Here is a 288,358-nt window from a genome sequence, read left to right as displayed (position 1 = left end):
CTCAACTGGGAGCCATACACATATGTGGCTACTATCTAATAGGGTTCTCAAGAGCACTTTAGGAACTATTAGAACCAGGCAAATGCACTGTCTGAAGATTAGCAACGTCCAAATGCAATTGCTGCCATTTATATACCCCCTCTTGAGGCCCAGAAAGTATCAGGCATGCTCCTGAATTATGATGTTAGAAACTGAAGAATCCTAGAAATGTTAAGACTCTTCTTTATTCTCTAACATGTCTTTCAGGAGCCCCAAATCAGCCTAAGATAGGGTCGAATCTTTCATATATATATATATATATATATATATATATATATATATATATATATGTATGTACGTACGTGTGTGTGTGTGTGTGTGTGTGTGTGTGTGTGTGTGTGTGTGTGTGTGTGTAGTCTTAGCTCCTGGTCATGGCAACAACCAAAATAATGTATACTAACTAGAAATACATTGTTAGTGACAAACTGCTAGAGAAAATCAGTTGTCAGTGGATCAATAAACATGTATGCAATGCCTTCTAAACAGGTACTTATTATATGCTGAAGGCTGCTGGTAGGCAAGTCAGATGCATTTTCTGTGCTTATGAAACTTATAGTGATCTCAGTGCACAGAGCACTAGGAAAAAAAATTCTAAGGTACTTAGGTAATATATCATATATGCATAATTCTGTCTCATATAACAATGGGACAATAGTGGTCCCCTGAAATTATAATGGAGTTGAAAAACTACCAAAGTCTGTTGACTTCATGGCCCAGGTACTATGCAGCACACCAGACACATGTTGATGGTGATGTTGGTTTAAACAAGTTGGTAGTGAGCTGGGAGGTGGTGGCCCACACCTTTAATCCCAGCACTCAGGAGGCAGAGCCAGGTGGATCTCTGTGAGTTCAAGGCCAGCCTGGGCTACAGAGTGAGTTCTAGGAAAGGCACAATGCTATACAGAGAAACCCTGCCTTGAAAAACAAAACAAAGTTGGTAGTGACAGTTGCACAAAGATGCATTAAAACATGCATATATATTCAGCACATAATTCCTAATGTTATATCTATATATCAATGCATAGACATATATGTATAGATAGATAGATGTAGGTAGAGAGAATATATGCATACAAAGATTTCTAATATATATGCATTCTATATTTATATATAGACATATATGTATAGATAGATGTAGATAGATAGAATATATGTATAGGTAGATAGATATCTAATACATATATGCATTTTCTACGTACAATGGCTATTTCCTGATGGAAAGATCTAGAATCTGATAGTTGTTCAGTTCAGGAGACTGGATGTCTCAGCTGTTCTTCAGTTTACATTGGAATCCTGAAGTAGTATGTTCTAACACCAGTGAAGGAATGACTCAACAACAGGACAGATGAACTTGCAAGCAAGAGAGAAAAAAAATCGGTAAAAGCAAAAAGCTTCCTTCCTTCTTGCACCTTCACTTGACCTGCCACCAGGTGTGGCCCGCATTTAGGGTGGGTCTTCCCACTTGAAATGACCCAGTCAAGAAAATCTCACATCACTGTGCCAGCTGCTTGGGATTAAGTTGATTCCAGATGTAGTCAAGTTTATCAGCCTCCACAGGTAGTAAATAGTTTGTGTATTCAATATGCTGTATATTTTTAAACATTTAACTGTGTTCCTTGATTGAATCCACAGATCACCTCGAGTGATTGACCGACACATCTAGGTGTATCCAGAGCCATCTTCCACACCTGAGGATCCCTGCTCCCTGGTCACCAGTGAAGATGATGCTGACTTTGTACTGAATGGAAGTTTTACATAAAACAAGCAGATTCCACATTCTGGATTGGGAAACTGGACCACTGTGGAGGGAACAATGATTTCTTTAGGATCTTCACTATTTCTCAAGTGCTGTGGAGGTGTAAAATCTTTTAATAAATATGAGGTCCTTCAGCAAATTAAATTCTAAGTAGGTTGGGAAAGTAATTATTCTCTACCCATCACATCCTTTGTCCTACATTGCACAGTAAACAATCTGAGTCGGTTTCCCTGCCTCAGAACACAAGCAATAGAATCTCCCCCTATTCAAATACCAATTCTCCCCACCCCCAGGTCATACTCACCTGCGACCTGCATGTGCAGTCCTAGTTCAGAACTTCTTGATTTGTTACATACCTGCTTCCCATCTGCCTTAGCCTGGTCACCCCCCCTAGACATCACTCAAGACCCTTCCCTAGTCCACCCCAGATTAAACGGCAGCAGCTGTGACTTCTCCATTGCTCAGTCCAGAACTTCCTTTGGCTCCTATTACCTTAAATTAAATCAAATCACACATTCCCCCTTTTCTAGGCGTTCTGTGCTTCATGTAGACCATTTGACACCTCATACTGTTCTTTGCTTTCCTGTTTCTAACTGATCTCTCTAGCCTTTCTTCCTGCCTTTGTACTGTCTTCTTATCTTTATCTGGTGAAATTGCCTGCTCCATAAGATCTAGCCTAACTTTCACCCTGGCCCTCATCAGACGTTATTGCATGGGCAATGGTGGTCCCTGCTCCTCTGATGACTTGGGACTTTCTTGTATCTTTCATCGCATTTATATTGCACATACGAGTCTTAAATACTGTTTCACAGTTAGTAGACTTACATACATCCTTTACGTTTACTTCCAAAGGAAAACATTGTTTATAACAGATGCTTGTGGTTACTATAGGAGTTAGTTCACTGTCTTTTGCACATTACCATGGGCTTATTAAGAACCAACACTATGGGAACCTTGACATAAGGGGCACTAGTGTCCTAATCACAAATTTCCTTCCATTGTGCACCCTGGCTTAGGTCCTCTGACAATCCTCCTATAACAGGGACAAGATCTAGTATCTGTTTATCTGTGAGTAATGGGTTTCGATTCCCTGCCAGTCTGGGGGATTATTTAAACAAGCCCATCAATCCCCCTGTGGAAATTTTTACTTACCCTACTCTACCTTTCAAAGTCTGCCTCCCTAAACCCATGCTTATTTCTCTATTCTAAGAGCAACCTCCGTGTGGTCTGGCATGGGGTGAAGTGTCAAACTGCCTGGAAACGTGGGCATTTACATATAGGACGATATTGATCTCCTCTTTCCAGTGTTGGAAGTTATATGCTCAGCAATCCTTGTAATAATAGGGCAGGTGTACTTCTCCATTAGTATGGTTAAGAGGAAACAATTAATATTAGTGAGAGGACCAAGCAGACACCATGACAGGCTGCTCAGTCTTCTGTCAGAGACCAGGCCGCAGTTTCAGTTTCCTGAGACTGAGCAAGCAGTTCCTGAAAGAACCACAAACAATGGGGCAATCAATCCTCAATGCACCGGAGAGCAGGGATGAGGGGGATAGCATATACCAAGCCTGGGCCACTGAGCCATCCCCCCACAGTATCTCAAGGCAATAACCAAATAAGGACAGAGCCTGGGACTTGACAAGACTTGCCCAAAACTGGGGAAACTGCAGCCCTAGCTAACTCCTGTTGCCAATTAAAACATACTAATATGCCAGAATGCTGATACCTTTACTCTTGTAAATGCTCTTGCTAATTGCGTACATGAATGGTGATTTTTTTTTTTGTGGGACTTCTCCAGGACCCTAACACTAATAGTTTCTAAATAGGATTTCTTATTTGTTTAATTACTAAAAATGATGAAAGTCTTGGTTTTAAAACATTTCCAATTATAACACATTACATTCCTCATCAGTATGATGTGACAGAAGTCCAGGTACTCAGCAAAGTTCTAATAAGAAGTTAAAAGATAAACACCAAGATGTATTTGTTTTAGTCAGTGTTCTATTGCTGTGATGAGACCATGACCACAGCAACTCTTATAAAGGAAAGCATTTAATTGGGGTTGGCTTACAGTTCAGAGATTTAGTCCATTATAAGCATGGCAGAAAGCATGTTCGCATGCAGACAGGCAAGGTGCTGGAGAGGAGTTAAGAGTTCTGCATCTGGATTGGCAGGCAGCAGGAAGAAAAAGTGACAGTAGGCCCGGCTTGAGCTTTGAAAAAGTCAAAGCCCAAACCCCAGCAACACACTTCCTCCAACAAGGCCACACCTACTCCAACAAGGCCACACCTCCTAATAGTGCCACTCCCTAAGGACCTATGGGGACCATTTACATTCAAACCACCATAAATTGGTTTGTCTTCTAAGATCTCAGCTGCCTTGCTAAGCTCAGTATCCAAATGAACTTGCTGTCATGTAACAGTTTCATCTGAGATTGAAATATTTCATACTACAGGGAAGCTCATTAAGCAAGAAGGTAAACAACTCCAAATAGCTCCAGGAAGTCCCTGAAGCTGACCAGGTTCACTAGGCCCCTCCCTGCCAGCCAGAATAAGCAATAAAAGCTGAAATTCCTCTTCAGAAAAAGTGAAGCAGATGTGGAAAGAAGATTGAGACCAGACCAGCTTCCTGGAAGAAGCAGAAACCAGCTGAGCTGCCTGGAAGAGGTTTAGACCAGAGTCACTTGGAAAAGACACTACTCTCCAACCTTTTGAGCTCTGTGCAGGCTGTGCGGTGTGCTCCTGGTTTCTACACCAGGACTTTGGTGGCATTCATACTTTGGTCTGGTGTGGGTTCCCTATTTGGGGTGAGTAAATGTGTGGCATCTTCCCAGAAAAAGTTTTGTTTTTACAACAGTTACAAATAACAACAAAAAAATCCACAGAGTCATATGTTTAAAGAAAATGTTCCTGGGCACACATGATATGACTAGATAATAATTTGAATTCTTTTATATTAAAAATATCTAATTTAGCACAATGAAAGAGCTCTCCTTGGGAGAGGATGACATTCACTCAATGTTAAGAAGCTACCAAGGTTCAGAATATTTTAGAGACTTATTTGGAATATTTCATACCTGACTTGACACATAGAAAGTTCCTGTCTGATGTTATATTATTATATAGATAAAATCAAAATTATTCAAGGCATAGCATGAAAGTAAGGCAAATAATATGTCAGGCAGGTAAATACAGTTTGGACTCAGTGCGGTTTGGTGATAAGTATTAGAGCCAGTGTTCTCTTGGGACTAGTGAAATTATAAAATATCATTTTAATTCCTATTCTGTGAGGGACCTCCCAAAATAGCTGAATTATTGCCAGAAGGATAGTCTTTCAAGGTGACTGCACTGAAGAAGTAACAAAATTTTAAATATTTAACTTGGGGCATATCTTCTCAGAAATAATAATATATTTTACCATGACTTATGAATATTTGTATGTATGTCATCATAAATTAATACTTGAATATATCAATTATTGATGCTTAAATTTGAAATGAATTAGAATGCTTCAAGTTTGAAATAAGTGTGAATTAATCCTATAATACATTTATTCACAGGAATACAGGAGGTCACTGTAAACTTGAAGACCAATATAATAATGAATAGTTGATGTTAAATATATGTTTTGTTTCAGTTTTAAGGAAAGTGTGTGTGTGTGTGTGTGTGCATGTGTGTGCGAGTGTGTCTATGTGCGCGCACATGTGTGTGTGTGTGTGCGAGTGTGTCTATGTGCGCGCGCGTGTGTGTGTGTGTGTGTGTGTGTGTGTGTGTGTGTGTGTGTGTGCTATGTACACCCATGTATGTGGGTGCATGAACCCATGTGCACACTCTTGGAGGTCAGAGGAGGATGCCAGGTGTCAAGCTTTATCACTCTCTGCTGTATACTTTTGAGATAGTCTCTCCCTAAACCTGGAGCTAGACTGGTAGGCCTCAGTGAGTCACCTGTGTCCACTCCACCAGGCTGGAGGTAAAAGTATGCATGGCCATGCCTAGCTTTTTATGTGGGTACTGAGATCCAAACTTAGGTCCTCATGTGCTGTGGAATATTATTTTAAGATGTGTTACATTCATTTATTCTGTGGAATATTTGTTTAATGGTGCAAAGATGTGTTGCATTCTTTTATGCTGAATTTGTTTAACTCTGTGAAGCTATGTTACTTTGCCTGTCTAAAACACCTGATAGGTCTAATAAAGAGCTGAATGGCCAATAGCTAGGCAGGAGAGAGGATAGGTGGAGCTGGCAGCTGAGAGAATAAATAGAAGGAGGAATCTGGGAAGAGGAGATCAAAGATCGAGAAAAGGAAAGAGGACACAAGCGGCCAGCCACCCAGCTACACAGCAAGTCACAGAATAAGAAGTAAAGAAAGGTATATAGAATAGAGAAAGGTAAAAGTTCAGAGGCAAAAGGCAGTTGGGATAATTTTTTAAAAAGCTAGCTAAAAATAAGCGAAGCTAAGGCTGGACATTCATCAGAAAGAGAAAGTCTCCATATGATTATGGGAGCTGGGTGGCAGGCCCCTCAAAAGAGCAAAGAGTGAAAACAACCAACTACACTCATGGTTATGAAAGCTCTGTTGCCCACTGACCTATCTCTCCAGTCACCAACAGACTGGAAAATATGAAAATATGAAAAAAATATGAATCTTCTCTGTATAAAACAATCATTTTCTTTATATGCACAGAGATAAATGCTGTGACATTTTGTGCATGTTTATGTATTTGGGGTCTATATTGATGTCTGCCTGTGCTTTACTATATTTTTAAGGACTAGTCTTGGTCATTAATATTTTTAACAAAATTTCTTCTGATAGCCTGAATCAACACAAGAGTCTTTTCCAAATACAGAACTTTTTCAACAGAGATCTGGGTGTTCCTCTTTTGCCTGAAATGAATTTCTTCGAAACTGCTCATATTAAACCAAAGACTTATCTTTGCCTTTATCATCTGGCTGGTGTTTATGGTTTTTTTTTTTCTTATTTTATCTTATCAGCAGAAAAATACAACAGGAAATTACATCCATGTTGCTGGAGCAACCAAGACAAGCACAGAGGAGGCAGTAGGCTTGAAATCAACTAGAAATCAGAAACAGTGGCAGACAGAGCAGCGTCTAAACAATAGCTATGGCCCACTTTCCAGCCCAAAGTTCGTATCTTGTCATCTTTGAAGTGGCAGGTTCTTTTTTTTTTTAAGGGACAATATCAGAACCTCAATCTGTCCTTCTAAAGACCTTTAGCGCCATTGTTTTCCTTTGAATCAGAAAGCTGCAGCTTTCATATCACCAACATTTATTAGATCACAAGTTGGTTCATCGTGTTACTGTTTTCAATTTATTACCTTTTTTTTTTTTTTAAATCACCCTATCCTTTCCCCTAGGAAGCTCATCGGCTATTAAAATGAATGCCGGTAATAGGGTGCTCACACCTGTTAGGAATAATGGCTTTTCCCAAGAAGGTCTTGGTTCAATCTAAAGCCTAATAAGTAAACACAAGAGGGCACTGGGTGGTAATAAAATCTGTGTCTTGCCAAGGACCACGGAAGGTCATCACCCTACCTCCTCCCTCGCAGAGTTGCTGAGACTCAATGGGAGTCAGTTAAAGGCTTTAGGCTGTCCAGACATGCCACTGAAGTTCACTCTACTCCACATCTAGAGTAGGACAGAGGAGACATACAGATTCTGCCATGCTTCCATGTTTGTGCCTGTGGACAAGGTACAGAACAGAACACACAGTCTCCTCCAACAAATTCTATTCACCCTTGCCTGAGCACAGGGAAGGATTTCACAGTATGGAGACATCACTGAATTCAGAATCCATACAGTGAAGCTAATGTACTAATAAGCCATGAAACGCTGTCATAAATTACTTAAACTAACTGGTACTTGTCCAATTAAATGAACAAACTACATCCTGCAAGGTAGTGGCCTTCAGGATTTATAGCAGTTGTTTATTTGCATGCTAATTTGCCAAATGTCATTAAGTGGCTCTAGGTCTATTCATTCACCTTACCTTAATGACCCAGGCTCTATAAGCACTCATGTTTTCAGCTCTCTATTCTTCTAGTCAAGTGCATGGCATTTTAATCTCCATAAGTCTCCTTTCACTTCGACAGCAGAGACCATGAGCGAGCTGCGAATGTGTGGACAGACTGTGTTACACATGATGGAGTAGGGCAGCTGACAGGAGAGTTAAGCTAGGATGCCAGGGATCCTACACACAAAGACCATCAGGAGAAAATGGACGGAGCCTTCCAGACTCATTCCCCATCTGCTGGCAGAGGCGACTTCCTGACATAGATCAGTGTGGCAAGCAGAGATAATTCTTAAGTGAAAAGAGACAAGAAGTGGGGAGAGGCAGACCATTACTTTCTCAATGAGATTTATGCAAGCTTGTATATGCAACCCAATCAGCAGCTACCTTGCCAATGCCCCTCTCCCATGTTCCTTTTGCTCGAGAATAAACATGCACTCTTAAATAACTGCTGCAATTTTATTGGTAAAATCAGTGCAAAGTAGAGCTCATAGTATACTTCGAATATGTGAATAGTTGGGAAATTAAAAATAAAATAGAGGTTCACTAAGAAAACACACTACAGATAAAAACAACCACCATCAGACCATGGTAGACAGACCCAAGCTTTGTGACTCTTCTGGGGGCATTGCTTCTAAATGGCTGCCCACCTAGCATAGGGCAGTGGCAGATCCAAAAATCAACTGCACTCAAGTCCAGATTTGAGAATTTATGAGGTTCTTGAAAGCACATGGATGAGGTGTTACTTATAGTAGCTTGAGTGACTTGGCCAAGTGCATCATCAAACAGCCAACATAGGCGAGGAATCACAAAAGTTACATCATTAGAGTTCCCTACACAACTGGCAGGCAGCTACTCCACTGAAGAATTGCTTCTCCTCCAGAAATAGTTTGCTCTATCCTTTCAGGTAAGGGTTGGTGGGAGTCTTTACGTTTCATAGACTACTGCATCCTGTTTGTCAATTTCTTATGAATTGTACAATCCTGGGGATTCACCCTCATCTTAGTTAGGGTTTCTATTGCTGTGAAGAGACACCATGACCACAGCAATTCCTATAAAGGAAGATATTTAATTGGGGTGACTTACAGTTTCAGAAGTTAAGTTATCACCATGGTGGGTGTGGAGGGACTTGGTGGCATACACACTGACATTATGCTGGAGAAGGAGCTGAGAGTTCTACATCTTGATCTGCAGGCAACAGGAAGTGAACTGTCTACCACACTGAACATAGCTTGAGCAAAGGAGACCTCAAAGCCCACTCCCACAGTGACACACTTCCTCCTACAAGGCCACACATATTCCAACACCACACCTCCTAATACTACCACTCCCTTTGGGGGACATTTTCTTTCCAACCACTACAACTCCTTTTTCCTCCAAGAGGAATGTTTTAATCTGAAAGAAATAGCCAATTAGTAACAACTGCTCCTTTAAATTCCTGTCTCTTTTAGCTATATTTAGAAATCCAAGATTATTTCCATAAAAAATAACACCTTATGAAATTATAATTAAAAACATGAAGGATTCTACTATATCTACTCAATTTCATTAAGACTGAAACAAGAAAGATTATATTCTTTCTATCATTACAATGATTATTATTAATACTAAGAATAGATCTTTTCCAATGAAAGTATGATTTAAAGCTTACAGGGAATGATTTACATTGTGTTTGGGCCATATTTCTTCATGTTTAAGTCACGTTTTCTAATCATCTTGTAAACATGAATTGACAAATACTTACATCAAGGACTTTGAAAGCAGTGGTGTCAATCAAAAACACATCACAAGAAGTGCCTTGACAGCCCAGCATCCAGGACCTGGTGGATATAGGCCATCAGCCATTTAAACATCCTTTCATGTATCCACAGCACAAGTTGCTCAGAAATTACATTGCAAATTCATTTTAATTTTCTGTACCCTCTATCAGCAAACACTTTCTAGTCCGATCAAATGTATTTATTAACCCATGGTTCTAGAATGCTGCTAAAAAAAAACAAAAAACAAAAAACGAAGAAAGAAGGGAATGAGGAAAAGAGAAGGGAGAAGGGTAGGATAAAGTAGCAGCTGGCCTGTTGCCTCCTTACCAAACAGAGGTGGGAAAAACCATATCATCAATAACAAACAAAATATCCTGGAATATAGTACACAATAACACCCAAGGTCTCACTCTGCAGACTGTGGTTCTGAGCCCAGGAGCACAGACAGCATCTGGCAGTTTGTGAAAGATGCTGACCCAGGCTGAGTTCAAGATGCAATGAATCAGACTCAGCATTTTTCTGTTTTCTACAATGAACTTCAACTGGGCTCCTCTGACGTCATCAGCCCTGTCTTAAGCCTTTCTACCACAAGATGCTTGTTAAGTCACATTAGGGAGACCTTCCCTATCCTTGCTATCTGATTGTGTTACTCATTCACACTTCATGGGTATGATTTTAGCCCACCTTTAGTAAGAAATCTACTGGATAGTTCCACTTTTTTAACAGATATATAATATTTTTACTTAGTCTTTGAGAACTTCACACACTAGGGATGTTTGAAAAAATGCTTATGGAAAATACCATTCTATCATCTTCAGATACATATGCATTTAAATGAAGTAACATTACATGGAGGATAGTGACCACACTAGAAGCCATAGATTCCCTAACTTTAATATATATAATATGTAATTATATATATGAAATTTCAATTACTTATGTGAGGAATTGAATCCAAAGCCTTATGCATTCTAGGTATACACTACCACTGAGAGATCCCCAGGCCTCAAACCTCCTTGTACTTAATATGTTCTCTTAGAAATTTTCACCATGGACCCCTCTTCCTGTTTTGTCTATAAATACTCACTTGTTACGGTTGTGTTTGGAACTGGGCCTGATATCTGTCCTCTCCTTGAGTACTCCTGCACAGTGTCTCCCTCATCATTTTAATTAGTGTCAAAATAATTTTTCCTTAACATTATGAAGAATCATGTCTGAAAATTAGTAGTATAGTAGATTAGAAATCTGCTACTGCTGCTGTTGCTAGATCATAGGACCACTGACAAGTGGCCTACTCTGTCTGGGGTGTGGCTGATTAATTCAAATAACGTTCTTGAAGGCGCTCCCTAGTCTTAGCTTACAACCCTTATTATTTTAGCTCTTAGTGTGGGTCCCATCTCCTTGAATAGAAAATAACCATGTAGGGCATTATTTCAACTCACAGTCTTCTCTCAGTGCAGCTCTCTTTGGGGGCTGTGGCAAAGGCTCTGGGGTAACTCTGTTCTCCTGGGCGATGGTGTGGTAGTGCTTTCCCACAATGGAAAAGTGCTGCTGCTATTGGAGCCGGCTTTCTATAGACTCAAAGTGGAAGTGAAATTCAACGGAACACTCTCCAATTCTGGAAATAGAATGAGTCCCCAAATGTAACATGTCAAGGAGGCTTATCACGTTTATCCTTCTGTCCAACAGAAACCATGCAGCAATTGTAGTGATTCAGTTGTGAGTCACCCACTCTCTGACTTGTTTCCTGAGTCATTTCCACAGTTATCTATAAGCTGGACAGCACCAGGGACTTTTAGTATTATCTGTGTCAAAGGCATGTGGAATAACTAAAGCCCCAGAAAGATGTCACACTCAGCAATGCCAAGGAAGTCACGCCGCCTCCAGCCATCGGTGGAAGATGCTCAGGAGCAGATGACACTTTGTTGTCATTCCCTAAGTTCTCAAGCAGTGGGGACGGGGGAGGGAGAGATGATCCAGCAGTTTGGAGTACTTGCAGAGAACCCCGTTTCAGTTCCCAGCGCCCACATAGCAATTTACAACCACCTTTAACTCCAGTTCCAGAGGATACAGTACCACCCTCTAGTTCCAGAAGGCACTGCATGCATGTGGTATACAAACATACATGCAACAAAGCATACACATGTATAATGTCAGAATAAATCTTTTAAAAGAAAAACCGGGAATGAAGTTTTTGGTCAGACGTGTGGAATGGTGGAGAAACAACAGAACATAGTCTGACAGGGAGATACAAGTGTATCATTCAGGGTTCTTAGTTCTTTGAAGACACCATGACCATGACAACGCTTCTAAAGGAAACATTTAATTGGGTGGCTCGCTTATAGTTTCAGATGTTCAGTCCATTACCGTCAAGGTAGCGTGCAGACAGACATGGTGTTGGAGAAGCAGCTGAGAATCCTGTATCTTTCAGGCAACAGGAAATGGCCTCTGAGACACTGGTGGTATCCTGAGCATAGGAAACCTCCAATCTTACCCACTCAGTGACACACTTCCTCTAACAAGGCCATATCCATTTCAATAAAGCCACACCTCCTAATAGTGCCACTCCCTGTGACATATTGGTGGTCAATTACATTCAAACTACCACAACAGAGTAGACAGTGGCTGCTCAGTAAATAAAGGAAACCAAAGATGAACACACTGCTCGTAAAGTAATGGTTATAATTCTTTCACCACTGTCTGTCCAAACAAGGAGGAAACTACACAAACGACAACACTCTAAGAGTTAAATGCACCCTTTCTTATCTATTTCAAGAGCAGCCTTACCAGAGGACTGAGCTTTTCCCAGGGCCATAGTACATGGATAGAAAACAGAGAATAATGAACAGATAGAATAAAATAAAATCCGTTAAAACTTTTGATACCCGACTTTCTCATCTATAAAAAAAAAAAAAACAAAAAAAAAAACCAATAATGAGACACAACTATGTCAAAAGAGCTGTGAGGGCTGCAGGGAGCCTGCAGAGGGTTTCTACAGTGCAGTGTTTGGCTCTAGTGTCCAGTAAATGTTACTTCTCCTTGCACACCATCTCTTATCTTTACTCTAATATTCAGAGCGGTGTCACCTTGGAAATAGTAAGAAGATCTACCTTGCAGGCTCAATGTAAGACTGGATAAGGTAATTCAAACAACCCACCCATAGCAAGTCCATAGTGGAAGATACTAATATTGTTTTGTCATTCTTGTTAAATATCTTTAAAATTTTCATATAGAATTTAATTTTTAAAAAAATTTTGTGAGTTTTGTATATGCATGGTGGATGCTTATGTGTATATGCAGATATTTGTGCTTGTGTGAGTGCACACACACACACACACACACACACACGCCAGAGGAAGCCATCACAGATCTTCTTCATCTGCTTATTGCATTCCTTAATTACAAAAAGTAATTTTTTATTGGAGTGTGTGTGTGTGTGTGTGTGTGTGTGTGTGTGTTACATATGATACATATGTGTGAGTAAAGGGAGTAAAGGTGTGGTATGTCAGAGTGCCAGGTTTGTCAGAGGACAAGTACAGCTTTGGGGAGTGAATTGTCTCCTTTCACTGTGGGTTTTGGGCACAGAACTCAGATCATCAGGCTTGTGTACCATGTGGCTTTACCTACTGGGACATCTCGCCTTGCCCTCAGCCTTATTTTAACTGTACATGATGCTGTCTATTTTGGCCTAGCTGGCTGGCAGCAAGCTCATGGGATCTAACTCTGTTCCACAGCACTGGGGTATAGGTGTGTTCAACTTTTATGTGGGTTAGGGGATTCAAACGTAGACCCCTTTAGTTCTACAGCAAATACTCTTATTCACTGAACTGTCTCTTCATTCCCTAAATATCTTCTTTCTAAAAGACATAGTTACAAAAAGAATGATAAAACACTTTATGATGATGGATAATATCACCCAACTTGAGAGGAATGCACTAGGAAATGTGGGGAGCATTTTTTTAAATACAGGATAATAGCTGAGAGCACTACTGACATTTAGAAGCTGGCAGCCAAGAATGTCAAACACCCGAAGAATAGAAGACACTGTCATTGTGTGGAATTGTTCTGTCTTAGCTGCCACTCACCTCTCCATTGAGGAACACAAAGTTGTTTAAGCTCTTCTTCTCTACAGGGCTCAGAAAGATGAAGACAACTGATGGGTGGAGCAGAGGAAGCGCGTATTGAAGCCAAAACCAAACTTTAAATTGATTATACTGCAGAGATTTTTCCCATTCTTTGCAATGGCCAGCAACAGAGAAAACGTATTCGTATTCTGTAACGGCAGCGGCACTTGCTACTCAAAGACACAAACTTCCTAAGAAAACCTGACAGTGTACTTTCTTGCTCTCTGTCTTGAAAAGATCAAGAAAAAGAATGATTTTTTTTTTGTAAATAATGACAGACTAGCTTTCTTTACTGGCTCTGTTACAGTAAAGGCTGGGGTGGTTACTTGGTCCCCTAGAATACACTAATAAAGAAGTGAAGGTCTCATTCTCCTCCAATGTGCTCAGTCACTTTATAAAGAGAAAGACCTTGTTCTGCTTGCTCTATAATCATAGCAGGCTATGCATGCATGTCAGGGTGAGTGTCTAAGAAATCACGCTTCCAGTCACCTCTAATCATAATGGCAAGAAACAGCTCAATTACTTCTGATGAACTCCATTCAAGCTCAACTCCTGTTAGTCTATTTTTACATCCATGGAACATCTAATGGTTGCAGGTCCCTCTGCTAGATGCTGGCATACTAAGATGACTCAGACACAGTACTTGGCCTCAAGGTACCTAAGTCATGAGGGAATAAGAAAATGTAAGTAAATCATTTCAATGTGCTGTAGCTAGTATTATGACAGAAGGGGAATTATAGGTTTATGGAGTAAGCCTAAGTACGAAATTGACTTTGATTAGGTGTGTAAGTACTTTGAATGATACAGATACACCAGCTTCCTGAAGCTAACCAGAGGAACAACACTAATTATAATCAAAAAGAATATATGCAAGCACAGATGTGTGTATTTGCCTCTTTCAAATGCATACATCTGATTTAGGGTGAACATAAAGTACGATGATCTTGACTGTTGCTACATACTACCTGTGTGTCTTTTAGAATGGTACTAAGGCTCCTTCACCATCAGTTTACTCAGCTGGGAAGCATGTAGCAGTACCTGTGCTCTCTATCCCTGGGCATTGTCAGCATGGAGGAAGAAAACACCTGTGAAATCTTTGTAAGCAGTATGAGTGACAGAGAGATTGTTCCTTCACCATACCACTCCCCTCCCAGGAACACTGCATTTCTCCACTTGCTCTAGCTGAAAGGATAATTTGATTCATTTTGCAATTGGAATATTAGTGAAAGTGACATCTACCCCAAGCAGTCAGAGTGGATAGCCTTCCCTCACAAATTGCCTGTGCAGCAGCCTTGGGGGCTGTGTGTCCCAGATGGCATCAGCTAGGCGTGGGAAGAAAGCTTGTACAGGCTATACAGGACTTGGTTTGAATGGGAAAACAAAGATTTTGTCTTTGCAAAAGGTGTTGATGCTCATGCATTTCTGCCTCGTGGCCTATGTCCCACTGACTAGTTCACAGAACAGGTAAAAAATTATTACTTTGAAGCATACTGCCACAGGTAAATGGATTCATTATCTGATAGCCTTGAGGTATTTAGTGCATTTTTGTGTGCAAAGCCACAAGCTCAGTGGTCTTTAGACTGTTTAGGAATCTCTCACTGAAACACTCTTCTGAGATAGATGTGGTGTCACCTGCCTGAGCTCCCAGCACTTTGGAACCTGCAGCAGGAGAATCATGAGTTCAAGGTCAACCTAGGCACATAATAAGTTTGAGGCCAGTTTGAGGATATAACAAGCTTGAAGCTAGCCTGAGTTACATAATGGCCTTGCTCTAAAGTAAGAGAAACAACAGCAGAACCTATAAAAATCTTCTGTCTTCTCCTTCCATTTTCTGTCTTCCTCCATTAAATATTAATGTTAGCTTGCATTCTGAAATTTTTCGTCAACTATCATGTCACCATGTGTCGCTTCCACTAAAATCGATACTCTACACAGATGAAGGATGCCTATGTGACAATTTTATTCCTATCAGGAGCCAGCAGCTTTAAAAGCGTCTTAGCTGTTCAACCAAGATGTTGCTCACAAGTGAAGGATTTTCCAACTTCCACAGGGGGATTTATTACTTATGGGGAATTATCAAAATGTGTACTTAAGGTAGATGTACTCTTAGCGCTGACTTGTTCATTATAAGTAAAGGCATTTGAAACCCCTATCAAAGTAGATATTTTTCTTTTTATAAATATAAGCTTTTATCATAGTTGTGCTCAGTAGTTAATATATATATATACATATGTTATTACAAATATATTATTACAAGATCTTAAAATGTTCTTAAAATGTCAGCTTACTTGTTCTGTAATTTGATTTCATTCATAATCAACTTTAATTCTAGGATGGTTTACCCCCTTGACTAACTCAGAGGTATTAATGTTCATGAGAAAAACAGCTTTATTAAAACCTAGTTATAAAGGAACAGGCCACATCAGCCACAACTATTGCCAAGACCAACTGTCATCAGAGAGGCGTCACGCAGCAACTGATGGAAACAGATGCAGAGACCCACAGCCAAACGTTAGGCGGAGCTCTGGGGATCCTGCAGAAGATGGGGAGGAAAGATTGTAGGATCCAGTAGTGTCAAGGACATCACAGAAAGACCCACAGAACCAACTCACGTGGGCCCGCAGGAACTCACAGAGCCTGAACTGACTACCAGGGAGCCTACATAAGACCAACCTAGGCTCTCTACATATATGCTACATTTGTGTAACTTGGTCTTCGTGTGAGACTCCTAACAGTGGGAGCAGAGGCTGTCTCTGACTCTGTTGTCTGCTTTGGGGACCTATTTCTCCTGCTGGATTGCCTTAATAGAAGAGGAGGTGCCTATCTCACTGCAACTTGATATACCATGACTGGCTGATATCTTTGGGATGCCCACCTGTATCTGAAGAGAAACAGTGGAGGAGGCGGGGGGGGGGCTGAAAAAAAGGGGGAGGGAGGGGAAACTTTGGTTGGGATGCAAAAACAAAAAGAAAACAAAACAAAAAAAGAAGTGAGAGAAATGTTTAGTTATTCAGGGCACTCAATTCTCAATGGCATTGAAAATAGACGTCATTCAGCATTTTCAGTCTACATGGATGAGTTCTCAGGTGATGTGGGATCACTGCCTTGGATTTCATAGTCCAGGAGTGAGTTAGAACTTGGATATGGGTCACCTATAAATCAAAATGGAGTCTTTGATATGATCTTTTTCTTTTAATGAGACCATCTGTTTTCTCTATTCTTTGATGAAGACTATGTAACTAATTTAGAATTTTAGTTATCACAGTTAAAAGTCTTTTACAATACCATATATTACTTATCTAAGAGACCAAATTTTATACACAGATTTAAACATTTGTCTGATAAAATGAATTTTATAATTGCTATGTAATTGAAGTAGGGATGTTCTAAATAGGACTAACTCTCCTAACAGAATTCTTCTGTGGTTAAAGTCACAACAGACTATTCAAAAAGTAGTTTTCATCTACTTAGGAAAACAGAACCAAAATCTAAACACTGATTTTAAAGTCCATTTCATAAAAAATAATAATGTTTTTTAAAACCCAGTCATAAGAAAAGAAAGAAAAGAAAAAAGGGAAGGAAGGAAGAGAGTGGGGGAAGAAAACACTATTGAAATACACTTTATTGTAGTCGAATACTCTATGCATAAGATGTTTATAAGATAGATAAACTTAAACTTCATGAGAATGTCCTTCATACCTACTAAAGTGACTATAGCAAAAATGAATATGTTGGGGCCATAGCTGGTGGAGTACTTGCTTAGAATGCACAATGTCTACTACCATATAAGCCATATAAACCATATAAACATGTGCATGGTGGTGCACACCTGTAATCCCAGAACTTGGAAGGTAGAGGTGGAAGTGGAGGATCAGAAATTGAAGATTATCCCTGGTTATATAGTGAGTTTGGTGCCAGTTTGTGGTGCATGATACCTATCTCACAAAGCAGGAAAAGAAAGAGAGACAGAGAGGGAGGAAAAAAGAAAGAGAAGAGAGGAGAGGAGAGGAGAGGAAAAGAGAAGAGAAGAGAAGAGAAGAGAAGAGAAGAGAAGAGAAGAGAAGAGAAGAGAAGAGAAGAGAAGAGAAAAGAAGAGAAGAGAAGAGAAGAGAATCATGGACAATGGTAAGAGCTCATGAACATTTACAGAAATTGGAATCTTAATACAATGTTGCTAGGGATAGGAAATGATGTAATTGTTGTAGAAAACAGTTTGTGATTGCTTACAAATTAAGGCTAGAGTTACTATAGATACAAGACTTTTCACTTAGGTATAGACAAAGAGAAATGAAAACATATTTATATGAAAATGCACATTATTGATAATAGTAAAAAATGAGATGTCCATTACCTGATGAACATATAAACAAGATGTGGCATCTTCAGAGCATGAAATATTTTTCAGCTACAAATGGAAGGAAACATTGATGGATGCTGTACCTCTGAAACTTGAATACACTATGTTAGATGAAAGAAGACACCAAAGGCCACCTGCAGCATTTCATTTTCAGGAACTATGCAAAATGGCACATTCCACACATGAAAAAGGTTTTGTAGCACCGAGGGGATACAGAGAAAGGACATGGGAAGCAATTACCAATGGATACAAAACTTCTTTGGGGGTAAGAACTAAAACAAAATTAAATGTAGAGATAAAAGAAGTAGAGAAAAGTTGACCAAGTGGCACTGAGTTACAGCAGATAATTAAGGTGATTAGAGATAGCTATTAGGGACTGGACATTTAAAAAATCTAGGCTGTTTTTTTTTTTTTTACCATAAAAGTGACAGGTATTAGGAAAATGCATGTAACATGATTGAAAGATTATTTTGATAGTTAGTCAAGATTTTCAACCCGACTGGATTGAGTAATGCCTAAAGCACACCTCTAGGCAAGTCAGTCAGAGCATTTTGAGACATGATGAACTAAGACAGGGAGGATCCATCTTGGATGTGAGAGGCAGTAGCTTTACAGTCTGGTGGTCTAGAGAGAATAAAGAAGGAAGGGGAAAGCCAGTTAGCACAAGCACACACGTGCATCTTCTCTGCTTCCTGACCACTACTGTGACACCTGTTGGTGGGAAGTTCACGTTTGTAAAAGAAAGCAAGCCAGTAAGCATCATTGCTCAGTGACCTATCTGTGCTTCAGTTCATGCCTCCAGAGTTCCTACCCTGGCTTCCCTCAGTGATGTGCTGTAATCTGCTAGTTAAAACAAACTCCTTCCTGGTGTTTATCACAGGAATAGCAAACGAGCGGTGTTTAAGGTCTTTAGGTCAGGCAATTTGCTGGAGTGACAAAGATGTGTGAATGGTTAAAATAGTACCAGAGAAGTGAGGTCTTCATTGGAACTCTCGTGAACAATGTAGCTGAGAAGCATTTTAATTGGTTTGCAGGAAGAAAATGAAAAGTTTTGATGAAGGGATGCAGATTATCAAAGTCCTGTGTAGACTGATGTAAGGGCCATTTAGTGAGCAATTCTGATGGACACCACAAATACCAGAGTGCTGAGAAGGATGTGATCGGGAACAATTGCACTCAAAAGGTTCCTAACAGGAAACAGAACTTGGTCCTCGATTGTGCTAGGAGCTGTTCAGATTATGTTGTGGCAGAGCTTGTGAAGATTGTGCATACTCCGGGACTTCCTGGGAGATGAGTTTAAAGGAGATAGTCTAATTTATGGAGAAAACTTGAAGGCAGGCTAGCATCTAGATTGTGACATGCATTTTGCTGGCTCTTCTTATGATGGTGTTCAATGAAAATTCTGAGCAAAAAGCTGAGGGCTGGACAAATGTCTTTTGAAAAGAAGATTATGCACAGTGATAGGCGAAGTGTGGCTGCTAAAAACAGGCAGAGCACTTCAGTGACCGCAGAAGAGGTACTTTGAGCACGTCTTAAGAATATGGCTGTCTTCTACCCACCACGTGTATAAGAGTGTGAAGATTTTATAGTTCTTGTGAACTATGTTAAAAATGAAGTTCCCAGAAAAGGAAAATCCACACCTATGAGAAAGATTCTATAAGGACAAATGACTGAACTTCATGATTATGGAAAGTTAAATGTTACAGGTGAGAGCCAAATTATCTTGAGTTATTTTTAATCCTTTTGAAAGCCAGTCATGTAACTACAGATGCTGGAAATCCATGTGTGCAACGGCCATGTCATTGCAGAAGACAGATTTCATAACACTCCTCCCCATCCCTGAGCAAGATCAAGTCAGTTAAAAGCCTACCATGAATAAAGGAGCCCCAGGCCCCACTCACAGCTGGGAGCTATAGGCAGCTAATGGTTGCTAGAGGACAGTCACTTTTCTTTGGGGATATGATCGCTAGGCTGCCTATGCCCTAGTGGTTAGAGACAAACCCACATGCATTTGGGCAGCACTAATTGGATTCAGTGGCTCAGCCGGATGTCTATATCTACACACACACACACACACACACACACACACACACACACACAGAGAGAGAGAGAGGGGGGGGTGGAGAGATGATATGAAGGTGAGAGGGATATGTGTGGGGGCCTAAAGAGTTGCATGGGAAACATAAAGGGTGTGTATATTGAAGATATATTGTATCAATGTAAGAAGGCAGGATGACCCAGAGACCTAGGATAGAACCAACCACAACTTGAAAAAAAAAAAGCCCATGTAATGATGCCTAATGATATTCTGTTGTATTCATAGATTCATGACTACCCCAATTGTCATCTGAGAGACTTCATCTAGCAACTAATGGAAACAGATGCAGAGACCCACAGCCAGACATTAGACTAAGCTTGGGGAATCCGGGTGAAGAGAGGGAGGAAGGATTCTAACAGCCAGAAGGGTCAAGGGACACCACAAGAAAACCCATATAATCAACTAACCTGGACTCATAGGAGCTCACAGCAACTGAACTGACAACCAGGGAGCCTACATGGGACTGATCTAGGCCTTCTGCAAATATGTTACAGTTGTCTAGCTTGTTCTTCTTGTGGGACTCCTAACAGTAGGAACAGACTCCTAAAAGAGTCTCTGACTCTTTTATTGGCTTTTGAGACCTTACTCCTCATACTGGGTTGCTTTGTCCAGCCTTAAAACAAGGGGAGGTGCTTAGTCTTACTGCAACTTGATATGCTGTTTTGTTGATATCCATGGGAAGCCCGCCCTTTCCTGCATAGAAACAGAGGGGGAGTGGATTTGGGGTTGGGGGGCACAGGGGATGAGAGGGGAGTAGGGATGGGAAACTGGGGTTGGAATGTACAATAAATATTAAAATAAATAAATAAATAAACACAAAGAGCTCACAGGTACCACTGATGTCAGAGATTGAAATACAGGGCTGCTCAAGGTTATTGGCGTCCAGATGATTCTATCCTGTGCATCAGATTCTAGATACTGAGCTTTAGAGTTTGGTGTGTGCTATGTTATGTATGGGTCTTGCTTTGGTCTGAACTTTAACCATTCCTCTCTTTTGGGCAGGGAATGTTTTTTCTGCACAATTATATATTGAAAGGATGTAACTTATTTTTTCTATGGTAGAAGAATTCACAGTTATGATATGGCCTTGAGTCTCAGAAGAGAGTTTGGACTTTGGGCTTTTGAATAGTATCTGGACTATTAGAGACCACGAGGAAATTTAGAGACAAACTAAGTGCATTTTTTTTATGAGAGGAAAATGAGATTTGGGAAGGGGAGAACAGTGGAATTTTGTGATGTAAAGTGATGTGTGACATGCTTGGATATCAAGCCGGTAAAGAACGCACTTATGACAATTAATTTTGTCAACTTGACTGGATTAAAAGGACGGTGGACACACACCTCGTGGTGAGTCTGTAAGGGTGTTTCCAACATGGTTTATCTAAAGAGGGAAGAATCACACTAAATGTGAGCAGCACTGTGTAAGAGCTCGGTCATAGGCTGACTAAACCAGAGGCTAGTCTCTGTCGCCTTCTATGTCTACTGCCATACCTTCTTCAGCTCTGAGCCTACACATCCACTTCCTCTCTGAGCTGCTTCTGCCAAGTATTGCATCCTAGTAAGCAATGAACCCAGTAACTAATACAGACCCCTGTATAGAAAGAACAGCATGGACAGAATCCTAGAGTTATCAAATAACAAGGTAAGCTGTTATCATTGGCTCATACTTTTAAAAAGTTAGCATAGTTGTTATCCCACTTAAAACATTTTGTTTCTTAGATATATAAATCAATATGTGTTGGTTTCAAATATTAAAATTACACAGAAATGTGTAACCAATGATTTAGTTCTTTATGATTCCCATTTTCAGAGATATGCCGTTGTATGTCTGATATATATTGTGTGTGTGTCTAGATCTTTTTTTCCTCATATAAATACCCAACAAGAATTGTTGTGGGATGTTCTGTATGTCCTGTGGGAGCCTGTTCTTGGGTTCCTTGTGGCTTTACCCAGCAGGTCTGCATAGAGGATGATTAGGACCACGGGCCTGAGTGCAGGTATCTGAGATGGTCTGCACTTGGCTGTGCTGGGGGATGGTCTGTATGACAAATGTGTTGCTCTGATTGGTCAATAAATAAAACCTGATTGACCATGGCTAGGCAAGAAGTATAGGCGGGACTAACAGAGAGGAGAAATAAAAGAACAGGAAGGCAGAAGGAGTCACTGCCAGCCACCTCCAGGACAAACAGAATGTAAAGATGCCGGTAAGCCACGAACCACGTGGCAAGGTATAGATTTATAGAAATGGATTAATTTAAGCTATAAGAACAGTTAACAAGAAGCCTGCCACGGCCATACAGTTTGTAAGCAATATAAGTCTCTGTGTTTAATTGGTTGGGTCTGAGCGGCTGTGGGACTGGTGGGTGACAAAGATTTGTCCTGACTGTGGACAAGGCAGGAAAACTCTAGCTACAAAGAATCATATTTTTGGGGGGGGGGGACATGTTTCTAAGTCAGGACATACATTTAAATACTTTAAATACTATATCTTTATCATTCAGATGGTTAGCATCCTGTTGTCTAGACTGAGAGGTGCTGTGCAAAAATAATTCAACACAAATGCACAAGAGTCGTCTGAATCCCAATGATACAACTTATTGTGTAGCCTTAGTTAAGTCACTTAACTTTCCCGTGTCTCAGTTTTTATGTGTGTAGTGTAAGGACTAGTATAATACATAGATTATCTCAAGTGATTGCTGCAATGATTGAACAGTTAATACCATTAAACTGTTGCAGTAGCCCTTAATATGTTAAATCCTCTATGTCTGAGCTGTAGTATTATAGAGTAGATATTTACTTAAATCCCTGTAGATGATATTTGTGCTATTTCCATTTTTCTTTACATGCTTTGACTACTAAAAAACAAACAAAAAAAACAAACAACAACAACAACATCAAAAACTTCTAGACAAGTTTCAAATTGCACTTAGTCTTTTTAAAATTTGGACTCTTATTACTGCTAACTTGCCCAACATTTGTTTACAGATACTTAATAAATGTATATTAATATTGATGATCCCATAAGGGCATTTAAGAAGGAGAGAGTGGTAGTAGCTTCCTGGTCAAATACAAGGGCAATCTGTTGCATCTTTTCTTTCTCCAGAGGAGTCAAGTCATGAAGGCAAATCTCAACAGAGACTGGCAAAGAAAGCAGGAAGATTATAATCTGAGAAGTGAAACAATAACTTAAAATGAAGCTGTGGCTTCGAAGAAGTCAGAATATGAACGTAGGGCAGAAATATAGCATAACAAACTGGAGGATGAAGAATTCAAGAGGATATTTGGATACCATATTTGTCATGCATCTTTCTGAGAAGTTTCTTCACTATATGTATGTGATTGCCAACAGGTAACTATAAAGGATTAATATTAATGCTAGTGACCAAATCACAGGGCTTCTTGTACACACACACAATTTTAGCCTTCCCTTCTTAGCATCTCCCTGGGCCACTTCTAAGAGTTGGGGTGCTGAAAAAAAATCACTATATGTGCTGAGACAGACAATCACATAAAATCCCTGAGCAATAACCCTGATGAGAGGGTATAGTTAAACAATAGATAGTTATATAATATTTTTATTGGCAATATAATTTTCCTTTTGTGAGCTTTTGAAAATTTCATGCATGCTTAAAATGTTCCAAGTGTTTGATTTGCTAATTAACTAAAATCAATATATGACCACACATCTCTACAAACCACACACCTAGTTTAATATTTGCTCACTTACAATGATAATGACCTGGGCACTTACTTACTATGAAATATTTCCTGATGCAAAAAAAAAGGCCTATTTGGAGACTGGAGACATGGCTCAGCTATAAGGATCATTTGTTGCTCCTGAAGAGGATATGGATTTGGTTCTCAGAACCCACACTGTGGTTCATAGCTATTGGGAACTCCATTTCCAGAGAATTGGACACCCTCTTCTGAACTTCACAGACACTGAGGAAGTTCATGGTCATTATCTACACCTGGAGGCAAAACAAAAATGCACATAAAATAAAATTTTAAAAAAACCGAGAAAGCAAGCATAAAATCAAAACCAGAACGAGCATGTCCAGAAATGTACCTGTTCTGAGTGAAGGCTCTGAGATGAAAGCCTGGTGGCTTCAAATTCAGAATCCAGTGAATCAGAATCATAGTCTTTTTCCCATTGGAGAGGATTTATAAATCACCTAACCCAATGTGACTGTATTTAAAGAGAAAGGAAAGGCAATGTGATCAGTCCGAGTGGAGCTGAATAGTGAGTGGCTGTGTAAAAAGTCACAATCGCACTATGCCTCCCCAGGCAAGAAGGAGCCAGAGTGAGCTCCTCTAAGCTTTGGGAACGTTCAGAAGGGTAATGTAGGTAATAATAGTGTTCAGGAATAGTTTCTCACCCTGAAAGACTTAATATGTCCTTTCTCTGTGTGGAGGACATGAATTTGAGTCTATTTTTATCTATGAACAAAAGAGACCCAGATTCTCTGTACAGTATCTCACCTTTATCTTCAACAAAAATAGCATCCAATATTAGAGGATTTTTTTCTTATTCATTCTAGAAATAGATAATAACTATAGACAGGACTAGTATGCTTGGATGTATCCCTGAGGTGTACATTACATACCGTAGCATAAGTTGGTTTATTGGGCAGAAAACAATAGTGGCTGCCATGTGTCAAACAAATTTCTTCACTTCCATCACATAGTTTCACAACCAAAAGGAAGTATGAATTTATGAATAAATGATCATTACTCATTCAGCATAGTTATCTTTTATTACTTCCTATTAACTGTAGAGAATAGTGTGTTCCATTATACCTTTTGTTGTGTAATTGTTTCCCTTGGATTTAACTAGTCCAGGCTCATAACACTTAGAAACCTATGACACTTAGCAGACTTAGGAACTCATAAAGCTTACAAGACTCACAGGACTCCCTTCTCAAAGTGATGTAAGCAGTGGGCCATTAATGGGAGAAAGGAGTATTCTATGGAGCAGCTGCCTGTAACTCTTGGACTTTTGTGAGTCCTCATGCCTGCTGGGTGGACTTTTAGATACTATAGCTGCCTGAGTGACTTATGTTCTGTCTTAGTTAGGGTGACTATTGCTATGATGGAACACCATGACTGAAAACAACTTGGGGAGGTTTATTTTACTCACAGTTCTGTATAACAACTCATCATCAAAAGCAGTGAGGACAGGAACCTGGAGGCAGGAGCTGATGCAGAGGACACGGAGGGGTGATGCTTACTGGCTTGTTTCTCGTGGCTTGCTCAGCCTGTTTGATTATAGAACTCAGGACCACCAGCCCAGGGATTGGCCCAACCCACAATGGGCCGAGCCTTCCCCCATCAATCACTAATTAACAAAATGCCTTTCACGCTTGCCTGAAAACCCTATCTTATGGAGGCGTTTTCTCAACTGGGACTCTCCTCTCAGATGACTTTTAGTTTATGTCAAGATGACAAAGAACTATCCAGCACATGCTCCCACAAGTAACCCCCACCCATGCTCCTCAAAGCAATACCTGTAAACTCACTGACACACCAAGCTAGACTTGGGTGAAATAATTTCCTTGGTCTGTTATCAGCAGCCTAGGTTGAGTAGATAGATGTTTATACATGTCCCCAGGGGAAAATCATGCAACACCGTATCTCAGACAAGGATATAAGGTACTTTGGTCATCCCCACCCCCTCCTCACTACTTCGTATTTATATGCCTGCTCCTGACAGCCCTCTTCCAATCCCCTGATGTCCTCTTTGCTGTCATTTCCTTTTCCTTCAGTTCCGTGTATGAAATAGTTTTATGGCATTGGAGACTGAAACTAGAGCTTTGCCCACAATAAACAACTTCTCTATTACAGACTGTATATCCAGCCCCACACCGTTTCAGACAAAAACACATCTAAAAATGTCTTTTCAGCATGTTCCCAAATGGTTTATGAAATTCCTGCTAACAAACATCAGGATTCTGTTAATGACCCCGTAGGCAAGGTGAAGCAATCCATGGATTTTCATTGGAATTTGATGGTAGTAAGCAGCGTGCTGTTAACTGGGAGAGGTAACAGTTAGTGCAGCTGTTCTCAAACATCAGTGTATGTCCAAATGGCCTCAAGAGCTAATAACAGTCCTAAGGGGCAGTACGAGTTGTGGTCTAGGGCTCCTGGGGAGTTCTAGGATACTCAGATAATTCCGACACATGGAGTAGTTTGAGAAGAGAGTCTTTGTTCTATTAATCTTTAGCCTTGCCTGCCTATTGGGATCAGCCTTACCTGCCTATTGGTCTGCAGCCTTACTTGCCTATTGGGATCAGCCGACAAGTTGTAAAAACGAATACTGATGTCTGTCTCACACCAGCAGGAAAGTGTTTTGTTCAGTCCTGTGAGGTTTGTGCTTCCGGAATTTAAATGTCCACCCAGAGAATCTGGTATGCAGTCAAGTTTATAGACTGCCATTAGGCAATGATAGCTAGGTTTGGTAAGAACATTTATACATTTTCAAGAAGACTGAAAGAACATTGTATAGAATCACCTGAAAGTGGATAACCACAAAGAGAAAAATCATGATTTTTCAACTTTATTTTTTTTATCCAAATTCAGTCTCATCTATAAATAGCCAGATATGAGAAGGATGAGAGGTGGGCTGGAAAGATGGCCCAGTGGTTAAGAGTAGTCACTGCTCTTCTAGAGGACCTGAGTTTGGTTCCTAGCACCTACATAGTGTGCCTCACAGCTGCTTGTAACTTGAATGTCAAGGATCTGATACCTTCCTCTCTGAACTCTGTGAGCATTGCACTCACATGTGCACATCTGCACACACAGTTGCACATATACACATAATGAAAGATAAAAAATAAATCTGAAATGAAGACCAGTATTGTAAACCTACAGTTTAGCTTCTGCAAAGAGGGGCCATGATAATCACATTAAATTAAGTCTGTAACAGAGGGGTATGGTGTTGTCTTGAGCTATTCAGATTTCACTGATTCATTGGGCCAAATTTACTGGGTGCTTGAAATGTGAAAAACCTGATACTAGATGCCACAGTAAGAAAATAGATAAGCAATATCAAATCCCCTGACAGTCAGGGGTTCATCATCTTCGAGAGTAAATGATACACAGCTATAATTCCATGTCAGTAAGACAACAGAGGAAGAGACACAGAAATAGAATAGAATGGAATTTTGTAATAGAGAAAGAACCACTGTGGAAGGAATGACCAGATGAGCTTTCTGAAAGAGGCCACATTTACGGTGAGACTGAAGAATGAGAAGAGTTTGAGAGGCAAACATGGAAGAGCCCGAAATTCTGAGAGAGAGAGCACGTCGTGATGTAAAGCTGCAGGGGTGGCATCATTCAAGGCATGGTCACAGAAGAGGTTACAAACCCGAAAGATTGGAGTGTGAAGTCAGAGAGAAGCCAGTTAATAGACAAGTCAGTCGCTTCTGATTGGCTAAGACCTCTGATGCCACTTTGGGGAATTCATTAAATAACAGGGAACATGCTCAAAGATCGGGGCAGAGTCGTAGGATGATGGAAGTTCCGCTTCAGGACAATTCATTTTCTGGAAGGATAGAAAACAGACGAGTGTGAGAAGAATGCGCAAGTCCAGACGCAGTGACCCTGGGATGGGACACTGACAGGAAAGGAGCTGAAGCTGTAAACCAGTAATGGGAAGGAGGGAAAATGCCAAGAGACAGGACTAACACTTTTCCAGTTGAAAGAGCAAAGCGGAGGGCAGTGCGCTGAGCACAAACAGAATGTCAACAGGAAGATGAAACCCGGGGGAGACAATGCCCTGAATTGTAGCCATACGGAGAACACACAGTAAACATAGGTTTGGAGAGCAAAGAGGAAGCAAGGGCCAGAGTGCCACGTCAGGCTTGGGTCCTCTTCCGCTGTCTGCCCTCTTCATCATTCACCTAATGCCCCCGACTCCTTCCTAAATGATTAATTGTGAAAATATATAAAAACATGCTATATTAAAAGTCCTCAAAGGAAGGTCCAAAATGATTGAAGAGAAATGGCCATGTTCAGACTTTCCGGACAAGAGACAGGGCAACAGACTGTATCTCAAGAAAGATGACTCAGGGATGATGGGTCATAGCAAGGAGATGACAGGAGCCCTAAATGGTGTGTAGGCTTGGGATGAGGACACAGGCAGGGCACCAAAGGGCAGTGCAACTGTGACTTTCTAGTTTCCCATCAAGAGCACTCTACACTGCCAGAAACCAGCAAACAGAGAAGTCCCAGGAGACTCCATCTTCTCGGTAGTGAGTGGCCCTAAGCAGAAGAGGATTCCGCAGTCCTCACAGATGCAGAAACCAGTTTACGTAGCTATTTGTGGCCCAAATGATTCTTTTACCTTGGCAAACAACAACAAAAACTAAAACCTCACATCGCTTACCCCTGGCCTCCAAAGCTCAAGTTGCTCCAGAACAGAACCATCTATATAGTGCCTTTCACTAGGGGGAAAGTGTAGATAACATGACCAGGGCTACTGACCTTGGTCATGGAAACTGATATGCTTACCCCTTGGGACTTATGGACCAATTGTCTCACCTCCTCACCCTAGAACTGTTCCTAAGCTGCAACTTCTAGAGATCCCGAGGCACAGCCCTCTATTGCCATCATCATTAGCATTGTGGGTAATTAGCACTGTAAGTCAGCAGCAACGCTTATTTTCATGGGATCTATGTTGATGTTCTCTGCAAAGTCACACTGTTATCTCCATGCACAAGTACAGTCTAGACCATTGAGGTAAACACAGTCATCATTTACATTGGCTGTAGCTGAAGAAATCGATGAGAGGCTACACTTCTTTGACTCTCCAGGTCTAACGCATCTGAAAAACCAATGCCCAGTGATTTCTTTAAATGAAGTTTTTTCCCCCCTCCTGACAATTGTGTCATGAAATCAGAGGATTTGACTGCCACACCAGAAAAATAGGTAGCAACATTGGAATAAAAGAGACTGAAAAATACAAGGAAGCATGACACCTCCAAAGGAACATTGTGAAACTCCCAGAAACAGAGCAAAACAGGCAGGAATCCTGCTAAATGCCTGAGGTAGAATTTAATAGAGTAATATTATAGATAGTCAGCAAAACACCAGAGTTTATAAATAAAACTTTAATGAAATGAGGGTAGCAATTCATGGTGTAATTGAGACATAATGGAAGGTTAACTGCTGGTCAGAGAAAGCCCAAAGTGAAGGCTTGGAGTCGAGCAGGAAAGGCAGAGGCTCTAAACCAGATCAGAGCAAGAACAAAAGTCCAAGTTTCAGGGAGGAACTCTTTAAACAGCCCAGTTGAAAGAAATGAGAGGAAGAGGAAGAGGGGGAGGTAAGGAGAGAGATGTCCTAATATCCTTGCCTGAGGAGGGAGGTTCTAGATGCCTTGGCCACCACCTCCTGAGTGTGCCTGCCCTGGAGAGATGGCTCCCCAAATGTGAGTTTTTGAAGATAAGCAATAGTGATAATATTTTAGCTACACTAAAAAAGAAAAAGAGAGAGAACACCAGTTTAGAAATGAAAAAGAAAATGACATTATTAGATACAACACTGTAAATAATTATATATTAATAAATTTTAAAAACTAGGGGACATGGATACATTTCTGAGAATCCAAGTAACATTAGCAAGATTATACACTTTCATCTCAGGGATGGGTGTGTGTGTGTGTGTGTGTGTGTGTGTGTGTGTGTGTGTGTGATAAAATTGGGATTAAAATCATCTCAACATCAGAACATACATTGAAGGAATGACAATTTCCTCAATAAATGGTACTGAACAAAACTGGCTTATACAGAATTCAATTAGCCTTCCACATTTTACCATATATTTAAACTGACTCAAAAATGTATCAGTGATGCTGAGACACTATATGGGTAATTGTTTAACTAATATGCTGAAAGCACAGATAACAAAAGCAGACATAGACAAATGAGAATATTATAAATAAAAAAAGTGACCGCAAAGTCACTTTTTGAACAACCAACCTAGAATGTGGGAAGATAAACACTCACTATTTACCTAATAAGGATTGTCTTCTAAATATATAAGCAACTAAAGCCAGTTACCAGCAAAATATATAAACACTGTAAAACAGGCAATGATTTGAATAGATAATTCTCAAAAGAAGGCATATTTATGGTTTAAAAGTAGATGAAAAAGTACTCCATATCTCCAATCACCAGAGAGATGCAAATGAAAGCCACAGTGAGCTGTCATATTACCTCATTTACAATGTCTAGAATCAAGAAGATAAAACTTATCAAGGAAGTCAGGGGAATGGTGTAGAGAAAGAAGACTACTCATGTGCTGTTGGAAGGAATGTAAATTAGTACAGACACTATGGTATATGCTATAGAGACTCTTTAACAACCTAGAGAGAGAATGAGAATGTAACTCAGAGACTTTGCTACTGATTGTAAATTCAAAGGAAATGAAGTCATATCCAAGAGATAGCCATTCCTCTATATCTGCTGCTGCAGTATTTACAATAGAAGAGATGTGGAATCAATTAAGGTGCCCATTAATAAATGAACATATGAGGAGATACGTTACATATACACAGTACAGAACTATTCGGAAAGAATGAACTTTTGTCATTTTCAATAACATGGTAGAAGCTGTAAGATACCATATAAGTGAAATAAGCCAGGCACAAAAAGACACATTTTCTGTGCTCTCACTCACTCACTTATAGAAAAAGAGAATAGAACAGAGGTAAAGAGAAAATAGAAAGGGTATGAATGCCAGGAAAGAAAAAGGTTAGATAGAGGGTACGAATTATCCAGTTACAGGAAGAGTTAATTCCAGTGTTCATTATCACAGTAAGATGATTATAGTCAGCTGAGTATAGTGGTGCACACCTTTAATCACAGCACTCCTGAGGCATAGGCAGTCAGATCTCTGTGAGTTCAAGGCCAGCCTGGTCTACATAGTGAGTTCCAGGACAGCCAGAGCTACAGAGCTACATTGTGAAACCCTGTCTCAAAAAAGCAAAATACAAACAAACAAAAATGATTATAGTCTAAAATTGTGTAACATACATAAAAATAACTATAAATGAAGCCAAATTTCTCCTAAAACATAAAAATGGTTACTATTTGAGGAGATGAAAATGCTAGTTACCTGCATTTGATTATTATACACTGTATAAATATACCAAATCATCATACTGCACTCCATAAATATGTAAGCACATAAATACTTTGATTTAAAATAAGAGAAAATAAGCTGGGTGGTGGTGGCGCACGCCTTTAATCCCAGAACTCGGGAGGCAGAGGCAGATGGATCTCTGTGAGTTCGAGGCCAGCCTGGGCTACCAAGTGAGTTCCAGGAAAGGCGCAAAGCTACACAGAGAAACCCTGTCTCGAAAAACCAAAAAAAAAAAAAAAAAAAAAAAGAACAGCCAAGGCTGTTATACAGAGAAACCCTGTCTTGAACAACAAATAAACAAACAAAAACCAGTTGAGATGGCTGGGAAGGTAGCTGGTATTTTCTTTGCAAGTGTAAAGATTGCATTTGACCTTGAAGTCTTTATGAAAAATGTCAGGTATGGGAGGCATATGCTCATAATCCTAGCAGCTGGGGAGACAGCGTCTGGATCCTTGCAGCTTGGTAGCCAGCACTGGACAGCCAGACTTATCTATTTGATGTGTTACTAGCCAATGTGATGCCTTGTCTCTAGAGATTTGAAAATGTCAAGATTGTCCTCTGGCCATGCACTTATGATTACCTACACACACCTATGTGAGCACACAAACACACCAATTGAAGCATACATTAACATACATTATAAAAACCTTAACTGGTTTCTGATTTAACCTGATGTTTAAAAGTTTGAGGCAATTAAAAATGAGAATAGTGGCTTGATAGTTGATATTAAGTAATCTTCATTTAAATATGAGCTGATGTTACTATGATCATTTTGAAAACATGAGGCTTTCCCCCCAGAAAGTTGTACTAAAATATTTATGAGTGAAATTGTAAGAAACCTGACTTGCTTCTTATGAATATTTCACAAAGGAGTAAGAAATAAGCAAGCATGTCTGACTTTTGTAGTAAAAGCAGTTCTTCACAAGTGGAAAAGCAATACAACAAAAAATAAAAAAGGCAACAAAATAGTTGTTGTACAGGTATATGGTAAGATGTTGCCATGAGAAATGGTTGCATGGTGTGATGGCTATTCTTGTTGTCAACTTAACTACAGCTGGAATGAACAATCCAGAGGCATACCTGTGAGATATCTTTTGCTTGGTTTGAAGTAGGTGGATCCATTTCTAGTCTGAACCTTTGAGGCAGGAAGACACACCTTTAATCTGGACCACATGTTCTGCTGGAAGCCTATATAGAGACACAAAAGAAGAGACCTTGTGTTTTTTGCCTGTGTGCCCTTGCTTTGATAGCATATCCATTTCTTCACTGGCATTAGAGCCTATTTCTTTAGGATTCCAGGATATGCTGAAGACCAGCTATGACATCCAACCATGTAGACTGAGCAACTACTGGATTCTTGGACTCTCCATTCACAGCCAGACATTGTTGCATTAGCTGGACTGCAGCCTATAAGTCATTCCAATAAATAGCCTTCAGATAGATAGATAGATAGATAGATAGATAGATAGATAGATAGATAGATAGATAGATAGATAGATTCATTCAATAAGTTCTGTTATTCTAGATAACTATGACTAATACACATGGTCTTCCCGTCATGACCCTCATTTTATTTTGTATTCACATGCCCTTTTCTCTGACATGACATTCCAATTGCACAATCTAGAATATGTCTCCTATCCTATGACTCTGTTTATTCAGACTGCTTTGTTTTCTGTTCAATATGCTTTCAAACACATCAACTTGTCTATTGTCTTTGTTCCATACTAAACACATCAGGGATAGTATCTTATTTTCAGATATGTCCTCTGCATAAGAATGTTCTCTATCACCAACTGGCAATCACAAAAATTACATGTTCTCCCTTGCTATCCTTCTTCTTATTGCTATGACAAAACACCAAGACCAAGGTGATACACACACATACACACACACACACACACACACACACACACACACACACACACACACACACTTGTGCTTAAGAATTGGAGTTCATGATGGTAGAGCAAAATCATGGTGGCAAAAGAAGAGATGAGAGCTCACATCCTGTTCCACAGTCACAAGGCAGAGTGTACACTGGGAATTGCAGGCTCATCCTAGTGACCCCACCTCCTCTAACAAGGCCACACCTCTTAATCCTTTCCAAAGAGTTCCAGCAACTGGGGACCAAGTATTCAAATGCACAAGTCTATTCAGGGGCGGCGGGGTGGGGGTGGGGGGGGCTATTCTTATTCAAACCACCACAGAGTTTCTTGTTTTTGTTTTTTAGCTAATGATTATTCTATACTTGTGTGCCTCTCACTGATGGTGCTAACAATTATAAAACCAAAGCCAAAATAAAACAGAAGAGTTGCAATAGAGATAAAGAACCAGAAGGTGAGTGGTGCTGAAGACAATGGATATCAACGAATAGGAAAAGCAAACAGGGGGTCCTCAGTGTAATAAGAATAGCCACTCAATCCAGCAAGAATTGAAATAAGAGACACACATAGGTACAATACACCAAAAGTCACAGCCTCCATCTATGTCCATCAACCCATGAATGAGTAAACAAAATGTTGTATTTAATATCCAATATCAGGGAACTCTGGTATCAGTAATTATAGAAATAATGACAGACTAGGTGCATGAACTCTCAGGCAAAAGATTTAATTGGAAGAAAAAAGAGGTCAACAAAAGGGGGGCAGCACTGGCTGTGGGAAATTAAGGCTACTCACCCGCAGAGCAATAAATAGGCCTTCTACCCTCTTATTACTCCAGGTATGTATGAGTGCTGATGACTTTCTGTTAATCATTTGAATGGTAATTTTAAGCAATCTCCTTCTTGTGTTTTAAAGAGATTTATCCATGTCAGCGGCCCTTTGCTCTTTGGCAACTTCATGATGGTACGCAGCAAAGGTGGGGCTTTTCTTCTGAGATAGAGTCTCAGTTACCTTCCTTACATTGTTGACAAGGAAGAGGCAGTGAGAATAGGTGATAGATTCAGGGAATGGAAAATTGATAATTTTGTCCCCGCTAAGGAGCCATAGTTCCATTGTGTGTCCATATAGTAGAACATTATTCATCTTGAAAATGAGTGAAATTCTGATACATGAACAACATGGATGAACACTGGAGATACTATGCTAAGTGAAATATGACAGACACAGAAGGATAAACATATGGCTCATGAGGCACCTAGAGCAGACATGATCACAGGGTCACAGAATGGGACAGTATTATTACCAGTGGCTGCAGAGAGAGGAGAGTTAGAAACTTTTTGTTCAATGGGTTCAGAGTTTCAATTTAGGAAAAGAAGAATGTTCTGGAGGTGGACAATGGTGATTATTTTATAATAATGTGGTCACACTAAGTCCCATTTTACAATGGGCAAAATTCTAAATTTTATGTTACATATATGTGTGTGTATATATACACACCACATAACACACACACACACACATATATATATATATACATATATATATATATATATATATATATATATATATTCATCAAATAACTTGATGAGAGACTCACCCCTGTGGATTTACACTTCAGTGGTCCCTGTAGACAGAGCATTTTTGGTAAAATGCCTCCAATCTTTTTGGCATGAAAAGAAGAGTACAGATTTTACAAATGAAAGTGAAAATGCCTGTGATTTCATCCTGTGGAGTTTCTTACTTTGCCTATGAAACTCCAAGGGTCTTGTGTTTGCTCCTCCACTGGGTTACTTATCACACGGAATGGTAATTTGGTCCTGTCTGTTACTGTATCCAATAATCGTTTTAAAGGCAAACTATGATTTAGTCAATCCCATTTTACCCAAGTTTAGCAAATTCACTGGCTGCATCAATTATCATTTAAGGACTGTGTCTTGTTCTGGGATGGGAAGACATTACACCAGAACGACGATTGATTGGGAGAACACTTTCTAGGAACAACACTAGAGGAGGTAAGGTATTATCTTCAACATGGAACAAAACCCAAGAAGTCATGCAAACAGCAAAGAGGAAGAGACAGACCAGGAAGCAGAGGTTTGAACAGAATTAAGAGCTGTGTCTTTGTAAAGGAAGCCTCATTTTCTGTACCTTCAGCCTCCAGTTGCTCTTCTCTGGAATTCTGTCTAAATTTCAGGTTCCCAATGTGCATGATGGCTCCAGTGATCTTATAGCACCCAAACTTCTCATCAGGAAGAAATCCCAAGATGTCTATGGCTTTCCTTAAGAAGAGAAACAGATGGCTAGCTGTGTTTTCTTTTTTCCTGATGGTTCCAGTAGGCACCTCACCCTGCCACGTGTCCACCACCCTGCACTAGACTATAGGCCGCAGGAATGAGAGACAGAACACCACAGGCCCAGACACAGCTGGGTTCAAAGCAATGCAAATCACTCCCATTGGCGTTTGGCCACCAGCAGTCTGCTTAGTCCTTTAAAGGGGAATTAGAGAGGCTTAGGACTTGGCTTATTTAGTGTCCAGTGGTTTCAGAAGTTTCCATCAACATCCAGCTCCTCTCTTCTCCCTTCCAGCAACAGATCACTAACTGGCTAGAGGAGGCTGATCATTTTATCGTTCATAGTCATGTCAGTCAGCATGGAATCTGCAGAGCTGATGATCTGTGATTCCACATGTCCTCCTGGTGTTCCGGCAGAGACCAGTGAAGGAATTAGGTTTTCATTCATTAATTGACTAATAATTAATTTTCTAAGGCAGGGTCCTATGTAGCCAAGACTGCCTTCTGATTTATTGTGCAATGGAGGCTGGCTTTGAACTCCTTATCTTCCTCCCAGGTGATGGGATTATAGTGCTGTGGCATTACACGTGGCTAAAGAAAGGAAGTGTTCAAGAAAATCCTTGTCACCACAGCACTGCTTCCTTAAGAAACCAACGTATGTGGTAAAATGTGATCCTCCACGTGCCAGGAGAAAAAAAAATCATTCTGTCGGTTAATGAAGTGGATTAGCTTACTACTATTATTTTGCTAAATGAACATAGTATCAGCCTGCCTTCCAAATTTCTATCTCTGTACACATAGATGAATGCAGCCCTTAGACTATCACAAGAGTTCCTTTGTGCAGTTGACAGCAGTTAACCCAGAAATTCACAACTGATCAGAATGCAGAGAAGTGTCTGGAGCATGCTCAGTCATAGACAGGATGCCTACATCCTTCCCCAAGGCTCAGGAACCTCATGGAAGAGGAGATAAGAAGCCTGTAAGAGCCACATTTGGGGAGGGGTAACAGGGAAACAGTGTTTTATTGGATATGACAGTATAGCTGCACTCATTAATCTGTAGCAGCTGTGGTTGCCAGCACAAGACCTGCACAAGATGAAGACAGTCACAATTCCAACACAGAGGGGGAGGGGCTCATCGCACCCCACACACACACACACACACACATGCACAACTTTAACTCGGAGGTACTGGCTTATTTGCGAGGGAGACTCAGTTTTCTTTAAGGATGTAAGTCAACCACACCACATTGAATGATGCTCCCATCCCATGACTTTAGAGGTAGAACAAATTGAACTCAGAGATTAAAGACAAAAATATAAACAACAAAAGAAAACAGAGGATGTTGAAGTTGGAAAGGTGGAGGATAGCTGGGAGGGTTAGGGAGAGGAGTGAGGAGTAAATATGATTTTTTCTTTTTTTATTTAAGAAAATGTTCCACTCATTCTACATGTCAACCACAGATCCCCCTTTTATCCCACTTCCTGCTCGTCCTCAGCTTCTTCCCCCTAACTCAGCCTCCATCCCCTTCTCTAAAAGAATAAGTCCTCCCATGGGGGAGTCAGCAAAGCCTGGAACATTCAGTTGAGGCAGGACAAGACCCTCTCCCTTGCATCAAGGCTGAGCACAGTGTCCTAGTAAATATGATTTTTAAAAACCCTATATCCATGTATGAAATTCTCAAAAAATTAATAAAATATTATATTAAAAATTTAAACAATATATATCAAAAAACTGCAAAAAAAAATCTCATATTGTTTGCCTAGCAATTTCATTTCTGGGTTTCTCACATAAATTGAACCTTATAACAGAAAAAGTTCTTATAAAGATATTCATCAGAAGGAGTGAAGGAGACATTTCTTGATACTAAGAGGAGAATGTCCCAATAAGTGATAAATCAAACACCCAAGACAATATCGAGTGCCCACTTAAATGTTTATGAAGAGTTTGTGATGAAATTTGAAGTGCTTATAAGATGAAATTGAAAATACAAAGTCTGTAAGACAGTATATGCATTATGATGATAAACGAAAGACCACTACCATTGATGATTCTGCAAAATAACATTACATTAACTGAGGTAGAAAGACTCACCCACTGTGGGTGGCACCACTCCCTGGTTGGGGAATCCTGCTTGTATAAAGATGGAAAGAATAAGCTGAGCACTAGCATTCAGGCATGCATTTCTCTCTTCCTCTGGCCATGGCCATGATACGACCACCTGCTTCAATCTCCTGCCACTGCACCTTTCCTGCCATAATCAACAGGAACCTGGAACTGTGAGCTAAATAAATACCTTCTCCAATAAAAACATAAATAAATAACTCAAATGGATAAAACCAGAGAAGTCTTTAAAGGCACATACCAAATAAGTGTTTGCCAGTGAGTTGAAATTTCTACTTTTCCACAGCTCCAACGCCACTCTTCTTGATTTTGTATTTTATATATATAAAATTAAGAATGTGTATAAAATATAAAAGTATATATATATATATTATGTATACACACACACACCACACATACACACACACACACACACACACACACACACACACACACACTTATGCAGTAAGTACTTTGATAGAAGTAGCTGCCCTCAGGGGAGCAAGCCCATGTCTCCAGTTCTCAAGATGAAGCCTGCACTGCACACTTCCGTTTCCGTCATCCTCACCAGGCCTTGCTTTGACAGCTAAGCAAGCCTTCTGTTGACAGCAATTCTCCATCCAAGCTTCCCAGAGCAACTGCTCTGCAGAAGCAAACAGGGAAAGTCAAGGGGATTTGCAGACACCAGGAACTTGTCCGTAGTGTAAAACCATCTCTGAAATAGTTTAGAGAAAAGCTTAAGGCTTGGGGGGAATTGACTGACTCTTAAAAGTTTTCCAGAATGCTTGTAAGAAGCTGATGTAAAATTTATTATCTAGACCCAAAACTCCACAATGTTTTGACATCTACTAACTTGTCAGTCACATGTCAATGTGTCTGTGCTGGCTAGCTTGATGTCAACTTGACACAAGCTAGGGTCACTGGGAGAGGAGGGAGCCTTGACTGAGAAAATGTCTCCATGAGACCTGCTTCAGGCAAGTCAGTAAGGCACTTTCTTAATTTGTTATCTATGTGGGTGGGCCCAGGCCACTGTGGGTGGGTCCACCACTGGGCCAGTGGTGCTGGGTCTATAAGACAGCAGGTTGAATAATCCAGGGAGAATAAACCAGTAAGCAGTACCCCTCTGCACTTTTCTGTGGGCTCTGCATCAGTTCCTGCCTCTAGGTTCCTACCCTGTTTTGAGTTCCTGTCCTGACTTTCTTCGATGATGAGCAGTGATGTGGAAGCCTAAGCCAATAACACCGTTTACCCCAGGATGTTTGGTCACACTGTTTCATCGGAGGAAGAGAAGTTATTACTGTGACCACATCCCAAGAAACCATTAGTCTGGCCAAATCCAAAAGAAGATTTAACTATGACAGTGTAAATTATTGTGCATTGGGCATAGGGAGTATAAAAAACAGATAATATACATTGGCTGAACTTTGCCATCAGGTAATTCTTGGCCTACATTCATGAGTAGTCTCCTTAACCTCTCATTACCCAGCACATGCTTGCTCCCCAAGAAGTTTTCTTGAGCTGGTTTTGCCTTTGTGTTGATCGCTAACTGAACTGGAGATCTGCTCTGTGGAAGACTGAAAGGGAGAAACAAAGATATCAGGCTATGGGAATATGCGTAGCAGCTGCCTGGAAACAAGCCAAATATCTACAAGGAGTTGAATGGGTTAATAAACTCTGACCACCCCCAACTCCCACCCGTGTATGTCCAAGTGTATGCATGTGTGTGTGTGTGTGTGTGTGTGTGTGTGTGCGTGTGTGTGTGTGTGTGTGTGTGTGTGTGTGTGTGTGTGTGTATACTTTCAACAAATATAGGAAGCAGCACAATAAGCATGATTCTCCAAATAACCAGGCTGACTAAAATCAGCCACACAAAAAGGAATGCAATGTACCTGCATTACAAAGTTCTAGAAAATTCAATCCAGTACATAGTAACAGCAAGTATATTAGTGGTTAACTAAGGATTTGGGGTGAGACAGAAGGTTTCTGACAGGTAGGAACGGGCAGTGGATATGTCTGTAACCAGAGCTGTAAAATGTTTTTACTGATATATAAATTTGCCAACACTTATGAATTTTATACCTCAAATACCTGCAGGTCATTTTAGGTCAACATCACTCAACAAAGTTCTTATATAAAACATAATAAGAAAACTAAGGTAACCCAGAGGAAATTACACAGAAAATAAATGTATTAGTTGTTATAGAACTATAATGCAAAAATTATGAAGTACATAACAGTTGTTTAAATCTCGTTTTTCAAGTTGACAAAATATGTATATATATGCTCTACAAAATGATGCTTTCACTTAAGTACATATAGTAGAATAGCTCACCCCAGGTAATTAATATATCTACACATTACATTCCATTTTCTGCAGTAAGAAAAAAATCCATCCATTCTTTTAAGCAGTTTCCAAATATTTCAAAATTGTTATTTGCAATAATCATGCTGTGTCACAAATCTCCTGGTTCACAGAAGTGTTTTAGGTACCAAATTAGTGAGAATGATGTGGGGTTTGCCTGTACCCTGCTTATTTCTCTGAGCATCAATTCCGCCAGGCTGTCCAATATTGTTGGAAATTCTTTTTAAGGGTGAATAGTAATTGTCCATATGCACATGAGCAGGTAGCACACTCTTCTACCACTTCATCCTTCACAAGCACTTGGATAGACTTAGTATCTCGAGCATGATGACTAACACTGCAAAGAACAGGGGGATTCAGTAATATCTTCAAGTTACTCATCTCACTTCCTTTGGATATATCCCCACAAGTCAGATTGCTTGATCAAATGAAGTTATTTAGCAATTTCCCTTTGGATTTTGAAGAAACCTCCACAGCATCTTAGTGTCTATGCATCTCTACCAAGAGTGTTTAAATGCTACCTTAGCTCCACATCCTCACCAACAGGAGCTACCATGTTTTTGTTGATTGCCATCCTAACAGGTATGAAGTGATGCCCAAGGCAATTTTGATTTTTCACTTCCAAGAACCAGCAATACTGCTAGCATTTTTTATAAACCTATTCTGCATTTCTATGTCTTCTTTTGAGAAATATCTGATTTCTTTGTCCGCATTTTAATCAGTTCATTTTCTTACAATTATTTGAATTCCTTATACATTTTGGATATTAGTGCTTATCAAATGGATGGTTTGTGGTATCTCCTCCCAGCCTGTTGGTTGGTTCTTCATGATGTAATTTTGTACACCATAGCAAATTAATACTCAGAGCACTAGGCAAGATGCTGAGCATTCCAAAAGGCATAGATTTCTTGGCCTCTCTCCTCTCCTCCTTGAGTTTTCATACTAATAGCAAAGGTGTGTGCATTGAATAGAGAGAAGGGAACAGAGAGGGGAGAGTGAGCTAGAGATGGGGAGATGTAGAAATGTTTGGCAGCAGGAACCAACAGGTTTGAAATTATGTTTTGCGATTATAGTTACATAATTTCTCCCTTCCCTTTCTTTCCTCCACCCTTCCCATGTACACTGCTTGCTTACTGTCTTTCAAATTCATGGGCTATTTTTTAATGTGTTGTTACACACACACACACACACACACACACACACACACACACTCAAACACACACATACACTCACACACATTCTCTCTATGTGTGTGTCTCAGTGTCTCTCTGTCTCCCTCCCTCCTTCCCTATCTCTCTTTCCCTTCCCTCCCTCTCTCCCTTCCTCCCCCACTTCTAAGAACTAAAGGATTCTGAAGAAGCTACACCCAAAAGGACTGAGGAAGCATTTCTTAGCTAGACCTGAAATAAACACTGGACTTCACTGAGAGCAAAGGCAGGAAGGGGCCTCCATGGCTTTATAGAAGCTAAGTGGGGATGGAACCTGGGTGTCATATCACTTCACCTCATTTAGTGGTAACTAGCCTGTCTGTTGGGATTCTCTATACATTCGTAGTAAGTATGTTCATACATAGTATGGATACATCCTCACAGTTTAGAATATTTGAACATAATTTTCATATTGATAACATATGCTTTCTTATATGATTTTTCAGAATACTCTAACGCTTTTCCCTAGCAAACAGATGATCTTATTTTGAGGACCCCCCGACACCCCCAATGATAATCATGCTGAAAACAAGGAGACTGGTGTATCTATTTTGAACCACCAGATGTCAGACTTTGCAAAGCAATCTATCTGTGTAGCCCAAAGACTGAGATGAAGGGACTCAGGACAGGCACAACTATTCCAGAGTAGTTACATGGGTGTCAATGCTTCTACATGTTAATTATCATAGGTGCTCCATGAATGTTTCAGGTCATGACTGGTTTCTACATTAGATCCTGTGTGTCTGATGCCCTGCACAGTGTAGAGATTCTTATCCAGAGTGCTAGGTTTGACAAGGCCTATCCAGGGGAGACCAAAACTAATCTTCCTCAGGTTTAGATGTGGAGAGTGAAGAGACTCATAGTTGCTATTTATATATCACCATTACACAGATGGTGAAAATAACTGTACAATAGTAACATTAACCATCTGATGAATGCACCTTAGAGTTGAGACCAAGCTGCCCAAGTTGTATCATATTAAACTAGCAGTTCCCAATCTGTGGGTTGAGACCGAGACCCCTTTGGGGTCAAATGACCTTCCACAGGGGTTGCCTAGGACCACTGGAAAACATAGATATTTACATTATGATTCATAACAGTAGCAAAATTACTTTTATGAAGTAACAATGAAAATAATTTTATGGTTGGGGGTCACCACAACATGAGGAACTATATTAAAGGGTCACAACATTGGGAAGGTTGAGAAACACTGTATTAAATGTCATATGATCTAAACATAATGAGTGGGAGAGCTCTTCACATCAATTGGATACATGGATCTGCAGCCTCAGCTCACATCCAGGCATGTGCGTGCCTTGCTAGCCTCAGTGGCTTACCTCAAATGCAACCAAGCCCCCCGTCACCTCTTTGCAATAACTTTCCATAGATCTAACATAAAATTCTGACTCAGTGTGTCATGGCATGTAATTGCCAAAACTTGGCCCCTGTGCACATCTGCCTTTTGTACTATATGACCCAAGGCCATAATTTATCTCAAACAGCTAACATATGGAGCCTTGTGTGCCCAGAATTTCCTCCTCCTGGATTTTCATTCTTGGAAAATTTGCCTATTCACGCATTCAGTCATGCATCTGAAAGAAAATATTGCCTTCTCTGAGAGAAATTTCCTGGCCATTCTAGCCAAAATATAACCATATAACCTCCCACAATCCTACCAAATCCCATTCTCCCTATCCCTTATCCACTCATTTTTCTTTATAGGTTCACCTTTCCCTATTTGCTTGTCTTCTTTTTAACCTGAGGATTTGATACATGAGTATACTGTATTTATATCATTCCTACCCCTTATCAGGCCCCCTCCAATTCCTCCTCCATTTTCACCTGTCTTCCGTGTTATAGTATAACCTCATGAGTGCCGGGACTGTCTGCCTATTCAGACTCTACCTTTCTGTGCTTCAGTAACAGTACCTGTTGTATACATAACAGTCCTATATTAAATATTTGTTGAATGAATGCATGAAAATCAGATTGTCTTACATTATAATTTTTTTCCCTATTCTGCTCATGATACTGTAACTTTCCCCATCAAATCTTACAACTCAGGCCTGTTTGGGGGTCATTACCTCTCCCATATGCCTGTTACATTTACTCATTGTCAGTGTTGCATCAGCTGGCTGGAGTGTTCTACTTACTAGAAATCACAGCAGGCTAGGAGATGCTCTTCTAGTGCTGGTGCTTTGCAGCATTTGTGTTCTCAGTGCCTGACCACAGTGAACAGAAGCATTGGGGAGCAGTAACAAGTGGTACTCTCTAGTACTATAGGCTGTCTGTACGCTGATTCATTAGGTGAGTGGGCTGCTTAGATAGCCCAAGAGGTACAGACCAATCAGAACTTTGCCCCTTTAGCACCAATCACAGCAGTGCCCCTAGTATGCCGCCAAGGGCAGTACTCTGGTTCTGAAACAGTTGCAAGGTCCTTTCGACTATAGCAAGGATTATGATAGCAGAACACCTTGTCCAAATTGTTTCAAAAATCCTGGATAAACCTGTACCATCAGGAGCAGGGCAATTAGCTTTGATAGTTGCATAGTTTTCCTGAGGCAATTGTGAAGTGTTCCAGATGGCTGGTGGTTTACTTCAAGGGCAATCTGACTATTTGACTGACAGTCCTTTTTCTTCAAAGAACTGGGGTGGCAGGGGAAGTTGACCAATTGCTAATCAGGAAGAAAAATTGTTCCATTCTCTGAGGTCTTTATTTGTTTACAGGGAAATGAGCATGAGAATATGCTTACAATAGAAATGTAAAGATAATAACAGATTTTTGACAGTGCTCCATCTGTGCCGAATACCTCTCCAGTCCTTCTGGGAGAAGTAACTCCTCTTGTCTCTGTCACCAAGGTGGTCTACCCTTACATAAATTATCCATTTCCCCTCATTGCCACAGACATTGACTGTACAGTCCTTTCATTCTAGGACTTCTTCAGTAATTTCCCTTGAATGTTTCTGCCTCATATCACCTGCCCATTATACCAGATTAATTATCTCAACAGTGCTCTTAAGCACACAGCACCACACACACACATGCACACACACACACACACACACACACACACACAATTTATATCTCTTATCTACCTACTTTTTTGTTCCATATCTTCTGGTTTCTTGTTCTTTCTTCTCCTTCTTCCTTTTGTTTAACTTCTTTTTATTTCCATTTTAAATTTTTTCTGAAGTTAAGTGTAGTAGTGTATTACTGTAATCCCTGTACTTAGGAGGCTAAATCAGGAAGAATTTAAATTTAAGGCTAGTCTGACCTTCATAGCAAAACTGTCTCAAATAAGACCGATAAAACCCCCAAATAAATAAGTATTGATTTATCTCTCTCTTTTCCTTGTCCTATCTCCCTTGTTCACATTTAATGAGAAAATGCTTTAGTATTTTAACAAATACCAAGACTAGCAATTCTTTTATGGGTCAGTATTGGTGCCTCATAGACTAGCCAAATGTCAAAAGCACAGAGCAGGGTTACAGCTTAAGAAGGGAATCAGGCAAGTCAGTGTGTGGGCATTGTATGACTATGCCCGGAGACTCGGGAACCTTCTGGAGATTTCCTTGTAAGTTCTGCAGTGGCTCCCTGCCACTTATCCTTGGCACAAAATGTATTTGTGAAATTGGGTTTTAAAATCCAAATTCTTCCTCTGCCATGGGATTTCTAGTTATGCAAAGCTACTTAAAAAGCACTTTTTCCCAATAAGAAAAATAATCCCCGGTGAGAGAAATACGTGGTGGTAGGGAGGCCGTATGTAGCAGAAGAAGCAATAACCACAGTGAGTAAATTAGGTAGTGCCTGTTGACTTGGTTTGTTATAAACAGAAATACGGGATATTGTGCAGGAGGAAGCATTTTAAATCTGCAAAATGCAATAAAAATATAAAGCATTCCAATGATTCTGGAAGGCAGTCTTCCTATTGGGAAGGGAAAGAAATGAAAGATTATTAAATATTTTTTCTGAAACTGACCAAGTTAGAAACTTTTCAGATGATACACACGGGTAGTTTTAATTAGTGGTAAAGTTGGTTACATTTTTTTTTTGATGATCCAACAATGTTAAGACAGGAAGGATGGCTCAGTGGATAAAGAGATTACTCTACAAACCTGAAGAACTGAATTTGAAATCCCAGAACCCACCTGAAGCTGGACACTGGCATGTACATCTGTATTCCCAGAAATCCTCAAGATACACAGTAACAAACAACAAAAAGATACTGTTTCTCACACAAGGTAGAAGGAAGGACTGATACATGAGGTTGTCCTCTGATAGCCACACAATTCATGTGGCACACCACACACACACACACACACACACACACACCATATATCCATACAATTTTTTTTAAAATAAATAGTATTGTCTTCTTCAGTATAAAAGACTTTCTTTGGTATTCTGGAATTTGCTTCATACCTATGTCCTAAGAAATGAGTTTTACCCTTGATTAAAAGTTAAATATACTATACCAATAGATGTCTAAATAGACATACCACAGAGTTATTTGCATATCCATGTTTACTGAAGCACTATTCACAAGAGCCAAGATATAAACTAGTCCACATACTCACATAAGGTTGAGTAAATCAATAAGATATTATGCATACAATAGAGTTTTATTTAGTCATAAAGAAGAATGGACTTAAATCATTTGAAGGACAATTGGTGGGACTGGAGATAATGTTAAGTGAAATAAGCCATACTCACAAAGACAAATATCATGTTTATTCCTCCCACAAGTAAAAAGTAAATTTACAAATTATGATAGATGACATGAGATAATGATGTGATACAGAAACAGAAAAAAGACTATGTAGAGGGAGGAAGAATTCCAAACAGGTTGGAAAAGGGAGCAAGAGGGGATAATGGAAAAAATTTTAAAAGCCAGGCATATTGGAGCATGCCTATAATCCCAGCACTTGGGAAGCAGAGGCAGGAGGCACTCTGCCAGTTTGAGGCCAGCCTGGTCTATGTAAAGTTGTAGGTCAGCCAAGGCTACGTGGTACCAAAAATAAAATAAGGAAAGAAGAAAGGAAGGGAGAGATGAAGAGAAGAAGGGAAGGAAGGAGGAAAGGGGGAAGGAGGGAAGGAAGAAAACAAAATGAAGAAAGGAAGAAAGAGAAAAAGAGCTCTTGGACTTTCCCATATGCAGAACCTAGATTTAAAGTGTATAAAAGCAGAAAAGGGTCTGTGTGGAGGAAAACCAGTGGGAAGGTGGAGTAAGAGAGAGTGATGGGACAAATACAAGCAAATTGGAATGATAAACATGTATAAATACCATAAAGAAACCACAGTTTTTATGCTTACTAAAATTAATAAAAATAAAAATATGTAGATACTATGCAAAATTATTTTAATACAGAATGAGAAGAATTGTCGCTTTTCAGAGATTTGGCTTCTCTCAATGCCTTCATGATTTACCCGAATGACTGCATTTCCCAATACTCTTGAGATGCATGAAAGAGAAGCTTAGTTGATTAGGTTTTTTATCAGGATTCTAATTTGCAAGTTCTCCATCTCCAGATCAGAATTTCCCCCATTCTGGCTTTGATAACCGGTATCCAAGCTTGCTTCCAAATTTGGATATAAAATATTATTTTGGAATGGAATTGCAAAGAAAACAGATGGATCAAAAGAGCTTGGCTTATATATATGATCCTATGAGTAAAACAGGAAAGGCTAGTTATTTGCAATTCTTCTGTTTTGATTGGCATCAGACTGGGTGAAAATAAGATGGCTATTTACCAACATAAATAAAAAGAATAGCACAGTTTAACCAGACTCACTTGATTCCATATCCTTCTCCATTATTAATTTTCTCTCTTCCTATATAATCCAGACCTAAGGATACTTGAAAATTTACTGCCTGATAAATAGCATGTAGACACTTGACAAATAAATTTGATTTATATTTTGTTCGTGTTATTTCTAAGGGATCTAGAAGTTCACACCAAACAATGCATCTTTTCTGTGTTTCTCTTAACCTAAATTAAATACAAGCACAACCCAGTAGGCTGAAACAGGTCACCCACACAGAGTGAGCCTGAATGGCCCACTGTGACAACCACACTGCACCACAGTTTTCTTTTCTTTGTCCTCAAAGACCCATGTGGTGGGAATGAGTACATAGTCTATGGAATTCAAGTATATGTGTGTGCGTGTGTCTGTGTATGCACACAAATGCACGCAGATCTCCTTATGTAATACAGTTCTTTCAGGTAAGCAAAAGGATTATGTAAACAGCAATTTCCTCCAAGTGTTATGCATCATGGACTATGTTATCAGAAGACTCAAGGACTAGACCAAAGCTAGGAATATGCAGTAATAAACTCTAATGCATACAAAAGTAATTATGTGTAATGAATAACAGAATTCAATGATGCCAAAAGAAATCAATCAAATTCAAGAATGTGGTGATTACAAAAGAAATTTTCTATAGCTTAAAACTAAACAATTGACTGTTTTCATATGGTTTTTGATTTGCAAAATAACAGAGAGCATGTAGCATCAAATTGAAAAGACAGAATTACAATGATGAGAGATCTAATAGCTCAATGTATAAAAATTGGTTTTTAATTCCATTGAATGTTACTTTGTTTTGCACACCAGCTTCCATGGTGCAGTAATCCATAAGAAGCCCACTAATCTGTTAGTAGACATAAACAAAGCCAGTTAATTAAAACATTAATGCAAGGGTCTGGAGAGATTGTTCAATGCTTAAGAGAGCTGGCTGCTCTTCCAGAGGATCTGGGTTCAATTCCCAGCACCCACATGACAGTTCACACCTGTCTGTAACTCCAGTTCCAGGGCTTCTTACACACCCACAGAGACATATATGCAGACAAAAACAACAATGTTCAACAACAACAAAACATTGTCACTAGGTTAGAGTTGTTGCTCAATGGAGGCATTTGCCTACCATAGGGAGCTTCTAAGTTTGATTACACACACACACACACACACACACACACACACACACACACACACACATAAAAAAATAAATAAATGAAACGAGAGAGAGAGAAAAATGTTTAGCACGTTAAATGTGATTAGAGTTGAGGATGTGTACATCCAGTGTTTAGGATTAGATGTAGGAGTTAAGGCTAATAGAAACAGCCTTCTGTTTCTTCATACTTGGGGGACTCTGACATTGCCCAACCACTAAATAAATTCAGAAATGTCCAAAGTGACTGTGACAGTTAATCCTCATTGTCCATGTTATGGGATTAAGAACCACCATGGTAACAAATCTCTGTCTGTGTTTGTTTAGGATTATCTAGATTACGTAAATTGAGGTGGGAAGGTTCACTGTAAATACAAACAGCACCATTCCATAAGTTGTGATGATCACCAGAATTCAGTGCTTCCAGACTGTGGCCACCACATCACATGACCAACTTCCTCCTACTCCTGCCTGGCATACCTTTCTTGTGGCGATGGATTATGTCCTTGAAGCTGTGACCCAAACTATTCTGTCCTTCCTTACACTGCTTTTGTTACATATTTTGTTGCAGCAATGACACTAATAACTAATACAATAGCCATTTCCGATACTGACGACTTGAGGAGGGCTTGCTTCTGGAGGACAATACAGAGAGCCCAACCAACAGAGACCAGGACAATACAAACATCTCTGAGAGCATGGCAAACATTTCCTAAATTTGTGTTTATCTGTTACAGGACTAGAGCACTTTGGTGGTCTTTCAAAGGAGTAGAGGAAAGATGGAAAACAAGACTTCTCAATATTTTGTTAGTTGTTCTGTGCTTCTCCCCGCCTTCTTACTCCCTGTAAGTGGTTAGGCCAGAGTCTCCATGTCACAGTCAATGAAGTGCCCTGACTTCTAGAAACATACTTATTGGCTTTTTCTGAGCTTGCTCACAGCTGCTATGGTGACAAGATGTTGGATGCTGCTTTTGGTGTGGACAGTCATTGCAACACCAAATTCTCTGTGATTTGAAATTCAGGAACATAGCTGGTTCTGATTGTCCATGTAAAGAAAGTTAAATCATTCTGATCAGACCCAACACTCTTCTCAGAAGAGGCCCTGTGGATCACTTCCACCAGGAAGCCACGCTTTCACTTCTTCCTCTCCCTTTGATAACCAACTACATTTGCTCATCCAGAACATGAAGGCCTGCTTTTATCTACGTACACGAAACTTCAGAAACCAGTCCACACTTATGTAACAGACTGCATTCAAACTAGATACATTGCTCTAAGGTTCTAAAACTGTATGATCTCCTTTGAGCTAGTAGAAGCCAAAGACAAGTCAAATACATGAGGTGGCATCATCAATGCAAAGGCAGGCTGTGGGCTTGAGCACCTCACAACCCCTTAGGTCTCTGCCTACTGACATTTGCCAGCCCGACTGATGCTCTTTTCATTCAAGTTAGCAACCAATAAAGTATCACTGAGGTCCTTTCTCCCTTCCTCTCCACCCTCTTTTGTTATTCCCCAAAGCCTCATCCTCCATCACTGTACCTATGCTGTATCCCCTCCATCTGACTGCCTAGAGCATCATTTTATGTATTCCTTATTATCTGTATTCCCAGGAACTACTACGATTAATTAGCTAGTGCTGTGAACTTTGAAGGTGATAATTGAGGAATATGAGGCCTCCAAGAAAGTGGTTGAGCCTAACATACATACTGTGATTCTAATGGTCTCACTAATGAAGGAGGCAGATTTCCTCCCATCACACCCATAGTTATCTCCCCACATAAAACATCCCATGAATTTTCCAAACAGCTTATTCACACTTAACATTTATCCTGCATCTAGATAGAAAAAAATTCTAAAAATGTCAAATTTCTTTAATTCTTGGTGAAATACAGGTGTGTTTTTTGGTTGAAACTTTGTGCAGAAAAAAAAAGAGAAGCATAACACATGATTCCATGAAAGATATAGAACGAATCAATCTATATAAGGACAGATATTAGAATATATACTACTCTGATATTAGAGTCTCATGCATTGCCATGGGTTTATTCACAATTTCATTGTCTGCAATTGAAATTAGATATACAAAAAATGATTTGGTTCATTTAGAGTTACTAAAATACCATTGAAACACAAAAGATAAAATAGATTTGCCTGCTTGCTGTAATCATAAGATAGTAGTTTCTAGGCCTATTTCCTTGTTTTAAATAGAAAGAGTAACTGTAGCTAGAGTTTTCCTGCCCTGCCCACAGTCAGGACAAATCTTTGTCACCTGCCAGTCCCACAGCCGCTCAGACCCAACCAAGTAAACACAAAGACTTATATTGCTTACAAACTATATGGCAGTGGCAGGCTTCTTGCTAACTGTTCTTATAGCTTAAATTAATCCATTTCCATAAATCTACACCTTGCCACATGGCTTGTGGCTTACCGGTGTCTTCACATGCAGCTTGTCATGGTGGTGGCTGGCAGTTTCTCTCACTCAGCCTTCTGCTTCCCAGAACTCTCCTCTTTCCTTGTCCCACCTACTTCCTGCCTGGCCACTGGCCAATCAGTGTTTTATTTATTGACCAATCAGAGCAATTTGACATACAGACCATCCCACAGCAAGTAACTAACTAATGGTTGACATTTTTAACCTTTTGAGAATCATTGCATAATTATAGTTACAGACTAGCTTCTTTGTGTCATGCAGTATAGCATACGCTTGAGTAATAAGAGCAGACACATACAGGGGGCATTATCTGGGCCAGCCTCCAGCCCCAGCACTACAAATGGATTCTTTCACTCTGAAGCACAAACTAATTGTCCCCATAACCATAGGAGACCTGTACAATGTTGCCTGCATTTTATCTGGAAGGAAACAGAAGCATCAAGAGATGAGATAGCTGTGAAGCCATGCTCTCCTCACAATGCCTATGTGTCCTTTGGTGACATAGAGAAAACGTGGATCGGAAATTTTCCTTTTTTATTTTGTAGGGCAGCTACTTACTGCGAAGCATCTCCTGAAGGGCACTATTGGCGACAGCAAAGATGTGAGGGGGAGCCTCGGATCGCCTCTTCCTGTGATAGGCAGCCATGACCTCTTTCTGATACACTGGAAGCCACTTGTAAGGGTTTATAGCCACGCAGAAGAGTCCTGAATACGTCTGAGGAGAGATCAGAGTGGATTTCAGAAAATAGAGTAGCTGCACTCCCAGGTTTGTCAGGGCTTCCCCTGTCAGGTAAGGCTAGTGGAATATTTACTTATAAGGGAACATGGAAGAGGAGAGAATTGAATCCCTGTGAAGAAGGAACTTCTAACTGAAACAGACAGAACAAGGTTAGGCTACCATCAGGATCTGGGGTTACCTCTACAGCCCTAGGGTGTCTGCTAACTGCCAACACATCTGACACACAGCTTTTGAAGACAGTGAGAACACAAAAACCAGCCTGCAGGGATTTAAGTAACCAGCCATTAGGCATTTGAGGCTAGATGGAAACCTTGCCTCAGCAAATTAGGAGCCTCATATTTAGGTCATAGAGAAGGAAATATTATTTCACTTGATCAATGGAATCATTTATATCTTTCAAAAGGATATGTGATATTGTAGTTGGTCAACAAATATTAATACTTTGATTAATGTGGGGACATTGCTACTATCAAAAAGTTCCCATCAGGCCAGCTTTTCTCAAAAGTTTCTTAAGGACTTTGTGTGTGTGTGTGTGTGTGTGTGTATGTGTGTGTGTGTCTGTGTCTGTGTATATGTCTCTGTGTGTGAGATGGTGGTGGTTCTTTGGATAGACTCCAATGCCTTTCACATGATAGAAAATTGTTCTGCTACTTAGCTACAAGCCCAGTCTCCTCTGGTGTTCTTTCTGGGACCCCTTCTTAGTTTATAAAGACCAAGAACAAACTATTGCCCCATTTCACCATGGATAGGGATGACTTCTTTCAAGGGATGACTTTATGTTCTTCATAATCTTAATTCATTTCTTGCAGGTAGGACATTTTCATGTTGTCTTCAGTCCCTTCAATTTTCATATTTCAGGTGTCTTCTTCTCCCTTCAAACTTGAGTAGAGTACGTTTAACATTCTTTCCTTAGTGCTGATTCTACTTCACCATCATACTTCATGACTGTCTTAGAACTTGCCCGCACACTGGCATTATTGTCTCTGCTAACGTTCACAAGTGTAGCCCCTGTGCTATGGGGGCAGGGAAACCTGCAGACAGGGAGGCACACAGTGAACTGAGAAAGTAAGACCTTTGATGCACAGAGGTAAGACAAACTAGACACACACACAAAAAAAAAAAACCACAAAAAACCACCTCCAAATCAACCTTCTGCACCCACAATGCTCTGTGTGCTATTCTTGCTGGATTTATTTTTAAATCCATAATTGTAACCACACTGCAATCATAAATCATCGAAATTACTGTGGAAGATCCAGTCGTTTTGGAGAATGAGACAGTAGTTTTGGAAAATTTGTTCAGAATAACATAACATATCTAGAGGCCTAATCAAATTGTTTTAGACACAATCAAGAAAAGGAAAACACATAGACTGGGAGAAAATATACAATATATCAGATAAAGAAATTGTACCCAGAAGGTAAAAGGAGCCCTTACAAGTCAACAATGAAAAGGCAATAAATAACTCAACTAAAAATGAGCAAAGAGTTTGAGAAATGTCTAACTTCAGAGAATATATATAGATAGCCAATAAACACACGAAAAGATTTTTGACAGCATTAGTTATCAAGGAAATGCAAATATTATACCAATATTCTACTTTATGCACAGGGGAAGTTACTCAGTGGGTTAACCCAGAGGACCTAGGTTTGGGTTCACAGGACCCATACAAAAAGCTGGGCATGGTGGAGGAGTCCTGTGACCCCACCACAAGAAGGGCTCTCTGGACAGCCAGGACAGCAAATCAGCAATCTCCAGGTTCAGTGAGAAACCCTCTCTCAAAGAAATAACGTGGAGAGCAATAAAAGCAAACTCTTAATATTGACCTCAGATATCCAAGTATGTATATACATACACTTACATACTTACATTTTCATACATATACATACTGTATATGTATATATATATATATATATATACTTTACTTCAACATGCATTAAAATTACTGTGACAAAAAGCTAATAACATTTGTTAGTGTGGATATAAGAAAATTGTAATATTGTACATGGCTTAATGGACAGTGATGCACCCACTTTGAATTTCTGCAATCTCAAAATAGTAAACATAGAGTTCGCATATGACCCAATGATGCTACTCATAGAAACATACACAGACAAAATGAAAACACATGATCACATAAAACTTCCTTGTGCTTGCTATTATTCATAATGGCCGAAAACGTGTAACTGATGTAAGTGAGCACTGATTCATGGGACCATAAGCAAGAAAAGTTATATCATATAGTGGAATAAAAGGTATTTACATGCACCATGGCATCAATAAACTTCAAAATCAATATGCTGAATAAAAGTAGCCAGACACAAAGGACCATTCATTATATTCATATGCAGTGGCCATAAGAGACAAATTGACAGAGGCAGAAAGTAAGTCAATGCCTGAGACAGCAGAAAGGGAGAAGAGAAGTGATATCCAATGGACATGCTCAGGACATGGTAAATTGTCTAAAACTAGGTTCTTGTTGCCAGATTATTTAAATACATCAAAAATCATTAAAACAAATGTTATTTTCTGTTTACAATTTTGAAGACAAAGTCTTCACTTTGTAGCCCAGGCTGTCTTGTACCTTCTGGCTCTCCTGCCTTGGCATCCCAAGTCTTTGGATTACAGGTATGTGCCACCGTGCTTGGATGAAGTAAATACTGACAATAGTGAAGTATATGGCACTTGGATGTTAGCTCGATAAAGCTGTTTTTGTTGTTGTTGTTTTAAAGCTGGCATCAAACAGTGATGGGGAAGAGTGGGCATTCAGATCTGATCTTTTCTTTTCTAATAGGTGCTGTTGCCAAGCTAAATGGCTTTAGTTTTCAGCTTTTGTTTTGAAAGTATTCAAACACAGAAACTGTAATTTGTAAACATTCACACAGTTATGCTGTGGATATCGCTCTGTATAAATAAACACTGATTGGCCAGTAGCCAGACAGGAAGTATAGGCGGGACTAACAGAGAGGAGAACTGAGGGAACAGGAAGGCAGAGGGAGAGATTGCCTGGAGCCGCTGCCAGGACAAGGAAGATGTAAGGTACCAGTAAGCCATGAGCCCCGTGGCAAAGTATAGATTAATAGAAATGGGCTAAATATAAGAGTAAGAGCTAGACAATGATAGGCCTGAGCTAATGGCCAAGCAGTTTAAATAATGTAAGAGTCTGTGTGTTTATTTTATAAGTGGGCTCTGGGACTGGCAGGACTTGGCGGAAGTTGGAAAGAAATTCTCCAGCTACGTAGTTATGTACTAGATATATTAACTAATGTTTTCAAGATAATTTTCCCTAAGTACCTATCATGTGTCTATCTACATATAAAACCGTCATCTATCCATCATTCTATTTATTTAAATTTTTTGCTGAACTGTTTGTTGTAAGTTATAATTATTATGGCTCATTTTTGTGGTACTGAATGTGAGACCCAGGTGAAACTCAGGCATGCTAGACACACATTCTGCCACTAAGCCATATCCCGAATCAACTATCATGATTCCTGATCCTTAAATACCACAAATTCTTCCTAGAATAACAACATCCCTCATATATAGAGGCCATTTATTTTCATAGACTATTTTACCACATGTAAAAATTTACAAAAGTTTCTGAATTTTAATACTTTTTAGTATTGACTTCACATCCACATTTCCTTGGGTGTCATAAAAATGTCTTTTCAGTGTTTCTTTTTGAAGGTGGAGTATTTTTATTTTACTTTTACTACTGAACATAGAGCAAAGTCATGTAGAAGTGTACAAATTGCCACCTAACAACTGTCACTAATGAAGACCACTTTAAATTTGAATTTGGCCTTTCCTGGTTACTTATGGTCCTGTCAATCTGGACCAATTTCCTTCCTTAATTTTTTTTCATTGGCTAAATCTACCTACAAGAATAATTTTTATATACAGCCATTGACTGTTGGGATAGCATATTAAATTATGGTTTTTAAAAGCAGTATCAAGAATTTTACAACCACAGTAGCAACGACTTGCCTCATAAATTGTTTATATACAAATACAGCACAAGAGAGGCAACTAAATCTATTTTTTATAAGATGGGACTTGAGGCGGAGCTTTCTGATACAGTGACAGAATGCTGTCACACTGAAAATTGGTGGCAAACAGTGGAGTCTGGAAAATGTTGGCATTCTACTTACTGTTGACAATTTTATGAACAGAGACCAGTGACTTTTTCTGGCAGTCTTCAGGGGGCCAGAATGCAAATAGAAATGTGAGCACCAAAGGCTATGGGACCTTTTTGAGAATTGTACTAGAGGCTACCTACTTCACATTTTAGCAAATGACTTGGCTACTTGTTATCCATGACCTGAGACTTGGTGAATTGAATTTGTAAAGGTGATAAACAGAAAAGGTTATCTAACTGATAAAATGTCCAGACAGCATTAAGATTATACTATTGTTCTTACTAGCTGCTTTAGGTCAAGATCACTATGAGAAAAAAAAAAAAGAATGGAGTAAAAGACTGATAATTTGAACTATGGCTGGAAAAGAAATATGTTTGAAGGTACTACCAAGAAGGATGCAGTTTGCTAAAGAGAATAGTGTCATTAGGAAGAATCCAAGTGTCTTCCATAAGAATAATAGAAAAGATACATTCACTGAATCAAGAATATTTGTTAAGACCCTACCCACTGCAGGCACAAAGCAGTAAACCTACAAACCCATTTCAAAGGCCATCCTTTGGTTTTTTTTGTTTGTTTTTTTTTTTTTTTTTTTTTTGGGGGGGGTGGGGGGGTTTCCAGACAGGGTTTCTCTGTGTAGCTTTGTGCCTTTCCTGGAACTCACTTGGTAGTCCAGGCTGGCCACGAACTCACAGAGATCTGCCTGGCTCTGCCTCCCGCGTGCTGGGATGAAAGGCGTGCGCCACCACCGCCCGGCTAAGACCATCCCTTGTAAAGAGAGGTCTAGAATACCTTGCTTGTATGACCTGGCTAGTGACTTTTTATTTTTTATTTATTTTTATTTCTTTAGTTATTTTTGGTTTTTTGAGACAGGGTTTCTCTGTGTAGTTTAGGTGCCTGTCCTGGATCTCGCTCTGTAGACCAGGCTGGCCTCGAACTCACAGAGATCCACCTGGCTCTGCTTCCCAAGTGCTGGGATTAAAGGCCTGCACCACTACCGCCCGGCTCTAGTGACTTATTTTAAGGTAATGAAGTTCTACATATACAGTTACCAGAACACTCAGAGATGGCTGCGAGCATTGTCCCACTGGGCCCATAGATTTAGCTCCCATTAGTTATAGATTTTTATCAGCATCATGCAGGGCTACTTATGCAGCCATACGGAACACAAAATATAGCACTACTGAGGCTCCTGCCAAGATTCCATGGGGTAACCTGGGAAACCATGCAGTATGTGGCATGCTCAGAGTTCCTGGGAGTATTCCATGACGAGGTGGTTAATAATGAAGTTGTGTGAATGAAGTGGTAGCCTTCAGAAAGTTGGGGGTATGAAAGACATAAGGGAATTTATAGAAAATGGGCACAGTCTGCCTGAGAGGGCCAGTGTGAATTAGCCAACCAATCTGTATGGGTGGGGCTGCCCAAGTGCTTGGGAATACACATTCTGCAACAAGGTAGCCTGTATGTCAGCTGTGAAGACTTAGGAGTCAATGTTTGCTCAATTAGGTTTCAGTCTTGCTTTGTTCTGATCATTACTTCACATGTCCCTCTTCCTCTGTTTTGGAACAGGAATGAGTACTGAAGTATTCTCATGTGAGAATAGCAATTTGTTGTTTAATCTCCAAAAGACTCCAGCTTCTTCTCTGGAACTCTGAACTTCTGTTTTTCATTCTGGATCCCATGGTAAGGTATTGAGTTTCCTTTTTCATATTTATCTTCTCACTTAGTTATCATGTCATTTGAAGATGATGGACAGCATGAGTGATATTAGCTCCATTTCATAGGTGAGGACACTGATACCTCAGTAAGGTGAAATAGTCTCTGCTCTAATTAGAGAGGGGGCTGTGAATGCAAGGGAACATACTGAAACTATGTATGACCTCAAAGCTCCGGGGCAAACACTGGTTATCACACGGTTTTCATCTGGCCTGAGTTCAAAGCCATGAACTCTATTGTCTGCTAGCCCTAATGGATAAACAACTTTATGTGATTTTCATCTTTTTTGATGCCAGTTCATTTCTATGAGAAAGGATTGTAGACAAAAAAAAATAAATAAAAATTATGTGAATTGCAGTACTTTAAGCAATTATTTGCAGAGCCAATTCCACTGAGTGAATCATTCATTTATCTCTAATACCTGGCCCTATTTTGCTATTCTCCCTGGCATGGCTATCACCAGTTTGTCTTCGTTACCTAACTACCTGTGACACGCCTCTGCATGTCCACATCTTACCTCAGGGATTGTTCAGTTGTTGTATTTGATTCGATGGATTATAATTAACTACACTGAAATCCAATCACACCAATGAAACCCAGTGACTGGAAACTGGGAACCGATCCAAGGCTGGTTGGTCTGCAATGGAAACACAGTGTCCTACATAACTGGCTTGAATTATAATTGGTCACATTAAAGTCTAATGTTGTCTAATTCTCAATACCAGAACAACATTCAGATTTTATGGTGCACTGCTGACTAATTTTGGAATTAAGACCCACAGTAACCTGATGCTAGCTCTCACTGTAAATCTCACTTCCAAATTCCCAATTAGCTGAAGTTGGGCATGCAGCCTGGGTGTGTAAAAGGAGTGAGGAGTAGCATTTATTTAGAGATTTTAAATGGAGAAGTTGTTCTTCTTCTCTAGGCTAAATCACTGTAAGCCTCTAGCCTTCCCTGTAAATACCAGGAAACTAGGAATTTCAAGAACCTTTTCTGAGCATCTTTTCCTTACTATTGGCTGAGAGACCCTGCTGACCTGGAGAGCACCAGGTCTTGTTCCAATGTCAAGTGCCATTGAGAAAATCGGAGAGGCCCAGAGACAAGTTTTCATGCCCTGGTCTTTTCAACATCGTTTCCTTTCTTCTTCCTGATGGCATTAGAGCCTCGCACACTGGATAGACTGTGGTCCCCTCTCTCTTCTGTATGTGCACTGGAAACTGAGAGGTTACAGAGGAAGGGGTTATGAGGCTGTTCCTGGGGTCCTATTGAAACAGCAGCTCCTGAAAGAGAACATGGGTGACTTAAGACCCAGCCCTTTGCTGCTGCCTAGCCATCCTAATTTTCCTTAAAGTACTGTTCCCACCCTGAACCCTTCGAGCTCCTCGTCCGCTCACGGAGATTCACGGAGGCTGCTTGCACCCTCAGCAGTGAAATTTGACACAGAACTGATGGCTCCCTCTGACTTGTTAAATACCTTTATTGCCGCTTTGTGGTAGTGAAAGGGAACGATGGCAGTCACCGATCTCACCACCAAAGGCCGTGTCTCGGAGAAGCAGCAGTTCTGAGGAAGACTACGGCTTCTCCAAGCTCTCACAGACCCACCCTGCTCAAATGGAGCCACTAAAAGGGCAGAAATCATGTTGAACTGAAAGAAATCCCTGCAAAAATAGGCAAATTTGAACTTCCTACAGACGAGTATCCAGATGCAGGCACAGGATTTGTCAGCATTTTAAAATTAACAATATTAGGAGATACTGGATTAGATAAAATGGCACATGGTAAAGAGAGCTCCGAAAGTTAGGCAGAGGAATTTAAAAATAGATAATCGAAAATGTCATGCCTCTCTGGGCAAGGGCATGTAGAGTGTTGTGTTGTAGAAAGTGGTTCCGTTGAGATATCTGAGTCCATTAGCACAGTGAGACGCTGCAGTCGGGGAGACAATTATGTGAACGCATTTGTGAGATGAATACGTTGTCCTCTCCTCTCTATGTATAACTTCCTTGTGGCTTGCACTGAAGATGAGGAAATGTCTTTTTTTTTAATTCATTCATTTTTAAAGACTTACAAAATATTTTTATGTGTATGAGTGTTCTCCTGCATGTGCCCTGTGTGTGACTGGTGCCAGGAAAGGCTAGAAGAGGGTGTCAGATCCCCTGAAATTGGAGTTACAGCCAGTTGCGAGTTGCTATGTATGTGCTTGGGACTGAATTCAGGTCTTCCCCAAAAGCAGCAGCTGTTCCCTAATTGCTGGGCTATTTCTCCAGTCCCAGGACTATCTTTGCACATGTGTGTGCACAACTGAGCTATCTCCTTAGCCCAAGACTATCTTTGAACATGTGCATGCACATCTGAGCTATCTCTCCAGCCCAGGACTAGCTTTGCACATGTGTGTGCACACCTGAGCTATCTCCCCAGCCTCGGATCTTTGCACATGTGTGTAGTGGGTAGCTGTTCCAGCTTTGACCTCGAAGCACTGCCCCTAGTGTGGCAACAAGTAACTGCCACACCTGCCTATGACTTGCCCCTGGGGCGTGACCAAGATGAGACACCTTAAGACCCAAGATGCATATGTGCTTGCTCTCTTGGCTCCTTGTGATCCTGGATGCTGGATTGCAGACCAAGTCAGAGTTCTCCAGAGAACCACACTGGACTGCACCTCATCTTTCCCAGATCTTGTAACTGACCCCTTATTGGCTATAAGTTATCCCTGAAATAAACCTCTTTTAATTACCAGATAAACTACATGGAATTGCCTTGTTAATTGCCTCTCTCTCTCTCTCTCTCTCTCTCTCTCTCTCTCTCTCTCTCTCTCTCTCTCTCTGTGTGTGTGTGTGTGTGTGTGTGTGTGTGTGTGTGTGTGTGTTGGTGCTCACATGTGTGTGCAGGTGCATTCACACATGTGTGTACACACATTTGAAAGTCTAAGGGCAACCTCCAGTGTCATTACTTAGGGGCCAATGACCTTGAGTGTGTGTGTGTGTGTGTGTGTGTGTGTGTGTGTGTGTGTGTGTGTGTGACAGGATCTCTCTTTGTCCTGGGGATCATCAAGTAGGCTAGGTTGGCTGGCCAGTAAACTTCAAGTATCCAGTTTTCTCTGACTCCATAGCATTGCGTTTACAAATATATGCACCTTCTCTTCTTTCTTTCTTTCTTTCTTTCTTTCTTTCTTTCTTTCTTTCTTTCTTTCTTTCTTTCTTTCTTTCTTTCTTTCTTCCTTCCTTCCTTCCTTCCTTCCTTCCTTCCTTCCTTCCTCTCTCCCTCCCTCCCTTCCTTCCTTCCTTTCCTCCTTCCTTCCTTCTTTCCTCCATTTCTCTTATTCTTTTTTTTAACATGGACTGTGGGAATTAACCTCAGGTCCTTATGTTTGCACAGTCCTTAGTTACTGTTCTGTGATAACACGTCCAAGGCAGCTTATAAAAGAAAGAATTTAATTTGAGCTTATAGTTTCTGAGGGTTAGAGTCCAGGATGACAGAGCAAAAGCAAGAAGCAGCAGCTGGCAGCAGGCAACTGCAGGACAGCTGAGAGTCTATGTCTTGATTTGCTAGTAGGAGGCAGAGAGAAAGACAGATAGACAGACAGGCAGATAGGCAGACAGACAATGGGAATGGAGTAAGTCTTTTGACACCTCAAAACCCACCCCCAGTGACACACCTCCTCCAACTAGCACCACACCTCCTAATCATTCTCAAACAGTTTCACCAACTTGGGACCAAGTATTCAAACATATGACCCCATGGGACCATTCTCATTCAAACCACCACGTACAGAAAGGACTTAATGACTAAGCTATCTCCTTAGCCCTAGATTGACCATTTCTATATTGACAATAAGCTCCCACTTTCTAATAACTACAAAGCCCAGATTCCTCTTGCCCATGAGTCACAAGACATTTAGACAAGATCATGACTATGAGAAAGTTATATGGAGGGAGAGACATTAGATATTCTTGTTTTTATATATCATTTAGCACAGGAATCAGCCAACCAAACCATCCTGTTCTAGAGTTTGAGCTTTCAGGGTCAAAGCTCCACATAAACCACCACTCTGTTTTTCAATAGCATGATTCAATTTCAAGTGTGTTTTAGTTACCTACTCAAGAAGAAAAAGACATGTGGTGGCCAGTCCTCCCATGGGAAAGGTAGTTGAAACATGATATTTTCATGTCCTCGTAGAGGAGAGGATCATGTTGATCAAAACTCAGCTAGTCTTGTTAATAACTTCCATCTGAGATATGGCATCATCCTGACTGACTACACGCCTATTATCCAAAGATAGAGGTGCTTTCCAATTCTTGGGATGTTTACTGCAAATAAATAAATAAATAATAAAGTTAAGTCTTGGGACAGATTGCACTTTATCACCTACTTTTAGGACTAGACTATGCAGTCATTTTAAGAATACAATATCTAGAGCCAGCAAGATGGTTCAGCCACTAAAGTTATCCACAGACAATTCTGATGACTGAGTCTGATTACCAGACCCACACAATAGAAAGAGAAAGATAACTCTTGAAAGTTGTCCTCTGACCTCTACATGTGTAACACTGTATACACACACAAAAAAATGAATGTAATAATAAAAGCAATATAATACCTACATTGAAAACTATTTTTATGCTAGTTGTATATTCTGTGGTATCCCCCTCTGCCCTCCTGCCAGATCTTATGGAGGCATTTTCTCAATTGAGGTTCCTTTCCTCACAGATGTGTCCAGGAGTTTGTGTAGATCTTGTCTAGTTGACAGTCATATCAACCATCCCAAGTACTATGGACATAGGAGACTGAAAAGGAAAGAGAAAAGGTGAGCATGTGCAATGACAACTTCCAACTCACAATTCTGTGCAGAAACTTTAGACAGAATTATGATTTTTCCAAATGGGAGGGACTTTTATATATGATGTTCTTTCACAGGTTCACTCTTGCCTTCATCAGTTCCTGCCAGTTCAATGGAAATATTCTCTCCCTGAGCTTGCTCACTTTCCTAGATTTAGGTATATTATCAATCTGGGGTCTTTATGTAAATTCAATACTACAAACCTGAAGGTTCACACTTGTAGTAGGACAGGCTCATAGGGTTGAGGAAATTGGCTCAAACCAGTTGCCAAGACATGCACATGACATATTTCCTTATGAGCCAACCTGAAGTCTGCCTGAGGGCCTAGCAACAGGTGCCGTCAGAGTTCCTGATTGTGCCCAGGCAATGAGGGATGACTATGCAATGCCATCAGATTGGGACACAGCTTGAGTGCTGGGAGGAGGGTATATAAGGCCTTCCCCATTATTGAATAAATTAGTTTGCTGTTTGCCTTCAACTGACTCCTAGTATCTGTGTCATTGATGCAGTAGCTTCTTACCCCATCTCCTGAGGGAGCCGTTAGGATCCAGCAACATCTGGCACCTGAACATGGAGCTTCTGTGACTTTCTCTTTCCCAGTGATGATTCTGATCGTCTCCCCCCCCCCCCCCCCCTTCAATTGTGGTGCCTGACAGCACTCCCAAGATGGTATGTTTCAGTGTTGTGTTCTTTTGGTCCCTTCAACAGGTAAATGTTGGGACCCTTATTTCTTTCCTTCTTTTATGTTGTCTGTCATGTTTGTCTGCCCATCCCATTAGGAAGGCACATTTTTTTTTTCTGTTTTGGTTCACTTGACACCTCCACAAAATGACTGACCCCCTATAAGGTGGAACCAAGGCTCAGCACCCAAAGGCTGTCCCTTGTCCAAAGACATCATGTGGGCATATGGTCATGGCCTGAAAAACCACAGAAGTCCCCTACTAAGCATAAGACATAAGGGTCCAATACAAATTCCACTCTTGTTGACTGTCATCTTCTCTCTGATTGTTGTTTGCTTGCTGTTTTCCTCTAAAAGGTGGGTAATCTCTTCATCACCTCTACCACTTCCATGACAGATATCTCTACAATATCTGATGAGGAGGAGACAGACAGTTTGGGCCCTGTGGAATCTGCCAATGAGAACACAGCTGTTGGTTTGGGCCCCACAAAATCTGCCAAGGAGAAGGCAGCTGTCATTAAGTCATGCACTGCTCCTCTCTCTGCTCCACCACTTCAACTGACTCCCAGTGTCTGTGTCATTGATGCCGCACCTTCTCACCCCCTCCCCTGAGGGAGCCATTAGGATCCAGCAACACACTGACATTGTAGTATAAACCAAATGGTGTTCCCTGCATGCCAGATTGGTCATTTGTCACTAAGACTAACGCATAAAAGAAATGAGAGAAGGATGTATTTTGGCTTGCTGTTTCAGAGATTTCAGTCCTTGGTCTTTGCTTCCATTGATTCTGGGCCTATGGTTAGGTAGAACATCATGACATAGAGTACACAACAGAGCAAACTAGCTCACCTAATGACAGCAAGGAAGCAAAGACAGAGAGGACTTGGAAAGGTTTAGATGCAAGATTGACTTCTCAAACACACAATCCCCTCCTTCAACTTGCCTCCTTTAACCAGTCCTAACATCTAACCATCTCCTAACAATGCAATCATGTTATGAACACATCAATGGATTAACCCACTAATGAAGATATAGCCTTATAGTGCAATCAAATCTCAATGATTAGAGCCACGATGAGGACAAAATGTTCAACACATGGGTTAAATTTCATATCTGAAACCATAACACAGGTTAATCAGTGAAAATACTAATGGAATCATGAAAATGAGAATTAGCAATCAGACCAAAAGAGAGAGAGAGAGAGAGAGAGAGAGAGAGAGAGAGAGAGAGAGAGAGAGAGAGAAGGATTGATTATGTCCTGAATAGTCTTCCTGTTGATAGTATCTACTGAGACTTACAGCCAGCCCCCACTTGTGATTTCTGTACAATTTCTTATAAGTTTCCAACCTTCTCCCCAACTTTAAATAATTTTGAATGAACTTCTGATACTTTCCATTAAAATGCCTGTAACTAAAATGATTTGTCCCAGTCTTTGACAGATTGCCGGTTCTTATTTTCTCTCTTGAGATGGTTTAAAGACTATAAAAGTCAGCATGTTGTGTGGTGCACAGTTAAGCCTCAGTCAGTGTTAACAGTGCATGACTGTTCAGGAAGTGCTTGTGTAGTCTCTGCTCCCTGTGTCAAATAAGTAGGAGAATGGCTTTGCTTTGTAAATTGCTCAGGGAATGGGAGACACATAAAACCATCACACAGAACATTTTCATGCGGAAGTTTTAGCCTGTTTTCTGTTGTTATAATTAAATAATACAGGCTGGGAAAATTATATAATACAAGGGCTTATTTAGTTCATGGTTATGGAGACTGGGGAATCTAAGAGCGAAGTACCAGCCTCTCATAGTATCTCTTGAGGACTTGCTGGTTCTTAAAATGGCAGAAAAGAGCTTATCAAAAGCCATCCCAAGTGAATCAGAGAGAGGCTACTTTTATAAGAAAGACACGCCTTCAATAAATCATTAATCTATGAATGAAATCTGCTGGTAAGGGCAGTGCCCTCATCAGTCCGTCACTTTGGAAATATCTCTTCTCCAAATACCAGTAATAATTTAGGGATTTAGTTTCCAACACATGAACACTAGGGGACACTTTAAATCATAGCAGAAGACAACAAGAGAAAATGGCGAAATAATGGCCATATCTTGGCAGAAATATTTGGGGCAAGAGAACAATCTGTTTGAATAGCTATCTCTCCTGGGAGGTCCTACTCTCCCTAGTTCTCACCCTACTGGCTAGAGTACATCTCTCATTGAGCAATCTTATCTCTTTTAACCAGAAATAAACAAGACATTTTTTGATGGGGGAAGGGTGCAGAGCTGTATGTAGCCTTTGTGTTTTAGTATTTAGTATCTTAACAATAAGCAGAAGCTGAATTGAGGGCTATTAAGTAAATTGTTAAGAGTTAAATTATTTTCATATTAGGAACCCCTATGAGTTTTTCAAGATGGCCTCGTTATAGTTGATTAGATTCCCTTGAGTTCTTCATCAAGGTACTTTATTATGTGTGTTTATTTTCAAACCTCCCATTGCTAGGAAACCATGATGCAAGTAATAAGAAAAATATTAATATTCCTCTGAGTAAACAAACACTGAACATCTATTTATTGACAAAGCCTCTTCTGTTATTAAAACTGAAGACAAAGTGCCTGGAAATGAGAATGTATTTCTCCAGATTTCTGCAGAGGAAGGAGAATTACCAAACACTTCAACAATTCCAAATAAGCTGGAGTGTATATTTCAAAGCAGCAAACAGAACATACTTGAATTATGATGCCTGATGAATGTAACAAGTCTAGGACATGCTGCATGATGCTCCTCATTAGGCACACTACACATACAAGATTGGAGCCTTCCAATCATGCTACTGTATCATCCTGTTACCACCTTCACTCAGAAAGTATTACTGACTCAGAGCTCCTAAGTACTTCATGTTTATGCTCAAATCTACCACCCTTTGAGCAGCTGTAAGATCTGCATTGTATTTAGTTATAGAAGCTTAGATATCTATAGATGGAACCTACATGCAGGTTTATCTCTTTTTAAGAGGAATGCTAAAATATTGAAATGAATTATAAATCAAGAGCATGGTATGAACTATTGATTTCCTGAAAACCTCTTTTTAGTGGGTGATTATAGTGATATTTTATTTGTACTGAAATGTGATTTGTATGTTAATAAATAAAGTTGCCCAGGGGTCGGAGCTATTAGCAAGCCATTGTGAAAGCTGGGCGGCAGCAGTGGTGCATGCCTTTAATCCCAGCGCTTGGTAGGCAGAGCTAGGTAGATCTCTGTGTGTTCAAGGATACAGCCAGCATTGGAGACACACGCCTTTAATCTCAATACCAACCATAGAAGACCTGGAGGTCTGTACAGACAGGCAGTGACTAGGAGGTCATGTGGTTGGGTTTACAACCAATGAGAAGGCAGAACAGAAACTCTATAAAAAAGGACAGACACAGGAATTAGCTCTTTTTCGGAGAGGTACAGCAACAGTGAAGAGTAAGGTTTTTAGCTTTTAGCAATTGCTCTAACCTCTTGGCTTTCATCTCTGTATTGGCTCTGCTCTGTGTTTCTTATTTAATAAGATTGTTACTTCTACAGGTGATTAGTATTGGGATCCTAGATCTCTAGGCAATATAGTTGACACTCCCAAATTATGGTCCCCTTCCAAGCCCTCTTCCACTTCCTTACCTACTGTCATTTGGTCTTTTCCTCTGATGACCCATAGAAACTTTGCATCCTGCAGAAGCATTTCCCAATGGGGACTTCCAGTCTGGACTACCATTCATGGCCCTGGAGCATCTGACTGTCTAGTTTCTGCCCTCTAGTTTCTGGGATCCCTCTGCTTTTTCTTTTTCTTTCCCATGGCTCATTTGCTAACTAAAAGCCCACTCCAATTGTGATTGTGGATTATCAGTAACATATAGCTTCTGCATGATGTACTATGTCTTACACTTAGCACATCCTTAGTTAAAAACTCATCAATACCTCATGCTCAAAGTTGGATAAGAAGCAAAAATCTAGATGTGCAGTTCAGAATAAAATCAACTTGATTATATGAAGAAGACTGAACTGGCTAGGCAAAAATTATACAAGTAGTTTAAATTTGATGAAAATACATGTCAAGAAATCTGAACTGTTTATCCCAAGATCTATGAATCCTTGTAGTTTTGTAACTAAAATTTCTTTAAGATTTGAGATTCCAGCATGCTATGCTTTATAGAACATTATATTATGAGGCAGTAAATAAATGGTTGGCTTACATTTACTAGGTAATGGCACTGGAGCCATACTTAAGGCATGGAGACTGTAAAGTCAAGTCCAGAAAAAAATTGCTGACAGAAGATATACAAAAGCAAGTTGAATAAAGCTCGAATTTAAGGCTACACTTCTTTTTTACTTTAATATTAAAGGAAAATATATTCTCCCACACAATACCAGATAATATCTCAGTCAGAGACTAAGTGTTAGCTAGAATAATATTCCTTGGACTTGTTGATGTGTCATCTGAATTAAGAGTAACACCCAATTTGTAACTGCTGATGTTCAGCACAAATATGCACATTAAATATATTTAGTGACTCTAACCGTCATATAAAATATAAACTTATGCTATCATTTGTATCATTTTCATTGTTTTTGTAGCCTCTGAATTTTAAGATAGTACTCAGGATACTCATGTGAGTTTTAAATAAGTACTGGCACCTTCACAGATACTCAGATATATGTCTGAAGTTAAATTAGAGTATTATGTAGTCAATTAAACTCAATGAACATGTATTTATATATTGATTGACTGGTTGATTTAGGTTTTGTGAGACAGTGTTTCTTCTCTATCTTTCTCCATCTTTAATTTTTAAGACAGGACCTCTCAGTGAGTCTGAAGTTATTAATTCACCAGCTGGACAACGAGCTACCACCTGCCTCTGCCCCTCCTGTGTTGAGGTTATTGGCATAGGCCACAGAGCTTAGATGTTTAACGAGGGTTCTGGAGGTCCAAATTCATGTCCTCACACCTGCATTACAGGCATTTTACCAACTGAGTCATCTTCCTGACCCAACAGAAACAAGTTTTGAAGTTAGAAAGTTGGGCTTGTAACCATTACAACCTACAATTATTCTGGTAATTTTAATTTCTTCGACTTAGGTGTGAAAATTTAAAATGTGTTCTGTATAGCTAAAGGGACACATGGCTAGTCATCTCTCCCAACACCTATCAAATGTTCTGCTTCCTTGGGCAAGTGGCTAACAAAGCGTTATCAAAGAAGAAACTACCCAGTCACAGTGTGGACTTCTAATCACTTTTCACAGGTTCAAAACACGAAAATCTCTCTCTGGGGCAAAGGACTTCCTGAAAAAAAATTAATGATATCTTTTGGGGATTAATGAAAAAAGTGAAACTTTTTGAGGTACAGGTGTCTGTTCACAGAACCACTTCTCACTGCATTGGGCTGGGTTTTCCTAACTGTTCTCCAATCCAAAACCAATTAATTCACCATTTTCTGCCATGGAAGAAAAAAAGGAAGGAAGGAAGGAAGGAAGGAAGGAAGGAAGGGAGGGAGGGAGGGAGGGAGGGAGGGAGGGAGGGAGGGAGGGAGGGAGGATGAAGAAAAGAGAGAGAGAGAGAGAGAGAGAGAGAGAGAGAGAGAGAGAAAGAAAGAAAGAAAGAAAGAAAGAAAGAAAGAAAGAAAGAAAGAAAGAAAGAAAGAAAGAAAGAAAGAAAGAAAGGAAAGAGAAAAAAGATACCAAAGAGGCTCCTATCCTGAATTCTGTTTATTGTATAACTGCTTGGAGGGCAGAAATGGGCTATAAATAAATGCTGAAGCTAACATGAGTAGTGACAATTAATTAACCAGTTATACCAAAATGATCCAATATCAATGAAGTCCAACCAAGGTGATCTTTGTTGATTGATTCCTACAGGGATGTTATTTAATGGAGTGGTTGAATGGCCAGTCAGCATTCACCTCATGGAAATATCAAACACTATGAGACTGAGAGAGAACCAGCCTCCAGACTGCTGTTGGTTTGTCTGGTGTGAACATAAAAGCCCCCGCATTTGGTCACTTTAATGTATGCTCAGAGCTAAGGAAAAGGGATGTGTACTTACAATAAGACATTTTAAAAGTGGCCAATTCAAATAAAGCAAAGACTTTGCCCTGAATTTCAATGAGCTCTAAGGACCCCAAATGTCCAGGTGCAAAGGAAACTATAGTCCTGTTTAGATGCCTGAGCCGCAGCTGTGAAGAGTCATGAAAATGTTTCCGTTTCGGACTGATCAGGAAGAGAAACCTAGATCCACAAGACTCCAAAGGCACATGAAAAAGAGAAGGGTATGCATGTATGTATGTATGTATGTATGTATGTATGTATGTATGTATGTATGTAGAGAGACAGAGGTATATCTATCATCTATCATCTATCTATCTATCTCTATCTATCTTTATCTTTCATCTATCTACCTTCTATCTGTCTGTCTATCTATCTATCTATCTATCTATCTATCTATCTATCTATCTATCTATCTATCTAGTGATAGGAGTGGTGGAAATTTTGGTGAAGACTTCTAACTAGAAAAACAAATTACGAAGAAAAGACAGGATGAATAAGACTCTAGTATGCCTTATTGGCGTTTGGCAGTAGTAGGAGCTAGATGTGACAGCTGGAGATTCAGATTTGCACTACAGTATCATTATTTCCACCCCTAGGATGTAAGGTGGGTTAGCTTCTTCCCTGGGTTGAACAGGGAATAAGGATTAAAATGGGAACTTGAATATTAAGTAAGTAATATTTTTTTAATCAGGTGAGAATTACATTCTGGGAACAGTTGCAACATCCAAATGATCACCACAAGTCATTTTACATTTGAGCAAATGCTGTAATACACAGAGCCCAAATTCTGAAATCTTACTATGATAATTACAAAGACATTGTGCAGCCCTGACTCCAGACAGTAACTAAATCCCTGTAGAGCTGCAGAATTTCTGGTTTCCTTTCCAATACAGTTTACAGTCAGCACCTTTCTTTCTTATTCCTTACCCAGACTAAAGGATCGTATCATATGCTATGTCAGGATGTATCAGGGAGTTGCAGGAAGGAAACAATGTTGTGTTCTACATAGAGTTGCCACCAATTTACAGAGAAGAGTTTTGAATAATCCCACTTCCATGGGGCTTGTCTTTTCTTCCCATTTTTATTGTTGCCATTTGAGACCATTTATGAAAGATTTGTATGGATATAAACTAACAATTTTGCATTTTAGAGTATGCAGTCCTGTACTTCTTGGGAAAATTGGTTACTGAAGAAGTTTATGGTAATTAAATGAGAATTACTTGTGGAGCTGCATCATATATATCAATATATAAAGTATGTAATATTACTTACTACATTTTTAAGAATTATAAACACTAATAAAGTTCACAAGTGCCGATCATTGCACCACAGGATTGTGGATTCTTCTAAGATAATTTTGCGTGCCTGTGTTTCTTCTTTTCTTTAAGAAATGTGAATTTTTATATGATATGTTATTTTACAATAAATCAGATCTTAATATTTCTCGGTATAAATGAGGATTAGAAATAAGTATATGTTTCTGTAAGTAAACATGACATTATCTATATGTTGCCTATATTACTAAATTGCAGAAAAAAAATAGGCCAAACGTTCTAAAACATTGGGTTTGGGCCAGCTTTTATTCTCTCTCCACAACCCATAGTAGGTCTTGCATTCTTCCACTGTCTGCCTACTAGATTCCTGATTGTTTCACCCATTCAATGTACATTCCAGATAAATAATATGTAATTCTTTGATGTTTTTACCCATGATTATCTGTTCAGGTAAATATTCATACATTGCCAGGCATTGTTTAACAAAATAGAATCAATTATACATAGGCTTCTACATCTTGCTTTTTCTCAGTAATAAATTAACTGCTACAACTCTAATTTATTATTTTAATTGCTATGTGATATCTCATATTATAATATTATGATCATAATTACAAATGAACACAACTTATGGATCATAATTTGTTCAATAATTCTCCTCTGAAGCTTCTAGATTTTGTTGCCATTATGAAAAATGTTGGAATCAAATCCTTATATGTGAGCCATTACTCATGATTTTCTTTACTTGGGAAAATGTCCCAGGAATGTAATGTTAAATCAAAGGAAATAGGCATTTAAAATTTTAGGATACTAGATTACTTTCCAAAGAAGCAATAATAATTAACAACTTCATCAATCATTTCTGAAAGTGTTCTCTTTCTTGAATTAGTAATATTAAAAAAACTTCATTCTTTTCATATTTTATGTAATAATTAAATATGATTTCATACCTGACAGACCCACAGGTATGAAATCATATTTCATTATTACCTTAATTTTATTTCCCTATTAAATAATTTAAGCATCTTTTCAAATACCTATCAGTTATTGCTTCTCAAATGAGTTGGATTTTCTGGTTGTTTATTGTTCTTCGTTCTCTGTGGAGTACTTGCATTTCCTTTTGCAATTTGTAATTTTTCTTTGCATATTTTGCATATTAATTTTCTTTCATTGTTGTTACTCTACTCCAATCTATCATTTGCTTTTTGAACTGTATACGGTAACATTTGTTTTATATTTCTATATAGTTGGCTATCTTTTCAGAAATGTTCATTTTGTTTAGAAAATCATGAAGGGTTGTGCATAGTGATAGTTCTAGTATGAGTTCCCAAGCAGGAACAATAATAACAAAATTGTCGTGCAAGTTGATGAGTTGGGAAAAGAAACACCCAAAGTTATGGTAGTCTAAGTAGGATAGGAGTTGGGAGTTGGGGAGAAAGAAAGATAGTAGACCAAAGGTTCTCAGAATGCTTTTCTCCACACAGTACCAAAACGCAGGGAGAAATAATAGCCATCTCACAGGATCACTGAAGCAAAGTATTGGAGTCGTGGGAATGTACAGATATATAGCAGAACACAAAGATACATGGTAGCCTTGTAAAGAAAGCGAGCTCATAATATCTATTTTTGACTTCCCAGGATCAGTCTTAAATGAAGAGGTGTTTAATTGAATTGGTTGGGTGGGCTTCCCATCTCCTTAAAAGGGTCACAGGGAGCTCGTATACTGGACTGGGTTGCTCGACTGATTCTTGGTGCATCCTTTGAATACTGACAGATGCTCTATTTTGGCTATTGGTGGGGACAGGACTCTTGATGCACAGAGACACCTTGACATGGTACCTATGTAATTTCTACAAAGTATCTAGTGAACTATCCTGAACAATTCCATATTCCCAGTCCTTTGAATAAACCAGGAACCACTGTCTACCATATCTCTACTTATTAAGCATCTTGGAAACCTACCTTGAGAGATTCAGGCTACATAGACCCCCAGAAAGTAGTATGGTGGCCCTCTCCTCCTCCTGTTGTTCATTAGCTCAGAATAGTTCACACCTCACTCCCTATTGTACTGTCCTCATCCCAGGAAGAAGGCCAGCCATGAACAGATTGTATAAGGAAGCAGATTTATCATTCTTGTCAACCACCTTCATCTCTAAGATACAATTAAGTTGCCCACTTTGAGCAGTTAAACTGACAGAGGTCCAGGAAAACACAGTACTGACCTTGCTTCCACACTTAACAGCTCTGGGAAGTAACTGAGTAACCTGTCCTAAGTGGTTTGGCCCTCTATGAGAAGCAACTAAGTGTCCCTGCTGATCTTCTTGGAATTCCTAGAAGTTATTCGGTGACCCACTCCCAGTAGCTCAGCTTCCTGGAGTCCTGAGAAGCAGGGAAAAGCAGCTGGGAAGCACTTCATATACAGGTTAGTCTCCAGAAGTACTCAGTTGTCATCAGCAAAACCCTTTAACACTGACAGATGCCATATGTGGATCTCTTGGCATAACCTAGCTTCCACACCACCCTCCCTTACAGATGCAGCAGACATATACCCAAGTGGTACTATACCCATCTTAGCCAACCAAGATGGTCCCATCCTCTGTGATCCACAGAAACTGACCTGAGCCCGCAGAAACAGGTGGATGTACCACATAGAATTCCGGTGATCTCACTCTGCCTAGAGAAGCTGTATTTCAGTTTGTTGGTGCAATCTGGTATTATCTGTCTCTGTCATCAATAAGGCACTGGCAGACATTGCAAAATAACTTAATAATTTCTAGGGATAGCCCACTAAATCTCTCATCTGGATCCAAGGCCAACATGGCATATATGATGGCCTAGTCACCTGCAGGGAGTCTTACTCAGAAAGCCACCTTGAAAATGAGGCAAGACCACGACTCACCAGATGCACATGGACCAACAGGGCAACACAGGAAACATAAATAAGAACATGAGCGCTTCAAAGTAATTTTCTATTAACTGACACCAAAAAAACCAAAGGAAGTTGACAAATTTGCTAATGAAGAATTTGAAAGAATGATTTTAAGGAAGCTTAATGAAATACAAGAATGTAAATAAATAATTTCTGGTATGAATGAGAGAATCATTAAAAAAGAGATGGTGAAATAGAACCAATAAAAATGTTAGGGACAAAGAACTTAATACGTGTAATTTAAAGTACAGTTGAGAGCTTGTACGGTAAGACTGATCAGATGAAAGAAAGAATTTTGGTGCATGTATGGTGCTAAGGATGAATTCTGAACTTTACGCAGATTAACCAAGCACTTTATTATTGAACTAAACTCCCAGCTCAGAAGAATGGCTTCCTGGCTTTGCAGATTTGAATTAGCCTTTGAAATAATCTAGATGGGTGTTTGCATTTGTGTCTATGCATATATGCAAATGAGTGAGTGGTGTGTGTATGTGTGTGTGTGTGTGTGTGTGTGTGTGTGTGTGTGTACATGTGTGTGCAAGTGAGTGCACTCTCCACATTATTCCTTGAGGCAGGGTCTTAACCTAAGCCTGGAATTGGTGGCTGCCAACAAGCCAGTAATCCTCCTATCTCTGCCCCTAACAGCACTGGGTTAAAACTCACATTAAGACCCTACCTGACCTATTACCTGGGTGCTGAGTGAAATTTTTTTTAAGTGAACTAAAAGGTATGCTGCCTATGGGACACCTATTTCACCAGTAAATACATAAATAGACTTTTAGTGAAAGGATAGAGAAAGATGTACCATAAAAATGGAAAGTACGAACAGCAGGTGTAGTGAGACTAGTCCTCTGAATCCTAGCCAGAGTTCCCAGCTTGCTGCAAGCCTCCATTGAACTGGTCTATGTGCCAGACTGTGGCAAAACAGGCTGCCCTTTCCGTGGTTGGGAGGCGTTTGCTGAGATCAGAAACGTCTCAATAAGCATTAGTATGAAACACCATTAACGCGCAACTTTCCCAACATCTGGGCTTGTCTGTGCCTTATGCTGACTGAGCCTCTACTCACCTCTTCTGTTCTAACACTACATAGCACCCTGGGCCCACCCAGGTTTGCATCAGTTCTTCTGTAGACTTAAACCCATATAAAACAGGAGCTTGATAACCAGAAGTTGGTGACTATTGCAGTCATTCACCATTTCAAAATTAACCTCTAATAAAATCTTTTTACTCATTAAGAGGAACTTGTGCACATCATTCTTTAAATTGTGCTGACTCACTTCAAAGGTAGATGTTGTTCATCTTACATCACTCCTGGAGAGTCGTAAACCAGCAGGGGTGGCTTTGATGATATCAGATAAAACAGACTTTATATAAAAACCTAGAAAAGGGACTAAGAATGACCCTGTATGATGACAAAGGGATTGATTTAACACGAGGAAATGACTGTCAGTATATATTCACTTAATGTCGGGGTGTCCGGTTATATAAAGCAAGCATTGTTAGATCTACAAAGACAAACTCTAGTGCAGTAATTGTTTGGGACTTCAATATCTTACTTACATCATGACAGATCATCCAGACAAAGATCAACAAAGAAACAATGAGGTTAAACCATGCTAGAAATCGAATGAAAACAGATATTTGTGGAACATTGGATCCAACAATGGCTTAAATACACATTTTTATTACCAGCACTTGGAACAGTTGACACAGTTGACACGGGAAGCTGACCCAGCAGGACCATGGGTTCAAGGCCAGTCTAGGCTCCCCAGAAATGCACTGTCTCAAAACAAAAACACTTGAAAGTAACCTTCCATTCACTATCATGAAATAAATTTGGGCAGCATACTCTGTTTATAATCATAAGGTTGTTTTTTTTTAAATTCTTATACTTTATGTATATGAAAAGGGCAAGTAATATGAAATAAACTATATACTTCTGTCTATAAATCTTTGTGCACAACTATACTCAAGGTTATAAACAATGAAATTGCATGTCTAGAATCCCATGGGCTTGGCAGGTACAATCAAGACCCTGTATTATCTTTGTGAAAAAGAACCTCAGCTGGGCAGTGGTGGTGCATACCTTTAATCCCTGCACTCAGGAGGCAGAGGCAGGAGGATCTCTGTGAGTTGGAGACCAGGCTGGTCTACAAAGTGAGTTCCAGCACAGCAAGGACTAAACAGAGAAACCCTCTCTTGAAAAAAAGAAAGGAAAAAAAAAAAAACCTCAAAGCCACAAGGCACTGTATTGCCCCTATACTTCCTGGCTTCTTCACTCTTCCCCCTTATATCACCTTCTAGGGAGCCTTCTCTGGCCACCTCATTTAAAAGTGGCAGCTTTAGAGCATGGAGAGATAGGTCAGTCCATGTAGTGTTTGCTGCACACAAGCATTAGGACCTGAGTTTGGCCCCCAGAACCTATGATAAAGCCAGGTGAGGTAGCATACACTTGTAATCCCAAAGCTGAGGAGATGGAGACAGGGGGATCCCTGGAGTTCATTGGCAAGCCCAATTCCCAGTGAGAGATAGTCACCCCCATTTCAAAAACCAATGTAGTTATTTCTGGTGAACAACACCCAAGGTTGTCTTCTGGTCTCCATATGCAGACACATATACATTGGCACACACATATCCATCTGCACACACATGTGCACAAGTGCACACGCGCACATATGCACATGCTAAAGTAAAAGAGCAGCCCCATTTCTTTGCTTTTCCCCACAGCTCTAATACCATGAAATGTACTAAACCCTCTTCTGCGATGTGTCTGCTTGTCTCTCCATAACCCCAATAACATTCAAGCTCCTTAAGTTAGGATTTCGCCTATTTTGTTTTCCCAATCACCACCCATACTCCCAGGCCCCGGTACATGCTTCAGGTGTTTCTTAGACGAACCTCAGAGGCTACAATGCTTACGTACAAGTGGAATTTATCTGTATCCAAGCGGGAGTTTCTACAAACAGCCCTGCTCAGAGAATGCCTAGGAACTCCAGGCATTAGCAAGCTGCAGGCTGAGAAAGGCATTTTGCTGTCTGCCTTCAGGCTTCCTTCCTTCCTTCACCACACTTCTTACCTTGTAGCCAGTGTCTCCTGCCCTGCCTCGGTTGGTTACAGTTTCTATAGTGCTTCAAAACCTGCACTTCCCTCTTCCCATCATTATTAAAGCATAGCTCCCTGGCGTCTATTACCCAAAGGCCCGGCACATTCTCTTCTACACTGATAAACGCATTGAAGCCTAGACAGCGGTGACTAACAATCCCTGTACCTACGGGAAAACAATTTGCATTTAAACAACTTTTGGTGTCTGAGTGCAAAAGAGAAAGAGTGGGGGGATCCTACGCAGACTCTAGGCCTGTGGCATTTGTGGAGAGCTCCCCGAGGCCAACTCATATTATAGCCCCCAGTATTATCAAAAGACAATAACTAACAGAAGCTGGCAAGGATGGGAAGAAGGAGGAACTCATGCACGATAGACAACAATATAAATTAGTAATCTCTGTGGAAAGCATTTTGGAATTTCCTCGAGAAACTGCAGATAGATCAACTCCATGATCCAGCAAGGTCACTACTTGGTACATATCCAAAAGAGAAGAAATCTACACTCCTATTTATTATGGTTCTATTCACAGTAGTACCACTCAGCAGGATATGAAATCAAACTCAATTTCCATCAATGAACAAATGGATAAAGACTATCTGGCATGATGATGAACATGATGCCTTTTTATTCACCCATAAAGAAGGCATAAATCCTGCCACTGGATGGGCCTGGAGGACATTAAGTGAATTAAGTCAGACACAGAAAGATAAATCACATGTTCTTACCCACAGGTGGAAACTAGCACTTAATCTCACAGACATTCAAAGTGAAGTTGTGGTGACCCCAAACTGGGGAGAGTGGAGGGAAAAGGGGGAGACGTCAGTCAACAAGAACTAGAGCTTTATCCCTAGATATAGGGAAGAGTGTGTTCTGCAGCTCTATGGTATAGTGGGATGAAGATGTTTAACAACAACTCATAAGTAGAATAAATTAATTTCAATGTACTCACGTAATATAGGAGAAACTTGATGTAGTAAATTGATATTATAAAGGAGTGGTTGTTTTAAGAAACAATGGCCCCCGTAGATCCATATATTTGGATGGTAAGTCACTAGGGAGTGGCACTATTTGAAAGGATTAGAAGGATTTGGTGTGACTTTGTTGGAGGAAGTGTGTCCTTGGGAGTAGGCTTTGAGGTTTCAAAAGCCCATGCCAAGTCCAGAACGTATCTGTCTACCTATCTACCTATCTACCTATCTACCTATCTACCTATCTACCTATCTATCTATCTATCTATCTATCTATCTATCTATCTATCTATCTATCTATCTATCGAACTGTCTATCTACTTATCTACCTACCTACCTACCTAGCTACCTATCTACCTATCTATTTATCTATCATCTCTCTCTCTCTCTCTCTCTCTCTCTCTCTCTCTCTCTCTCTCTGCCAATGGATAAGGATGTTACTATCAGCTACTGCTCCAGTGCCTGCCTGCAAACTACTGTGCTCATGACTATGACTCTGTAAGCATGTCCCCAGTTACATGCTTTCTCTGATAATAGCTGCCTTGATTATGGTGTCTTTCACAGCAATAGAACAGTGGCTGAGACAAAGGGATTTACCAATAAACCTTGTTTAGGGAATATTAATTTAACAAAGAAGAATTTAGCCAAAGGAGCATTGCCTCTAGTATAACCTGAAAATACTAGTGTAAGTGGGGGTGCAGTAAAGAAGCCACTGAAATGGCCACCTCACAGTTAGGGGGAAAGTTTTTATTGAAGGTAAGAGAGAGAAAGAGAGAGAACAGCCAGAGGCATCTGGAAGAGTCCAGAGCAGAGAGGAAATGAAGCAGACTGCCCTTCATTGTCAGGACTAAAAAAGCAGGGTGTAGAAAAATCATGGGGTTTGGAAACATAATTCAGGTTATAAGGACAAGAAGCTAAGGGGAAGGAAACCTGTGAACTGGAACAATCTGGGAGTTTAGGTTAGAGGACAAGGTGAGAAGTACCAAGAGCCTAGTACCTAGGTGCCTGTGGATAGGGGCCTAAGGAGTCTGCAGATTGCCGTGAGCTTTGAAATGTAACCACAGGTACACACCAAGGGAAGTGGCCTTTCTGGCAGGCGGAAACCAGTTTCACTGGCCTCTGAGAGCAAGCTTTGATCTATCTGCCAGCAATCCTTTGGGCCCCACTCCCCTCTTAAATGTCCAGCTGGAGCTGAGCCCAGGCTGTCATCTTGGACATAGTCAGGGGACCTTCCCTTTTGGGGTGTTTGGAATTTTTATTTGGACCTGACAGATAACATGCAACAAGCTTGTTAGGAGATGTAGGAGAAATTTTGTAACTCTAACAAAATTAAACTTTAAGCATGTTGAGACTATTTCTGTTAAGATTTTTTTCACTAAGATTGCTGCCAATTAGGCCCTATTCCCATATCAAAGGGATGGCCCTGGGTAACAGGCTGTAAGCTCATTAAGTCCTAGTCCACTATTAAGTCCTAGTTCTTATTAAGAAAAATCATAATTCTGTCAGGCAGTGTGACCCTGGGTAACAACTACTGGAAAAGAGCAACACTGGCCTACTTCAAACATAACTGTGACAGTATCTTTGTTGTGTAAACCTTCCACTTGACCAAAACAGTCAAACATGCAACTCTCGTCTCCATTTAAACTGTTCCAAGCGTGACTTGGGAGCTAGGACGTAAAAGAGATTCGAGGATGACTGTGTATGCCACATTTAAAGACTAAGGCCTGTATAACACGGTTTAAAAAAAAATTCTGTTCTGGGCATATTTTCCTTTGGGGTTAACCGGAACACAATGCATGCTATTAAAGGGCTTCTTCTTTGTTCCCAAAGTGTTTGGAGTGAATTGTTGGTGGTAGGGGGTGGTAACCTGTTGTACCAACACACAAAGAAATGATAAAAGTTTGGGGTAATGTCACTCTCTCATTACCCAATCTATACCCAAACCAAAATGACATTGTACTTCATAAATACATACAAATGCAATGCACCAACAAAATTATGAATAAACAAATAAATATCACTGTAGCTGGAGTTTTCCTGCCTTGCCCATAGTCAGGACAAATCTTTGTCACCCTCCAGTCCCACAGCCACTCAGACACAACCAAGTAAACACAGAGACTTATATTGCTTACAAACTGTATGGCCGTGGCAGGCTTCTTGCTAACTGTTCTTTTATCTTAAATTAACCATTTCCATAAATCTATACCTTGCCACGTGGCTGGTGGCTTACCGGCGTCTTCACATGCTGCTGGTCATGGCGGCGGCTGCAGTGTCTCTCCGCCTCAGCCTTCTGCTCCCCAGAATTCTCCTCTCTCCTTGTCCCACCTACTTCCTGCCTGGCCACTGGCCAATCAGTGTTTTATTTTTTGACCAATCAGAGCAATTTGACATACAGACCGTCCCACAGCACTTCCCCTTTCTTTTTTTTAAAAGGAAGGTTTTAACTTTTACACATCTCCAAAGTCAGCTTGGTATATTTGGGAATTTGGGCGTAGCTTCTCTTACTACTTCCTGCTGGAGGGGGGCGCTGTATCTTATGGGGACACAAAGAAAATTTTAGGATCATGGAGTAGTCCGTGAGACTGTATCATCTAAGCCAGTTGCCTTGAAACGATTCTGGATGTTGCATCATCTGGGCCATGGTGTCATCGGAGACCTTTCAGGTGGTCTTGGCTGGTCAAACCTGATGTATCTTAATCTGGAACAAATCCATAGACTCTGGCTTTCTGTGGAAACAAAAGCAGAGCCTCCTTTCCAAAGCAACATATCCTGACATCCAAATTTTGAAGTCAAGGTACCCTTAAAACACACATTTTGGCATAACTGAACAGCTTTTGCAATCAAATGTTTCTCTTCAGTTATGAATATCAAAGAGAACATAATCCAGATTCTCTGTGTGGTAGCCATCTTTATGTGGCTTATGTTTTATATCACCTTGAGCCTATTGCTTTAAACTGCAGCCTTTTAAGCCTGAAACGGCGCTGTGGCTGCTGGCTCCACCCACTTCAGCTTCCCAACATGGCGGTGGTACGTTTTCCGCCAACTCTGGGAGCCATCGTGGGTCTGTGCTTTTATCCAAGCAGCGTGTAGCCCAGAAACCTCTTTTTTTTTTTTTTTTTTTTTTTTTTTGTACTAGCAAAGGCTAAATCCACCATGCAGCTTAATGTGCCACTTGCAGAGGCCTCATTCCCGCCATACTGCAGATCGAGCTTGCATGCTAGGAACCCGCCAGTAGCTCAAACCGGCAGGCTGCCGCTCATTTGAGAGAGACAATTAGGAAGCTGTTTTTAGCTCCGTTTTAGAATCTTTTCTCAGGTTTTAGGTAGAAACTTTTGCCAACACGTTGGGCACCATATGTGTACCATCAAAATTGATAAAGGTTCGATTTGAACAAGAGAGACCTCTTAATTAGAGGAGGTGATAGTTCATCAACCAGCATGAACATCCAATTTAAACTAACTTGTATCAATAAAACATGCCTTTTCATTTCATCAGATAATAACTTGCCAAAAAAGGAACATCCCCAAAATTAGTCTTGGGGAAAGGTTTTTGTTTTTGTCTTTTAGGAGAATGAAGGTTAAGGAATCTGAAGAACACTGGACAAATGAGACAACTGAAGAAAAGGGACAAATCATCTATCCCAAGAAACAGAGTGAAACGGTGTATGGGTATATATTATCTAAAAAAAATTTTATGTCTTCCTAAATGTTTGTTTCTGCTTTTCTCTAAAGATTTAACACTATTGGTCTTCTAACAGTCCCAGTTCAATTAAAATTTAAAGCTGACTTTGGAGTTGGAGAATGGCTCTCTCCTTCTTTAAAATCAAGCATGTTGTTAAAAGGAAAATGCAAACTCCCTGTATCATGCCAGAATAAGAGCCATCTTCTGCTATGGGACAGGACAAAAGCAAAATTAATTAAGGGACTATTCTATTACTAATCTCAACTCTTTGATTCTATTCTGATTCTTTAAACTTTTCTCAAAGTATAAATTTTATATCAAAATTTACAAGATTAATATATATATATATACATTTTAAACTTTGTTAAGATATGAATGGTCACATAGAGTACTAACTAATTCTAGAAAAAAGGCTAGCTGCATATATATGTTTTTGTGTTCGAGTCTCTTATCAGTTTTCTGCAGGAAATCACGGCCAGGCCTAACATCAACTGAAGTCTCCAGAAAGAAGATGGGGCCCCACAACAACAACAATTCCACGTGGACAATAATAATATCATTAAGCTGACAAACATCATCCATAGATCAGCTTTGAACTACAAGGTGCTCAGAGCAAATTTGAGATGACTAGCTGAGATGATCCAGTCTCAAAGACTACTTGAATAAGGACTTGAGATAAACCCTGAACTTTGGCATTATACACAGACTGGATAGTGAAGGATATAGTTACCTCTCTTAGAATTTGACAATTAACCTAAAATTTTTCTTTCAGGATAAAGAAAACTTCGCCCATACCCAGCAGGAAGCAATTTTAAGAATACGACGCCCACATTCCCAAAGAGGTGGCGTGGGGCAGGTGGTTTTTTGGTCTTTTTAATGGGTTCTGGGTCTGGGATAATTTTCAGTATTTAGGGGGGTTGGTTACAAGTTATTGTCAAGGGTTAGGAAAAAGGCTAAGCAAAGGAGATTAGATTTAAGGTTCTTGTTTAAAAAAAAAAGAAAAAAAAGAAAGAAAGAAAAAAAAAGAAAGAAAAGAGAAAGACAATTACTAGTTTTAAATACTTTACATTGGATTGAATTGTTTTATATTGTACACAAATTTGAAACTGATATTGTTAGAAAATGCTATATGTATATTTCTAATTGTATTTATTCCATCCATTTAACAATGTAATGCAAATTTCTGATCCTTGAATGTTATTATTATCAACTATTAGGATATAAAGAAATGAAAGCTAGTAGTTAGACATTATCATAGAACTTGTAGTCATATTAGATATGTTTTAAAAATTGAGCAGAGATGTTTTAGACAGGTCATCTTCAAACCCTTCAGAGATCTACAGAATATGGCATTTAAAATGTTTTAATAACTTAGAAAATTTTTCTTTTTTGAGACATGTCGGCTCCTGGCAGTACCAATCTACTTTAGAGAAAATATGGGCATTGAAGAAACTGCATATGGAGTCAACTTTCATTCTGGCAAAAGTTAGCCACTGGACAACAAAGTATCCTCGAATCAACAGGACAAAATGGACAGACAGATCACAAAACAAGGGACTACTGATTCTTGCCAAAACAAGTGTGGTTATGGCTTTATCAAAAGGCATCTTCTGAGGCCAGGACAATATGGCCCCATCCCTGAAGTGGCCTTCGCATCCGGAAAAGGTACGGTGCCCTTTTCTTCGAAGGCAGCTTAACAGGCAGAGGGCCGATGGATTCTGTTGTACAATGGAACAGCAGCTGAAAGCTCATGCCTCTCAAAAGTAGACTGGCATTTAATAGAGGGATGTGGAGAAGAAGGGGATGCTGAGATGAAGCCATATATACACAGCCAAGAAGAATGGACAGCTGAATTAAAAAACTGTCAACAATTTCCAGAATTTAAAATCCTGAATCATGACAGGACACTAGTGGAATTCAGGTGTTTCTGGTACGTGGACTGCTCTCACCCAATGTGAGGTTGAACTGTTGACCTTGTGTACATCCTACTTCACAAATGAGTCTGTCAGATACACTAAGCCTATAGGCTGAAGATGATGCCCCAACACTGCGGAGAAACCTCAGGTGACTGCCCAGGCAGCTGGCTGTTTCTGTCAACTCACAAAATTTTTTGGAAGTTGCTTGCATGCACTTCCTGTTTTTATTTTTGTTAGCTACTATTATTCCCTTCTTGGGTCTCTGAGGGAGTTGAAGATTAGTTAGTTATGGTTGAAGATTAGTTAGTTATAGTTGAAAATTAATTAGGATAGAAAGTACATTAGATACATCTTGGATTTACCAAAATAGGATAGATAATGGAATTATTTTCTCTGATTTGTCAAATACCTGTTTAGGTATTTATTACTTGTATATATTGTATATAGTTATTGTACTTTTGTATATAGTTTTTCTTTTGTTAGTCATAACCTTTTGCTTTTTTTCTTTTTATTAAAATAGAAAAGGGGAAATGTGGTGGTAATCTAATTGTATTGAAATATTATTTTGATTTGTACTGAAATATTAATTTGATTGTATGTTAATAAATAAAGTTGTCTGGGGGTCAGAGCTATTAGAGCCATAGCAAGAGTGTGGCGGTGGTGGCACACGCCTTTAATCCCATAGATATCTGTGTGTTCAAGGATACAGCCAGCATTGGAGACATATGCCTTTAAGACCTAGGGGGCTGTACATTCAGACAGTGACGAGGCAGTCATGTGTTTGGGTTTACAACCAATGAGAAGGCAGAACAACATACTTTAAAAATACGAACCGAGAGGAAGTAGGTCTCTTTTCGCGAAGCTGGGACAGCAGGAGGAAGGGTGAGATTTTAGCTCTGAGCTCTGACCTCTCGGCTTTCTCTTTTACATTGTTTCTGTGTTTCTTATTTAATAAGACGGTTGGTTACATCTACATATCACAGTTTACCAGAAGCTGTCCAGTGTGCTTATATTGACCAAATTCAACCATATCTATTTTCTTTCTTTCTTTCTTTCTTTCTTTCTTTCTTTCTTTCTTTCTTTCTTTCTTTCTTTCTTTCTTTCTTTCTCTCTCTCTCTCTCTCTCTCTCTTTCTTTCTCTTTCTTTCTTTCTTTCTTTCTTTCTTTCTATCTATCTCTATCATCTACCTATCAATCACCTATCTATCTATCTATCTATCTATCTATCTATCTATCTAGTGATCATCTATCTTTCTATCCCTTCACAGCATGGTGCTGTTATAAGTACCTGAGAATACAAACTTGCCACTTGTTTATATATATGCACTTACAATACTATGGATTCCTTTCCTTGGTGTTCTAATAACCATATCTTGTTTAGCTCAGGGTTTCTTTTTTTCCCATCTGATCCCAGATATGTATAATATGCAAACAAATCAAGCATTTACTAATCATAAATCACAAAGAATTTTATTTTAAAACATTCCTTTAGTATACACACTATTTTACAAGATAGTAAAGATAAAGGCAAATTTATATACTAATGTATATGCTTGCTTAATTTTACATGAAAAATTAAGTCTTGGCTGAATATTTAAAACCACAGGATAAAGAACATCTTCAACATTTTTCAGAATGGAATGATATTTTGATTTTATAACTTTCAGTGCTGTTTTGCATAAATACATAAAATAATATGTTGATGGCCATTTTAGAAATTGTTAGGAATTCTGCCCTAATCCCAATCAAAATTCATTTAACTTTTTTTCATGAACTCAATTAAGTGTTGCAAATAGAAAATTCTAAATTTAAACATTCTAACACAAGTTTAAGACATATTACTTTGAACTTAAATGATGAGGAAGTATGTCAAAATATTAAAAATCCTTTGCTTTCTGTGATTAAACCACTTCTGTAAGAAAGAAATCATTGTATGTATAATGAAGCACTGAAATTCATAGCATACAACAGTTTTGAATCGGAGCCAAGGCATGTTGGGCAGTGTTGGTATTGAGTGATGTAACAGTATGGAAAGAGTGGAGAGGACATTTTATGTGTCTTTTCTTTTTTTTTTCTTTTTTTTGAGCTGAGGATCGAACCCAGGGCCTTACACTTGCTAGGCAAGCACTCTACCACTGAGCTAAATCCCCAACCCATTTTATGTGTTCTTAACCAAGGCTTCAATGAAGTCACCTGATGCCACATAGGTGAGGGCTGCCAGACACACATGGATTCATTACAGGTTGGATTTTGAACTAAGTTTTGGTTGCTGCATATCAGGAACCTTTTAGTGTTGACCTTTTTTTCTTGTTTTATTTTGTCTTGTTTTGCAACCCCACATTCAATTACATGACCTGCTTTGAGATTGTGACCCACAATCTAAGAATCAGGGATTTCATTCATAATATCTCTGTCTGAAAGCATTGCTTGGGGAAAGAAGGGAAACTGGATAAGCATGAGATGCCGTTCCCCCAGAGAAGCAGACTGTGGGTGAGTAGAGATGTATTGAAATCCTAATCACAAGTGAATTCCATGGACTCTAATTTCACACCATTATCCAAGTACCACAAGGATTTTGAGAGTGGAAAGAAGAAAAAGATTTTGAAGTATGAATTTTTTACTTGGAAATTACTTCCCAATATCCCTTGGTCATAGACTCTGTGCTGTAGAAGGAAACAGCCCCATCAAACAATCTCGTACCATCAGCCAAAATTAAGAGACCACTGATGAAGAGCAATTTATCAGCAATTAATCATCAGTAGCCTATTCCATGTGTAAGATGCAGTGCTCAGAATGAATGGGATGCTGCTAGCCTTCTGAGGGCAGATGAGGACAAGGGCTTGATGGTAATAAACTCTAACATGTTCCAGGTGCTCTAGCCCCTATGGTTGATGATAATGATCAAATATTTTTCTTGAGTTACAGTGACACAGTATGACTTATTTCTCCCCTGCTCTATATAGTCCCATGAAGCCTCTTTAAAGCCACCATCTGGAAAAAATGGGCATTATTAACCCTAATAACATCCAGAGAAAGATTCCCTAATGATTAATTAGGTTTATCTGGGAATAGCATAGCATTGCAATTTAAATACTCACATTTCAGAATCTGAACATTTTCAAGGAAAGTTGAAGGGGAAATTTTTAAGACAAGATTGGGTTCACACAAATATTTTCAAGTTACTTAAGCTGTGAGAATCAATAAGGATGGCATCAGCCTAAGTGCAACTGATAGAGGTTGGTAGACTGCCTCTCTAAGGGCTCCCATGTGCCCAGGCTACCACTGGTCTAGGTGCCATGCTTGAGAACCACCTCTCAAATCAAGTTGTGTCTTAACTTGCTCTTTGTACCACTGTAGTATGGTGATCTGTGGTTGGGGGGCAGAGGAAGAAATTTCAGCTCCTGCATTAGCAATTGCATGTGAGGTTGTCAAGCCCATGTTGCTATTCAATACAAACAAGAGGGATTAAAGCCACCAACCTTTCTCCTGATTCCAGATATGTAGGAGTATCATCTGGCAGTGTGGTTATAATTCATCCACGTTACTTTTGCAGTGACCAAATGATGAATCGGTGTGCCCTGGCCCACACCCAAAGCCATTGGTCCAGAGTTATTGAGAGGATCGGTAGACATCCAAAGACATCATAGGATAGTGATCTTCATGAGGTGCAGTTTTCCAATATTTATGTACAAATGAATACAGCAGGATAGGAAAGGCACACCCAAAGAACTGTTATGTAGACAGGGAACAGAGTCCTAGTAGGCTTTATGGTTATGGCTGTTGAGATGAAACATGACTGTCTATTCACGTGTCAGGTAATGCATTGTGGAAGACCTCAGAGGCACCAAAATATATCAGTGTCAAATTAAGGGATGAAAGTGAAGTACTTCCTCTTGGAGTAGTTTGACCAAAAGCAAGTGCAAATTTGAGTTCTCCACTTCTCTCCCTAAATCTTCTGTCTGTCTACACTTTGTGGTTTGGGGCCTATCCATGACTGTGTCTGCCTGTCTTTGCTGTTGCCTGTATGAATGTTGTCCCTAGAGAGGGCTTTGCAGTATATTTATTGAACAGTGCAGAAGTCGTAGCATGAGAAAAGAATGAGGGATTCTTTACAGAAATCTTTAACAGTTTTACAGGTAAAAAAAAGTTACTTACCTGGCCCCAACTGTTCTGGAATAGCAAATAGATACTATCAAGCTATATCTATCTGTATATTGTTTCCAATACCTATGGTGAATATTTGTTGTACACAGTTGTTTCCAAACTGTTGGCTGCTTTCAGCAGATTACCACAACACACACATATGCCATAAAAGAGTGCATAATTTATGATTAAAGCTATGCATGAGCTTAAGTTGTAAAATCTGATTGCATGGGAAATCAATGAGGAGTGAAGTTGGTTTTATTCTCTTAAAGGCATAAACAGACTGAGTACACAGTAATAGTTGATTAAGTGCACTGTCTTAAATGATCCCAAGGTATATTACTAACTTGTCTGTGGGCCCAGAAAAAGTTCAGTCTCTTTGAATGAAAAAGATATTTTCATGAAATTGTATCACTACAAGGTGGAATTGCAGACAGCTACTCTGCAGCCAATTCCAAAGAGCATTCATGGTGCTTGTCCTGGAGAGCTTGACCCTCTAAGGATACCAAAAGCGGTCATAAAGATTGGATTCCTTCTGTATCTTAGCCCTGAAGAGGAGCTAGAGTGATCTAAAAAGCTGCCAAGGGTTATGACTGAGAGGAACCTGGACAGTGAAGAGTAGTTTGGAATTGTTTGAAGATGTTGTGTGTGAGAAAGTGGAGTTACATGCAGCCAGGGACCATCTATGAAACGCAAGACTGTGGTTGAACACTGCTCATAGTATCAGGAACGATAACATGTTTATTTCTTTTCTTATATTTTAGGGTCTTTTTTGTTAATTTTGAGATTGTATTTTAAGTACAATATTTCTCCCTTCCCTTTACTCCCTCCAAACTCTTCTATATATCCCTCTCTGCCTCAAGTTCATGGCCTCTGCTCCATCAACTGTTGTTGCACGTGTGCATGCGTGCTCTCTCTCTCTTTCTCATTCTCTCTCTCTCTCTCTTTCTCTCTCTCTCTCTCTCTCTCTCTCTCACACACACACACACACACACACACACACACACACACACACACACACAAATATGTAAATATAACCTGTTAAGTCCATATAACATTGCTTGTATGTATGTTTTCAGAACTGACCATTTGGCACTGACCAACCAGTTGGGGCAGTTGGGGGCTCCTCCTCTGGGGAGGATTTCCTCTCTCATTCCTCACTTTATTCTATTTCCTGTAGTGCTATGTATAGGGTTGAGGCCTCGTGAGCTTTCCCCCTTCCATTTCTGCATGTTTGGTGGTGTCCTCCTTGGTCAGCTCATGTTTGAGCAGTCATGCTGGTGAGACTTTACAGGTATAGCTTCAGATGTTACTAGGAGACACCATTTCACGGCAAAGTTCCTGATCCTCTGTCACCTAAAATCATTCTGCCTCCTCTTTCACAGAGTTCCTTGAGCCTGATGTGTGGGAGTGTCTTGTAGATATAGTCATTGGAACTGTAGATATAGTCATTGGAACTGGGTACCACAAATCTGTTTAATAAATCAGCATAATCACTTAACAGTTTATCAATATTTGTCCATAATATGCACAGACAAATGTGGTCTCCAGCCCTCATCAGGGAATCCTCTCCTTCCAACAGACTGAGAGCACTACAGAAAACAACAACCAATCTTGTACTTCTCTCACATGTCAGCGGGGATTTCAACTTTTGCTTCACCTCCATTTCAGGATCCAGACTGAGGGTTCCTCAAGGTTTGACTGATTGCCATGGCAGAGGGAAAGAGAAGGTGGAACACTGAATGCTCAGTCATGAGCTTCTGTCCGGAAGTAATGTGCGTTGATGATGGTACTGAGTTGAATGGAATCCCCAAAAAGTAGAGCCCACCTAGAACCTTAGAATGTGATTGTTATTTAGGAATGGGGCCTTGACAGGTGTATATGGATAGGGGTTATGAGGTGATATGATATTTAGGGTGGCACTGAAACCAATGACTGGGATATGATGGAGAGAGTACACAGAGACAAATGGTTAGCACATGCAGACAGGAGCAGAGACAGGAGTGTCCAGCTCAGCTGGACACAGGGGCACAGCCCCTGCTCCTATACCTCCCTTACCATCATGGACTGCACCATGGACCGTGCGCTAAAACAAACCCTTCTTTAAGGGGCTTTTCTCAGGGTATTTTATCAGTACAACAGAAAAGTGTCTACCACACCTTCCATTTGCCCACTTCTGTGAAAGATCTTGAAGAAACAATATAGTGTTCCTTCTGATTTTACAAAATGATAATGCTGTAAGGAAGAGGCTCATATATTTTAAAAACCAAATGCAGGACACAATACACTGAGGCAGGGTGCCAGAAAATGATGATTTTGCTTCTGAATGGTGTTACTGCAGTGAGTGTTTGGGAAGACATATCCAAGGTAACTAGTGTGGGATTGTACTGTGAGAATGAAACTTCTGAAGCAGATGAGAGAAACCAACGTTGGTGCGGGGTGGGGAGAGGGGATGGGGAAGTGAGGGGTACGGGGGTGGGGGTGGAGGGGGTGGCAGCAAGATGTGCACTCCTCAGAGGAGCTCCTAGGGACTGGGTTTTTGGCCAGTTCATTGCTCACTGCAAAAGTTAAACGGAGCTGTAGCAGGACCTTTGCTTCAAGATGAAGGGTTTGGCCTTCAGTGGCTCAGCCACACTCTGGCTTGGAGCTACTCTTTAAAACCCACTTTCTAAGCACCTGCAGTCAAGCGCCGCATAGAGGGCTGCACCAGGCCCCTGAAACACTGCTGGTAGAGGCTCCCGGATCTTTCTACTCACTGCTAAGGCCGGTCTGCGACAGTACCTGTTCCTTCCTGCAACTTTGCAATTCACTCCATTCTAAACTATTCACCACGCGTGGGACTACTTGTTTGCTTCACCCCGAGCAGAGGATGAAATCATTTGCCAACTAAGTAAGACGGAAGAAAGAGAATGGACTGGTGGCCTCACGGAAGCCCGCGAGGGGCTAACAGTTGGTGCCTGCAGAGTGCGCATGCTCCCTCCGGGTAGGTTCTGCTAGTAACCACCTCCACAATGACAGGCCAGGGCGGGATGTGGCCCTTGGTGGCGGTGCTCCTATTGAGTTCTCTGTGCTGCGGTGAGTGGCTCTGATCTCACAGTCGTGACTTGTGGGCTGCTCCCTGCCAATCCCAGATGGCACCTGCCCAGATGCAGACCTGAGAGAGCTCCACCTGGATTGGACACCCTCTGCCTCCTCCCTCATCAAGATGAGAGAAGGGCTAGAGTGAGTCACCCTGTCCACACACCCCAGTGGTAACTGCAGTTCTGCAAACTTGAACTAGGCTGCGGAGGGGGATGGGGGGGCATGTTTGGAGAAATGTGGGGTGCAAATGCAAAGAACCTCACCCTTACCTTCACATGGCTTAAGGGGTTGAAGAACAAAGGTCGGAGGACCCTGGCCTCTTGTAATGAAGTAAATGCAGGTTTTAGTGAAGTCTATCAAAAAGGACACTGGAGATAAGAAAGTTTAAGGTCATACGTTGGGCCATGGCAGCCCTAAAAGGTTGGCTTGCCAGACCTCAGTCAGGAAGCCACTTAAATTAGAGAGTGATTAATAATGAAAAGCAGAGAAAGATTTAGTCCGTGTGGCCACATTTGGAAGAAGGATAAATACTGAGTTCCAAACCTGTCTTCGCGGTCCTGACAGGAGGGTTAGGTTTATGTACAGGGCAGGAAGTATGCATAACTTAACAATCCCTGTCAAAGTTGAGGTGTGTTCTAGCCCACCCCGTCACTGCCAGCTCTGGAGCCGCTCTGGAGCTGCTCAGGCAAGGTGGCAACAAGCATCAGACTTTTCCTTCTCCCGGTGTTAGACTTTGGAGGCATTTCAGTTTCTTGGGGTCCATTGTTTTGATAGTCTGATAACCAACTTGGGGGGGGCAAATTATCCCTTTAAATATTTTCATTTCTGTCAGGCTAGTTATGTTTGATCACTTTTATTTTTGTGGTAATGGCTTAACACTAAAAATAATCTAGAGAACATCTTGTGACCTCAACACCTCAATAGCCACTTTTAATAAATTATGAATTGTTCATTGAAACTTTCCTAGTTTATCTGGAAGAGGTAGTTTAAGTTGTACACATTTCATCAACTATTAATACATTAGCGTTAGTCAAAACACACATGCAGCATTGGGATTTGGTGTCTTTTGACTCCTAATGGGTTTTGCCTCCTGCTGTGGTTTGGATGTGGTTAGTCTTCCAAGGGTTTATGTGATGGAAGATTGTCCCCCAACGTTTAGAGGTGGTGAAACTTCAAAGATGAGGCCTATTAGGAAGTTGGGTGATGCCAGCACCCCACTTCTATGAAGTAAGGTGTCTTTCTTGAGTTAATGTACACACACACACACTTGAACCACGGTCTGGCTGTGCTGCCAAAGTTGTGGGCTAGGCTCTCATAGCAGTTCTTACGTGGAAGTGACTGGGTTTACCTCCTTGTAAGTTTTCTACTGTTATATTTTACTCAGGACTGCATTTTAAAATGAAAACGGGGTTTTGCTATTCATTTATATGTCTTTATGTTCTTTGCATGTTATATGATATTTTTTCCACAAAAACATGTGAAAGAGTTCTAAAGACCTAAAGAAAATAAAGGATTAGTCACCTAAATCAAGTGGCTGATCACAGAGTGTAATAGTTAGTCCAAATTAGTTTTTAGTTTCATGGGAATCTGGGCTTAAGAATTGTTGATATACCTTTAGTTCAGTTAAAGCATGCACATAGTCAATGTTGCTAGCGTTAAGGGGAACTTGAGTATTTTCACTTACTTCTGTTGGTTTCTGAAGATTGTAAGATTGCAAATTTGCTTGAGATGAGAGAACAAAACAGCGTCTGCAGCTTTCTCTGTGCCAGGCACATTGATTTCTCTTTTAAGTTTTTTGAAGATAAAGAATATCTTAAAGTGAATGCCATCTTTGTCTGGTAATAAGTTTGGAAATGACGATCTTGGGAGAGTGGTAAAAAATAAATAAATTAGGTAAATGTAAATGGGAAAAGCATTTCTAAACAAGCTTTTCGTGTAACTTAGTTTTAAAGTTATGTAAAAGTTAATGAACTTCATACATCTGAGTTTTTTTCTAAGTAAATTAAATTTACATTTGCCCTTGGTTTCATAAAGGCCATTTCACACATTTAGATCTCACCTTTTCCCTGTTTGAATTACTGTGTCTGCCCACTTCAATTTTTTTTATTTTTTATTATTGTCTTATATACACACACACAACATACAATACAACACAACACACACACACACATACACACATCCTGCTGAGTCCATTAGTGTTTCTCATATGTGTGTGTCATATGGTTAGTTAGGGCTGACCTCGGGACATTGGATAGTCTATCAGGAGGCTTATCCCTGGAGAAGAACAATTCTTCCTCTCTTAGCAGCTGTGAATGCCTGCAGCTCTTCATCCAGGATTGGGGCCTTCTGAGATTTCCCTGATTCACCTTGGGATGGCAAGTTGTAGTGTCATTGTGTAGATCTTGTTTAGGTGACCACGTTCTTGCGATTTCTCGGGGGCCACTCCCTGTCATATATAAAGACCCTCTTTACTGCTATTCCACGGGCTCATATAACCCCCGCCCCCATCTTTTGCAATGTTCTTTAAGCCTAAGGTGTAGGGGCTACTTCGCAGATTTTTCAACAGAGATGGGGGCTCCATGATCTGTTGCTCTCTTACATGCTTCTATCTTTTTGGAAAGATAATCCTTTTCCTTCACATTTTTCTATCACCTTGTCAAAATCTAGATCACCAAAACCTCTGATCCATTGAAAATGCAAAGAAACCCACAGTTTACCAAATAACCTATACTACCTTATAAAGTTATGACGGCATAACCTTATAAGTAGATCAGTTATTACTTTAATTAATATTATTAATGTAATAACTGATCTACTTATAACTTCAAATGATAGTCTTGAACCTTTGTACAGGGTTCAGCATTGAGACCCATAAATTCAGATTCTCTATTTCACCATAACTACACCTAAAGTCCACAAAAATCAAAATAAAAAAAGACTTTATGGTTAAATTAAGATTTCTATGTGAGATTTGAAAGCTCAAAAACATACAACCCTGGTCCATAAATTGTTGATGATCTCTAAGAATCTAGTAAAGAGTCTAACATTGTTGCAATGTTACTGGCCATATCTCCTTACAAATGCATAAGGTATCATATATGAAATCATCTGCTACATCCCGATAGAATGTTTTTATTTTGAGGAGTGTATCAGTTGATCACATACTTAGGCAGCATAGTGTCTCAATTAAATAAATAAATAAATAAATAAATAAATAAATAAATAAATAAATAAATAAATAAATAAATGTCCAATGCAGTTTGTGATATTTCTGGATCCCACCTAAACACTGCCTGGCTCCTCTTACATTGCATTATCATATCCAAAGAAATTGTATCCAGAGTTGTAAATTCATCATTACAGGTCCCAGTTGTTAGAGTTTTCACTCATGAGTTGTGGTTATTAACTTAATGCATTAGTCAGAGGTATATTCCTAACCATTTGACATATAGATGACTCCATATCTAACCCACCGTAGCCCAACAAGCTTCCCTAGATCCCCTTGGTAGTGTCAGATTCAGATAGCCTAGGAGCTCCAGAGTACTTATTAGCTAGTCAAAGCAACATTTCTGTAACTCTTAACTCTGTTAGCTGCACATGAAAAATAAATTCTTTCAAGAAAAAAACCAAAATGAATGGAAAACAGAAACCAAGCCCCACAGCACCAAGAGGTCTTACCATGTGTACCTAGAGTTTATGGTGGATATAGCCAAGTGCTTTCAAGATTAGGTTTGTAGCCTAGTCATCACCAGTCTGCATTTTTGGTATTGTTGCAGATTATACTTTACACTATGATCTTCAAACTTTGTCTTGTTGTCTGTCTAATCGTTATAAAGCCAACTCACTCTTTCAAAAGAATGTTAGCTCAGTTCCGTGAAGTGGGAGTCCCTTCACAGCCTGTGGGAGTAATAAAATAAAATTTTATGTTGACTGCACCACCGACCTGCCCTGAGACAGCCTTTCCTTCTGCCTCTTCATTGCTCAAATGTGGCCTTGCCCATAATATTGGCTGCCATCCTTTTCCTATAATGTGAGGCGAGAACAAACAAGACCAGGTTCAGTTTGACACTAAGGGATAATCAAAACACAACCACAAACTGGTTGGTCAGCAACACTTTTGAAGACAAATCTTGACCTAAGGGGGAAAATGTGAAAATCATTACACCAAATGAAGTCGTTTCAATCAAACACCACTAAAATGCAGCCAAGTAACCATAGTCCGGGAATACTCACAGGTACTTTTTCCAGTAAGTGATTGCCAAGGCCAATGCAATAATATAGATTTCCGTAACTTTAAACCTAATTTTGCCTACCAGCTGGTGGGGGAGAGCCAGCTATGATTTTAATGCTGGTTTGATGTAATAACTGTGCCCGCTCACCAAGCAGTGCTTATCAGCACTTATGCATTATCACAAGTGCCACCGAGCTTTCTTACTGATTACCTCACCTAAATGCTCTTTCCCCAATGAAATCTCAATGTCTCCTATGTTCCTTGAACTTACCAGAGGCCACTCTAGCCTGTGCAGGTGAGCCATGGGTTACAATGCTCATCTTTGTTTATTCCCAAATGAGAGTTCCCTTGCTGGAGAATTGTCTTATATCTTTGTTGTATTATGACACCCCATCCATAATGACTGATGACTGCACACTGTCTTTCATGATGCCCCTGTGGTCCTGATGACTGCTTTCTTTCCTCGCTAATATCCTGCAATGATGAAACACAGTAATCAAGATCTCTATTATCTAAGTGCTTAATGTTCAGGTAGCATTTTCTGTTAGCATCCTCAGAGTGTTGGTTGCTGTTGCTATCATTACAGTGAAAATAACTACTTTCTGCTAGCTATCACACAGTCATATTCACATTGAATCAGACTTACACGTGAAATAAAAATGTCACAAATGCAGACCATTAGTGTCAAAGCTTTTCTCATGTATAAAAATTATAAACCATGCACTGATTTTAAGATGAGAGTTCTGTCTTCAAGTGTGTTAGAAAGAACCACTGTGATACAACGTTGAGGGATACATACTCTAGAAAGCCTTTATCAGTAACTACTGGTAATCATTTTGTTAGAGCATTAACATGACTAAATTCTTCTGAGTCACATAGTTCAGAATTTGTAGTATTTTATTGTACTTATTGTTAACCTAAAAATACAAACAGCACAGGCAGTTGGGCTCTTCTATGTTCTCTATCGAATATAAAATAAGAAATTATGTTTTTCAAAATATAAGGTGGATTCTGTGTGTATTTAATACATGGCTTCAAAAGAACATGTAGGAAGACATGATAATAGTCTCAGAACACAAGTAATTACCATTGAGGGATCTGGGGGACTCAGTTTCTAATCTAGACAGAGATAGAATGCTGTGGATTTGGACACTCATTTGCGCCAAAGTCTGACCTTGCTTTGGTTTCTCATATAATGAAACTGACGACCAGGAGCCATGTCTTGATAACCTTTACAGTTTCAGTGATCTGTTGTAAAAAAAAAAGTAACTTCTAATGCCCACTTTAGCCAATTAAAGACAAACTGAAGCCTACTGTAATGGTTTACAGAATACGGAACAAATGGTCATGTTCTTTCCCTGTATGTCCAATTAAACTTGGCTTAAAAGAACAGCAGTTTCTGAACCGGCATGATTAACTAGTAAGTGCAGCCTTAAATAATGTCAGTGCTGCATTTGTTAGCTGCCTGTGACGGTTTCTTTTAGAGACACAGTGTGTTGTGTGACTGGGAACTGCCCCCCACAGTCTCTTGTGTTGAACACTTTCTCCCTAGCTGGAGGAACTGCTTAGGAAGCCCAGAGAACCTTTAGATGATGAAATATTACTGAAGGAAAATATCACAAGGGGAAGGCTTGTGGTTTTATAACCTGCCTCTACTTCCTGTTTGCATCCTGTTTCCGGGTTGTCAATCCAATGGGATTGGCTGGCCTCATGCTCCTACTTCTGTGCCTTCCCTGCCGTGAGGGACTGCCCTCCTCCGAAACCGAAACCGAAACCGAAAGCCAAAATAAACCTTTCCTCCATTAACTTGACTTGCCAGGGTATTTTATCACAGCAACAGAAATGAAACTGACAGTCTTGTTATCTAGCCTAGTCCATTCCTATAAGGACATTTTTAAAATTCTACTGCCAAAAAAAAAAAAAATGATGAGGCATTAGTATTCCCAGCTGCCCTCCAGACACTGTCAATCCTGACATGATAGATAGCCTTCTTCTCACTCTCCTGCTTCAGCTTGCTCCAGAAGAACCCTGTTCGCTTGCTCAAGGGAATAACAGACTCTCTACCCCCTTTTCACATCCATCACCTAGGAGACCTGCTCCAGCGCCTTCTTCTTCAGCCTTGTGTCCTAGATCTTGCCCTTGCCATTGACTCCTTCCCCTAATCTTGCAGCTATTATCAAGTTTTACTTCATAATAAAAGATTAAACAGAAGTCCAAGAAGATTTAAAAACAACCTTGCATTTGTCCCTACTTTAGCACTTACTTGTTGGACTTCTCACTATGCCAGGGTTTCATTTATGTGTCTATGCAAATGCATATCTGTGTCTGCTTATGGCTGTGTGTAGAGGTCAGAGGTTAACCTCACCTTGGCTATTGTTCCTTGGATGCTATCCACTTTTTTTTGTTTGTTTGTTTGTGGGTTTTTCTCCAAAGAAATAACTCACAACTTGAATGTTTTGGAGAATGTAGTTGGATATCTATGCTTTGTCTGGGATTTCCTATATATTTGGGTGGCTGAAAAGTTAGAGAACTGGGAAAGGTGAGCAATGGATATCCCGAAGGCTAATTAGGTTAGCACATTTCCAAGAGCATGAAGAATGATCCAGCTCATTACAGTAGATGCCACACTGTCCAGATTTCCAATATCACCCTCTGATGTTATTTAAGGAGAATTTCTTAGTTGTTTTCTCCTGTGATTTTCCTCCCAGTATTCTAGAAAGGTCAGCCACTGTTTGCTCTAATCCTCCTTATTAAACCATGCCATAGAAAAGCAAATTGCTCAACACTGAACACCAGCAAGTGCCAGGCAGCGGACTTGTGCTTGAGTTTTCTTGAACACAGTCCAGATTGTATTCCAGTGTAGATCCTTACATTCAACTCATTGACATTTATATTCAACTCGATGGGTATCTATTAATAATTATACTCTTAGAGTAACATCTTATGCCCTTGATTTTATTTTCAGTTTATATAGATGGAGGAAGTATTAAGGGTTAGCAAAGTTAATGTTTTGTGTTTGTTAACACTTTTATGTGTGGTGGGGGAAGTTCAGCAATTATTTAGATGAAAGCCTTGATCAATGAATGATGTAGAAGACAACTGGCTTCTCCACATCTTTGTCATTTGAGTCAAATCGTGAGCCTTATATATGGTAGGGCAGTCAGGAGTGGCTTATGCCATTGAGAAGAACCAAGGGGCGGTCCCTACTCAGCATCATTGCTCCTGGTTTCTTCTTTCCTGGCCTTTTGAGTAGTTAATGGTCTACTGGGGGAAGAAATGCCTGTAATCTACTTTTGCCAATTGTTCTGTAGATTCAGTGAAATGCCAGAGTAGGAAAATGCCAGTCAACTGTGTGTAATCCTTTGTGAGACTTACATACAAAAATGTCTCCTGCTTTCTTTTCTGCAGTGGGAAATAGCACAGAGAATGCTTTTCTTTGACATTCTTTAAACTATTTCATCCTAGTGGGAAGACAGGACCTGATTGCTCAGACTCTGCTATAAAGTACAATAGAACTGGCCACTTGTTACCGAGATGCAGTATCGGAAGTGATACACTTCACATTAGTTTAAGGAGTTCTGTCTAGAAGCATATTGAAGCTGAATGTGGTATTTAGGTAATTTTCAGTTAAAAATTTTCCCATTGTGATGGCAACATATTTATTACTTGACAGAAATAATTACTTCCAACTCTCCAAAGATATTGCCATACCTGTATGTTCCAATATAGTTGTTGCATTTATTACTAAAATGTATGGTGATATATTCATGACTTCACTTAGAATGAATGAAGAAAACTTGTAGTTTTTTCTTCCCACCATGAAAGTTACCTTTGAAAATATTTGGTACTGTTTTTCACCTTCCTGGTCTCAACCATTGTTATGCTGTTTGCTTCCGTGAATAATTGCAGCACTGTTACTTAAGTATTTGTAATAGATCCCAGATTTGGTACTACAGAATTACAGAATTATATGAAATTATTTGTATTATCCCTTTCCAGGTTCACAGTTACTCTTTAAAAATATTAATTCTGTGACAGTCAGCTCTTGTGACAAGGTTGTTGTCATTCCGTGCTACGTTTCCAATATAGAAACAGAAGACATCAAAGGGTTAAAATTGAATTGGAAATTTGGAAACACGGTCATTCTCATCTTTGAAGGATCTGTAAACAAATACTCCAAAACTGATAACTTTCAAAGTGCGTGGATTTCCCCCTTAGCACTTATAAAAGGAAACGCTTCTTTGAAGCTGAATAAGAACGAGGCGAAAGAGGGAAACTATACATGTACAGTCAGAGAATCAAGAAGAGAAGGTAAACACACCGTGGAACTAAAATACCGCCGCGGTAAGTGACACACTTTAAATATGGTTTGTCTCTTGGTCTGTACATCTGGAATCTCGATTGACCTTGCGGATTAGTTATCCCCAGTGAAGATTACTATAAAGCAGATTCACCCCTGTATGCTTTGTACCTATAGAATATACCATTTCCGCTTTGAGGTAATGTCATGTAATAAATGAGCGCCCACAGGTGCTGTCATCATAATCCGAGTGGATGCCCGGCTGGGAAGGCAGCTCAGTCGAAGAGGTGTCTCCAGCACATGTGAGGACTTGTGTTCAGATCTCTAGTGCCCCGGCACAAGCCAGATACTGTAGCATGTATCTGTATCCCCAGAGCCAGTCCAGGAGTCAAGGGTGGAGACAGGCCTTGCTCTAGAGCTTGTAGCCAGGTAGTCCAGCCCATTTGGGGGGCTCTAGGTTTACTGAATGACCTGGTCTCAAAAAAAATAAGTTGAAAACTGAGTGAGAAAGACACACAACATTATCCCATTGTTTCTACACATGTGCGTACACATAAATAAATACTAAAATAAATAAATACACACAGAGAGAAAAAAAAAGCAGAGGAGGGAGGGAAGATGATTCAGCAGCCAAGAGGATGCCGATGCCACGCTTGTGGTTGTCTCTATTTCCATAACCATGTACCAAAATAAACTCTCTCCGTTATAAATTCCCTTGTCTCAGGTATTCGGTTACAGCAATGGAAAACAGAGTAAGAAAATTGTGTCTCTATAAACACTTCCCTTATCTATGTCCTGTCACAACTGATCTTACTGGAAAGATGACAAATGGGCTGAGACACTGCACTTTCAAAATAGTCACCTGCTACTCCCAACTACTGATATAATATCTGTGGTGGTTCAGTGTGAAACGACCCCTAGAGCTCATGTGATTGACCATTTGGCCCCCAGCTGGTAGAACGTTTTAGTTGGTTGCAGAAGTGCAGTCTAACTAATAAGAGAAAGGGAGGTCTCAAAAGCTGTGCCTCCTTTGGTTCTGGCCGCGCACTCTACCTTCTGGTGTGCTGCCTTCTAAGGCCCCACCTCCACCCGCTCTAAGCACCGCTCACTGCAGTCTCCATCACCTCGACTGCCTTTCCCGACACTGAGCCAAAAGAAGACCCTCCCATCCCTTGTCATTTCTTCCAGTCAATTTGTCACAGAAGACAGTAAATAATGCAACATTTTTTTTATCATTAAAACAATTATTTCTACCTGATTTCCTCTTTTACTTTTTTCACATTGAAATTCACTCTGTGCATTTACTGTGTAGTTGTCAGGATTTTGGTCTAAAGACTCTTCTGTTTGGGCAATGGGTCCTGGGCTCACATACTCTGCATTTTGTTTTACCACCATCAAAACCACTTTCCTTCATATGCTTTCCTTTTTTCCCCAGCTTTTCCTTTTTTTCTCTTTTCTTTTTTCTTTTGTTATACTTTCTAGTATTTAAAACAATTTTTAAATTTAAATAAATTTGGATCATATTCTTCCTTTCCTCTCTTAAGTCCTTCTAGCTCCTCTCTTCCCCACCCACCCACCCACCCAGTCTTAAGTTCCTTCTCAAAAAACAAACAAAAACCCAATACAACAAAACCAAGAAAACAAATAAAACCACACCCCAAAGAAAAAATTAAAACACCAAACTGTAGCCAACTGCTTCTGAACATGAGACCTGTCCTGGGTTGATATACAGTGTCACTCTATTGAAAAAAATGATTTTTTCCTTTCCCAGCAGGTATAAATGACAGCACAGCTATTAACTTAGTGGATAGATTCTCTTTTATTTTTTTTGAAAATATCACAAAATAAAATGTAATAAGTTAAAAGCAAATCTAGCACATTGAAGTTGGACAAGACAAACAGAAGGAAAAGAGCCCAAGAGAAGGCACAAGAATCAGAGACCCACTAGGTCAGTCGAGAATCATATAAAAGCACTAGCCTGGAAGCCATAATGTATACACCAAGGACCTCCTGTAGATCTGTGCAGCCCCTGTACATGCTGCTTCAGCCTCTGAGTTCCTGAGAGCTTTGCTCAGGTTGATTCAGAGGGCCTTGTTTTCTTGGTTTCCTCAATTGCCGCTGGCTCCTACACTCCACCTCTTCCTCTGCAGGGTTCCCTGAGCTCTGAGAGGAGGGGTTTGATGAAGACATCCCACTTAGGGCTGGGTATTCTAAGGTCTCTCACTCTCAGCATAATGTCTGGCTGTGGGTCTCTATCTTTGTTTCCATCTACTGCAGGAGGAAGCTTCTTTGATGATGGCTGAACAAGGTACTGATCTGTGAGTATAGCAGAATGTCATTAGGAATCTTTTTTTCCCCTTAGACCAGTATTGTTTTGTTTTATCCTACATCCTTGGGCTATCTAGACTCAGATTTTTGGTCACCCAAAAGGTGTTAGGTATGGGTTCTTTCTTGTAAGTGGACCTTAAATCAAATCAGTTATTGGTTGGTTACCCCTACAAGCTTCGTATCACCATTGCTCTAGCATATCTTGCAGATAGGACACCATTGTAGATAAAGGGTTTGTGGCTGGCTTGGTGTTTATGTTTCTCTTTTGGGAGTGCGCAGATTATGTTCCTGTACCAAAGACCATAGCACATAGAGGTAAAGCTCTATGTAGGCACCAGCTCAACATCTCAATCTTCAATGGGCTGTGTAGGAATTGTCTTCAGCAACGGGACCTTAATGTCAGCAACCTGTAGTCTTGGCAACAGCCTGGGTTGTTTAGGGGTTCCCATGGAGCCCCTTTGGCCAACAATTCAATTATGTATAATCCAATCCCAGTACCAGAAGTTTCATTTGATGACAAGAAATGGCCAGTTAGGACTCTTGTCTCCCCCATTATTGAGCAATTTCATTTAGACTCTCTCTCTCTCTCTCTCTCTCTCTCTCTCTCTCTCTCTCTCTCTCTCTCTCTCTCTCCATATATATATATATATATATATATATATATATATATATATATATATATATTCTACTGCATTAGGTTTCCATACTACCCTTCAAATGCCCCTTAATTTTAACTGTCTCTCCCTGTATTTCCCTCCCACAATCCCATTTTCCCTTTCCACATGATATTCCCATTCCAGCTCTTCATCTGTAACTATCTATTCTATCTCCCTTTCCTAACAAGATCTGTTCCCTCTAGTCCCTTTCTTTATACCTACCCTCTATGGGTCTATGAATTATAGATTTGTTATCATTTACTTGACAGCCAATATCCACATACAAGCAAGTACATATTGTATTTGTCTTTCAGAGTCTGGGATACCTCAATCAGTATTTTTTATGGCTGAGTACTACTTCATTGTTTAAATGTACCACATTTTCTTTATTCATTCTTCTGTTGAGGGAAATCTAGGTTGTTTCTAATTTCTGGTTATTATGAATAGAGCTGCAGTAAACATATTTAAGCAAGTGTCTCTATGGAAGAATGAAGAACTCTTTGGGCATAAGCCCAAGAGTGGTATAGCTGGATATTGAGATAGATCGAGTCCTATTCTTACCAAGGAACTACCACACTAATTTCCATTGTAACTGCATGCATTTGCCCCACCCCCAGCAATGTAAGAGTGTTCCTTTTCATGCACATCCTCACCAGCGTAAGTTGTCTCTTGTTTTGTTTCCCTTCGCCATTCTGACAGATCTAAGATGAAATTCCAGAGTAGTTTTGATTCTCGTTTCCCTGATGGCTAAGGATGTTGAGCATTTCTTTAAGTGTTTCTCAGCCATTTGAGATTCCTATATTAAGAATTCTCTTTAGATATGTATCCTATTTTTGGGTTATTGATATCTTGATGTCTTGTTTCTTGAGTTCTTCATATATTTTGGATCTTAGCAATCTCTCACATGTATAGTTCATAAAAATCCTTTCCCATTCTGTAGGCTGCTACTTTGTCCAAATGGCAGTGTCCTTTGCAATGCAGAAGCTTCTCAGTGTCTCGAGGTCCCATTTATTAATTGTTGATCTTAATGCCTGTGCTAATGGTGTTCTGTTCAGAAGCTTTTTTCCTGTAGCAATGAGTTCAAGGCTTTTTTCTAATTGTTTATCCTTTGGGTATTTTGCTTTCTTGTGTTACCACCCATTTTTACAAAGGCTTGGCAAGTCCTACTCACGTTCCCCGTGCCAAGAGAAAAAAGAGAACCAGGTGATTTTAATTGTGGGCCAATTGGTTTGCTTATTCTTGTCAGTGTTCTTTCCCTTTGCCAACATATGGGAAAAGTAGGGATGCAGCTTAACTGAACTGAATTCAGGCTATGTAATAGTGCCCAGATTCTCCACAAATGGGTTGGTGAACTGTGTAAAGCAGTTGCCCTAGTTGAATCAGTCTCCTTGTCTTTATTTCTTGTTGTGCCAGCTGATTTCTATAAGCACATAGAAGGGACTTTGATCTTAATGTCTTTTTTAAGCTCATTTAGAATCTCCAATCATGATGCTAATGTGAGAGTTGGCAGGGCTTGGAGAACTTCTGCTCTAGGTGGAAACAGAACAGTTCAATATTAACAACTAGTTTTTTTCTTTTCTAGCATTGTATTTTTTTACTGTTTCAAAATCTCTATTATCACATTGGGATTGGGGGCTTCATTTGACAATGCATTTCTGCTTATAATTGGGAAGCAGATCTTAGTATTTAAACATCCTATACATCAGCATATCCTTCACATTCATGATCTTGGTGAGTTACTTCAAGAGTTCAACTTGCCTCTTCTTTAAAATTGATACTTGCATTTATGTGATCCACAAAATCAAATGAGTATCCAGTGAGATACTGTGTTTGGAAGTTCTCTGAAAATCCACATGTGTTATAAACAATCCTTATTTTAGTTGAGTGTCTATTGTTTTATTTTGCAAGCATTTTTGACTAGAAATAAAACTCACTGAAGTACTCCTCTGAATAAAAGGTTAAATGGTGCAAGACTTTTGCTGGGCAATACATATTTGTTTCAAGAGCAGTATTTATGCATCCTGAAACCTTAGGAGATTTTTGGCATTAGAGGCCTGTTGTGGTCAGTCTTATGTCAGTTTGACACAAGCTAGAGTCATTTGGAGGAGAGACTTTCAATTGATAAAATACCTCTGTAGTATTTTTCTGTGGACAAGTCTGCAGTGCATTTTCCTGATTAATGATTGATGTGGCGAAGGCAAGCTCACTGAGGGCATTGCCACCCCTGGGCAAGTAGTCCAAAATGGTGTATGAAAGCAAACAGGACAAGCCAGGAGAAGCAAGCCATTATTAAACGGCATTCCTCCATGGACTCTGCTTCAGTGCCTGCCTCCAAGTTTCTACCTTGATTTCCTGCCCTGACTTCCTTGGTGATCGGGGAGTGTGATATAAGATGTAAGATGAAATATACCCTTTTCTCTCCAAGATGCTTTTGGTCATGGTGTTTCATAACAGCAATGAAAAAGCCCAAGACAAAGCCATTTTGAGCATGGTGTGGTTTTTTTCTGTCTTTGTTTTAAATGCAAGCATATATGAGCAGTAGAAATCACTCATTAGAAAGCAAGTACTAGCAATCTCTCGTTGCTTTTGTGTGTCAAGACTGACTGTAGAAATACCGCAAGACAGTTTTGTATGCCTTTCATACCAGTCCATGGTGTAGCACTGTGGAAAGCAGAGGACTTGTATCGTAACGCCTTTCTCTATTCTTCATCATTTCCTAGCTTGAGAAAAGAATGTCAATATATCAGGCCCCCAGTTTTTGACAGTAAATTGAGAATATCATGTGCACCACAGGAAAAATTGAATTATACATAGAAGCTCTCTCCCTTGACAAAGCTTTATTGAGTAAAATGTATGAGATGCTAAGGTGGACACTCTGGATTCAATGAAGACACAGATGTCACTTTTGATTTTACAGATGTCATTACAGTGAAAATAAGAAAAGTAGAATGACACAAAATTTATTTGAGCAAATGTTTGAGGTATGTTATGTCCCTTGTTCTTCTCAACAACTCTAAGATAAACCAGGCAGCAGACCTCAACGCCAGCACTCTGGAATCTAAGGCAGGGATGGGGTTTGTGAGTCTGCAGCCAATCTAGGATATGGGCTATGACCCTGGAAAAACAATATTCACACAAACATAAAATCCCTTAAGGACATAGATGCAGATCTTATTATTTCTGTTTAACACACCAGGGAAGCAAAAAAGATGTAAGATACTTTGGCATGGTCAGCATCATAGCCAGATTTTTAACCTAGATTTCTCTTGATACAAAACTACTATGCTATGCTTTTTTTTGTAAAAGAACTTTGTAAGCAACCAAACCAAATCTGAGTATAGCATGATAGCCACTGAATATCCATGGCTTCATATCCATGGCTTTACTTATGTATACACTGTCAATTCTGACCCAAGTAGCAAATTTCAGAAATAAATAATTCACAAGTTTTAATTGAGCACCATTCTGTGTACTATAATGAAATCTTGTACCATTCAACTCCATCTTACCCAGGACATAATTCATTCATTTTTCTAAGATACTCACACTGCATGTACTTACTATCAGCCAAATAATCTCTTCCTAGTCATCAGAAGAACTGATCTGGAATCTCAGTGCTTGTGTTTTGACTGTTCTGTTTTATCATTACATGTTATTAGTAATCTCTTACTTTTCATTAAACTGGGGCTTGGGCTGTAGCCCAGTGATAAAGTGGAAGTTTTTAAGTACCCGTGTGTACTCGAAAGTACGCAGGGGAAGCAGAGATATGTTCAGTTGATTAGGGTGATCCCCTTACCTTTTCAAGTTGTTCTTTTTGTTGTTGTTGTTCAAGAAGTAAAGTCCTGGGTGTTAATAATGCTTAGGCTTGGAAGCAAAAATTAAACACTTATTCACAGACCACATCCTCTTAATATTATTTCTTTGCCTTTCCAGTAGTAAATAGTTTGCTCTTCCTTACTTAATGAAAAAAAAGAAATAATAAAGGAAGGACATGACTGCTCCTAGGTATGGTGGAGGAGAAAAAAATTAATGTAGACATGAAAGAGAGAGCATAGTCAGAGGCAGGAATATCTGGGAGACTCTGGAGTGAACATAATCGGGCTGAGCTGGGCCATGTGAGGAGAGAGGGGAGGGGAGAAGGAAGAGGCACTGCAAACACCCTAGGCTGATGCTAAGACAAAGGGTTACTCTCTGCAAACTGACAGTGGGACTCCATTGCTGAAGACAACATCCACATAACTCATTAAACATGGAGAAGTCAAGCTGGTGCCTGCTTGGAGCCTTCATCCCTATGTTCTAGTCTCTTTGGTATAAGAAGGTACTCTGCAGGCTATCAAAAGGGAAACATAGACACCAACCCAGCCACAGAACCTATGACCTACCATCTGTCCTGCCTGAAAAATATGCTAGTGCAATGATGGCACAGAACTTACAAGAGCAGTAACTAATGTCTGACTTGACTTAAGGCCCACTCCATGAGAAGGAACCCATATTCAACACTGCTTGGGTAACCAAGAACTAGATGGCCCCAAGACCTTGGGTAAAAACCAAACACAACTGTCAAAACAACAACAACAACAAAAAAGCAACATAATGATTCCTAATGATATTCTGCTATACTCATAGATCAGTACCTTACCCTGTCATCGTCAGAGAGGCTTTCTTTCAGCAGAAGTAGAGAGCTACCACCTGACATTATGTGGAGAGAATCTAAATTGGAGGTCTCCACCAAATCCCTCCCCTCGGGGCTCAGGGAATCCTGTGGGAGAGAAGGCAGGAAAATTGTGAGAGCCAGAGGGCATGGAGGACACCAGGAGAACATAGCCTTCTAAATCAACTACACAGGGCACATATGAGCTCACAGAGACTGAAGCAGCAAGCACAGGACCAACATAGGTCTGCACCAGGTCTTCTGTGTATATATTGCAGTTTTCAGTTTAATATTTTATTTTGGGACTCCTGACTATGAGAATGAGTGGGTCTCTGACTCTTTTGCCTGATCTTGGGACTCTTTTCCTCCTGTTCGGTTTCCATGTCCAAATTTGATATGAAAGGTTTTGCTCCATCTTATTATATTTTATTTTGTCATATCTGGTTGCTATCTCTTAGGAGTCTGTTCTTTTCTAATGAGGGACAGAAAAGGTGTGGATCTGAAGAGGAGGGGAGGAGGAACAGGGAAGAGTAGAGGGAGGGAAAACTATACTCAGGATATATTGTATGAGAAAAGAATCTATTTTCAATAGTTAAAAAAAAGATCCAACCTTTGCCTTCAACCCTTTACACATATTATCCCTAACAGTCAAAGCCATCTGCTAAGGAGTAGGTACAGCCAGTGTCTTTCCTGGAAGCAATTAAGGACAGTGACAAGCAGAGGTGCTCAACTGCTGTCTGTTATCACACAGATTGTGAGTCAGAACAGGTTTTCAGGCCTGGATGTGTGGTGAGAGCATTTTCTCAGCATCTGTACTGTGCTTCTACAGAATGGGGGTCAGGAAACTGAGGAGATACACTCAAGTAACTAAAGCATTGGACATCCTAAATAAAATTTGTTGTTATATGAGCAAATCATATGTAAAATTTATTTTGTGTATAAATGTATATAAACTGTGGCTACAGCTTTTAATTATTTTAATCTTCCATCTGTATAACAAAAAATATATTTGAGACTGTTAATGCTCTTTAATTACAGTAAATACTAACTATAATTTTTGTTTTCTTTCCCTTCAGCTTCATGGTTTCCTTTAAGTGAAAATATTCTCATTATTATTTCCCCATTTATGACTGTACTTTTCTTCTGGGCACAGTTTAGCATTTTAAGTAAGTGTTTACTTCCAGTTTTCATGTATACTTTAATGATAAAACTGTTATTTCTATGAGTATTAAAGTGAAATACCGTGTAATTCAGCTGCATTAGGAAGAGTCATGTTTTGATGAATGAGAATATGTACATGGTTTGAATAGTAATTGTCTTCATGAATTATATACTGTCCCTGACACATCACTACTATTGGTTTTGTAAGATAATGTTTTGTTGTGTTTTAAAAAGATCTTTTTAAAGAGACTACTGTAAACACTATTTAGACCATCTAAAAACTCCTGTATCACTGTCATATTAACAAATGTAATTTTATTTGGTGAACAGATAGTCATAGGCTACATTAGTGTGAAGACGGGATCCCATGCTCTGGGGCCCTGTGGTGCCCCTCTTCGTTTCTCCAGTTTTCTGTTTGTGCCATCATGCAGCCCTGTATCCCCTGCAGCAGCCAGGGGGACCTGTGCTCTGTGATCCTGCTTTGGCATCCATGTAGCCAAGTCTCTGAGGGTCAAACCCCATGCTGTGTCGTGTGTGTGTGTGTGTGTGTGTGTGTGTGTGTGTGTGTGTGTACAGTTCAGAATTGTCAACACAAGGTGATATAGTTTGAATGTGAAATGTGCTCCATAGACTCATTCGTGTATTTGAATACTTGGTCACCAGTCAAGGTGACATTTTTTGTAGGTTGTGGCACATTTATTTGGGATGTGGGGCTTCCCTGGACAAAGTAAACTTGAGCAGATGGTCATTGAGGTTCGCAGGCCAGTCCAACTTGCTGATTAGTCTTTGCTTCCTGATCTGTCTAGACCTGAAGAAGTGGCCTCATGCTCCACTCACAGCCGCTGAGAGCTGTTCCCACAGCCACCCTTCCCTGACAGGATGGGGTGTCCCCTCCAACCATGAGCCGGAAGGAGCCCTCCCTCCCATGCTTTGTGTCAGCCATCTGGTCACAGCAATAAGAAAAGGACACAAAGTGACTGTATGCATTCCAACTGGGGGTGAGGGTTATGCCCAACCGTATTTACCAAATTTGAAATTTGGTAAAGGGAAGTGGCTAAATCACTGAAGTTCTGAGCTGACAGACTAAACTTTCAAACTTGTAAAATGTAAGCTCTGCTCATCCTCTAAGCCCCCTGACACAGCCACTGAAGGCCAGGAAACACCTCTCCAGGTCGCGAGGAAACCGCGCTCATTAAATTTGCTCCCCAGCCTTTAGAGAGGTGAGCGCTGGTGAATCACTGCAGAGGAGGCCTGCTGGGTAGTGAGTGGATGACGTTCTTTCCTAGGAAGGGCGAGGCTGTGTGCGTGACATGAAAACAGTGAGACATAAAAACAGACAGGACATGACTGGTGGTTTATTTGAAGAGGTTATTTGTTTATTTGTTTGTTTATTTATTTATTTATTTTTAAAGTTTTTTTTTTTCATTTTACATACCAATCCTAGTTACCCTCTCTCCCCTTCTCCCACCTCCCACCACCTCCCTCCATCTCACCCGCCACCCGCTCCTCAGAGAGTAAGGCCTCCCTTGGGGAGTCATAAAGTCTGGCATACCAAGTTGAGGCGGGACCAAGCCCCTCTGCCCGTGTCAAGGCTGACCAAGGTATCCTATCGTAGGGAATGGGTTCCAAAAAGCCATTTCATGCACCCAGAACAAGTCCTTGTCCCACAGCAAGGGGCTCCCCAAACAGATCTAGCCACATAACTGTCACCCACATTCAGAGGGCCTAGTTCGGTCCCATGCATGTTCCCCAGCTGGCAGACAGAGTCCATGAGCTCCCAGCAGCTTGAGTCAGCTGTCTCTGTGGTTTTCCTCCTCATGATCTTGAAGAGCTTTGCCCAGTGCCCGGGGCTCCGGAAATGCTTAGTGACTCCAGAAACGTTCCCAGGTTGTGTCTAAATGGGAAAAGACAGGAAGAAGGGCTGGCAGTGGCAACTGTCGAGACACCAGCAGTGTTCCTCTGTACATCATCCCAGCTTCCCCTCTTGCTTTCTTAGTAACAGCCATTCTAACTGGGGTAAAACGGTATCTCCATGTCGATTTCATTTGAATTTCTCTGCTGTCTAAAGATGTTGAAGATTGTGCCGTATGTCTCTGGCCAATGGTATTTCATCTTTTGAGAACTGTTTATTTCATTAGCCCACTTAGTGTTTGGGATGTTTGACTTCTTAGTGTTTCATGACTGAGTTCCTTATACATTGTATATATCATTTAGCAAAGGCTCTCTCCCACATCGTAGACTGACTTCTCACTCGGTCATTTCATTTGCTAAGCAGGAAGAATTTCTATTTCACACAGTCCTGTATTTTAATTCTTGGTTTTACTGCCTCAGTTAATGGATTTCCATCCAGAAAACCTTCACTTATGCCTATGTCTTGAAATATTTTCCTTTAAAAGTTCCAGAGTTCCAGATTTTTATATTGTGGTCTCTGATCAAACACTATCATACTGAATTTTTGTACTGAATGTGAGATACAGACTGTGTTTCATGCTTCTACACCTGGATATCCAGTTTTCCCGGCACCACTGGTTGTAGAGTCCTCTCTCCAATGCATGTTTCTGACATAGCTGTCAAAAATCAGGACGCCGCAGCTGTGTGTTTTTACTTCTGAATCCTGTATTCTATTTCATTCACCTACATGTCAGTTTTATTCAACTACCGCTCTATTTTTATCGCAGTGGATCTGAAGTATAAGTAGAAATCAACAGTGTTCTTTCTGGTCAAGATTTCTTTGACTGTCTGGGGTCTTTTGTGTTTCCTGTGAATTTAAATTGTTTTCGGCTTCTATGGGAAAAAAAAAATCATTGGAATTTTGGTGAGAATTGCATTGAATCTGTAGACTGCCAGTTTTGCAATTAATAAATTCTCCTGTTTCATGAGCATGAGAGGCCTTTCCATCATGCCATTTCTTTAATTTCTTTCTTCAGCGTTTTTATATTTTCACTGGAGGGCTCTTTCATTTCCCTTTTTAGGTTTATTCTCAAATAGTCTTTAGGTTTATTCTCAAGGACTCCGCTATTGGTGGATTTGTTTTCTGATTTCTTTATCAACAAGTTATTTATTGACATTTATGAAGGCTACTGATTTTTATATGATGGTTTTCCATCTTGTGGCTTTGTTGAAAGTGTTTATTTGCTCCAAATATATTCTATGGGGTAGAGTCTATCGTATGTACAGAATTATGTCATCTGAAAATGAAAAATTTGATTTCTTTCTTTCTTATCTGAATCCTTATAGTTCCTTTCTCTTGTCCTTCTTCTCTAGCTAAGACTTCAAGACTAAATCTAGCTAATGCATCAACACTAAATAAAGAGTGGAGAAAGTGGCCGCCCCTGTCTTTTTGCTAACTTTAAGGGAAATGCTTTGAGTTCTCCAGTTAGGATGATGTTGGGCATATGTTTGACACGCAATAGCCTTTAGTATGACGAAGTATGCTTCTTTTTTTGTTTGTTTTGTCTTTTCTGTTTTCATGAAGGATATTGGGTTTTTTGTCATAAGTTTTTCTGAATCTATTGATATGTGCATGTGTTGCAGTCCTTGACACTGTTGATTGACTTGGGTTTGGTAAACCATACTTGCAGCCCTGGAGAGCTGGAGATTTGATCATGGTGAAGACTCTCTATGATGTGTTCTCGAGTTTGTTTTGCTAATATATTATTGAGAAACTTCTGTAGTTTTGTTCATCATTGAGATTGACCTATAAATTTGACTTTTATCTGGTTTGGTATCAGGATAAAACTAGCTCTGTAAACTGAGCTCAGCATTCCCCTTCCCTGTCTGCTTAATCAAATAATGCAAGGAGCGCTGATGTTATTTCTTTAAAGATCTGTTAGACTTCAAGAGGGAACTCTGTGTTTCTCTACCTGGCCTGATACTATGTAGAGCAGGTTGTCCTTGAACTCAGAGAACATCAGCCTCTGGCTGCAGAGGTCTGAGTTTAAAGGCTTGCCCCAGTTAGTTATAGGTATGTTTAAGTTGTTTATAACATATTTTAAAAACCTTTTCCTTGTATCACTAGTTCTCATTTACATGCTGTTGATTTAATCATGGTAAGTCATGTGTGTCTAGAAATCCATTTCTTTGAGGTTCTAATTTTTTTTTGAAATATAGATTTTCATAGTACACTTCTGAATTAATTATTAGCATCTGTTGCAATGTTCCCCTTTCATCTCTAATTTCATCTTCTCTCTTTCTTTTCATTAGTGTGTCCAAGGCTATATCAATTAATATTTTTTCAAAAGCAGGTCTTTGTTCAAATGATTCTTTGTTTTGTTTTTCATTTTCCATTGCATTAAATTCTTTCCATCTTCTAATTTCGGCTGAGTTTGTTCTTATTTTCCTAAGACCCCCCAAGTGATCCATTAGTTATTTATTTACATTTTCCTGACTCTAAGATTTCTATAGTTATATGGCTCCCTCTTAGGATGGCTTTCATTGTATTCTACAGGTTATAATATATTGTGTTTTCATTATCATTCATTTCTAAGAACTTTTGAATTTCTCCCCATTTCCTCAGTAGCCTACTCATTATTCAATTGTGGATTATTGTCTCCATGAGCTTTTATGTCTTCTGTATTTCTCCTTGCTGATGATTTCTAGTTTTACTACACTGTGATTAGATAGAATATAAGGAATTCAATTTTCTTATATTTGCTAAGAGTTGCTTTGTGTCCTAAAATATGGTCTATTTTATAGAGCATTACCTGAGCTCCTGGGAACAATGAGTATTCTACAGTCTTTGAGTGGGATATTCTGTAGATGTCTGATAAGTCCATTTGACCTATAATGTCATTTAAGTATGATGTTTCTTTGACGATGGCCAGTCTACTGATGAAACTGGGTTACTGCCATCATCCATTATTATCTGTCCTTTCCAGCAGTGTTTGCTTTATGAAACCGAGCATGTGGATATGTAGCTCAAATTTAGAACTGTAGTATTTCCTTGATGTACTTGATGTATTTCCCTTAATCAACACAAAGTGGCCTTCTTTATTTCTTTTGACTAACTTTGGCTTAACATCTAATTGTCAAATGTTAGTATAGATAAATGTGCTTTCATTGGTTTTTCTTGCTGATTGTACTTTTGCATTGGGACTTACATATCTTAGATTAGGCCACTGACTGAATTAAAAAAATAACACATAGTTTTTCGGTATTGAAGTATTTATAGTGTTCAAGTGGAGCTGAGTCCTGTTGGAGTTGAGTTTGGTCCCAGGACATAGTTTAGTAGCCAGAATCTTGGGGTACTAAATGCAGTCTCAACAACCACTTTGGAAGTAGAATATTAATTGCAGAATCAGCTATAATTTTTAATAAACTCTCTAAGAAAGTACATTAATAGTATTCAAAACAACCATTCCTTCAACTCCAATAACTTTTAGAGACTATGGAACAGGATTGTAGGAGGAGGAATGCTAGGATATTATTACTAGACACAAGATTAGATAGAAAATAAGTAAGACTGGAATAACTATAAAAACTAGCAAAAAATGGATAAGGGAAAAGTTATTAGGAGGAAGTGGGTCCTAGTTTGCTTTTTATTGCTGTGAAAGGCATTCTCACCAAAAGGGACTTGAAAGGAGAGGGTTTATTCCAGCTTATAGCTTACAGTCCACCATGAAAGAAAGTCAGGCAGGAACTCCACACAGGAACCTAGAGGCATAAACTGAAGAAGCGTCCATGAAGGAGTGCTACTGACTGGCTTGCTCCCCATGGCTTTCTTATACAGTCTTTCTTATACAGTCCAGGACCACTCCCTACAGAGAGATAGGCCTTCCCACATTAATCATTAATTTAAAAAATTGCCCCATAGACTTGCCCACAAGCCAATCTGATGGAGGCCCTTTCTGAATTAAAGATCCCTCTTCCTACATGATCCTAGCTTGTATCAAATTGACACAAAAGCAACAAGCAAAGGAGTTGGGATATGATGAGGGGAGATGAGTTTGAAGATTATTAAAACCAATGAAAGTCATAATCAAGAAGTATGTGAAGACAGTATGTGAAAGAAAGAAAAAGAAAGAGTGAGGCATGAGACACAAAGTATATGGGTTGTAGATAAAAATGTAGTAGAGAGAATATAATAGAATAGGTGCAAAAACAGAATCATCATAAAACCCAACTAAGCAATCTTTAAAAAAAAAAACTAAAGCAAAATGAATATGTATATATGTTAGATAGTTTTTGTCAACTCTGCATAGCCCAGCATAACCTGGGAAGAGAAAATCTCAGTTGAGAAAGTTCCTCTGTCAGATACAGAGGCTAACAAGTCTGTGGGACATTTTCTTGGCTGTCATTGAAGTGGCACTGAACAGCCCACTGGGGGTGGTAGCCCTTTGACAGCTCATCCTGGATTGTCTAGGAAAGCAGGCTGATCAAACCATGAGGAGTAAGCCAGTAAGCAGCGTTCCATCAAGGCCTCTGCTTGAGTTACCGCCTTGAAGTCCTGCCTTAACCTCTCCTCATGATGAACCATAAGCTATAACTGAAATAAACCCTTTCCTTTCCAAGTTGCTTGTGGTCATGGGGTTTATTCTAGCAATAGGAAGCAAACGTAAGGCACCTTGCAAGCATGAAGATTTAAAACGAATGCCTACATGAAAAAAAAGCAAAACTATTATAATATTAGTTAATATCTATTCCCCTCTCTGAGTTGTCTTAGATCTAACACTGGTGGTGTGACAGCTGGCCACCTATGTCTCCGATTCAAACCTGTTTGACCAGATAGAACAGTGCACAGTGTCTCAGTGGTGTTTGGACAAGTTGCCTCTTAGGTTGAATTACTGTCCCTTGAGAGTTTTCTATCCCTCTGCATGCACTTTGAACACTTGTCATCCAGCCATCTCCGGGCTTAAGCTTGTTCTACGCACTCCAACTTTCTCTAATGTCAATCTCAACGCTTGAGCTTCTGATGTGGCCAGACCCAAGTGTGTATTTTCTCCTGCAGGTCGAAATTGTCATCTCACTAGGACTTGGGATGCCTGTGTCGGTGGTTTGGGCTTAAGATCACTTGCTCTACTGAGTTCCAGTTCAGGCCAGCACTCCCAGGCATCCACATGACTCTGTGGTTCTATGGGTCTTGCGCTCCTAGTGCTTTGGATTTTGGAACAGTGGCTGTGCAATTTTCTACTCTTCCCAGCAGAGAAATTTGATATGCTCCCTTCCGTTCCCAGCTTAATTGGCAGTGGCACAGGGTGGCACAGAGAGACTGGCTGTTTATCCTGGGTAACCGCTACATGAAATTTGTGAGTCTGTAGTCCAGGATTTTGTTTTTATTGCCTTCTGGAAATTTTCATTTTTCCTTTTACTTGCAGACTGACTGAGAGCATGGTGTGTGTGGGGGGGTGGGGTTCTTCCTCTTCCACAACACCTTTGTTCAATACTCTAAGTTACAATCAGTTATTTCCTCTATAAATCTATTTTTAAGTTTTTTTTCACTTAGTGTGTGTGTGTGTGTGTGTGTGTGTGTGTCCAAGTCCTGGAAATGACATGGAAGAGAGGTACAGTTATCACTATTCTAGGTCTTCACAAATGGAGACCCACATTTGATCCACAACTATGAAAAGAATAGAAGCTTGACAATGCAAGGGAGGTTCACACTAAGGGAAGGCTGAAAGAGGTCAGAGAACATACAGAAATATTGGCATTTATGACAAAGGATGTGAGAAAAGGCTCAACAGTGAAGAACATTTACAGATCTGTTTCCAGAAGCCACATGCTGGCTCACAACCATCTGCAACTCCAGTTCTAGAAATTGAAATACCCTCTTCTGGCCTTTATGGGTTCCTGCATGCATTTAGTGCATATAAACTCAGGCAAGCAGACAAGCATATGTGTGTGTGTGTGTGTGTGTGTGTGTGTGTGTGTGTGTGTGATTAATTTCACATTTAGCAAAAAAAAAAAAAAGTCCAGCAGAGAGTAAAAGATGCTGTTAATCCTGTCGTCTCAGGGTGAGCAGAGGCACATGAGGATAAGCCTGTGTTAGGAGCAGTAATTCTATGATGAATTCTCTTGAACCCTGGCAGTGTGCTTTTATTTCAACATCTTAGTTGTAAGTTTTGGGCATTTTTCTCTATCAGAATTTCATCAGGATGTGATTTGCTCAATATTTAGTGTTCTTTTACAAAATAAATTTCCCTAAATTTCTAGGTGCTTTACTAATTTTATACAGAATGGAGCCTGGTTTTCTGTTTCCTATATTGCTAATTAACTAGTTACTGTCCATGAGTCTTGTGTGAATCACTGCTGTGTGGTCGGTCTGGAATGACTAACAATATCTAAAGATACTTTGAATGCCATATAACCGGGGGATATTACTGTGTGGAATTTAGGGATTCCACTCAAAGTTCTAGTGTAATCATGCACAGTCACCTTCACAGAAAAAGATTAATATAGAAACTTAAAAATGCCAGTTAAGAAAGATATTGTAACTTCCTCTATAAAGTAATAAGAACTAAGTTTCACATTCACATTCACATTGCTATACATAAAGCAATATTCACATTGCTATACATATAGCAACATGGCAATACATATGTATTGCCATGACCCTATCTATCAATTCCTTATGAAAAGATGTGAATAATTTGATAAGAGCTTTATTCAAGGGTTATCCAATTTCACTGTATTGTCAATTTGTCTTTGCACTTTATATGTTATAAGGAGTTGGGGATTTAGCTCAGTGGTAGCGTGCTTGCCTAGCAAGCACAAGGCCCTAGGTTCAGTCCTCAGCTCCAGAAGGAAAAAAAAGTACACCTTACATGTTATAGAAATGCCTTCATTTCTGATTAAGTTCCTGTAATTATTTTGTCTTTTTTTTTTTTTAAGTACGAAAATATAAATCCAACCCTGTGAACAAGAAAATTATTCTTTTATCTACTTCTGGACTACTGCTCACCATAATTGTCATTCTTGGAGCCATTCTTTTTATCCCAGGTAAGATGCACAGGCACTGGGCTGTAGTATGTATGGCTGATGTGAGGGACATCCAAAGGGGAGCCTATTGATTCCAAGAGCTGTTGGGACAGATTGCGGCAGATGATGTGGCCTCAAAGAACAGAAAACTTCTCAAGGATCTGGACCTCTTATGCCTGAAATTGCTGTGTGCTCAACATGGTGTTCCTTCATGAAGCTCTAGTGGGCGTAGAGGGGGGCGGGGTGTTCCACTTCCTGCCTCTTGTGACTTCAGTGTTTGCAGGCAATGCTCAGCTTCCTTAGCTCATAGCGGAGTAGCTCCGTTCTCTGCTCTTCCATCATCTGCCTCATCCCGTTCTCTTTGTTCTTGGTGTTCTCTTCCTCCCTCACAAAGGCAGTGTTAGTGAAATTGAAGACACTTGTTTAACTCAGTTGAAGAGTCCCCCTTCTAAATCCTCAACTGCATTATATCTTTTGTCATAGTTTTTGGGGACAGGAAGGTAAGGATGTAAATAGGACCACCATTCAAGCCGCTATGGAGGCAGACTTTACTGGCTGGGATGTGGAAATGGGCCCAAACACGGGAGTCGTGTCTATCTGAAGTGGTCCTTGCAGCTGAGAGATGGAAGTATAAATGAAAAATAACAGCAGGGAGCCGATGGGAGTGGAGCAAAGGCTTGGACTCGGTGGCAGACTGTAGAACCCCACTGTTATCCCTTAGGGAGACCGAGGCACAGGCGGAGCTTTAGAACACAGATTGTTTGCATCCAGGGCTTGTGAGGGCCTGGAGAGGTGATGAAATCGGTAGCCAATATGAAAGAGCACTTGATTTGGCTTCGGGACAGGCTGAATACTGAATGAATGGACTGCGAAGGCAAGTTTATTATCTGGAACTATGCAAGGCAGCTAGACTAATGCCAAATACAGGTTTTCACGCGAGGAGACTCTGACATTAAAATTTAGATCATCAGTTTGGCCTGAAGTAATTGAAAAATGTTGACTCACTGTAAATTTGGAAGAAAATATTTAAACATTTCATACTTTATGAGTACAATATTCAGGGCAATGCACTTAATAAATTCAGCACATTAACTTTCCAAACAGCAGAAACACACAGAAAAATAAATTTTTGTTTGTTAACAGGTAATTATTCAAAAAAGAAAAGCTATGGGCTTATTTTGTTTGTTACTCCTTCAGTGATACCTATAGTTCTTCAGTACTATAAGTTCAAGCCAGGTAAGCATTTGATGTTTTAGCATGATTTTAACTACCTTTTCATGTAAAAGACAGAACTTTGGGGAAAACCTTCTGTTCTATTTTTAATTAACTTCATATTATGGAGACTTCCATCCACAGGTGCAATGAAGTGTCATTTTAATCCCCATTCCAATTCCTCCTCTCACTGCTCCCAGGTCCCACCAACATGTCCCCATCTCAACTTCATGTCTTTTTATGTTTTTAATTTGATAGAACACCAGGTCCGATTAGTGCTAACCATATGTTCATAAATGTGAGGCCATCCATTGGCATGTAGGAAACCCAACATTGGCCATGTCCTCAAAAGACAATGATTCTCCCTCCCCAGAGCAGTAATCAGTGGCCAATAACCCCTCAGTGAGAGGTGGAGCCTAGGAACAACAACATTTATGCCAGAACTTTGACTGGCTTGATCTTCTGCTGGTCTTGCTGAGGTAACCAGAGTAGCTATGAGTTCATGAAAGCGATAGCAATATCATGTCCAGTAGACAGCAACTCATGGCAATCCTTCCTATCACCAGGCTCCAACATTGTTTCCAACTCTTCCAAAATGTTCTGTGATCCTAGCTGGTGGTAGTGGTAGGTGATAAAGACACCTGATTCAGATACTCAGTTTCTTGTTTACATCTGACTGTTTCTCACTGCAGAAAGAAGCTTCCTGACAAAGGAAGAGAGCAACACAGGCCTAGTGGGTATAAAAATAAATATCTAGAAGGCAATTTGACAATATGATCATTGAGTAAAATAGCAGGAACAGGTTCTACCCTAAGACCAATTAACTCCACAGCAATTTTTGACCAGGATTATAACAAGAGGTATGAAATGTCCCCCTGTTGAGCAAGTTTCAAATCCTATCAGAAAGTGGTTACCCCATAACAGTTGTGTAGCATGTAGGGTCCAACTTGGCAAAACCATTGATGACTTTTGTATCTCAGAAACCTACATAGCACCTTCTGTCGCTATGGAAATTTGCCAGCAAAGAGGATGTTTTCCATTCATTTCAACTGATTTTCATAGCATTTGGTTTATTTAAAATATTTCCCATGCTATTCTTTTTTTTTTTTTTGGCCCTAGAAAATAATTTATTTATTTTATTTATTTATTTATTTATTTATTTATTTATTTATTTATTTATTTTGGTTTTTCGAGACAGGGTTTTTCTGTGTAGCTTTGCGCCTTTCCTGAAACTCTCTTTGTAGAGCAGGCTGGCCTCGAACTCACAGAGATCCGCCTGCCTCTGCCTCCCAAGTGCTGGGATTAAAGGTGTGCACCACCACCACCCGGCGAAAATAATTTTTTAATGAAAATAAAATATATTCTTTCAAACTGATTTAAAAATCAAGGACCTTAAGGTTCCTCATGGAGACTGTGGAGAGGGAGAGAGGAAGAATAATTTTCAAGTCCAAGAACTGGGCAGTGACATCTTAAACCACGCACAGCAGAGGCAGGTGTAAATAACAGAGATGGGAGGGGCTCTGCTACATGAAGGTTAATGATACCACATTATAAAGCAAGATTTATAAAAGATCATGGGGAACCCATGCTATTCTTAATGACATTTTCCCATAAGGATGAATTCCATAGTCTTCTTAGTCTTCAAGGCATTTTTATTTTGTAAAAAGTCGTTTTTATATATGCAGCTTAAGTACCCCTCATCTGATATACTTGAAACCAGAAGTATTTTGAATTTCTGTTTTTCAGAGTTTGAGATAGTTGCATAAAATGTGCTGTTTGAACAGCTCCACTTAGGAGATCCAACATCCAATATGCTCCAAAATGGGGAAATTTTTACTATCAGATTTCAGGAGTTTGTGTTAGGAATGCTTGGCCTGCAATACCTCAAGATTATTTTTGCATTTTAAATTTCAGCAGAGTAAAGTTATAAGCAGATTATAAGTACACCATTTCTCCCACTATGCTTTTCATCAAGAAGACTATTTCTATAAGAAGAGGTTACAAATCAAGAACACTAAACACAGGTTTTGTGTGTATATGTAGCTGGAAGTTTTCCTGTGTCTTGCCTGGCCCATGGTCAGGACAAATCTCCCTCACCTGCTGGTCCTGCAGCCGTTCAGACCCAAGTAAACACACAGAGGCGTATATTATTTTTAAACTATGGCCATAGCAGGCTTCTCGCTAGCTAGCTCTTATATCTTAAATTAACCCATTTCCATAAATCTATACTTTGCCACATGGCTTGTAGCTTACCAGTATCTTTACATCTTCCTTCTCCTGGTGGCGGTGAGAGAGCAGTGTCTCCTCTACTCTGTCTCTTTCATCCTCTTTCTCTCTCTTTAGAATGCCCCACCTAACCTTATTCTGCCTCACTATTGGCCAAACAGCTTTATTTATCAACCAGTCAGAGCAACACATATTGACAGCATACAGAATGACATCCCTAGCTCAGTCGGTAGAGCATGAGACTCTTAATCTCATGGGTTCAAGCCCCACATTGGGCACCAAATGTAGTCAGAAGGTTTCTCTGGGTCCCGCTAAGCCCCATGCAATCCCACAGCTTATAAAATAACCACTCAGAAGCTTATATTAATTATAACTTCTAAGCCATTAGCTCAGGATTATTACTGACTAGCTCTTACACTTAAATTAACTCATAATTCTTATCTGTGTTTAGCCATGTGGCTTGGTACCTTTTCTTAGTTCTGCCTTGTCATCTTACTTCCTCTGTGTCTGGCTGGCAACTCCTGACTCAGCCTTCCTCTTCCCAGAATTCTCCTCATCTGCTTAACCCACCTATATTTCCTGCTTGGCTACTGGCCAATCAGCATTTTATTTATCAACCAATCAGAGCAACACACATTCACAGCATACAGAATGACATTCCACAGCCTGTGTGTGTGTGTGTGTGTGTGTGTGTGTGTGTGTGTGTGTGTGTGTGTGTGTGTGTGTATGTGTGTGTGTGTTGTTTTGAGGGTTTTTTTTTTCATTTTGTTTTGGATTGGTTTGATTTGCTTTTAGTTTTGCTGTTGTTATTGGAGAAACTTAACATATCTTAAGATGGTAGTATGTATATACAAAATATAACCAATGTTATTTTTTACAGTTTAAAAGTAAACCTCTAAGATATTTTTGTTGTTGTTATTAAAAAGTCACATCTGGGCCAATGAGATAGTTCAGCAGGTAAAAGTGCCTGCCACCAAGCATGTCAACCTGAGTTCAATTTCCAGAACTTACATAGTGGAAAGAAAGGAAGGACTCCAACAAATTGTCCTCTGACCTCCACACATATGCCTGCTTCCCCCAACACAAAATAATTATTGTTTTAAAAGTCACTTTTGTGGGTCTTAATGTCTCTTTTGAATTGCTATACACTGAAAAGCTTCCATTTTAAAAGCATACATCCTGGAAAAGCATAATAGAGGCTCTCATGTGTGTAATCACCAAAGAAATTTTTGTGTGTATACAAAGAAGTCAGGCATAATAGCTGGTCATGATGGAAGATACACAAATCCGGTCAAAGCAGCACTATTGTTAGGTTTGGAGTTAAAACTTTCCATCCTGTTCAGAAGACAATGATGGTGAACGTCTGCTAAGTAATCTGAAGCCAACACTTATTGGAAAAGGTGAGCTCACTGGAAAAATGTCTGCCATTTGAAATCTTACTGAAGCCAGTCTGGTCATAGTACCTTGTTGTTGACTGTACCAAACACAAGTAGATGTTACTGCTTTAGCATCCTTCTCATCATGCCTCTACTTTTTCCTTTTCTTTCTCTTAGCTATTGGGAGGACCCTTCATGCTATGATCATATTTACAGTCCTTCAGGCATCGGGCTTTGTACTCGCTATGGCAGGACTATATCTTACTGTAAATGGTAAGAGTCACGTTTTTCTGGAGTCTTGATTTAGATTTCTTTTGGACAGAAATCTTAATTTTCTTTTTCTTTATACATAAATTCTATCTTTTTAAAGATGCCTTAGGTTCACAACCAAGTTCAATGTACATTACAGGGTTTCTATGAATTACATCGTATACTCTTCATGTACTTTCATATACACTTCATGTCCACCTATTCCACACTATCCGCAACTGGACAGCACATTTGTTCTAATTGATGAACCACTGTTTGAAGACCATCACCCACAAATTACATCATTTTTCCCTCTTCATCTGTGGAAAACACATATGAGATGTATTCCTCACTGTGTTTATCATATAAACTACCCTCACTGGTAAAAAAATCCCTTGTTCCCTTCTTGTTTATTTCTCTATCCCCACAAATCCCGGCCAATTTTCATTTTTAAGAATGTCTTTTATTTGGAAACATATGATATATAACATTTGGGGGTGGTTACAAGACAGGGTTTCTCCATGTAATTTTGATGCCTGTCTTGGATCTTGCTCTGTAGACCAGGCTGGCCTCAAACTCACAGAGATCCGCCTGGCTCTGCCAGTATATTGATGAAAGGCATGTACCACCGCCACCCAGGCAGTACATAACCTTTTTATATAGACTTCTTTCACCCATGCTTTTTCATGGTTTCATAGTTCACTATTTTGAGTGCAGAATATTTGTGAAGACACACAGTATTTTTTAATGCACTCATCTAATGAAGGATACTCTGGTTGCTTTTAGATTTGTTGTAACTATGAATACAATTTCTATAAACATACATATGTATTTTTCTATGGATATACATTATCAATTCCATTTGAGTAAATACTGGATTGTACACTAAGGGCATATTTAGTTTTGTAATTGTCCATATCAAAATAGCTGGAGCATTTTGCATCACCAGCACCAATGAATGATATTTCTTCACATGCTTAACACTTACTGATTTAAGATATTCTTTCTTTTACTATCATATTCTTCCAATAGGGTTTATGCTTTCAATTCCAGCATAAAAATATTGTCTACATATACTCGTGGGTATTTTCTAGCTATCCAAATTATTATGACTAGAATCACATAAGAACTTTAAGAATAACCAGATTCAAATTATTTGCGGATAGCATTTTACATTAGTCCTGATATATATGTTATGAAAACATGAGCTTTTTTCCTTAAAACTATTTGGAATCATTTTATTGACTGAATTAATAATAATCAGCACATATAATTAATTTTTAATCTCAAATAATTACTTTCATTAAAACTTGATATTATTTATTTCTTTAAGCAGTTTGTATGCATTTATAATATACAATTTTTTTGTTGTTTTTACAGAGTGTGTGCCAAAACATGGCTCCCTTCTAGTTTCAGGTTTGGTCATCATAGCTCTAGTAGAATTATTTGGACTAATTTACATGAAATGGCTGGGTAAGTCAGTCTTGGTTTTGTTAACCTCTGCCAAGAATTTCAGCTATGTAACTTGGAACGTGCTTTAGTTGTTTCTTGTAATTTAGGGACAAATGTATTACAGATACCATAACTATGGGAATAGTTACAATGAACATGTGAGTACGTAACTGTTGCAACCTCAGCTCCCTCAGTAGTAGGATTGCTGGGTCAAAGGCATGCTATTTTTCTTAATTAACTTTTTGAGATGCTTATGTCTGTCATCATGCAGGTGGAAGTTGTATGGTGTTGTAACATATTTTTATATGAGTTATCAAGTTGCAGTGTTCCATGTTGCTTGGGCTATTTGAGATATTCTGTGGTTCAATATGAATTTTGGTGACATTATTTGCTATATCTATGAAGAAACTTTGGAATTTTGATGACAATGTATTAAATCTTTATATCATTTTGTGTAATATGGACCTTTTACAATAATGATTATTTCAATTCATGAACATGGAGTATCTTCCCAATTGTGTATGGGGCCTTCACTGTTTCTTACTAGTGTGTTACAATTTTTATTGAACAGGTCTTTCACTTCCTGATTTACATTTATTTACAGACATTTTATTTTCTGGAGATATTGTTACTGACATTACTTTCTTTTTTTGTTTGTTTTTTGTTTTTTGTTTTGTTTTTTTTAGCAATGTTGTTGCTGTATAAAATGGTTATAGGGTTTCATATGTGGGTTTTCATCATGCAACATTACTGAGTTTGTTTATTCTAGCAAGTTGTAGTGGTATTTGGGTTATTATGTAGAAAAGCCTATCATTTGTTCTTATGGAAATGATTTGGTAGCGGGAGAGTGAGCATGGTGGGGCTGTGGAGAAGCGATATGGTTGTAGTGACATACTCCTTGAGTTAGAAGAGTGTAGATGCAGACAGCTTTGGATAAGAGTGGCAAAAGAAAGAGGAACAGAGACACATCTGTTAGTGAGTTGGAAGAACTGGTGGTCAGATAATTAGGGAATATCAAAAACTAGTCTAATCATGACTACAAATGAAATAAGAACCTCAGCTCAACTGGAGATTGGAAAGGAGGATGCCAGAACTTTCCATAGAGGGTACCAAATGTTGGAGTCATTATGAGAGTGGGAAGTTGGTAGTAATGTGTCCCAATTTGGGACAAGGGAAACAAGTTGTTATGATGCCACATTTAAACATCATGAATCTGTTAATTTTTTCCTTGGGGTGCTTAAATTTTAAGGTTTGCTTAGTGACCTACAGAAGCAAAAGTGTTTCATATATTGACCTACTGTTAGAGTAAAAACAAATTTAGAAATTGTCTGCAGTCTTCAGAAATAATTAATGTGGATCTATCCTTACCTGTTACTTGCAAATATATGTATAAATACACATGGGGACATTATTTTGAAAATGAGTATTGTTTTACAACATGTTTTCCTTTTACCAAAAATATTAGTGGTTTATGTGGGAAAGAAAGAAGCTATTAGGGCAATACCTTTGTCAAACTGTACACATTTTCTCTATTTGTTATATTTTAATATTGGAGGCTTTAAATTATTTCTAGTATTTATGTAATTATATCTATAATAGAAAATGTACAGTCATGTTGAGAAGATCCTCTTCTAAGGTTATATATTTAATCATTTCAATAGTTTTTTCTAATATTTAAACTGTAAAAACAAAATAATAAATGATTAACCTATTAAGCTTTATTTTGAAAGAATAAAGTAAAAAAATCTGATATTGCTTTTGAGGATAATGTTAATCATTCTAAACTCTCCTATCGCACCCCAGATTTATAATGTATTCTGGTAACAGTACATCTCCAAACTGGATCCCTATAAGTTTTCTTTTTAGAGGATTTAAAACAATTATAAGCATTCATTTAAAGGAGCTATTTCTGAAAGCATAAAAACTAATCTCAGCCTAAAGGAAACCAGATATATCTTATATACACTCACTATATTGTGTGTGCAGGAATTTTGCTGTCCATATTTTTCACTTCCTTACATGTTGCAAAGTGCTTTGAAAATTGTGGTCTTAATGGTGACCTTTATTTTGTACTATCTTGCACACTTAGACTGTATTTTATGAGTAGTAGGTATAATTAAAGCCATAATTAATATCATCATCACATGAATTAGCTTTAGTATAATTTACTGCAAAAGCAACATGTGTCATGTGTAGCAAGCGTTATAAACAAGAAAGCCATTATTTGGAGAAGCATTATGGAACCAGTGCCAAATGTGTATTCATGGGCAGCCATTTCCAGCAGCTGCCATAAAGTGTGCACTGCTCCAGATGCGAGGCCTGCCCTCAAATTGACATTCTAGTGTCCATGTAGTGATGGACCCGTCAAGGGCTTATGTGCAAAAACTGTGTGTGCCTTCAAAGAAAATTGAAAAGTTGTATCATAAGCTAATTTTTATTCCATGACATATTAATAATCCCCATGCTGCTGCACTTTGATAGCATCAGGTTTAATGTTTACAAGAGAAATGATTTGCACAAAAGCAGAATAATTTCATCTCCTGGAGTCAGACGCTATATTAACTCCTAATTCCTTCATGCATTGAAAATCCTCAGCATGCCCTTTTTGCTTCTCTTTGACAGACCCCCTGATAGGATTTCTATAGGACATGAAGGCCCGGGCAGTGTTGTCTTTCTTCTTCATTTTCACACTTTGTCTCAGTCGCCCTCAAGGTAATTTGATTGTATATTATTTTTAAATGAAATAGAAAAGATTTCCTTGTATTTATGTGTATGTTTATGTGTCTGTATATGGAAAAAGTCATATGTTCTGATGCCCACGCATCTCTAAGAGAGTGTCAGTACCCCTTAGAGCTGGAGTTACAGATGGCCCATCTGATAAGGGTACTACAGTCTGAAATCTGGGGTCCTCTATAAGAACAGATTTCTAAGGTATCTCTCTAGTCCTGACACCCTATTTTAAAAGCAAAAATTAGGATGGGTCTAGAGAGATGGCTCAGCAGTCAAGAACCCTTGCTGCTCTTCCAAAGGGCCCAGGTTTAACGCCCAGTGCCCACATCGTGGCTCAAAACTATCTATAATTACAATCCCAGGAGTCGGGGGGGCATAGGGGGGGTAGCATGCTTTCTTCTGTCCTTCTGGGGCACTGCACAAATGTGGTGTACATGCACATGTATTCAGGCAAACACTCATATATACAAGAATAAATAAAATGTCATTAAAAAAATCAGTGGAAAACATGAAGGCAACTCCAAGTACCATGAACTATGCATTGCAATAGCATAGAGGAATAAAATGCCCAGGGTTTACAGTAGAAGGTAGAAGGGGATGCTATTAGAAGGAGATGTTAGCCTGAAGATGCACGAGGAGGTGCAGTTAAGAAACTGCGGACATGACCACTCCATGGTATGGCTAAGGGAAAAGTTTTACTGTAGGTATAAGAAAGAGGGATCTGGAAGAGTCCAGAACAGAGAGACAAAGAAAAAGACTGAGCATAGCAAGAATACTGGACATTGGACATAGCAAGGGATGTCTGTAAGAGACAGGGAAATAGCAGGAGTGGGAGAACAGAAAGAAAAAGCCTAGTAAGAATAGCAATGGCGGAGGGGGGGGATTCTTGCCTTTATAAAGAGAACAAATGGGTATCTGGGATGAGGGAAGCATGGGAGGTGAGAGGCCAGCACACTAGGGTGGAGACTTTAAGATTTATAATGTGTACTTGTGATACTGAGGAAGTCTAGCTGCTAGGATGGGCTTTAATATGTAGTCACAGGTATATGTCAATGGAGAGCCATATGTCCCCTTCTGCCATAGGTAAGGGAACTGACTCCTTTTGGCAGATGGGAACTGGTTTCACAAGTTCCTGAGGGATTCTGACTTTGATCTAACCACCAGAAATCCTCCTATAGTCCAGATTGAGCTCATTTCTGGACTGCCTCTTGAGTTTGGGGAATTGGAGTTTCCTTTGGACTTGACAGAAGGAGGCAAAAATCAGATGGCATCCCACATCTTCCTAAGCAATCCTAAGCTAGGAAGAGTGGCACAGAGTTTAGCCCACAGAACATAAAGGGCAGGTGGCCATGTTAGATGAGCAGCAGATGGCAATCAACTTCAGGGCATCGGCCCACCAGGAAACAAAGTCTGATGGGTGACTCTCAGATAGGCAAGGCCCCAAGACCCCAGACCCCAGAGTCTTTTACTTCTGCTGTGCCTGCACATGTTTGCCACTGCAGTCTTTCTCAGGTATCTGGCATGGTCTGAATGGGCGTAGGGAGATCCCCACTACCCTTAATGTAGTATGATCATCTCTTGGAAATATCCCATTCGACGGGGCATTTTTACCTGTGGACTATTATGAAGATGATTTCCTCCTAAGCTGTACTGTTTAACTGAAGCAATGACTTTATACAATAATAGTATCAGTTTAAATAGGGTTTTGATGACTGAGGCTCTTTAGTAAATATAGGAAGGGATTATGATAGAGGTTAGTTTAGTGGAGAAATTAGCATAGGTAAAGGAAGGATAAAATGTTGCCCCTGCCTCTGATTAAGCAGAGGCTGCAGAGGATAAAAAATAAAACAAGGAATTGTCACACAGCTAGAACACATGAGTTTCTATTGAGGAGCCATATAGACTTTGGCTTAGGTTGATGGTTATGAAAGAAAATTGAGTCACAGGAGCCCATCTAGCTTAAAAATCTTCTAATCTTAATGTTGGAGGATGTGTTCACAAGTTTTGCAGTGCATCATGGCTGAAACAAAGCTTTGAAAATAACTTAAGGTTAGACTAAGATGTTTTTGTCAAACAACTTTGAGTTGAAAAACCCAAGAAGACAATCTGGAGTTTTAGAAAGGCACATAGTTGAGTGGAGGACTCGCTAAAGTCAGGGAACAAAAACAAAGCAGCCCAGTTATTATTAGCTGATGTGCCTTTCTTGCTAAGATGAGTTCGTGACCAAAGGCAATGATTAATTCCTTGTACCCATTTCTTCTTCTTTTTTTTTTTTTTTGAAATGTAATTAGAACATAACATTTTAATTCTAAAAATAGTCATAGTTTGTTACCAGAGAATAAAGTGGCACATCGGTTGTCCCTAGGTCAACTTTACTTGAACATCTTTTTGTTTATTTATTTTTTTCTGTTATCAGCTTGATACAGTACAAATTCTTATCTTAATAGTGAAATGTTTCACTGAGGCTTGCCCAGTGTTTGAGTAAAACCAAAACTTATTATAAGCCACAGTCATCCTAGGGTTCCCCCTGCTATGTAGCCTCCCTGGTTCTGTGGGTTGTAGTCAGGAATACAAGGAACATTCCTAAACATAATAAGGGCAACTTACAGCAAGCCAACAGCCACCATCAAATTAAATGGAGAGAAACTCAAAGCAATTGTACTAAAATCAGGAACAAGACAAGGCTGTCTACTCTCTTCATATTTATTCAATATAGTACTTGATGGTCTAGATAGAACAATAAGACAACAAAAGGAGATCAAGGGCATACAAATTGGAAAGGAAGAAGTCAAACTTTCACTATTTGCAGATGATATGATAGTGACCCAAAAAAAATTCTACCAGGGAACTCCTACAGCTGATAAACTCCTTGTGCCCATTTCTACCCTCAGCTTCCTGGTATAAAAAACTGTTTAGTGGGTATGCACTCTGAGGATTTGAAGTAGAGCTGACTGGTTCTTTCTCATATATAAAAGTTTAGATTTGTGATTCTTCTAAGCTTTTTTACAAGATTACCTTTTGAAATAAATAATAAAAAGTGAGTCCTTTCTTTGTAACCATAATATGCAGTCTGCCAGCAAAAGAACTGGCTGAGAAAAATACCTTGCTTGTTCACACCCTGTTAACCTATAACAAGTTACTTAGATGTAAATGTATGTAGGTTCTTGGGATGACTTTGTTTTAATCATATTAGGGAGATGACAAACATGTTTTTTACCTGTATTCATTATAATCATTCACTTGAAAAATAGAATGTAACCACATTGTAATTTCTATATTGCCTGAAAGATTTTGTTGGGGTATATAGCAATAGAGGAAAGATAAAGTCAGAGAACAGAGAATACAGAAGAAGAATAAAGAAAAAGTCTGAAGGAAATCAAGACAGTGTGTGTCTTTTTCCTTACCCACTCAGATAAAAAAAAAATCTTAGTACATGGACTCAGTGGATCCACTTTAAGCCCTGCACTGTTGGAGGCTGCCCCCTACCCCAGGCAGCAATGATGAAGGGCAGGTGGAGGCAGAGAACTGAATGAAAGAAAAATGAGGACATGACTGCCCCTAGCGTTGGGTTGAAGAGAAAGTTCATTTTGGATATGAGGTAGAGCACAGCTAGAGGCATATAGAGGAGTCCAGACTGAACAGAGCCAGCAGAGTAACCAGGCTGTTTGAGGAGGGTGTGGAGAGCAAGAGAGGAGAGAGGAGAGGAGAGAAAAGAGGACCAGAGAGGGGACCAGCAGAGATCCAGGAACAGAGCCAGCCAGGAACCAAGAGGACCAAGAAGCCAAGAGAGCAAGAGGACACACAGCAAAAATGGATGAGGTTATATAGGGCTCAGAGAAGCTGGGGGAAGGGATATGTTTCAAGGTAGGGGACAGAGGAGACAGAATTTTGTAAACAGGTATTGGGACAGCCAATATTGGCTTTGATATGTTAAATAGGCACTTCAGGCATGGGTTAATAGAGGAACCATATGTTCCTTTTGCTAGAGATAAAGAACTATCTTAAGTCCCCAAGGGAATGCTGGCTTTTGTCTAAATGCCAGACTTTGGGAAAAGCAATTTCTTAAGGCATAATAAGAACAAGTTGAGAATACCCTACAGAGTCTATCTTGTGATAGACCTAGTCCAAAAGGATTGTCTGCACACAAATGATGTGACTTGCATGCAAGAAAAGAGAATTTGTCTAAGTAGACAGACAAGTAGTTGAGTCCATACAAGAAAGAGATCACTGGAGAGAAGGCTGAATAACAAGAAGGGGATTCATGAGGAACACTGTCATTTGAGGTCAGCTAAAGACCACTGAGCCAAGCATAGTGTGCATTCCTTTAGTTTCAGCACTCAAGAGGCCATAACAGGTGAATCTTTATGAGTTTGAGGCCAGCCTGATCTAAATGGTGAGTTCCAGACCAGCCAGGGCTACATAGTGAGACCCTGTCTCAAACATAAACACACACACACACACACACACACACACACACACACACACACACACAGGCCCAGTGAGTTAGAAAGGCTCACACTTGTGACCTATCACAATAAGTAAAGGCAATTACTACCAAACCTGAGGACCTGAATTCAATTCCTAGGTTCCACAAGGAAAGATCAGCTTTCACAAGCTGTCCTCTTGATGTCCACAAACATGCTGTGGCATGTACATGCATGCATGAGTGGGTACACACACATGTAAAACAAAGAAATGTAATTTTTTTTAAACTTATAAGAGTTTGTAATAGAGAAAGTATCATGAAGAACTAGTTGAAGGCCATCCCATCTCCTGACCAGAGACCTAAGCCTCCAGCAAAGAAAGAGGTTTTTTTTCACAGCCTCTTCTTCTCAAATAAACCCAGGCCAGTGTAGACAAGGAGGGTCTTCCCACACCCTCCAAGAAAAAGCCTGTAGCAGGAGCACCTGAGGAACCAGCCTGCTGCCATCTTAGGCTTGAAAGACATCTTATAGCAAAGACAAACTAGGTTCATTTCTGCTTATGATTAAATCTATTTCTCAAGAATAAGGCTATGCCCTACCGGTAACCCCTTCTACAACTGGTTCTATACTGCCTGTTCTAGGAAACCATGCCTTTGTTTCAGAAGGTTATTATGACCACCTGTTATTATGACTACCTGTTGTTATGACTACCTTATGACCACCTTGTAATCATGTCTTTGTTTCAGAAGTTTGTTATGACTACCTGTTGTTATGACCACCTGTTGTTTTGAGTACCTTATGACTACCTGTTGTTATAACTACCTTATGACCACCTTGCAATCATGTCTTTGTTTCAGAAGGTAGTTATGACTAACTTGTTCTGCTTATGCTCTGCTTCTGTAACCCTGCCTATTTGCCTGCCAAATCTGTCATTTGGAAACCCCCTACCACTGAGGTAATAATACCTCATTCTTCCCCATATCCAATGCTGACCGCTTGAGCCCCACCTTAGGGAGAGGCAGATTATATGCATGAATAAAAAAGCTTGGTTCAGTTAATTTGGCCATGATGATTTGTGTCAGCGGTCTTTCTCCCTAAATCTTTGGGATTAACACATCCAGCAGTACAGAGACCAGAGTGAGTAACCTAGAGCCTAGAGATCTGTTCAACCAAAGTGATAGCCCACTAAATGGAATTAAGTAATCCTTCCTCTTTCTTGGGGCTATTTCTTAGTATGAAGGGAAACTGAGAAGCAGCTGGATCCTTGTAAGGTTTTTGTTTCCCTAGGTATGCAAACATTAGAAAGTCAGCATAACATCTCAATCACTCCTTTACAAGAGCATAGAATTTCAGAATGATTCAAAAAGGTAGCCAGATCAGTGGTTCATTGCATATGAAATATGCAATAATATAAACAATACTATATGTAAAATACTGCTTTATAAGTAATAGTAGTGTGTTCATAAAGCTGATGTCTTTATGAAGATGGAGATACTCGTTTTAAAGAACACCCTGGAAAAAGCTTTTCATCCTGAATTAGCTCTGTGCTCAGTACTTCTTACTAATTGGTAGGACATAGATCACAAGATGAACTAAGATGGTCTTTAGTAACTCAGGATCTCTAAATTTCTACCTTTAGGAATCCTAAATCCAGCAATTCCAGTCCAGACCAGGATGTCAGACATTTGCACTATTCCAAGTGCCATTGGTTCACCTGTTGCTTTTCTCATCATGGGGATCATCTTACTGTTCTCCACGGACACTCTTTTCTCCAAGCCAGTGTGGACTTTGGCGTTCCTTCAAGTTCCAACTAGATGCTGGGCCAAGGCTAATCTGCAGTCTTAATTATTACTTTGTAAAAGATGCTGATTCCTCGACTGTAACAGAGAACAGCAGAAGCTTCAAAATCCACAATAGCCTCATTGCATCTGTTTTCCCTCCTGATCTTCACTGTAACCCAGAATCTAGTTGGTTATTTACAGTGTCTGTAGGTTTCCCATAGCAGAGACACTGAGACATTTGTGTCCACAACAAAGACTCCTGTCCAGCCTGGACTCTTGGCTTTATTTTAGAAGGGCCTTTCCACTATGGAAAATGGGTGTTATGTTTTGTTTTGATTTACTTTGTTTGGTTGAATTCTGCTGTCCCTCTGGAAAACAAAAATAATTTAAGTTTAAAACGTGATACCCCAACTCCCCACCCACACCTTCTCTTTCTTATGTTTTCTTCCAGTTTACAGATTCTGTTTTTCACAGAACTGAGGCAATGCACCACTTCCTGCTTTGTGTGTTGGGGACAGGGTTGTTGCTCTTTGTTCCTAGCTTTGGTGGCTTTGTTGATTTGACCTTTCTGATTTTAAGGATAAACTTACCCTTGAAATTGAGAAGACACAACAAGGTTCATGAGATTAATACAGAGTTTGGGCTTCATCCCAAGGTGCACCATGTCCTGTGTATTAAAGATGATGTGCGACAACATGCAGGAAGCTGCTGGGTACACAGATAAGCTTGATATCCTGAAAAGTTATCCGTAAACCTTATCAAAGCTTTTCAGATGTCCTATATTTCCAGCCAACTGACTTCCAAAAACTGATCATGTGAGAGTAATTAGACTCTCCAAGCCATGTACAAGCACAGTCTTAGAAGCATAAACTACTATTTATATTTTCAGGCTATAGCCAATGAATAACAGTAATTGATATGTGTTAAAAAAAAATCACATGTGCTTTTAGCACAAAAATTATTAAGCATCATGAGTAACAGAAAGATCCAATCACTCCAAACTGACAAAAAGCTAGAAAGAAATGAGACTTGAAACAGCTGCTTCTAGACTTCCAAAGGCTCACCCTTATCCCCCACACCTACTGGCCCAGAACCTTCTCCAGGCTTAGTCTGTTTGGTGCTTCTTAAAGCTGCGGTGTCTTTGTGAATTATTTTATTTCAACCATCCGCAACTTAAAAAAAAAAATTTCAATTGCTTGTTAGGAATTTTTACTAACATATAAAAAGATGCCTTAAAATGCTATAGTCATGAGACCTCTTTGCTGTAGAATATTATTTTAAGATGTGCTACATTCTTTTATGCTGTATTTCTTTAACTCTGTGAAGCTGTGTTACTTTACCTGCTGAAAACACATAAAGAGGCCAATAGCAAGACCGGGACCATAAGAAAACACACGGATCATTCAAAACTGTGAAGAGAGACCAGAAGGCAGAACAGTCATCTCCCTCAATGGACTAAAGGACCTGAACCAGGGGCAAACTGAAATTTAAAATCACAGGACATCACAAGCAGTTCCCAAAATATAGAATGAGGGTCATATCAAAGTCACTGCTTGGTAGGCCAGTGGCCTTCCATGGTGAGGAATCAGCCACACCAAGATGACCCTTAAGTGAAAGAGTTAGAAGAATAAACACCCAATGGAACTCCAGGCTGAGGGCAAAGGGAAGAGATGCCTTGATGGGGTCCAATGCAGTGAGCCTCTCTGTCAGGGAGCAGAATGGGTTCTAGTTCTGAGAGAGCAATCTGAAGACATAGGTAAAAACTGTGTAAGAGTATTTCCCAGATAATAATAATAAATAGAGCAATATTGTATACTTCTGCAGTTAGATGGGCTGAACCTATAGTTGGAGCTGTTTCTTAAATCGCACAGAGTGTAGCCTGCTGGGGACCCGGCTTATAGTTCCGATGCAACGCTTCATGTTCTTTGTGGTTTTCTTTTCTCTTTTTGTTCCCTTTTCTATCACCCCATTTTTAAAAGCCCCTGACTTAGAGTGAGTACAAGGAGCCACATCTCAAGGAGAAGAAATAGAGCTTGCCTTGAGAAATGATGTTGAGTTTCAACCAAGAACCCAGAAGAAATATATTGCTAGGAGCTGACTCAAAACCCAACAATTGCTGAGAACGAGTGGACGGCATGCTATGGAAAAGGTCAAGGGCCATAGCCTGAGATGGAATAGTTGATTTAATAGGATATTTTGCTCTTCCTGTATATACACGGTTACTGCGGCTTAACCAATGAAGATGGTTTAGGATGGTTACTATTGGGGCTCCCAGACAGTATCAATGTCAATATCTCTAAGAATGCTCTTGGAACAGCTTTATCACCTCAGGGCTGACTCGTCTGGAGTTGAGTTACACCTGGAAACACCAGACTGGTAAAGCTGGTGACCCTGGCCATGATAAGTGCCTGCCTTACGGACATATTGGTAATTAGTCCTCTTATGGGCTTAGGTTTGCATATACATGTTATGTAGGGGAGAAGATAGGCTGCTGGCAATGCTCTATTCCCCTAAACTTTTATATTTCTCTTTCTTTTTCTTTTTGAGATTATAATATGATTATACCGTTTCTTTCTTTCCTTTCATCCCTCAAAATCCTCCCATATAACCCCTTTTCTCTCTCTCAAATTCATGGCCTCTTTTTCATTAATTGATATTGGATGCATGCATATATATGTGCATACAATATATAAATACATAAAAATTTTATATGAAAGCAAGTGTCTAATGTGAAAGCTTGTTAACTCACCACTGAAACCAGGCTATCTGTGACCTTGTCAAGATTTTAACTCTGTAGTTTGTAAGAAAAAAGCAAACCCTAAAATGTGATGTGATTGCCACCTGGTCCAATTTTTTGCCAACTGGTCCAATTTTTTTTTTTCTGTCAACTGACTTGAGTTTTAGTCTCATACTTTGTCCCAGGTTTGTTCATTCTTAAGTGCTTATACTGCAATATGTGAAAAGTGTTCATTGACAGTAAAATTAAAAATTAGAAAATACTAAAGCCCCTGTGTTAAAAAAAAAAAAAAAAAAAAAAAAAAAAAAAAAAAAAAAAAAACCTCCACTGTGATAATGTTTCAGTTTCTTAGTAATCTTGGCTCCTTTTGCTTAAATTTTTCCCAAATGAGAGAAGTTTTAATAAATGAATAGTTAGCAGTGAATTAAAATTGAATGTCTTTGAGGCTGGAGATGGATCAGCAGTTAAGAGCACTTGCTGCTCTTCTAGAAGACTAGAGTCTGGTTCTCAACACCCTCTTAGACCCAATGACTTCTTCTAGACTTTGCAGGCCCCCACACTCATGTGGCATACACTTTCATAAACAAACAAATACGTATAAGAGTAAATCCTTCTTTTAAAAAATGGATGTATCATCTCCAGCTGAGGACTCTAATACTGATTTTCCTGAAAATTTCCTGTAAAGTGTGGAGAAACATTTTTCTGCATGGTGTATAAAGTGTGGAGAAACAGTGATCAGATTTTAGGATTGGCAGGGTGAAAACAGAAAACTCTCTACTGTCAGGTTTAAGACATAGAAATGTTTCTGAAATGGGAATATTCGCTTACTCCAATATAATTCAAAATTTATTTTTCCATAAGTGTTTAAAAAATATTCCAGAATATTCCTGTCACATGTTAACTGTTTAGTGTTTTCTGACAGGGTTGTGATCAATAGATCAATAGTGAGGAGTCCACTGCTTTAGATTCAGCACAATAGGCTGTCTAGCAACTCCCTCAATGACTCCTCAGAGCCCTGTCCCCCACATCTCCACACTCTAATTTGGTGTACCATGCTTTGAATGACCTTGACATTCAGAAGGATCAACCTCGGATTGTTTAAGCCAACCAGGACCTGCTGCCTCAAACACAGGGTGAGTCTCAGTAGGAATGAGAAGTCTGATGGATTGGATAAGAGGAAGTGTCCCTGGGGCATTCAGAGAGAATGCGGATTTCAAAAAGTCATAGGCCAGCACTCATAGAGTGTTGAGATTTTCTCTCAACAATAAGAGTCAAATATAAACACCAAAGCCCATATGCAGAGGATCCCACACAAGACCAGCCCTTGCTCCTTTGGCAACACTGGAACCTGGAATTGATGTTAAAGCATCCCATGTGAGTGCGGTTGGGAAGAGAGGAAGAACAGAGAATGACAGAGAATAGCATTTATTGTCAGGAGTCAGCTTTACACGTGTCTGTGAATGCTGGGTTTGAAGTTGGCTGTAGTGAGCTGTACAGGGTTGAGGGAGAGTGAGAACAAAGCAACTCCGTAAGGGACAAACTATTTCCAAACTGTCCTCATCCCTGGCTACTATCGCACAGCTGGGTGGTCCCCAGGGGAAGCTGGCACTGGTCACCTTAGAACCGCCCAGATGCCTGCAAAGTTGAAGGAGACAGGAAGTAAGAGGAAAAAATGGTCCAGGGTAGCTGATTACTAATAGCTTGCCTTGGGACATCGGAAATATTTCTTCAACTGTCATAGGACTTGAGATTGTATGCTGACCTTATGCACATAAAATAGAAACTCCTCCATTTTTACCTGCTAAATCTGCTATGGACTTTTGCTAGTGCCCAACTTTAGTCTAGAGTCACCCAAGGAAAGAAATTCTCGAACATACCCCTCCCTCTTGCTTAGCTCCTTGGCCATAACCCAGAGCCTGTACAACCCTCCCACTGACAGGAAGCAGTAGCTTTGTGGTTATAGTCTACACAGGCATGTAGTCTAATTGTGTTTTGATTAGGAAGGTTTACCTACAGATACAAAGGGCCTAACTACAACAATGCCTGCCTCACAGTACTAAGGAAAATGTTGTCAGTTGTCATCAAGATACAGGCATGACTCAAGCAAAGTTAGATAAATTCAAAAAAATCATTCCCATCATGTACTAATTCCATGGATCATAGTCTAAGGATTTCTTCTATGAGTTCTGTGCATGAAGATACAGAAGAAAGAATAAATGTGCCTTCTTTTCTAACATCAAAATTGATTCTTGAGTAAAATTTTAGAAGAAAAGTCTCTTGACATTGAGAATCAAAAATCCATCCATTAATTCAAGGAGCAATTCCTTGGATCAGTACATTTTGCTCATCGTCTTTTTAAATGGCTTTTCACGCCACATAAATGTTTATTTCTTAAGGGCTTTCTTTCAGCTGTTGTCTTTTTATAAAAAGAAACTTCTTATTCTTCTCGAACCTGGAAAATAGAATGTATGTCAGTGTGTTTTATACAATTCCAGAGACTTTGAGTAGTGGAGCACACCCAGACCCATGTGAGCTCCTTCCAGAGGGGAGCTGACCTAAAGCAGCTCTCCCTGGGCTTCAAAGGGAGGCAAGGAATTGAGGCAATTAGCTGTCTTGCAGAGCAGGACTCACCCCAAGGAAATGCTCTGTCACTCTCCATCTCTGCCTCCCCTCCCCACATGGGGAAAAGATTCTTCAACCACTCACTACTTTGCCCCTGACACACAATTACATCAGGAAACCCTTTCCCTGTATTTATGACAGTTGAAGGATTTTAGGCTTTTCTTCTGTGAATGGGGAGCAATTAGTCATCACACTGCCCAGCCAGGTTTTCCTGTTCATCTCCTGTCCAGAAGCAATTTCGACTTCGCTTGTTTTTATTCACTCATGGACACAACCATGACAAGGTGAAATGCAGGGATGTACTGTGGAGACCCTGCGACCTCCTGCAGCCCAGTACAATTGCAGCACACAGGAGGCGCCTGCCTTAGCAAATCCTTTATATGCTCTTGCTGGGCGGACTCTGCACAGGACACCCTCAGTCAGTGGGGTAACCCTTCTCTGACTGAGGCCAGCATTCAAGCCACTCCGCTAGAGCTCTCCAATTGGGGCTTAACCTTGAGACAGCTGTTGAGGCAGCAATGAGAACTCTCTGGAGCTGCCAAGGCCTCAAGCTTCTCATTCTTAGATTGCAGCGTCTTCTGTGTAGCCAACTTTTAGCCTCCTTCAACAAGGTCGATATTTATTATTGGCAATCCTATCAGCCTACCTCATGGGACTACTAGTAATTCATTTACCAGAAATGAGAAGGCTCGACGTGCACCAGTTGTTGAAAATGAATGGAGGGTGCCATCTGTGCTGGGCACTGTGCTAACTGCTTTTCAGACATTTTAGAAAAGGTAGCTGCTATATTATCCAATTTCTTTTAATTCCCTTCTCCTAAAGCCAGATGTAACTTAAAAACTGTGTTTCAAGGAAAACTGAGCAAGGAAGCAGAGACTCTTTGGCCCTGCCCAGCATCCATTGCTGAGTTCACTGTCATTCATTCTTCCAGTGACAATGAAGACTGGCTGCCACTACTATGTTCCAGTGGCTGTTCAACTAACCACAGAGACGTGGGGAAATGTTTCTGTGCTTTGGGGAAAACTCAGAAGTTGAATCCTGAGACGTTGAAAGCAGGACTCCACAATTTACTATCATTTCCTGGCTCACGTTTGACCTTCTCCCCTAGGTCTCCGTTTTGACTCTGATGCAAGAGTCATGAGCTTGTCTACTATGAAAAGAATTCACTCCAAATTTCAAGGTCCGTTTGTATTCTGCACAAATGAATTAAAGGTCTGAGGCTCAGAGCTTACAAGTTAACCTGGGATGAAACATTTGAAAAATAAAACTAGGATGTTTTTCCAACTCCAGTGCTTAGCGGTGCTATCTTACCTGGACAACTAGAAATTAGTAAACAGGGAAAGAATTTATTTTAGCTTGTTTGGCTGTTTTTTTAAAAAAGATTTGAAGAGAAAAACAAGACATTTCTTGCTGTACTAATCCATGCAATGTCATGAGCCCCAAAGCAGCAAGCTGTAAGGCATTTCAGAGTGGACTGTACCTTTTTTTCAAACTCCTTCACCTTGGCTTTGAGCTTATTGACTTGAGATTCTGCTACCTCTGCCCTCTCCTTGACTTCCTTCAGCTCATGCTGCTGCTTCCTGTACTTGGAAAGGTATTGATTAGCTTGAGCCTCCTGTAAACGTGGAAAACACAGAAAGTGAGGACGTTGCCATTCCTACGTAGTCTTCTCTGCTCTGAGATGAGAGACTTGAACACAAAGGGACACAAACTCAGGCCTGCATAGGATGTGCTGTTTTGGCATAAGACATACAGACAGGACTTCAGAGGAGGAAAGGAGGCTGGAGAGTTGATTTGGCAATGCAGAACTCTTCCTGCTCTTCGGAAGACCCAGGTTCCTTTGTTTCTTTTCTTTCTTTATTTCTTTTTTTTTTTTTTTTTTTTTGGTTTTTTGAGACAGGGTTTCTCTGCGTAGCTTTGCGCCTTTCCTGGAGCTCACTTGGTAGCCCAGGCTGGCCTCGAACTCACAGAGATCTGCCTGGCTCTGCCTCCCGAGTGCTGGGATTAAAGGCGTGCGCCACCACCGCCCGGCTTCTTTCTTTATTTCTTGTTGGTATTTTTTTTTAATAATTTAATTGATACATACTGCTGTGTTTTAGGTTGCATCGCCACAATATATGGTGTGGTGATTCTTCTCTGATTGACAATGTCTCTGTTTCCTCCTACAACTCTCAAGCACCACCCTAATCTCACACTGTCAAATGATACTCTTGACTCCTGGTTAAAATTCAGAAGCTTAATCGAGAGCTTAAATGCTACTAAGGTACCAGTTCTGTGCAAGTTAGAATGTGAGCGAACTACCTTTGAAATAACGTATGAAAAGCAACCTTTTAGACTACTTTTCAACAATTTTTAAACAATGTAGATTCTTTCAGAGTGTTTGAATTTTCAGTGAATGAAATGTTTTGAAGCGGCTTCTGGCAGTAAATACCAATTCATCCCCACAAGTACAGGCATGTGCTTAGATAAAAAGAAAAGGATTTGGGAGAACAAGTCATCTTGGGTTTCGGACCATTCAAATGAAGACATCTCACTGTTCTACCAAAACAATGGTGTTAAATAAAGACAGCGACTGTGAGCAGTTCTGTGTGTCTTTATGTTTGTTACTGCTTTCCGGCCAGGGTGTGTGTGGGAATCCAAGTCAAATGTCTGTTTATTCATTTGTCTCAACCCCCGAATGTCTCAGACTTTCGTGGTGGCATTTAGGCTTTAGGGTTCTTGAGGTTTGAAGTATGACTCCTGTTTTACGTTATATGAAGTGGTCAGCCAGTGAAGCCAGATCTAACCTGACTATCACTTAAAAGAACCCCTGAAGATTTTCATTGTCACTGGTGTCTCAAGAACTAGGAAGCCACCTCAAGGTTGCTGTTACCAAGAATTTCTGGCAGTGGGAAAGGTGAGGGATGCATTTCTGGCCGGGGGATGCTTAGACAGAAGGGCAGTTTGTGCACAAATGAGCGAGTTAACAGGATGGACAACTGCAACTGGATATTTCTAAACACACACGTGGTAGCGCACAACCACCTAGAACTCCAGTTTCAGAGGATCTGATGCCCTCTTCTGGACTACGTAGGCACCAGGAAATCGTGTAAAGATTTATCTGAAATCTTTATATACAGATGCATGTAAGCAAAATGCTCACACATAGAAAGAAAAATAAAATCAGAAACTTTCTTTTTTTAAGAGTAGGAACAGAGACCCATTTTACAGCTGTTGTCCCCTGGAAATTCAGAATGGGTGTATAGATAGTATAACTTTCACACACTTGTATACTAGAGCAATCAGAATTATTGGCTTAAAGTCACATTCAAATCTAACCTACCCACTGGTATAAGTGGTTGCCCTTTCAAATTATGAACCAATAAGTAATTCTTGGACATAGCACCAAACCAATCAATTGAAAACCCCTCAAAATATCATTAGGTGTAAACTAACACATACATATGGTACCTATTCTTTAATATAGTACTTCAAGGACTCTGTGAGATTTAATACTTTATGGAAAAGGTAAACTGAGGCCAGTAAAAAATAAGCAAAGATGAAGAAGAACATTTCAATGATTGTGATTTTGTCCAGATTCATCAGAAGAATGTATGACAAATTGGGACTGTGTTCACCCAAAGTCTAGAGCTGAAGGAAAGCACAATGAAACCCTGCAAAATTTGCCAGCCCTGCCTGCCACCCAGATTTTACTTGGCTCATTTCTGGTCCTGCCTATGTTTGAGTATAGCCACCAGGTCAAGGGACAGAGGTCTGGCTTCTGGTGGGGAAAAGCAACCTAATTTTCCTTCCTCCCGCCCCCTGCATAAGCCGTAGCGCTAACTTACATAAAAGCAGAGAATGGGCAGATGTGATGTCCAGATGGTTGTCTCCGCTGAGCTGTTCCCTGAGCTCTGAGCATTAACCGAAAGCGGTAGCTGGGAAATCCATGATGCTGCAGTTGGCACTTACCGCTGCTTCCATTTGCTGTTTGTAGCTCCGCACTTTCAGCTGAAGTTTATCCGACAGAGCCTGCATCCTGCTCAGATTCTTCTTATCTTCTTCTGCCTGAAATGCACAGGCATGCATGGGAAAGTCATTTGAAGGATCCAGCCATGCACACTGAATACACTCTCATATGAGGAAGGAAAGGTTGGGAACTTTTTGTAAATATTATCTGATCACAGTGCTTTTAAAAATACATTTAACTCTATTCATCCTAAGTTTGGAGAAAGGAATGAATGGCTCTGAGAAATGGCAAAGATATATCTCTTGATCCTCACAGCACCCTATCTGCCTTTACTTAAATGGAAGTCAAGGCCATTAGGTTTGATATATCCTTCAGCCTTTTTATTCCAGATAAGCTACACTTGCCTGAGACAGCTTCCATATAAAATTTATTATTACAAAAGCCATTTTATGCAAAATGGAAAGCCAACATCATCAATCAAAACAATTCAGTGCCCGAACTTCTGAATTGGCCCTTGGCTTTATGTAATAAACTAGACAAGTCAAGTTTCTCAGAATTCTGTCATGGGCATCAATGAAGATGATGAGGGAAGATCTGCAAGCTGTGTGGATCTCAGTGTGGCTCTCATCCTCACCCCTGCCATTGTCTAGGCTAGGCTTGAAAGGAGGTATGGGGAGGTGGGGTTCCTCAACAGTTCCTCAGGGAGTCTTTGACATTCTAAGAAAGCAGCATGTTGATGTTGGAATCTTCCTGCTCCTGGCCCTCTCCTCACACCCTTGAAAACACTGGAGTATCTTCAGCTCAAAGCTGTGGAACCTCCAAAGCAATCAAATTCCTCTTCCTTCCAAAGAATGAGAGACTGGTATAATAAAGATCTACTTATATGCTGATCTTCCTACTGGTTCCAGCTTACCTCTTCTATCAACTATCTCCCCCAGAGACATTAAGGTCAAGTGTTAGAGGCTCAGCCGCAGGTTGGCATAAGATGGTGGTAAGACCTTTAAAAGATGGAGCCTACTAGACTGCCTTTAGGTCACTGGAGATGTAATCCCTGAAGGAGCCAGTGAATCTTAGACCCCTCCCCTTCCCTTTCCTGGCCACAAGATCAGCAGTTTTCTTGCCCTATATCCCCTAATGCAGCAGGAATGACATCATGGTCAACACTGTGACCAAAATAACCCTTTTTCAGTTATATGTAGATTAGCTAAGGTCCTTTGTCATGGCGATGGAAAACTGACTTTACAGCAAGACATTGGTCCTTCTACACTTGATAAAAATCCCACTGTAAACAGGATCAATTCCACCTGTAGCCCACAGCATTTTACCCACTCCCTCGTGTATTGGTTTAGCTAAGCTACTTCCAACTCCTGAAGGCAGTCTCCCCACCAGAGTACCATCTGACACTCTACAATTCGAAACTCATCTTAAGATTCCTCGGCCCTGTATGATAAACACATAGCGCTCAACCTGGTTGGGGAGCTGAGGCTAGCCTGGGTTTTAAAGTCCCTCCTCTGCTTTCATCCACTTATCCTACTTTAGAAGGCTTATGAAATTTAAAATTCTACAACACTATCTGTTTCCAGTGAACTCTAAAACCAACACAGAGCTAATCCCTAATAATTGACTGAGCAGAGAGACATAATAGAAGAGACTAAGCAGAGCAAAACTGGGGGAAAAAAAAAAGATAGCTACAAGGGGATGCTGATGCTAACGGTGCTCATCCCTAGGAAGGTAAAGCCTTAGATGTGAGGCCTGAGTTCACATCTGAATCAGATTCAGAAGAAGAGCGGGGCTAAGTGTGATTACTGCACTGGCAGGATTCTCCTCTCTAGGCAAATTCTGTGCTAGAGATTTTTCTCAGCATTTACCCAGAGCCTCCCAGAGCTACCCGAGGCTCTTGTATCACACTTTGCGGGTGTCGGCCTGCAGTTGGGGATCCTGTCTGTCACAGTCTGCTTGGAGTCCATCCTGCTTTGCAGAGCTTTAGTGTCAGTGAACCTTTTGTACTTGCAACACCATCCCGACATCTGGGTCCTGAACAAAAGGCCTTACAAGGATGGCTACTTTACTTCCCTGTCCCTCAGATGGTGATGCTATGTTTTCACTAATTGGTAAAGTGTGAATAATGTCAGTGCCCAGATTCCTGAATATAGGAGGTCTTCAAAAGCAAAGAGAAGTATCCAAATGAACAGTAGAAAGCACAGGGACAATCTTCACCTCCTAGACAGTGAAAAGCTACTGGATCTTACGTCTTGGTCTTGCATTTCTGGAACATTTTTGTAGGCTCTTGTGTTTCTAAATTCCAGAGATATAAAGAAGACAAATGGGCAGTGAAGACAATCCATAAATCTATTTAGAGTAAGATCACACTTGATTGCTTTTGCAGTGCATGGGTACAGAGTCTTCCCTGAGGAGTTTACTAGGAAAAGAGAACCATAGTTGTGTTCTTCAAAATAAAAAAAAAAATGACTGTTTTTTCAAGTAACACCTGTGAATGATCTATCACAAAAATACTGCCTTATGGTACAAAGTGTATCTTGACATTAGAGAAAAATGGACTAAATTGACTCAGAATCAACTTTGAATATTACTAAAATAGGCACTAATATTAATCAATATGGGGAGCTTTTTAGAGACATTTTCAACTTACAGGGTTCTAACCTAACACACAAAGTACTGCTCAGTGAATATCTGGCTTGATGGTGGGAAATCATTTCGTATCTGAATGGGTACACTCAATGTACTGGGGAGGCACTTGGAAAAAAATAAGAAATGCACCCATAGACTTCCTGGGACTCTACCCTTAGCCAAAGGACATGTGTGACCAGCATAGCCTGAAAGCTCTTCATGAGAACATGAGTCAAAAAAAAAAAAGAAAGAAAGAAAGAAAAGAAAAAGAAGGGAAAGAAGCACAGCTCTAAATGAGGACATGAGAAATGTCAATATTGTTGAGGAAGAAACAAAATTAAGCCACAACAGATCTGAAATGCAATCTTCACAACAATGAAAATAAAACATTTATAGGTTTGGTGCTTAAATCTATAATGATACTGCTCACAGAAGAAAGCAATAAGAACAACCCATGAACACATAAGAAAACAATATATGATCAATAAATGGTGTCTCATTATAGTCCTGAATGTAGTGTAGGGTCACACAATGCCATTTCTCTAAGGTGGTTGCTTTTTTGTTTTGTTTTGTTTTGTTTTTTATAGCCACATCAAACCTTGGCTTCCAGAGCTCATTGTTTTAAAAAGTGTCAAGCTCATATTAAAAAAAGAACCAAGTATTTAGTCATAAAAACAACTGTCCAAGGGGCTGGAGAGATGGCTCAGCAGTTAAGAGCACTCTTTGCACTTGTAGAGGACCCAGGTTCGGTTCCTGGGACCTATCCAGTGGGTCAAAACGATCCAGAATCCCAGTTCCAGGAGATCCAACACCCTACTCAAAAATCTTTAGGCACCAGGCATGCATGGTGTACAGACATATGTGTAGACACAACACTCAAAACACATAAAATAAAAATAAATATTTTAAACAGGTGTCCAAGTAGATCATTTTAGCTTAATTGGCTCCATTTGGTACAACCATGATGTCCTGCCTTCTTACCAACACTACGTTTCCTGCTGTAGAGAAAAAGGTGTTGACATGTCTAATGACTTCTAGAATTAGAGTCAGGACCCCAGCGCCCTGCATTAGCAGTGTCAAGGGAGCTGTAAAATGAGTTTGCCCTTTTATCAGAGTAAGTTATACTGTGCAATAGGAGAGGGCTAGAAGAAAATTTGGGAAATATGTGTTCACCACTGAAACAGTCAAGCTCTAAAGAACCATTTGGTCACTGACATCCCACAGGTATGGTGGTGGTCAATAAAGTAATAACAGAGCTGAAAAATTATTTCCCACTGAGTATGTGGCTGAAGAAAGAAAAGAAAGACAAAAAGCCATCGGCCACTGCAGAAGAATCCAAAGACAATTCCCAGGGCATTGTGGATTCAGCAAAAAGCTTTCGTGACCTCAAGAAGCTTCTTAGAGAGTATGAAACACTAAAATGTTTACATGAACAGAGAAGGATGTTCATGAGCATTATCAGCATATAAGCCAATCTATCATGATGAAAGATGCCAAGCAAGTCACCATGGACAGATTCCTGAGAAGAGTGGCCCCTCCTCAAGAGGAGAATCAGAAAGAGTCTTCAGGAGAATATTCCAGAAGGAGTTATTGTCCTATGAGATGAAAATCCATATATGTAGCCTCTAAAGGCATTAGAGTAAGACAAGATATACAGGTGGAAGGCCCAGCTACTTAACAAGCTTGACCCTGACCCTGTAGAGGCCTACGCTAATATGCATGTCCCCTCTCCTCTCCCCCATCTCTCTTATATAATTCACGTTTTTTACTTTATGTGTATTTGTGTTTTGCCTGCATGTGCGTCTGTGTGAGGGTGTCAGAAGCCTTGGAACTGGAGTTACAGACAGGTAGGAGTTGCCATGTGGGTGTTGGGAATTGAACCCAGGTCCTCTGGAAGAGCAGCCAATAATCTTAACCTCTGAGACCTCTCTCCAGTCCCTAATGTGTGTATCTTAAACAAAAAAAAATAAAGAATAAAACCTTTATGTACATGTATGAAAATGTCATAATGGGATTTATTACTCTGTATAATTAATATATGTTCATCAAGAACATTACAAGTAGAAAAGACTTTTAAAACAAGAACAAAAATAATAGATAATAAAAATGTAGTACATATTCATGGTGGAACTGTATTCAGATATAAAGAAATAAAATCTGCAGGAAGATGAATGGAACTGGCAGTTTTATATGAGTAAGGAACCCAGGCTCAGAAGGACAAACGCCATATGTTCCCGCATGTGCAGAAGCAAGCTTCTAACTGAGATACGTATATCATATTTTATCTATGAATCTGTCTGGATTATGTGGAAGGTAAGTATAGGTAAAGACTAGGAAGGTAGGACTGGGAAGAAAGAGGCATCAGGAGAGCGGGTGGGGAGGATAATAGAACATGTGTGAGATGAAAGTGAAAGGTGGGATCCATGGAGTGGAAGGCCTGAGTGGAGCTGGGAGATGGGGTGGGGGAAGGAAGAGGCAGAGAGAGCCAACCAAAACTGTGGATGAAAATGCCAAAAGGAAACTGGTTATTGTGTATGCTAGTTAAAAAAATAAACTTAAAAAGAATATAAAAAGGGAAAATATACAGCTATACAATTGCTTAGAAATTGGGAATTACTGTGAGTCAAAATGAGTTAAATTAAAACAGTGCACTGGTTTAAAGGGAGGCTATGGAAAATAAAAAATATTGTTCCATAAATCTATGATGGTAACCAGTATCTACAACACAGTATAACCAATATACTATGGTAACCTACATACTGATAGTCTACAGTACCGTGTAGTTATGCCCTGAACCTATATATTCTCTCACCTAAGTAACTTCCGATTTTTTAAGAGCCATGAATAATAATGCCCTAAATATAAGGCATACCATATTTAAGGTGTACCATTTTTAGAGCATTTTTCTTTACCTTGTCTAGGTTTAGATGTGTTTATAAACAAGCATTTGACACCATGACACACTGTCTACAGATGGTGATCTGCTGCACAGGTTTAGTCTGAGAGCAACTTCACTGTGCATCAGGCTGCAGGAGCTGGCTTGGCAGTGCCCTGTTGATATGCACATTGCCACTGAATTGTCCTGTTTCCTTATGGCACCTCTCAGAATAGATACATGCCTTTAAGCAATGCATCAATATATACATTCCCAACTGTGTTCCAGGAGAATGCTGTGCACTGGAGCGGGGAACAGCCAACGGCCCTGTTATCAGAGACTCTGTGCCATTAAAAAGAAGAAGCAAGAAAAGCTGAATGCGATGGCACAGTCCCGCAGTCACCAGCACTCGGGAGGCTGGGGTAGCATGATTGCTGGAGTGCACAAGTTAAAGGCCAGCCTGGTTAGCTTAGCAAGGTTCCGACTCCACCACAGAGGGGGTGGGAGAAAGGAAAGGGAGCGTGTAGATGATGAAATAAGTCATTCATTTAGATGTGCATTGCTTAGGGGTAGGGAACTTGTCCACCTGCTTTCAATGTTTGCTTCAAGCCCATATTAATGTTCGTTTACAGGTTAGCTAAGGAAGACCACATTTAACTAATGATGTTCCCATCTGGTTCCAGGAACAAACCTCTCAAAAGAGTGGACCATATCCAATCCAGTTAGCATTCCGTGCAATCAGCTGGTGAGGTGGCCACCCTAACATCTACCAGTCACTTCACTTACATGTTGTTCTCACTCTGCCTCTCACACAAAAGCATCTTTCTGAAAGCGCCACTAACACTATGCATGGAAAAAAAACGAAGACGGCATAAATAGTTTTTCACTTCAACTGCACCTTGTTGGCTCTCACTATGAGCTCTGGAAATGGACAGAGCCAAGCCATGGATAGCCCAGACGGGGTGAAAAAATGTCCATTGCTCAGAGACAACTGCAATGTCCCAGAAGGTCATTTCAGGTTGGAGGTACACACTGCTGCAGGAGGAACCTAACCATGTCCCAGAAAGTGTTTTCCTGGAGTACCTGATAGGTCAGCTCTTTGATGCCTCGCTCCAGTCTGCGAGCTTCCCTCTGGGCCTCTGCACTGCGCCTGAGTTCGCCTTCCAGTTCCCCTTCCAGGTCCCGCACCTGTAACAGATCATGGCCTCAGTCCACATGCTGGTAACAAGGCTGCCATTCAGTTATCCAGTGGAGAATTTGCTGAAAGAGTGAACTAGTTAAGGGGAGGTATGTCCATTTTCTGTCTGGGAGTGACTAAATAGGAAAATCTTTCTGGTAAAAATCCATCACCCAAACCAAGGCTGTTAACCTATGTGAGCTCATATAAGTGTGGTTAAGACTCTTGGCAATGTGAGAGATTAATTCAAAGAGAGGATGTAAGCCTCTCTTCTTATACTGCAACATTGCAAAATCGTGTGTGTGTGTGTGTGTGTGTGTGTGTGTGTGTGTGTGTGTGTGTTCGTTCTGTGGGTGTATATGTATGTGTGTACGTGTTCTGTGTGTATGCTCTGTGTATGTGTGTATATGTGTGTCTGTGTAACACAGCTGTCTGTCAGTACAGACAGCAAGCTGCATGCAGCAGTGTTGAAGATTCTGTCCCACACACCCTGATCCTGAGCTTCTTTCTGCATGTTCCCCTCAGACTCTGGATCTTACCCTGAGCTCTGTCACATACATGTCACATGCAGGCCTACAGCTCTGCTTTGCAAGAGAAGTACAATAGGGAACTCCCTGTGTCGAATCATACAAGTAAAATTATCCTAACAGTCACTGAGAGACGTGCCTACTATTCAGCACACCCCAGTGCCAGAACAATGAAGAAAACATACCCACATCTCTCCCATGAATAAGCTTGCTTCCTCAGGAAGGGAAGCAAACTAAATAAAGTGGAATACCGTGTGTGGGAAGACCTAGGCAGGAAAGGGGCCAGAGCCTTGGTGTGGGAGGCTGTGAGCAGCTGCTTCTGCTGATGGGACATTCTCCCAGATATCCATGCATCACTCCCTGCCTTCTTGACCAAAATGCCACCTCTCCGTGAGGTCTGATCATCATTTTAGAACTGAGGCACAGGTGAGCTTCTTCAAGATGATTCCCCCTTCCTGCCATCACCTCATGCAGCTCCTTAAGCTAATCTATCTTCTTTGTTCCTCCAAAGGAAGGTGCAACAGGGCAAGTAGGTGAGCAGATGTACAACTTCCTTGTGGATAAACCATCAGTACATCCTCTGTGGACATCCTGGACATACATCCACTAGGGACCTGCTTAGTTACAACTGTAACATACAAGCCAACAGAAGTGTTTTTTTTTTTTAAAGGATGTATTTAAGGTGTTCTGTTTTGTTTTGAAATGTGATTAGAGTACCTCATGGTAAAAGGTGCCTTATTGAAGGGAATCCCTGTTGCCATATCTTCGCTTGTAATGACCTTGCAATATAATCCAAAGGAGTAATAATTACTGTGTGAGTGTGTCCCTCTAAAAGTCCAACATGTTTGAAACTTAAACCCCCAATTTTCATGTGTATTTGGAGGGGGAGCCTTTTGAAGGTAACTAAGATTAGATGAAGTCAAAAAAGTCAGACCACTCCCCCTCCCAGGGTGACTAATGACTTTAGTAAGAGACCTTGTTTGCTGTGTCTTGCCACGTGATGCCCCCTACCTGCTGTGACAAGAAGGCCCTGATTAGAAACTAATTAGATGCCAGCACCATGCTATTGGACACTAAGAGTAGAGCCAAATAAAATTTTGGTCTTCATAAATCATCTTATCTCAGGTACTTTGTTACAGGACAGAAACTTCATGAAAACAATGATATTCTAATTACACTTTTAAGTCTATAACTTCTCAGTATCACCTGATACCAGATCACTGCTAGGTGTCATTGGTTCTAGATCATAACAGTGAACAAATGGTAATTATGAATATGGTGGTTTGAATAAAAATGGTCCCCATAGGCTCATAGGAAGTGACACTACTAGGAGGTGTGGCCTTGTTGGAGTGGGTGTGGCCTTGTTGGAGGAAGTGTGTCACTGGGGGTGGACTTGAAGTTTCAGAAGCTCAAACCAGGAGCATTGTCACTCTCTCTTCCTGCTGCCTGCTGATCCAGATGTGGAACTCTTTTTTTTTTTTTTACTTTCAGATCCACTTTTTTTTTTTTTTTTTTTTTTTTTGGTTTTTTTCGAGACAGGGTTTCTCTGTGTAGCTTTGCGCCTTTCCTGGAGCTCACTTGGTAGCCCAGGCTGGCCTCGAACTCACAGCGATCCGCCTGGCTCTGCCTCCCGAGTGCTGGGATTAAAGGCGTGCGCCACCACCGCCCGGCCTCAGATCCACTTTTATTTTTTTCCTCCTCACTTACAGAACTTCTCACACATTTCTTGCAGCTAAAGTCACTTGATGTTGGCGAGTTGTGTTCAAAGTCACAGTGTGCCCATAGGAGTAGGGCCTCTCCACAGAATAAATGTTGTGCTGTCTCCATTTTGTATCAGCTGGACCTGCCCTTCTAGGAATATGAGGCCACCTTGGAGGAGGTGGTGTGGTACACACACTGGGATGACATCATAACATGCTTCCAGATCATAGTGTTCAGTGTCCTCTGAAGTAACTGCCTGCTGCCTCTGCTGCCTTTTGAACCAGTGTACGGTCGCCAGATAGGGACCAGTGAGCTCCCAATTCCAAACATGCAGAGTGGGGGGTCTCGTCTTCTGTGTGTAATTGCCAAACGTCTAAAGCTTAATGTGCTGTGCTCTGTAAATATTTTATGGATTTAACACTGATAACTCATATTTTGATGCCATCCAAGTTTTAGGGATAAAATGGATGAACGTGACAAGTTTTGGGGACGAGTTGTGTTCAGATGTAGAACTCTTAATTCCTTCTCCGGCAGCATGTCTGCCTGCATGCTTCCATGCTTCCTGCCATGACAACAGTGAACTAAACCTTTGAACCTATAAGCCAGCCCCAATGAAATGTTTTCCTTTATAAGAGTGGCCCTGGTGGTCATGGCATCTCTTCACAGCAATAAAACCCTAACTAAAACAATGAAATAAAATAATATCCTGTAACACTAAATGGGTAATGGAAATACCATTATAATTCATGTACCTTTTAAAGGGATCAACACATTTAAGTGCTTTTCCTCTTGGAATAAAATCATGGTTCCTATATATACTATTGAAATAATATCATATTCATCTTATTACTATTTTAAGTTGTTAATTTGTTTCTTCGGGGATGCAGATCCTGAGAGGCTACCCATGCTCCAAAGGATGGCTCACACTCATATACATTTAAGCAACATTAAATGGATTCAGTGGGGATTTAAGAGAGAGAGAGAGAGAGAGAGAGAGAGAGAGAGAGAGAGAGAGAGAGAGAGAGCGAGAGAGAGAGAGCACATATATAATGTTGATAAGGAAAAGTGGTGGGCAGATAGGGAGGAATTGGAAGGAAGGAGATGAGGTAGATTTGATGAAACACATTATTTTATGTATGCATAAATATTAAATGAAAAAAAGTATTTTGGAACAAGACATGCAGTTTGCTTTTTTGCCTTGTTTTGGTTTGTGAGCTTCGCTTGTTTGTCTTTAAGACATATTCCATAGGGGTTGTACTAAAAGGTATTATGCTAAAGGTCACTGGGAATAATTCTTTATATTTATTTTATGCTTGATATATATCTAGCTGTTTTTCTATTAGTATTACATTTTAAGGATGGATGGGTTGAATTAAACTTGGTTTTTCTTTTATTTGAAACATATAAAAAGCTACATGATTTTTCCATCAAAACACCTAAAAAGTGCATTTCAAAGATCTAACTTCCATCTCTTTGTTCTCTACCTTGAGCTAGTAAATTTTTTATTAGTGTTTATCCTATTACTATTTTTTGACAAAATAATCTTTCATGAGCAGATTATCAACACTTTGTAACACTTGCTTTCATTATCGTCACATTATTACTCATAATCTCCAGAACATATTCCTGAGACCTTCCTCGTTTCTTTTTAATCAACTGTTTGGATAGAACATGGGTTTATATTGGTATTTCACTGTATGAATGTTCCAGAAATGTGCAAAAGTAGATATAACACTTTTCAGAGGCCCCTGTGAACCATTAATTCCCAGCAGAACATTTTTTTTCAACTTTTGTGAAGTTTACTGTATTCATATACATAGTCATTAAAATTGATGCAGGAATTTTTAAAAATCCCATTTTTAAGGTAGTTTTAGTAAATGCTATGTAGTTCCTGTAAGGTAGACTCCACATCATTTGTATCAGACTTTGTTATATCTGCACTGAGTCTTTCTGGGTCATGAATGTGTTTCATCTCTCCTTTCTTTAGCTGTTAGGAAACAGGCATTCTCTTTAAAGAAAATGACAGGAACATTGTCCCAGAAGCAAGAGACTGCAAAGGTGTGTTTAGAAAGAGTGGGCTGTCTGTCCCCTCTGCATAGAGCCTAGAATGGGTCTAGTGAGTGGGAGAAGACGTTTTCTCATCCATCAGTAAAAGGGAAGACAACTTTCATCCAGACCCAAGAAAGTCGTATTGGCTGGCCCAAGGTCAAACAATAATGTATTCAGATCAGACCCTTTCAGAATCTGCAAGTGCCATTAAACCAAGTGATGAGGTGTGATGTTCCGGGACATTAGGGACTTGAACAGAGAGTGTTAGGCCCTCACGATTACCCAAGCAAACTCCTACCCTGGATTCCAGTTTCTGGATTTGCTTTTTGCTCCCCAGCACAGCTGTCTGTTCTGCTTCATCCAGCCTTTTCTGCAAGTCTTTAATTGTCTGGTCCATGTTCTTCCTCATCTTCTCCAAGTGAGCACTAGTGTCTTGTTCTTTCTTCAGTTCTTCCAATGTGTTGGCTGCCTAAGAAAGGAGGCAAAAGAGACTGAAGAGATGGCTCAGTGGTTAGGGTACTCGCTGTTCTTGATCTGACCCAGGCTTGGTCCCTAGAACCCATACTGGAGAGCTTCAGCTTCAGCAGATATATTGCCATCTTCTGGCCTCTGGAGCACCAGACACACATGTGGTTCACACACATGCATGCAAAGATTCATACACATAAAATAAAGACATATAAATCCTTTAAAATGAAGAAGAGAGATGGAAGGAAAGTGACTTAGATAATCCTGTAGGCAGCTGATCATATTCCAGTGAGCTTTGGTTCCTGACCTCATAGGGGAAGGGGGTATATGCTTGACTTCTGTATATTTAATCTCTTTCCACTCTGCTCTCTCTAATCCCTGATTTCCCTTGGGTTTTGATCAAATCAGCCAGTAGACATTGAAGCAGCCACATGGGGTGATTATTGATGGAAAAAAAGCCTAAAACAAAGTGTCGTGTATACAAGACAGAACACATCTTGAAAGCAAGATGACTGTGTGAATGGCTTTTAACTGAATAAAGTATGGGGAAATATCTGTAACTGAGTAAAATAACTGCTGTCATGTAAGGCATCAGAAAAATGTAGTAAAATACCTATAAAAGTATGTATCTTCTGATTTACTACTGTATACACATTCAGGCTCCAAGAATTTGATAGCATCAGACACGCTCTATACAAATAATCTGACACAAAGAAGGTAAGCTATGAAACCTACTTTGGGTTTTAACCCTATGTACAATGACTTGGCTTCTCAGTACAATTCAAGCTGATTCCTCTTCTTGTGTGCTTAGTCCAAGAATAGATCTTTCTATCTGGTTGCCACTATGCATGGTTTCCATATGGTGATACTGGGAGCTAAGATCTTTAAGAACAGCCACCTAATGGGATAGCCTTAGACCAACCGGGGATGTCTCAAAAGGAATGGTTAGAACCCATGCTCTCTGATTTCCGACAGCCTTAGAGCTCGTTCCCACTTGTGTTCTCTCCAGTGCAATACCATCCACCATGAAGTCCTCACCATAGCAGGGTTAGCACGATGCCTTTTAAACTCACAGCACCACAAGCTAAACAAGCCTCTTTGCTCTAGAAAGCTATCCAACTTCAGAAATTTTCTATAATAACAAGAAGTCATGACGAAAATAGGAAACCGACATGTCTATCAGTTACTTTCTTGTTGCTGTGAATGTTTGACAGGAACAATTGTTACGGGGTGAAGGATTTTCATGGCTCATGGCTCAGGGGAAACAGATCCACCTGGTGGGAAGACGTGGGGGCAGGAACAGCTTGCAGCTGTGACACTGTTAGACGGTGGGAAAACCCTTCTGGGCAAGCAAGCAGACTCTCTGGCCTGGGTGGAGGCTTAACATTCTATCTAGGTGGAGGCATCAGTCACTCGGCCTAGCGAAGAACCCCTGGGAAAGAGGGTTTACCTTAAACTACAATGAAGAAGAGATGGGCAGGATAATTTTTCCTTTAATGAGATACCACACTTTTTGTTCTCGGACTCCTGGCTCCTTGGCAATAGCTTACCACACCATAGATGTGTAACTTCATACACCTGCTCATTTTACTGAATTACCCAGAAAAAAACATGTCATTTTCCCTTTTCTTCTTTCTATCCTTTTTTCTAAGCATGCTTTCCTTAACACTTTGGGTTTCCCCAAAATGGTGGACGTTCGTACTCTTTCTTAATGCCTCCCTCCCTGTGCCCTGGCCACTTGTCTGTCACATGTCTGAGCTCCAGGCCAGCTTAAATGGTGTGGCTTTTTCCATCCATCATCCTCCATTCGCCACCCCTGGATAACAGTTGAAGTTTACAGCTAGCTTGTCCTGGGTTTTTTCTCTCAAACTCTGAGATTAAGAACCCCAAAAGGGGATGGAAATATCCCTGCATCAGCAGCAGTAACATGACAAGGCTGGTTACATCACTTTGGCAGTCAGGAAGCATCAAGATTGTCCAGGACACTCATCTCCCAGGGACCCACTTACTCCAGCTAGGCCTTGCTTCCTAAAGGTTCCCAACATCCCAAAATAACACCGTTGGCTCGAACATTGGTTCGAACCCATTGTTCGAACACATAAGCCAATGGGAGACATTCCATGTTCAAACATTAACTTTCCTAAGAAGTAGGACCATTACTATCACTGTTTATGTAAAATCTAGATGAAAGCCCTGTCTCCTCAGTTCTCACAACATTGTAAACATGAGGACTAGCTTCCTTTCATAAAGCAGGGATGTGATGCTGCATATAGCCACACATTTGACAGACTCCTGAAAAGCCCTCAAAAGATAAGCAGAGGCTGAAATCATGCTCAGGCCTACGTAACAAGTCATGAGACGTCCAGTCCCAGGCCCTGAACACACAACCTTCACTTTTTCTCCATTAATAACTTTTTCTCAATAGTACTATTCACTTGCTATGCCTTTTTTTATATATATTTTTACTTTTATGTGCATTTGTGGTTTTGCCATGGGTGTCGAGGTACCCTGAAACTGGACTTACAGACAGGTGTGAGCTGCCATGTGGGTGCTGGGAATTGAACTCAGGTCCTCTGGAAGAAGAGTCAGCACTCTTAACCCCTAAGCCATCTCTCCAGCCCCCCCCCCTTTTTTTGCTATGCCTTTTAATAGAAGCGTAGCATCTGCTCATAGTGGGTGAATGAGATTCGCAACTTGTTGAGATTGGCAACTAACCCTGAACTAAGTGCCATCTAGGAAAATGCCACCATCAAAAATTTTAGTTTACCAATAAAGCAGGCTCACCAGTCCCAAGCATTGCCTTCCCAGTCTAGTTTTGCTACCCCAGTAATAGTATGGATTGTAAACCATAAGTGGTTTGACTGCTCTTCTCATGATCAGCATAAAACCATTACATACCCAAGAAAAATGAAAATTTGTAAGGAAGCACAGGAAGAATTCTTTCTAGACACCAGTTATACTGATTCACAACTGAAAAAAAAATAGCTAACCTTAAAAAGACTCTTGTTTTCAGAGGATCTGGCTTTTAGACATTCAGTCACTCCTTCTCATTGTCAAGGTGGGGGTTAGAAGACAACAGCCAGTTGGCCTAAGTGTTCTGGCTAATGGGGAAGCCACAGGTCAGCTAACCTCCTCCTGATTGTATGAGGATCAATGAAATCCATGTGGGCTGCAGCAGGTCTCGCCTTTGGGCTATAGCGCTAGTGAACTCTGGAGGACAGAAGTGAGCAGACAGTCAACAGGCCCACCTCAGCAGCTGTCTTGCTGGCCTCTTCTTCTGCCCTTTGACACCTCTGCAACAGCTCTCCAGCTTCCTTCTGCATCTGGGCAACATCAGCCTCCAGTTTCTTCTTCTGGCTGAGGAGACCTGTGTTCTAAGGAAGAATAGCATTCCAGTTAGGCAACCAGAGACCAGCAATGCACAGGCAAGTAGCTCTGGGTAGGAGCTATTTATCATCATCAGCCATATGCAGTTAAGTAAGAATTCCAGCCCCAGGTGGTGGTTTGGGCACAAAAAGCAATCAAACGAAGGGGTTTCATTTAGAACAGCAATTCTCAACCTGTGGGTCTCGACCCCTATGTGGATAAACCTTTTTCACAGAGGTTGCCTAAGACCCATCCTGTGTATCAGATATTCACATTATGATTATAACAGTAGCAAAATTACAATTATGAAGCAGCAATGAAAATAATCTTATAGTTGGGGGGTCACCACAAGATGAGGAACTGTATTAAAGGGCTGCAGCATCAGAAAGGTTGAGAACCACTGCCAGGAGAAAAGAGACAGAATCCTGAATCAGAATGGGTCATTTCAAATAATCCAAAGCCAGAATATGGGTTTAGTTTTTAACTTATCGAGGAATGCTTTTCTGCTTTTTCAGTGTGATAGAAAGAAATGTCCCAGAGCAGAAGTCAGAGTCACCTGCAGCCACCTGGAGGATTCCAGCATGCTGCTGCAGGAAGAAAATGGATTCCCCTCTTTGCCCACCTGCCTTCCTGTCTTACTCTGCAGTGAGGAGGAGGAGGAGGTGGAGGGAAACAGAGGACATAAAGCCAGCCCCAGCCCCTAGGACACCATTAAAGGGAGGCCTTTGTGATCTGTAGCCACGCTGCCCCAGTTTCTTCCTGATTGTCACACTGGAGGCCGAGGCCCCTTTGCTACATCTGCCCTGTGTTTGAAGCGAGGCTTTTGTGAGCGTGTGAAACCTCAGCACAAAGAGCGTGTGTAGAAAGCACGGGCTTCCCACTTTTCATTTCTCCTTTCATTTCGTCCTTTCTCATCATCCTTTCACTTTTCCTCCAGTTATCGCCTTTCTCAGGCAGATTAAGCCTTGAACAAAGAAGGAAGGTAGCCCAGGCTCACAGATTCTGCCTGCCTCCCACAGCACCATCAAGAATGCCTCTCTCCATCCTGTGGAGGGGCAGGCCCTGTGCTCTGCAGGATTTCCAGTGCCTTCAGTGTGGTGGGGGGAAATGAAGTGTATTTTCCTGAAGTATCTTATGGGTTCTCCCTGCACATAACTCCGTAGGAGGTCTCTCAGGGTGGAGGATGGTACAAGTCTAAACACTGATTCGATTGTGTAGCAATCGCTTCAACTTTCCTAAGGAGATGACAATTAACCTTTCTGCAGGTTTAATGCCTCCATGTCTCCCTGCTCCCATTTTTAGAAGGAGGAAAGTTAAGGTATTAGGTGCAGAGGATCATTTGTGTGAGTTGTACTCAGATGTCTGTTCAAAGCAAGAGGTCTTTAAGAGGAGTGCATGTCTCCTAGATGAATGCTGGACACAGGGGCAGCACCTGAGAGTCTATTGAGCCTGCATCTGCTGCAGAGATGAGGATCTTGTAGGGTAGTGTGAGATCCAAGGATTGGAATGCTCGTGTTAATGACTCTTAAGTTTCAGAAACTGCCCTACAGTCCAAGGCATCATTAACTAAGAGTCCTAGTTTACTTCTCTATTACTGTGATAAAACACTGACCAACTTGGGGAGGTAAAATTTTATTTCAGCTTATACTGTCAATCACCAAGAAAAGTCCAGGCAACCTAGAGGCAGGATCTGATGCAGAGACAATGCATGAGTGGTGCTTGCAGGCTATGGCTTGTTGAGTCTGCTTTCTTATACAACCAGGACCACCTGCCTAGACCCACAATGGGATGGGCCCTGTTATTAATCAAGAAAATGCCCCACAGACTTGCTTACAGGCCAATCAAATGGAGGCAATTTCTTAACTAAGGTTTCCTCTTTCCAGCTGACTTCAGTTTGTGTCAAGTTGAAAAAAAAATGAAGCAGCATACTACAATACACTGTTCTATGTTCCTCCCTCAAAACCATATCCTGCTGTTCTCGCTCGCTCTCTCTCTTTCCCTCCTCCCCTCCCTCTCTTCCCACCTCTGTCTTCACATTGGGACATACAGTACATTATCAGTTACAGCATGCATGTCAAGTGACTTGTCAGCAGTAGTTAGTATGCATGGCAGACAATGTGCTGTGGATTATGCCCATTATTAATAATAATAAAGAAAACTGATTGGCCAACAGCAGGACAAGAAGAGAGTAGTGAGACAGCCTGACACAGAAAGAAAGATGGGAGGAAGAAGAACAGAGTCAGGAGAGTTGGGGGAGATGCAATCCAGCTGCTGGAGAAGCAAGATGTGTAGAAAATGAGGTAACAAGCCATGAGCCACATTGCAAAGCATAAAATAAATATAGGTTAATATAAGTATAGGAGTTAGCTAGTAACAAGACTGAGCTACTGGCCGAGCATTTATAATTAATATAAGCCTATGTGTGGTAAGTTGGGAAGTGGCTACTGGGTATTTGGGAATGGGCAGTCAGGACAGGAAACATCCAATTACAACAATGGGTAATATATTTTCAAGAAAATGATCCAGTATGCCACATTTCATTAAGATAAACCTTAATGGAAAAAGAACTTGTTATGGTTTTGGTTTGGGTTTTGGTTTTCTCTGTTGCAAATGGGTTGAACACTCAAGGCAAGTGTTCTACACTGACCAATACACACAAAGGCATGTGTTGAAATGAGTTAACCTGTTAATAATTATGCATACCCTACAACATAATTGTTCCTGATCCACAGCAACCAGAAAGATGATGTCATTTCAAGAATTTACTGTAGACACAGAGTAATTGTAACACCTTGTGGCAGGTACAGCTCTGATTTACTCATTTCCCAGTGAGGGTACTACTGACATTCTGGGAACAGCAGGAATACTTTTGTGATATGAAACATAGGGTACTTCAAAGGAGGTCTCTGGACCCTGCCCAGAAAAATGCTAATGGCACCTCCCAGTCACTATGACAACTAAGATGACCCAAGATATTTTCAACACTCCCAAGAGTGGCAAACTGACTTCAGAGGCTTTAATCTATCCTTCTCAATGGTCACCGGAGTAAACTTTCCAAAGTGTGCATCTAACAACTTCACCCCCAGCTGCTCACAATTCTTCAGTGGCTCCAATTATCTGCTGATCAAATTCAAGCTCCACTAGTCTCACACTCAAGGTCCTGGTACCTTAAGCCTACCTGTCTCTTAACATTATTTCTTCTCATCTCTCCTAACTGCACTGTCTTCTACTATATGAGTTTACCTTAAATTCCAAATTCTCCAACTTCATCCACTTCCTTACTTTTTCTTTCCACCACCTTGTCCCACTTCTTCCATGTCTTTCATGACTAGGAAGAAAACTACTATGTCCCTGCCCGACCTATTTAGGATTATTTGGGCATCCTGCAGAGTCATATGTCCTCTATAGTACTTCTAACAGTACGGTATGGTTGTTTACTTCTATCTCCCCTCTTTGGGGACAGTGAGGGCATTATTTGTACATGTATCTAAGCTATTGCATGTGCATGTGCCCTAAAAATATTCAGTGCTTGACACACTTGCTATAGGCATTTGTCACTGTCATTGTGGCTTCTTCTGCTTTCAGAAAAATGATCTAGGAATAATCCTGCTCATCACCACTTGCACAACCTTACAGGGGAAGCCAGAAGAGTGAGAGAAGCTAATAAGGTTGTGAAAGATTCCCAGAATGCTGGGAATCTAGTCACTGAGAGGGAACAAGGGAACAAGGTAGCAAGCAGATAATTTTAGACCAATAAGAAATGTTTCTCTCTCCTCTGCCATCTTGGCTGTGAATGTCCTGACAGTCCATTCTTGAAGCAGAAAGCTTAGCGTTACAGTTGCACGGCACTCCCCACCATGCGCACAGAAGCATATGTTGAACCCTGAAGCCCTAGTTTTGCAGAATACAAGCTTATTTAGAAATAAAGCTTTAAATGAGGTAATCAAGTTGATGCTGGGTCATTAAGGTGGGCCATAATCCCATATGGTGTATCCTTATATAAAGGAGAAATCTGGACAGAGACACACTCACAGAAGAACAAGACAAAAGCAGAATGCATATGAGGGCTAGGAACTGAAACAGGGCATCAATAGAAGGCATGTCAGGAAACCGTCAGAAGCACAGAGAACCTGAGAACCTGAGTCTTCTGTGAGTTTCAGCAGGAGCACGGCTCTTGCAATACCTAGATGTGGATAGCTAGCACCTAGGACTGTGAAAAAATAAACTTGTTTAAAGACATCTGTTGGTGGCGCTTTGTTACAGCTACTCTGGGAACCTAATGCTTGGGATGAAAGGTGTAACGGTCTTGTGCATCTAGTGCCACACCTAAGACTTGACATGGCCACCATACAGATCCTTAGCCGGTCCCGGGATGTGAACTGCTTCCTTCAACCAACTGACCCAGCTAATAGAGAAGATGAACGTGTGCTACCTGGGTGTGGAAAAGATTGATTCTTTCTGTGGCTTCCAGGAGCTCTTTTTCTGCCAGCTTGCGCCCTCGCTCTGTCTGCTCTTGCAAAGACCTCAGTTCTTCTAGTTCAGACTGAAGAAGACTGTTGCGATGCTCAGCCAGAGCCACCTGTTCCTTCAGGTCCTTGTTCTGGTACGTGCTGTCATCCAGCTGCTGTTGGAGCTCCTGCAAGAGAAAACCCGGGCCTGAGGCATGGATCCCTCTAAGTTCTACTGTTAGCAGGGGAAGCGGGGAGCACCACGATGCAGAGACAAGGTTCCAAGTTCTTGATCTCATAAGTAAAAGGCTTTCCAAGCCGACCCTGGGAGGTAGCTCAAGGACAGTTTACTGAAGTCAAAGAGAGAAAGTGTCTTGAGCAACAGGGCAGGAAGCTGTTGCCAGGAGGAAAGGGACAGAGAGGAAGCCAGAAAGTTAAACCCTCTGCATTAGAAATCAGACAGCAAGCAAGACCAGCTACTGTCCTGAGGGGTATGTAGTGATGGCTCACTACGGAGTCAGTTATTCCTCCTCTTTCCTTATCTTGTTCTTAATTTCTGTCTTATTTCTTCTAGCCTGGTGGCTTATGTTAGACTTTAGGTTATAAAACACAATTTTCTTTAGAGCAGGAGAGAATTTACCTCCAAGAAAGTTCCTATTTGACAAGAAAATCTCTGCTGTTGCCCTCAAATAATGGTACCCATCCTACCATTTGCACCAAGAGGAGGCTATGAATGAAACTGTCATTCTGACATACTGATGTAAACATGCCCCACATGGTGTTGTGGAAGCAGCTGGCTTCCTACACTCTGTCTATTCCTTCTTCCTATCTAATATCCCACTCACAGAATGGGATATGTCCTTGAGCATGCATGATCCTGGCAGAGTTCCACCTATTTTAAGGTAAGCATGCTCTAGCCTTCTTGAAGAGTGAGATTTGTGGTTTCCTTCTTTACTGCCCAATGGATTCTGTCACTTGGTTTATGTCTATCTCTGTCCTTTAGTATGGTTGGAAGGTACCTTCATTTGACTCTGAAGCTGGCCCAAGGCTCTAGTTGTCTGTGACACCTGCCGTTTGGCAGCACAAAGCTGAATTTCCATCTCCTTGAGGTCCTCTTCCATCTTCTTCCTCAGCCGGGTGGCCTCCATTCTGCTAGAAATTTCAGAATCCAAACTGGACTGCAGGGAACCCAGAGCCTGCTGATGCTTCTCCCTGATTGCAGAGCAACATTTGGGAAGACCATCACACACCCAAATTAAAAACTGCTACCTCTCATTTTTCAAGTTACAGAAAACATATTAAAACAAAAATATTCTCAGAGATTAACAAAATGAGTCTAAAGAGTTTCCATTTTATAAATGGAGGAAGCTAAGCATTAGATTAATGAGTCTACTGTCATTATTAACATTATTGTTGTTGTTGTTGTTGTTGTTGATATGAGAAGGCAGAGCTCACTGTTGGTGGTGACATCCCTGGGCTGATGGTTCTAGGTGGTATAAGAAAGCAGACTGAGCAAGCCATGGGGAGAAAGTCCATAGGTAGTATTCCTTCATGGCTTCTACTCCAATCCCTGCACCTGGTTCCTGTCTTGAGTTGTTGCCCCGGCTTCCCTCAGTGATGGACTTAGAAGTGGTAAGGTGAAATAAATCCTTCCTCTCCAAGTTGATTTTGGTCATGGTGTTCTATCACAGCAATAGAAGCCCTAACCAAAACAAGGCTGATAAACTCTAGATTTCCTAGAGCGTCTACAGATGAAGAATGAATGTTCGATTAGACAAACATAATATTTAAACTACTTCCAAGTGTTTACAAAAATCAAATCTGAATACATCAGGGAAGATCTACTGAGGTTGAGATTAAAACAAGCCCTGAGATCTAGCCATACTGTTCTAATGGTCTACAGTCTTCAATAATAACATGAGTTCAGTGGGTTTTTTGTTTATTTGTGTGTGTGTATGTGTGTATGTGTGTGTGTGTGTGTGTGTGTGTGTGTGTGTGTGTGTGTGTGTTGCCTTCTTTCTCTAGGAGTTTGAAAGAGAATGGCTAGTTGAGAAAACTAAATCCTATATAGTATAGAAATACTTTAATATTCTCTTATAAGAACAAAAGCTCTGGACAAAACCATAATTGTAAAGTGCTACCAGCTCAGTTAATATTGCATTCAAGAGTGCAAAGAAGAATTTGAGAAAATCATGGGAATTTTTACTTGCAAATAGTTGGGTACCATGGGAATAACTACTAATTTGTTAATTGGGACTGTGGTGCAATGGGCCATTAAAAGCCTCTCCCATAAGGTGTTGGTTGAGTCATACCGATTGTGTGAATCTACTCTCTCTCCTCCTTACCTGTGCTATCAAAGGTAGGAAAACTTTGGTTTCTGGAACAACTTTGATTAGTGGCTTACTTTCCATTCTAACCTAGTTCAAACTCTGGTTTCAAGGAGAAAAAACATTAACTTCACCCCTTTTAACTCCTCAGTATTTGGTGGCTATTCATCAAGAAACTTTAACTGCTACCAAAAATACATGTCCTCTTAAACTCCCTGCAACAGAGCCCTAGTCCTAGACAGATGAGTGGAAGGAAGAATTCTTTTATCTTTTTTATCCTGATAGAGGTGATAACAACAAACATCTAAAGTGTATTTGTCATGGGTCAGATTCCACACTGAATTGCCATAGAGTGTGTCCTGACCTCTCGTGCTGATCAGAGAAGCACCACTAACTATTAGTAGGGTTACGGCTGGAGTTTGCTATTGGTTCACAGGTAGGGGCCTCCACTTTTCATGACCACATTTATAATGGGTGAAAGGGCAACAGATGTAGTTATAGAAAAATAAGGGACGTAACTTTTTTTTATTTCATAGTAACTTTTACTTCATACTGACTTTTAACCCAGTGTTAAAACTGGTCTTCCGTCTTACATTTAGTGCATATCCCTAGGTACTGTGCATTCATCTCACAGATTAGAATCCCAGAAACTTGCAGGCATATAAAGATAATGAGGTTGTTATGGATCAAATTATGTAGCCTCCAAATGCTGAAGCCTTAAGCACCGGAAACACAGTGTTGTGCTTCGAGATGGGACTTCAAAAACCTATGTAAGTGTGTCTCTAAAGAAGCAATGAAGGTAAAACGAGAGTGTTGAGGAAGGGTCAGAATCCAATAGCACAGAGTCTTCAGAAGAAGAAGACAGAAGAAATACATCCTCCCAATAGAAAGATCTTGTGGAAATGCAGAGAGAGAGCAGCCATCTGCCTTCAAGATGAGGACAGAGGTCTTAGGGAAAAACTGCTCGTCCACATCATGATCTCAGATCTACAGTGTCCAGGCTGTGAAAATGTGAATTTGTATTGTATAAATCATCCAGTCTGTGGGGTTTGTTTGTTTGTTTGTTTGTTTGTTTGTTTGTTTGTTTTGTTTGACAGCATCCCTTGCAAACTAGTCAACGAATAAGCATACTCTACATCACTTATATTCTGAAGACACTGCCCTGATTTCCAATGGGGGAACTCCTTCTTTTTCCTCAGGTAACTCTCCCTACCAGGGAAACTGAAGCCTGTGTGGCCTGCCAGCCAATTCTCTATCCACAAATAGATTCTGTTTCAGCAAAGTGAGTGTTTCAAATGCCAGATTTCCTGTAGCTACCTGAGAAAATTCATAAATGTTAAGGAGCACCAAAGACAAGGGCCTAAGTGATGACTGCAAACACCATTCACACAGGACCAAAAAGCGTTTAAAGTCGGAGCTCCCTCAAGCATGTCTTTAAAAGAAAAATGAGACACTGTAGGCTGCACAGAGGGCCCAGTGGTTTACAAGCTGTTGCTTCTCATGCAGAGGACCCAAGTTTGGTTCCTAGCACCCAATATCGGGCAACTCACAACTTCCTGTACCTCCAGCTCCAGAGGATCCAATACCATCCTCTGGCGATGATGATGATGATGATGATGATGATGATGATGGTGATGAAGATAAGAGAAGGGGTGGTGGTCATGAATTTAAGAGGGAGAATGGGGTAAATTGGAAGAATTGGAGGGGGAAGAGAGGATAGATGTTATGTGAATACAGTACTCATATATGAAATTCTCAAAAGAATTTTTAACTAAAAATAAACCAATTAAAAATCAGTTATCTTTTAAGAAAACTGGTGTTTTTGATATCTTGGCTGTTGCTTCTGTGTTCAGATTATCGTAGATTTCTTAAAGGCTATCTATTTTGATAATATGGCTAAGCAAATGGAACTTTTTTTAAAAATGAGTTATCTCTACCATAAATAAATAAATAAATAAATAAATAAATAAAGATGTAAAAGATCCAAGCCATCTCTGAGCTTAGAAGTCCCGACTACTCCACCACTACATGAAACATCCTGCCAACGCTGAGAGCTCACATCTTCGTCAGGAGGTGAATATCTCACACCAGCTGTTGATCTCTTCCCCGCAACTAGGCTCTCTCCCAGCCTCACTCAGTGTTCCTCACCGGAATGACAGAATGTTCCACATCCGAGAATACATGGAAGGGTCCATAGGTGCTGCACTCTAAAAGCTTGACCTTCTCTGCTGCATCTTGGCCCCTTCAACTTTCCAGATACTGTCTTAATAGACAACTTCAGTTTTTGTGGTAATGCACATGGTTGATGTGAACATGGGGTCTTCAACCTCATCCTGCCCTCAGGTGGTAGCTTTTTGAGATCTAAACTCTATCTTGTGATTCTTGATTGCTTGGAATTCTATGCTTGGGGTATATTTCCCTTGTAGTCTACTCTATTTTATTCTAGCCCCAGATTCAGAACAAACCACTAGATTAGCGCAAGGCATTTGCTACAGTCTGCACCCACACAGAGCAGGGAGGGTCAGGGACAGTGTGTGCAATGTTTTGTGAGATGCTCATCTGTCCTTGCTGGATGTACTGATTATAGCTACTGTGAGTCATCAGCTAAAGCTTACACTGAGCTTGTGCCCAAGCCTTAGCCGCCCCTTCCTTTTCCAGCCCATCACAGCTCATGTTCCCTTCAGCTCTCTCCTCTTCACCTTAGCTGTTTGCGTCTCTGACTTCCTTTGCACTGATGATTATAATTGGGGGACTGTTCTCCGACATTCAGATGTACCTGACACGACAGAGACTCTCTGAGGACTCATTTTCCTCACTTGGTTTATTTATAGCTGAGGTTTGACGTTACCTGAGATCAAACATATTTTTTCTTTTAACTACCAAAAGGAGATGTTCATTTTTGTTACTTGTGTACAAAAATAGCACAAATATTAGGGCTTTATATGTTTGCCCTTTATCAAAGAATTATTTCAGATACTCATCAATACACCAAATTTCTTCACTAGAGCCAGTTCCATGAAAATACTTGTGCATGAGGGCTGAGTTAACTCAGAGCACACAGAAGGATAAGCTTGGCTTGGAATCCTCACTAAATATTGACCATCTGGAAGTTTGGATAGAAAACAATCTATGGGAAGAAGCCTAGTTCAACAGAATGTGTTAACATGGCATGGGCTTGTTTGGTTTGTTTAACAAAGACATTGAGAACAAGTTGCCAGTTGAACCTCAGACTACTTTATGATCTTCTTTGCAGACTTAGGGCTTTGGTTAAGGCACAGTTCTCAACCTGTGGGATAAGATCCCTTTTGGGAGTCAAACAACCCTTTCACAGAGGTCACTTAAGACATCAGAAAAACACAGATATTTACATTATGATTCATAACAGCAGCAAAATTACAGGTATGAAGTAGCAACAATAACTTCATGGTTGGGGGTCACTACAACATGAGGAACTGTATTAAAGGGTGGCAGCATTAGGAAAGTGGAGAACCACTAGGTTAAGGGAACAGCAAACAGCCCAAAAGGTAATTTATTCTTTCCTACCTCTAAGTGTTTAATTTGTAATCTGTAGGATGCAAAGCACTTTGCCAGCACCAGCTTCCTGATCACCCTCACCACCTTCTGTGGCATGTAGGTTATGGCATGTCCCTTCCCTGAGAATCTAAGCAGTGTAGTGTCTAGAACCACCAGCTTGTTACAAGGAAGTACAGAAAGGGTCCAGCAACTGGGAACCCTGTCTCCCACAGTGACCTAGCAGGTAAGACTCCACTATTTCAACAGCCTTGTTCTTGACTCTGCTTTCTCCCAGGGAACAGGCTGGGGCTAAGGAATCCTTCTCTCTGGTCTAACATTAGCTTGAAAGCACCATGCCAAACTTGTTGTCCTTTCTTCCATGTTTCAGCATCTCAGTTTCCAGACTCCACCCAAATGGGACTCTACCCAGAGAAGCAGACCCACACACCACAGGTGATCTTTACCCAATGCAGTCCTCCCCACACTGGAGAGCAGAAAACCACGAGAGTGAGAATTGTCTGTATAGTATTCTTCTCTAAACAGGGATGCACTAAATGGGAAATCCTGGGGTCAAGTTAGACCAAGTGTCTTTGGCCATGCTCTGGCAAGGGCCATGAAAGCAGCCCCGCAGTGAGTTCTGTTCATTCTGGAACTCTGACATTCATGGCTGTTGTTCAGCAACATAATCCTGAGTACCTCAACTTCTCTGTTTCTTCCTCTTTCTCTGACAGCTTCCTTTCCAGCTCTGCCTTAGCTTCCGAGAGTTCAAGCTGGAAATGAAGAATCTTGCTTTCATTCCTCTCCAGGGCTCCCTGTAACAAAAAGCATCCAATGAAGTCTCTTTTTGAACAAAAGTTATATTTTCTTCCCTTAGAACACGTATCATGAATGAGGTTCTCTTCTGAGTTCCTGGCAAAGAGGTAGATTCAAGACAGGCCCCTGAAGTTAGACAAGGACAAGTGACTGCTTTGATTCATCACATCATATCTAGCTCTGATATCCTTTGCTCTTTGAATAGTAGCCTAAGGCTGGACCAAAGATACAGCTCAATCATAGAGCTCTTGCCTGGATTGGATGAAGGCCTGCGTTCAATTCTCAGTATCAATAAAGAATATATATGTATGTATGTATATATCAAGAACTAAAATTTTAAAGCATTTTTAAATAGAAAACTTCAATCTAGTCTGTTACTGTATTTGATATTTAATTACTTACATCTAGTACTCCTAAATATTTCTAATTCATTCCATCTTTGGGATGAGTCAATAAAAGCACCAAGGCTAGAATAGGGAAGGTGCTAATGCCTGTTTGGGGTATTTATTTATTTTGGACCTTTAGGAAGTACTTAGCAGATAACACTTTCAACGTGAGCCTCTTAATCTTAACTATTATTATTACTACAGAGGAGGGATTTAATAGGCAGGAATATCTCCTGGGACTGAGTATTCAAATAATAAGGGCCAGGGGCTTTATTTCCAGGGATGTTCTTATAGGGTTATTCAATTTTTAAAGTAGAAATTTCCTCTTCCAAGGGGATATATATATATATATATATATATATATATATATATATATATCCTTTTCCAAGAAAAATACGTGTAAAAGAAGTCCAATCACGCTGACAACAAAATACTTGAGGAACAGTGATAATATAGCAGCATACATGTGCAGTGCAAGCTGCTGGCCAGCTAACTCTAGACAGTCCCGAGAGTGGGGATAATTCCTTATCTTCTCTGAGGAGTGATATTATCTACCGCAAAGAGTAAAACCACGTAGTAATAGTCAAACATCGAAGACGACAACCAAAAAAATAAGCTGTTGTGAATTTTAAGAAGCCCCCCTTAGTTCTTGTCTCATTCCTGACAGACATAAATCAAAAGCAAATACTCAGATAGCAATCTCCTCAGAGGGAATGGTAGTTTCTTTGAGGGGAAACTCACCCTCTAGAATGTACTGAGAAAGTGAATGGTTAGAGGTGACCTGAGATCATTTGAGTCTTATGGATTCATGGATCTAATTAAGTTTTTCATAAAGCCACACCCCAAAAAATAAATAACCCCAAGTTACAAATACATGTGCGAAGTGATAAAGCATTTGTGAGGCTGAATTTGCAACGCGATGTATGCTGCCATCTTGTGGTGTTAAGTGGTACGAGCTTTATGGCCTTAATAGTTTTTTGAAATGGTTGCTAGTTCACTTAACACACAACTATCCCAACGGACGATACAAAACTAAAACCATATTTTATTGCTGTAGTATTTAAATATACAATAAAATTTACTTCTTTTATTTAATGTGGTAGCTGTAGAAAGTCCCCAGTTAGAGTGGCCAGAGACCCAAAGAGAATTAAAGAAAGTTCATCAACTTTGCCCAAACAAACCTTCCTAAGGGGTACTCTACCAATTAAAGGGGTTTTCAATACAATGAAGAGATCCTCATGAAATGTTTACATAAGAAAGAGCAATAACTGGGCTAAGAGAACTTTACTTCAAAACTGCACCCAGAGTGAGGTGGCACTTCCACTTTGCCAGTTTCTTATAGAGCTGTAGTGGTGAGGCAGCTGTAACGGGAAGTGCTTGGACATCTTTCCAAACTCATTTCCTCCATTGGAAGGGTGTGTGGATTCCAATGTGTCCAGACAGATTTTCAGTAGCTGCTTCGAGATGAAACTCGGTTGGGAGCAAAGAGTCTCGGTAGAGCCAATGACTCATCAACCACCTGGTGACTCTGGAAGGATAACTTCCTTTTTGGGACATCATCTTCTTTGGCATCAGATCTCAGTGGTCCTGTCAATTACCTAGTCCGCATCCAGGGATGAAGCACGAGTTTTTTTTTCCAGGACACCCAAAACATCCCCATCAAAGAGTCTGCACACAGATGGCCTTTGAGGGCTGAATGTCTGAGAATTTCACTGGGAATTTCATCTCACCAACAGATTTGGGGATGGGAGTCGTTAACAGGCATAGATACAAATCTATTTATAGTTCCAACTCTGGGTAAATATACACTGAGCACCCTATGGGCCAATAGTGTTCCAGCAAATATGACTCCATGTTAATACTCAAGGAAGCCCCAAAGGACCTAGTTTAAGTACAGATTCTGACTCAATAAAGTTGGGGACAGGGCAGATATTCTGAAAGTCTAACAAAATCCTGGATGTTCATGCATACGGTCTGTGAGGGTCTAAGCTAGAGATAAAGTAAATAAACACGTCATGGTTGTGTTTTCATTACAGTCGGGGAACTTGCATTTACTAGTGATTATCTTGCTCTCTGAGCCTCAGTTTCCCTTGTAAAATGGAGACAAGAGTTTGCTGGGTTGATTAAAGCATCTGGCATGGTGCAGAGCATATAGCAAACACCTGCGTGAGTGCCACGGCATGGTGGCTGTCATTCCTAATGATAGCAGACATGCTTTGTCCTCTAAGAATGGCCCCCTCCCGGGTCATCTACCTCTGTTTCCTCCAGCATCACTTGGGCATCAGTCTTCTCTTGTTCAATCAATTTCTTGGCCTTTTCCACGTCAGCTAAATTCTTGATCCCTTCTTTCACCTGGCTCGTGAGACTACAAATCTGTTCTGAAAGAGGGAAGATCAGGTATGTTAGTGGAAAAGTAAAGTCTTTCCAGGGACCCTGTAGCTCTCAGCAACTTCACAGAAAGGCTAACCCTTATCCACAGAGAACCTTATTTGGAATTAGGGGAATAAAAGGAATCCCTCCTTCAATGTTTTCCTTGGACATCTGCCAGAAGATGCGCTCAGCAATTAGCAAGAATGGGACTGCTTGGTGTCTTGTACATTGGACAGCCTGTGTGACGTCACATGACAGTTCTGCTGGCTTGGGCCATGGCAGATTCCACCTGGAGACCCTCTCTCACAAACACATCAGGAATTCCTTCAGTCCTTGTCAGCGGACAAGTTTGAGAGTCAACACCACTGGCGGCCATTGTGCCAGCCACCACTCACTACTGGGACACAGACAACTTAAGCATAAGCCAGGTTGTCATCTGCTAGCAGTCAAAGAATGCCTCTAGATAAGCTAGAAAAGCAGAGAGGGCTCTGGAAAGACGACGCCTCTCTCAAGCACATGAGCAGTTCTAGCTAGACTTTTATGAACACAAAGCCTTTGACAGAGTGAGGACAGAAGTGAGCTACACGACCCTCTGTTGTTGGAGTTGTGTTTGACACTTCATGAAGGAGGCTCTAGTACCTAAAAGCTATGCCGTACAGCCAGGAAACTTGGGGAATTACCTAGCACAGATTTAAAAAGAACTCAACAGCTCACCTGTTCATTTGGTTCTCAGTCCTGGTCTAAGATAAACAAGGTCAATCTCAGTGCCAGGTGTAGGATATATCCCCATGTGTTGTTGTTGGGGAGACCCTAGAGCACCCCACAAAACACAGCCTACTGACATATGTCTTGGTTAACTACCACAACTGAATGGCAAGACCCTATTTCTGGAGACACTACACGCTTTGGTTGCAGGAAATAGAGAAAGCCAACTGGAGCTGAGCTGGAAGCTTCCAGAAGGTGCTACATAGACCGCTGGGGAGGATATTATATCAATGTTCTCACTGTGGACTCTGCATGGTACAATACTGACTTGACAGGCAAGACACACTCACTGCTACAACGGAGACATGCCTGTTCAATTCACCATCCGCTAGTTTAACTCAAGCCCCACGCCTCAATACAAAATTCAGACCTGATTCTATAAACCTGGTCAAAAGTCCACTGCTGGGGAAATCACAGGCCCCAGTAGGAACCTGTTATTGCTGCTCTGCTGAAAGGACATGCTGTCAAATTGCCTTATTGATATTTATGTTTACACTCGCAGAATAGTGCTACTCACAGCCTTGGTCCGAGATGCATCTCTTTGCAGCAGGCAGCAGTTAATACGGAGATTCGCTGCTCTAAATGCTAGCGTAAGTGACGGGTGAGTGTTCCACCCCGCAGTAGATAACTATATTATTACCTCCAAGTCTCAGGGAATGTGGCAAAAGAGGGTTCAGAAATAATATAAGAGCGTGGGAGGGGTGGGTGTTGTAAATACTGCCTCTTGAATATACATAGAAATCACTCATCAAACCACAGTAGCTGTGAGTACTCCCACAAGACTGGGCCCATCCTGGATGGGGCAGGGGTTGAAGAGGCCCCACCCCTCTCTGGCCATCTGTAGGCAGTTAATGGCTACTAGGAGACCAGGAATTATTTTCCTTAGTGATATAGCCATTGGTTTCGTGCCCATGGTTCAGGAAACGTCCACGCTCATGCAAGCTGCACTAATAAGCTTAGCAGGTTAACGGTAACAATAACAACAAAAACAGGAATGTAAGAGGCAAACCTGTTAGAGAAAAGAGAGGGCTCAACAGAAGGGGGGGATAAGAAAAGGGATAATGGTGGATGTATATGGTTAAAATATATCCTATACATGCATGGAATTATGAAAGAATAATAATTTAAAAAGAACTCCAAAGTTCTTACAAAACAAAAAATCAGAAAAGAGGTCATGTGAATTATACTCCTTTTCTGCTGAGAAAAAAAAAAAAAAAACCTCAACACTGGCTATTCTCAACTCTGGTATACCATAGCATCCAGTCATCCGAAAGAGCTTTAAAAAAAAAGTCCAATACTTTTATTTTAAAAGTTATTCTAAAGCCCTATCCCAGCCACACATGGGACCTCGACCTGTGGCCTTAGCCTCACCTGGGAGCATATTAAAAAGAAAGAGTCAAAGCTCCACCTCAGATCCACCGAATCAGATGCACTGAGTCAGAAGCTCTGTGGTAGGCGTGGCTGTCTGTTGCCAGGCGGTGCCTAGCTGAGCTCCGTGGCCACTGATGTAGGCCATCTCACTGCCCAGTCAGTGAGTTAGTCACGGACTGAGCAGGGCCCCAGACAGGACTCACCCACACCTCCAATAGTAACAGACTTCTTCCAGGACATTTTGGGGTTTTCATGCGTATCACTGTAGGCTCTGGAATAACTCGGCGGCCTCTTTTAGTTGCTCCTTGGCAGTGTACCAAAATTTTTAAGTCTATTTCTTTAACTCAGCAAATTCATTTCTATGGATCTATCCTACTGAGATATTTTACATATGCATAAATACATGTGCATGAATGTATAGTATATAATTACTCAGAATTATGTATAATCAGGTTTTAAATTAATGAGATCTAGTTAGATAGGTGTTAGTTATACTTATTATGGAGTATTATGTAGTTTCTCTTTTTAAGAATGTGGCTTGTCTCCATGCTTGGCATACTAAGAACCACAAGGTACATAGGACGAGGACGGTAGCATGGCTCAGTTAAACATGCCCAGACAGAAGCCCAGATGGTTGGGCTCTAATCCCAGATCTATAACTTATGAACTGTGGATTCAGACAAGTCACCTAACCTTGTATTTTGTAGACGAAGACCTTAACTTGAAGGCTAATCTCAGGGATAAGCCGTGAATGTAGAAGAGTACCTAATATATAGCATGAGTTACTGAAATTTTTATTATATTCAAAATACGTTGATAAATGAAAAATAAATGGTATGCAACAATGTATAATTCGGGTAATATAGACCTATGAATATGTATGTGGAAAATCTCAGCAAAGCTGTGGAAATCAAGAAATTCTCCAGAGTAGCTTCCCTACAGTATGGGATTAGATCAAAGATGTAGGCCTGATCTTCCCTTTAGAATTCATTGAATACAAATAACATTCGCAGTAAATATTTTCAGAATGAAGTTTTAAAACTTTGAAAGTCAAACATGGATGGGAACTTGAAAATGCCAAGGCTCTCCACGCAGCGAGGGCAGCCTCGCCCAAACCAGCCTCTCCTCAAGCCCTTTGTCTTGCTTTGCTTGCAAGGCCAGCTGACCGTACCCTGAAGGTCTTGGTTCTGCCTCCTCAGTGTCTCCTGGGCCTCCGTGCTTTCCTCACAGGCATGCCTGAGGGTGAGGACCTCAGTGCTGAGGGCCCGGGCCTCCTTCTGAGAGGCCTGCAGCAGCTCCTGGGCCTCCTCCTGCTTCTGCTTCCAGGCAGCCAGGGCCTGGTCTGAGTGCTGCTGCTTCAGCTCCAGGGCAGCAGCCACGGAGCGGGCCTTCTGCAGGTCAGAAAGGGCATCCCCCAGCTCCAGCTGGAGCCTGTGCCTGGCCCTCTCCAGGGAGGCATTCCTGGCATTGGCCACCTCCATGGCTTCGGCAGCCTCCTGCAATCGAATCGCCAGCTTCTTCCTGAGGAGAAAGCCAAAGAGTACAGTGATTGAAACTACACCGGGCAGCCAGTGTGACTGGCCTAACCATCCCAAAGGCAGCACCTGGTCCTCAGACTTGGCTGACTCCAGCTTCTGGCTCTTGTGGCCACATGGATTTTACACCCCACCCCCAGCCCCGCCTTTACCAGCCTGGATCTGGAACTCAGGCTCGCTTTGAATTCCTAGGAAGAAATATTTGCTTATCCCAGCACTTCCATAACTAATATAGATTTTAATGACATTTCATAGGAAATAGGAGAAACGCTTTTGTTTTGAACATCTTACCAACAGTAAGCTACGTAAAAATACTTGGGCATGTTAGTGTAGTCCCAAAGAGTTCCTTGGATACGGCTTCCCCTCTCTGCGCTCTCCTGCTCATCCTCTTCCCATCATCATGTGCCTCCCAACCGTGACAGTTCTCTCTTCTCAGTGTCTTTTCCTCCATCCCAGATCTGCCCACCATGGTGCTCCCTTAGCGGGTCTCACTATTTCAGCCTCTGTGTCGTCCAGCAGCACCTTCTATGTTAAAGAGATGTGCTCAGCCTACTTCCTCTGTCAAGCAGTACAGACAAAACTCTTGGGAATTCTAATACATCAAGTGTGTTTTCTTGCCTACAAGTCCACAGAAATGCACTTGTACTCCTTCACTAAAATGAACATTGTTTTCTTCCATGAAATGAACTGCATGGTACGGAAGCTTTTGCTCTCCTGTAGCTATCTGAGAAAGGACTTGAGTAATTCCCAAGTACCACACAACTAGCCCCCAAAGCGGTATGATAAGGCTCCCTGTGTGAGGGTCCTAAAACAATCCAATCTGTGCTTGTTATCTGGAAGGCTCTGGGCTCTACTCCTTCCTTGTTCGCTGGCTTGATAATGTCACCCTTTGAAACATTTCCTTAACAGGAGACTCTTAGACTTACACTAGCTGAGTAGGCTGCTAAAATCACCAGGTGTATTTTGACTACACCTACAGTGATGGACTCCAGAAAATCCGCTCTGGTTTGGATAACTATGCTGGTTTTCCCAGGACTGAGGGTTTTCACTAAGACTGGAGACTTTTAATAATATATGACTGAGAAATTCCATAGCAAACTGGATGTACTAATTAATCCCTTTCATCTTATTGATAAGTTGCTCTACATTTAATACAACTACTACTATTTACACCTTAACTTGCCAGCAGCATGTACTTACTCAACTGCCTAGCTTATAAAAAGGGATATGAGAGATTAAAAAGCTAAAATTATTATCCTCAGAGCAGAACCACTAAATACGCTCAGGGAGAGGATCTCTCACTCTCCAACTGAAAATCACAGGACCTTCTACTTCTCTGCAGCTGCTTGCCTTGCCAGAGTGATTAGGAGAAAAAGTGTGATACAATAGAAGCTTATTTATATAATATTCAAATAATATAAAAACAAAACCATTCGACTATTACCATGGTACCCAATATTTTTCTTTGGCTATCACCTACAACAGAACCAATTACAACAAATATATGTGATCAAAATGTACTCTCTACATTCTTTCCTTCCTTTCTATCCAACCCCCAAAGAATCAGCTGTCAACTAGCATGATCAGTAGAAACTTTCACTTGAAATCTTCAATCATTAAACAGAAAACAAACAAACAAAAAGCCTATTTAGAAGTGAGTGACAGATTTGGATATAAAGAGGCGTTTCTGGTCAATACGCCACTTTTCTGGAGTCCAGGGTTTTGTAAATACTCATGCTGCAGTTATTTTTAGCAACTGTCATTCTTAAGCCCTCCATGAGCTACTGTGGACAGAGATGGATCACTTGTCCCTTCTGGGACAGAGTACAACAGATGTTCTGCAAGTATAGAGCAACCCCAATCACAATGCAGGTGAGGAACTGAAATAACATTATTTCTGATTGAAGCCAAAAAGAATTGTATTGATCGCTCTTGGGTCTTTGCCAAGCTATCAAATCATATTATTTTAAGTGAACCCTTAATGGTTGTAAGCTAGAGAATTAGTTTTATGCTTTCTTTCATAAATACACAGTCACACGATCTATAAACCAATAAGCACTGTAGTTCAACTTTCGGTGCTGGGTCTTTAACGAGCTAGTCTTCCAACTCCTAAAGTTGTTTTTGAATTCCTTTGGAAATGATTGTTTGTCATTAGCTATTGACCTGGTAGTCTAACTTTAGGAGTGGCCCAAGGATGGGGTCTTCAAAAGGAGCCATTGTCTCATAAGACATGACAATAAATGTTAACATGTTTCCAACTGTCCCATTCCTACAAAATGCTTGATAGTCTCCAAGTCCTGTACCAAAGACCCAGGGAGTCTAACGATGGACACACATACATATATAAAATCAATTAATTGTTGTACTAAATAAAATGTAAGATTTCAAGGGCCAGTGGCCCAATTCTTAAAATGTAACTCAAAGTCCCATCTTCTAGAAAAAATTTTATTACGTCCCTAGAAAGAGCCTTTTTTCTCTAAGACTGTCTTATAGTCTCAATCACCTATATTATAATATTTTGCCCCCCCCCCCAGAGTATGTGCTTCTTGACAGCAGTGACTATTTCAGATTTTGTCTTTGACCTATTTAAAAACTCAGGGAAGATTCGTTAAGCACACACCATGGGAGACTCTGTCATTACACTCATTCTCCTGCATGGGACCAACTCCAGGTTGAGAAGAGCCTGGACCCACTCACTTGGCTTCCTCCACATCCTCAGTTCTCTGGATGGCATCGTGTTCATACTTCACTCTCCACTGAGCTGTTTCCTTGTTGACCTTGGAGAGAGCCCGATGCAGCTCAGTCTTGACCTCTTGCTCTTCCTCATACTGCTCTCGTAGAAGGTGATAGTCATTCTTGGCTGATTGCAGGGCATGGGCCAGGGCACTCTGAGACTGTAGAAGAAATACTTTTCTAAAAATGCAGGCATGTTTTACCATGAGCAATGAGATCCTTGCAAGTGACATACTTTTCAAGTCAATCTAACACCACCTATAAAATTGAAGTTGAAAGCCAGGCGGTGGTGGCACACACCTTTAATCCCAACATTCAGGAGGCAGAGGCAGGTGGATCTCTGTGAGTCTGAGGCCAGCCTGGTCTATAGAGTGAGTTCCAGGAAAGGTGCAAAGCTACACAGAGAAACCCTGTCTCGAAAAACCAAAAAAGAAAAAAAAAATTCAAGTTGAACTTAAACTCAGTCAGGTAATACTAAAGAAAGACTTTGGTAAATGGCAAAAGGGACAAAGTATCTAAACTGTCATTAACGCAGGAATGAAACATATTTAAGGAAATGCCAGCCTGACTACATAAATTTTTAATATCAAAAGGACTTGGCATATAGAGATGGTGGGAAACATGAAAGTAGTATTCAATATCATTTAGGTACTATGATTTATATTTAACAATATGTCAGTCAGATTTTGTTTAAACCAGAAAGAGGAAGATTTAATCTATCCACTTTACTCTATTCATCAGAAAAATAAACCCCCTATGTTTATAGTTAGATAACTATAGCATTGGAGTACGTTCTGTATTTGTTGGACAACAGAGCAGATTTTAATGAACATTTCTATCACTTAAATGATGGTCTGGCTAACCAGATGGCATCATCCTCTGGAGATAACCTCCTGAAGAGACTAAGGTTTCCATAAGCCACCATAAGTCTTCTTGACAAAGTTGAAAAATAAAACAAAAAACAAAAAAAGCACCATCTTAGGCAGGCACCTGTCTGTGAGCACATGGCTGAGCTAATGGAATCTTTAGCCACATATCCCCTGATGGTGAGTGAGGAGCAGCAACATCCAATGATGTTGAAAGAATGGGCATAGAAGTATGAAGAAAACTCCCACGACTTATGAACTATCATTAAATAAAAATATTCCAATTGTGGGAATCTCATAAGTGAGGGTGGAATATGCAACAAGATTATCTGTGGAATCTCACTGGTCTTGGAAAAGATAACAGGCACCAGATTCTAAGAGTTCTGAGAAGACACCAAATTGTTTTGACCAATAAAAGTCTGCACCATGATATTATACATACGCAACTAAGTTAGAAATCCAAGTCAAAGAGAGAGAGTTATAAAACTAGAAAAGCTGTACTAATTCACATGTGAGGGAACTCCAATTAGACTAACAGCAGACTCCCAGAAGAAACTTTACAAACCAGGAGGAGATGGAATGTCCTAATCAAGTTCTGAGGGGAACGTATCCTTGAACAATGAAGGAGAAATAAAGGCAATCCAGGGTAATGCAAAGGGGAGAGGACTCGCTATTGTGAGACTGGTCTCCTAAGAAGGACAGAGAACTAATGAAGAAATGCAACTCCACACGGAAGGGCAAGAAGTACCATTATAAAGGGGCCGGGCGGTGGTGGCACACATCTTTAATCCCAGCACTCAGGAGGCAGAGGCAGGTGGATTTCTATGAGTTCGAGGCCCGCCTAGCCTACAGAGTGACATCTAGGAAAGGCTCAAAGCAATACAGAGAAACCTTGTCTCGAAAAACAACAATAACAACAAAAAGAAGTACCATTATGAAAGCCCTCGTACACTGTGTGATCTGGATAGGACATGACTGTTGCCATCTCAGAGCAGAGCAGTTATGATCACTTTCAGGTTCTCTAGAGACTGGGGCTTATTATCATTGGGTTGTAATGGGAGGGGAAAGGCCCATGGGCTCACAACCTTTGGGAACTGACATGGGTCACAAATCTCTTGGTGATAGCCCAGAAAGGTTCCTTTCCTTCTCAAGTGCAAAGAAGGTAGAAAGTTGACAGGGACTGTGGAGAGTTTGGGGTAGTCTAGCTGCCAGTATGTCACCTACTAGGACTTTTCAATGGTGAAGCTTTTTTGAGAGCTTCATGATATGGGACTCTTCTGGTATAGCTGCCCAGAAGTCTCCCAGGGATCTTCCTGGTGACATCTCCCAGTCACCCATATTCCTATAGGTTACCCCAATAAACTCACTGGTCTACCATGCTGGACCTGGAAGAAATCTTCTCTTTAATACGTTGGTACCTTCTCTATCTGTGGTGAATAGATGTTTCTTTATGTCTTCCCAGGGAAAAAAAATGATGGGGCACAAATGTGTAATAAAACTCAATGGTAATGCAAGTGTATAAATAATACAAAGAACCAAACTTTATCACAACAGAAGACCACCAAACCACAAACGTAAATCAGAAAAGAAATGGGAAGCAACAACAACAACAACAAAAAATCAGAAAACAACAAATAGGAGTAAACTCTTACACATCCATATAGTAAAACTCACTGGTAATGGACCACTTCTTGGTGGATGATTAAATGAGTGACCTTCAGTTCAATTAAGAAGCATATTGAAAACACACACCTTTCTTGCCCTAAATCTGACAAACTGTAGATGAAATTTTGATGATAAACAAAATTTCTTAGTTATCAGAGTTCTTTATGGTCCAAACAAGGAGCAACACGTGAATTCCTCACTAGGCACTTCCTGTTTTCTCTTTCTCAGGAGATCATACTGAGGCTCACTGCCAAGCATTGTTTTTGGTTGTTGTTGTTGTTTTTTTTAAACACCATGGGACTGGTGAGAGATGATTGACACATTACCCTGGTCTCTTCCTCTAGCTGTCCTCTCAGTTCTTCAATTTGCAGAGTAAAGTTGCTCTTTTCCCTGGAAAGTTGGCTTATCAGAGCCTCCTTTTCTTCTAGTCTTCTTAAGGACTCACCTGGGCAAAGGTTTCAAAGGGTAAGTTAATTATGCTTCTTCTAAGTGATTACCATTCCTGCGCATTGACTTTCAGGACCCTTGCAAGGACTCTTACCCAAATACTGTTCTATATTTAGAGAAGGCCTGAGAGATCCCATACTGGCAAAACCAGAACAATGAGCCTTTCCCAAACATAGAAGGGAACCCTAAAAGAATCAATTTTTAGCAGAAAGCATGAGTTGATAACAGATAGCATCAGCACCTTTATTTAGAGCCTTCTGTGCTCTAGATACGGATAAACTACTAATATAGGTATAGAAGTAGTTTAACTCTCATAGTTCAGTACTGGATCATTATGTCACTCCTTCTGCAAAGGAAAAAACAGTTCAACATATCAGAACTTAGTCCCAGCTGTCCCCTTTCCAGATGCCAATTGCCTGGATGCCCCATCAGCATGTCAATCTTAAACAGTCATACATACATTCTGACCCACCAGCTCTGAGTCAGGATTCCCACAGCACTGTCCTCCGGTTCACCTAAGTGAGCACTGTTTACCTATTTACTGAAAAGGACATTCTAAAGACTAGAACTGAATAGCCAGCCAGAGGAAAGAGACACATAGGACCGAGTGTGGAGAAGGAGCACAGAGCTTCCATGTGCACCCGCTCCACTCTGCCCCCCTCCAGAAGCCTCCATTTCTTCAACAATGAAGTCCTGGATTCTAGTCACTGTAGTTTGTGTATTTGGTTCGGATTTTATGTTATTTTGAGGCTTTTTTATACAGATATGTCAAATAAATCACTTCCCACTGCTGATCAATTAAGCCCTTACCCCTTCTCTTCTCCAGAGAAATCAGGTAGATCTAAAAGTACCACATTCTGTGAATGTCTTGGTCTTTCTGGAGACCAGGCCCTTTCTTGAAGTTGTCTAGGAGGCCCTGATACCAGCCTCCTCATTAGCATATCAGCCTCCTCATTAGCATAAAAACCACTCATCACACCAGAGATCCTAAGCATAATAAGAGCCATGTACTGAGAATCCCAGGAAGAAGGAATATATCTACATACATACATACATGCATGTGTAATGAATCCTAAAGTCACAAGCAAAACAAAAATCATGTTTGCAGAAATGTCTTTAACAACTGAAAGCTTTAAAGGTTGTGATGCCATATACATATTTTCTAAATTCTCAGTTTGACTAAAAGCTTGAAGTGGCAAGCTTACGCTGCTAATTTTTAGAAAATAACTGCCAAATATATTGATCTGAATAAGCCTAGTTTGATTCTCAATTGTCTTTTCAAGTTAAGATGCTGTTCCCTGAAAATGCCACTGGCAATGGGACACACTGCAATTCCAGGACTCAGGGAGCTGAAGTAGGGGGCTTTCAAACCCAAGGCTAGACTGGATGCACAGCAAAACTATGTATTTAAAAAAAAAAAAAAACTTAAGATAGTAGCTCAGGCCAGAACTTGAGACAATCAATATTTTCAGCCTGAAATAGTTCTTTATACTTATTTCTTGTTTTATCACAGAAAATATTAAAGATGCATACTTAGAGTTGAGAGGATGATAAAGCTCAATTCTTTTGCTTCGCTAAGGACATTCTTAAGTGAAACTTTTAAAGTGTGAGTACCTATTAGAGAATGTGGCCACTAGTGCATCATAATGCTACTGTCTGGCCTTGGGGGAGGCTCCGGCTCTTTTCATCATCATTGCTTAGGCACTATCAATGCGAATGGAAACAGATTTCAAAGAGCAAACAGGTTTTATGTATCCTACTGAGGTTATTTTAATCTCAGAGCCATCCCCCACAAGAGTCTTGAGGCTCACTGGGGATCTGTGATCCAAACGCCAACAATCACTCGGTAAAACATCATTTTCAAGGGATCCCTGAAACTCAAGTCTATTAGTGGGTGGAGGTTAAGAAATCACTTTCATCACAGAAGCCATGCCCACTTGTGGCGAAAGTGACCATGTGTAGTACGGGTCTCATCTGAAAGCAGACATGAGAAACTTGGATAGTAGCAGCTATAAAAAAGAAAAAGCAGAAGGTCTGGAGCCTGGGCCCAGAAAGGGTGGGGGTGGGGAGGGGAGGAGAGGTTGAAGTGAAATGCAGTAGAGAAATGGTAACTCCTAAGAAGAATTATTAAACAGCAGAATGCATAACAAAGCTAACAGGTATATGCCCCCATTGGCATAGGGAAGGGATCCTATTTGGTGTCCTTACAAGAACCAGAAATGATTCCCTTTTCTAGATTTCTAGGTTTCCCACTTTTCTAACTCATTTTCTTTTAGCCCTGATCATTGATAAATAAAGAATAGTGAAATGTTCTAAATTTAGACTCAGGTGGGAGAATAGAAGAGAATAAAAGAGAGGTTTGGTTTAACTGACAGCTTCTGGCTAAGTCTATAAGGGGTGTGTGTGTGTGTGTGTACAATGAAACACTATGTCGCATTGGTTGTGGAGACAGCACCTCTTTATCCTTGCAGAACTGATCAAGAAGCACAAGAGTTTCCTCTCATAGACTATCCTCACTGCCCAGTACTTTTCTTTCTTCCTTGCTGTTAGCTTGCCCCATTATCCACAGTCAGTGTAAGTAGTAGTAGTTCAGTGTAAGCAATACATGCCCCTTTCTCCATGGGTTTTCATCATATATAGCCTGCCTTGAGATCTTGCAGACATTTGTCCAAGTATGATCTGGCCATACTGCTGGTAGTGTAACAAATTTATCCCAGGGCCCACGTCCTTTTATTTTTGGTTAGTATCCGAAACATCTCAACAAAAACCTTCAGTTCAGACATCCCTTGGTCTATAAAATTTTATTTTAATACTCTAGATCTAGAATAGAAAAAGGAGCATATTTACAGAATAGCCCTATAAAGCCTATGACCTTCAGTGTTTAAAACTATCTATCTCTGGAAATTACAAATATATTGTGCATTTTTGTTGACCTAGGAATTCTACCTCTGAAAACATACTACTGAAAGTAAATATAATTATAGACAGATATCTACTCACATGCTAATCATAGTAAACAAATAAAGATAAGGCTAATTAGACTACTGTCCATTTTTTTTTGATGGATTATGAATAGGGATTACAAATGACCGAGCATATAAGCCACAAAAAACTTTGTTAGCCGGGTGGTGCTGGTGGTGGTGGTGGTGGTGGTGGTGGTGCACACCTTTAATCCCAGCACTCGGGAGGCAGAGGCAGGCAGATCTCTGTGAGTTCGAGGCCATCCTGGTCTACAGAGGGAGTTCCAGGAGAGGCTCCAAAATATGACAGAGAAACTGTCTCAAAAAAACAAAAAAATTTTTAAAAAAACTTCGTTATTTTTTTAAATCCCAAATAGATTATTGCAATATAAAGACTTATAAATTTTAAAAAATCAATAATGATTGGTGGTAATAGCCATGGGACACTTTTCTATATTTAATTTTTAATCAAATATTTATAGAACACCAACTACCAAACAGTGTTCTAAGTGATAGACATATGTCAGTGAACAAAATAGAATCCCTGCCCTCTTAGAACTTATATTCTGGCAGATGAGGACAGTCATTATGTCAAGTAGGAAGTCTATGTGAAGGAAAAAGCAGTACAGAAGGACGTTGAGGGGGTGGGTTAACAGTGTCCAAACACCAAGGTATCTAAGGAGTGTCTTAACTTGCCCACCATAGCCCCTTGGCTAACCGTCATCCCCAAGCCTCGGTGGGATGAATAAAGTGCTCCAGGCATTCAGAACAGCTAGTCTATGACTCAAGGTTAGGGATGTTCCTGGAGTTTAAAGTATCTCATAGAGGTCTGTGTTGCTAAAGCAGACTGAAAGAAGCAACAGGTAGAGAACACCAGAGATGACAGAAGAACAATCATAGTATTGCGTCAGTTGTGGATTTTTTTGAGTATAAATATCACATAGGCTCATGATTAAAAATGATTCAGTGAGGTAAAAGTCATACTAAGGATCATGTCTAAAGGCACCATGGACAGTCCAACTATCTTTTGATCTTGGGACTTACTCTGACAATTTCACATTGCTTTTCTGCTTGGCAGGGCCTCCCAAAGCAACAGAGTGCTGACCTTTCCCAACCAAGAAGCATGTTGGACATTCAGACATGTCCAACCTCCCTCAGGATAGCTATGAATATGGCTCAACACAAATGATAAACTTACTTAAACCGTTAAGTAAGATTTTGTGGGATAATAGATTTTGTATCTAGACTGCACAGTTCTTGAACATGACCTTGGAAAAGAAGTCACTATTGTGTCAACAGATTGGGCACATCTGCAAGGTGACCCCCAGGCATTATTCCCACCCCCTAGAAACTTTTTGTGCCCACTGGTCTCTGGGTACTTATCCTCTCAGCTGTGCCTCATGAGTCCCTTGGGTTACTCACAGGGGAGGCGGCACTTGTCTACTCACCGCTCTCACTCTGGAGTTTTGTCTTCTGTGTTGTGAGGTCATTTGCTAACTGAGTCACCTCATTCAGTTTTGTGTTGGCTTCATTCAGGCGCCTTTCAGACACACTGCAGAGTCTCTCAGCATTTGCCTGTGCATTGCAAAAGAAAGGTTAGTCTTAAGCCGGGCGGTGGTGGCGCACGCCTTTAATCCCAGCACTCGGAAGGCAGAGCCAGGCGGATCTCTGTGAGTTCGAGGCCAGCCTGGGCTACCAAGTGAGTCCCAGGAAAGGCGCAAAGCTACACAGAGAAACCCTGTCTCGAAAAAACCAAAAAAAAAAGAAAGAAAGAAAGGTTAGTCTTGGCAAAAAAAAAATCCACAATAAATTAGCTACATTGGGAGGGTGGTGATGCTTTGCTTTGGAACCTGTATGAGTTCTTCTGCTTCTGGGGTAAAGGCCACTGCCAGCACTAGGAAAATGTATCTTTTAAATTAAGTGAGCACAACAAATTCCAAGGTTAGTACCTTGAAAAGAAAAAGGCAAAGCTTTTCAGACTCAAATTCCATTCCCTGGCTTTTAGGAGCCTCTCTAGAATTCTACAGTCTTCTAGAGAAGGAAGTATGTCAAATAACAATATAGTGCCAGATATAATCATTTCATGTTACTATATTAAATATTTAGCTTTCCCTTCCACTGAAATATGTCTCTTGGGGGTAAATGGTCTACTTGATATCAGATACATGGTGCCTAGAATAAAGTGTAAATATAGTAGAAGGAAAAAGATGGCTAGGGAGGGGAAGGGTGTAGAAAGAAATCTAGAGGATGAGCAGGGTTAACAAGAGAAACTAGACGGATCTGAGCTTCACTATCTTAGCACGAAACCTGCCTAAGAAACTGCATCATCTGGTCAAGAGGGTTGAGGCTCAAGACAATCCTGCTAACATTTCAGTTTCAAACTTTAGCTTCTCTGAATTGGCTTTTCATGCTTGCTGAAAGAGATAGATTAGCCTTCCTACTTCTCCCTGATTTAAGCCACCAGTCTAATCACCAGGTTCTTGTCACACTCTGGAAACTCATGCAAGTAATTTGGCTCTCAAGGTCCTCAGAGAGGGATAAATGCAAGATTGGAGATGGTGACTGCCTAAGAATTAATTGTACTTTGCCTTCTCACTATTTATGTGAACAAAAATGATAAATTACATTGGTGTGCACTGTGGTTCTATAGACTCTAAATTGTGGTTTTTGTGAAACTCATCTATAAATAATTTTCGGGTGCCTTCTATCTTCCCTACTGATGACAGTAATAGTAAAAATAACTACAGCAGAAGTTAATTAATACTTTCCTAGGCTCTTTAGAATATGTGTTGAATTTCGATTTCTGAAGAAAAAAACATAAGTGCATTGTATCTCTAAAGAGAGGAGACTGTAGAAATTGAATAAGGAAATGAGAAATCATACACTCTGGGTTTTTAGGAAACACTGGGAGCTTGTGGAATGGTGAAAGATGGTGGCGAATCTGATCATTGCAATGCTAGCTTAATTGTTATAAAACGCTAGTGGTCACGATCAGGCAAATTTGGAGGCAGTGCAGGGTAAGACCAGTGGGAATCTTCGGGGCCATTTCTAGTTGGAGCGTGTGCTGTATTGGAGATTGTTGTATTGGAGCTCTCTTTAAACTTATGCAAGTAAGTATTCTAAACTTCGCACAATCAGTTACTAACTTGTGCCTTCTTACATCCCAAAATGAATACCTGACATACAATGGGCACTTAAGAAATGCCTACAACGTTCAAATTATTGTAGACTTTAGTAAGAGTTTGGCTGATGTAGAGACTGAAGTCATACTCAAACTTTCCTCATAAAATACAACCCAAGTATTTGTTTTATCACGTGGGTAGGATATCACCCTAAGATTAGCAAAGAAGAAGGAGAACCAGTTCCAGCGCATATCTGTTGGGAGGCTAATACCATGAAGTTCCAGCTTATGGATGCTCTACAGTGCACATAGGCTTTTTGGTAGTTGAGAAGCCAAACCTGGCAGAGAATCAATGACCAGGTTGTCATACGATACCACCAGGATAATGGTGGCCATAGTATTAATGTTAACTGCCAGGTGTGCTTAATTAATTAACAAACACTCTACACACAATGAAAGAAAGATGCAACCATGACCAGTGTAGCCATTTTCAGGTCACCCACAGTTGCAAACCGTATCTTCAATGTTGAATATGCTTGGTCACATATCCAAAAATGTTTTTGACAATTACAGTGGGCATGTTTGTTTCTTTCTTCACACTCTTCCTCAGAAGTCTAAGGTGACTTAGTTTTCTAAAACAAAACAGTATCCTAGAGACTGATCCTGATCACATCTAGAGAGACAGTAAATATCAGATTTGGGATTTGAACTGAAATTGCCTGTCCGCCAGTGTAGGAAAAAATATGAAATAAAACACAAAATATTAAATTCTTAGATATATATGACATGAAGAAGTGATCACGAAGGAGATGTTAAAGATTAAATGATAGATGCACTGGTTGACACACACTTGTCTGAGTCCTGGGTCTGTTAGAAGACTAGATAAATGTATTACTATAATACTATATAAACTACCTTTATTTTAAATTTCTGATGAAAAATGACTCCAACCCATGGGCTTTTTAGATAATGTCTCTGTTTACAAATGAAGAGCCAGGAAAAACTAGGTGCCAGGGACAGAAATGTCAAAGGAAGCACATGCTTCAGGAGGAGGTGGTGGGTTTGGATTTATATGTGCTGATTTGCAGGAAGTAAGATATGACTGAGCTTGCTTTTAAGAAGCTCCTAGAGGGTTGTAAAATGCACTTATGTTCATAGTTTGGGTATACTGTGTTACATATGCATATCTGTTTGAAAAGAGTGAAAGATGATGGGTACCTATAAGGCTTCTCACTGGTAAAATGCAAGAAAATGAGCCACAGATTGCCAGGATTTTAACAGACACCCATGTGACGAGGAGCTTGCTGAGCTGTACATACTTACAGGTTATCAACCTACCTGGGGAGACAGAAAAGCAATGTTTCCTTTAGGCATAGCTTCACATGGTGTGTATCTGCAAGAAGTGCTAACAACTGGCAGAGTATTTTTAATTAATAAAGCACTTTATAATCAGGATTTGTAATAGATCATATGGATATTTATCTACAAGTTGCCTATATAGGAATAGAGCTTGCAAAAGAATTGCAACTTCAAAAGAATTTCAATTTAAGTCTAAAGATGAATAACTAATTTTGATATGAGAGAAGAGGAAGTTAATGGAATGCACATACATCTTAATTCCCCTTCTTAAGAAGACTACATATGACGTATCCCAGAAAATGAAAAAAAAAAAAAAAAAACAATTATGAGAATTCCGATCACTTCTAAATTGCCCTGGGGCTCTCTATCAGAATACTTTTCACTTAAAAATGCTTCAACTTCCATCGAGCACTACAGTCTTACCAATATAACTTGGGAAATGATAAAGTAAATAACTCAGATAAAAGTTCAGCGTGATATTTATGCCTTTAAGAATGAGCACAACTTAATTTTTATTGTGTGTGTGTGTGTGTGTGTGTATGTGTGTATGTGTGTGTGTGTGTGTGTGTGTGTGTACAGGCACCCTGAGCACACATAGGCACACACAACTGCCACAGAGCTCATGTGGAAGTCAGAAGATGACTTTTTGGAGTCAGTTCTCTTCTTCCACTAAGTGGGCCCCAGAGATAGAACTTGGATTACCAGGGTTGGCAGCAAGCAACTTTACCTACTGAGCCATTTTTTCAGCCCACAGAATCAATTTATATTATCAAAATTATATGAAGCACAAAAGAATGTGATCATATACACACATGCCTATAATTAGGAGATGAGGCCAATTTCTGCTGTCTAAATGCGGCACTTAGGGCAAAAGGCAGATACTAATGCCAGCCACTACACAGATTGCACAAAGCACTGTAAGTATGAACGCAATACAATATAGTTTCTGCTGTAGAGAAGCTTTTCTCTAAAAAAAGTTAAAAGATGATGAAATGCAACAGTCCAAGAGATATCCCAAAAGTGCTACAAGAACTCTAGAACAGGTAAAATTTTAATACAGAAAAAACAACTTGAATATTCCAGAGAAGAGAATTAGCATAGAAAAAACTGATGTTTGCCAGGGTATAGTGGCACACAACTTTAATCCCAGTAGTTGGGAGGCTGAGGCAGGTGAATCTTTGTGAGTTCAAGGCCAGCCTGGTCTACATAGTGAATTAGTGAGTTTTGGGCTAGACAAAGTTACATAATGAGACCCTGTCTCAAATAAACAAACAAAAAATGAATGAACAAATGAAAAAGGACAGGAAAGGAAGGAAGGAAGGAAGGAAGGAAGGAAGGAAGGAAGGAAGGAAGGAAGGAAGGAAGGAAGGAAGGAAGGAAGGAGAGAAAGAGAAAAAGAAAGAAAGAGCTGATGGGGAAGTGGATATTTAGTGAAAGACAAACATTTTAACTTGAATGGAAATGAAATAAAGTAACAGAATCTAGAACTGGTAGCAACAGAGGCTGAACCTTACAATAGGTCCTAGGTTATCTTGAAAGCAGAAAGTTGAAATTCAAAACTCCATAAATTCATACTTTAGAAAAGTATTATATTGGTATTGGATTGGATGGGTTGGAATAATGAAAGGTTAGAAACAAAAACGATAATTTAGGAACCCAAAACAGTCCAGATGCAAAGTGATAATAGACCAACCAGAGAATGAGGGAGAAAGCAGGAAGACAGTGAGGAACTGACCTGCTGGGATAAGGAATTGGAAAGCAAAGAACAGACGAAGAAGCACATGTTTGAGGCTTAGAGCCTGGCTGGTTGGAAGAACAGGTGCCAGGGGCAGAAATGCACAAAAGGAATAGCCTGCTGCAGGTGAACGTGGTGGGTTTGCTTTCACATGTGCTGACTTGTGGACAGTGAGGCCACTACTGATCTCTTAGAGAACAAATTAAGGGAACACTTTCAGCAATGTCTGGGGAAGTAAAGACAGGTCGCAGGGATGAAAAGAAAGAGCAGAGATGAGCTACATAGAGACCTTGGGGGCGGGGGCTAACATAGATGCTTTGTTGCAGTTTGAGTTTTCAAAATAGTTATTTACTTTTTCAGCAGTTTCCAAAGATGAACAAAAAAATTATTCTTTTGTTTACATATTTGCCAATTTTCAGTAACCCTCTGTGCTCATGAATTTAAGCATATTTCACTGTTTAACCAATTGAATAGCTATTGTATCAACCACATATCTGCTGCTCCATCTAGCACAAGACCAGAATGTGAAAACCTCAAGTGCCAAGACGTTCAAAGAAGAGGCCAATGTTGCTTGGTGGACTTCAAGACTCACTGCCCAGGGATATTCTAAGTGTCTACTGCCTGCATGCCAACGCTTTTCTTTCCTGCCAACCCATATGTGGCTCAAACCAACAATATAACTAACAGACACTCTTTGATGATATCCATACACTGTTAACTACATAGGTCCATAACGTACAAGAAGTATGAAGATGTAGTTATATCCACCTTAAATTTAAAATGTGTTTTGAAGAGCGTCGGAGTTCAGACAGAACTACGGAGGGTCTGCTGTAGCTGCAAATTTCAATTCTCCACTATTGTGATGCCCAGGAGAATCACTGGGCAGGGCAACCACCATGACTTCAGACCTGTTGCAGTTTCAAAGCCCTTCTGAGATACAGAGTTTGTTCAGGCTACCCTGGGCAGCTTGATAAGAGCCTGTCTCAAAATTTAGAAAATACCAAGGTGTCTGGGGCTATAACTTAGCAATAGAGTACTTGCACTGCATGTGAAAGACAAGGTTCAACCCCTGTAATAAAGCACAGGAAAATCTTGCCCCTTCCATTAGCCAACATTTCTAGTTATCATTCAAAATTTTCTTTGCCTTCCCCTCCCCTCCTACTTCTGTGTTCAGATGCCTCTAAGAAAGGCTTGGAAATCTCTACCTTTGCTCTGGCCATCTGGTCGACACGGGTCAGGAGGTCATCCACTTGTAACTGCAGCTCACTCTTTTCTTGTTCTAGCACCTGCCTGACCTGCTGTAAATGTTCTACCTGACCTTCAAGCTCAGCCAGGTTCTCTGCATGCCTCTTTTTCAAAGAGACAGAGGTTGCCTCAAAGTGTCTCGTGGTCTCCTCCATGTCGTGGCGAAGCTTCTGAAATCTTGCTTCCTGTTGCTTGGTTACCTCCATCTGAGCCAAACTAGTACCCCCTGCCTCCTCCAGCCTCTCCTTCAAATCTTCTAAGTCTTGGGTGAGGTCAGCTTTCTCTCTTTCCACCTTGGCTCTAGTGGTCCTTTCATTTTCCAGTTCCTCTTTCAAATTTAGTATCTGAGCCTGAAAAAAATAAATAATTTTGACTTTTAATAATTACTTATGACATATTTCTATATGCAACAAGGTTGTTACATTTATTTTGTCTCAACTTAAAAAGCAAATGTGACTTTTTTTTTCTTTCCTATTTTATAACTAAAGGAAATTCAACACTGAGAAAATAAGCAATTTTTCTCCAAAGTCATACCAAGAAGCATAATTACAATTTTCAATTCTTCCAGGTCCCCAGCCCTGCATTATAGACAACATCATTAAATTATACAAGGAGGGAGATTCTTAATAAAGAGCACCCCCTTTTTAAAAAAGGACCTATTTCATATGCCAAGAACAATTTTCACAGGGAGCTTATAAAAATATGGCATAGTGAATTATATATGCAATATCTTTCTGAAATTTTTTAACCCTCTTAATAATTATAGACTTTGGGAAACTGACAATAGAATCAATACCCATTCAAGCAACTTGCCCTCAAGAAACAACATCTATCAACCCTACCCACATGGCAAGCCAAGTTGGTTAATTGGTTTCTTAGTCCTCAGATTCCAAGTAGTAGATTTGCAGTGGTGAATTAGAATTGGTGGAGGAATGGGAACTACTGAGGTGAACAGTCATCTGGGATGCCATTACAGGCAGGGGTATTAGCCAAAGTGTTGATAGAACACTTGGAGCTCCAGATGCTCCAGTGCAATGGTAAAAAGTGCTAGAAACCTTCAGAGTCACTGTATTCAGTGCAGCAAGAGTGGCAATATTCACTAACACCTTAAGTAAATAGGCACAGGTTAGGAGAGAAGGGAAGAAAAGCAAAGACTATTTACAAAATGTTTTCCTTTACGGTAAATAAATTGGCTTAGAGACAGCTATTTCTCTAGATCACGCCAGCTAAGCAGTCCACCAGTTTTGTATACAAGGTATCCCAGGGCAAGTGCTTCTAAAATGTAATTTCTACCCACAAGTAAATGTGGTCCCTGACAACTAGTTACTGAATCTGAAATATTTATCTCAAATAATACTGTGCTTTGCTCAAAATCCTCAGAAGTATGTCTTCATAAATAATTTTTAGAGAATCGTTAAGGCACACACAAAATTTTTTTTGGATAAGTTGGGAGTTTTATTTTCTTTTGGGTAAAGTCATCTATCATTTGAAGATGTACCTAGAAAGTATAATGCTTGGTGTTTAATGTTGTTTCTGAAAAGAAAGCCTGTTCACAAGAAATGGGACTGGTTTTCTTTCTTTTTTTTTTCTTTTTTAAGAAATTTTTTATTCATTTTATATACCAACCACAGATTTCCCCCTCTTCCCTCCTCGTGCCTCGCTCCACAGCCTTCCTCTCCCAACCCACCCCTTATTCCCTCCTCTGAAAAGGTAAGGCCTCCCATGGGGAGTCAGCAAAGCCTGGTACATTCGGTTGAGGCAGGTCCAAGCCCCTCCCCCTGCATCAAGGCTGTGTAAGGCATCCTACCATAGGTAGTGGGTGCCAAAAAGCCAGCTCATGAACTAGGGATGGATCCTGATCCTACTGCCAGGGGGTCCCTTAAGCAGATCAAGCTACACAACTCTCACTTATGCAGAGGGCCTGAGACTGGTTTTCTTATTGGGCTTAAAATATCCCAGAAGATAAGCACTAAAAGGAGGTATTATTAAGATGTTAATGTGACATAAAAAAAATCTATACAAATGTATATGCAACACCATGTATGCATATGTGTATAGCCATAACAGTACTTTTAATTGTCTTATAACATGGTGATATGGTGTAAAATAACCACTTAGTCTGAAATTTCCAAATTGCTATCCATTATCAAATAAAGAATGATTTGGGTTTATGAATAGCTATAGAATCTACTGAATTTTAAATTAATTGCTTTCTAACCATAAAAGTTAAACACTAAACTAATGACACAGCGGGTCATGTACTGTTCTTCCCACATAAACATATCGTTGAATTTAATCATTTGAGCTCAAAGCTGCCAAGATTAATGTGTTAAAAATTATGTGCTCAAGATTTAGCACAAGGACTAGTCCACAGCAAAAGTTCAAAGAACAAGCTACTTGTTATTATTCTCGTGAGAAAGAAATTTAAAATTAAGAGGTAATTATCCCTCCAGGGTCACACATTTGTGGGAGGCCATTTACCCTCTTAACTGCTGCTCTTTACTCCCTCTGTCTACAGCTGGCTAAGGGTACCAGTTCTGGGAGTGCCAACCATCATTCGTGGATCTAAACACTGGCACACAGAGTTGTCTGATAATTGGGTACCTGAAGCTCTTTCATCATCTTCTGAAGCTGAGATACCAGGTTCTTCTCACTTTCCAATTTTGAATTCATCTGACTCATTTCAAATTCTTTCCTGTTTAGGAAAATGTGACAAAGATAATCTGTCCAAATAATAACACATACTTAAATACTTTAAAATTATAGAATAGCATATGAATTCTTACTGTAATATAACCATTACATCTACATCTGATTTGAATATTATATAATCCCTGGTCTCTTTCTTCAAATCATGATCACATGTTTGGTGTGAGTCCTTCTAAACTCTTTTCTAAGTACTCATAAGTGTGTGTGTGTGTGTGTGTGTGTGTGTGTGTGTGTGTGTGCAAAATAGAAGGGATATTTTAATTTTCTTTACTGTAGAATCTATCCTATTACAGGAATTTGTATGTATACATATATAACTTTACTTGACCCATATAATAATATAAGGGACATGCTTATACATGGTCTCACACAGAGCTTACTTTACAATCAGCCTGTAACATGTATTCAATCGAACTCTGGCCTACAGCCTGCAAAAGCATGGAGTATTATCTTCACTCTGCCAAACTGACATAGTTTTCAACACTGACTGTGAAGGGAACCCTGTCGGCATTTTCTAACATATTGTTCCCTTGCATTCTTAAGATGACCACAGACACATGTCAAGTGTAATAAGTTAGGAATATACAATCAACCATCACCAAGAACACGCTCAAGGCCAACTCATGCATGCAAGCAAAGCCACTTGACTACTTTATGAACTGTGGACCCCAACTTTGATATGTTCTCAGTTTTGACCTTGTATTTGGATCTTATTTTTGCTCCACTTATTTGGTAGAATCTAAATCTTTAAGTGTTATTTTTTTAAAAAAAATCTAATAAACAGAAGACAAAAGATACAAACCATTAAAACATATGTCACCAACCAGCAGAACTAGACAGAAAACCATCTTCCAGTCAGTTCCATAGGGTATAAAAAATCCAAGGGAACCGATGGAAATTTTCCATAATTTTTATCATGTCATATAAGTATGACTTTATTTTAGGAATCAATGTTTTCATAGTCTACATAAATACTACTGCAACTGTATCTGACAAGGAAAACAATATTACTTAGTGATCATCGAGTTCTCCAGGCTTCATATCACAGTCAGGTTTTCATTGTGTTTGTATTGCCGTTGGTCTCATCACAAGTCAAAGAAGTAGGCTACTTTTTGTAGACTCACATTTGCACAATTCACCTCTCCTCTATGTTACTACTTCCAAAATTTTCACTTTCTAGGTGGATGCTTTCTGCTATATTCTCTAGATTGTATCTTTATTTTTCCAGTTGTGTGTTAGAGCCCATTGTATTGAAAATATCCCTTTCCTAAACTTCTAGTCACCTAAACTTCTAGTATTAGGTCTTAAAATATCTGTCTCTGGTCTAGAAACCTGATGCTAAATGAAACAAGAACACTGATCTTCCCAGTGTTAAGATTTTCCCAGAATCCCTTGGCATTGGGAAGGTGCTTACTTCCTCAGCTGTTCTGCCAGCTGCCACTTGCTGCTCTCCAGGTTCTCGGCATCCTCCTGGTTCTTCTTTAACTCACCCTCCAGCTTGAGCTTCTCCCTCTCACACTTCATTCTGGCTTTTCTCTCCCGTTCAAGGGCACCTTCCAACTGAAAAAAAAAAGGAAGCCTGCTTATCCAAATAAAAGTCAGAGTTTGTATTTTATTGAAGTTGCTTACATTAACCACTTTCAAGAAAAAGAAAAGTCTGGGAACAAATTCTGTAAATGGTGCATAGAAGCATTTTAGGGCCCACAGCAGGGCTGAGCAGGTAAAGGTCAGGTAAAGACTTGCTAACAAGTTTGCAGACCTGAGTTTGATCTCCAGGATCCATGTGCTGGAAAGAAAGAATCAACTTCCATTAAGTTACAATCTGAACTCTACATGTGCACCATAAATGAAATGTACACCACCACCACACATAAACCAAATAAATCAAACAGTAAACATTATTTTTAAAATTTGAAGAGTTAAATAAAAATTATATGCATCAGTGTGTTACCAAAACAAATCTAGAAATCAATGATGGGTGAAAGTTTTACAGACTATAAATGATAAGATCTGTCTTAGAGTGGCAACCAATAGCAAGTGGCCAATTGTCCATTTCATTACTTCCTGGAAAAAGTAGCTCACTTCTTCACCTGACAGCTCATTTCCTGGGTGGATAAGTCCCATTTACTCATGGGTGTTTCTTTAAAACACAAGTGTTCTGCTTTCTAGAACTACAGTATGTAATCAGTCTGTGTAATCATCCATGAATATCCACAGCCTACCTGGGACTCACATGGCATGATGTTTTGCCCCTGCCCACTGCCCTTTAAACTCTCCACCTTCCTCTAGTCCATAACACTTGTTATATCCTGATATTGTACAAAACTACTCAGAGCATTCCAGCTGTCTCTGAGTTCATGTTGATAACAGTGATAAAGAAGTTGGTTTAGTAGGAAGCTGGGAAACAATTAAAATACTACCCTCTGTTTATTGGTAGCCTCGCTTTTTAACAATCTCCCATAACTAGTAAAATATATGAAATTCAAGTTGTTTAAAGGGATATTTCTCAAAGGTATGTATAAAAATTAGAATTAGATGAACTAATTCTGTAACATCTATAACAGATGTTATAAAAATAGAGGCACATGTCCCCTAGAACATGATGAAATTCCAAAGCAATAGCATTAGTAGGTAGGTCCCTTTGGGGTACATAGGTCAAGAGGACAGAGCTCTAATAGAAAAAAAAATCCAAGTATATAGGTCCTCTTAGCTGCCACTGTGTAAGGACAAGGCAATAAGACGTCACTTCTGAACAACAGTTGTGTCTTTACCAGACGGTGTGTCTGCCTGTTTTGAGTGAGGAGTTTCTAGTCTCCAGAACTGTGGGAAGTTCATCTCTGTTGTTGAGAAGCCTGAATTCCATGCAAGTTTGCTAGAGCAACCGAAATGGGTGAAGTCACCAAGGAATGTGCACATGCAAACACCTGTAATGTCTTACATTGAGGTTATATGAGATGGGCAAACCATAGAAATAGAAAAGGGAACTAAGTAACACAGAGAGGAAAATAGTAGGAGAAAAAGTAGATGAACACAAAAACGTAAGGAAGAACCACTCAGTCAAAGATGTTACTTTTTATTATTCACCTCAGTGTTGTCTCCCATTTTCCAGAGTTGTGCAAAAGCTACATTTAAGTATTCTTATACTTATTCTTACACTCACACTGTCATGGTCTTTATGAATGTTAAGAATAAAAGACTTCTACCACCAGTGGTGAGTTCGCTATGCTACTGAGTTTTCATGGAACTGTTAGGGTAAATTAACTAAGCAAAGCTTAGAGATAGACTGTCAATGAAGTCAGACCGCCAATCAGTCAGCCCGCTGCTGCTCACCGCTTCAACTTGCTGACCCAGCTTCAGGCTTGCTTTGCTCAGGTTACCGAGTTTCTCCTCCTCTATGTGCAGATGCTCCTGGGTCTGCTGCTGGAACTCCTGTGCAGCTTTCACTGCTCTGGTAAGTTTGTTGACCTCCTCATTGAGAGAGTGCACTTCCTCAGTCAGGATCCTGACCTGTGGGCAGACACCATTAGAGCCAGCACTAAAAAGTTGGGTATAACACCAAGAACATTTCCCTTTCATAGTTCAAAATACTCATGAGGCATCTCATGTCATCAAGAGCCATTGACATCTAAATTCAATTTTTCCCACAAAAAGGGGGTCCTTAATCTACCATGGTCACTAAACCCCAATGTGCAAACTGTTTTCAGAGCTCATTACTGTATAACAACAATATCATCAGTGGTAATTTTAACTTCTGTTGAGGATCTGGGTAACGTGTGCTATCACATGATGCCTCAGTGTCCCCGAAATGCAGCAGTTCAAGAAGGGTTCCAGCAGACAGCACATGTGAAGGTGGAGTTGGCCATCTGTCCTCCTGGGAAGCAACACAGAACCTATTGTAGAATCATCTGCCAAGTACAGTTATATCTTGGAGATTAGCTGCTTGTCAAAGGCTTCATTCAGACTCCTCACTAGTCAATCCCCATACAGAAGCACAAATTAAAGCAAAAAGCCCAGGTCTTTACCTGGAATTAAGGAGATGGCTTCAAGGTCAGATTCAAAATCACTGCTAAAGCTGGGGCTTTAGCCATATCCCAAATTACCTTTTGGCAAAGGGCATCATGTTCATTCTCGTTCCCAAAGGGATGCTTGGAGGCCCAATGAAACCATTTTGCTCTATTAGATTTCAGGAATAGTTTATTTGTTACATTAAAGGGGTCCCATACTTTCAAACTAGAAATCCGTGGAGGAAAAATATAGTTCATCAGACCCTTCACTTTTTGCTGATTCTGGCTCCCATCACTAAATTTGCAGGCCACTGTGTTAATTAACAAAGCAGAGCACTTCTGTTATTCACCCAAGAATTCAGTTTTCCCAACACCACAGAATAAGTACCTTGTGCTCTGCTGCACACTTTTCCTTCTCTGACTTTGCCAAGATTGTTTCCAGGTCATAGATTTCCTTCTTCAACTCAGAACATTCATCTTCCATTTTCCGTCCCCTGGCAGTCAGCTCAGAATTTATCTCCTCTTCTTCCTCCATCCTCCCAGACAGCTCCTTGACTCTGTCCTCCAGCTGCATCTTGGATTTAATCAGCAACTCACACTGTTCCTTGGCATTTTCCAGGGTCTCTTGTTCCTGCCGTAAGAACGAGGAGAAGATTGTTGCCAACAATTGGAAGTAATTTATCAGCTGGGTGATGAGCCTGCTTAACACATAGTAAGGAGATAATTACCTGCCCTCTGCCCAGAAGTTTTACCTGCCTTTCATAGGTAGCTAAAATACCATTTCCAGGTTCCTAACCCTGCTGTTGGGAAGTAAAGATGTTGCTTGTGTTTGGAAGAGCCTTCTGTATTTTAAGCCCATTTAGTAGATTAAGTGACCTCTTCTAAGGCACTTAATAGAAATCCAGGGGCCTAAGAGAATGAGCACACTTCCAAAAGTGAGAAAATGTGCCACATATAAATCAAAGCACCTAGAAGAACTGATGTGGGCACAGAGACTGACAGCTGCTTGCTGTGGATATCGCTATATGTAAATAAACCTGATTGGCCGATAGCCAGATAGGAAGTATAGGCGGGACTAACAGAGAGGAGAATTGAGGAAGGAGGAAGGAGAGGGGACTGCCTGGAGCCGCCGCCAGGACAAGCAAGGTTGCCTCTTCCTTGTACTTGTCTTTCATGTATATGTGTGTGGTAGGTACCTGTGTATGCATGCACACGTATACACATGTGTGTGGAGGTCAGAAGTTGATATCACATGTCTTCCTGAATGGATCTCCATTTTATCAATGAAGGCAGGGTCTCTAAATTGAACCCAGAGATTATTGATCAGCTAAACTATCTAGCCAGTGTGTGCCAGGGATTTCCCATCTTAGTGCTCTGAATGCTGGGGTTGCTCCACTTGCCAGGCTTTTTCGTAGGTTGTGGGTATGTAAACCTCTATCCTCATAGTTTCTGAGGCAAGTCCTTTATCTACTGAGCATCTCCCCAGCTAAGATTTATGGCTTTTTCTAAGACAGCTGGCCAATGAAATTACTTCATTCTAATGCAAGGTTTCTTTTTATGTGTTTCCACATGCTCGGTTTAATAAAAATGTACAGTATTTAGAAAGCTAGTGCATGTTTATTTTTTCTCAAGTCAGCAACGGTTCTGAAACTAGTTAGTCAAATTTAAAGCAAGCCATAAAGAACAGGTGCTGGGAGCACTCACAGCCTGCAGCTTTAGAAGTAGATCATTCTTTTCTTGGACAAGGGAGCCTTGCTTTGTTTTCAGTTCCTCCCTCTGGGATTCTGAATTCGCCAAAGCCTTCCGAAGTTGTGCACACTCTTCCTTCAGTCCCGCTACCTCCTCTCCAACACCCACAGACTTAGCAAGAGGCTTGGTCTTGAAGAAGAGCCCCATCCAGGGCCAGCTCTTCACAGCCATAAAAGCTCTTATGTTCTCTTGGATCAAAACAAGGGCATCCCTAAAGTAGGAGTGAAAAAAGAGAAAGATGTTAAGATATACTATTTAAAAAAAGAAGAATGGCAATACAATTATAAATAAAATAAAACCATCACAAATGACCCCAAAGAAAAATAAAGGGTAATAACAGACTGCTACAAGTATTTATAAAGCAAAAAATATGATAGGCTAGAAGAACTGTATTTGTGTCTGGACATATAATCAACAAAGTTAGGTCATTGGAGTATACTACTAACTAGGGATGCTGTAACTCCTGCACCTCCCTCTCTCTTTCCATCTGTGAGCATCACCTTTTACAATAAACTACTTATCATGATTTATGACCTAGCTTCACGATCTGAGACAACAAAGCTTATTATAGACTGAAGCATCTGGAACTGTGTGCTAAAATAAATCTTTCCTTTCTCTAAGTTAATTAGCTCAAATATTTTGACATATGTCACACATACAGAAAATCTGTGACATAACCAGAAATGCAATATGAAGGGACTCTATTAAATTCCTAAAGAGAAATTAAAAATAATTATTCCAGGGGAAGTCAGTGAGATACAGGAGAATTTAGTAAAATTAACAAAATAATTCATGATCTGAATGACAATTTCCATAGAGAGAAAGAAGTCACTAAAAAGAAGTCTTGGAACTAGAGAAAATTTTCAGTAAAACAAAACTTATAACTGATTAGCTTCAGCCACACACTAAACCAAAGAAAAGGAAAGCCTTGTAAATTGAAAGAGGACTTTTGAAGTAAGACCCTCATATATCTCTTTAAAACAATGAGAAAGAATAAAGAAAGCTCAAGAAATCTATGACATGCCACTAAGTGAAGAACACTCAGATCCAGGAAGCTTGAAGGACCAAGAAACCTCAACTAGAGAAGGTCCCCTCATCACTGCTCTAGTAGCACCAGGGGTGGAGAGAACCATCAGATCCATGCAGACTGGAAAAACATGATTTGCAACCAGAAGGTTGTAAACTTCTGCAACCAGATGTTTGCAAACTTTCTTAAAACTCAAGTGTGCAAAGGTTCCTAGAAACAAAGAGTTTCTGCCCTGTATTATTACGGTTTGCAGGGCAAATGTGGATTTTTTTTTATCAAGTCTCAAAGGCTTTGCCATCACAATAGGGACAAAGGGCAATAATCACATCTTAGCCCTAACACTGACATTGTCTCTAACAATGCACCCAATAGAATGAGCAGAAGTATTGAAATCTTTAATTCTACTTCCACTACAAATGAATGCTGCCTCTGACAAAGTGGTTTATCTTCAAAATGTGGACACCATGGGCTGAAAAGTGTTCTAAGAATACAGACCTTAATTAAGACTAAATTGGAGGTTACTCCACCTTATATATAAAAATGAGAGTTTAAATAAACACAATCAGCACAGTTACATAGTTATGTTAATGAAACACAGAAAAGAAAAATTAAGAAAACAATCCCACTTATAATTACATAATAAAATAAACTACCTCACAATAATAAGACTTGGAGGTAAAAATATCTGTATACAGAAAATTAAAATATTAATGAAAGGAACTGAAGAAGATCCAAATATGGAGAAAAACCCCATGCTTATAAACTGAAAAAACTATTTTAACATCATTTTTGTTTGGGGATTTACAGTCCATAAGAATGGAAGGCATGGAAGCAGAAGTGTCAGGTGGGTGGGTGGTCACGTTGTCTTTGCTGGCAGGAAGCAGAGAGTCTAGGGTTTCGGCACCTATGGTGCAGCTGCCCAGATTCATGCCAATCTTCCCTCCCCGGTTAAACCTCTCTAGAAACAAGCCTGAATAGACCCTTCCCTTCATTAATTTCTTTTTCCTCAGGTATTTAATCACAGCAATGAGGAAAGTAACAAATATGCCCACTTCTGAATACACACACACACACACACACACACACACACACATACTGTAATCCAGACAGTTTCAAACTCCTGATCCTCCTGCCTCCATCTCCCAAGTACTGGATTACAGGCATGCAACACCATGCTTAGTTAAATATAGTTGATCTTAAATGCTCTCAACACACCCAAAATATATCTATATGAGGTGATACAGTAATTAGTCTGATTGCAGCAATCATTACACAAAGTGCATAGATATGAAAACATCAGATTGTATACCATAAACATATATTTTTGTCAATTAAACTTCACAAACACTGGGAAAAGGGAAAGATAAGCCAAAAACAAATTGGAAGAACAAAAACAGGATAACAAATGAATGAAGTTGAGGGGAAAAAGGAAATGGAATAAAAGTTATCCAGTTGATATATTAAATAAATAGATATACATGTAACATAAAGGGAAGGAGAGAAGACAAAATAAACAATACTGGGAATAACAGCCTAGGAATTAATAAAGATTATTTACTGTGAGTAAAATTGTACACATAGTAAATACTTAACATTTATAATTGAATAGTACATAATATAAACAGTTTTTAATAGTGCATAAATTTTATTTAGTAAATAATTCATAAAATGACTCAAGAAGAAAAAAATGAAATATGTCTAGACACTTTAAAAATTATGAAATCATCAGAAAATACCAAATTTGGATTATTTTATAGGCAAATGCACAAAAGAGTCATAGTTAAATAGTGTTTCATGTATGGAAAGAGAAAACATTCTCTAATTCTTTTACAAGGTTAGAATAATATTTGTCTAAAACTAGATAGCAGACTAGAAATTAAAGAAAATTATAGGCCAGTCAATTGATTTTTAAAAATCTCATTGTAACATTATTACAAAATGCATCAGTGCCAATCAAATTAGTTTACATGTTTTAAGATCTATCAAAATTTAACACATTTACAAGTTAATTTATAAAGACCATATATTAACAGATAGATAGAAAATTAATGAGTTCGTGATTTAAAAAAAAAGAAAGCTTTTCAAAAGAAAATGGTAGAAATGGGAATACTCTTTAAACAATACATCAAAAAATTTAAGCTACAGAAAATATCATCTTTTAAATGGAAATGATAGCTTTTGCCAATGTCAGAAATATATCAAAGTCTAAAGTACCACATATTCATGAAAGTATTCAGCAAGAGGAATCTCATGGACCACTGCTGAGTAGTAAAATCAGAAAACAAAATCCTGCAAAGGTAAAATTGTGAGAACAGCCATCTGTGCCTGCACTTTGTCACTAACTTATCAGAGAATGGAACTTTTAAAGTTATGTCATCTTCCAGAAACCCTTCCATATAAGAATGGGGGAAATATTATTAAAATGTCACTAGAAAACCATAACATATTTGAACGGCACATGGTATTTTAAATAGCACAGATTTAATTTATGGGGGAAAGGAATACATGTGGTATATTCAAGCAAATGGGCTACTGTACAGCAATTAAACTCAATGGCCTCGCCCTACACTCATCGACACTGATATACTTTTAAGAAGACTTCCAAGCATTGATGGAAAACTTCATAAAGAATATTATTCACATGAAGTAAGCATGAAAAGCCATGCAAATGTTTAAGGCCATCTGTGTATCACCTAAGGCTATGCAGAGAAACCCTGTCTTGAAAAACCAAAAAGAAAAGAAAAATCTTTATTAACACAGGCATAGTGGTGCACGGCTTTAATCCCAGCATTTGTGACGCAGAAGCGGGTGGATCTCTGAGTTTGAGGCCAGCCTGGACCACAGAGGAAGTTCTAGGATGGACAGCCTAGGACTACATAGAAAAACCTTGTCTCGAAAACAAAGAAACAGAAAAGACTATCTATATTATCTAGTAAAGAATGAGAACATATTTTTATATTAACTATACATTTATACATGTGACAAAAAATAATTAACACTAATTTAGGATCTGGGGAAAATAGATTTGAATCAAGGAGGAAAATAAACAAGGACTTCAGTGGCATCAGTTGATAATTTTTAAATTGTCGGCAATTGCATAAAAAAATTTAAGAATTAATATTTCTTGATGATGATACCATGAGAATGCACTATATTATTATCTACACTTTTTGAAGTTTATATATTCCACAATAATTTTGATAAATGACTTAGAAACAATAAATTTTAATGGCCTCATTTGAGAAATAAAAGAAGTAAATATGAAAAAATTTAAAACTTTACACAAGTATATACAACTGGAACCAGGTAGGGTAGCACACATCTGCAATCCCAGCCTTCTCAAGAGGCAGAGATAGATCACTGGGAGTTCAAGGCCAGCCTGGGCTACACAATTAAATCTAGGCTAGCCTGGGCTACATAGCACCCTCTCTCAAACAACAATAGCAAAAAACAAATAAACAAAAACCCAAAAGACATGTTACTTGCTACCTAAGCTCCCACACTACACTGATTGCTATGAGAGAGTCACTAAAGATCTCCAGGAGTTGTCTCATCAATAATTTTCATAGTCTTGATCATCTTTGGACAAACAGAATTAATGTCAATCAAGAAACATATCAAACCTTGTGGGCTTCCCACTAGAAGTTAAACTATGCTAAGGAAAAAGTGTTGCCAATACAAAGTTTCTTGTTCCTGGTCTGTTTGTTTCAAGATTTTCATTAGCTTGCTTTCCATGGTTTTTCTAAAAGTTTAAAAAAGAAACCCAATACCAAATTGTCCAAATACAATTATAAATGTTTCCATTGAACTTACCTGAAATGAAATGAGAGGTACAATTATAAGCCATCAAGACCCACAGTTGTTGAGCCAGTAGAAATAACAGTGGTATACACACACACACACACACACACACACACACACACACACACACACACACACACACACACACTATGACTATCCCTCTTCAGAGTTAGCTTTGGGATATGTGTGCCAATCTTTTTAAAACATGTTTTTAATTAAAATATAATTACTTTTTTTTTTTTGGTTTTTCAAAACGGGGTTTCTCTGTGTAGCTTTGCAGCTTGTCCTGGAACTCACTCTATAGCCCAGGCTGGCCTTGAATTCACAGAGATCCACCTGCCCCTGGCTCCCAAGTGCTGGGATTAAAGGCATGCGCCACCACATAATGACATCACTTCTCACCTTTACTTTCCTCCCTCCGACTCTTCTCATATCCCCCCTCACCCTCTCTCAGGTTGGGTGCCCCATTTTCGTTGTTTTTTCATGTATATGCACAAATACATAAATGAAGGCTGCTGAGTCCATTTGTGTACATATGATTTCAGAGCTGACCACTTTGTACTGCATACCCAGTTAGGGGGCCTATCCCTGGGAGAGGCTCTCTCTCTCTCTCTCTCTCTCTCTCTCTCTCTCTCTCTCTCTCTCTCTCTCTCTCTCTCTCTCTCTTCACTCATTTGTTGTCTGTAGCTCGTTATCTAGGGTGGGACCTCAGGAGATTTCCCCTTTCCATGTCAACATGTCTCTCGATATTATCATTGTTCAAGTCTTACTTAGGTGTGTGCCAGTCTTTTCAGGTGTGCTACTGCCAAAACTGTGAAACACATCACCTTCCAATGTCTGTAATTCTAAACTATAAACCATCCCTCCCAAAGGGAAGATGAGAAGAAATAAATAATATCTGGATTATGATGCTTCACTTGGGAAGACAGCAAGGTCTTCTATGCTTCCTTTTTTGTATACAGATATTAAAACATTTTCAAGACTCTGACTAAGCAGACTAGTCTTTGTACTACAGTCTATTTATTGCAGGACATTGGTTGAGGTATGAATTGCTCTATCTATGGGAGAGTGTCATAGAGAGTTAATACCTTTCTTCTAGAATCTTCTGGAATGTGATACGCATCAGCTTTCCCCGTGCTCTGGCTTGGAACAAGGTGAAGACTTTAGATATTTTCTCATCTCTCCTTTCTTCCAACTGGTCCAGAATGCTAGGTTTTAAAAACACCTAAAGGAAGTAAGCCAGGTACAGTTTCACTCATCAGATGAATTCAGCAGTCTTTTGAATGATGCCAAGAACAACAGAAACAGTCTACGGGACAACTTTATCAATCCTATATCTTTGTATATGTTTTGTTCATTGCATAAAATTTACATTCTAGGGAATCTAAATTTCTAACTGTAATGGTTATAAAGGACATTTTATATTGGACATATTGACAGTCTGATCATTTACTCTGTACTTGATTGATTAATAATAACATTTAAAGAACATGATCCAGGTTTTAAAATTAGCTCAGGTAAACAGCACTCCAAAGGACTTGGCAAGATTCACAACTACCTCTGCAAAGGACAAGGCAAGAAACATTTATTTCTGGGTATGGTGGGTCATAAACAGTTGTGTTGAATATTTGTTTGCTTTTCTAAATAATTTTTAAATATAAAATGATTTTTGCTAGCCGGAAATGATTTTATTTTTATTTTCAATGTTTTTAATAGAAATAAAATTAAATCACTTCTCCTCTCCCTTTCAACTATCCTCCTTTGTTTGAATCCTTCCCATGTTTCCCCTCCAAGTTGATAGCATATTTTTCTTTTGTTATTCTCCCCCTTCTCCCTCTCTTCTCTCTCTGTATGTGTGTGCACATTTGCATATGCACGCACATACAAATATATATTAATACAACATACTGAGTTCATTTTTCCTGTTTGTGTATATATTGTTTCAAAGCAGATGACATTGGACTCTACATTGGACAACCAATAAGGGGGCTCATCTCTAAGAGAGGATAATTTTCCTTCTGGCAGTCATGAATTGCCTGTGGTTCTTTGGGTAGAAGTGGAATCCCATGAAATTATCCCTTTCATGTTAACATGTCCATTGATATTGACATTGCCAGGAAATGGAACCCTAACTTCATTCAACAGATGAGGAAATAGTGAAAGTATGGTACCTATACACAGTGGAATGTGATTGAAAGTCATGACATTTGTAGATAAATGGTTGGACCTAGTAAAGATTTTATTGAGTGAGGTAACCCAGACCTAGAAAAACAAAAGCTGCATGTTCTCTCTCATCTGCACTTCCTAGCTCCCTATTCTCAGATGTGAATTTACAACATGGAATAATCACAGAAACCTGGAAAGCATAAAGGGACCCTTGGAATAGGTGGAAAAGGAATAGTAAGATGCTGGCAGTGATTTTTAAATAGCCCATGGGTTGTTGCATCTTAGTTTACTGACCAATGCTCTAGAAGATGCTTTTGCTCTACATATGAGAGACTTGGCATTTCCCAAGATTAATCAGTAAGAACCAAAGTGAGGTGATTAGCTACCTAAGACACAAATTTCATGGAGGCACACATGTGGCTCTTCTTAAAGGCATCTTGAACAATTCCACTCAAAATATGCCCAGTCTTGTCAGTGAGTCCCACTCAGTTTCATCCTCCCATCCATGAGTGAAAGCCTCATTAATATATGTGACTTGGGATTCTTACAAGCTCATGTGAGCTTGAGCCCCAATGAGTGGCATATGGCAAAAATAATGAGATATAAGGAAAAAAACCACAAATGATAAACACTTATTTCTAGGTATTCAAAATATAAGAATCAAATAACATTCATAAAACTGTACTATGGGGTTGCTATAATCCTAGAAACTCAAAAGGCTAAGGCAGAAGAAAGATGAGGCAAGCTCAAGAAGGATGGATAGACAGGAAGCAGGCAGACAGAAAGATCTTTACCCTGTATCCTCACACTCTTCTTCAAAAATTTGGTTTTCCGTGGATGTCATTAAGGACAGCATGGTATTGACTACCAGGTAAGAGCAAGCCAGGTAACCAGAAATTTCCAAAAGTATGTGGGTTTTTTGGATAAAGTAGAATTTAAATAGTCATATTTAAGAAAGCTGGTTTTGGCTTATAATTGAATTTTTAAATTACTCAATGATTCAAGCAATAATTATTTTCCAATTCAGCACACTACATAAAACATTTCATGTGCGCAAGTAGTCATCTCTGTGAACCTGGTTCACATTCTCTTACTCTGTTGTCTATCACAGAAAGGTCAATTCAGTGTTTTATAGAGTGGCACGAATTTGACTAGAGAATTAGTTATAAAAATTTATATGCAAGATGGAGTGCAGTTCAGCAAGGGAGTGCCTGTGTAGAATGTATAAGGCCCTACATTTAACCCTCAATATTGAAATAATGTGAATAAAATTTAGACTTGTTTAAGTAACAATGGATTTTCTTTCTCAAGCAGAATTGAAGTTTCCACTATGAACTGGTCTCTATTTGTATTATTTCTGGTCACAAGAGCTGAAGAACTTATTTAATAATTAAGCATTTACCAATATTTTGAAATGTACACCTTTCCCTCTTCTTCCCTCCCAAATGCATTCTTTGACATTTCTGGGTTACCTTGGTGACTCCACACAGGTACTGGGAATGGTCTATCTCCAAGAAACCAAGTACTTCTTCAGTCGCTTTTCTGCTGCTCACAAAGTCACTCTTTGAAAAGGTCCTTGGGTTTAGAATGCAGTACCTATTTTGAAATGGGACCAGGGGATCATATGACTCAAAGAGAACTCTGAAACAAGTGGGGGAATATGGTGATATTTTATTTGTGCTGAAATGTGATTTTATTTGTACGTTAATAAATAAAGTTGCCTGGGGATCAGAGCTAAAAGCAAGCCATTTAGCAGAAGTCCAGCAGTGGTGGCACACGCCCTTAATCAGATCACATGGCAGGCAGAGTCTCTGTATGGTCAAGGAGACAGCCAAGCAGTGACCCAAACCTTTAATCCCAGTACAAACCATAGAGACCTGGAGGTCTGTATAGAAAGGCAGTGATGAGGAAATCACGTGGTTGGGTTTAGAGCCAATGAGAAGGTAGAACAGAAAGTAAATAAAAAGACAGGTCACACAGGAGAAGCTCTCTCTCTCTCTCTCTCTCTCTCTCTCTCTCTCTCTCTCTCTCTCTCTCTCTCTCTCTCTCGAAGGATGGTAGCGAGTGGTAAGCTAAAGGGAATCGTGCCTCTTGCTCTGATCTCTTAGGCTTTAACTCTGTATTTATCTCTGTGTTTCTTATTTACTAAGACTGTTTAGAATTTCATCTACAGGGGAAAGCTAGTGCAGACACCTATCTTTCTTTCCAATCTGTCAAATCTAACACAACTCCTGGCCACAATAGTGAAGATGCTATCAGCTATCCGTCCAATGGGTCAGTTTATGTTCTCTCCAGTGTTGTGGTTATTAACTTAATTTTACTGAGGAAGTGGGGACTGAGAAAAAAAAAGAAAAGGGGAAAAGTGTAAGTATCTCTATTATGTGGACAGGAAAACAAAGGTTGAATTGACTTTTGCCAAAGCTTTTCACTCTGATGGTGAATTGTAGACACGTGCCTTTCAGTTCCTAGACAGGTGTTCTTGCTCTACCACATTTTGCTCAAATTGTCTTGATAAACTAGAATTTTCATTTTCAAAAGGACATGGAAATCCAAGATGCCTCTCCTGCCTCCTATCACCTACACACTATTGCATCCTTCTTTTCATGGCTGCTAAAAAATGCAACAGCTTGATTGGGTGGCAGCTACCACAAAGCACATAGACTTCAGAGATTCACTTTAGGCTGTTGTTGCTGGAGAGCTTCTCTCCAGGTCTCACCAAGCCCCCGCAGTCCCACCACCCACATATAAAATAATTGCTCAGACGCTCATATTACTTATAAACTGTATGGCTGTGGCAGGCTTCTTGTTATCTACTTCTTCTATCTTAAATTAACCCATTTCTATTAATCTGTAAGTTGCCATATGGCTCGTGGCTTACCAGTACCTTACATCTTGCTTGTCATGGTGGCAGCTGGCAGGTCTCTCTGCCTCAGCCTTCCACTTCCCCCAATTCTCTTCTTCGTCCTGCCTGTACTTCCTGCCTGGCTACTGGCCAATCAGTGTTTTATTTATTAACCAATCAGAGCAACACATTTGCCATACAGAACATCCCACAACAGGCTGTCCATCTTCTTTCTATGTATATTTCTTCTATATATGGGTCTAATATCCACTAACGGAGATTTAAGGGCTCTGCAGCTATATAGATATTGAATTTAAGAACAAATAATGTGGAACCCTGTCAACATTGTGTCTCATCACCACAAAAACATATCAATTTATAGAGTGGAGTACGCCAAGCAAACAAACAGTGCATGCATAAACACTCAACACAGAGGAAACAAAACAGACTGTTCTAGACTTTGGGAACCTCAAATGTATGTCTACCTTTGCTTAAAGTCATCATATAGCATCCGATTTGTAAAGCCTTCACGGCATACTCTAATCCCCTCCAAGACACCATTACATCGCAGCTGCTGGAGAACCAAGAAAGGGTCCAATACACCTGAAAGAGAGGGAAACACTGACTCGACATTCTCAAATATCTATCACATCAGATATTATCTTCATTCCTGCATCTTGTGTTTAGAAGAAAGTTTGAATTCAGTGTAATGTACACGAGTGTTTACAGGAGCTCACTAACTCCCAGCCTGACGATTCCAGTACTTGTCCTAATAGGAAGGATTCTACAGATACGATTTACCTAGAATTCTTTTTAATGTAGAACAAGCTGATAGATAAAACTCTATAGGCATATTCTCCTGGAAAATGAAAAAGATCACATATTTTGCTATGTGCAAATGGCTAACATCATATACATGCTAACTAGAAGCAGCTAGAGAAAGTGAGTGGAGCCCAAGGTGGGTTACCATTTCCAATAGGAGGCCAGAGAAACTACAAGGTGGACCAACCACAAAATTCTGTTTGCTTGTATGCCTAGAATGGATTTGCCCACATTCAGGACGTCTTTTTCCCCCTATTCTGTTGCAATGTCTACATTTATTCTCTAGTACAAGCATTCTTCTATCACCACTTTGTTCAACAAAAGCAGCCCTTCTACAGCTGCCAGCTGGAATCTCTGGCGGAAGCCTTTGAAAGGCCAACCAAGGACCCAGCGTTTCTGACCTTCATCAAGTCTCTGGACAAAGCCAAGGACCACCCCTTTCACAAAGGCCTGCTATGTCTCTAACTATGTCTCAGATCACAGATGTAAGCTAGACCCTATGTCTGTACTCCAGTCCTTCTATGAACAGGACCAGATCTTTTATAACAAGGGAGATTAGAAGCTTCTGACACTTTAAGATGAAACCCGTTCATGCCCTTTATTAAATATGAATGATTGTTTTAAAGCATAAAGCTTTTGTTGAAAACTTGCTGAAATTTGATTGATTCCATAGAAGTCTTCTAATAGTAGCAGAATTGTTCCAAAATTCAGAGGGAACTGATTGTATTCTTTGATAAAACAGGACACTTAGATGTATTCTAAGCCCAGCTAAGGTCTGGGAATGTAGCAAATATGGCATCTTTGCCTAGCTTGTGTGAAGTCTTGTGTTATTCTAGTCCTAATACCATGACGTACATACATACACGCACATGCACACACAAACACACTGAACTTATAAGAAAAAAATGAAGCTATATATGTGTATACATACAAACACAAATAAACATGTAATGCTGAAATGTCTCCATTATAAAAATTCCAGTAACAACATTACTTGGCATTACAGTCTCCCTAATTAGGTCACAGTCTGTCAAGATTGGATTCTTAATTACAGTAGATTCATAAAAGTACAAAAATAGTACAGACCCACACAGATCATAATCAACACTGATAGAGTATGAATTCTAAGAGTGGTTGATGGTCTGAAGACATAGTGTTTGTCATATGGGTTCCTTTAAGTCTGAGCACCTCAAAATAAGCTCTAAGAATACTAATATTTCAAAGAGTTGTCTGGAAAGCTTTAAAATGTGATCTAAGGAACATGATCCAGAGAATTAAATTTGGCTGAGCAGTTTTGAGAATTGCAAATGGGAAAATCACCACGGTCCTATCATCACCATCTTGTCCCCATTAATTCATTGAGAAAGTGCCTACCATCCAGAAGTACATAACTAAGGAAATGGGCATGTTAAGGGAAGATGCTAAGTTTGAAGAGATTACTAGAGAAATGTTTAACATTTTATGAAATGATCTTCTTGTGCTAAAATATCATCCCAATTGATTATTCAAGAATAATTTTAAGAATATTTTTAAGAATTTTTAAGAATAACTTTAAGAATATTTTCTCCTTCTAATGAGTGGAATAAAAGTGCAGCACCTATGTTTTAAATTAAAATTCAAAAACCAGTTTCCTATGGAGGCTACTCTGGGAAGTCTTTTTTTGTATGGCTACCTGAAACCAAATTCAAAGCAGCCTGGAGGAGGCTCCAGAGACCTCAAATTTTACTTCCTTTCATAGTTCAATGTGAAAATCTATTCATATATAAAGGAAATGGTAAATAATTCTTAAAATTACATTCAACAAAGCTGAAATAAAATATATTCCCTACTACAAGCTGTAAATATGTCTAGTTCTTACCTGGCATTTTGTTCATATTTGGATTTATACATCTCACAAAATGAGGTGTGGTTGATTGCAAATCTGTCATCAATTTATTTATGTTTTCCTAAAATAAAAGCCATAATAAACACAAAATCACTTTGCAAGCCACAAAAGAAGCCCAGAAAATCTAAATCTGTCAGCTGAATCTGATATCCAACATGAGCACCAATAGGAAGACAATGAATTCAACATTATTACATGCTTACCAAACACATTATTTTCTTTCCTATGGCAAGTCAATACTTACCCAACAGCCATAGTTCCACTGTGAATCATTTCCACCTGTTTTGAATTTGAATTCAGTGGCTTTTGAAGCCAAGCAACAAGATTGCTTATGATTTCCTCCATTTTCTATTTTGGAAGCCTTTATTTTAGGTCAAATTGTACAGAATCATTATCTGAGATTGTTAAAAACATGCATTTTAACAGTGAAGGAAGCAGGTTGGAGAACAGAAGGAAAGGCAACCATGCTGATTCAGCCTCTGGCTTGATTCCACACACCCAGTCACACCACAGTGGTCCTCTCTTGAAGAAGAGACGAGCCAAAGTTAGGAGAGGTAGACATGAGGTGCCTCTGCTTCCTGTTGCCCAAAAGCAATTCTAACCACTGGGAGCCATTATGAGCCAATAGTCACACCAGCCAGAGGACTAGAACAAGGCTGACAAATGGAACCTAGTCAGGGCACCACTAGTGACTTTTAAAGCCCTTCACAATGACAAGATGGCTTTATCCACCTTACTGTCTTTATGTAAGGCTGATGAAATGGCTCTGTGTGTAAGCATATTTACCCTGAAGGCCTGGTTGCCTAATTTATACCCAAAACCCAAAGGCAGAAAAGAACTGAGTTCATTTCACAAAGCTGTTTTCTGACTTCCACATGTATACTCTGGAATACATGCTCACACATCATACACACACAAAATAATAATGATTGATTAATTTAAAAATGTAAATTACTTTATGCAGAGACGAAATCAACTGGAACGATGCTCCTTTCCTGTGTGTCTTCTCACCAAACTGTTTAGCTTAAAAAGCAAAAGATGAAAATGGTTTAAAAATCCCTTTTTCCATAATACATAGTGTTGTCATAGTTGATAAAAACAAATTCATCCAAGTTTTTAAACATGGTAGTATGTTCCAAAAAACTTAGAGAGTATGTACATCCTTCACAAAATGCCTATAGTGCTTCTCCCTAAAGAAATAATCAGAAAGCTATATAAAGATACCCACTCAAACATTATGTAGTCACTGTGGAAAAATCTGAGCAAAAGAGAAATTAAGAAATGTCCATTAAGACACATTAAATTATGAATAAATATGCATACAGTAGAATACTTCAAGCTTTAAAATGATTATGTAGATCATATAACAAATATGGAAATACTTTGTTTTATTTTAAGAGAAGAAGTTACAGAATGTCTATTTTGAATATCATTATCCTGATTGTGTATGCCTAGTTTTAAGCACAGTTAGGTTATAAGTGACTGCAAATGAAACATCTTGGGAGACCTGGAAACAAAAATATTACTAGTAGTTACCTCCTGTGTGATATAATTGGCCCTTTTACGTTTATCTTTTTAGTTTCCCTACATTAACTGTTTATGGCAACACCAAAATACTTTCAAGGTTTATGAAAAAGGCATATCTATTCCCCATTCCTTATTATTGAAGTGAAAGAATTTACACTAAGTCAAAATATCTTGCAAACAGCTGTGTAGTCCTAATTTACTCAGATGTACAACAGTAGAAAGGACAAAAGCCACGGGCAATCTGGAGACTAAACACATATTTTCTGAACCTGAATAGTGACTATATAGAGGCACATGTAATGAAATTTAATCATGAATGTCCTTTTGGGAGGCCCAGGTCCTCTAAGTGGATCACATGATTTCTGTGCACTTTTTCATTTCCCCCATCTTTGAATACAATTACCTGACATTTCATTTTTAAGCTATGACTCTGATCTAAAACACATCAATTTGTGAACAATTTAATGTAAGGGTGAGTTAGAATTTTAGAAGCACTTATTCACAAGAAAGCTAGAATAAAATTTTTCAGAGATAATTCTTCCCTTCCGTAAGCAAAGAATGCAGTACACCTTGAAGAGAGAGACTCCAAATTCCTTCCCAATGGTCTGGCTATCCCCTGTTCTGATTCTCCTGTGTGTGGTCAGATAACTATCCAATTAAGAACTGTAACGTATATGGCCACTTCCTCACCAACTCAGAGATACCGTAGAAGACCCAGACTAAAGGTGGGCACAGTACTCTGTGCCAGTCATCCTGGTTGCTTAGGAGACTGGGATAGAGGACAAGAAGCTTGAGACCAGCCACTGTCAAGACACGGTCTTTAAAAAAAAAAAAAAAAAAAAAAAAAAAAAAAAAAAAAAAAAAAAAAAAAACTAAGAGTAGAAACAAGCAACTGTACTGCCCCCAAATTATCAAAATCAAACACAAACACTTTTATTTCTCTATCTCCTGTAGTAGAATATTTTAAGGTGTGTTTCTTTTGTTTATGTTGCATTTGTTTAACTCTGTGAAGCTGTGTTACTGTGCCTGTCTAAAATACCTGATGGACTAATAAAGAACTGGCCAATAGCAAGGCAAGAGAAAGGATAGATGGGGCTAGAAGGCATATATATATGAAGAAAACTGTGAGGAGAGATTGAGCAGCCAAAGAAGGGGGAGGACTGCAGGGACCAGTCAACCAGCTAAACACACAGAAAGCCATGGAATAAGAGGAAGATACAGAATTAAGAGAAAGGGAGAAGCCCAGAGGCAAAAGGTATGTGGGAGACCTTGTTAAGGAAAGCTGGCTAGAAACTAAGCCAAGATAAGGCCGGGCATTCATAATTAAGAATAAGCTTCCATGTGTGATTTATTTGGGAGCTGGATGGAAGCCCCCCCCCCAAAAAAAGAGTAAAAAACCAACAACAAGAATCTCCTCTTGACATAGGCCAAGAGTATGCCAGGGTTGCTCCTTAATTATGTCATCATATGCTGAAAAATCCAGGAAATGCTAAATTCTTCATCTACTTGACCATGCTAATCAGGAGGCCTAAAACAGGCTAAGAAACACCAGGGATTAGTGTGAAGCTGGCTATAAATAATAGGGAGGTGAGAATGTTAGGAAGTGAGAGTACATGCCCTATGGAAAGAATAGCTGGTACATTCCATTCCATGTGTGCTGAGGGAATCTGAACTTGCCATATTTAATATTTACCAAGAGTTCCCATTTTGCAAAGGAAAAGAAAATCCAGTTACAGAGGAAATATTTTGATTTTTCAACCTGTATGAACCAAAGGAAGATGATAGACAGATGATAGATAGATAGATAGATAGATAGATAGATAGATAGATAGATAGATAGATAGATAGATAGATAGATAAACTGACTTTGTCCCAAAGCTGCCTTAGGACATCTTAAACTTAGCTCAAATGTTTCTCTGTAACCTGTAAGTGAATATGAAAACAAATTATAGACAACTCTGAGCAAGGTGCCAGGTCCTAGTCAAACATAGTCTGCCAACTATTCAAACCATGCTCACCTAACATAAATGTGAGCTATAATCAGCAAGGTTGTCTCATTAACATCCAGTTTTACACATCATTTTCTTGTCTCTAGATAGGAATAGCAGCTCTTACCCGTGTGGTGGTTTGGTGTAATATGAATCAGGTTTTTGTTTTGTTTTGTCATTTCAGACTGCCAATCAATTCAGAATTGCAAATAAAGTCAACTAAGATTTGCAAAACTTAGATTAGTTTCTTGATATCTATTTGAGGATTATTATTGTCCCCAAACATTCATCAAACTGTATTATCAATTCTCTCTTTGTAGGTAAGTCTAGAAGAAAGCATGAGTTGGCCATAAACACTCTAGAACAGGGAAGACATCACAGAAAGAAGAAGTTGTTATCACAGAAAGCAGAAAGGGCTTTGTAAAATCCAGGTCACCCATCAACCCCCATGGGGAGGTAAAACATCAATGGAGACAGACTCACCACTGCCAGAAAGGAAGTCCTTGGTAAAGAGACTCGCCAGAACTCTGTTGGAGGACTTCTGAAGGAGAGCCACCACAGTTTCATTAAGAATGTCTTTGTTCTTTCCAAGCCAACCACTGATGTTATAAGGGACCTTCGGAAAGGTATGCGTTTCAGGTAACAATATAAGAAAAGGTGTACATTCATACATTCAAAAAGGAAAGGTATGCATTGCTTGAAAAAATGTGCAAGTTGTATCCTTTAGTGTTAATTCAGTAACAATACTGAGTAACATTCCAGAAGGCCATCTCATAGGCAGTGGGAGTTTTAAAATTTACATTTTTCAAAGGAAAGTGAAATAAAAAGATTTGACAGAGAAAGAAGCGAGAGGTGAAAACAAATGTAAGGGAAAGGATAGAAAGGAATGGGAAGGATGGACTGGACCTTCTGTCTCCATTAGAAACATCAGCATCTTTCATAGGCAGCACTAGAAAAAAATCATCTGTTCTCTTGACACATACTGAGTATTCAGGAGAACGTTAACAAGTACAATAGTATTTTACATGTAGTTATAACTATATTCCATGACATCAAGAAGAGAACTATATCTGGGGACACTTGGGAGGTCATTTTTAGGTTGAGGTATATTGTTATCATTCCTTAGTTATATATCTGCTCTCTTACAATCACTGACTAGAAGAAGAAGAAAAAAAGATACATATGTCACTTGGGAGGCAATAAGGGTCATTCGAAAAATTTGGGCCAAACTTTAGAGATCATTATGTCATACATGTCTTTAAAAAGGGTGATTTGAAATCACTTACACTACGTCAAGTTAAAAACAAAAAAGACAAACAAGGCAAGGTGGCCCATGACATTGAAGATCTCCAGGCAAAGCTTCCTGCAGCTGCCCTGTTTTGAGGCTGGATGACAGAGTTCATTTTGACATTTCTGACCTCTGTGCCTAAGCTACTGTAGCATGGACATTTCATTTCCTGAACACCAAATGATGACACCACCTTTCCTCTGGCACTGAAGTGTACTTGTTCATCTCATCATTTAATATAAACAGTGCTAAAATATTAGCTGAGGATTTTGTACAAGTTCACTTGATGTAGAAACCAGAAAGTGTGGGCTGGAAGTCTAGAGCTAACTCACCACTCCAGCATAATGAGCAAGTTCAAAGTGAACTTCGGAGTTCTTCCCAGCATATGCAGGTTTCTGGAAGTAAGGTGACTTCCCAAAATGGTTATCAAAGAGCTTGGTCTCGAAAGTCTTGTCGGTAGCTTTAGAAAACATACATTCCTCTTCAAGGATGGAAAGAATGCCCATGGGCTGTGGGAGAGGGATGAGAGTGAGTTCTTAAAACACCAGAAAAGAGCATTTCCAGTAGTACATCAATAGAAATCTTTCATAAAGAACTTAGTTGACAAAGGGAAGTTCTTCCCAGCACAGAACTAGCCAATCACTTCATGTATCCTGTAAATATTTATTACCTGTACAGCAGGGGCAGCAGTGAGCCACACACTGTAATGACATTCACGTGGGACAGAGATAACAGGCAAATAAACAAATAACTGGAAAATTAGCTTAGTTCCATGTAAGTGCTCTGAAGAAGTTGTGTAAAGACTGGGAATGAAAGAGCAGAAGCGATTTTACCAGGAGACCTCTTTGCCCCAATGAAAACAACCCAGAAAGATCTGGTGAAGGTATTCTAGAAGAGGAAGCAGAAAATGAAGATATCAGGGACCCCAAGGCAGAAGACTCTTGTGAGTATGACATCCTGTCCAAATGTGACCCAGGCAAAGCCAGCGGGGGTGGGGAGTGGGGGAGATCCCAAAGTTAGATGCAGCTGGATCCCAAAGAACTTACAGGCTGTGGTAAGATGGCTGGCTTTGGAATGCAATGAGAAGCCTTTGGGGGACATTTAACACGAAGTGATGTGAAATGATTTGTGTTTGAAGGAAAGAACATGGTTTAGGGGAGGAGCCAGCCAAGCAGATTGGAAAGTTATGAGCTAACAATGGGTTTTTTTTTTACATGTTAAAGGGCTTTAGGAATATACAAGGAGATAGGACAGAAAATGTTATTACTTCTGTAAGCAAATTTTCTCTAAATGGTCATAGTCCTGGCAACTTGTTTGCTCCCTGCTCATTCACTGTGGCACATACAAACAAAAGAAGGGGCAAAGTTTCAGTAATACCAGACTGCAGGATGGAGTTGGCCATAGCATGAGAGTTGGCTGACCCCTAGTCTGCCTAGAAACGGTGTCAGAGCTTGTGAGAAGTCATTTGAAATGTGATGTAGTTGAAAGTTGAGCTATGTCACAATTTTCTAATAAAGAAAATAAGGGGTGTAAGACAATTTTCAACCTGAGTAGTTTCTAATAGACACTTCCACTAAACAATATGCACAGGGAAAACACATTTGGTGAACAAGGAAAAATCAGGGATGTTTATGATATTTATATATTTCTTTTATATTAACATTATTTACCTATCCACTCTATGAATAACTTTGAAATGCTTTCTAAGATCAACTCACTATTTCAGATAATTAGAGATATGACAATATTACTTAGACATAGGCTCCAGTCCTAAAGTATATAGCCAAAAAAAAAAAAAAAATCATGTAATGTGTAGTCAGCAAAACAGACAGCCCAGAGAAACAGGTGAAAGGAGTTCAAGGTAGAGCAATTAAGATAGAACACCATTGCTTCTTACAAGAACACAGGCCTCCTGATTCTCACCAACCCTTTTCTTTCTTGAGTTTGGAAGGGACATTGAAGATTGTCTTAGGGTTTCTATTGCTGAGAAGAGGAAAACATTTAATTAGGTGGCTTACAGTTCAGAGGTTTAGTCCATTACCATCGTGATGGGACATGACGGCATGCAGGCAGACATGGTGCTAGAGAAGGACTTGAGAGTGGAGAAGGAGCTGCATGTTGATCCAGCAGGCAACAGGAAGTGGTCTGAGAAACTAGGCATTGCTTGAGCATCTATGAGGCCTCAAAACCCACCTCCACAGTGACACACTTCCTCCAACAAGGCCACACCTTCTAATAGTGCCACTCTCTATGAACTTATGAGGGCCAAACTACCAAAAATATCACCTCTAACTTTCCTAGTAGATCATTGAGTTCCCATCAAAACTGCTTTCTAAGGGCAGCCACTTATGTTTCCATGCAGAGAGATTATACCAGAGTCAAGGCTCTAGATATATAATGTATTAAAACAAAATTTATTTATACTTAAAATTCCTTGTTCTAAAGATCTCACTGTAGCCACAGAAATGAGTTTTATCCCACATAATTCATCAGATATTTGGAGATAAAAGTTTCAATTATTTGCCACACACACACACACACACACATATATATACATATATATATGTAATTATCATTGTGTATGTGTGTGACAGGGAGGTGGACACACACCTGTCACAGTACATCTGCAGAGGCCATAGGACAACTTTGTTGGATTCTCTCTTTCCACTTTTATGTGGGTTCTGTGGCTCAAACTCAGGTTGTCAGGCTTCTATGACAAGTACTTCTACGCATTGAGCCATCTCATAGATCTCAGGGTCTCTATCTTTTTAAAAAAAAAATGCTCATGGACCTAGAGCCTGTATTTTATAGAAACTATATTGAAAAATATTCCAAAAGTAATTCTTGATACCTCCCTGCATTCCAAGACTTGAGATGAAGCAAGTAAACAAGTATTGTCAGCACAAAGCATTCTGTGTAAAATAGATACCCATCTTGTACATAAAACACTGGCTTTGTAAACTCTTGGCAAAATGAAAAATGGGGACTATCAAGAAGGGGAGCGGAGAAAAGTGGAATGCCATAACTTACAGCTGAAGGACTCCTGCAAACTCTTAAAAGCTTGGATGAATGAACTCCATCTAGTACCATGTATTTTTCTATATACCAACAGCCAACACTTATAGAGAAGTCTAGAATGAATCATTTTAAAACATAAGCATTTCCTAGGAGGAGGCCTGTTAACAAGAGGACAGTGGCAAATCCCCACAAGGAGAGACAGTGCTCATTCACACAGAGCCATACCCACACCTGAAGAGCCCCTGGTCCCCAGTCCCTGGTCCCCAGTCTCTGGTCCCCATTGAAGTCAATATCGACTTTGAGATGAATAGAAGTTTGATGTAAACCAAGTGGACATCACACCTTGAAATGTAACAGTTGCAACACCAACAAGGGAAGGTGGCTGCCTGCAAGGTCTCCTTTATTTCTCAATTTCTCTGGAGGTGTAAACTTCCAGTGACTATGGAGCTCTCCACCAAATAACTTCCAAATGCATTGGAAAGGGATAATTATTGCTGTCCCATAACATCTTGCACTATTGTCTTAGAGTCTTTTCCTGTTGCTGTAATAAAACACCCTGATAAAAGCAACTTAGGGGATAAGGGGTTCCAGGGCCCAGTCCATCATTGTAGAGAAGTTACAGCAGCGGGAGCTCAAGACAGCTTTTAACATTACTCACAAAGTCAAGAAGTAGAGAGCATTGAGTGCATGCTAGCTCTCAGCTTACTCTTTCCATTTCAGACAACCCTGAATCCCCAACTCAGAGAATGGTCCCACCCACACTTAAGCTGGATCTTTCCATATCAGTTAACCTAGTCAAGAGAGTCCCTTACAGACATCCTCAGAGGTTAACCTTAGTCTAGATAATTCCACACAGTCCGCTTTGAGGCATCAAGTTGACAATAAATTCTATTACACCTATATTTCACTGTAAATGGTTTGAATCAGATGCTCTGACCAGATCATTTGTACTATGAATTCTCCCTTTTAAGAATCATGAATCCTGCCTTCCTTTCTTCACAATCACTGACTTATTGCCAGCATGTGTGCTGCCCTAGTTCAGGACCTCTTATTTCTCTGGAGCCTTCCTACCAGCCTTGACTTAGAGCAGATTAAATCTCAGCTGCTCTGTTTTCCCCACTGCCCAGCTCAGAACCCAACTTACTCCCATTGCTTAAAATAAGCAATAAATTCATCAAAAAGCCTTTGGTAGTCTGTTCCCTCTTTCCCCTCAGGTATTTCTTTCTGAATATTGGAGGTTCCTAGTACGGATATGACATTTCCTGTCTCTGTGTGTTGGTGCTTGCCCATCCTGCCATCATCTCACTAGCTATCTTTATTTGCAGAAATAACACCCATTTCTAAAGATATAGCCTAAACATTACTCCTTTCCTGGCAGGCTGTTATAGATCCATGCAGACACAGTCAACCTCTGGCTTTCTGGCTGCTCTGGACCTTTCTTTGTCTGTGTCTCTTATTTTTAAAAAGACCTTTTACACTTGTTAGACTTACAATTCCTTTGCTTCTGCCCAGTGTTTGAGATTTCTACTGGTTATAGGTTGATCATCTATCTGCACATTGCTGTGTGATCATTGTGTACCTTGGCAGCTGGGGAAAACCAAGAGGGACTTTGGTATGCCAATCCTAAGTTCCTCTTCCACTGGACATTCTGATTAGATCCCTTAGCAAACTACCCCCCACACACACCCCATAGGAGATAGGCCTGGGTTTCTATCTTCTGTGAGCAGTGAAATAATTTAGACACGCCCATTCCATCCTCCTGCAAAAATTCAGAGTCATCCTATTGCCTCAGAGCCTGCCCCCTTTAGCTCCTACTTACTCATTCTGTTCTGGGAGTAGTCCTCATCTGGCTTCAAGTGGTATGAAGCATCAAATCCCAGAAATAAGAGCAAAATATGCACACCATGACAAATAAGTTGCTGAGCTCCTCTGCTCATTGTTAGAAGCCACATGTTCATCCTTCCACATAACCTGGGTCAGAGATCCTTGTCTCAGCAACAGGGTGAGGAGGACAGAATCCAGACAAGTCATTGAACTTAGATTTATCTATTTAGTGAAAAACAGCCTTGGTTTAAAGACATCTTTCCAATTATAAAAGGAGTTCCATGAGTGGCAAGATGATGATTTTTAAGACTGTATTCTCTTAGTCTAAGTCCTCAGGAAATTTCTAGTAAGTAATTAATTGATAGGTTAACATTGATACATATTCCAACATGTAAAAATTTTAATTCTGGAACATAAGCCACATGGCTGGGGAACAATAGACAAACTGTAAAAAAGCATGAAGCTATGCATTAACAAAATTGCAGGAATACAAGATATAACTACATGCTAATATCAATTATTTCATACTAAAATAGCAAAATTAGCACAACTAAAGAACTACCCTTGGGAGACTGCAATATTTATTTAATGCTGAGATGTTACTAGGGTTTCAGATATTTTAGAATTTTTTTGGAATATTTGTTAAAATTGTCTTCTGATATGGAAAGCTGTTGTCTGACAGCATATCACTATATAGAAATCACCAAAACTTATCTCACTCCAAAAGCTAATCCATCCCTAGCCATGGTGCTATTGACATTATTAGCTATTGGAAGAGGGAGAGACAGTTTGCTCTAAGGGTGTATAGAGATGGGTTTTCCTTTGGGCCACCAGCTCCCAAAAAACAACATGGAGACATATTATTAATTTTGAAAGCTTGGCCTTAGCTTAGGTTTGTCCCACCAGCTCTTATAACTTAAATTAACTCATTTATATTAATCTACATTCCGCCACGTGGCATTACCTCTCTTTCATCTTGCACTTCCTGTTTCCTTTCTGGCTGGCTGGTGACTCTACCTTTCTTTTTCCCAGTCTCTCTATTCCCAGAAGTCCTGCCTAAACTCTTCCTGCTTAGCTATTGGCCATTCAGCACTTTATTAAACCAATCACAGTGACACATCTTCACACAGCGTACAAATATCCCACAACATTCAAGAATAGTTGAGCAGCACATATTGCTCTTGAAAGATTAAAGAAACAAAAAACACAAAGTTGAAAGTGGGGTGGGTAGAGAAGGAGGGTGAATCTGGGAGGAGCTGGATGAGGGGTAAATATGATCAAAACATATCATACAAAACTTTCAAAGAATTAATGAACAGGCAAGTAGGCAAATGTAAGAGAAAATGTAAATTCAGACCAAGTCAGGCATATGAGACTAATGATATGATCCACCATGTAACACATTTTACACTCAACATCTAGTATGGTGGTAAGAACTGAAGTGAATTTTCTCTTGAGGCCAATATAATTCTAAAAATTTATTCTAATCCCATGGAATAATGCTAGAGCTTTTAAAGATATAACGAAAAAGTAACAAGTTCTTAAATATAAAATTTTGGCTATTTGTCAAGAAATAACAGGGATAATCTCTTTAACAAAGGTTTAAACATAGCCACAAATATGTAATTGTATGATAATACTTTAGTAAGTAAATTAAGTTCGAACTAAAATATTTCAATAATAAAACAAGAGTGAGTTAATCCTATAATAGATTTATTCACAGCATTTATATGGAAGAAGCTCACTGTGAGCTTGGAGAAAGAAATGAATGGTTAAGCTTGATGTTAAAAATATATTAAAATTCAGTATGATTACATTTTTGTAATCTTAAAAACATGAAACTTTTTGAAAACCACTTTTTGAAGTCCAGCTAATTGCTTGACCTATAATACCAAACACAGGAAAGGGTAAATCAGAAATTTGTATTTTAAAAGATACTTTGATGTACTTTAAAATAACTGTAATATCATCCATTTATTTAATAAACCAATATTGAGCAACACCCTGTGGATAGTGTGGTTGGTTTGTGTTGTGGTGGAAAACACAGGACCCGGAAACCTTCTAGGAGGGGGAGGCCAGACAAGAGTCACAAAGGAATAAGGAAATATCCATTTTGTGCCCAGAATTGGCATAGGGTCCCATGATGGTTCTGAGGAACTAAAGCTGGGCCTGAGGTGGTCATAGACTACCCAGCTGATGGTGAAGCTAAACTCCCAAAGCAAGGACAAAGAAAGATCCTGTTTGTCTCCACATTGTGTTGCTTAACCCTCACAGCACAGAACTCATTACCTCAGGTTCACAGACGAAAGGCTCAAGTTGGTATAAATGGCAAGCATGGTTTACCTATCTCTGAAAACACAGGGGAATGAAATGGGAAGAAAAAGAAAATTCTTTCCCCCATAAATATGCCAAGTAAGTATGACACAATGTGGTTTCTATATATTGAGGTATTGTAGTTACTTTGAATTAAAAACTTCTCATGATTCATTCTGTATAAAGAATTAAGTTTTATCATTAATATAAACAATTTTCTCTATAGAACCCAAATCAATATACTGGATCTTTTCAAAACATTTTATTTTTCAAGAGCATTCTTGCTATTACTCTGACCTGAGTTCTTTGAAGTAGTTAAAGACTTATCTTTGCTTTCTATCACCTGGTCAATATTTTTTTCACATTTTATCAAACCAGTAGAAAATATAACAGGAAATTACAGCGGCATTGCTACTGTATAACATGGAAAACTCAAGGCTGGAATAAATGAAGCAATAACCTCAGGTCAAATAAAAGTCAATAGCATTGACCTTCCACAGAGTGAACAATCCCTATATCCCTTCTTTCTATTTGAAAATTGTGTCTCATTATAGGCAGTAGAAGCAAGTGTTAGAAGTGACAGTTCCCAAAAGTTAAACCTTACCCTTTGCTGAGCTGAAGCTCTGTTTTATTTCTAATCAGAAGATGGACACACACACACACAATTTACCACAAAACAGTTAGTTTATTACTATTATTTTAACAAGATAATAGTGATATCAGGAATCCATTTTTTTTATTCAACCTGCCCTCCCCATCAGGAAGTTCACTGACCAAACTAAAATCAATGTGATGTTTGTTCCTTTTAAGAATAATAGGATTTATTTTTGTCTAAAACCTTAGAAAAATAATCTGCATGAAACAGTAAAGGGTCAGTTACCCTACGTCCTTCCTGACAGTGTTGGTGAAATCAAATGTTAAGGAAACTAAAGGACTTTCAGAAAGGCAAAGGCTTTGGCCTGCTCAGACTTGTCTCCAAAATATACTTCAATACCTGATAAAACCAAGAAAATGCTCAGAGTTATTACCATGAGACAATGCTTGTTTTTATAGAAAAAAGCAGCAGAAAATAGAACACAAGACCTTCTACCAAACCCCATTAGTCCATCCCAGAACACAGAGCAGAGTAGGGGGCCTCACAAAATTCTGAAACCATATACTATAGCTGATTTGTTAATAAGCCACGGAATACTTTCACAAATTATTTAGAATAGCTGGTACTGGTTGAATTAAATGAACAAACAATGTTCTGCTAGGTACCAGCCCTAAGGATTTAGATCAGTTGTTTATCTGTATGCTAATTTGCCAAATTTTCTTAAACTTCCCCTGGTATGTGTGCTCATCATTAATTAGACAGGTGCTGCAGAGTTCACATTTTCAGTTCTGGTTTTCCCTTGAGAAAGACAGAGCTTGGCCATTTGATTTTCAACAAGTGCCCTTGCATTTTAACAATGGAGATCACACACAAGCTGCAAATGTGCAGACAGACTGTGTTACACATGATGGAGTAGGGAGGCTAACAGGAGAGTTTAGCTGGGATGCCACGGATCCTGCACACAAAGACCATCAGGAAAAGATGGACAGAGCCTTCCAGATACATTCCCCATCTGCTGGCAGAAGCTACATCCTGAGATGGATCAGCATAGAAAGCTGTGGTAGTTCATAAACAAAATGGACAAGGAGAATAAATATATATACCATACCTTCTCAACGAGATCTATGCAGGCTTGCAAATCCAGACCATAGTCAATGGATATCCAGTCAAGACCTTCTTTCTTGTATTCTTCTTGCTCCAGAATAAACATGTGCTGATTGAAAAACTGTTGCAACTTTTCATTGGTAAAATTAATGCAGAGTTGCTCAAGACTATTGTACTATGAATAGGTAGAAAGAGAATTAAAAATAAGGTAGAAATCCACTTGCAATAGTACATATTAATAAGAAATCATAATCATCATCACATGATGGCAAATATACCCAAGCAGTAACAGTGCTCAGCTAAGTTCCTGAGTCCTCCAGATATATCTACAAGCTAATGAGTATTGTAATGAAATAATACTCAATGGAATTATGATTCAAAAAGTCACAAAAGATCTCTATTTACTTTGATTCAAATATGGATTAAGAAATTAAATACAACACTAATTGTAGTAATAATAATTATTACTAATTGCAGCTCTTCTAATCAAAGTAGTCCTTAGATTTAGGTATAACGATTTCATTTATTTGTTTGGTTTTGTTTCCTTTTTTAAATTAAAATAGAATTATATCAACCTTCCCCCTCCCTTTCCTCCCTCCAACTTTTTCCATGCATCCCCACTCTCAAGTTGATAACCTCTTTTTCTTTAATTGTTACTGTTACGTGTGTGTGTGTGTGTGTGTGTGTGTGTGTGTGTGTGTGTGTGTGTATGCACAAATATATTCATACAGTCTGCTGAGTCTGGTTTTGTTGTGTGGATGTGTGGTTTCAGGGCTGACCACTCTGAATTGGATAACCTATAAGGGAGAGACTACTTCTCTTTCTCTGAGCACTCATTAGTTGCCTGTAGTTCATTGTCTAGGAATGGGTCCCTGCGAGATTCTCCCCCTGCCACATTCATTGATATTAGGTAAAATGATTCTCAACATGCTTTGATCATGTTTTCCCATGGTTACATTTCACAACCCAAATTTTCTAATCTCCTTGAAATAGTCGTTGATTTTACTCTTACCACGTATACTTACATCAAGTATTTCAAAACCAGTGATGTCAAGAACAGCTATGAAGAAGTGGCTTGAGAGCTTGGCATCCAGGACCTGGTTCATGCGTGCCACTAGCCACTTAAACAGCCTTTCGTAGATTGACTTAGACAGTGCACCAACAGCATAGGTTACCTAGAAATCATATTTAAATTTTTTCTTCATAAATATGTGGTGAGGTAGCTCAGTGTTGTAAGCTCTTGCTGCTCTTCCAGCCCTCAGGCCAGATAGTTCACAACTTCTTGTAACTCCAGTTCCAGGGGATCCAATACCTTCTTCTAGTCTCACACATGCTCACACCCACATACAGACTCATACGCATCAACAACAAAAGTAAATATTTAAAATGTTCCTTTTCTTTTAAAAAATGCTTTAATCCTGAGCATTGTCTATCTGCAAACACCTTCCTCTAGTCAAATCAGTATATGTTTATTAATCTTCTATGGTTTTAAAATTATGCTGAATATAATGAGGAAAAAAGAAAACAAGCAAGAAAGGGTTGGAGAAACAGAGGAAAGTAGAGTAGAAGAAAGTTAGCACAGTGCCTCCTTATCAAAAGTACAGGTGAACGAAATCATATTCCTATTAATATCCCAGGATATGGTTTTATGCTGTGCTAGAAAGACTTGTTCATTGTAGTACAAAGACCTGCTATCAGTATCAGCATCATCTGGAATGTTTAGAAGATGTCTGGACTCAGGCCAAACCCTAGATGTACTGATTCTGTATAGTAATACTATTCCCATTTACCCAGGCCTGTTACAAGAAAAATGCTCTTATGTCATCATGAAAACTCTCCTGCCCTTGGTACATGATGATATATCGCATTCCCCGTTTCATGTGTAAATTCTTAACTTGTCCTAGCAAGAAGCCTATTAATCCAGGTCACCAGTGGTCCTTTTTTCTTGATGTCTTCTCTTAGAAATGTGCCATCACTCACTCCCCTTCCCTCTTCTTGGCCTATAAATTCCTACTTGCCATGGCTGTATGTAGAGTTGAGTGCAAAGTCTCTTTCCTGTTGCATTATTTCCTATTACAACTGTCCTGAATAAAGTCTTTCTCACCATTTAATAAGTGTCAGGATATATCTTTCTTTTAATGCACTGTGTCCAATAAAGTTTTTAAACTATTAATATTGAATATTAAAATCTATAATCCCTACAACCTACTTTGCTGTTGCTGATGCTGCTGATTGATAAACTGCATGACCCTTAGCAGCTGACTCACTTTCCCCGGGATACAGTACTTCCATCCCAATAATGTTCTTGGAGGCTCTGTCTAGTCTTGACCTCCAACTCTTTATTATTTTTGTTCTCAGTGTGGTCATTGCCTTCCTGAATGAAGAATGGCCTCAGGGAAAATCATTCTGATGCAGATTCACCTGTCAGAGTAAGGCTAAGAAAATTCTTTTTACTGTTCCCAATTAGATGAGATAGTTTGCTTTTTAATGTTGAAAAATAACACATTAGCTTTCTTAACTAGTTCTATTGAAGGCTGTAGTTGCAAATTAATCCCCTGTAATGCACTAATTTAAGACTTGGATTATAAATTACAATCATCATACAGGCTCATTGGTTTTATAAGAAGAAAGACCCTATTCTATAGTCATGGCATATCACACATCCATGTTACAGTGAGTGTCTAAGAAACAATAACACTGACAAATACTTATGATATGACTCAACTTCCACCCACGTTGTACAGTTTTAGTACCTATAAAGCACCTGGTGGTTGCAGAGTACTGTGCTAGATGCTGGTGTACTAGAATGACTCAGGCATAATCCATGACCTTAAAGGTCACCAAGGGTACTTTAAATGTTTCCTCAAATAAAACATCATAAATATTCCTGGTGCAATTACTTCCAAATATTGTAAACTGAGAAAGAGATAAGCATTTCTATTGTGTGTGTGTGTGTGTGTGTGTGTGTGTGTGTGTGTGTGTGTGTGTGAGAGAGAGAGAGAGAGAGAGAGAGAGAGAGAGAGAGAGAGAGAGAGAGAGAGAGAGCGCTAGGCAAGTGTTCTACCACTGAGGTACATCCCCCAGAGGCACAAGTTAAACAGACATTTACAGAACCATCATCTTCACTACTAGACTTAAATTAAAGAAGGGATTGGTATGGACTGGAGAGGTGGCTCAGAGGTTAAGAGCACTGGCTGCTCTTCCAGAGGTTCTAAGTTCAATTCCCAGCAATCACATGGTGGCTCATAGCTATCTATAAGGAGATCTGGTGTTCTCTTCTGGCACACAGGCATACATGCAGACAGAACACTGTACATATAATAAATAAATAGATTTAAAAAAAAAAGAAGGCATTGGTAGTTCAAAGTAAATGAGACATTTGCCTCCCTTGTAAACTGTGCCATTGTTCATTGCCCTAATTTTCTCAGTGAGGCTCAAGGTAAATCCACAATGGTCAAGCCTGTTATGGCTTTCACATATCCAGTCCATCAACTATATGTAGTGGGTTTTTGTTATTGTGTTTGTTTTTTCTTTTTTGGGGGGAGGGGAGTAGAGACAGAATTTTATATAGCCCAAACTAGCCTCAAACTCATTCATCCAAAGATGACCTTGAATCCTGATTCTCCAGCTCCTGCTACCTGAATGCCTCCCATATGTCACCAAAACCTGGTGTGTGTGTGTGTGTGTGTGTGTGTGTGTGTGTGTGTGTGTGTGTGTGTCTGTGTCTGTGTCTGTGTTTATATTTTATGTGTGGCAGAGACAAAGTTATGACTTCACAGTACCATTTTCTCTTTCTAGAAAGACCATATTCATCACCTTTCCCATCGTGACAAGAAAATATGACAAATTCTCATCAGTGGATATAAATCAAAGTCTTAGCATCACTGTCCCAAGTTGAGGGAGAACTTCCCTTCACAAATGACTTTCTCTCCCTGTCCGCAATGTTACAGGCTGTGTGTCCCAGGTAGCATAAGCACACAACACAAGAATGCTGTATAATAAGTACTGGATTTGGTTTGAGTAAGAGAACAAATACTTTGCTACCACTGAGATTTTGGTGTATATGTGTTGCTGCCCTATGGCCTGTATCACACTGATTAATATACATAGCAGACATAAATTATTCTGAAATGTACTGGTAAACTTAAATTATCTTAGTATCCAGCAACCATGGACATATTTGCTGCATACAGAAAAGTCTGAAGGTCAGGCATCCCAAACATTTGTCATTTATATCAAACTAAATCAACATAGCTTTCTGCATTTTATGTCTGTTTTCAATTTCTTGTTCCTTCAAATCCTATCTTCAACACACATACTGAAACCTATTCTCCACTAATGTAACCCCATGTCAGTTATGCTAAGGAAGCTAGTACATAAAGGGATATCAGTTCTCCAAGATAATTCACTTCAATCCTCTACAGTTCTGAAATTTTCTTAGCTGGACAACCAAGGTATAGATCACAAGTGAAGTGTTACCTAAGGGAGAATTGTCAAAATATTCAGCGTAGTCCCTTACTACTATAATGTCTTTCATAATAACATAAGAAATACCTCAGTAGCTCTCTTTACTGCTTTCATAAAAATTATCATTAACATTGTCAGGTGTTGAAAACACATAAATATGACATGTATGAAATAATTGCATGATCACACAATGACAGTTCCCCCAAATGTTACCTTACCTGTTGTACATTTTGACTTCTGGTAACATACTCATTACCAACTTTGATTCTAGGATAGATCAGGCTCTTTACCAACTCAGAAGAGTTAATGCCCATGAGAGAAGCAGCTTTATCAGCATCTGATCACACAAGAAAGGAAGAATGTCAAGAAGCAGGGAAGGAAAAGAGGAAAAGATGGTGGAGAATACTGTGGAAATCATTTTATTGTAGCCAAACACACTGCCTAGAGGATAGAAGGGCTGTATGTTTCAATCAATGTAAAAATATAGATTACAGCTTTAAAATAGATGGTTGAATGCTAAATGAAATAATCTACTTCTTACAGATACAAACCAAACCACATTGAAACAACCCTTAATGGTCCCTTAGAGTGGCTCTCATTGAAAGGTAATAACAGGTTTTGGTGCAGATGTTGACATTCATAGTTGGCATGGTCATTACAGAAAACAGTCTGACAATTTCTTAGAGGTTAAACACAGAGTCACTGTAGGACCTACCAATTTCACTCTTGCATATGAATCTAGGAGAAACAAAGACATTTATACAAAAAGAAGTACATAGTATTTCTAGTAATATTATCATAGTAGTCAAAACATAGAAAAAATGCCCATAACTAATAATAAAAATAACAAGACAGGATATGCTTATATACTGGAAATGAAATGAAAAAGAAATGAAGATTGACACAGTCTGTGACAGGGCTTCCCTCACAAAGGCTTGAGGAAGATGATTGGGAGTTGTAAGAACTATATGAACCTACCATGGACAATGGTGAAATTGGGTTTTTAAAAATAGTACTATGTTTATAGAAATTTAAGAAGATCAGATGGGCACTTATGCATAGAAGTGTACTTCTCATTTTTGTTTAAATTTTTAATGCAAGTGAAATAATTCATATTTATGTGTGTTAGTATTGTATTTTTTTTCTTTTTTGCTCTCTGCTCTTCCTTCTCATTAAAAAAGTGAAGTGTTAGCCGGGCGGTGGTGGCACACGCCTTTAATCCCAGCACTTGGGAGGCAGAGGCAGGCGGATCTCTGTGAGTTCGAGGCCAGCCTGGGCTACCAAGTGAGTTCCAGGAAAGGCGCAAAGCTACATAGAGAAACCCTGTCTCGAAAAACCAAAAAAAAAAAAAAAAGGTGAAGTGTACATGTGATGTATAGTGTAAATCTTTGGAATAAATCCAAGGTGCGTCTTTGGATACTCAGTGCTCTCTGAAATGGTTAAAAAGTAACCCTAGAATAATAGGTATTATTTTGTTTTTAACCTTTAAGGTACGATGACATACTAAGAACTTGAATTAATCTTATTTATGGATAAAATAAATTTAGAGATAGTCTTTAGCATTGGGGAAAACATGCACAAAGCTTATCTTTAGGTAGAAAGTGTTTTTGCAGTCCTGAGACAGGTACAGGTGGGGAGGATGAAGACACCTGGCAAGAACTTAAAAATGCATTACCTGAAAGTGAGGATGGGATTACTTATTTCCAATATCACTGTTTTCTCATCTATTAGTAAATATGCCTGGCTTCTATAACAAAAACAACTCTTCAAAAACATGAAAATGTCATAATAAAACCTAGAATTGTATCAATTAATACATCCAGATAAATAATGATACTTAAAATAAAACAAAATAGAAGAGACAAAAGCAGCTTTTCCCTTACTAGGCTCTATGGCACACAGTCCCAATTTCTTGGAAGGCTCAAACAGGAGGACTCTTGAGCCATGAGTTAAAATTTAACCAGAGTTATGTGGTAAGAATCCAATCTCAGAAACTAATAACCATAACAACAACTACCTCTTTGTCTCAAAGCATAGGGAAAGCAACAGAGCAAAAGAAGTTCATATGAAAGCATATGTGCTATGATATATGAAGATCTATAATCTTCATATCCTTTTACTCTGTTTCATCTATACCTGTGTTCAAAAGCTATCATTTCTGAGGGGACCACCTGATCAGTATATCTACCCCAAACCCATTTGTATTCTCATATACCTTATCCTTTCATGCTGTTGTGTTTTCACTGAATTACCAGTTGATACATATTTGTTTGACATAGATCTCTCAGAGCCAGGATGATCTCTTGTTCCCATGTATCCTTGAGAATAAAAATATACCTGGTACTGGGTTAAACAATAAAAGGAACCCAACCCAGTCACAGAATGAAAAGAGATCCTTAGCAGACATTTCTAAGAAAAAGATATACAAATGTCAAATACACATACAAAATGATGCTCAACATCATTAATCAGGAGGTAAATGCAAACCAAAACTATAGTGAGATACTACTATATGTCTACCAGAGAATGGTTACTATAAAAACAAAAGCAAGACGAGTGCTGGCCCAGATTTGAATGGGAACTTTCATGTTTTGTGTATGGCATTATAAAACGGTGCAGCCACTGTGGAAACCATTTGACTGCTCCTCAAAACTACAGCATAGAATTACCATTTAATCCAGTAATTCTGCTTATGGATAGATACACAAAAGAATTAAATGCAGGGAATGAAACTGATACTCTTATACTAGCATTCATTCAGAACAGCTGAATAGTGGAAGCAACCCAAATGTACATCAACTGATGAATGGATAAACAAGATAATATAAATACATACAACTGAATATTAATAAACCTTTAGAAGGAATGAAATTCTGATACATATTACAATACATAGCAAGCTTGAAGATATGGTTCTTAGTGAAATAAACCAGATACAAACATAAATGTTAGGTGGTTCCATTTACATGAAATACCTAGACTAGTCAAATTCGTGGAGCTAGAAAATGCAACTATGGTTTTCAGGGGCTGAGAATAAAGGAAGAAAAGCTTAACATGATTCAGTTTTCAATAAATAAAAAATTCTGGAGTCAGACAAGAACAATATGAATGTACTTAATTTCAGAGAGATACACACTTCTAGCTAAAGTAAGCAATTTTCACATAAATATTATCACAATTAAAATATAAAACTAAAACTTCTGTCCATTGAAATAATTAAATGGATATAGTTACTCTTTTACATGGACTTTTAAATTAAATGCAATCATTGCAATAGCTATTCTATCTTTTTTTTATAATTGTGATTTCCCACTTTTACAGAGAGATGACTGATTATAATAATGTCTACCATGTTTTTGTAATCAATTAAGAACATTGTTTTCACAGTATTTTTATTTACTCTTTGGAATTTTCATACCTGTATATATTTTGATCTTATTAATCTCCCTCCAAGTCCATTGAGACTCAAAGACCCATTTCCCTCTTTTTTATTTTCATTATTATTAAAATACCCCAAGTCCACTTTACTTACTAGGAGCTGCATCTCCAAAGAAAAGGGAGTCTCCTTCCCTCAGAAACCATCAACTGTCAATGACCCTCACTAAGGGCAGGGCCTCAGGAGCCCCTTTCTTGTTCATGCTGGAATTCTGACTTTTTATTTTAATGGAAAAAAATAACAGAACTTGAAGCCTCATACTTTTGACAGGATGGAGTCAGTTTCCCTTTGGACTTTCAAGCATCTTTGTTTAAACCATCCCCACTTATACCATTTGATACATTTTGTGGAAATTTGCTCCAGTCATTTTCTTAATAGTCCATTAGCTAAAAGTATATTTCACAAAAGCCCTAAAAAAATCCACTGACATTACCAGTAATTAACTGAGAAATGCTTCTTATTCTATGAGAAGAAGATACTATAGAATGTTGATTGAGATAACACTTTCTAGCAACAATAATAAAGGGCTGGGTACAGGGTATAGAAGGCTTGTCTAGTAGGGATGAAGCCCCAAATTCAAGCCTCAGCATGAAAAAAACAAATAAATAACAGTAATTAAGGAAAAATGGTGATGATTATTTTCAACATTCTCTGAAAAATAAAAAACAAAAACAAGACATCCAGTGCATGCAGGGAAAAGAAGGCAGACCAGGAAGCAGAGGTCTGAACAGAATTAAGAGCTGTGTCTTTGTAAAGGAAGCCTTACTTTCTGTGCCATCCGCCTCCAGTTGCTCTTCTCTGGGATTCTGTCTAAATTTCAGGTTCCCCATGTGCATGATGGCTCCAATGACCTTATAGCACCCAAACTTCTCATCAGGAAGAAATCCCAAGATGTCTATGGCTTTCTGTAAGAAGAGAAACAGGTGGCTAGCTGTGTCTTCTTTTTCCTGATGGCTCCAGTAGGTACCTCACCCTACTGTATGTCACATGTCACACCAGGTTGTGGGCTCCAGCAATAAGAGACAGAGCACTGTGGGCCTTGAGTGATAGCTGGGCTCAAAGAAACACAAATAGGTCTTGTTGGCGCTTGGCCACCAGCAGTCTGCTCAGTCCTTTAGAAGGGAATTATGGTGTCTTGAATTCTTTAGCGTCCAGTGGCTTCAGAAATTTCCGTCAGCACCCTTTTTCTCTCTCTTCCCTTCCAGGAACAGGTCCACTAACTGGCTACAGGAAGTTCATTATTTTGTCTTGCATGATTATGGAAATTATCCCTGAATCTGCTGGGTGGCATGTCCTAAATGTTCAACTGGTCTTTTTCCAGAGCCTGCTAATTTTAGAAATTGGTGAAAGGGGGTGTTAAGAAAAGAACATCTGTTGCTAAGGAAAACTCTGTTTTGTACTAAGCACCCATTTCAGTAACTGTCTGTGACCTGATTTCGTCAAATGGTTAATTGGACAACCCTGACTCCTCACCCCCTCCTCAGATGTGTGACTATTGTAAAATGATTAACCACTTGCTCTGGCTTATGTAACCTTGATTATCTCTGTGTATGGGGGGAGTGAGGCAGTTCCTCACATATCTGTAAATAGTGCAAAAAAAAAAAATGAAGAAACTGTGAACTTTGCCTTTAAAAGACCTCCTCCCCTTTAAGCTGGGCCTCAGTCCCAAATACAACCATGGGGACTGAGGACAGCTGCAGCTTAATTAAAATTCAGCTAATTACAACTGGATAGAGTTCAGGTGGTCTCTAGGTATTTTCTAACCCTGTAACAATGTCACCACATCACTGCATCCTACGACTACTGTATGTGGTCTCAGAAGAATGTAGTCATTATAGTAACTAATTTAGAATGCTTTTAAAGACAAGGGTGGAGGAGTCTATATCCTTTTTCAATAACTTCATCTATAGGAATGTAAAACTGAGTGAATATAATACACAAAAAGAGTACTAACCTTCTAAGACATTCAGAGTAAAGAGAGGCAAAGGTCTTGGGATTTCACAACAGGAGAATAGTTCAGTAAGCAATAGGACAAATGCCTGACAAAATTATTTTTGACTTTCCACTTCAAATGCTTATAAAATGAAATTGAAAAATCGAACTCTGGACCACATGATCTTGCAGTATAATTATAAATAAACAACAATACCAAAGCAACCCCATATAGATAGAAACAGAGTAAAGACCTTAGAGATACACAGTAACTACAACAGTTTGCTATTAAGTTGAAAATTCTGTCTACTTTTCTACAGCTATAATGCCCCTCTATTGAAAATATGTCCTGTTACTATTGGTAAACTTTGGGGAGAAGCAGCCTCCATCATCAAGGGGAGCAATGTCAGGTCTCCAGACCTCAAGATGAGGTATTAGGATGTTGGTTTTCATTGCTCATTGCCTTCACAAGTGTTAACTTCTACAACTACCAAGCCTTACTTCTGTGGCCAGAAATTCTCCAGCATCATCGAAGCTCTCCACAGCAACCACTCCACAGGAGCAAATGTGAAAGTCAGAGGGATTTGTGGACACCAGGAGCATGTCTATAATGGAAAGATTCTGGTCAGACAGCTTAGAGAAATAAATGTACAACACCTGAGGAGGCAATTGGCCAAAATTCAGGTTACTCTTACAGTCCATGGGATACTTGTAAACAAGCCATAATCAATTCTATATTCTAGACCCAAACATCTGCAATCAATAGTTTCCCCAGTTAACTTGTCAGTCATGTGTCAAGGCCTCCCAAGAGAGCACCAGGCTGGCCAAATCCAAAAGCAGGCCCAATTGCAGCAGCACAAAGTGGTGGTGGTTGGCAGGAGATTGTAGATGATGTGCACACTTGGCCTACATTTGTGACAGAGGGTCAGAGGGTAAAAATGCTCTGTGAAATTGTAAGGATAACATACCCGAGTTTCTTGGCTAGGAAACAACCAGTTCTCTGGGGTCAGCACCCAGAGAACGCTAGCCACTTAGTCCTGTCACTTCAAATCCTCACTCACGGGAGGCTGAGTCCTTCATTCAAGGGGTCCATCAATCAGATACAGTGTGACCACTGAATGGCTGATGGGTTTATGAGTCCTGACATGTTTTATTTTGTTGGGAAACATAATGCAGGACAAAGCTAAGACAGCTGTCAACATGGCAGACTGCTGCCTAACACTCGACCTCAGCGAAGTTTTTATTTTTATTTTTTAAGTCTGGTCTTATCTTTCTGCTTATTACCCCTTGAAGAGAAGATCTGCTTTATAGAAATGCAAATCTCTGAGACAAAGAAACTGGCTTACAGGAATGCTCATAGGAACTCTACGTGGAAGCATGCTGAATGTTGAATGTGTTAATAAAACTGTCATTTATCTATAGATTAAGTTATTATTCATCAAATAAAGAAAGAAACTGGAACATTAAAGAGTCTCAAAATAACTATGCTGGCTGAATTCAGCCAGACCAAAAGAACATGTAGTGTATGATGATTATGTATTATAAAATTATAGAAAATGCAACCTAATTATCATGCTTACAGATGGATGGGGGTAGAAGGGCTTCAACAATGAAAGGGGAAAGGAAAGAGCAACTGTAAAAGACCCTGTGGAGTATTTTTCAAAGGCTGTATGTGGTACTTGTGGAAATGGCTTCTTACATATACATACAAACAAATATAGTTATATATATACCAATAGCAACTGTGTATTTCAAACATTCAGTTAACTGTAGATGTATGATTCTCCTTTAAAGCTACTTTTGTTTTAAGCCTAGCCTTTTATGGATGAGCCATGCTTCCAGCCCTCATGAAAGCCATTTTATAAAAATTTAAAAATAAAATGAAAGTTTCATATTTTTAAATTTTTATAAAGTAACTCAAAGCAAATCAACTTCCTCCCTAGGCCACACAACTGCCAGCTTCCCACCAGGCTTTCCTAGGCTGTATGCCTCTGGGTAGACTCTTCTCCTTACTCATCCTAAAGTTACCCAGCTACCAGGCTTTCCTGGGGCTGTATGCCTCTGGGTAGGCTCTCTTCCTTATTCGTTCTAAAGTTACTCATGTACCAGGCTTTCCTGGGGCTGTATGCCTCTGGGTAGGCTCTCTTCCTTATTCGTTCTAAAGTTACCCATGTACCCGGCTTTCCTAGGGCTGTATGCCTCTGGGTATGCTCTTCTCCTTAGTCATTCTAAAGTCACCCAGAGGCCTGCCTACCTTTGACAGAATCTATACAGGCTGCAGTGCCAGGCAGAACGTTCACTTCATGCTTCCTAAGCTGCCCAACACCTTCCAGATTTTCCCAGGATCCAATTCTGAAGCTGCTGCTAGGTAAGGCTTCTTCTTTGTACCTAGAACATCCCCAAACCCTGCCTGCTTTCCCCTGAACTAGCATAGGCACGGATACCACACAGGGCACTCTCCTCCATAGGGTGCCCAAAATCCCACCTGCCTTTACTCAGACTCTCCAGATTCTCCAGGTGGCATGAACTCTACCTGTGGCTAAACCTCTGTAAGAGACCCAACTCATTTTCACCCTAGGCTTTGCTCCTCCTTTCTGGGACCCTCTCAAGGCACCCAGACCATACTTCTGGCCAAACTCAGGAAGAGAACTAGCCCCCTCAGTGCCACCCCTCACCATGCTCCCAAGGGTCCACATGGCTCTTCCTTCTCAGGATACTCTCCAATGGCTCACACCACTTAACAAGAGACCAATTACCATTGGATCTACCTATCAGGACTAGCCTACTGCCACTCCACCGGGAGACTTTAACCTAGTAAATGAAAAACTCATTAAAAGACACAACTAATAATAACCTAACCCAGATGACAAGTTCCCACTGCAAAAACACAGCAATAATAATTTTTGAAAAGTCAAAGTGTCTCTCTCCCAAGCTATAAATACAGTAATAATTGTCCCCAATGAGAACAACTGAGAAAAAAACTTAAGACACAAAATACAAAAGAATGATTACCAATGTTTTCAAAGAGTTCAAGGAATTCAAAGAGGACATCAATAAACACCTGAAATAACTTTAAAAAGACATGAATAAACTCCTGACTGAAGTTCAAGAAAATGCAAGAGATAGAAATACTAAAGATAGTGGAGAAAATTCAAACTGAAATGAATCTGGAAATTATCATCAATAATATGATCAAAAATCATCAATAAGTATAAAAATATTCAACTGAAGTGCCAGCAACTGAACAAGTGAAATAAAAGATAAAAATATTAGAGCTTGAAAACAAGGGTACAGAACTTATAGCATTTAATCAAGAGCGCTGATAAGTTTCTAAAACTTATAAATGGAATATTCAGAATCTTTAGAACACCATGATAAAAAACTAAAGAAATGAATTTGTATACATAAAAGAAAACAAATTCCAGTAAACTATATATTTGGCCACAAAGTAAGTATCAATAGATACAAAAAAAATTTGAACTAACCCCCTGTATCCTATCAGACCACCATGGATTAAAGCTGGATATCAACAACAGAAACAACAGAAAGTCTACAAACTCATGGAAGCTGAACAATTCTCTACTGAGTTACCACTGGTGCTGGTGGCCATGCCAGAGGAGTAGCAGATGGCAACTGACTTCAGGTTATCAGCCCACCAGGACACAAAACCCTGATGGATGAATCTCAGATAGACAAGGGCCTCAGAGCCTCAGCCCCAGAATGTTTCTTGCTACCATTGTGTCTTTGCAGATTTGGCACAGCCATTTTTTTTTCTGGTATCTGGCATGGTGTGAGTGGGCATGGGGAAATCCCCACTGCTCTTAATGCTCTTGGAAATATCCCATTGTACTGGGCATTTTTGCCTGTGGACTATTATGAAGATGGTTTCTCCTAAGCTGTACTGTTTAATCGAAGCAATGATTTTATACAACAATAGTGTTAGTTTAAATAGAATTTTGATGATTGGGGGTCTTTAATAAATATAATAAGGGATTATGATAGAGGTTAGATTAGTGGGAAAATTAACATAGGTAAAGGAGGGATAAAATGTTGCCCCTGCCTCTGATTAAGCAGAGGCTACAGAGGATAAAAAAAAATAAAATAAAACAAGGAGTTGTCACATAGCTAGAATATATGAGTTTCTATTGAGGAACCATATAAACTATGGCTTAGGTTAATGATTAAGAAAAACAATTTAGTCCCAGTAGCCCAGATAGCTTAAATTCGTTTAACCTTAATGTTGGGGAATGTGTTCACAGGTTTTGGAGTACAGCATTGCTGAAACAAAGCTTTGAAAATAACTAAAGTTAGACTAAGATGCTTTTGTCAAAAAGCTTTGATGTGAAAAACCCAGGAAGACAATCTGAAGTTTTAGAAAGGCACACAGCTGAGTAAGGGATTCATTAAGGTCAGAGAACAAAAACAAAGCAGCCCAGTCATCATTAGCTGATGTGCCTTTTTTGCTAAGATGGGTTGGTGACCAAAGGTGATGATTAATTCCTTGTGCCCATTACTACCCTCAGCTTCCTGATATTAAAAAACTGTTGATGAGTAGGTATGCACTCTGAGGATTTGAAATAGAACTGACTGGTTCTTTTTCACATATAAAAGTTTAGATTTGTGATTCTTCAAAGATATCTTATAAGATCACTTTTCAAAATAAATAATAAAGTGATTGATTCTTTCTATGTAACTGCAAAATGCAGCCTGACAGTAAAAGAACTGGATAAGAAAAATACCTTGTTTTCTTATACTCTGTTAAGCTATAACAAGTTGCTTGGGTATGAATGTACATGGGTTCTTGGGACAGCTTGTTTTTCACCTGTAAAATGTAAAATGTTTAATCATGTAAGGGATATAAAAAACATGCTGGTTTCACCTGTATTCATTGTAATCATTCACTTGAAAAATAGAATGTGACCACATTGTAATTTTTATATTACTTGAAAGATTCTACTGGAGTATACAAGCTCTAAGGGAAAAAATAAAGTTAGGAAAGCATCAAGAATGAGAGAAGGAAAACACCAGGAAAGATGTAGAGGAAAAATTAAGGAGAAGAATAAAAAAGAAGTCAGAAGGAAATCATCAAGAATGTATGTATCTTTTTCCTTACTCCCTCAGAAAAGTCCTCGTTTACTGACTCCATTGGATCCCCGTAAAGCACTATAATGCTGGAGGCTGGTCCTCACAGCAGTGGTACACTGTGTCAAGGCAGAAATAAAGAAAAAAGTTAAAGACTTCCTAGAATTCAATGAAAATAAATGTATAACATATCCAAAGTTATGGGACACAATGAAAGTGGTGCTAAGGGAAAAGTTCATAGCACTAAGTGCCTTCTTGAAGAATTTAGAGAGATCTTATACTAATGACTAAACAGCATACCTAAAAGCTCTAGAACAAGAAGCAGACATACTTAAGAGGAGTAGATGGCAGGAAATAATCAAGCTGAGGGCTGAAATCATTAAAATAGAAACAAAGAGAACAATAGAAAGAATCATATTACAGAGTCGGTTCTTCAAGAAAACCAACAAAATAGATAAACCCTTATCCAAACTAACTAAAAGAGAATATCCAAATTAGTAAAATCAGAAATAAAAAGGGGGACATAACAATAGACTCCGAGGAAATCTAGAGAACCATTAGGTCATACTTCAAAAACTGTACTCCACAAAATTGGAAAATCTAAGAGAAATGGACCAATTTTTTGATAGATACCATTTACTAAAGTTAAATTAAGACAAGGTGAATGATTTAAATAGACCTATAACCCCCAAGGAAATAGAAGCTGCCATTAAAAGCCTCCTAGCCAAAAACGGCCCAGGGCCAGATAGGTTTGGAACAGAATCCTACCAGACTTTCAAAGAAGAACTAACACCAATACTTCTCAAATTATTCCACAAAATAGAAACAGAAGGAACATTGCCAAATTCTTTCGATGAGGCCACAGTCACCCTGATATGAAAATGCAAGATGCAACAAAGAAAGAGAATTACAAACCAATCTCTCTTAGGAACATTGATTAAAAATCCACAGATTGATATTCTCCATACAATGTGAGAAAGGACTCAACTAGTCTGTAAAGTAGTTCAAAGCCCCTACAATTCTGTACAAAAGGTAGAACTGTATACCATTTTTATGGTACTAATGGACTTTACAGAACCTCTTAATATAGTTACTGACTCTCAATATGCAGAAAGAGTTGTTTTAAATATTAAAACTGCTGAATTTATTCCTGATAAAACAGAATTAAGTTCAGTACTTATACAATTACAGGAAATAATCAGAAATAGGAATCATATATATCAGATCCCATATGGGTCTGCCAGGTCCTCTCACACAAGGTAATGATGAAACTGACAAATTAATAGAAAGTGTGCTGGAGGCCTCAGAATTTCATTAAAAAAATACCATGTCAATAGCAATCACTCAGCAACAAGCCAAGGAAATTGTAAAGAAATGTCCTACTTGTTCCTTCTATAACCAAACTCCACTACCGACAGGAAGTAGTCCTAAAGAAATAAAATTTGGCAAATGGATGTGTTTCATTTTGCAGAATTTGGAAAATTAAAATGTGTACAACATACAATAGATATGCTTTCAGGATTTCAATGGGCAAATGTTTTGAGTTCTGAAAAGGCTGATTCTGTAATTACACACCTATTTGAATTCATGGCCATAATGGGTATACCTATACAAATTAAGATTGACAATGCTCCAGCATATGTCTCCAGTAAAATGAAATGATTTTTTTATATTATAATATAAAGCATATTACAGATATACCACACAATCCTACAGGACAAGAGGTTGTAGAAAGATTTAATTGTACTTCAAAAGAAATACTAAATAAACAGAAAGGAGGAACCAAAACCCCCAAAGACAGATTGCATAATGCCTTATTAACCTTGAATTTTCTTAATGCTGATGAGAAAGGAACAACAGCTGCAGAGAGACATTGGATAATAGAAAAATTTACTAAGTTAAATCAGCCTGTGTACTTTAAAGATGTGTTGACCTCAGGATATGTGCTACATTGGGGAAGGGGTTTTGCTTTTGTTTCCACAGGAGAAGAAAAGCTAGAGGATACCATCAAAATTAATAAAGATTTGATTCAAACAGGACAAACCTCTTAATAAGGAGAAATGATGGCTCATCCACCAATGTGACAGTTCTACAAGTTATAAGGAAAACTCACCAAACAAGGGTCAGGGCAGGGTTCTTTTTTTGACTTTACATGAAAACAGAAATACCAATCTTCAAGAAGTCAAAAGACCTTGGACATCTAGACATCTAAAGCAGAAGGGAAGGCTATCCAGAAAAAAAATTTACAAGCAAAGAAAAACTCAGACCTATTGGTACCAATATTCTCTGCAGGGTAAAAATCTCACTACCTAAACATCTATATTTCTTTACTTCTCAGAAAAGTTGTACTCTCAACTCAATTAAAAATCAAAGCTAGCTTTGGAGTTGGAGCATGGCTCTCTCCTTCTCTAAATCCAAGCATGTTGTTAAAAGAAAATATTAAGAGTTTCTGTCTCATATCAGAAGAGCCACGGACAGAAAAAAACAAAAATCTAGGGACTATTGTCAAAATTCTATTTCTCCTCATACTCATTCTTTTTTTTTTAGCCCCCACCCCCCATACTTATTCTTGACTCTTTGGAACCTTTCCCCCCTTTTTTTTGTTTTTTTGAGACAGGGTTTCTCTGTGTAGCTTTGCGCCTTTCCTGGAACTCACTCTGTAGCCCAGGCTGGCCTTGAACTCACAGAGATCTGCCTGCCTCTGCCTCCCGAGTGCTGGGATTAAATTCATGCACCACCACCACCCAGCAGAACCTTTCTTTAGATATAGTGCTATCCTAAAATTTAAACTTTCCATTTTGGTATTAATAATGTTTAAGTTTTCCACAGTGAACAATAAATTTTCCTAACAATGATCTCTGAAGTCTCCAGAAGGAAGATGGGGCCCCACAACAATGATTCTACTTGGTTCATAATGATGCCATTGAGCCAGTAAAATAACACACAAAGATCGGCTCTGGACTACAAACTGTTCAGGACAGTTCCAAGGTGGCTAACTAAGATAATCCATCATCTTATACCTCTAGCCAGAACTTCGGATAAGCTTTACCCATTACTCTGAGACTGGCTACAAACGTTACAGCTAGTCCTTATGAGAATTAACCATTGTTTTAGTTTTCTTACAGAATCCCACATAAATACCATCACCCTCTAGACAGCAGGAAACAATTTTAAGAAAACTACACTCCTCTCCCAAAAGGTTTTGTTTTCTCAGGGTTATGGATAATTGTCATCTGTCAGGGATTGGTTATAAGTTGTAACAGAGTTAGGGGTGGAACAATAAAGTTTAGACTCAGGATTTTCTTTTGGGTAAGAAAAAGGGAGAATAGATATGATAGGATAATAAGGTAGATTATTGTATCTACTTGTAAACTAAATCAGTAACTATCAACTTTGGATAATTTGCACTGGTATGGTTTCTTGTATACTGATATAAGTACAAAATTATTTTTCGATTCCTATTTAAGATAATTTGTATATTGATACAAATAAAAACTATATGTGTCGTATTGTACATATGTTCTTACTCCTGTTTGAAATATTTTGTATATTGATACAAATGTAAAATTATATTTGTCACACTGTATGTATATTCTACCTCTGTGTAGAATATTTTGTATATTGATACATATTAAGGATATTGTTATTATATTGCACTATACATTTCTACCTCTGATTAAGATATTTTTGTATATTGTCACAACTTCAAGGTTGTTATCTCTATACTATACATCTGTTTATAGATTGTTTATTTTCATAATGTGAAGCCTTAGTCTTTAAGTTATTTAGGTTGATAAGAATTACAGGTTAATAGTCACCTGTGCTTGTCATATTTATAGTTATGTTAGTTAGGTTTTCTACGTATACAGAAATACATGTTGAGTGGATAGGTAATCTTCAAACACTTCATAGACCTAGAAAATATGGCCTTTAAATGTTTTAATAACTGAGAATTCTGTTGACATGAGACATGATTGCTCCTGGCAGCATCGATCTACTCCTGAGAAGATGTTGGGCATCAAAGACACTCCATATGGACATATGGAGTTTGTCCTCTTCTTGGCAAAAAAAAAAAAAAAAAAAAAAAAAAAAAAAAATGCCCTGTTGGGCAAAGAACTGCTCTTACATCGACTGCAGACACACACACACACACACACACACACACACACACACACACACACACACACACTTAACCTTGCTAAGGCATTTTATTCACTGTAAATTCTCTACTTGCTTTTAATGCCAAATTAAAAAAACAATGTTGCCATTTATTCTACCCCCATTAGTTCTATAAGTGCCTAAGTTTCCTACTGTAGGATGAATAAACTGTGGTCTAAAACTACTAAGAGACTTACTAAAACAGTACTCTCTCTCCCTTGGACTCTGTTTGTCCTTTTCTAGAGTATGTGTGGGCTCCAGTCTAACACTTACCCTGAAGTTCTTGTTTTCCAGACAGAATCTGATAAAAGATATGATAGTTCCTCTCTCCAGGCTGCTGATAAACCACCCGAGATTTTTCTAGAAAATCTAGAAGGATCAAGAACGAATAAAGATTCATGCTTGAACAGTCTTACAAAACTTAGAAGAAAACAGCCAGATAGTGAAATGGTTACTTACAGATCTGGATATCTGCAGATGACAGCATGCCTCTTGAACCAAAATGCATCCTGATGAGTTTTCCCTAGGTAGAAACAGAACGCAGTGTCCCATCCAATCTTTCTGAACAATTGCAAAGGCTTCATTGATTACATCATCCTCAAAGTGACTATATACTCCAACGATTGAAAAAAATAAAATGTAAGATGGTATTGAGATGAGAAGGATAAGATAATGTCTAGAGCAGCAGTTCTCAACCTGTGGATCATAATCCTTTTGGGGTTGAACGACCCCCTCATGGGGGTCACATATCAGATATCCTGCACATCAGATATTTACATTACAATTCATAACAGAAGAAAAATTACAGTTATGAAGTAGCAGTGAAAATAATTTTATGTTTGAGGGGGTCACTATAACATGAGGAACTGTATTAAAGGGTCACAGCATTAGGAAGGTTGAGAACCACTGGTCTAGAGGGAGCGACACTGATTACCAAGACTACAGCAGTCCTGACTGTGTCCAGGCCCATATCTGCCAGTTCCTGCCTGTGTGTTTTCATATGCACTGTAGAAACTGTGTGAATCTCAGTGCTCTTATTTGAAAAGGACGATTGTAGAATCTTCTCAGCATGCTCACTCACTCATCCAGTATTCAGTGACTATCCACCATGATCTAAGGAACTCCTGAGGAATTAGACACCTAATAACAAGAATAAACACGGTCCTCAGAATTGTGAAATGTTCTAGATGGTACATAGCTACTCGAGAGCTCTAACAAAGGGACATTTGAAGTATTTTGAAATCAAAAGCAAGCCTCTTTTGTTGTAGTTTAGGAAGTAAGAGAAAAGGGGACATACACCAAGACTGAGAGATAGACAAAAGGCTAGGGGTTTGTTTCATGTGTGCTCAGTAGACCAAGGGGCTTGTGTCTGGCTTATGTCTCAAAAACACTGTGATTTTCCACTCTCTTCTTTCTTAATTGAAACCTAAAAGGAGAATCCAGCAAGGCATAAAGGCTGCTCAGTGCTGACAGTACCTATGTCAGAATGCCAGATACAGTGGCAGCCAGTTTATGGGATGAGAATGTGGGAGAAAAAAAATGGGTTGGTGAGGTCCTCCCCTGCCAGGAAGCACCACAGCAAAACATTATTCCAGCAGGGAAGACGAGTGACCACAACAGGGGGACTGAGCTAGTATATTAGAAAGCAGAGTACAATGGCAGCTACACAATCATACACATGCCTATGTGTACATACGCACGCACGCATGCACGCGTGCTCACACACACACACACACACACACACACACACACACACACACACACACACACACATGCCTATATATACACATGTATATGGGAAACCAGTATAGATGCATGCATACCTAGTAATATTTTTTAAAAGCTATCTCAATTTTTAAATTTTTATTGCATTTTTGGTGGGTTGTTTTGTCTTTTTCCTTCCATTTATCAAAATCTTTTACTTTTGTCTGCTTCTTCCTGTCTATCCCTCCATCTTTATCCATCTTCTTTGTCTCTGCTTCTTATTTTTTCTTTAATTTCCTCCCCTCCCCTTCCCTTCTCTTTCTTTCATTTTATTTCCTTTCTTATTCCCCCTTTTTCTGTGTCTCACTCTCTGTCTCTCTCTCCTGGGACTCATCCTGGAATTTCACACATGCCAGGCAATTCACCATTTAGCTATGTCCCCAGACCTTACTCTTTCCTTTACATTTTTCTCTTCTCTTCTTTTTCTATATTACTGTCTTTCATATTTAATAAAACATGAACCAATATTTTAACAAATCTTCAAAATAGCAATTGTTTAATGTACAAGTGTATTCAAATCAATATAAACAGGAATGTCGTACCACTAGGCTTTGGTCAGAAACTAGGCAATTAGCCTGAGTCTATTATTTAGTTATGCTTAGATATTCAAACATGAAGCATTCTTCAGTTTTCTTTAACTTTTACAGGGGCTCCCTGGCCCTCATTCTTGGAACAAAATGGACTTATAAAGCTTGATTTCTAAATCCAAATGTTTTCCTCCATCATGGGATTTCTAGTTATCAAAAAACCACATTGAGGTACCTTGTTCAATATATTAAAAAAAATTCCCATTAAATATGCAGGAAAAGGAGTTCATAAACAAGAGCAGAGAGAATAATTAAGAGAATTAGGAAAGATCTACTAAATTGACTTCAGTATATAGGAAATTAAGGAGAAACAATTTCAAATCTCTAAAATATAAGAATATAGGAAGCATTATGATACCTTGCTGGATGAGCTGCCCTACAGTGAAGGTAAAGAGATGTGTGTTAAGATAACTACATCCCTTATGAATGGAATCTTTCAAATAGAAAATACATAGAAATAAGAAGTTTTAATTGTCTCAGCCATATCTGGTAAAACTCTTTTGAGAAATGTCACAACATGATATAATTTGATCAAAAACCTTGTTCTAGAATTCTGTTACCAATGTGCTCGGGCACAAATTTTATGATAGCCTAAAAATGATAGGTTCTGAGATGTTATCGCACTACTTACAAAACGAGAAGAGTTGTCGTTTCTCAGAGTTTTGGCATTTCCAAATGCTTCTAAGACAGGATTCGTTTGTACAATTTGATCTTCTGAAATCCCCTAAAAGCACAGAAGAGAAGTACAGCTGAATAAAGTTTAACAGGATTTCACACTGAAGCAAACTCCCCAAAAGCAGCTTCACTGCTGCCGAAATAACTAGCGGCCTATAGTTTTCAAATGTGATAAAATACTATTTGGAAACTGAGATTCCAAAAAATGGAAGGATTAAAGATAACTATTTCATATATTTTCTCCTAATAAAACTTTTAGGTCGTCATTAGTTTGTAATGTTTTTTGTGTGAGTCTGAGTGAATAAAGAAAATGTTTATTGACAAACAGAAAAGAACTAGAAATTCATCTTAGGATAATACATTAGTTTCTTGCCATTATTAATTTTATACTTTCCTTACACTAATTCTAGGTAATCTAGAGGGTTACACCAAGCAGTGACTAGTAAGAGTATTGATCTTGAATTTGAATTTTGCCTATTCAAGAATATGGGCTGTTTACACAAAGTAATCCTAAAAGACCAGCTGCTTCCTCATCAATTCAGAGCTGCATTGCTTTTATAAATTCATCCACAAAGACCTGTTTCATAGGTTTAATCATATAGTATGTGGTGTTCAAGAATATACAATGTATACATATTGTTTTGACCTCAATAATATGTATCTATTGTCTTCCAAAGAATTATAAAAGGCTATATAAGCAAGGATTTCCATAGACCTGTTGTACAGGTTAAGTTGTGTTGTTATGTTACATTATGTGACATCATAAGACTCAATTAAGATAAAACCAATTAGTCCACACCAAACAACAACAAAACTAAAATGCACACTGAAACAATTGTTATGTAGGAAAAAACAGTTCAAGGATGCTTGCAGCTATCAACCAACTTCAGGGATGGGGTGATGGGAATGCAAACGTTTTATAGTTTAAAATCTGAGCAAAGGGAGTCTACATTTTGGTATAGCTCCTACTTGTTACAGCAGAAGAAGCTGTTGATACCCAGCATTGAATTGAAAATACAAAGTGACAATATCAGACAGGGACTGATGAGAGGTGTTAACAGTTTCGTGTGGTTACAAATGGTTCTGGGTACCACTTAACACTACCTAGTTTTACTTTGCATGGAAGAATGACTTCCAAATTACTATGAATGCTCACTTTACAGCTAAAGCTGAATTAAAAGCTATCAAGTGTGATGGCTGATATTAACTGTTCATCTAATGCAACCTAGAACTACCTGGAAAGGGAGTTTCAATGAGTGATTGTCTAGATTTGTTTGATTTTCCTAAGCTGCGTTATTGAGATGGGAAGACCCACCTCACATGTAGTAGCACCATTTCATGTAGCAGTTCATGGACTAGATCATGAACTGCACGGAAAAGTGGGAGTGAGAAGAGCATTAGCATACATACATTAATTCACTGTTTTCTTGACAATGTATGTCATGTGACTAGCAAATTCAAGTGCCTGCCACCTTGATTTCTTTGAAATAACTATAACTAGAATTATGAGCCAAATAAACCCTTTCTCCCTTAAGTTACTTTAGTGAAGGTCTTTTATTACAAAAACAAGAAATGAAATTAGGAGACCATGGTTAAAAAAATAATAAAGAAGGTAACATTTATAGAAAATGTTGCATGGTTAAAGTTAAGGGTTTTTCTGTTGGGCATGGGATCTGATAAAGGAGTTCAGAGAAAAGGAAGCCATCGTGTGTGTGTGTGTGTGTGTGTGTGTGTGTGTGTGTGTGTGTGTGTGTGTGTATGTGAAATATCAGAAGAGGACATTGAAGGTTGTGGTGACTTGGTGCAAAGTTTGGATCCTGAAGGTATGTTGATCAGAAGGGCCAACCAAACGTTCTTGGAAGGATATCTAAGAGTATGTGATGCACGCTTTTGGTTTGATTTAGAATGCTCTGATGATCCTCTCAGGCAGTAAAGAAAGGATGAAAAACAAGACATTTCAATATTTTTGTGGTGGTTTAAAGGTGAAATGTCCCTGTAGGCTCACGTGTTTAAAAACTTGATCCCAAACTGGTGGCACTCCTGTAGATCCTTCGGGAGGTGGAGCTTTCCTGATCAACCTGAACCACTGGTGACCTTAATGTTTGATAGCCTTAGCTTGGCTCCACCTCCTGTTGGTCTCCTGGTTTCTGAGTATGGTTACAATGACACAATGTGACTAGCCAGCCTCCTGCTCCTGCCTCTGTTGCTTCTGCATCATGCTGGACTGTATAAATCCACAAATGGAATGCCAGGATAAGCCCTGCCTTTCTTAAGTTTCAGTATCTGATATTTTGTCACTAAAAGAGAAAAGTAAAAGTAAATGAGAAAAAGTACAGTTTTGCTAATTGTTCTATGGCTCCCTCCTCCTCCTTGTTCCCCATAGCTTGTCAAAGGAAAGTCTCCATGGCTCAGTAGATGAGGCCACCTCACCGTTCAGATGTTATAGACACTCACCGGCTTTTTCTTGGTCTCACTTAGAGCTGCCACGGTGGCAAAATACTGAATCGTCAGTTTGGTGTTCACTGTCTTTCCAGCACCAGATTCTCCTCTGTGATTTGAAGTGGAGAAAAATGGTTAACTGCTTCTGATGATCAATGTCATGAAAGTTAGCTAAGTCTGATCCTATCCAACCTCTGTCTTAGAAAATGACCTGTCATTTTTTTCACCAGGAAGCTGTGCTTTGGTTTTCTCCTTTCCCTTGGATAGTCAAATACATTCGCTCAAGCCTGCCTTTAGGTACATGAAATTCAGAAGCCAGTCCATGCTATTTGCAAAGAGCATAGATTTGAATTTGAACTAGCCACTTAGCTCTACAATCTAAAACCTATGATCCCTTTTAAGATAACAGAAACCAACAGAGGGTCAATTACACAACATACCATCATCAGTGCAAAGGAAGACCACAGACTTGAGCACATCATAACCCCTTGGGTCTCAGCCACCTGCTCACACTAGCATGCCCATCCAGTGCACCCAAAATGAATCTTCAATAAGGCATTCTGAGGTCCTCTTTGCCCTCTTTTGGTATCCTCCAAAGGCACACTATATATCACTATATGTACTGTGCCATGGCTACTCACAGCAGCAAGTTATCTGTTTCGTGGGCATACTCTACAGCTGTTAATAGAGCTTCTCTGCTTAATTAGCCAGCATAGAGAACTTTGAAGTTGATCATTTGCTAGACTGGAAGCCCCTTCCCTGAGAAGGAACTAAACCTGCTTGCACAAAATAGTTTTAAGGAAGGAGTCTCTTTAAATGATGGAGGCTGATTTCCTTAAACTATATTTACAGAACTCACTGAAGTGTTATGACTACTTGCAGAGTACCTGAAATGCATTTTGTATCTGAAGATTAAACAAGTCAAAGGTAATAAATTTAAGTTCTACTCTCAATGAAATATAGGTGTCTACTTTCCACTGAAACTTCACGGAGGGGAAAAATAAAATGAGACAAACACTTACGTGAAGAGTATGGACTGATTCTCTCCACCTACAAGAAAAAAGAAAGAAGTAAGTATGAAAGAAAGAAAGAAAGAAAGAAAGAAAGAAAGAAAGAAAGAAAGAAAGAAAGAAAGAAAGAAGGAAGGAAGGAAGGAAGGAAGGAAGGAAGGAAGGAAGGAAGGAAGGAAGGAAGGAAGGAAGAAAGAAAGGGAGGGAGAGAGGGAGGGAGGGAGGGAGGAAGGAAGGAAGGAAGGAAGGAAGGAAGGAAGGAAGGAAGGAAGGAAGGAAGGAAGGAAGGAAAAGAAATTGCTAGGATATTCTTGTGATTGAACCTTATGTACTGGAATGAACTTATTCACAATATTTGTACCTATAGTTTCAACTTAGAAACAAGGAGAAAGATTTGTTTCATCTACACTTGCAAACCCCTCACTTAAAAGATACAATATAAAACAGATACCTTTATCTTTACCAGTAACATGCACATGTAAATTCTAGGCCTATTTCGTTGCTTTAAATAGAAAGAGTAACTAACTAATGGTTGACATTTTTAGCCTTTTGAGAATCATTGCATAATAATAGTTACAGACTAGCTTCTTTGTGTCATGCAGTATAGCATACGCTTGAGTAATAAGAGCAGACACATACAGGGGGCATTATCTGGGCCAGCCTCCAGCCCTAGCACTACAAATGGATTCTTTCACTCTGAAGCACAAACTAATTGTCTCCGTAACCATAGGAGACCTGTACAACGTTGCCTGCATTTTATCTGGAAGGAAACAGAGGCATCAAGAGATGAGATAGCTGTGAAGCCATGCTCTCCTCACAATGCCTACATGTCCTTTGGTGACTTGGAGAAAAAGTGGATAGGAAATTTTCCTTTCTCATTTTGTAGGGCAGCTACTTACTGCGAAGCATCTCCTGAAGGGCACTATTGGCGACAGCAAAGATGTGAGGGGGAGCCTTGGATCGCCTCTTCCTGTGATAGGCAGCCATGACCTCTTTCTGATACACTGGAAGCCACTTGTAAGGGTTTATAGCCACGCAGAAGAGTCCTGAATACGTCTGAGGAGAGATCAGAGTGGATTTCAGAAAATAGACTAGCTGCACTCACAGGTTTGTCAGGGCTCCCCTGTCAGGTAAGGCTAGTGGAATATTTACTTATAAGGGAACATGAAAGAGGAGAGATGAATTCCTGTGGAGAAGGGACTTCTAAGAGAAGCCGATAGATCTGGGTTAGACCAGCGTTAAGACCTGGGATTACCTCTCTGTCTCTGGGAGATACACTAACTGCTAAAATATCTGACACACGTCTTTTTAAAAAAAAAATATTTATTTTTATTTTTATATGTATGAGCATTTGCCTGCCTGCATGCATGCATGCATGTACACACATATGAGCATGGTGCCAGCAGAGGCCTTAAGAGGACACTGGATCCCTGGAATCTGGAGTTACAGATGGCTGTGAACCTCCATGTTGTTACTGGGTTCCAAACCTGGTTCCTCTGCAAAATCTTCAAGTGTTCTAAAGTGCTGAGCCATTTCTGGAGCCCCCAAATGTAACTCTTGCCAAGAGATCGAGGTGAAACCACCACAAGGAACACCAATAACACTAAGAAGCCAGCAAAGAGGTGGAAGCCTTTTCTTCTAGAGCCTCACAAGAAGTAAGACCCTGCTGGTTTTACTTCATTGAAGACTAATGTTCTTCAGTACTGTATATGAATGAGGGTTCTCTTAAACTACCCTTTCAGTGGCAATTTTGTTGTGAGACAAATCTGTAGAGAAACTAAAACAGTTACCTAGTAAGTCAAAAGTTGAAGACTAGGGTGGTTGCATGTCACAGTCTTGATGATAATGGATCCCTGCTGCCACTATCTGAGCCTAATCTCAGTACTGCTTCTAATGCATAGGTTTAGAAGAAAGTGAAGGAGGAACTACCCATCAGGAGCCTAATGACTGTGGAAAAATCAGTTGGTTTCTCAAATGCTAGTTCGGTGACAGGCACTGAATTATCTGTTCTACTTGTTTTTTAAAATTTAATCCTGTAACTTGTATGTAGAGTCAGACATTACTATCCCATTTTATGGAAAGGTAACATCAGGGAGTTCAACAAGACAGGGGACATGTGGGGAAAGGAGAAAGCCATCTTCACCTGGGACAGCACAGACTGCTTTCTCAGCAACATGGACTAGGTGTCATAAAAGCAGATAGCCCCATCTTCTCTGTAGCAGGAATCTTAAAAGTTCTTATTAATAAAATCAAACCTGGGGCCAGTTATTGGGGTGAAATACTGGATGGCCAGAGAGACAGAACAAGCCACAGCTAACCTCACCTGGCTAACTTCTCAGCTGGTCTTGTTTCCTCAGGCCGGAAGCCTCTGTGTCCTTATATCAGAATGGCTCTCAGCTGAACTGTGCTGCTCAAAACCTAAAAGCTTAACCACCCAAATGCTTAACCAGGCCAAATGCTTCTGGTTTCTGGTCCTCACGCCTTACTTCTCCTATGGGCTTACTATGCTGTCCTTCAACAGAAGCAGTTTTCACAGTGCCAGGAATAGCCTTAAGCTGCTCTTAGACCTCTATGCATAAAGCAGTTGGTATACACACAGGAAATAGAAATTCAAGTCCATTTTTAGCAAATTTCTATCTAAATCTGTACTTAGCAGTATTTCTAGCCCATAAGTGAAATATTTATTTATTTATTGTTTGTTTGTTTGTTTGTTTGTTGAGAAAGGGTCTCTCTACATAGCACTAGCTGTCTGGGAATTCACTATGTAGACCAGGGTGGTCTGAAATTCACAGAGATCCACCTACCTTTACCTCCCGAGTGCTAGGATTAAAAACGTGCACCACCATGGCCAGCTTTTTTATCTTTTTCATTAACTGATTCATGACTTAAGTGTTCATTGAGCATTTGGTAGGAAAATTAAGCATTTCTCCAAAGAGCACACAGTCTAGTTCTAAAATGGTACATAAACTATCTGACAATCATGGTGACAGTTATGAGCATAAACACACAGACATGAGAGCCTCAACTCTTCTTTCCTAAAAATGCTGATACAGGTTGCCATGGAAATGGCCAATGACTGCTTATTTCTCTCTACACAGACAGGAATGTGTGCATGGGACTATATGTTTGTCCATTTCTAATGCCAGCCTTCTTGTGTTTGTGCACGTTAAGTGTTGCATACACATTAGTACAAGCATGTCCTGGATTTATCTTTACACAAAACTGGGTTGGAAGTGCAACATCTCAAATACATTTTCCTCCAGAAACATTTTTAATGGCATAGATAACCTTAACTAATAAGTAATTGAGCTGGCATTTGGACTCTTCCTATTCTGGTTCTAAGCTTCATACTTAGATATAGTATGGCATTCTACGGGAAATGACATGCATGCTGACAAGATAAAATTAAAGAAATGTTGGGATAGTTACTTCCCAGTGGATGTTCATATGAGGATATGTGAACTAAATGTAAAATATCACCGGAAGAGGTTGGGGCATAGCTAATATGAGTTCCAAATGAGATTTTCCTGGTAAAGTTGATATACACACGTAGATCATCCAGTGGTCATAACGTCTCCTCAGGGTGTGAAGCACAGACGCCTCATTGAGGTGAAGCAGCATTGACAGATCTTCAACCATTTCAAACTCTGCAGGGTTCATCTGTTGGATATTGTCCTCCTTAATTCTCAGACTCTGCCAAGAACAGGAAAATAAAAGATATATTTTAGCCCAGTTTGGTGGCACATGTCTTTAATGCCAGAACTGGGAAGGCAAAGGCAAGAGGATTCTCTGTGAGTTCAAGGCCAGCCATGTCTACATAGTGAGTTCTAGGACAGTCAGTACGACATAGAGAGATCTTGTCATACACACACAGAGATATCTATTTCTCTATTTCCCCTATGATATCATCACACTCTTTTGTCTATAGACTTAGTGAATGGACTAGACAGTAACACAGACAACCCCACAAGGACTAAGGCTTTCTTTACCTCTCCATCTCTAGTCTCTACAAGTACTTTTCCATCATCGCCACTCTCTTTAACCTCAGCCTCGATATAAACATTCTTCCCATCGTGAACCCAGCATCTCTTCTTCCCTAGAGAGGAAATATAGGTTATAACTACAGTATTTAAGGGACTCTTCATTGGACATTTTCATTCTGATGCAGTTTTGTTCCTGCTAAGTCTTGGAGTCATCAATATAAGAAGTCAGGAAGTTCTATAAAAACATAAATGCTAACCATGACTGCTTGGCCATGCATATTTGTAAAGGAACAAGAAAATTCTCAGCAAGCAGAGGTCTGCCAATATCATTATAAGAAAACTCTACCTAACTCACCTACACCATCCTATACCGCACAACACTGGACCCTTGGATAAGCTCCTGATCATCTCACTCTTTCCCAGGTCCCCTCAAATAAACTCACTCAAAAATTATCTGGTTACATCTGTGTAAATCTGAGTGTTAATGGACTTCTCCCTTAGGATTTCTATACATCATATTTTAATCTTGGAATGAAAGTCCAATAAGAGAAAGACATGCTAAATCGAAGAAGAGATAGAAGGAGAATATCCATTATTTTGTTATATACTAAAATTGACTCATGTTTACCATCTTATATTAATTTTCCTTCTTCTGTCCCCTCACTCAATGCCTTATCCCTAAGTGAAGAAGTCTTCTACAAAAGTAATTAACCCATAAAATACTTTCAGGTAAAGTCCTGTGAATACATGAGAATGCCTCTCTAAGTTCATTTAAATACTTAACAAATTCTCTTCCACCCAAGGTAAGCAACCACTTAAGATGAGTAGGAAATATGCTCCTCAAAGAAAATGAGTTTTAGCATGCTACAAGAGTTCTCACCATAATAGAAAAAGGGTAAGGAGAGAGCATTGATGAGAACCCCATTCAACTCTGACTGAGGGGAATGACAACTAGGTTACCACCACCATCTCTAATATATGAGTTACAAAAAGTTTCAGATATTTCATTTCTTCAGATATGTGGCCCTCACCAGATGCTTCCCCTAAAGGTGAGCTGCGGGTCATGGGGATGAAGTGTACAAAAAGAGGCAATTAATTGGGTATCATTCTCTTCTACCACCACGATTGTCTCTGCATAGAACTTTGTTGCTCACTATTTTCTTGCCACGACAATCTACAATGCACTGCTTTCTTCCTTTCCCTAATTACAAGCAACTTCCCCTGAAAATTGCTTTGTAAGCAGATGTGATAAGCCTTTGTAACTCAGTTTTCATTGCCTTTCTACTTGTTTATGCTTTTCAATGCCGGTTTTGTGTTGTACTTATTATTTTGGTCCCTTTTATGCAAACAACGATGTTTTTATGTTAGTGTATGAAAATACATTTGATTCTGAAAAGTATCTGTTTAGCACATAAAGGCTATGCATTTCAAAATATATTATCAGTTGAAAAAAATTTGATGATTTTCCCTCCCTCTTTTTTCTCTACCTTACCCCCTCTCTCTCTATCTCTATCATCTATCTATCTATCTATCTATCTATCTATCTATCTATCTATCTATCTATCTCTGTCTCTATCTATCTCTGAAGAAGGATAAGACTTGCCCACAGTGCCAATATTGGCATAGCTAATTATTAGCAGTAATTAGAATAATGACTCTAGAAGTCAAATTACCCTCCTCCTAAATTAGTTTTCCTCCATTATCTCATGCTTCCTTTAGCAAGTGCTTAGCTACTTTTCTCTCTCTGGAGCTTCCCTCAAGGAGGGCTCACCTCCTGCCCCATGATGAGCTCTTTGTTTTAACATCCCCGGAAACAGGAGGAGTGAAGAATTTTCAGAAGCCTTTCCCTGAGACCCAGTCCATGACAGCAACTTTTCTTTAAAAGATAAAGTAAATGAAATAAGTCAACTTTTAATTCCTTTTAGTCATAAATAATGCAGAGCTGCGAATGCAGATAGCACTGCGTTTGAGTTGGGTCATCTAGGATTCAGCACTGTCCTGGTTAGTAAGCTGTCAAGCAATAGTTTCAAGTGTATAAGTAAAGGATATTTTCCCGATATTATTTCCTGCAAGCTAACCAACCCTAATTAAATATCTCATAGGATATGAAGATGGTCAGCATTTTGAGATGTATAAAAAGATGTAAAACATTAAAACCAATCACAAACAAGCTTAAAAATGACCAGTGTTGTTTCTCTGTACCATTTCTTATGAGGCTCTGTTCTGTGGTATGAGATAAAATTTGAGTTAAACTATATTCAAACTTGTAGTCTTATTAAATAGATACTTAATCTCTTGTAGTACAAAATCATTCATTTGGTTTTGGAGTGATTTTCTTTTTATATTTACCTCTAAAACTACTGGTCTTCCTCCCTGGCACCCAGCAGTTCTAGGTTTCTTTTCTGGGTATCATTATACTACACTACACTTATTTTCAAACTGATAGCATTATTTGGTCCTAATAACAATGAAGGAAGGTAGGCAGGGCAAGTGTTTTTTGTTCATCTAACTTTGGCAGGTGAGTGAAAGAAGGCTCAGTAAGGTGAGGTGCTTTAGTCTAATATAAAATAGATGATCAGGAACAGGGAACTGGAAGCCAAAACTGTTGGCTACACTCATAGTCAATCTGTTTCCATTTGGCCTGAGTTCTATACACAAACTCTACTGTCCCCTAGCCCAGCGAGATAGACAACTTCTGGTGATTGTTCATCTTTTTGCTGCCACCGAATATCCATAAAGAAGGGTTGTATGCCTTTGGTTCATAGTTCATGTGTTTCCATTCGTTTGGCTATTTTTCCCTGTGCTTTATCCAAAGGCTGAGGAGCCCCCAACTGGATCAGGCCTTCTGAATAGGTGAGACAGTCGATTGGCTTGATCTGTTTGGGAGGCATCTAGGCAATGGTACTGGGTCCTGTGCTCATTGCATGAGTTGGCTGTTTGAAACCTGGGGCTTATGCAGGGATGCTTGGCTCAGTCTGGGAGGAGGGGACTGGACCTGCCTGGACTGAGTCTACCAGGTTGATCTCAGTCCTCAGGGGAGGCTTTGCCCTGGAGGAGGTGAGAATGGAGGGTGGGCTGGGAGGAAGGGGAGGGGGACAGGAGGGGGGAGAACAAAGGAATCTGTGGCTGATATGTAGAACTGAATGGTATTGTAAAATAAAATAAAAGGAAAAAAAAAGGGTTGTATGTTAATAAAATTAATTAAGATTATGTTGATCACTCTATTTTAAGCAATCATTTATAGTGTTGACTCTATGAAATGAATGATCCAACTATCTCTACTATACTGGTCCAATTTTGATTTTTCTCTCTGGTACCACTGTCACCATCTTGTCTTAGTTACCTAACTGCTGGTGATAGGCCTCTTCATGGCCACTCTGCTTTTGGCGATTGTTCTGTTATTGTATCTGATTTGAAGGATTATAATTAGTTACTTTGAAATACAATCACACTAATGAAATACAAGGATGGGAAACTGGGAGCTGATCCAGGACTGGTGGGTCTGTGACAGAAATACAATTTCCTTCATAATTGGCTTGAATTATAATTGGTCACACTGAAGTCTAACGTTGACTAATTCTGGGTGCCAAAACAATGTTCAGTTTTTATTGTGCACTGTTAAGTAATTTTGGAATTAAGGCATGTAGGTGACCTGATGTCAAACCACACTGTGAATCTGATTTCCAAATCTCTAACTAGCTGAAATGTAGAGAATGGTCATGCAGCCCAGATATTTAAAAAAGAATGGGGGCAAAGGTTACATTTACTTGGAAATTTTAATGTAGAACTTGGCCTTTTTTTTTTTCTTGAAGCTAAATCCTCATTAACCTTTGGCCTTGCCTGAAGCACAAAGAAATTGTGAATCTCAGTGTCAGTCTCCTAAATGATCTTTCTTTTAGTTTGGCTAAGAAACCCTGCTGACCTGTGCCAGAGGGCCAGGTTCCAACAGCAGGAATGTCTGAAGACAGGCAGAGACCAACTCTCACCTCCAGCCTCTCAGCCTCCATCATTTCCTTCCTTCTTTTTCACAATGTGCAGAGCCAAGTCACAGTCCTCTCCCTGCTAAAACATGTACTTGCTGACAATTCAGAGGTTTCTAAGAAAGTCTTGACCTAAGGCAACTCCTAGAAGAGAATGCTAGTCTGAGAGTTTCATAAATGGGATATGGGACTGGGATTCCTCCCAGTCACCCTCTTTTTCTTGGGAATTTCTATTACTGACTTGGACACTTGATGTCTTCAATTGTTCAAAGATTCAAAGATTGCACACCATTCAAATAAGTTAGTCTCCAGAACCAATGGGTCATTGCAATCAGGTAAATAGTTATGCCACTTAAAGTGATATGAACTCAAGCCAGCAGTTTCCAGCTTACCATCAAAGGCTGGGGACTGTAACAGAGGATCATCCTTATTTCTTCTGAGAAAGGCTGCAGCATCTCCAAACTCAGACAGATCCATCATTCTTAAAATATCCACTGGGGGCAGGAAGAAAATGTAAGGCTATATCGATCATGTGAAAGGGTTCGTTCTACAAAAAGACAGAAGTGGGGAGAAAAGTAGAAATGAGGCACTTGTTCTAAAATGATAAACCATTCATAATAGACAGACCAAAGAATGCTTCTTCTATGCCTGTGCCATGACACAACTGTACTCAAGAAGATACAACTTCAACAAAGCCAGGTTCTCCATAAGCATTGACAGTTCAGTGCCTGGGATCAACAGTGCTTTCAGGAACCTGTGCGAATGTATCAACTCCTTTAAACATCAGAAGAAAATGTAAATAAAATAGTGATGACATATAATAACAATCTTACCCAGCTTTTATTTGTCTTTATACTGACTAAATTTTAATAATTTTGTGGAGGAAATATCTCTAAAATGACAAAAGTCCTTGAGGCTGGTAGAAGTCAAACTACAACCTTGAGCCACAGAGTTCTGACCTTGGCAAATGGCATAAATGGGCAAAACTGACAAATGTCAAGTTGCAAACACTAGGACTCTTGATATGAATGGAAGGTAGAATCTAGTGCCTTTAGATGTACCAAATATCATACACAGAATGAGGTGACAAAAGTAGAGAAGGTATTCAGATACTTTTTCAGTATGAGTATAAAACCATAAAATTGTGAGTGTCCTTTGGGAGATGACTATCTGGATCAGATAATTTACAGAGGCAGTAAGCAAATGCCAAAGGCAGTAGAGAGAAAGCAAAGGCTGGAAGTAGGAAGCAGGTTGGGGTGATGGCATGAAGCAGGAATGAGTGAAAATGATCACTGGATCAAGAAATTCTTGGCAAAACTGAATTGCCAGACAAATGAGTCAGCCTAAAGATGAAATCCTTCATCTTGAATTATGGTTATACTATAGAGAATTTTTATGAAGAAATCTCCACCCACTATCGAGTGGGGTGCTGGTACAGTAAGGTCAGAATTAGGGAGGCTGGAAGGAGACTAAGTAATGGAAGATGTGGACACACAGAGCCCAAACCCCCAACTCATGTCCTGAGTAGATGATTTTGACATGAGTGCTTTATACTGGGAAATACTTTTGCTCTAAACTTTGTGACACAGACTCCTTCTCTCCATCATTTCCTCATACTTGAATCCAAGAGTCCCTTCCTTGACCTTGATTTTCTGATTCCCCAAAGATAGAACCCTTGGCATCATCTCTGATTCTTCCTTCCCTGCCATGTCCATATTCAGTGAATCACCATGTTCTACTGTTTCTGTGTTTATCACATCGTTATCCACTTTTATCTGGCACAACTTTGATTGCCAGGAAGCTTACCCTTTCTCTGACAAGTGTCTGGCCTCATTCCTAGGCACAAGCCAGACATAGCTATGTCTGTAATGAGGCTTGTGTGTCTAGACACAGATGATTAGATCATACTTGAGTACATGTTCCAAATGGGCAATCAGAATGTGTCATAGAGCATGGGTTTGGAACTTAGGGGCCACTCTCAGTCTGTATTCTGCTTGAATGGAGTGATATAAACTTGAAGGTTGAGATTGGCACTCTAGTGTAACTACCACTTTTACATGTGTCCTAATCAGTAAAGGTATCAGTAACAAAAAAGTCATGAGACAGAAGAAGCAATGTATGAGAGCAAGGAAGGAAAGAGAGAGGTAGCTTTCCTAGTAATGGTACCCAGTGAGACTTAGATCCAGCTCTTGGTTTTGGTGCCTGTAAATTCAACAAACTCTTAACCAACTCCTCCTATTTAAGCCCCAGTTAAAGTGTTTGAGACCTTGAGTGCGTGTCTCATATTTTTCCATCAAATACCTTTAAATAAAACAATTTGTCACACTTATTTGTCCTTATCTTCTGTCCTAGAAAATGTAGGGTGTTTATAAGAGCCGGCACATTGCTTGATACATATAAAAATCTCAATCATTATTATTAACAATTCTTTTGCAGCCAGCAAGATTGCTCAGTGTTTGCTAAAGGTACTTGCTGCCAGCCCTGACAAGTGGCAGCCTGAGTTTGATCCCTGGGACACACATGGTGGAAGGAGAGACTCGACTTCTGCCAAGTTGTTCTCTGACCTCCACATCCACCATGGCATGCATGTCTACACACACATCTACACACACACAAATACAAACAAGTAAATATAATAAACTTTAAAGTATTAATTAATCTTGTTCAGTAGACATTTGTGTGTTTTCTAATTGCTCTGCTAAATATGTAGGACAGTATCTTTACTTTCTAAATTATTTTGTGAATCTGAGATAATGTAAAACCATTAACAGAGGCTACCAGCAAAGACTGGTATCTCAGTTTCTGTTCTGTTATTGTAATGGTATACCACAAACTCGTAAAGAATAAATACATATTTATTTAGTTGGTAACTCTAGAGATTTAAAAATTCAAGTGCATGATATCATCATCATTAGTGTCTGGCAAGGACCTTCTTGCTGGGTCCTGAAATGGCAAATCTCATCATATGATAAAGCAAGCATGACAGAGAGCACCTGCTTTTATGATTAAAAATAAATAAATAAACCTCTCTCTACAATCCATGAAAGGGTTAGTCTATTCATGAGGGCTATCATCATAATTTGGAGCATCAATTTTCCAATGCATTCAAACCACATCAGGAAGTAAAGTGAGAAAATTTCAAAATGACAGTTGAGTAGATAGATGTAAATACAACAAAGCAAAAATCTGCTTGGATTGTAACCTTCCCTGGAAGATTATGTTCCCTTTAATTCTCCCTGTGATGACCACAGTTGGTCTATAGCTCATTGCTTTTATCTATCTAGATTGGGTCTGGGCAGTAAGTTTCTTGGAAAATGGATGCAGAATTGTATGCAATGGTGGTTTTTAGTGCCTAACTGTAAGTGGAAACTTAATTGATACCTCTTAAAAAATTGATAAAATAGTTGAATGATTTTTACATAAGCAGCCTTGACAGGTTTCCATGTTAGTTTTATCATAATTTATTAGATTCCCTTGAGTTCTTCTGTGTGTGTTTCCCCTTAAAGCTTTCCATTGCTGGAAAACCATGCTGCAAATTATGCAGAAAATACAAATATTTATCCAGTAAATAAGCACTAAGTGTCTTTTAGCAAAGCTGCTCTGATTGTTCACAGTGAAGACAACATGCCAGAAAGAATTAGAATGGATTTCTCCAGATGTCAACAGAGGAAGAAGAGAATTACCAAGCATGTAAATGATCCCAAACAAGCTGGGGCATATGTCTCAAGGCAGTAAATGAAACACATTTGAAATACAAGGCCCAGTGAACACTACAAATCCAGGGAGTGCTCGTAATTAGGTACACTACAGTGTAAAACAATAATGCTGATGCCTGCTAATATTCATGCTGCTGGATAATCCCATTTTTGCCTTCCCTCAGAAAGATTTACTTGGTAGAAAACCCATAATTTCCCAGTCTTTATGAAGAAATCTACCACCCTCCATGCATCTATAGTACCTGCATTGTGTTTACTCATATGCAATTTGGATCTCAATAAGAGCGGGTGCCTCTGCCAGGTTATCTCCTTAAGGGGAAATGGGAAAATGTTTAATTGAATTATAAATCAAGAACATTGAAAAAATAATTGGACTACTAATTAACTGTTATGGTTTGGGTTTAAAAACATCCTTAAAGGCAAGTGCCGAAGGCTTGGCTCCAGTCGGCAGTGTCACTGAGCAGTGATTAGATGTGAAGGATGTAACTTTATCCATTAATGAATCCATTGATAAATTCACTATCGATGATCTGAACGGGCTATCAGGAGGTGGAGCCTCTTTCAAGAAGAAGATCATTGGGAGCATGCCCTTGCACAACATGTTTTGTTTCCAGCTCCTCTCTCCTTGCTTCCAGGCTGCCGTCAAGTGAGCAACGTGGCTCTGCCATACTGTTCTACTGTGCTGTTCTCCCTCCCTACAGTCTAAGAAGTGATGGAGCCAGCTGGCAGGGAACCACGAATCATCAAAAGTCCTTCCTTTCTTGTATTTTTTCCTCGGGTATTCTGTCACAGTGACACAAAGTTGTCTAGCACATTCAGGACCTACCCCAACTGCCCTGTGGCCACTTCTGTTCCGCTCCTTCCTTCCTCTGGGTCCCTCTTCCAGCTTCTGCTGGGTCTACCATCCATTGCAGTGCCACCCCTCCATACACTCCTTCACTTCTCCATCTTTCATCCAGATCTTGGGTCCCTACATTGTGCTAGTTTACTCTTTATGTAAAGAAAAACTTTGATTAAATTCCATCTCAGATTAAATTTAAATTGCCTAGCCTGAAGCTAGTGGATTCAATAGTAAGACACGTTCAGGGTGAATTGTAACCTTCTGCGCAGGATAGGACCTTAATAAATATCTAGAGAATTAACCAACTAACAAAGACTAATCCATCTCTCAAGACTACAGAATAATACCATAGTGTCTCCTAGCTGAGGTATAGTTTAGGAGGTGTTGGAGTCTAGATGGTCTGCTGTTCCTTTTTCAGGTACAAACCTTGATTGAACTTGACTATATGACAGTAGAAAACTGCAGGCATGAGACATTGTCAAAGGAGGAATGTCTTGGGCCGGGGGACCGAGGGCAAGACTACATGGACAGGGAAGTGCTAAAGAAGGAACTCAGAGAAAGGGGCCAAGAAGACTGTTTGCTCAAGCTCTGCTTGCAGGGCTGTATTTAGTAGCTAGCTAAATGACACATAAACAGCAGAGGAAGAAGTAAAAATTGTTCATGCCTGCAGTGAATCCAGTGTCTTTGTGTCTCTGTCTACAATTACCCTCCTTTTCAGGTCCCTATATTGACCACAGCTGCACTGGCAAAGAGGGGTCATGCTCTTGGTTCCAAAGGTTTTAGACAATACCTAACCTGTATGTACAGGCAAGACGCCCTTAGTTTAAAAGGGGGAGGGGCAGGGATATGACTCATGGGATAAAAGCTTTCATTTCATGCGTGTCAGAGCCTCCGTTGAGGCCCCAGAACCCATATAAACCAGAGCTCTCATAAAAGCCAAACCCATAGCATGAACTTCCGTAATACCGGCACTCCTATGGGGAGCTAGGAAGCAGAAGCAAGAGAATGCTTAGACTCTTCAAGACCAGCTCGCTCCAAGGACACAGCAGAAAAACAAGCAAACAGGCCTTGATTCAAACATGGTAGGAAGCAAAGACCAACACCCAGGAGTGTCTGACTTCCACATCTGTGCGTTGGCACCCAACCCCGCCCCCAACACACATACACAAATACATACAATTTGAAACCATCACCATCTCCTTTAATAAACTGTGGTTTTAGATCTAGGATTCAATTATTCAAAGTATAAGGATAAAAATCAAATGTTTGACTGCATCAAGGAAACTGAATTGGAAAGATATATTTAAGGATGTAGCTTCATTTTAAAATAAATACATTCAACCCAAGAAATGCGCATTGAATTATCCCAAGATCCTTTTTTTTTTTTTTTTTTTTTTTTTTTTTGCCCTTGCAGACATAGTTTCACTACATATTCAGGCACTCTTAGAGCTCACCATCTTCTCCTTTTAGCCTCCAAAGTACAAATATATCAGGAATCTAACTTTAGAGTTGGTTTTATCTCAGAATTTTTCATGGTTCAATTTTAACATCAACTAGCTCAAGGCTCTATAATTTACTAGTGAGTAAACAAAAACTAGCAAATAAATTATGAAATCAAATTCACCATCCAACAGCAGTAGAGCCAGGTTGAAAATATCCATAGTTTCCAGAATTTTTTTTTTAATATACTAAAAAGGAAAAAAAAGGAATATCAAGACTGGTGGGTTTTTTATGCCTATTCTTCAGAACCAAATATACTCTCCCAAAAAATAAAAATTAAGTAGATAGTTAATATTAGTTGTAATAGAGTGTGATAATATTCATAAAGGGCAGGAACCTATGATCTGCACTGTACAACTGCTGATTTTATTATTTAGCACAAAAAGACACACATTACGTGAATTTAAAGGCTCATGTAAACCTATGCTATTATTTGTATCATTTTCTTTGTTTTTATGTATTCTGAATGCAATAGCCTCAGCTCAGGATGATTATGGGACTTTTTATTAAGCACGACTGCAATCCACATATTCACAGCCATTCAATGATATGCTTACTTCAAGTAAATTTATCAAACACTTTTTAAAATACCTAGCAAATACTAAGAGTTGAAAAAATGTTTAGGGTACCAGAATTATCAAGACTTGACTTCTGTTTTCCATAATTAAGTCTAGTACAAGAGAAGACTTGTCAACAGATGGTCTTCAGCATATGTACAATAATGGATGTGCATTTTTCACATTGTAATAACTGAAAATAAATTGTGTTGTTAAAAGTCTTACCTTAGATCAATCATACCATTTTGTAGACAAATTGTATTAACATGTTACTTTGCATATAATGAATAACACCCTGGTTAAAAAGACTAGTAAAAATAGCAGACTTTCATACCTACTACTTAATAATGCTGGTGTAGAGAGAGACAAAAACCTACCTTTCAGAGAGCAAAGGAAACGCATAGACCTGGGCTAAGCCAGACTTTATACACTCCTGTCAAGGTCAACAGTTAACAACCTCAGTCAATTCTGACATTGTTTCTAAATTTGTCTGCTGGTTTTTGAGAACTTGAACCCGTGGATATGAATTTGGCACCCAAAATGTCTCTAGGAGGAGTCTGTGAGATGCCAGAAAACAATTCCATTTCGAGAACTGAAATCCACAGGCTAATTTGACCCATTCTCCAAATGTTTGCTGCATAATGAGATTAGGCAACATTAATAAGAGAAGCAACAACGGAGTCCCTGGCTCTAGAGTAAGCCCAGCAGTTAGTGGTCTCAGCAATTTTAAATCCTTGCAAGAAAATACTCACTAGCAATCTCTATTACTTATTTAGGTCATATTTGAAATACTAGGACATAAAATTTATTAAGGGCACACTATGTCCCAATCCTTACTCTATGTTACCTACATGTGTGACCTCACTTAAACCTCATAACAACAGTATAAGAAAGGTTTTGTTATTCCCAGTTTACAAATAAAGAAACAGTTAAAAGTGATAAAGTAATAACTCTTTACTCACTTAATTCTTCAGTGTGACAACTGACTGAAACTGGGGACTCACGCATGCTCGGCAAGTGCTCCACCACTGAGATACACACATACTCTTTTTTACTTCTAAATTTTGAGACAAATTGCCAATAAGTTGCACAGCCTGGCCTATAACCTGTGATCCTCTTGCCTGAACCTCAATTAGTTCAGATTGCTGGTGGTGCCACCAAGCTCAGCTGAGCCAGTGAGACAAGATTTGAGCCTAAAATGTCAGAAGTCAAATTTGCTCTTTTGTAACCATTACAATATATAATCAGCAACTCAGAGATCAGATAACTTTTTTTTTAATTTCCCTCTCCGCACCCAAAACTGCAGTTTTTAAAAAGCCTTCATCTAGTCAAGGAAATTTATTGCTATTTTTCTCCTCCAACATGTAAAACACTTTCTTAGTCTTTAGGTGAAGCTCCTAGCTAGTAGTTACGATAATAATAATAAAAATAATAAATTAAGCTGTCAAGGGCCTTGACTTTGAGTCACTCTTAGAAGATTTGAAAGCATTCTGTGCAACCTGAAATGACTTCTGGAGCCAAAGATTATCTGAATCATGTTTAAAAGAACTTTGTAGAGCCAGGCAGTGGTGGTGCATGCCTTTAATCCCAGCACACAGATCTGTGTAAATTCAAGGCCAGCCTGGTCTACAGATCGAATTACAGGACAGGTGCCAAAGCTACACAGAGAAACCTCACCTGGAAAAAACAAAACAAAACTTTGTAGAAGTGACATTAAAAAGGGAAACCCCAAGTAATAGACAATAGCTGATGTAATCAGTTCTTATTAATGGTGAGCCAGTTCTATAAAACTATTTACTCCTCCATAGCAATGAAGTAACCATTTCCCATTGAGGGGAAAAGGAAGTAGTACTGAGCCCTTTGCCTAAAGCCTCCTTAGTATGACAGCTTTGAGGGCAACAGCAAGCTCGTAATAAATGCTGAAGTGCTGAATGATTGTAAATGATCGGGTTAGACCGAAAATGTGCCAACACGGCATTGGAGGCATGATGACCTTTGTTGCTGCTAACAAGAATGTGATTTAATTAGAATGAGTGAAGTGGCAGTAGTAACCTCACAGAAACCCAGAGTAGACAGGATGAAGCAAGAGAAAACTCATCCTGGCTGGCTGCTGCTTTAGAAGACACGGACATTAAAGCTCTCCAGGTGACCTTTGGGAGATCACAGGCCATTGTGCTGTGTGCTCAAAGGCTGGAAATAAAAACGGGTGTGGTGTGTTTGGATGTTTTAAACAAGAATTCATCCAGATAAATCAGACACAACAACTTGACTTACAGCAGTCCTCGGGGAGCTGGGGATTCAAAATGCAGAGGAAACTGACCAGACTGGTTTTCAGAAGGGCTTAAGTTGGAATGGATGAAGAGTCAGCTGTTAAAGGTTGTGAGCCTGTTTCCATTTGTGACCAGTCAGGAGAGCTAGCAGCCAGTATTCTGAGGCCACAAGGGGGAAAGTACATAGTGATGGCAGTGTGGGTGGCTTTGGCTAGAAAAAAAATATCCCAAGGACAAAATCCGTGAGATGGGGCTGTGCATAGTTGGAATTTGGTAATTACTAAATGTATGGGGTAGGTAGTCATGTAATAAAATTGGAGATTCAGATTTGACCTATGAGGTCATTATGACAACCCCAGCAGGGTGTAGGGATGGGTAGCTTTGTCCCTGGGCTGAATAGAGAATAAGAGTTTAAACAGGGACTCGCATATCAGGTATATGTCTTTTTAAAAATCTTATGAGAGCTCAGGTCTCTGGAGAGTTGCCATATTCAAGTGATCAAATCCTCAGAAACAATTTGACAGTAAAATTTAATATCTGTTTCTAATATAGATGCCCCTTTGAAGGCCTTTTAAAATATATCGATGAGCACAAATCATTTCACTTAAAATTTTCAGGGAAATTTTACAATTTTACATGGAAATAAGTCAGACACACTCTAAAGCTCCAGGTTTCTTGGCTTGTCTTAGTTATTATTATTATTATTATTATTATTATTATTATTATTATTATTATTAAATGTTCTATTCATTTTACATACCAACCAAAGATCCCCTCTCTTCCCTCCTCCCACCCCCAGTCTTCTCCCCCATCCTACCCCCCATTCCCACCTCTTCCAGGGCAAGGTCTCCTATGGGGAGTCAGCAGAGCCTGATACATTCAGTTGAGGCAGGTCCAAGCACCTTCCCCTGCACCAAGACTGTGTAAGGTGTCCCACCGTAGGCATTGGACTCCAAAAAGCCCGCTCATGCCCTAGGGATGGGTCTTGATCCCACTGCCAGGGGGCCTCTTAAGCAGATCAAGCTACATAACTGTCTCAGGTCCCTGCAATACCACTCTTGGGTGTACACCCAAGGAATGCTCAATCACACCACAAGGACACATGCTCAGCTATGTTCATAGCAGCATTGTTTGTAATAGCCAGAACCTGGAAACTACCTAGATGCCCTTCAACCGAAAAATAGATAAAGAAAATGTGGTGCATATACACAATGGAATACTACTCAGCAGTAAAAAAAAAAACATCATGAAATTTGCAGGCAAATGGATGGAACCAGAAAATATCATCCTGAGTGAGGTAACCCAGACTCAGAAGACAAACATGGTATGTACTCACTCATAAGCAGATACTAGATGAAAGGCAAAGGACAACCAGACTACAACCCACAGCTCCAAAGTGGCTAGCTAACAAGAAGAATCCCAAGATGGACACATGGATTGCCCTGGGAAGGGGAAATGGATGAGATCTCCATGAGTAGTCTAGGGGTGAGGTGAGACAATGGAGGGTAAGAGATGAGGGGTGAGAACATAAGGGAATGGGATGGTCGAACTGGAACAAGGATGGAGTGAGAGCAATGTAAGAGATACCATGAAGAGGGAGACATCATGGGGAAAGGGAGCAACTGGTGATAGGGAAGTTCCCAGGAATCCACAAGGATGACCCCACCTTAGACTACTAGCAATAGTGGAGAGGGTGCCTGAACTAGCCTGCCCCGGTAATCAGATTAATGAACACTCTGACTATCATCATAGAGCCTTTATCCAGTAACTGATAGAAGCAGATGCAGAGACCCACAGCCAAGCACCAGGCTGAGTTCCAGGAGTCCAGTTGAAGAAAGAGAAGAGAGATCCTATGAGCAAAGGGCATCAAGACGGTGATGGGGAACGTACAGAGACAACCAAACCAAACCAGTGGGAACTCATGAACTGTGGACCATTATCTGTGGAGCCTCTATGGGGCTGGACTAGGTCTCTGTTCTCTTGATACAATCCAAATCAGACCTTGCATCCTTCTAACTTTCCATGAAGATTATCCTACATTACCCCTCCCATACAAGAACCCAGTTAAACACTTTATTTTGTGGTGATGAGAAATGGAACCTAGGGTGTTGCATGTGCCAGGCAAGCATCCTAGTACTGATCTACATTCCTAGCCTCCAGTTACTGATTTTGAGTGAATTCCTCAATATGTTTATCCACACGTCTATGTCTCAGTAACACACTGTATAAAATTATTCTTCCGTTTTTTGACAGTGATAGGCATTCTCATCAATTTTTTTTCATTATGTAGTTTATGTGGGAGTGTGCATATATGAGTGGGTAAGTGTGCATATGTGTGTGTGTAGTTGGGGGTACTCATGTGCCATTGCCCTTGTGTGGAAATGAGAGGAAACCTTGCAGGAGTCAGATCATGCACCCCTTCAGTCACACCACTTCCAGGGACTCAATTCATCATCAGGCAGCCTTGGTAGCAGGTGCCTTTATCCACTGAGGCTCCACTCTAGCCCAATATTATCATAAACAATAACAAAAATTGCACTTGGTCTGGGCCAAAAGGCTAAGCTGTGACATCATTTATTGTTTTGGGCACTTAAATAGTAGTATTTCAATGTTACTTTAATTTCAATTTTCCTATTAAAATTTTTGAACATTTTTCAAATGTTTATCAGTCATGGGGATTGTCTTTTATTTCTGTTTTTTGACTTGTCTGTTTCTTTTATTCATTTTTCTATTGGGGATTTTTTTTTTCAAATGCAATGCTCCATTGTTTGTTTTGTATTTTTTCCCAAAAATGTTATTGTTTATTTAAGTGCGTGTGTGTATATATCTGTATGTGCACTTGCTTACAGTGCCCACAGAGGCCAGAACAGGCATCAGAACTCCTGGAATTATATAGGCAGGTGTGATCTGCTCAATGTAGGTGATTGGAATCAACTCAGATCCTCTACAAAAGCAGTAAGTGCTCTTAACTGCTGAACCATCTCTCCAGCCTCCATTTTGTATCCTAAACCTATGTCTGTCATTATTATTTTAACTTATCAACTCTATCACTTATCATCTGAATTTATCTATGTTTTGTTTCATACCTTAAGAAAGTTAAACACATGTATCTTTTCATAACATAATTTTTCTTCTTTAGCTTTGGAGGATTATATATGGTTATATTTAGTCAGTGGTTGTGGATAGCCCCAGTATTAGTTACCAAGGGGAATGGCAACAATAATAGAATTGCTCTTTGCCAGTGCACAAGAACTGAAATCACCAAAATAACAATGACTTAAATGGGACAGAAGTTTATTTCTTTTATGCAATCTGGAAGGAGCTAATCCAGGGCTCATAAGTGTATAAGGGATCAAGTATCTTCTATCTTGATGATCTATAATCATGGCTTCCATTCCCTGGATAAAGTTACAGTTCAAATTCTGTTGGGGAATTTTCTCTACTTACACTTAGAAAAACAAGAGATTAAAAAGAACCACGACTTCCAAGGCTATTCCCAGCAACTGTCCACCATCTACATTTACATCATAGAAATAAAAAGGATGCTTATATGCCTCTGGCTGCTGGAGGCAGGCTTAATTCCAAGTGACCTTGAACCTACATAAATGTGAGGAAATAGTTTAGAAAATGAGGAAAAGTAATTGGGTCATAGCAAAAGAATTTCAAAGTGATAATTAGCTAAGATATTTTCAGACTAATGATTTGGTGTAAAACATAATTTTACGAGTACTTTGCGGTATTCAAAATACACACACACATATGTGTATACACACACACACCACACACACATACACACACACACACACACACACACACACACACATATATGATGAATCCTTGAGCTCACTTTCAGTATTCTCCTGAGTTTGTTTACTTCTCCTAGCCTCTCTTTTCCAACACAAGCATTCCCAATTATTGTTTTCTATAGTCAAGTAGGAACTGAAATCTTCACAGATGATGCTTACTTAAAAAAGTATCAACCAGAAGTAAACCAGTAAGCACCACTATAAACAAAAGAAAGCCCTTCTGCTACCTACTCCTTAGTTGACAGCGGTTATCAATTGTCCACACTTCATATGCAGTGATCTCCACATACGAGAAACTTCTCTTTGAATATGGTAGAATGGGTTTGCTGGGAGAAAACAAAACAACAGCAAAAAAATTCACTTGCCAGCTAAAAGGTTTGATATTGCTAGATGTTTTTCAATGAGTGGTATAATGTAAGGGAATAATTTCTGTTAAATGTTTTCATACCTATCCTATACATTTACATATTGAAAAATAAAAGGAGTTGGTTTTATCTCTACCAGGTAAAGATACAGGAAACACATGCCATAAGTTATAGTGTTGGCTGTTATCTGTCTGTCTTTGGATCTAAAAGATGGTTTTCAAGATAGATTTTACCAATATCTGCTGCATAGAAAAAAAAAGTATACAGAGTTTTTAAAAAAGCAAATCACATCACTAATTTTAAGTTATTAAAAATATCTATAATTAGAATTAAGGGCATATGATTGCCAAACATGTCTCTTTTCATTTTATCCTTTTATCATGTCGAATAGTGACTTTAAAAAAAGAAGCAGCAGCAGCAAGTATCAGTTACAAACTTCTCATTTACAATTCCAGCATCTCTCAAAAATGTCATTCAGCAAGATGACTGCTCTCATGATGAAGCTGTACACTAGTGGATGAGCTAGGCCATTAAAGCTAGACTCACGCGGCAGTGCTTTGATAAACCAACTCTCCACGAAGCACTTTATTAATCAGCGTGTGCCACCAACAAGCACATTTAAATTTTAACACATGCAAATCAGGTACCTGGTATATGTTGTGAGGCATAGAGTACTATGCAGTATTTGCATTTAATGCATGCTACATACTAAACAACAAGGTAGCCCTTTCCAGTCTGGAATTAATTCTCCTCTTCTACAATTTTCTTTTGTTTCCTTTTCCCATTTCTAGTGCCTTGCAAAATTAATATACTCTGATCTCTCAGCTTAACTCATGATCCATTTATTGAGTAGCTGGCTCTTCTGTTGTCACAGGATGAACATCAGGGAATCAGGCAAGTATCTGTTTTGCTTTAGATCTCTAATACCCCAGAAGCTTATGTGTTGGAGACCTGGTGCTAGCGTCAGCAGTAGTGTTCAGAGGTGGGCCTTAGGGAGGTGACTGGATCATGCAGGCTCTTACTTCAGTAAAGGGGTTAATTCGTGTATGTACTCATAACTGACTGGGTAATGATAGAAAATTTAGGAGGTGGGTCCTTGTTGGAAGAAGATGCTCAATGTGGAATTCCTTTGAAAGGTATATTTTGTCCCCAGCCCCTACCTTTCTTGCTTTCTGGCTATGAGGTGAGTGCCTTTCTTCTATTACACATTTCTGCCATGATGGACCTTCTGCCTTATCATAGGCCTAAAAGGCAATGAGCTACCTAAGCATGGACTGAATTTTCTGTCACCATGAGTCAAATCCTTGAGTTTCTCACGTATTTTGTCTCAGTGACAGAAAGCTAACACAGGACTTATCCTTAGGAAAATCACCCTCTAGAGCCAAAAACACCTAGACTTGTATTGCAACCAGGTTACTTGAAACGGGCCAATAATTGCAATGCTCACATTTTCCAGCTAATTAGAAAAATATTAGAGCAGAGTTTGAATTACTCATGCATCAGCACAGTACTTGCCCTCCTTGCTCAAATGTTTTCTCTAGTGGAAGGAATTTGCTGACACCTAGTCAAAAACTTGAGCCCATCTGATCTATCCCAAAGTGCATTGCTTTGATGTCAATGAACATAATTACGCAGCTGAGGAAAAGGTGAAGACTGAGGTTCTGGTTTCCTTATTTCATCAACAAGATTTAGGAAAGAGATCAAATGCAATGAATCAAAATTAGTTTACATTTCTTCTCAGTCAATGCATTCTAAACTAGGGCAGAGTAGAGGTGTTTCCTGTAATAAGGAAACAAAGAGATCCCATTAAGCCAACAGCGACTGCTACTAAGTTCTCATTAGATTTGTCTACCAAGCCAGCCCCATGAGCAGTCCTGCTTAGCCTTTTACTGGTGACCTAGGCACCAATACTTCACGGCACTACATCACATCCCAGAAGAGGCAAAGCTTGCCCCTCCTGTGTATCATTTCCCAGGGTAGGTCTTCATGGAAATACCTCTAAAGACTCTCCTTGCAAAAAACCTCATCTGTTGAGTTGCTTTTATTGAGAAAGATTATGATTTTTTTTTTTTTTTTTGGTTTTTCGAGACAGGGTTTCTCTGCGTAGCTTTGCATGTTGCTCTAGATAACATTCAGTTATTCCATCCCATACCTATGTAATACATGGGATGTATTTCATCACTACTATTTTGGTTGAGCATATCTCGGAATTTCTCAATATGTACAATATACTATTTGGAGCAGGGTCATGAAACTACATCACTGTAGATAAATCTTATCCTGCCTTATGAGAAAGAACATAGCCTCTGATGTTAGACAGCTTAAGTGTAAATCCCAATTTGTCTTCTTGAACTTGATGGTACTCTTTGCTCTCTCTGTGGTGTAGCTTTCTCATCCATAGGATGTCTCTGCCCTAGCCCCCTTCACACTTCTGTAACACAATAGTCCACATAAGTAACTTATAAAGATCAGAAAGTTATTTCTTCCATTTCTGGGAGGCTGAGATGTCCAGATCTAGGACTTGGCATCTCAGCCAAAAGGCTCAGAGGTGACATCATTTAAACCTTTTTGGTACTTCACATAGTAATATCTCATTATTACTTTAATTTCATTTTCCTACTAGTTTTTTTTATCATTTTTTCAAATGCTTATCAGTTCCGTGGATTGCCTTTTATCTGTGTTGTTTGAGTCACCTGATGATTTTATTCTTTTTTTTCTATTAGGATATCCTTTCTTTCTGAATGCAATTAATTGTTCCTTGCTAACTTGGTATTTTTTTATAAAAAATGTTATTTATTTAAGTGTGTGTGTGTGTGTGTGTGTGTGTGTGTGTGTGTGTGTGTGTGTAATTTGCCATGGTTGCAGTGCCCAAAGAGGCCAGAATAGGCATCAGACCTCCTGGAGATGGAGTTATAGGCCGGTATGATCTGCCTGATGTGTACTTGGAATCAGCTCAGGTCCTCAGTTAGAGCAGCAAGTGCTCTTAACTGCTGAACCGTCTCTCCAATCTCCATTTTGTATATTAGACCTATGTCTGTCATTATTATTTTAACTTATCAGCTCTATTGTTTATCATTTGAATTTAATCCATGTTTGTTTTATACCTTAACAAAGTTAAGCACATGTATCTTTTCATAACAATTTTTCTTCTTTAGCTTTGGAGGGTTATATATGGTTATATTTAGTCAGTGGTTGTGGATAGCCCCAGTATTAGTTACCAAGGGGAATGGCAACAATAATAGAATTGCTCTTTGCCAGTGCACAAGAACTGAAATCACCAAAATAACAATGACTTAAATGGGACAGAAGTTTATTTCTTTTATGCAGTCTGGAAGGAGCTAATCCAGGGCTCTTAAGTGTATAAGGGATCAAGTATCTTCTATCTTGATGATCTATAATCATGGCTTCCATTCCCTGGATAAAATTCCACAGTCAGTGATGATTATTACTGTTTGTTTTCAAGCATGTTCCAACTGCCATCAGTTACGATATTGAAGGATAAGAATAAACTAACATAAAGGAGTTAAAGAATCTGCTTCACCAAAGACACCGAGATTAACAAAAATTCAAGAAGGACCGTCACTAGATATTCCAATGCCCTGGTTTGAAATCAGATACAGAAATGCATCCCTCTCCACATCAGGACACTCATGTTGAAAGGAAAATGTTCATCTGTGATGTTGCAATAAAAGGACACAGCTGCAGTGGAGAACTTACTGTTAACTGTAGGTGACTTAAACAATTCAAGTATCATTCACTACATGTTATAAAAGTGAATGGTGAGTCTCTTACATGCTAATATGAATGCAACCAACTTTTAGAAAGTCTAAATTATGTGATTGTGGAGGAAAATTACTTGACAGAGGAAAATCTTCCAAATAGACAAAACCTCCTCTTTTCCAGAAATGAATACCTGAAAGAATTGATTCTCAGAGGCTGAGTCAGTGCTAGGGTTCAAGGCTTTTGAGGACAGGCAATAGTTTTTCTCAGATACAATGTTGCAGGCTAAAAATAGAAACCCATTTTTTTTTCTGGCACAAGGAAAATCCCACGAGCTTCAGATATTCCAGTGTAGACATTGCCAGTGTAGTACAGGAGCAACAGGTTGTCATAAATAAGCCCCTCTTTTAATGTCCTGTCCTGAATAGCTGTAGTAGCAAAATGAACAAGTATTATTTGAAAAGTAGCATAGCTTTCAAGATTTTTCAAAAAGATCTATTTTTATTTATGTCTGTGTATGCATGTCTGTGGTGGTTTGGAGAGAATGGCCTCTCCATAGGCTCTCATTGTTGAATTCTTGTCCACTAGTTGATGGAACTGTTTTGGGAAGGATTAGAAGCTGTGACCTGTAACATGAATCTTTTGTTTGTTTGTTTGTTTGTTTGTTTGTTTGTTTGCTTGTTTTTTGAGACAGGGTTTCTTGTGTGGCTTTGCCCCTTTCCTGGAACTCTCTCTGGAGACCAGGCTGGCCTCTAACTCACAGAGACCCACCTGCCTCTGCCTCCCGAGTGCTGGGATTAAAGGCATGTGCCACCACTGCCTGGCATGTAACATGAATCTTAAAAGGTCTTATTAATAAAAATGAACCCAGGGCCAGGTATTGGGGTGAATACTGGAAGATGAGAGAAACAGAACACAAACCACAGCTGACCTCACTTCACCAACTTCTCAGCTGATCCTGTATCCTTGAACTGGAAGCCTCTGAGTCCTCACCCGAGTGAATCTCAGCTGAACTGCTGCTAAAAGCCTAAAAGCTTAACCAGGCTCTAGTTCCTGGTCCTCACATCTTATATACCTTTCTGTTTCCTGCGCCATCACTTCCTGGGATTAAAGGCATGTGTCACCATGCCTGGATGTTTCCAGTGTGGCTTTGAACTCACAGAGATCCAGATGGATCTCTGCCTCTAGAATGCTAGGATTAAAGGTGTGTGTGCCACCATTTTCTGGCCTCTATGTCTATGGCTGTTCTGTTCTCTGACCCCAGATCAGTTTATTAGGATGCACGATATATTGGGGAACACAATGTCACCATAGTGTCCTTGTTGGAGGAGGTGTATCACTGGGTGTGGGCTTTGAAGTTTCAAAAGCCCATACCAACCCACACTCTTCTTCTCCTTCTCCTCCTTCTCTTTCTCCATCTCCTTCTCCTCCTTCTCATTCTTCTTCTCCTTCTCCTCTTCCTCCTCCTCCTCACCCTCTTCCCCCTCTTCCCCCTACCCCTCCTATCCTCCCTCCCACTTTTGGATAAGATGCAAGCTCTCAGCTACTGCTTCAGCATTACCATTCTTGCTGACTTGCTCCCTGCGATAATGGTTATGGACTGACTCCCTGAAGCTATAAGCAAGACCCCAATTAAATGCTTTCTTTTATAAGTTGCTTTGGTTATGGTGACTCTTTACTGCAATAGAAAGGTAACTAAGACTCAGACAGTGTCTGTGTAAGTGTATGCTCATGAATGTAAATGTCCTCAGAGGCCAGAAAAAGGTGTTGGATCGATCCCCTGGAGCTGGAGTTAAACACAGCTGTGAGCTGCCCAACTGAGGTGCTGAGAATCAAAACCTTGGGTCTCTGAAAAAGCACTGGCCACCCATAACTTACCAAGATATCTCTCCACCTTGGATGTCTAGATTTGCTTAGTGATAATAACGTTTCTTCACCACCTAGTTAAAAGAAATGCTTTTAATTGAAATATAATTACATCCTTCTCCCTCTTTTTCCTCCCTCCAGTCCCTCCCAGCTACCTTCTCATTACTCTTCTCAAGTTGCTAGCTTCTTTTTATTACTATTGTTATATATATTCATTCATACATACATATTTCTGCACACACACACACACACACACACACACACACACACTCAACCTGCTGAGTCTGTTTTTGTTGTTTGTGTGCATATGGTTTCAAAGATGACCACTTTTTCAATGGACAACCAGTAAGTGGCTCATCCCTGGGAGAGACTAATTCTCCTCCCAGCAGTCATTAGTTGCCTGTAGCTTTTTTTTTCTTTCTTTCGAATTTTGGTGCCTTTCCTGGATCTCGCTCTGTAGACAAGGCTGGCCTCGAACTCACAGAGACCCACCTGCCTCTGCCTCCCGACTGCTGGGATTAAAGGCATGCTCCACTGCTGACCAGCTGCCTGTAGTTCTTGGTATAGGAATTCACAATAGCCAAGGAATGGAAACAACCTAAATGTCCTTCAACAGATTCAAAGATAATGAAGATGTAGTATATATACACTATGGAATACAATTCATCTCTTTAAAAAAAAAAAAAAGTAATGAAATCTGAAGGTAAAAGGGTAGACCTGGAAAAGAATATATTTATTATGTTGATTATATAAACCAAGACCGAGAAAAAACTATGCTGCATGTTCTCTCTCATCTGTGATTCCTAGTTCCAAATCCTCAGATGTGAATGTACAACATCTGCAGAAAACAAGAAAGAAAGAGACCATGGGCAGGGAGTGCTACAGGATGGGGACAGCAGGATCCAGTTGATGTGGGAAATGAGATACAACTTCCTTCTATAGCCAGTCTTCATCACAATATCAGGGTACTATTTTTCCCTCAAACAGCATCTTTGATTTAGTAACTACATCAAGGAGTTTGAGCAGAGTTTCAGACCTCTGATTGGATAAGAACATTTTTTTCAGGCTATTGCTGCAGCTGAGGAAACTATGAAAAGATACTGTGCAATTCTGGGAATACTGTCACATCTATGAGTACATGAAGAACCTTGATTGGACCTGGGGTAATGGGGGCACCTGGAAGAAAACACTCAACAGTTTTTTCACTGACTTCAAATTGCATGAAAGCTGCAAAAATCAACAAGGCTGAGGCTGAGAAAAAAAAGTGTTCACCTGGATGAAAATGAGAGTGACACCAGAGAGTTCCTGGAGTGCTGAAACCGGAACAGGAACACAGAGTTGAACAAGCAATGGAAAACAAAGCTTCCAGGGGAAAAGAAGGACACCCCTTGCAAAGAAAACTCACAGTGGAGGGCTCAGCAGAAACTTATTTAGATCTCAACAAACTATGAAATTCAAAACAGGGACCTCAACACTGAAAGACTGTCATTCATGCAGTAGTCTTGGTGCAGCTCTTATCTGTAATAAAAACAAAAAGCACAAACTGAGGAAACAACCACAGACACACTTCTGAATAGTCACACTTCCTCAAGAGCCTGAGGAGGAGTTTTTGTGAGGTATTCCGGGAAGTCTTATAAAGATGAGAGCTCAGTGTATGTTATTTCCCCTGACGACTTCCCAGAGAGGCAAACCTGGGGGTGGAAGACAGGGTCTTCACCTATTGTATGCATGCACTTCTGTCTCTACCTTCCATGTTTGTTGTTGTTGGTGGTGGTTCTGAGACAAGGTCTCTTCATATACTCCTGTCTGTCTTGGAACTCACTATGTAACCAAGGCTGGCATCAAACTCACAGATATTCATCTGCCTCTGCTCCCTGATTACTGGAATTAAAAGTTTACACCACCACTACTGGCTCTGCCTTAGTTTTAAACACAAAAATTTAAAAAGAAGTCTTAAAATAGGATAAAGCTTACATAATAAATATAAAAATATAAAGAAAATAGTTTTGCTTAGGTGTTTTAAGGTAAGCAAGAGATAAATTTTTTTTTAAAGTTCATAAAATAAAAAAAGCAGTAAATTGGCTGTCGGCTAGCTGTAAATTACCTTTATTATGTTTAGGTATGCACCTTGTATTCCTAATCTCTCCAAGACCTTTATTATGAAGTGGTGTTGGATTTTGTCAAAGGCTTTTTCAGCATCTAATGAGATGATCATGTGGGTTTTTTTCTTTCAGTTTGTTTATATGGTGTATTACATTGACAGACTTTCGTATGTTGAAACATCCTTGCAACCATGGGAGGAAGCCTACTTGGTCATAGTAGATAATTTTTTTGATATGTTCTTGGATTCGGTTTGCCAATATTTTATTGAGTATTTTTACATCAATGTTGATGAGGGAGATTGGCCTGTGATTTTCTTTCTTGGTTGCATCTTTGTGTGGTTTGGATATCAGGGTAACTATAGCCTCATAAAAAGAGTTTGGTAATGTTCCTTCTGTTTCTATTGTGTGGAACAATTTGAAGAATATTGGTATTAGCTCTTCTTTGAAATTCTGGTAGAATTCTGCACTGAAAACATCTGGTGCTGGGACTTTTTGGTTGGGAGACTTTTTTTTTTTTTTTGTTTTTCGAGTCAGGGTTTCTATGTGTAGCTTTGCACCTTTCCTGGAACTCACTCTGTAGCCCAAGCTGGCCTTGAACTCACAGAGATCTGCCTGGCTCTGCCTCCCAAGTGATGAAATTAAAGGCATGCCCCACCACCACCCGGCCTGGTTGGGAGACTTTTAATGACTGTTTCTATTTCCTTAGAGGTTATTGGTCTATTTAAACTGTTTATCTGGTCTTGATTTAACTTTGGTATGTGGTACCTATCCAGAAAATTGTCCATTTCTTTTAGATTTTCCAATTTTGTAGAGTACAGGTTTTTAAAGAATGACCTGATGATTCTCTGGATTTCCTCATTGTCTGTTGTTATGTCTCTTTTTTCATTTCTGATTTTGTTAATTTGGATGCTTTCTCTGTGCCTTTTGGTTAATTTGGAAAAAGGCTTGTCTATCTTGTTGATTTTCTCAAAGAACCAACTCTTTGATTCATTGATTCTTTGTATTATTCTCTTTGTTTCTATTTTATTGATTTCAGCCTGCAATTGATTATTTCCTCACATTTATTCCTCCTGGGTGAGTTTGCTTCTTTTTGTTCTAGAGCTTTCAGGTGTACTGTTAAGTCACTAGTATGAGATTTCTCCAACTTCTGTATGTGGGCATTTATGGCTATGAACTTTCCTCTTGGTACTGCTTTCATAGTGTCCCATAAGTTTGGGTATGTTGTACATTCATTTTCATTGAATTCTAGGAAGTCTTTAATTTCTTTATCTCTTCCTTGACCAAGTGGTGATTCAGGTGAGTATTGTTCAGTTTTCATTAGTTTGTAGGCTTTCTGTAATTTGTGGTGGTGGTGTAATCTATTAAGTCCATTTGAGTCATAATGTCTGTTAGTTCCCTTATTTCTCTGTTAAGTTTCTGTCTGGCAGACATGTCCATTGGTGAGAGTGGGGGGGTTGAAATCTCCCACTATTAGTGTGTGGGGTTTAATGTGCAATTTAAGCTTTAGTAATGTTTCTTTTACATATGTGAGTGCCCTTGTATTTGGGGCATAAATGCTCAGAATTGAGACTTCATCTTGATGGATTTTTCCTGTGATGAATGTATAATGTCCTTCTCCATCTCTTTTGATTAATTTTAGTTTAAAATATATTTTGTCAGATGTAGCTGGAGAGCTTTTCTCCAGGTCCCACCAGGCCCCAGCAATCCAACAGTCCACTTATAAAATAAACACACAGAAACTTATATTATTTAAACTGTTTGGCCTAGTGGCTCAGGCTTCTAACTATCTAGTTCTTACATCTTAAATTAATCCATTTCTATAAATCTATACCTTGCCACGTCGCTCGTGGCTTACTGGCATCTTCACATGCTGCTTGTCATGGCAGCAGCTGGAAGTGACTCCTTCCGCCTTCCTGTTCTCTCAATTCTGTTAGTCCCACCTATACTTCCTGCCTGGCCACTGGCCAATCAGTGTCTTATTTATTGACCAATCAGAGCAATTTGACATACAAACCATTCCACAGCAGTCAGATATTAGAATAGCTATACCAGTTTGCTTCTTAAGTCCATTTGGTTGGAAAGACTTTTCCCAGCCCTTTACTCTGAGGTAGTGTCTGTGTTTGAAGTTGAGGTGTATTTTTTTGCAGGCAGAAGAATGGATTCTGTTTTCATATCCATTCTATTATCCTGTGTCTTTTTTAAAGGTGAATTGAGTCCATTGATAGTAAGGGATATTAATGACCAGTGATTGTTAATTCCTGTTAATTTTTGGTGGTAATGTTGTGTGTTTCCCTTCTTTGGGGTTTGTTGGTGTGGGACTATCTATTGCCTGTGTTTTCATGGGTGCATCTAACTTCCTTGAGTTGTATTTTTCCTTCTAGTGCTTTCTGTAGGGCTGGATTTGTGGATAGGTATTGTTTAAATCTGGTTTTATCACGGAATGTTTTGTTTACTCCGTCTATGGCGATTGAGAGTTTTGTTGGGTGTAATAGTCTAGGCTGGCATCCATGGTCCCTTAGTGTCTGCATAACATCTGCCCAGAACCTTCTGGCCTTCAGAGTCTCCATTGAGAAGCCAGGTGTTATTCTGATGCGTCTGCCTTTATATGTTACTTGACCTTTTTCCTTTGCAGCTCTTAATATTTTTTCTTTATTCTGTATGATTAGTGGTTTATTATGCAGCAAGGGGCTTCTTTTTGGGGTCCAGTCTATTTGGTGTTCTGTAACCTTCTTGTATCTTCATAGGCATTTCCTTCTTTAGGTTGGGAAAGTTTTCTTCCATAATTTTGTTGAATATTTTCTGTGCCTTTGATTTGGTCTTCTCCTTCTTTTTTTTTTTTTTTTTTTTTTTTTCGAGACAGGGTTTCTCTATGTAGCTTTGCGCCTTTCCTGGAGCTCACTTGGTAGCCCAGGCTGGCCTCGAACTCACAGAGATCCGCCTGGCTCTACCTCCCGAGTGCTGAGATTAAAGGCGTGCGCCACCACCGCCCGGCTGGTCTTCTCCTTCTTGTATCCCTATTATTCTTAGGTTTTGCTTTTTCATGGTGTCCCAGATTTCCTGGATGTTTTGTGTTATGACTTTTTTGGCTTTAGTATTTTCTTTGACTGACAAATCTATTTCCTCTATCCTCCACCCCAGAGATTCTCTCTTCTATCTCTTGTAGTCTGTTGGTTATGCTTGTACTTGTAGTTCCTGTTCATTTACTCAGATTTTCTATTTCCAGCATTCCCTCAGTTTGTGTCTTCTTCATTACTTCTATTTCAATTTTCAGGTCTTGAACTGTTTCCTTCACCTGTTTAATTGCTTTTTCTTGGTTTTCTTTAAGGGATTTATTATTTTCCTCCATTTTTTTTGCTTATCTTTTCCTCAATTTCTTTAAGGGAATTTTTCATTTTCTCTTTAAAGGACTCTATCATCTTCTTAAAGCTACTTTTAAGGTCGATTTCTTCTGCTTTTTCTACATTGGGATGTTCAGGTCTTGCTGATGTAGAACCACCAGGTTCTGGTGGTGCCATATTGTTCTTTATGTTGTTGAATGTGGTCTTGCACTAGTGTCTACCCATCTGTTCCTGCGATTGGTGCAAATGGCGTCTGCGTCTCAGGGATCCACACTTCGTCCAATTGGGGCTGGCAGAGTCTGTGTCTCAGGGATCAACTGTGGTCTTGGAGGATGGGTGGATTTGCAGGTGGACTGGGGCTTGTAGGTTACAAGGTCCAGTGGGGGATAGTGGTACTTGGGCCTGCCTGTAGGAGTCCTGCCTGCTGGCTTGCAACTGGTTGTGTTCCTGGATAATTGTTCTTATTATATAGAGTTTTACTGTTAGAGTTAAACCCTTTCCTTTTTATTTAGACAAAAAGGGGGAAATATTGGAGAGTATTTATTAACTCTTGGTAAAAATGTGTTACTGTGACTGATTTAATAAAGAGGTGAATGGCCAATAGCTAGGCAGGACAGAATAAGCAGGACTTCTAGACATCCTGAGAGGAACTCAGGATGAATCTAGGCTCACAAGGGGGGTCAGCGAGACACTGAAGTCAGACATAGGGTACAGAGGAGAAGTAACCAAGCCATGTGGCAGAATGTAGACTAAAAAAACAGGTTAATTTAAGTTGGGGTTAAAGTCTAAGCTAAGGTCAAGTTTCATAATTAATAAATCTGTGTCATTATCTGTGAGCTGGTGGCCTAAAGGAAAATCTGAATACAATGAGCACATAAAGAAAATGTATACATACTAAAATATTGATCTGATATTTACAAACCCTACTTGAAAAAAATATAGAAAGAACAGAAGATCATATAGTTATATAAATTAGCCAGGCATAGAAAAACAAGTACTACATGATGTCACTTGTATGGATGGCAGTTATCAGAGGTTGGGAAGAGTCAAAGGAAGGATGGAAAAAGATTGGCCTGTGGGAAGTAAGTTACTGATAGGAATTAGAAGTTCTGGTGTGCTACTCTGCTGGTTAGTCTTTATTGTTGGAATCTAGAATCACTTGGAAAGAGGGGACTTTAACTGAAAAATTACCTAGGTCACATATGCCTGTGGACATGTCTTGATTGTTGATTAATGTGGGAGAGCCCAGCCACATAACAAACCAGTAAACAGCATTCCTGTACAATTTGTTTCAAGCTCTGGTCTTGAGTTCCTGCCTTGACTTCTGTCAATGATGGATTATGACCTCAATGTGGAAGCTGAAATGCACATTTTCCTCTCCCAAGTTACTTTTGGTCAGTGTTATGCCGAGATTGTGGGGACCCTTAAAAGACTACCACAAAGACCAAATCCCATATGTAAAGGCAAAGAGCCTTTATTTCAAGCTCGGAGCTTGGCCTCTCTGTTTGTCCAACACAGTGGTGTGAGCACAAAGCCCCAAGCCCAGGTGGGGTAGGGTTTTTATCATAGCAAAGGTTGGGGTGAGGGGATTTCTAGGGTTCAGCACCCTGATTGGCTGACATTTGTCTAGGGATATCTGTAAAAGGAGAATCAGTGTGTGCTAGACTCAGAGATATCTGACGATCTTATCTAATCTTGGTTGGAATGTTTGGGATGTCAGGTACTTCCCCTTAGATGCTGGCCCATCCCTGGGTGGATCTCTGGGTGGTGTCAGCTTATGGCTTTTCCTGGATCCAGGTGTTGCCTGTCAGTAAGCCTGTCACAACAGCTGTATCTGGGCCCCTAAGCCTGTCATGGCAGCTATTTGGTCAAGCTGTTTTGGGCCCCTCACAATCAGATTTTTTTAAAAATTTATTTTATTATGTATACAGCATGTATGACTGCAGGTCAGAAGAGGGCACCAGATCTCTTTATAGATGGTTGTGATCCACCATGTGGTTGCTGGGAATTGAACTCAGGACCTCTGGAAGAACAGTCAGTGCTCTTAACCTGAGCCATCTCTCCAGCCCCAGATTGTTTTTTATAGCAATGGGAAAGAAACTGGGTTAAATACTTAATAGCAAGATCATTATAGATAATGATAAAATATTGTATATTTCTCAAAACCCAGAAGGACATTAAAAGCATTATCATGAAGAAATAATGTTGAGACATGTATACCCAGATTTAAACATTACAAAGTGTATACATTGATTAAAATGTTGTTACCTAAAAGAGCTCATTTTTTGCTTATATATCACTTAATATTATTTAAAGTTAAATTTAAATGACATGATAAAAATCTTATTTAAAGCTTTAAATAACCGACTCAGGTGAAATAACACACACGTATAATCCCAGTGTTAAGATAGATCCACATGAGTTACATGAGGTAATAGAATTTATTAGATATAAATTGAGGAAATACACTCATGAGTGTAGAACAGGGTAGACAGTTGAAGTCATCCTCTGATCTGACCGGGAGCGAATCCACCTCTCAGGCAGGAGCAGGGAGAAGGGGAAGGTGACCCTTATAAGAGGTCATGTACAAAGGCAGGAAGCACCACCTCCTTCAGACCCTATAGCCCAAGGTCATGGGCAGAACAAATACCACTACATCCCAGGAGGGATTTTTTTTCTAGTTCCAGCTATTTACTTATGAATTCCATGATTTCATTTTTTTTAACAGCTGAGTAATACTCCATTGAGTAAATGAACCACATTTTCTTTATTCATTCATCTGTTGAGAGACAATTGTTTCAAACTGAATAAAGCAGCAATGAACATGGTTGAGCAAGTTTCTTTGTGGTAGGATGAAGAAGTATCTTTTTTTTTTTTTTGTTTTTTGAGATAGAGTTTCTCTGTGTAGCTTTGTGCCTTTCCTGGAACTCACTCTGTAACTCAGGTTGGCCTCGAACTCACAGAGATCCACCTGACTCTGCCTCCTGAGTGCTGGGATTAAAGGCATGCGCCACCACTGCCAGGTGGATAAAGTGTCTTTTGAGTATATGCCCAAGAGTGGTATAACTTTATCTTGAGGTAGATCAATTTACATTTTCCTGAAGAACCACCACACTGATTTCCACAGTGGCCATACAAGTCCTACCAGCAATGGATAAGTGTTCCCTTACTCTAAATCTTTGACAGTATGAGCTGTCACTTGTTTCATAGATCTTAGCCATTCTGTCTGGTGTAAGAGGAAATCTCAAAGTAGTTTTGATTTGCATTTCTGCCTGTGTCTAACTCCAGCAGGGTTCAGATACCAAAGAGGAGGTACAGAGTCAGTGAGGGAAGGAGACTAACATGATCTGAGGGTGAATCAGGATGACTGCTGCTTTGCTGAAAAAAAAGTTATACCTTTTATACTCTGTAATTTCACAAAGGATTAAATGGGAGAAAGGGAGCATGTGAGCTATGTGTGGCTTGTGATCAGGGACTGAGGAAGCTAGCATTGACCTTGGCAAGTTAATAGGCCCCACAGTCATATGCTAATGGAAGGGCCACTAGTTCCTCCTGCCAGAGATAAGGAGGATGACTCTCTTTGTAGCAAGCAGGAACTTTCTTCAAGCCCCTGAGGAAATGGGAACTTTGATCTAAATGCCTGACCTTGGGAAAAGGACTGTCTTGAGGAATCAGACACTACATTATAGAATATTAAAGTTTTTGTATGGCTTAGTTTATCCAAATGTCTAAAGTTTAAAGTGAGCAAAGATGAGGCTCGACAAATATTACTGTGTACTCAAGTAGACCGTAGGAATTTATAAATCTTGATTATCAAATATACCTTTTTTTGAAGCATATATTACTTATCTAAGTTTTCTAGCACCTTTGTATTAGCTTGGGTGGGAGTAGGCAGAGTTATCATGCTATATGATTCCATGGTTTTGGGGATTTTTTTCCAAAGAATTATTTTGTTTTAAAAAGTCTACCATTTTATATATTTTCATTTTTCAATGCCCACACAAAATTTCCCAAAGGGAAAGGCATAAGGGAACTCCCATAACACATAGTGAGAATCATTAAAAATCAAAGTAAAAGGGTGCTGGAGAATTGTGATCCATGTGGGGGGTCTAAACCAGCTTGACCACACAGCTGCCATGACAGGCTTAGAGGCCCAAACACAGCTACCATGAGAGGCTTACTGGCAGGCAACACCTGGATCCAGGAAAAGTCATAAGCTGATACTATCCAGGGATGGGCCAGCACCCCAGGGGAACCTGACACCCCAAACATTCCAAATGTTAGATAAGATTAAATAAGATCACCAGATGTCCCTGAGCCTAGCACACACCTATTTTCCTTTCACCAAGATACCCCTAGACAAATGTCAGCCAATTAGGGTCTTGAACCCTGGAAATTCCCTCACCCCAACCTCTACTATGATTAAAAAAAAAAAAAACCCTACCCTGCCAGGGGTCAGTGCTCTCTGCTCTCACCACTGCATTGGACAGAGAGTCCAAGCTCAAGATTAAATAAAGGCTCTTTGCTTTTACATACAGGATTTGGTTTCTGTGGTGGTCTTTTGCGGGTCCCCACAATCTGGGCATAACAATCTACATCAAAATGCTATTAACCAGCACTGGTTGCCATGTAATCCACACCACATCTCCCCCGATGGCTTAGAATGTTGAACATTTCTTTGACTGTTTCTAAGCCATTTGTATTTGCTCTATTGAGAATTATGTTAAGGGGATTTTTTTTAACTGGATTATTTTAATTTAGATTATTTGTTTTCTTAAATTCTTTATATATTTTGGACATTTGTCCTCAATCAGATGGAGTTGGTAAAAAACACCTTTTCCCATTTGTCAATTTGTCCAAATTACGGTGTCCTTTGCTGTGTAGAAGCTTCTCAGAAAGTGGTTGCTTTTTGCCCTTGTCTGAAGAGTCTGCCTGAGGCTAAAGTGAAGAGTTTTGGATTAACTCCACTGGCAGAAGAGATCTCAAAACAGCCTAATATAGACTTTGTCATGTTGTTATTAGTGTTAATTCTAGTGAAGATTTATGAGGAGCAAGCTAAGAAAGGAAAAATAAAAAATGTAAAACTTGAGGAGAAAAGGAGCACCAGGAAATAAAATGGAGCTAAGTCCTCCTTTCAAGGAGATAAATGCAGGGTGGGCAAACCAGGTTGACATGGCAGGCTTACTGACAAGTACCACCCAGTACCAGGAAAAGCCCTAAGCTGATCCCACCTAGGGAGAGCCAGCCTCTAAGGGGAAATATCTGACATTCCAAATGTTCTGTTCCAAACATTATAAGGTATCACCAAGTGTCCTTTAGCCCAAGCACACACCCATTTCCCCTTTACCAAGATGCCCCTAGACAATCAGGGTCATGAACCCTGGAAATCCCCTCACCTCTAACCTCTACTATGATTAAAAACCCCACCCTGTACTCTCCAATCATACTTGCTGTGTTGGACACAGGAAGGGTCCAAGCTTGAGCTGCTTGAATAAAGGCTTTGCTTTTACATATGGGATTTGGTTTCTGTGATGGTCTTTTGGGGGTCCCCATGATCTGGGCATAATAATAAACAGATTGAGAAATGGAATAAAGAGAGTGGTAACCTCAGGGCAAGATCCTACCTAGCTAAGTTTCCAACTTGTGAGAAGTAATTAAAGTCTTTGAACCATGTGTGATGGTGCACTCCTTTAATCCCAACACTGCAGAGGCAGAAGCGGGTGGATCTCTGAGTTTGAGGCCAGCCTGGTCTACAGGGCAAGTTCCAGAACATCTAAGCTTAGACAGTGAAGGTAGCCACTGAAAACAGAAAACGGGTGAATATGTAGTTAAAAGATCTCTGAGTCCAAGACTAGCCTAGTTTACAGATTTGGTTTTAGGACAGTCAAGCTTAGGCACTGAAGGAAACCATTGAAAACAGAAAACTGGTGAAGACCTAATTGAATGAGGGGGGCAATGTTCTAGTCCCAACAAACAGCAGAATTTGGCAGCTTCAGTCACATAATTCTGGCTTTAGAGTCAAGGATAGAAGAAAGGGGTTATGGAATCTCCCTCCATAAGGAAAGCTGTGAGGTCAGGCACGTGTCAGAGGTGTTTCTGAATGGAGGCCCAGAGAGGCCATTGTTTGAAGCTGGGAAGGTGAAGCCTGGATTGCCTTGGAGAACCCAAGATGTTGAAGATGCCAGGGTTGTGGGACACCTGCTAAGAAGGAATGAAACCAGCCCAAGGGAGAGTGTGTTGCAGTAAATAAATCTGAAAGAAGTTTGAGATTTGAAGAACATTTTGACATCAGACATGAAGATGCAGAGTTCAGGGTCTGTCTGGCTGGTTTTTGGTCTTGCTTTGGTCCAGTATTTCCTCACTATGCTCCCTTCCCTACATTTTAGAATGGTACTGTATATCCTATGCCATTATATGTTGGAAATATATGATCCGATTTTTCATTTTGATTTTACAGATTACAGTTAAGAGACTGCATGAATATCAATGGAGACTTTTTAGACTTTGAAACAAGTTTGATACTGTTATAGATTATGGGGACTTTTGAAGTTGGACTGAATGCATTTTTTTCATTATGATATGGCTACAAGCCTTTGGGGGTCAGCAAATGGAATGTGGTGGTTGAAAGAAAATGGCCCATAAAGGGAGTGGCACCAATAGGAGTTGTGTCCTTGTTGGAGTAGGTGTGATCTTCTTGGAAGAAGTGTGTCACTGTAGAGGCAGGCATTGAAGACTAATATATGCTCAAGCCACACCCAGTGTCTCAGACCATTTCCTGTTGCCTGCATTTCAAGATATAAAACTCTCAGCTTCTTTTCCAGCACCATTTCTACCTGTATGCCACCATGTC

At 39.6% G+C, this 288,358-nt stretch overlaps 2 protein-coding genes across 6 annotated transcripts; one reads left to right on the top strand and one right to left on the bottom strand.

Moving 5' to 3' along the window:
• The first annotated feature begins 89,695 nt into the window (after nucleotides 1-89,695).
• LOC107402828 (leukocyte surface antigen CD47-like) lies at nucleotides 89,696-133,294 on the top strand. 5 transcript variants are annotated; one of them, XM_016008280.3, is made up of 10 exons: nucleotides 89,696-89,798; nucleotides 97,501-97,651; nucleotides 98,035-98,379; nucleotides 107,047-107,136; nucleotides 115,958-116,065; nucleotides 117,188-117,280; nucleotides 121,036-121,131; nucleotides 122,488-122,580; nucleotides 125,182-125,271; nucleotides 131,353-133,294. In XM_016008280.3, the coding sequence occupies exons 2-9, from the start codon at nucleotides 97,639-97,641 to the stop codon at nucleotides 125,202-125,204; spliced, it is 861 nt and encodes a 286-aa protein (XP_015863766.1). In that variant the 5' UTR covers nucleotides 89,696-89,798; nucleotides 97,501-97,638; the 3' UTR covers nucleotides 125,205-125,271; nucleotides 131,353-133,294. The 5 variants fall into 5 exon arrangements, with proteins under 5 accessions (XP_015863766.1, XP_076405066.1, XP_015863764.1 ...); XM_076548951.1 differs by lacking the exon at nucleotides 97,501-97,651 and adding an exon at nucleotides 117,949-118,116 and having other exon boundaries at nucleotides 131,353-132,739; XM_016008278.3 differs by lacking the exon at nucleotides 97,501-97,651.
• Nucleotides 133,295-134,699: 1,405 nt separating this feature from the next.
• Nucleotides 134,700-257,971, bottom strand: Myh15 (myosin heavy chain 15). Its single transcript, XM_006989993.3, has 41 exons — nucleotides 257,820-257,971; nucleotides 253,454-253,560; nucleotides 253,014-253,157; nucleotides 250,364-250,520; nucleotides 249,477-249,504; nucleotides 248,470-248,563; nucleotides 245,972-246,064; nucleotides 243,449-243,512; nucleotides 243,263-243,358; nucleotides 234,251-234,354; nucleotides 232,584-232,722; nucleotides 228,600-228,718; nucleotides 224,940-225,089; nucleotides 223,919-224,089; nucleotides 215,393-215,569; nucleotides 214,256-214,388; nucleotides 211,213-211,280; nucleotides 210,231-210,318; nucleotides 208,036-208,153; nucleotides 206,181-206,304; nucleotides 203,631-203,767; nucleotides 197,670-197,925; nucleotides 196,354-196,596; nucleotides 195,292-195,468; nucleotides 193,376-193,521; nucleotides 191,857-191,947; nucleotides 189,213-189,602; nucleotides 183,241-183,367; nucleotides 178,712-178,830; nucleotides 175,819-176,015; nucleotides 172,758-173,107; nucleotides 169,334-169,458; nucleotides 166,578-166,693; nucleotides 161,061-161,253; nucleotides 160,026-160,229; nucleotides 155,476-155,601; nucleotides 152,058-152,228; nucleotides 147,389-147,493; nucleotides 140,805-140,900; nucleotides 138,334-138,468; nucleotides 134,700-136,683 (listed from the first exon to the last, which is right to left on the bottom strand). The coding sequence occupies exons 1-41, from the start codon at nucleotides 257,905-257,907 to the stop codon at nucleotides 136,669-136,671; spliced, it is 5,781 nt and encodes a 1,926-aa protein (XP_006990055.3). The 5' UTR covers nucleotides 257,908-257,971; the 3' UTR covers nucleotides 134,700-136,668.
• Nucleotides 257,972-288,358: the final 30,387 nt, after the last annotated feature.

The sequence above is a fragment of the Peromyscus maniculatus genome, chromosome 12 (genome assembly GCF_049852395.1).
Source record: "Peromyscus maniculatus bairdii isolate BWxNUB_F1_BW_parent chromosome 12, HU_Pman_BW_mat_3.1, whole genome shotgun sequence".
NCBI lineage: Eukaryota > Metazoa > Chordata > Mammalia > Rodentia > Cricetidae > Peromyscus > Peromyscus maniculatus.
The sequence above is the reverse complement of the archived record's forward strand: the minus strand, read 5'-3'. Positions and strand labels throughout refer to the sequence as shown.

Excerpts from the sequence above, each read along its gene's own strand:
- Myh15 (XM_006989993.3), bottom strand. The coding sequence starts at position 257,907 with ATGATGGATCTGTCTGAGTTTGGAGATGCTGCAGCCTTTCTCAGAAGA. Across the intron at positions 243,513-245,971 it reads ACGACAACTCTTCTCGTTTT|GGAAAACTCATCAGGATGCA; the intron begins GTAAGTAGTGCG and ends GTTTCTACCTAG. Across the intron at positions 193,522-195,291 it reads TGGGTCAGCAAGTTGAAGCG|TTGGAAGGTGCCCTTGAACG; the intron begins GTGAGCAGCAGC and ends TTTTTTTTTCAG.
- LOC107402828 (XM_016008278.3), top strand. The coding sequence starts at position 89,735 with ATGACAGGCCAGGGCGGGATGTGGCCCTTGGTGGCGGTGCTCCTATTG. Across the intron at positions 117,281-121,035 it reads GTACTATAAGTTCAAGCCAG|CTATTGGGAGGACCCTTCAT; the intron begins GTAAGCATTTGA and ends TCTTTCTCTTAG. Across the intron at positions 121,132-122,487 it reads ACTATATCTTACTGTAAATG|AGTGTGTGCCAAAACATGGC; the intron begins GTAAGAGTCACG and ends TTGTTTTTACAG.